Raw genomic sequence first — 288,358 nt, 5'->3', positions numbered from 1 at the left:
CAGAGATCTGGTTAGGAATCAGAAAGGTGGAAGGAAAGAAAAAGCACACCAATGAACGAATAGGCTTAGACATACGGTTACATGGTTTTAACAAATAGATGGAATTACCCCAAACTTGAAGTCTAGTTCTGGAGAGAATCATAAGTGATATCTGAGATTAGATTAGGGAAAAACCACAACCAATGATTCTAAAGTGGTATAAATTTTTCATTTCCTCATTTGTATCTTACTCCCGGAAAAAAAAAAAAACTTGTAAAAGTTAAATAACCGTTAATAGATTGTTCATTAAATACTTTAGATCCATGGTTCAAGATTATTTAACAGAACACATTAAATTTTGTCTAATATACTTCTGTGCAAATTCTTTGAGATACGAATATTTTTAGCAGAGATATCAATTAAAGACCCTTTACAAAATGGTATTAGTGCACCAGAGAATAAACTGCATTTTGTGCCATTGATATAGTCAGATATTTTATAAATATACGACTTTATACCATAACTGTAACATGCTTAAAATTTGCTGTACTACTTGTTCATAGGAAAAGCCTGTAAAGGTATGCATCCATGAACAGCTATCCTCCATTCCAAGCCTGGTACCAATGAATCATGTATGTGGCAACACCACTAACAGATAACAGTGGCTGTACTTGCTATAATTGTCTAATGTGTATAATCTTGGTATATTATATCAGAAAAACCAAAAGCAGAAAAAAAAAAGTTCTGAGAGCAACATATACCAATCTGGCATAAGGCAAATGCATACTTCATTCTTTTTGATTTGTGATGTATTTCCAATACCAAAGCAAACACATACACAGTCATATTACTTACACTGGGAGAGATAACTTGGACCCAACCAACTTTAGCACAAACCAAAGAGATAGGTCTCCACACCAATGAAAGTTCTATGCCTGAATTCAAAAGCCCAGTTAAAACTCCAATCTGACCATGTTCTCAGTGTAACTGCCTCTTTCATTCATGTAGCACACCCACAACTATAGTAAGCAGTGCACCTATGATGCTTTTTACATGGACATAGCGTACACTTTCAGATTCTCCCCCAGAGGAGACAATAAACAAAGTAGAACCTTATATCCTATCCTAAGCACTTCAGGCAGAAGCCCTTCACTGCGGGCCCCATGGTTTGTTCGCTCAAGTCAGACTGAAGATCCCGATAGCAATCACGAGCAAAGAGGTCCTTACCATCATCCTGAATGATTCTCTGCACGTAGTCAGCCACTAGACTTCTAAGGGATCTTCTGTGAGGCAGGCCTAGCCGATGAGGGAACATAACTGTTGTGTCCACAACGCAAGTGTGAATTAGCTGTCAAATCAAAGAAAACAGGCTATCAGGAGCCCGTCCCAAAGGACAAGAATACTGACAGCAGCAGCAAGTAACGATGGAGCCGTCACGATGTGTCAAGTCACTGGACTAAGCATAGGTTATCTTGCTGCACTTTGCAGAGTAATCCAGTGAGGTAGGGATTTTTACTGTCCCTTTTCATATATAGTCACATGGTGGCGTGGCGAAGTTAAGAAATGTGCCTGAGCTAATAGCAGAGTAGAAGAGACAGATCTAGGCAGTCCGACTCAGGAAATCACACTGGTCTGCCCTGGAAGTACCACTAGTGGGCAGCACGAGTGCACAGAGTCTCCCAAAGGACTTGGGTAGGAGAGCCAGGCTCTTCCCAGCTGTGCCAGGTTGAGATGGCCACACCTCCATTCAGTGTGCATCAGGCCACATCTCAGTGGTCTGCTTGTTTGCCCTTGGGGAGAGGGAACAGATCAGTCCTCAGCATCGAGCTCCAAATCCCCTCCGTGCAACACAAGGAAGAAGCTATCAATCATCACTGAATGTTGGGGGGAATGGAGTGGGAAATCTGACAGTGGAGGGCGCAGACAACTTGACGGTCCCCAAAGTGCGTATTCATTTGCATCTCTCATGAGAAGATCTGCAGTGTGCATACTCCTGTGTTGGATACGAAAACTTTTCAGTTCTCCCTTGCTGGGTCAGTCTGTACACCAGGCCCTTGTTCCACCTGCGGGGTTCTCAGGAGGGAGTGCACGAGGAGGGGGAGCAGGATACCCGCTCAGCAGACACCTACCAGGTGACAGCACACAAGCCCCGGCATGGGGGGCATAGTACCCCTGCCAACAGGGATTTTCAGTGTACAGGGGAAAGTGAAACAGGAGTGGGAATTGAGAAAAATCAGCCCAGGGGACAAAGGAGGCTTCTCTGAGAAAGTGACATAAAAAGAAGGTGGCAGAAACAACATCAGGAAGATCCACGAGTTTCCCCGAAGGAAGAAACGGGCCGAGGATGAAGACAGGTGATGGTTAGGGATTTTCTGGTTTGGGAGATGGAGAGAATAGAGAACGAGAGGCGGGGAAGTCACAGTGACACATCCAGTTAGGAAATTTGCACCTGAGGCAACCAAGAGGACATCTTTGAGGAGCTTGCTTATGGAAAACTCATGTCCTTATGTTCCCAAGCCTTTGTTCTTATAGTTTGGTAAGCACATTCCAGTCCTATCTGCCACTCAGACACAGCATCGCTTCTGGAAACGAATATCCTACACTTTGGATACCAGCTTCATAGAGAATATGGTTGGCACTCACCTATGAAAATTAGATGACTTCACCTGTGTTTTTGAAGGAGTGGACATTCTCTACATGAACATTAAGTCCTTGGGGCAGCTGATACACAGTCTCAGTAGATGTCTGTGCAGTGTTGCAGCTGCTAGCCCCAAGAGACTGTTAAAATTAATTTCCTGTCACATCTGACACCTTTCTAGCGGTCAACAGCCACATGCGCCTCGTGTTTACCAGGCTGTACAGCTCAGATACAAAACAAAGTTCTGCTTGATAGCGCTGATCCACAATGGGGTGGAAAGTTTCTTAAAATGCCAGACTAAGCAAATGTTTTCAGCTTGCAGACTGCAGTGTCCATCTCAATAGGTCTCCTCTGTCACAACTACTCAACAAGGCAACTGTGGTGTGCAAGCAACTACAGACAGTATGTAAAGGAACAGATGCGGTGCTGTTCCAATCAAAATACTTACAAAAACAGGTGGCTGGCCCATGGGACATGTTTACCCACTTCTGCTCAAGAACACTGAGCAACGAAATGACAACTTTAACTTGGGAGTATACTTGGGGTGGGGAGAAATTTAAGTCTATCATGCCAAGAAAAGGAATGTAACATTCGATTTTGAGCCTATATATAAGCCTATCTGGCAAGGTAAAAAAATAACCTGAGTATGTGAAGAAAGTAAGCTATTATATAAATTTAGTCTTATTCATACTTGAATATTAAAAGTAGTTTATAGAAATAATGGTTTTGGTTATATCATTCTTGATGACTGACGATTCTCTTTCCTATTGTTTAAAACCTTTAAAATTTGAGAGAGAGAGAGAGAAAGACAGAATGACAGAGATCCAAGTTCCCATCTGTTTCACTTCATAAGTACCCACTGTGGCTAAGTCAGGCTGAAACTGGGAACTCAATCCACGTGGATGGCAGGGACCCAACTACTTGAGCCTGGTCTGCTGCCTTCCAGTGTTAGCATTAGCAGGAAGCTGGAGTCAGGAGCCAGAGCTGGGTATGAAGCCAGGCACTCCAGTGTGGGATGTGTTATCTTAACCATCGCCTTAACAGATAGGCCAAATGCCCACTGCTGTCCAGCTTTTCTGATGTAGATTAACCAAATTATTTGAGCTGTCATATAGTGCTTCTGGTTGTGATAGACTATATCATTAGCATGGACAATGATTCTTGACTTCCTGGATAACTGGGCAACCAAATATCAATTCTAACACAATGATAATGACTACCATCTTAACACACAGTTTGTAAAATTATGTTGTAGTTCTTTACCTTAAGAGCATACAGACTTTGTTCAAAGCTATGTCCAATTAGTATGGTATCCGCACTAAACAAGTTCAGCAGGATGGCTTGCACGTCATGGATGGAGGTTCTAATGTTCTTCAAGTCATCTTCTACCACACCAGAAAACCTACCCCATGTAAAACACATGATGCATCTAAGTACAGAACATAACTCAATGCATTTCAGCAGCCACGGTTAGAACATTTTATTGAGCCAATGTGACAATTGGCTCAAGAATCCAAAAATCTTACTTGCATGACTTTCAACCACCCATTTACTGGGTTAAACATTTATAGTTTGGATCAATAATGTAAGGCTGAGGGGGAAACACATTATTACCAGTTATGAGCTCCTGTTGAACTCTGATCTTTGCATCACCTGAGACTTGTCAAATGCAATTTAGTTATGAGCCTATCTCCCAGTAAAGTCAGTCTGAAGGTGAAGCATGGGTGCCAGGGAAGAGCAGATGAGCCTTAGGCAGACTCTGGTAGACCTGGGTTTTAACTGTGCTGTATCTATGCCATTTGCTTACTATCAACTATTTTCAGCAAGTCATTTAACAATCTGGTCTCAGTCTTATTGGTAAATCAGGATGATTACCAATCTTACTAGTTTATGGGGACTCAATGAAAACACATGCAGTAACTGACTTCTCTAGTGACACTTCCATAAAGCACACACTAAATAAGTCCTCAGAAACATGGCTACTGCTAGAAGAATACTGCAAAAGTATTCCTAATATGATACGATGTCCTATAAGGAATAAAGGATACCTGCTCCGAATCTGGTTTACAGAACGATACACAGCTGATCAAACACTCACATTAAGAGGAAGTCACCATGGGTGGAGTACATGAGTGCATGAGTTAATTTAAAATTACTTTTTCAAGAAGGCAGTGCATTAAACATATTTGAAGGGTTTTTCTTCACATTTACAGGTTATTTCATTTGTAATGCAAGCCTTTTAGTTCTCATTTCGCCATTAGTAATATCAATAATTACCAAAATATTTTACTTGTTTCAAAAACAAGTTAGAGATCAAATTAAATTCTTGGAAAAACAAAAACCAAGAAGAGTTTAACAGATGGGGATAATACGGTATTGGTCAAAACAAGGGGGCAGGAAATAAAATGAGGTTGGGGTCTAGTACACAAAAATGATTTTCTGGCTATAGCCACTTGAGTCGTTAGCAATGAAACAATTTTTCTGAATTGTGAGGAAACTTAGGTTTAAAAAAGTGCTTCCTCACATAATTGTCTACAGTTACTCTACACAGTTAATATCAGAACAATTTTTAGTTTATATAATCTCCTTGCTTTACATTCTCAACATGTATTTTATGGACAGTCACATTTGTTTAGTTATACAAGCAACTGATATGTTAAGTGCCATTGGACAGTTCAATATTTTATGCAAATTAAACAATAAATATATAATGATCACTTCCAATTGTTCACTCTAGAGTAAGGTCACTGCCTTCCATGTTATATTTCAATAAATAAATCTATCAGGTTATATGACGTATATACCTTTATGAAACCCAATTTAAAAATTGATCAATTATATCACTGCTGTTTCACGTGAAGCTTTTCAAACTTAACTTGAGGTAATAAGATCTAGATATGCCCTTAACTTTGAATGAAAGCATAAAACATGTCATGCTTTAATAATGATAATAATCGATAAAACTGAATCTGTAGCAGTTATTTTATATACCATATCAAAGCTATATACTTGGGATCATTTCTATAATATAGAAATTTTTACCTCTGGGAATGACATTTTGACAAGTAACTGATGAATCACTCAACGAATGAATACAATCATCTATTACCGTTTTGCCCATTTCTCTAGCCTCCCACCCACCACATGACACACGACTACCATGAAGACAGAAGACTTGAACACTTATTTAGGTGTAATCCAGCACCCCACAGTGTCTGCCTGGTTTCATTAGGTCCTCAGTGTGAATGCTGGTGAGTGAATGAAAGGAAAAGAGTATAACTCGTGTTCTAAAGGAGACCCAAATAAATGTGCCTAAGCTAAAACTTCACATAAATTATGTGTTGAAAGTTCTACAGTTTCAAAAACAAACCCCCTTTAAAAACACATAACTATTGTTATAGTCAATGATTTCTTCATCAGGTTTCACAAATGTATCACAGACCATCTGGAAGCTGGAGTCAACCACTGTCACTCTAGTAAGTTCCAAGCCTTTGACTGTATAGCACTATTCAAGAGGCAATACTGAATCTATGTTATCAAGTAAACATTTTAAGATCTGGAATATTTCTAACTAGAATATACAAGGTAATCATTATCAGTTTAGTAGTTTAGGCCAGTTAGTAGATCTGAGAATCACATGAAGGATTTCCTAGCTTTAGTTCTTTCCTTTATGTTAGTGTATTTCTGATGATAAAATCATTTTGTTCTCTTGGCTTAGCCTTTGCAATTATTTTTATCAAACTCCAGTGCTACTCAACAGATCCTTCTGAAGCAACCTGATATTCTATTTATATGCAGCCCACTAGCACGGCTGCTAGTTATCTGTGACTACTGAACATTGAAAATATCATTAGTGCAACTGAGGATCTGAATTTTTAACTTCATTTAATTTTAATTTAGTCGCATGTAACTTGCGGCTACTCTGTTAGACAATACAGTGATAGATGTGTTGAAAAAAATATTCACTGTAGCTATGTAAAATGGCAATATGTAAAATGGCTATGGAAAATTACAATATCATGAAAAAAATTATATATTCCATTTTGATTTTTATGGTGTATTTTAACATAATTAGGAAGTATTTAATTCAGAAATATCCATGTTTTCCTTTATATTTTCTGGGTTTCTTCTTGTGTGTAATAATATCCCTCTCTGCCTACTATAATGTTATACAAATGTATACTTCTAAAACTCAGTAAGGACTGACTTCCCAAGCAGAGACAACAAACTGTTTCCAGTAAAGACATAACCTTAAAAAATGGAAGCACTGTTATCCTACTTTTATTATAAACTCCACAAATCTGTCTTCAAGATGTACTACAGGGGACCAAAATTTAATGTTTTGCCGAAGTTGATTATTCCATGATGTTTAACATAGGCAAGCATTTCTCCATGTCTTAGCACATCTGAGAATCAATCACTGTGAAGTAAAGTTGTTAATATTAATCCTGTCTTTCTCAGCTTGGAGCACCTAGGAGACTTGCTGGGGATGGGGGCAGGGGGTGTCCCGGCTTTAAGAACTGGCACTTCCCAGCTCTCACGATTCCAAATTCTGCTTCTGCCACCCTCGCCCCATTTGTATTGATTCTTACATGAAGGAAGAGAAACTCCTATAAAGGTTTTACTGTCTCCACAATGATTTTCCAGTATTTATTAAAGCTTTTATGCTAATCTTGTAAAAAATATGATATTCATAACATTTTCCACCCATGTAATTTCAACAATTTGTTGAACAGAATGCTATTGATTATACATAGAGAAAAATTCGCACAAAGGGGGTCATAAGCAAAGTCCTGACCTCGGCACCGACTATGTACCTGAACTTGGCCAAGTCACCTAACTCTCCCCAGTTTCCTTTGTTTCATAGGACAATATGTGAAGTAACATTGCAGAGCTATGTGTGATTGAGTGCTAAGACTCTGAAAGGTTTATAGCAGGTAGACTGCTGTACAATCTTTCCACCATCATTATTAAAACAAGGTAATGTTAGACCAACGTACCATCTCACAATTTACTGCAAACACGCCATAGTTACCATCAGCAGGTGGGATTTTGACCGAAGTCTTCACAAAACCTTCTAGGTTTTCTTTTTGGTCATGAACATGAAGCTAAAACAAACATTGCCAAATAAATTACTCTGTTTTTCACAAGGGAAGCTGAGTTTATACAAATCTAAACACCTGAAAATTAGCAGCCACCAGGGTCTGTGCTGCAGGTGGCAGCTCAAGTTCTAAAACAAGCAGCATTCTGGCTGACAAGTCACACCTTGGACTCCTGACACCCAGGGGATCCAAGCACTCCTCCACAACAGCTGTATCGAGATTCTAAGCCATCAAGGACTGCAAACCAATAAAAAAAAAGTCAGAGTCCAAACAAGACAGCTTTACAAAGCAGATTGACTAACATCCCAGAGCACAGTCACATCATACCAGAGATCATTAAGGACTCAGCCATGCATGTGTTCTAATGTTACCACCCTTAAAATTATATTTTCAGATAGTGCATGATGAACAGGGAAACTTTACTACTGCAAGCAGAGTTCTTAAGACCTGTGCTTGGAAGGTGAATTGTAATAGCCAATGTCATGGACTCTTCCCTCTCTCTCCCACCACTGTTCCTTGTCTATCTGCTTCATTCTGGCCTCACTTCAGTTTCCTGCCTTGACTCCACAGTCAAACCCTTTCAAGTTTCCTCTCAGCATCAGCTCCTGTTCCCTGCTGGGACCCTCTGGATGACTGACTCCAATAACCACCATCCCCCTTCCTATATCCCAGAAAAGTCACTTAGTTACACACACTGAAAGGCTAGACCTTCCAAATGCTAATGCCTTCTTCTTTCACATCGTTGGTCAGGAACTCTGCACACTCTTCACAGCAGTAACTCCAATCTGCACATCTCTTTTCTTAACCCTCTCCCATCCATTTTTTTTTTTTAAAAATTGTTTGAAAGGCAGCATGACAGAGGCAAACACAGAAAGACAGATTTTCCATCTGTTGATTCACTTTCTAAATGGCTGCAACACCTGGTGTTCAGCCAGGCTGAAGCCAGCAACCAGGAACTCCATCTGGGTCTCCCACATGAATGTCAGGGATTTTAGGACATAAGCCATCCTCTGCTGCTTCCCAGGTGCATTAGCAGAGAGCTGGATCAAAAGTGCAGTAGCCAGGACTTGAATTGGCACTGCAATGAGATGCAGGTGTCCTAAATGGCAGCTTCACCTGCTGTACCACAACAAATGCCTACCATCATGCTTCTTATTTAGACTCTAATCCACTGTGAGCCCAGGGCAGTATGATCCCAAGCACTCCCTAACAAATCCCTCTGCCACCAGTTGTCTCTGCACTAGTTTTTCTATGAAATGTTAAACTGGTATTTCTAAAGTACATTTTCATTATCACTTTCCTCAGTACTATACATCCTCATGTTCACTTAAGGTCACTGATCAAATACAAGTTTCTCAGGCTGTCATCGGAGGCTCTTGTTTAACCAACCCGTTCACCCAATCTTTGCATCCCACAGCCTCATATCATTTTCTTTTGTGATGAGAAAAGAGACAGTATTCAGAGAACATTGATTACACACCAGGGATTTGATGATACATCAGCTCATTGAATGACCAGCCTCTTTTGTGAATGTGGTAAGAAAAGCTTAGAGGAAGCATAGTTAAGCTGGCCAGGAAAAGTAGGTGCCAGAACAGCTCCAAATCTTGGATCTGCTATCTCCAAAGTCCCTGATTTATTTATTGTTCTGCATAGCCCCATTGGCCCAACTGCTCCGTCAGTCATACTTAGTTTTCTTCAGTGTCTTTCTTCTGATGATTCCTTGGAATCCATAGTCCCTGATGTCCCCAAAGTAAACATCTTTGCTTAAAAATAGGTCAAACTTGTCTTGTTTAATGTATATTATTTTTCTCCCACTGTATCTATTTAACTTTCCCATGCTTTGTTTTATTCATAGGATTTATGACAATATCTTCAGTACTTATGGCCAAGTCCTTGTAAGTAATTCCTCCCATTAATCCAAACATTTATTGATTTCAGGCACCACACTAAATACTAGGGAAACAAAAAAATGGACGGTCCCTCCAAAAGTTTACAGTCTTTTACAGATGGCAGACAATCGACTCCTCCATCACCACACAGTGTATTTAGGTGCAAGGGAAGGAAGAAATAGGATGAGGCACTACAGCACAGAGGCCCTGGTACAGGCCCTGTGGTGTAGTGGGTTAAGCCAGTTCCAGTCTCAGGTACTCCATTTTCAATTCATCTTCCTGCTAACATGCCTGGGAAGCAGTGCACGATGGCTCAAGTACTTGTGTTCCTGCCACAAACATGGAAGACATGGACGGGTTCCTGGCTTCTAAATCTGGCCTAGCTCCAGCTGTTGCAGCCATTTGGTTTTGTTGCACAAAACCAGCAGATGGAAGATCTCTCTATCACTCTGCCTGTCAAGTAAGTGAAAGAGAGGGAGATGAAGAGGGAGAGACTATTTTAAATAGTAACTTCAGGAAATGTTGAGGGACCTAAAGGATGAGAGGAACCAGTCAAGGAAAAACAAAAGTAGCAGCTGGAAAGAAGGCTCTAGAGAAGTGGCCAGAAGTTCTGAAGATAGTGGCATAAAGTCCAGGGGCAGAGTGCAAATCAGGCATAGTCACCGAGGAGTTTTAATTGAAGCAGGAGAGAATAATGCCAGTAAAACTGATGTAAAATAAAACAAAAAGCTATTCTGGTGGCTTTTTGGTGAAAAAATATGTCAGAGAGAGGATGCTGGAGAGAACAGGGAAGTGCAGAGCGGCAAGACCTGCAAGGAGGCCTTCGCAGTAGCTTAGCACAGAGGCAAGGGTGCACTCAGGGAGCAGCAGTAGAGGTGGGGAGGAAACAGGTTCAGACAGATTTCGGAGACAGAACAAACAGATTTGGCTAGAAGAAGAGCTGCACAGAAAGCAGGCAATGAACATGGCCCTGGCTTTCTGCGTGGCGAAAATACACCTGCGTGGACAGGAGGGAGGGAATTCACTATGTTGAAAAGACCCAAGGATGGAGAGGGGGACCAAGAAATCGTCTTCACTCAGAATTGCTTGAGGTGCCTGTGGACGGCCCTCAGCAAAGCCTGGGGTCCAGAGAAGTGCTTTAGAGACACATACCTGAGGGCCAACAGAAACGTGTGTGGTTTAAAGCCACGGAAGACAAGGAGTTTGTCCAGGGAGAGGGGATGGAGGAAGAAGCAAGCGTCCCAGAACCCGCCTCTGAGAATCCCTCACATCAGAGGTTGTGTGGAGGCGTGGTTAGCAGATGAGGCTGAAAGCAGGGAGGCACACAGGGCTGCTATCTGAGATAGGAGTGCACGGTAAGCAGACACTGCCGAGAAGGGAGCAAAGCCAAGGAGAAACAGGGACCTTAGCTTTGGAAGCCTGCAGGTCACTGACGTGAGCTTCAGTGGGGCAGTGAGGCCAGCCTGGGTAGGCAGCTCTTGGAAGAAACGATGAAGTGCAACTGCCGGAGGGATGAGAGTGGCTACACAGGAGACTTGGGAGCCATGGAGGGTTTGTTTGTTGAAACCAATGGGAGATACCAGAACGATACACTGAGATCAAGCCACTCTCCCGGGAGGAGCTCCTGAGGAGGCCCTGAGGAGCAGCATGGGGGACAGCACACAGACTTCGTTGGGGAGGACCAAGGGCGACAGGAACAGTGATGCTTCTGCCAATGTAACTCCAGAAGGAAACAGGATTTAGCTGCTGGTGACTCTATGGAGGGAAGAACAGGGTCTTGTTCCTCAAACGCTTGTGTAGTCTCATGGTAAGTGTCCATCAAGATCAACCACAGGAAGACAAGTAAGGTAGGGGAGGCTGTGGAAGTAGGCTGCATGGAATGGTCCAGGTGGCAAGTGAGAACAGAGCAAACTGAGCACAGGCTACCGACTTGAGTTTCACAAAGAAGAAACTAAGGAGAAGAAACCCGGAGAAGCAATGATGCAGCCCATCCAGGGCTTGGGTTTTCCTACGAGTGCAGTAGAGCTGCCCTACTAGGAGGAGAAGGGCAAGGAACTGAAGCCATCAGCGAAGGCATTACTGCAATGCTGGTATGGGAAAAGCAGGTGAGATCAGGAGGCAGCTGACCTGAGATCTTAGGAAAACAGAATTTTCACAGCCTGAGAGATCTTGAGCCTTTAGTGGCAAGGTTACAGACAGGAAGTGGTGGTCAGAAGGAGACACTTGTACTTGAAACTTCAGTTACTAGTTTCTCTTTCTTGGACTGCAGTTAACAAACATTCTGAAAGGAGTATTTTGTTCTACTTCTCTTTGAACAAGCCTGCCTGCTGGCTTGCCAGACAAATCGAACAGAACTCCCAAACACTTACCTTTATGACTTCGTACTTGGCCAAAGTGGTAGTAACATTCTTCAACCCTACTGTGTTTGCCCAAGGGAGTCACGTCATATATTTTCCCACATCGACAACAGATCTTCTTAGAGGCTACAACAAACAGGAAGCACAGTGATTCATGACTCGATGAGGGAGAAAACAAGCCTGAGTGTGCAGGCTCCCTTTGCATTTCTGATCTGATTGGAAGCACAAAGCCTGTAATCAGAGTCACAGGAGGTTTCCAAGTCACAGGAGGACTAAGGAGAATGTGCAAGGTACCTGCTTATGTACCACGGTCGCCTCTGCTTAGACAGGCAGCAACCTGCTCAATCCCAGAGACAAGCCAATGCCAGACAATGGCAGCTGTAGAACCACACTGGGCTATGCATAGGGCAGGCACTGGGCCAAGCACTTTATGGACATTATTTTAATTGATTCACACAATCTGGTGGGTTTATCCTCACCACTCATAGAGGCAGCTGAGGGGAACAGTGGCTAAATTATCCAGCATCCAAACCTGGATTTCCTTGACTTCCTTCAAAGCCCATGTTTTGAATTGCTAAGTATACAGCCTTCCACTTAGGGATTTCAAAGGATGAAGCAAAAAATTCCCAGGCAGAAGTTTCAAAGATGCAAAACCAGAATGAATATCGTCTAATCCCTGAACAATATCTTCGTAATAGCATTTCAGACTCCGGTCATCGCCCTGAGCCTTGACAATTCTGATATAAAGCATTCATTTGCTCTCAGTGAACAATTTAGTTCACAATGCCTGGTGCTTGAACACAACCTAAAGTAAGACATCATAAATGTTTTTAGAGCACTCACGCTGTCAGGGCATGTATTATTCACATGTCACGGCACATGTGTATGAATATGGCTACGAGTAGGCACTCTGGAGTTGGTGCTGCTGGGTCCCAATTCTGACTTTCCCACTTACTTTCTCAGCGACCTATGACAAGTTATCTAACCTTGCTGAGTGTCACTTCGCTCGTTTGTGTAACTAGGGATAACAACAGTACTGACCTGAAGCGATTGCCAAGAGGATGTAAGAAAACAGATAATTTAAATTAAAGGAAGCATATAGATAATGAAGTGAAATGGAAAGGCAAATGTAATGCAATAATGCTTTTATCAGTGGTTAATTATGCTGACTACAAATCTCATTTCTGCTAAGAAATATCAGGACACTGGACTCCTAGGGTCACAGCACAGAGAAAAAGTGAATGTTCAATTCCAAGTACTTACCATTATTTACATAAGTTTTTGTCATGCATGGATTTAAAAGAATACATCCAGGTTTGTCAGGGTTGGGCCGAGGGTAATTATTTTCATGTAACTGTTCTTCAGTTAGAAGGTAGTTTTTAAGATGTCTGTACAAAGTAACTCCTGTGAGCACTAAGGAAAAAAGAAAAGCTGTTCAGTGAAACTCAAAGATTTTTTTTATTCAGTTGCAAGGTTAGAGCCTACCAATACTCTCAAATATGAAAAATGCTAGGATTCTGTGGTGAATGCTGGTAAGGGAGTGGCCTAAAAGAATTCCAGGTCTCCACAGCCATCATCCATCAACCTCATGAAGTCAAGATTGTTCCCAGTTCCACCTGATATCATGTTCAGAGTGGGAGAGGGGAAGTAGGAATTGTATCAGTAATCGCCAGTGCATACAGAGCACAGGCCTTACATTAACTCCAAAGACCAGTGTATTGTTTTATTTTTACAGATGAGGAAAAAGAGGCTCAAAGAAGTAGAGGTGTGAAATCAAGGTTACACAGCACTGTTGACAGCACACCCAGGCCCACTGGTTCCAAGTCATGCTTGGCAAGGCAACTACAAAAGCTTACATGCATGGACCATGAAGGGGACCCTGACAATTCTCACTCGGCAAAAGAGTACAAGTTTAAGGATTCCTTTTCTCGGGTCTATTGACTTAAAATATTCCGATTTCTTCTAAGGGGCCAGTACTGTGGCATGGCAGGTAAATACACAACTGTGATGTTGGCTCCCATGTGGGCAGTGGTTGGAGCCCTGGCTGCTCAGCTTCTGATTCAGCTCCTTGCTGATGTGCCCAAGACAGTAGTGGAAAATGGCCTAAGCGCTTGGCTCCATGCACCCACATGAGAGACCTGGAAGAAACTCCTATCTTTGGATCTGCCCAGCTCTGGCCACTGCAGTCATTTGGGGGAGTCAATCAGCTGATCGAAGCACTCTCTCTCTCTGCCTTTCAAATAAATTTTTTTTTTAAAAAGTCAAATTCTTCTTAAAAATTGTAGCAGGGGGACTGGCGTCATGGCTCACTTGGTTAATCCTCTGCCTGCGGCCCTGGCATCCCATATGGGCACCGGGTTCTAGTCCCGGTTGCTCATCTTCCAGTATAGCTCTCTGCTGTGGCCCGGGAAGGCAGTGGAGGATGGCCCAAGTGCTTGGGCCCTGCACCCCATGGGAGACCAGGAGGAAGCACCTGGCTCCTGGTTTCGGATCAGCGCAGCACGGGCCATAGCAGCCATTTGAGGAGTGAACCAATGGAAGGAAGACCTTTCTCTCTCTCCCTCTCACTGTCTAACTCCACCTGTTGAATAAATAAAATCTTTAAAAAAAAAAAAAAACTGTAGCAGGATTTGCTAGATACTCTTGCAAGTTTTTTTTTTTTTAAGATTTATTTATTTATTTTAAAGGTAGAGTTAGAGAGAAAGGAGAGACAGGGATCTTCCATCACTGGTTCACCCCACAAATGGCTGCAATGGCCAGGACTGTGTCAGATGGATGCCAGGAACTTCTTCCAGGTCTCCCACATAGGTCAGAGGCCCCGGGACTCAGGCCATCTTCCACTGCTCTCCCAGGCACATTACCAGGGAGCTGGATCAGAGCTAGAACAACCAGGACTTGAACCGGCGCCCATATGGGATACTCACACGGCAGGCCACAGCTTAACCTGCTGTGCCACAACATGGGCCCTGCAAGTTCTTTTTTTTTTTTAAGGTAAAATAACTTTAAGAAGCATTAGAAGATTCTGAAAGTGTCTATCTTGGTGGTTTTTTTTTTTTTTTTAAAGATTGTAATTGGCCAGCACATGGCTCAATAGGCTAATCCTCCGCCTGCGGCGCCGGCACACCAGGTTCTAGTCCTGGTCGGGGCGCCGGATTCTGTCCCAGTTGCTCCTCTTCCAGGTGGCCAGCTCTCTGCTGTGGCCTGGGAATGCAGTGGAGGATGGCCCAGGTCCTTGGGTCCTGCACCCACATGGGAGACCAGGAGAAGCACCTGGCTCCTGGCTTCAGATCAGCGTGGTGCGCCGGCTGCAGTGCACTGGCCACAGCGGCCATTGCGGGTGAACCAACGGAAAAGGAAGACCTTTCTCTGTCTCTCACTGTCTACTCTGTTAAAAAAAAAAAAAAAAAAAAAAAAAAAAAAAAAAAAAAAAGATTGTAATTGTCTTTCAAATAGAGAAGCAGAGTAGAGAGGTCAGTGGGTCTTTCCTCTGCTGGTTCACTCCCCAGGTGGCTGCAACGGTTAGAGCTGTGCCAATCTAAAGCCTGAAGCTTCCTCCAGGTCTCCCACACAGTTACAGGGACTAAAGCACTTGGGTCACCTTCTACTGCTTTCCCAGGCCACAGAGACCTGGATTGGAAATAAAGCAGCTGGGAGTCAAACTGGCACCCATATGGGGTGCAAATGCTGCAGACCAGGGCTTTAACCTGCTACGCTACAGTATCAGCCCATGTTCGTTCTTACATAGAAGGCTTTATAGAGGAGAAGCACTGTATTTTGGCTTTATTTTTAATCAAATAAACCAACAAATTATTCCTTTTTTCTGGCTTCTTGCTTGTGGGAGCTTATTTTAAATTGTGGGATTCAGGGCCTTCCTAGACCTAGTGAACCAGAATTTTCATTTTGACAAAATTCTCAGATAATGGAAATGCACATCAAGTTTCAGAGTCTGAGAAGCATTGATATTACTCCACAGAATCTGTTAACTGTTAAAGAAAGAAAAAGAATTCAATGCCTATATTGCTTAATTAAAAGTACTCTATTTCTTTTCCTGTATATTCTAACTTTTAAAATGATACCAAATATGCATCATATACAGCTGACCTTTTGTCGACAGTTTAATAACTGGATTATACCAACTTTACTTCGCCTTTAAGGAAACAATCACAAAAACCTTACTGCTACAGTAAGCTTACCATTTTTCTTCTCACACTTTTGAAACCCAGTTGTCTCACTGTTACCGCTTCCAGACACAACTAGAAAACACAAGATATTTCCTCTAAAAATAATTTTTGTCTATTTCATAAAAACATAGAACATTAAAAGTTCTATAGCATAGTGAAATATTTTTATGTTAAGTAGCCAACATAAAACAAGTAGCCAACATATGAGACCAAACATCTTTAGAAACCAATTTCAAGCAGGGGAAAAAAGTTAAATCTAATGAACTATTAACAGATCTATGATTTTGTATGTGCTCAAAATTATGTTCCATATTTTGGATAAAGTATGTGTAAATTTGCATCAGTGAGTTGTATATCACAATTTCCCACAATTTTAACATAAACACCACTTCTAACTTCACTGGGATATTGAAAATTCATAGTTGGATCTTTATGTTTTATTTCTATATACTATATTTGAAAAGGAGGAAAGCTTAATTACTATGAAAATATTAACCTGACAGACCTTGCATATTTTAATACATTTGTCTAAATAATTATTGTATATAAAATATGCCATGTAGAAATCAACAGGAATGCCTTTTATATTTTTGATGAACAGTCTTCCTGACACAAAACCTAGGTGTGAAAACCAGAGCCTGACTACACCTTGCCAACTTCTATATTTCAAGAACTTCATAAAGGAGACTGTAGCACAAGTGACAGACTGAGGGAGTATTTGCAGCACATTAGAAGAGCAAGATGCAAAAGCTGTCCCAGGTGAACAAGCCATTCAAAAGGGGCGCAGGAAGGAGGCCAGGAGCGAATTTAAAGAGGAAAAAAAAAAAAAGACCCTCAACTTTACCAGTAATTAAAAGAAGTTAACCTATATTCTCTTCGAATAAATTAAAAAGTTTGGCAAGACAGGAGGAGGAAAAGACTCCGTATACTTGCCCCTCCCTGGAGGGGAATCAAAATGCACAAACTGTGGAGGCCGTTGGCAGGTACCACTGTACCACACATGTGGACCCTTCCCAACTTCCCCAGGTGTGGGATTTACACTAGGATGCATATGCTAAGGTAGCATGAAATCACAGTGTTAACACTTCGACAAAAATACTTCAAAATGTTTGTACAAGATGGAATTAAGATAACTGCATTTTCATGCAAAAAATTGCAAATCTGCATAGTTTTCATGATATACATTTTTCATGAAATTTTTAAGACTTCATATGTACATATTTAAATTTTTGTTTCAAAACAGACATATCTTGGCTGGCAGGCTAATGGCTTAACAGGCTAATCCTCCACCTTGCGGCGCTGGCACACCGGGTTCTAGTCCCAGTTGGGGCGCTGGATTCTATCCCAGTTGCCCCTCTTCCAGGCCAGCTCTCTGCTATGGCCCGGGAAGGCAGTGGAGGATGGCCCAAGTGCTTGGGCCCTGCACCCTCATGGGAGACCAGGAGAAGCACCTGGCTCCTGGCTTCGGATCAGCGAGATGCGCCAGCCTTAGTGGCCATTGGAGGGTGAACCAACGGCAAAAAGGAAGACCTTCCTCTCTATCTACTCTGCCTATCAAAAAAAAAAAAAAAAAAAAGACATATCTTTAATCCCATTTTCCACAAATATTTGGGGTATCCTTGTATTTATCACAGAATTTATCATACAAAAAAATTAAGCATTGTAAATACCCAAGTATGTTTGGTTCATTTACATTATAATGTCTATAGAATGGAATATGTACAGAATAGGCTCAGTGCAATAAGGAATTTTGCAATCATCAAAAAGTATGATGTAGAGCCAGATATTAATAAATTCTAGATGGATAAAAACAAAATTATATTTACCAAAAATATTAAAATTACATGCATCTCTCTAGTCACGTACAGAGGTGTCTGTATAAAATACTCAAGTATGTTGACGCCTGACTTGGGCCTGGGCCAGCTACAGTCATTGCAGCCATTCGGGGCATGAACCAGTGAATGTGCGATCTCGTTCTCTGTCTCTCCTTCTGTCATTTTGTCTTTCCAATAAATGCGAGTATGGAAGAAAGTTGTCTTTGTAGGTTTTCATTCTTTATGGTTTTCTGGATTATTTGAATTCACATCATGCATACTTGATGGGGCTGAGATTGTCCCCAAAGAGTAAAACTGCTCGAGGAATGAAAAGTAGCTCAGACACTGAAGATACTTGGCTCTCCAAATCTCAACTTCACTGATAAGACAAAATTTTATGCCTTATTCCTTAATTTCATGGAGGCAGGGGCTGTGTTAGGAAAAAAACAATGTCCAAGATTTCTTAGGGGGATTATAATAAAAACAGCTTTTGAAGTACTATTCCTATGGAGGTAAGTTACTTTTATAACAAAAATACAAATTTAAATAATTCAGTGATAATCCTTGCCAATGAGGTTCTACTTATATGTCCAATTGGAAGTCTAGACTTATTTTCAACTTAAAGTGCCACCTACACATTCTGCTAAAGAGAGTATTTTACAATACATTCCACTAAAGATCCAAAAATTACCCTAAGAATACACATTGTCAGGTCCTAATCATATCATTAGTTAATTGAAAAGAAATTACCTTGCTCTCTTAGCTTCTTCAGAGTATTCACTGCTATGTTCACATACATATTTCTACTGCCACATCTTTCATATATAGCTTTTTCTTCTATTTTAGCCTAAATCAAATGGAATAATTTAGTGAGAATATGAAATCTAGAATCTATAAATATGATTAATATAATGGGTAAATATGACAAAATATTTATCTAACCCAAGGAATAAGAGAAATGGCCTACCAACCAAAAGTAACTTATTCTCCATTTTGCAGTTTGAGGAGAAACGAGTAGAAAGTCCCTTGAATCTGACCCAAGAACCAGATATGCTATTCGTAGACCAAAGACCACTACGTATTTGGATAGAGTGTGTGGCGCAAAGCCTAAGCAAAGCTTATAGCACACATGAACTCATTCAATTCTCAAAGCAAGCACTGAATATACCAGAGGCACATGTTGTAAAACCCATTTAAAAAAAAAATAAGGACAGTGAAGTCCAAAGTGGCTAAATATTTGCTTAAGATCATACACAATCCTTTTCATTGTCTTTTTCTATGGAAGTTACTTCCCAAGAACCATTTAGTAACTACCATTTTTCTATCAGAGCACATAGAAGGATTACTGTCCACTAGAATTTTAAGAGAAAACCCTAAGAAAGAAGAAATTAAACAATAAAGACTAAAGTGGGATAAAAGATTAGAAAAGCAGTAAAGAATCTGAAGTTGGTTCTATGAGAAGGTAAACAAAACTGACAAAATCTGAGGTGTGGATTGACCAAGAAAGAGAGAAGGCTCAATGTACTGAAGTCAAAAATGAGGGGGGAAAGAACATTGCTACAAAACTGACAGAAGAATTAGAGTTTTATAAGCAACTTTACGCCAACAAGTTAAACAACTTAGATAAAATGGGAAGAATCCTAGAAAAACCAAAAGTCCCGTAATTAACTCAAGAACAACCTCAAATAAATGAATAAATTATTTTTTAAAATTCACACAAAGAAAAATCCGGACCTCACTGATAAATTCTCACAAATATTTGAACAACAATCATCCACAAACTCTTCCCAAACTATGAAAAGAGGAGGAGCAGTTTCCAATATATTCTTAACCTAATATAATCCTGAGGCCAAACAAAATAAAAAAGACAACGACATCATTGCAAAGAAAACTACAATCTATCAAAAGATGAATGGATAGTGAAAATGTGGCAATCAGATCCAGTGAAATATTGCTTGGCTGTGAAAAGGAATGACACTGTAACATGGATAAATCTTGAGAGCGTTATTCTAAGTGAGAAATTAGACGAAGAACAAACCTGGTATAATTTCAATTATGAGGTAACCAGAATAGATAGATTCACAGAAACAAAGTATGAATAGAACAGAGGTTACCAGGGGAGGGGAGAGGAATGAAGAATCTTTAATAGATACAAGAGTTTGTTTGGGATGATTTTTAAAAAAAGAAGCTTGGAAATGGATAGAGGTGAAAATAACACAACGTGGTAAATCTGTTTTATACCACTGAATTGTATGCCTACAACAGTTAAAATGATAAATTTTGGTGATGAAAAATTAACAGCAAAACAACAAAACAGGAAGAAAATGAAGGCGAAGAAAGGAAACTACAGACTAGTATCTCCAAAGAACAGCAAAACAAAAATCCTCAATAAAATACTGGGGGGAGGGTGGGCACTGTGATAGAGCTCATTAGGTCACCACTTGGGATGCCCACATCCCACATCAGCATGCCTAGGATCAAGTCCCACCTCTGCCTCTGATCCGGCTTCCTATTCATGCACCTGGGAGGCAGCAGATGATGGCTCAAGTAGTTAGGTCCCCACCACCGAAGTAAAACATCCAGCTGCAGTTCCTGGCTCCAGGCTCCAGGCTTGCCCCAGCCTTGGCTGTTGCAGGTAGTTGGGGACTAAAGCAGCAGATGGACATGTGCATTCTGATGCATGTCTGCTCTCTGCTTTTCACATAAATGAAAACAAACATTTAAAAAATACTAGTATTCAAATAAACATAGGAAAAAGGATTTTACACCATGGCCAAAGTTCTATCCAAGAAAGGAAAGGTTAGATGCAAAGTTGATCTGAAAATCAGTGTGCGTACATATTAAGAGGATAAAGGACACAGCCTATGTGACAGCTCCACAGATGAAGAAAAAGCATTCAGTAGAAGCCAACATGCTAAAACACTCAGCAAACTAGCAATGGGAGGGAATTGTCTCAACCAATAAAGTTCTGATTTAAAAAAAAAAAATCCCACAGTTACAACACACTTAACAGAGAAAAACAACGATTTTCCCCTAAGATCAGGAACAAATCAAAGATGTCATCTCTTACTACTTCAGTATTTTACTGCCATTTTGAGCTAGGAAAATTTGATGAGAAAAAGTAAACAGAAGAGTACCCAGATTTAAAAGGAAGAAATAAAATTATTTCCATTTGCACACAACATCAGCTTAGCAGGTTCCTTAGGATTTTCTATAGTTACGGTTTCTATAGTCAGCAGGTTCCTTAGGATTTTCTATAGTTGACTATGAAAACTAATAAAAAGTTCAACAAGTTTTCAAGATACAATATCAAAGATCAATGAAGTTTACCCTCCAGCAATGAACCATCTCAAAATAAAATAATGAAACTAGTTCTATTAACAATAGTGTAATGATCACAATACCAATGGAAAACTTTAAAAAAAAATTTGAGGTTTGTACTCAGATCAACAAAACATTCTTAAAATCAATTAGAGATCTAAATAAGTGGAAGGCCATCTGTGCTTATGATTCATAAGACTCAGTTGTTAAGACGGCAGTTTTCTAGAAACTGATCTAAAGTTTTAATGTCATCAACCAAAATCCTGTTTATTTTTTGAAGAACATAACAAGCTGATCTTAAAATTTATATGGAAGTACCAGAGATCAAATTTGGAGGATTCACACTTTGCAGTTTCATTACTAGAAAGCTACAGTAATTCAGGCTATAGAGAATGGTTTAAAGTTAGAGATTAAAGGAACAGAACTTAGATTCGAGAATTTAATACCATTTACAGATGTATTTTTAGTCAATTGATTTTTTACAAAGGTAACAAGATAAATGGGATAAAGCAAAGTCCTTTCAACAAATGGACAAGTAGATACCCACATCCAGAAGAATGAAGTTGGACCCCTACCTCCTACCTTATTAAAAAAAGTCAACTTAGAATAGACCAAATATTTAAAGAGATCAAAGTCTAAAACTTTTTAAAATAGCAATAAATCTTAGTGATCCTGGATTCTTAAGATATGTCACCAAGAACACAAACAATAGCTATTTACAATTAGTTGGAATTTATCAAAATGAAAAGTTTTCTGTGCTACAAATGACACAATTCACTGAAAAGAAAAACATTTGCAAATGTTTCATCTAAAACCTACAAAGAATTTAACAACCATGAGACTATTCAGAAAATGGGCAAAGGATCTGAGCAGATATTTCTCCAAAGTCATAACTAATAAGCACATGGAAATATGTTTAATGTCATTAGTTGTTAGAGAAACATATTTAAAATATCAACTAAATACCATTTAACATCCACTAAGATAACAAAAGTCAGAAACAACAAGTGTTGGTGAGGATGTAGAAAAACATTCCAAACATTTCTAGCAACTGCCAGTCCACTACCTCACAAAGCAGCTGTATTACGGACAGAGTATTTGTTACAAGAGTCTTCCTCAAGTGGCATCCACTTACGTTTCTTCTTTGATCCCCAGGGAAAACTGAATTAGCCTCAATCAGAGTGTCTACTGCTCTCTCTATAAATGGGACATACTCTGCCCAGTGAGCCTCAGTCTCCATTGCTTTCTAATTCTTATATAGTCTATGTGGATTTTTGAAGATACAAATAAGCATAGGGGACTACTGTTACTGCCACTGATTTGCAAGGTTCCCATTCAGAAAAAAGCTCTTGAGTAGAGGTTGCAAACACAGGCACACCTAGGCGGCAAAGAACGGCCCATAAATGAGCACAAGTAGGTTTAAGTGATAGTAGAGGGTACCACGGATCACTAGGCAGTACATGCCCAACCTAATGGGAGGCAGGTACTATGCAGACTAGAGCAAAAAAGTCATGGGGGGGGGGGGGGGGAGGGCGGAGAAGGACCAGTACCACTGCCTGCTTTGAAACAAGCAGTTGAAATACAAATGAATAAAACTCTTGCTAATTGTGCCCTGGGTGTTTTTAAATTCAACACAGTAGTTTCCAAGTTGTGTATGCCTTCAACAAAAATTACATTATGCACTACAAACTGACCTTGTTAAGAGCCTCATCCTTCGTCTGACAAACGTCCAGATACCTTTCCACAAAGAGACTGACACAGCGCTGACTTCATCAGGGACTTTAGAGGAGGACTTGGATGTCACTGAAGTCCGCTTCCGACGAGCCACTGTGTATTTTGGCATCTTGTTAAATGAAGAATTGTTGATTAAAGAAGAGCTCATGTTTCAGTTTAACATGTGTACCAAACATTAAAAAAAAAGTATACTAAGTTCTTTAACAAAATGGAGAAATCATTTCAAGTTTTAAGTTCACAAGAAGTAGAACATATACAAGGTATAAAATTATATACACCCACAAAAGGGAGGAGTTAAACGGCCGAGTCCTCGTTCCACTACTCGCATAGACAACACTATAGCCTACTAATCAGCTAACTGCACTCCCTTAAGCTGTGGTTTGGTCTTCTGACCAACATCCAGCTAAATTCATAGTCTTTCTTTCTTCCTTAAAATAAATACTCCCTACTGTCTTTCATGTACATCATTAAAAAAAAATCTGAACTTAAAATTTATGGCAACCTTGTATATACTCAATATTAAAGGGATCCCAGTGATACACAATTTTACTGTTTCTTTTACAGGACTTAGTAAACGCTATGAGCATTCTGGAACGAGTTAATGAACATTCTGAAATGAGTTTTGTTTTTGGAAAAAAAAAGCAACACTACCCAAGTCAGTAGTTGTTTCCTTGTTGTGCAAAGACATTTTAGAAAGGCAGTTGTGGGGCCAGTGCTGTGGCATAGCAGATAAAGCCGCTGCCTGCAGTGCTGGCATCCTTGTAGGCACCGGTTCGAGTCCTGGCTGCTCCACTTCTGATCCAGCTCTCTGCTGTCGCCTGGGAAGCAGTGGAAGATGGCCCAAGTCCTTGGGCCCCTGCACCCACGTGGGAGACCTGAAGGATGCTCCTGGCTTTGTTTCTGCACAGCTCCAGGTGTTGCGACCAACTGGGGAGTGAACTAGTAGATAGAAGACCTCTCTCTCTCTGCCCCTTCTGTGTAACTCTTTCAAGTAAATACATAAATCTTTTAAAAAAAAAAAAAAAAGGCAGTTGTTGGAGTGTACCAGGTTAAGCTGCTGCTTATGATGCCTGCATCCCATATCGGATCTCAAGTGCTGCTCTCTGCTTCCAATCCAGCTTGCTGCTAGTGCATCCTGGGATGCTGCAGATGAAGACTTCAGTACTTGTGTCTCTGCCATTCACAAAGGAGACCAGATGAAGTTCATGGCTCCTGACTTCAGCCTGGCCCAGCACTCGCCATTTTGAGCAACTGGGGAATGAACCAGTGGATGAAAGATCTCTCTCCCTGTTTCTCTGCTTTCCAAATAAATGGGTCAGGCCAAAACAAGGACCCAGGAACTCCATCTAGGTCTCCCACATGGGTGGCAGTGAGTCAAGTACTTGAACCATCATCACCTGTTGCCTTTCCAGGCAGATTTGCAGGAAAGTAGATCAGAAGTGGGGTGGCTGGGACTTGAAGTAGGCACTTCACATGGGAAGCAGGCCTCCCAAGTGACAGCCTAACGGCTGTGCACAATGCTAGCACCACAAAGAACAACAACAAAATTACACAAAACAAAATCATTACAAAATGGGCTGAGGGAGAACACCAGCAGGTAGTTCTCTGCTATAAAATATTTGGGGGAAAAAATCACTGACACAAGTACATGGAAAATGAAGTTACACTGTCCTATCACTGATGGTGTTATTCTCTCTCTCTCTCTGTCTCTGTCTCTGTCTCTCTCACGCACACACACACACACCCACCCCACACTCACTGGACATAGTTCAAAGGTATAGTTCAATGTGAAACATCTTTGAAAAAAGTATCAAAGAAGTTTTTAGGCATAATACATGCCTAATATTTCCATGGATAGCAAAAACAAAATATTATTCAAAAAATAAAAATAACTATAGTATAATGTGATAACCTATAAAATGCTGATATTTCTCTCCAATGGGTCTGACATTTATCCAAGTTAGGGATCTTCAGAAAGAACATAGGCACACTTTCAGGGAATCCATATACATAGGAAATGATGACATGAAGCTTTTGTGGTGAGATTTAGGTCATGATACCTTCACAGGAAAAGCAGCAATGCTTCTCACAGGAATATGTAATTTGCATGTTTTTCCAGATGGATTTTCCTTTGAAAGAGCCACATCCAGCTGAATGCTGTTTGATGTGAAGGAATTTTCTAAGAAGTTTGAGTGAACGAGAAAAAAAAGAAAAGGTAAATTTTAATGATATTTTATGATTAAGGTTTATTCAAATCATTAGTTCAACATTTTCAAAATTCCCTTTAGGTTTAAAATATGCATGCTTTCCTTGAAGAAAACAAAATTCAAAAACATAAGAAAATTCCCCAAACAAGCCCAATATAGCTAAGAAATTTAGCTAAGATTATAAAGCAACTTTACTGCATTTAAGAGCACTTATAAAATATGAGTACTATCTCTTGCATACAATTTATGGATAAACAGTAAATATTTAAAGATCATGTCAACTGTATCATTTTACATAAAACTCTCATTTACTTTACCATAACTGCTAATATAGGTACCTTATAAGAAATACTTTAAAAATTAAAATCCTGTTTCTTAAATGAGCGATCCAAAAAGAAAAAGGATTTCCCATACATTTCCTATGAGTCTGGGAAGCTGGACAGGCAAACGCACTCTTCCTGTGTTCTGAAGTGGCAGCAACAAAGGCCTGTCCACTCTTCCTGGCAGCCTTCACCTGCCCTGCCTGCTGCTGGGCTCGAAGGATTCCAGTGCGGGTAACCGGTGGTGGGACTGGTCCCCGGAACGAGCTAATGATCTCCTTACTGCTTGGAACCTATGCGCATCAGCATGGGACAAAAATGAGGAAACTTAATACTGATAACTTGCCCTTTCTGTCAGAGGTTCTTCAGGGGTTCTGGACTTCACACAAAAGTGAATGGACTGCATGAGATCCAAAGCGTGCATAATGGCAACATTCCTAGAAAGAATGAATTAAATCTTTGAAGCAGGATTTAAGAAAATGTTCTCGAAATAGGAAGAACTTATGTGAAACAACACTTTGTATGCAGGTGAAAGTGATAATACAATAGGACATTCTCTATTACTTGAATTCAATGTTAAAAAAGAATCCTTCGGGAATTAAGGCAAACGTTATCAAGTGACTCATATAAGGAGAAATAGGCTAGCTTCACACTGCACCATAGCAACATTTATTACAAGAGAATGGAACATAATGAGAGAATGTTCAGCTTTGGGAGCAATCCACAAAAATGTAATATAAAAGATGACAAAGTTTTACCTAGATCTGGCTTTTGAAAAACTGGGGGAAAAGGTGAGTGGGAAGGGAACTCTCAAACTCTAGGTAGAACTGTCAATTGCCAGAGCTCTTCTGGGAGGTGATACGGTGAGACGCATCAAATATTGGTGAGATTTTACTTTAAGGAAATAATTATCGATGACAGCATTTGCTCATAATAAACAAAGCACTTTAAAAAGTCTGGAAAATGCAATTAAAAGGTAAATTTATTTTAATGCAACAAAATTTTGAAATCCATGCATATCTTTCTCAAAACGTGCAGTTTCCAAAATTTAGTTTTTTTTAAAAAAAAAAGAAATATTTCAATTCCATTTCCCATGAGCTTTCTGAAGTACCCCCGTATGAGACCTGTGGGGAGCATTAGCTAGCACAATAAAATCAAAACTACCAACACCACAGCATTTGCAATTAAGCGAGAACAGGGTTAGCCTCTGACAAAACTTTTCTCACAAGAGGCGGCAAGGGCAACAAGCTTATTAAGTACCTCTAGATTTAACGCTGCAAAAGCGCTCAACATCTTTCACATGAAAGGAAACTGAAGAACAGAAAAATACTTAAGTAACTTCTCCAAGGACACTGACTATGTTGTGAAGTAGCAGAATTGAGATCTTACCTGTGTCTTGGAGGCATTGAGTTTTTTTCTTTTTTAATGTTTTTTTAATGCTATGCAGAAAGTTTTGCTTTTAGTGTTCACCAAGTATAGATGATGGAGACTAGACCTGAGAAGTAGAATTTGTATTAGATATCACAACAGAGTTAAAGAAATGCTACTGGCTTCACTACTGCAACTTCTCCTTTAACGTGTCATGAAAAACATTGGCATTTATGACATAAATTACCAGAGGTTCAAATTACTTTCCAAAACTAAAACTGACTGGTTATTTGAGGTAGTTGCACTTCATAAAGACTCCATAAGCACTAAATTCACAAAATCTGAACCATGGCTCCTGGGGCAAATGAATTACATAGTTAGGCTCAGGTTAGGCTCAGGTTAGTCTCTAGTCACAGTATTTTTGTCAAACTTATCAACCTTGTTTTATGTGTGCAAGTGTCTAAAGACTAATACTAATGGCCAGCTGTACTATAACTCACAACCAAAGATGATCTAATGAATGTTCTCTGTAAAGCATAATTATAGCCTTCCTGGGCTTAGAAACACTACACTGAAGGCCCTTTGTGTAGCATTAAGTCACAAACAAAAAGCACCCAAGTGCAAAAATATGGCACTAAATAGATGGCAAAAATCTGTTTACAGTACGAGACCTGAAACAAGACATTTGTGTTGCCTTCTTCAACCTTAACTGGGAGTGTGCATATCAGGCAATTAAGTTTTTGTTTGTTTTTGCCAGTCTTTGCATGTCCAAGAATGAACACAAAAGCAGTCTTGGTTTTAAAGTTAAACACATTTCACTGAGCAGGCCAACTTGCAAATTTTGATCCTGCAATTAATGAGGATCAACTTATAGTTTGAAGCCTATGCAATGACATTATACATGCTTTGAATGAAAACTGCTAAGTAAAAAGGAGAAGTCAAGGACTTGGAAGATGCTCCCAAGTATAATCAATATATTGACCGCCCACATGTGCCCCCTGGTGGATAACAAGATAATTACTAGATACTTCAAAAGTGGACAATGGTAAAACATGCCACACTTCAGTTCGGAAAGTTCTGTGGCGGGTGGAAATAAGCAACTAAATGACTCACATCAAATTTGGCAGTGTGTGCAATTCTCTTCTTTGGCCCAGAAGTGCTTCTGTAATTCAACATATCTTGATTTCCTGAAGCCTAAAGAGAAAAAAAAAAAAGATTGATTTTAGTATAATAAAGGCAAATTTAGCAAGTTCCTTGCAAAGCCACATGAACCTAAGCTACAAAAATACTTGGAAAATCATTAATAAATAATTCACAAAAATAATCACTGAATTCAAGCAATTTTATATGCATACATTCCTATAAAAGAATCCTCTAATTTGGGTAAACAACTATGTGTTACTGTATATAATACTATGCCTTTGGAAACTGACAACTTTGCAAGACAATATTGCTGGCCAGTTGTGAAGACTTTCACCTTGTCATTCCAAACTACTAGAATACTGCATATATAGTTATATATTTCCATATATTAGTCCATAGATACTATCTGCATATTCTATAGACTATATACAGTAAGTATATATATTTAAGAGCTCTTTTAGATTTAGGAAAAAGGCAAAGGGAAAAAAGACACCAACCTGCTTCGTCTTTTTGTGAGCTTCATTTTCTGAGGACTGAGAATTCGAGGACACGCCTTCACGGTGTTGCTGGAGTCAGGGGGGGGTGTCAGCTGCAGTAGGTTCCTTACCAGATTCCCACTCAGTTACCTTGCTATCTGCAAATGCAGTAGAATCCTGATGACTGTTTTGTGCTCTGAGCACTCTGTCTTTTGCATGTTCATCTGAACAAGCAATCTGGGACCGGCCTAGTGAGTGTGGACATTCAGTTTCTTTGTTTTGAGTATCATAAAACGATTTGAAATATTTCTGGCTCTTTACATAATGTTCATTATGACTTTCCTTCAGGGTTTTTTTGTGACCTTCTTCTAAGATATAGCTATCTTTTTCATAACCAAAGCTTCCCTTCTTAGACGTATGGGTTTTTTTTTTTTTTCATCCTGAATATTACTTTATAAAGATATATATTTTAAAAGGCTTTCAAAACAATTTTTAACCCAGCATTTGAGAATAAAGCATTAAGAGTTTTGTATACAGCAACACATTCATGTGATAAGTGTATGATTTTACAACATACATAATATATATATGTATATATATATATTTATATAAAAAACAAACTTGGCCAGAAGTTAAGGCTACCTACAAAGTTGTCCAAGTAATTTTACTTGTCAGAACAATTACAAAGTTAAAATCATACATGCATTTTTAAATCCTCTAAACCACCAAAATAAGGTTCAGCATCCAAAGTTTTCAAATTAACTGAAAAAAAGTGCTACAGACATATACATTTTCTTAATATCAAATCAGTGTTCCCAGAACATTACATTTAAATTTTTCACCAGCCTCAAAAGTAATATAACTAAAAACTCAAACTTTTACAATTTGGTACCTACTACTCTTAAAAGAGAATAGGTTGCAAATGGCAGGCAGCAAGCACCATTTACAAATGTGCTCTCTCTCCTGCACCCAAGTACAGACTGTAATACTGTTTGACCTGACACACTGAAATTCTAAGCCTCAAAAGGAACTAAGAGTGAAATTTCATTAATAATTACACATATCAGCAACCACATGATAAAGGTTTCAGGCTTTTCCCACGTAAATCAAAGTAAATAATTTAAACATGGAATAAAATAAAACCTCATTTCAAAATAAGAAAAAGTCATTTCTAATATTTGTCTTAATATTTAAATCCTGTTTGAAAAGTATTGTGAACAAATGTCTCTTTTAAGATTAATTTCATAAAATATATTTATAAATATAACTCAGAACATACAGGCTTCTGACAGTTTGAAATATAACAAAATTTGCTATGATGGAGACAAGTTTTCTAACCAGTTGATATATTAAGAAATAAACTGGGACAACCAAATCTATCTTACTTTTAATTTTGTGAATTTTACATTTCCAACTTGCAAATCTAAAAGCTATTAAAGACGTATGGGTTTTAACAGGATTCAAGACCACATTATTTTTCATATCTAGTGATGTTTCCATGTGTTATGTACCTTTTTATCTTTATTCTGACATTTGGAGCCTCTAAATAGTTTCGATTTCTTAGAAGTAGGCATGACTGGTGGTGTATCTATTACAAGGTCATCATCATCATCATCAGAGTCTTGAAGATTTATTTTAATTCTTATTAGTGAAGAAGGTTTTTGGCTTTTGAGGGACAGGAGGCAATTTTCACCCACATATTTTTTCAAGTGGCAGTTCTGTTGGTCAGTCTCATCCTGCTCTGCTTTTGATGTCCCAAGCAACTCCGCAGAGTAATTGAGCAAAGGATCATATTCAAGATCAGTCGCTGGACATTTGTGGCCCATCACATACGTTCTAAGCTGACTGTCTTTGTTCCTTGATGGCTCATTCCATCTCTCCTCTGGCAACATGTCATTTTCAGGAAAATCTTGGTTCACATTTGTGTTATTCAAGGAGGCCACAGGGCTCGTAGTTAGTTCTTCAAGTGCTAAAGTAAAATTCAAGAGCCTCCTCTGGCTTTCTTCATCTTCCGTCCTGACAGCCTCAATTTCTTTGTTGATTCTTTCTAATTCTTCCGTGGCTGTACCTAGTGCCACCAATGGAAAATTACATTTGCTTTATCTTTAAAGTCACTTAAGATGAAATGCAGATTCCAGAATATCCTAGACAAGAAGCTTCCTATCAGGACCTTAATTCTTCAAAACCCAGTCTTTAACACAGGGGGTAGCTTACTACGTGATCTGTTCTTGGGAGAATGAGAATCCAGTGACCATCACTGCTAAGTCTGTCGAATGTCCAGCTCATTCCCATGACTAATTAAAGTACATTCATGGGGTCGGTGCTGTGGCATAGCAGGTAAAGCCGCCGCCTGCAGTGCCAGCATCCTAGATGGGTGCCGGTTCGAGTCCCGGCTGCTCCACTTCTGATCCAGCTCTCTGCTATGACCTGGGAAAGCAGTGGAGGATAGCCTAAGTCTTTGGGCCCTTGCACCCACATGGGAGACCTAGAGGAAGCTCCTGGCTCCTGGCTTTGGATCGGCGCAGCTCCGGCTGTTGTGGCCAATTGGGGAGTGAACCAGCGGATGGAAGACCTCTGCCCCTCTCCCTCTCCTTCTCTGTGTAACTTGTACTTTCAAATAAATAAATAAATCTTTAAAAAATACATTCATGCCTTTTTAGTACAGTGGCTATACATCAGTGGGACACACCTGGTTTAGGCATAATTATTAAATTACCTCACACGTGACGTGGTTTGGGTACCATCTATTCACCCTATTACCAACTAACAAATAATTTGGAAGGAGTTCAAATAGACAAATGTCACACAGAACTCCATATAGTCGTGTACCCTAATACATCTCCCTTCTCCATTTGAAATAATTATTTGAGGCCTAAGTCTTTCCTTCATTTAGCAGGTCTCAACATTCTCACCGGGATTCCTGAAGTCTGTAGAATGGTTTGAAAACAAAGCGCGAACCCACACAACCGTAAGGATCTACGAATCAGGAAACGAAACTCCAGAGCAGCTAATTCCACACTTCTGGGGAAATCCAGCACTGAGATAGGAACACCTGCTATCCACAACGCACACCTCACTTGATCACTTTCCACAACGGCCTGGTGGCTTCATTCTGCATTTTAACTACAGATTCACCTCTCCCCTTTTTCCAAGGCACACTTTCCTATGTCAAGGTCAAGACAACTTACTTCTCCCATCTGCCAAACAAGAGATGTCAGATGTGAGATAAGGTCCAAACTACGTCTCAAAATTTTTTAGCATTTTAGATAGCCTATGCTTTGATAACATACATTTCCTTTTTATACAGTAAACTTTCTCTGGCTCAACAGTCTTCCAATTTACCAGGCATTTTCTATTAAGAAACCAACTCCATTGAAACCCAAAATGAAAGGAAAAACCAGCACTGCAGGAGGGAGAAGAGGAAAAAGCAGGAGAACAAGCAATGTCCCAAGACCCACTCATAAATGCCCAGATCTGGTTTCTTTTTATATAAACTCGCGATAACCAGCCAGATATGCAAATGGCAGAAACCGGGAAAGGCTGTCAAACATTTGGAGGAGTTTGTGTGTTACTACCCAAAAGGCAGATCCAATTTCCCTCCAGACCAGTTTAAACGTCCTTTCTTCGCCAGAATCTAGGTTGGAGGGTTCATTTGGAAGTGTTGAGGAGCAGCTCCTCTTAACTCTTAACTCGTAATTACTCCATGACCCAAGCTGAATTAAGGGCCCAGCGCCAATTCCCATTCCACCTCTTCAACCCGAGCCCCTCACCTTTCACCAAAGCAGAGGAAGCCCCTTAACAATTAACTCGCGGGTAGCAGAGGCAGAGGCTAAGACCACAAAAGACCACGCACAGAGCAGCTCACAACCAGCAAACCCGCCGCGCTCCTTCCAGAAGCCGGTCTAGCACCCTGCGCTCCCAGGAGCAGGCACTTAACCAGTCCCCGGCACGTGGAGCGCGCGCCCGCCGCACGTTCACACCTGGGGCCTCCTGCCCTGCGCCTCGCGGGCGCCCGCCTGCTCGCTCCGTTGCCGGGCAGCAGCGTCCCCAGCTGCGCTTGGGACCGCCGCCCCCCACCCCACGCCAACCCCGGGAGGCCTGAGCTGCGCAGGTGTCGGGTCACTCTTGCCGTAGGAGGGACAGGAGAGAGGGACAATGCCAGCACTTTAGGCTTCGCCCCGCGGGGTGCCACGCTGGGAAGATTCTCAGGAGCCAGTCTGACCATAAGCACCCCAGGGCCTCAGGACGCAGAACACGCAGGGCATCGGAATTCAGCTGCAGGACAAGAAGAGCGCAATTTAAAGTCCCACCTTGTGTGCTGGAGGAGAGGCAGGCGAGGGAGCACTGGGAGAAGGAAACGAGAGGGCGTTTCAGACCGGGGAGAAACCCACAGGCTCCCCGTGCGCTGGCGGAGAAACAGGTGAGAGGCCAGGAACACCTGCTCAGAAGTGGCGCAGGTGTACCAGGGCGTAGAGCCCCGGACAAACGAGAAAACCGGCAGCGGGGGCTGCGTGACCGTCTCCTGGCTTATGGACCAGGGAAGGGAGAGAGGACTCCTGACGCCTTGTATGCCCCATCCTGCGCCCTCAGATGGCCTTGGCGCCAGCTGTCTGGGGGGTGGGGGTGGGAAGGAGCCAAATTTTAAAAATTTAGTTGACACTTTTCTTCGTGCCTTTAGACATTTGGGCCAGGGTAACTGCACTATAGACTCATTTCCCTTCTCTACAATGCTGTTTTTCAGTCCTGGAGACAAGTTCTAGGATTCAAAGGTGACTCTTAACGCCTGTTTCCAATCAAGAGAGTTCTTGGTGCTTCCCAAGGACGGGCAGAAGGAAAAGGCGGGAACAGTTGGTCCTCAAGCCCTTCCGCCTCCCACATGCCCTTTCTCACCCTTGGACTCTACAGGACTCCTTTGCACCTGGAGCTCCTCCAAGGGGCTGCACCTACTTGCCTCAGTCAGCTCCCACTGCGCCTCCAGGTGTCTGAACTGGCAGTGCAAACGCTGACCCCACCCCTGGGGCTGTCAAAAGGGCACGGGAAGTGGCAAAAGTAACCAGCAGAGGGTAGCATGGGCTGCTGCGCAAGGCGTACCGTCGCCGGCTCAGAAACTGGCGTGCTACTGGCAGAGCCGAGGCCCGCGCAGCACCTGTGCTACTACTTCTCTTCCGCTGAGGGTGCCGTCTTATGTAGGCCATCAGCACTCTAAGGCGGAGCTTCGTAGCTTTCCCATCCAGTAGTGAGCTGGAGACTGGGAAGAAATGGGGGGGGGGGGGGAGCCGGAGAAGGGACTGCAGGGCGAGTGGCAGGTGAGCTCATGCACGTGGGGAAGAAGCATCATTGAGATCTAAGCCTGAAGCAGGGAAAACGATTTCCCAGGAGCTGAAAGAACACCTGGCTGGACGAACTCAATGCCTCTTGGATTCGGCGTTTCTCGTGCTCCGGAAACTCCCACTCTGTAGACTATTCACCTTCAAGGATCAGGTAGAGAACCCAGTCTGGAAGCACGTGAGTGCTTTGCCCCTCGCTAGCAGGTGATTCTAGGCAAGCTATCTGACTTACCTCAGTTTGGAGTTCTTGATCTGTAAAATAAACTCACCTTTTATAGGGTAGTTGGACTTCCTGAATGTACTGAAGTGCTTAGCACAAAGTAGGCACCCAAGCAATGGAAGCTATTGTTGTGGTTAAGAATTGAGGACAAGGAAACCGCCCCAGGAGATCCGACGCGTGTCCCTAGAATCCTTCCACTCAAAAGCAGTTCCTAAGGAAACATGCCTATCCAGTTTACCTCCCTCGTAAATTGAAATACCCTGGTGCGGAGAGTCTCAAACGTCACTACTCGAATTAGTCTGAGATGCTTTGCTGTCGGAGCACTAGGAGCGCCCACTGCCCGGAGAAAGAGAGAAGAGCACTTCAGCTCTCCAAAGACCCGGGGGCCATGAACCCTGCTCTGGGAACTGCGTGCTGGGATCCCCTCCTTCCCTCCTCCTCGTCTGGAATACCGTGTTATCGCAGATGGTTATGGGTACTTTAGAAATGGAAGGAAAAAAATCTTTTTCCCTTAATTTGCCCCAGGAGAGCAATCCTGATGACTTTTAAACAAGACAGTTTCTACCACTAACTTAGGTTCACTTCTTGATGGCCCAACTGTTTTGGCGATTAAACATGAACAGGTGTGTTCTTTTTGATTTGGAGGTGGTGGTGGAGAGCCTACGTGGTGCAGAGTATCCTGAGAGTCCTCAAAATGCCCCACCAGTCAGAAAAATATCTAAATGTCCTCATTTTAAAACAAGTCCTAAGTCCCTCTCTGGGGTGGTTTTTTACTTGATGAGTTTTCTACACCTTGAATTATTTCCTTGTGTATTTTCCATTAAATAAATTTTGAAACTGAGATAGTTTTTATTGAATATGTCCTTCTTTTAAGACACTAGAAAATGTAAATGTCTCAGCAGTTTCAAAATTATGGCATTAGAATGAGACAAAAAGTTTTTTGTTTTGTTTTTTTTTTTTGACAAAAGAGTTAAAGTTATCTATTCTTCCTCATTCAGGTCCTCACTGTTAACTAAGTCTGACTCCTCATTCATGCCCGTTTCATCTGAGCCCGTGGAAGTCTTGTCCATCAAATTTTTAGATTTTGACCTTCTTGTGCCTGATTTTCTCAAATCTGAAGAAGTGGTGCCCCAAAATGTGCTGCTCTCTGCACTCTTAGAAAAAGATGTGTCTGATACACCTTCTGATGGATGAAAGTAAGAAAGAGTGGCCAGCTCTGGGTTGATAGAGTATTGACTCTCACAACTTTTATAACTGAAAAGGAAAAGAACATATATCAAGAATTGTTTTTAATTGTGTACATTTGTATTCAACTTAGAAAAGCATTCACAAAAATTAAATTCCACCCAATGTACTAGTTACTTAACATTATATAAGTGATACTTTCTCCCCTTAATTGTAAGTTTATTATATCAAATACCTGTGTGAATGAAGCATGTTTTAAACCCCAAGTCTAGAGTTTAGAGACCAACTTTCTAAAACAGGAAAAGCTGCTGTGGCCAGGGAGTGCAGTGGAGGATGGCCCAAGTGCTTGGGCCCTGCACCCCATGGGAGACCAGGATAAGCACCTGGCTCCTGGCTTCGGATAGGCGCAGCGCCGGCCGTGGCGGCCATTGGAGGGTGAACCAACGGCAAAAGGAAGACCTTTCTCTCTGTCTCTCTCTCTCTGTCTCTCTCTCTCTCTCTCTCTCTTACTGTCCACTCTGTCAAAAAAACTAAAAAAAAAAAAAAAAAAACAGGAAAATCTGCTTTAATAAAATTTTAATCTGAACATGTACAAAGAAACTGAATTAGGGGGAATAAATAGCTAGGGTTGTCCCCGAGAATACACCATTCCTCCAAAGCACCACCATCAAAAGAATGGAATTCATAATTGTGAACGTTAAGCAATCCTGTTGGGATTTTTTAAAGTACTCTGTTAGTATGACAAATTTTAAATAATCCCCTCAATCAGGCTTGAGCTGAATTTGATATTTTTGTAAAAAAGAACAAATTGATAAGCCGTAATGTGTAAATGTAACACAGAGACATGTTATTTTTTGAAGGCTTGCTTGAATGAAAAATGTTAGACCCTAAGGAGATGTGCTCCTTAGAACAGGACGTGTGGACCTTTGGTTCCCAAGGTAGTATCACGAAAAAGCAGATCTAGAATCTCTACATCGTTTTCAACTGACTAGGGGTATCTATCCCTAGTTAACTAACATACTAGGGCAGGGTGGGTATTTGGCATAAAGGTTTAAGTTCTGGTTGGGTTTCCTGTATCCCAGACTGGAGTGCCTGGTTTCAAGTCCTGGCTCCGTTCCCCATTCCAGCTTTCTGTTAAGGCACACTCCGGTAGGCAGTGGTGAGGGCTCACACGCTGGAGTCCTTGCCATACCTGTGGGAGACCTGGATAGTATTCCCATCTCTAGCTTTGGACTAGGCCCAGCCCTGGCTGTTGCAGGCATCTGAGGAATGAACCAGTGGATGGGAGATCTCTATCAATCAAATTTGCCTTTCAAATAAATAAAATTAAAAAAAAAATAAAGTATTAGGGGCAAAGTTTAGGTAGGATATTCCCTGAGAGGCAGTCCCATGTTCCTTCTGCATAGGGGAAATAAAGTCAAACTGAACACTTAAATATTCAGGAGAATTAATATATTTGGGAGCCACATAGTCCTAACAATCTCCTAGCGAGCAGAGAGTGAACTCGACATGCTGCGTTGGTTATGAGGACTGCAGAACTCTGCAGACTTACCTCAGCTGCTTCAGATTGTACAGTGTGGCACTACAGAAGGCCAAGAGGGTGACAAAAAGGAGGAGGGTCATCAGTGCGATGCCCAACATTAATTTGAGTTTGATTTCCTGCAGCTCTGACAGTTTGTCTTGGTTTGTAGCATTTATATCAGAGCCTGAGAGGAAAGAAAGAAAATGCAATGGAGTAAGGATGGCAGAGCAAAGGCAGAAAAGCCCTCCACCGTGTGGAGTCCTCACTGCTTACTCCTCCTCCCTGCTCCTGGGCAATGCAAAGGCCAAGGCTACTCCCTGTGGCCAAGTTCTCTGTTCTGGTCCCTTTAACCTTCACGGCCATGGTGGAGGAAGTGCCCCTAGCTCCAGTTTACCGATTCACAGGTGCTTATGCATTGGCCCATGGCACACAGCTGCGAGTGAAGGGCAGAATCTGTCTTTACATTCAGGATACCAGATGTCAAAATGTGTCTGTAGCAGACTTTCCTGACTTTACTGCAGACCAGCTGAAGTAATCTAATGTCTCTGAAGAACTCATGAGGAAAAGGGCTTCACTTACAAGGGGCCGTTTCCTCTAGAGAGTGTATGCTCTACTGTTGGGAAGCACATTTTTCATTTAAGCTATAGAGATGGTGTAGTGGAAGACTCATGAGGCTTAAGAGTTAAATTTTCCATTTTATCACTGAGAGTATGAAACCAAATGTATTTGATATTACATAAAGAAATGGAAAGAACTTATTTAACTTTCTAAAACAAGTTAATAAAATTGCCTGAATCTAGAGATATTAAGAGCCTTTTTACTGCATCTGTTAGCAAACATCTATCTTTCCTGGCAAATTTTCCATCTTCCTGAATATATATCTACATTATGGACCATTTATTTAAGGATGGTTTTAGATGACTGTGTGTTGGTTCTTTCCTTTTCCAGCTCCCCATACCCCCACCCAAAAGTTCCAAGGTCTTTACTGTTTCCCAGGTAATGATATTTAAGCAATATGCAATGACTAACTCCCATGTCTACATTCTCTGCTTTTTAAAAATTATAGTTGTCAGGGCTGGCGTTATGGCAGCCGTCTGAAGTGCCAGCATCCTATATGGGCACCTGTTGGAGTCCTGCTGCTCCACTTCCAATCCAGCTCCCTGCTAATGTGCCTGGGAAAGCAGTGGAAGATGACCCAACTGCTTGGGCCCCTGCACCCAAGTGAGAGACCTGCATGAAGCTCCTAGCTCCTGGCTTTGGTCTGGCCCAGCCCCAGCATTGCGCCATTTGGGGAGAGAACTGTCAAATAGAAGACCTCTTTCTGTCCCTCTCTGTAACTCTGCCTTTCAAATAAATACAATAAATCTTTAAAAAAAAAATAGTTGTCAAGTGTGGCTCGGACCATGTAGAGTAACATATGCATAGTTGTCAATGACTGTTTTATCTAGCTTTGAGGTTATCTTGTGAATATTCAAACAAATTATGTTTAAATGCTCCTAAACAGCTTCTCTGTTTCTTCAATGTGTTTTTATAAAGAAGCACGCTTATAGCTGCTTGTGAATTTACATGACAGGGTGGTGATCACACCCAGAGAAGGGTTTAGAATTTCTGATCACTATAAGCTTGGACAGATTTCCTTTTAAAGCTTCAGTTTCCATATCTATAAAATGAAGATAATACCAACTTCAGGATATTGCTGTGAGGACCAATCTAATGATGTAAACCAAAGTACTTAGCATGTAGTCTGTGCTCAATAAAAGAAAAATCAATAAAGCTCAATTTAATCACTTCAGTCAGAGAACTTACAAAGTATGCCTAAAACGACCCAGCATTGATCATTCCTATAAATAACTTCTCTAAACAAAGACGACTTGCTCTTCTTTCTTAAAGCACCACATGACAGATGAGTACACTTGCCAAACACTCCTGTACAGAACTGAGGTGACAGGACTTAGATTAATCACCAGATGCCATTTCTTTTTTAATCATTTGTATGACAGGTTTGGAGGGGAAATTAGCATGTTGCCTTGTCATGAAACTTCATCCAACTCGGGAGTTTTTTTACTCTTCTGAAAATAATCAACTCATTCATGAAAACTGTATCCAGAACTCACTTTCATTGCCAGGGAGACTGCAAAATGGTAGCAACCACTCTGGAAGATAGTTTGATGATTTCTTACAAAGCTGAATGTGATCCAGCAATTGCACTCCTAGTTATTTACTTTCATGAGTTGAAATTTATGTCCCCACAAAAACCTGCACACAAATGTTTATAGCTCTTTTAGTCATAATTATTAAAAGCCATATGCAACCAAAATGTCCTTTAATAGGTGAATAAACTGGGAAAAATCATACAATGGGATATTTTGAAAAAGAGAAATCAGGCTGCCAAAAGATGGGGAATTGTAAATGCATATTTCTGAGTGAAAGAAGCCAATCTGAAAAGGCTACTTACTGTATGATTCCAACAATGTAACATTTGGAAAAGGTAAATATGTAGCAAAAGTAAAAAAATGGGTGCCCAGGGTTCAGGCAGAGAAAGGAATGGAGGGATGAATTGCTAGGGGCATAGGGGACTTGCAGACAATGACACTTCTGTCCTAAACTGTGTTGGTGTTATCCATGACCCTGCATTTGTGAAAACCCACAGAGTCATACAACACAAAGAATAAACCCTCATGTAAAATAGGACTTTGGTTAATGATCATATCAGTATGTGCAAATCAGTGTTTATAAATCATAACAAATGGACCACACAAATGCAAGATGTTAATAATAGGGGAAACTGAGGGAGATGGGACATAGTAACTCCCTGTATAAGTATTTTCTGCTGAAATTATCTTTGTTTAAATTCTTCTTAAGGCCGGCGCCGTGGCTCAATAGGCTAATCCTCCGCCTTGCGGCACCGGCACACCGGGTTCTAGTCCCAGTCGGGGCACCGATCCTGTCCCGGTTGCCCCTCTTCCAGGCCAGCTCTCTGCTGTGGCCAGGGAGTGCAGTGGAGGATGGCCCAAGTTCTTGGGCCCTGCACCCCATGGGAGACCAGGAGAAGCACCTGACTCCTGCCATCGGATCAGCGCGGTGCGCTGGCCGCAGCGTGCTACCACGGCGGCCATTGGAGGGTGAACCAATGGCAAAGGAAGACCTTTCTCTCTCTCTACTGTCCACTCTGCCTGTCAAGAAAAAAAAAAAAATTCTTCTTAAAAATAAAATCTCTTTTTAAAAAAGACCACGTTACTCATGTGTCCAGTCCTCCACAGGGTTTACCTGTTTTAGGAGTAGAATCTTAAAGAGGAAGATGGCAATGGATGTTATCTGCAAAACAGTAACCGGAGAAGAATACGCAGGAACCGTAACTCCTAAAGCAGTAAACAGCCTCACCCTTGTGATGTCAGCTATCACAGTCCCCTCCCTCACACAGTACACCTCGCTTGGGGAAACAGTATTGCCATGCTAAAATGGGTGTGAATATTTATGTATCTATTAAGTGAAGTACTTTGTTCTTACCTGGAATTGGTTTAAATAAATCATTTCCCTCGAACCCGGATGTTGACTGAGTTAAAGCTGTTAAAACAATAAAGTGGTGTTATGGTCAACACTTCTCACAAAAAATATGTGTATAAATGTGTGTGGATGTGTGTGTGATACATATAGTCTGTTCTAATTATTCAAGGTAGTTAATATGTTCTGCATAGCATAAACATCACTATAACTCATGTATTTTCTCTATCACAGCCTTCCTGCACTAAGGAACACTAAACAATTTAACACTACTCTTGAGGGCCAGCTCAAGGGGTAACTGTGCATGCCAATTAAAATTTTTTGAGATTTGTCGATATCCACAAATGGCCATGAAGGTGTTATAAGTACTGATTTTGGAACAATAGAAGTATTAGCAAGTAAGTGATTCAGAAATCAAATACAGAATATGTGAATAATGAGGATTGACTGAATATGGTATGTACTGCACACTGTCTTGTTTTTACATCTGTGACACATTCATTATAGTTATACAGATGTCCATCTATATATGCACATAATATTTATGTGCGAGTAGATTAATGTGTATATTACATTTCTGTGTATGCTTATGATATGTGCATTACTGTGATACATGTATGTATTTGGCTGTATTCTTTACATTTATACATGCGTTTCTATGTGCTGCTATGCACAATGCTAATTGTGCTAATTTTAATCATGAAGAGATCTTATACTGGGCAAGAACCGTATTTAAAAGTTTTAATCATAGATTAAGTTGAATGACTAGATTTTAACATTTGCAGGAAAAATAAAATTCTTGGTAGGGAGAGAATCAGAAAATGTGTGACACTTTATCACCTTGCTGGGTTTGTTTTACATTTGTTTTTACATGTAGCAACAAAATGTTGGCATACTGACTCCATATTAGAAATATTTAGACAGATCTTGGCTTCCTTACATAAAATTTTAGAAAACCAAAACATTTTCCCAGCTACCTGTCTGTATGCATTTACCTTTGGCTAACATTGTCCAAAATTCAGGCAGATTTGGGGTTGTTCCTGTTTTAAAAAAAAGAACAAAAATAGCTAATATCACAAACAAAAATAACAAAATAAGGTATTTTTAGCTTTAGTAACATTCATTCACTAGTCATGTAGGAGTTAGAGTATAACTAGAGCTCCTGCCATGTGCCAGACCCAAAGCGAATGTGCCACAGGCCTAAGCTCAAGGAAACCACCACCCTTCACTGTGGCACAGACCAGAATCACTGTTGGTTACGCTGCAGGTTAATGAAAGCTCTACTAGAAAGGCAGAGGTATGCACAGGGCCCAAGTCAACTTGGGAAGGCCGGGAGCCCTTGAAAAGGCAGATGATGCTTCAGTATAGGCTTAAAGGACTAGAAATTGTTCAGTAGGCAAGCAAAGCAAGGGAGAGTTATTCCAGCTATGAGGAAACAGAATCACAAGCAGGTTGAGGGAGCTCTGGGAGCCTCAGGTAGTCTGGAGTGAATAATATGAAAGGGGAATGTGACCAGAGATGAGACTCTCAACTTCTTGCAAAGCTTGGATTGTCTCAGATGTGAACACTTGGTTAAGAAATTAGAACATGACCTCAAACCTAGTAGTCAGTTACTGAAGATATTTCAGAATGGGGTACCAGGATGATCAGGTTTCCAATTTGAAGTTTATCAAAAAGTAAGATAAGTTTGGTTTGTTAGTGTTAAAGATGCAAACAAATTCAAAGTAATCCTACTAGAAACATACTTAGACTGTATGAACTGGAGAAAATGACAGGTAAGTATCCATTGTCTTCAATTAGACCACTCATTGAGAACCTTAGGAGAGAGCCATCCTAGGTTGTTAAGACTTCACAAATATTTCATAAGGAACAATATTCTTGGTAGAAGGCTACAATGGTGATTTTGATTGTTCAGCCTCCCAAACAAATGAAAACTTAAGAAACACTAACAGTTGACTCCAACCAGAGGTAAGTTTATTCCTCAAGCAGGTAATATTTATATTATCTATCAAAATAAATTATATTTAAAATACATCCAATATGTTTATATCTATAAATATATCGTATATTTATAAATACACATTAAATTATAAATATATATTTGATCTGGATATAAATATGTATTTCATTAAAAGAAAGTTACATTTCTAAAAAGGCTCACTTCCTATTCCTTGTCAGATACATCTGAGAAGTGACTGTTAGATAGTCACCATTTAAAAGATTTCCGAGTGACTTTAAAATAATAAATTCTTTAAGCATGCTATTACTTTATGTAATGCTCAGAGTAGTAAATCTTAAATGTTTAAGTCATATAATGATATGCTCCAGGTATGAATACAGTGTAGTAATTTTAATACTTTGAATATTTTTATGAGAGGGTTCTGAAGGTTTTTCTTCACTGGGTTTTTCAGCACTTGCATTGCCAAGTTTATCTAGGAAAAGGAATAAAGGGTTATCAGCATATGAAAATACTGACTCAACATCTGTAATTAGGCATATTTTTAGTAAAAAATGGAACAAATTAGAAGAAAGCAAAGACATTGATATTTTCCTGAAATAAAGAAAGGGAAAGGCAACCCCATGAGACAATGGCTTGCCTGAGGTGGGATTCATAGGCCTAGAATTTGTGAAAGAGGAAAGGCAGGAAACACAGGGTCAGGGGCAGGAGACATAGATCCTGTTGGATGACACAAGTGGTTTGAGATGGTTACTTGTATGGGTCTTGAAATAATATTCTCCATGTAAAGCAGCTTGGCTGCTGGACAGTGTAGTGACAGGAAACAGGGAGACACTCTACAGGGTTTTGCATGTAAAGATTTTGGACTAGAAATCTAGGATTTGCAGGCCTAACTTAACATCCATATCAGTTTATAATGTGTCCAACTGGAGGGACTTATGTCACTAAGAGAGTGGTTGGGAATAATTGCGGCTGGGGGGGTCATTTTTCCCCCATGTAGCTGGTCATTTCAGTGAACTTTGCTTATACAGGTGTCAATAAAGTTCTGAATAGAATACAGCCAGCCCCAGTATTGGAGAAATTCTAGAGAGGCAGAATGAATTCAGAATTTGGACTGAGTTTACATACCCATTTCAGGAATCTTTTAAAAAAAGTTTTCATTATTTTCTTGAGAGGCAGACAGAAACAGAGAGACAGAAGGAGGAAAAAACTGCAATCTGCTGGTTTACTCCTCAAACGCCCACAACAACTGGACCAAGACCAAAGCAAAAAGCTGGGAAAGCAACCCAGGTCTGCCATGTGGGTGGAGAGAACCCAATTACTCGAGCTATCACCTGCTGCCTCCCAGGATCCGCATTAGCAGAAGTTGGAGTCAGGAGCCAGAGTTGAAAACAGAATCCAGTCACATGGACATCTTAATGGATCTCTTAACAGCCAGGCCAAATACCCACCCCCATTACAGGCATCTTCAAGACAAGAAGGGATGGAAAAGAGAACCCATATTGGAGTTGATATGCATCCAGACAAGACTTGAAAAATTAAGTAATCCTTAAAATCGGATATGCAACTCTTATACTCTACTTTGGAGAAATGCACCTGGTTTGCCTCATCGTACCCTCCTTGCCCTCAGAGTTATAGGGACTTTACTTCTGCAAGTGATCTTGATTCAAAATTACTCTGGAGATTTCCATTTCTGTTAGGTCATCCCTACTGTGCCTGCCTGTCCCCTGTGTCGGAGCACCACTTAAGATGGCAGGGATTTCCTATCCTAATCCAACTTTCTTTAACAAGCCTCCCGAAGCCTGAACTGTGACCAGAATTCAGCATTTTGGAATCTTTTCCTTGGGTCCTGTGGTCCTCAACCCATATCCTAAGGGAATTTGAGGCACTAGATCCACTTAGGAAGAGCTGGCTTTCTCTTCTCATCCCAAATAATTCAAGATGCTGTTTGCTGTGAACACGTAAGACTTTCATGAGCGATTTATCTAATTAATGTGTGTCTTTGAAATGTCACTTTCTAATTTAAATGACAAGGCTTAAAATTACTCAAATATTCCACGCTTGTCAAGTAGCTTTATTAGAAATCAGGCATTACTGAGTCTGGCTTTTGCCAACATTGAAACTGCCACAGCCAGAAACACTCTCTCTGCCTTGTTCAAAGCTGAAGATAAAAAAACAGAAAGGAGTACAAGTGTGGCTTTTAAGAAAGATGTATAATTTTTAGAATCCTAAAGTTATGAATTTATTTTCCATGCAAATCAATGATAAGTTTAGAACTTCTAAGAACCTCTCTGCCTTTTGAAACGATCAGCACCGTGGACATAAAATTTCAACTGTATGGAGAGAGAAGTGGAAAAAGAAAAGAACCCAAGGGATGACTGAAAATTCAATCAGATCCCAGAGTCACAGGATCTACTTTAGAGGGGAAATACTAGTTTTACTTGGGAATGAATACTTCTTTCTACCCAACACACTCTAGTGCTGTTTTGAAAGATTGCTTTAAGGGTTTTAGTATGTGCAAAAGCACCTTTCAGTACTTACAGTTTTTTAGAGCAAATCTCAGATCAGTTGTTGCTCTCACGGATATTTCAGACTCGGAGCCATTTGGATTGTGTGTTGTGAACACATCTAAAAGCATAAAATCAAAAGTCTTCAGCAATTAGCCAATTCAACTCTCAGTCCTTTGCATATTTCCTCATCTGATTTTTTTTCTTAAAACATATGCACTGACTAATTCCAAAAGAAGAATAAGAGAGGAATATTTTGGTCATTTTTCAACTACAAAATAAGAAAATTCGGCAATGGTCAAATCCAAAATTCTTGTGGAAAAACGTCAAACTAGAAACTTTATGCTAAATGACTTTCTGAGAAGTAATTTGGGGAGGAAATTCATGGAAAAAAAACTATAAAGACCTAACAGGTTGCAAAATACCTATGTAGATACTAAATATTATCACTATTTCTATCGACATTAAAAAAAAAGAGAGAGGCACTCACTTGCCCTTGAACTTTTTGTTAGACTATGGAACTGGAACATACACTGCAGATTAGTGTAGTTCAATAAAAATCAGGATCTCCCCATATACATTTCCATACACACACAAGGAATTCTACTCAGAATAATCAGTGAGGTTGGTTATAATTCAATACTAATGTACACAGTGACCCAACAAAGAGATCAAGTAAATTAAATCCAGATGGCAGGCTGAACGTGCATGTACACACGTATCTCTTCTCACCAAAACTTAAGTAACAGAAAATTTTATACACTCATGAAGGTATGATTTTTTTCAATATATACATGTTTTCATGTCCCCCCAGTAGTCACACATTTAAAAAAAGATACCATTATTGTATCATCATTTTTGAGAAATTCGCAGGATAGAATGGTAGGTGGCAGAGTGTGTGTAGAGGAGCCCATGGCAAGTCTGGAGCCAAGTTTAGGTCCACACTCAGGATGTTATAACAACCCTCTCATGAGAACCCCATGTTGAAAGCATACTCCAAAGACCTAAGGACCTCACACTGGGCTCCTCTCCTAAAGGTTCCCTCACCACCCAGTAGTGCATCCTCTTGGGGACCAAACCTTTAACACATGGAGCCTTTGAGGGACGGTCACTGTGCAAACTTTTCCAAACCCTAGAAAAGTCCTGACTTCCAGTAGCACAGAATCTGAACTTTGGAAAGACAGCCATTGAAGATGTAATTAAGGTGAAGTCATACTGGAGTCGGATGGGCTCTTAATCAGTTATAATTGATGTCCTTAGAAGAAGAGGGAAATCTGGATAGAGATGTACAGGAGAAGACCATGTGGAAAGGGAGGTGGAGACTGAAGGGATTCTGCCACAACCAAGGAGTGACTGGGACTATCTGAAGCTGGGGGCAGGAACAGGAAGGATCCTTTCCTATCACTTTAGAGAGCTTTTACTTGATTGGCTAGAAGTTTGATTTTGTATCTTCAGCTTCCCAGACTGAGTGAGAATAAATTTCTGTTGTTTGAAGCCACCTAGTGTGTGGTATTTATCTAAATAAATATATATATCTAAGTAAATTTTATTTATTATCAACAAATCAGGCCCATTGTTACTAGTGTGAATAAATAGCCATAATGCCATGAAGACTGTTGTAAGTATCGACAACAAGAATCCTGCTAAACTTCATAATATCTCATGAAAAACATTGTAGGAAATAAAGATTTCATTTCACACAATGCTAAATCTATAAAATAATTTAGAATTTAAGTGGGAGTGAATATGGTTATGGAGTTTAGAAAGGAGACTTCAGACAAAACTCATCTAACCTAACCAGTTTTTGGTATATTGCTATTAACTTGAAAGACTTACATTGTTTTATATCTCTATAATAATTTCCACTTTTCTCATTAGCAGGTATAGTATCCATATTATATTCATCTTTATGCATCTCAGAAGCAACACCCATATTCTTGTCTTCATATTTATGTAGATCAGGAGAAGTACCCATATTCTTGTCTTCATATTTATGTACGTCAGGAGAAGTACCCATATTCTTGTCTTCATATTTATGTACGTCAGGAGAAGTACCCATATTCTTGTCTTCATATTTATGTAGATCAGGAGAACTACCCATATTGTTGTCCTCATATTTATGTAGATCAGGAGAAGTACCCATATTATTTTCTTCTTCCTTATGTAGATCAGGAGAAGTACCCATATTCTTGTCCTCATATTTATGTAGGTCAGGAGAAGTACCCATATTCTTGTCCTCATATTTATGTAGGTCAGGAGAAGTACCTATATTATTTTCTTCTTCTTTAGGTATACTAGAAACAGTACCCGTATTCTTTTCTTCATCTTTAGGTATAGTAGAAGTACCCATATTCCTTCCTCTTCCTTTTGGTTTATAAGGAATAGTGACACCTTTAAGTACAGCAGGAGTAACATCCATATTTTCCTCTTCTTCGTGCACAGCAGGAATAGCGTCCATATTTAATTCTTCTTCACTGAAAGGTATCATCTCAGGTGACTCTAAAAGGCATGACACAGCATGGATCAGAAATGTGCTGATTTCTTTGACTGCTTCCTGCTTCTAACTGCATTTTTCCACAAATGATTAGAGGCAGAGATTTAAAGCCTAAATCATACCACATTCCCAATAATAAACTTTATATCATACTCTAGAAAATTTTTGCAAACCAACCGTCCATGATTATGGGTCCTCTTTTTTTAATGTTTATTTATTTTAAATGCAAAATATGAGAGAGAGAGAAAGAGAGAGAGAGAGAGAGAGAGAGAGAGAGAGAGAGAGAGAGAGAGAAATCTTTCATCTGCTGGTTCATTCCCTAAATGCTTACAACAGCCAGGGGTGGACCAGAACAAAGCCAGGAGCCTGGAATTCCATCTGGGTCTCCCAAATGGCTGGCCAGGATTCACTTGAGGTATCATCTGCTGCCTCCCAGGATGCATTAGCAGGAAGCTGGATCAGGAGTGGAGTAGCTGGAACTTGAACCAGGCACTCTGTCATAGGACATGGATGTCCCAAGTGGCAGCTTAACCTGCTGTGCCACAACACCCACCCTGGTTATCATTCATATCTACTATTTCTGTGAAAGTTTTAAATGCTCACTTACCATCAATATTGGGCTTCATGTTGCTAATCTCTGAGGAAAAAACCCCAAGTAAAAAAATAAACAGTATAAAATTCATTGGGAAATTGATGTGATCTATCTAGTTATCTACAGTGTCTCCTTGGAGCTTCCTTTCCCTGGCCCAGCAGGTCCTATAACTGGCTAGGACATTGTGACATCACTGCCCAGCGGAGGTCAGAATGCTGGGGAGGATTTCCAAGGGCTTTGTGACTCCATCTGAAGACTATTTATCTTCTGTACTGGGATGGTTTTTAGTTTTCAAAAATAAACCACTGGGGCTGGCGCTGTGGCACCATAGGTTAAATCCTCCACCTGCACACCGGCATCCCATTTGGGCTCCAGTTCTAGTCCTGCCTGCTCCTCTTCCAATCCAGCTCTCTGCTATGACCTGGGAAAGCAGTAGAAGATGGCCCAAGTCCTTGGGCCCTTGCACGTGCATGGGAGACCCAGAAGAAGCTCCTGGCTCCTGGCTTCGGATTGGCGCAGCTCCAGCCATTGCAGCCAACTGGGGAGTGAACCAATAGATGGAAGATCTCTCTCTCCCTTTGCCTCTCCTTCTCTCTCTGTGTGTAAATCTGACTTTCAGATAAATTATAACAATAAATCTTTTTAAAAAATTAAAAAGATCACCTAACTTGCCCTCTTTCGATTTTAATTATTTTATTGTTGTTGATGATAGCCTCTTAACATTAGAGAACATTCCTAATCAAATGACACAAGCACCAGGAAGAAACAGCAGGACTTTAAAAGGACATGAAAGCTGTTTCAGTGTAATAGGGGGTCACAAATTAAGTCCAACCTGTGGTTCTTCACTGAACCTGCCTGGGTGCCGGGAGAGAGGATGTCCCCGGAGTCTTAACTGCATGGGAGGACAGGGAAGCAGAGGTGAGGTTCAGAGGTAACTTACCCAAGGGGAAAAAATGGTGGACCAAGCAAAGCCCTGGATAGAAGCCTTAACCCAACCCAAAGGAGGTGCTCCCATGTGTAGCACTGCTTTTCTCATAGACCAGGGGTGGGAAACAACCAGCCTGAAGGCTGTATTAGGCTCACAACATCACTCAGTCTGGCCCTGCCAAGGCCTAACCAAGGCAGGCGGGACTTGAAATTTAATACATGTACAGCAGACTAATCTTTAGGTTGCTAATTTTATATGGCCCCCGAAAGATGTTGTGAATCTCTAAATGGCTCTTGGCAGAAAAAAGTTTCCCCACCCCTGTCTTAGAGCCTGTAGTGCATTCTCATGTGAAACCTGGGAGTTGGAAAAGAGGTGTGAGTGAAGAGCTGGCAGTGCTTGGGAGCCTCTTTCTGCGGCCTCTGGCTCTAAAGGAGTGCAATACGGCAAAGGAGAGAAACCTGCAGCACATGTGCCCTGCATGGCTGCAACCACCTCACAGTTCCAGATGACGGAGCTCCACCATGGCGAAACGTGGCTGCAGACACAGGTCCGGTTGCAGGTTGCAGGAGCAGTGTCCAGTAGAGTGGCCTGCGCATCTGGTGAGACACGAGAGCCAGGGCCAGCTGGAGAGCAGATCCAGCTGCAGCACGCCCCACACCTGGCACTGGGTGGGCCACATATCAGGCACTTGGGAAAGGAGTGAATGAGACACTTCATTTCTTCAGCAAGGATAGAAACAGCATTTTCTAATGACTCAAAATAAATCTTTCTTTGTTGCCTCATCATAAAACTTTCTGTCTACTGGAGTCTCCTATAGTCCTAGGATAGCTTTATATAAAAATTGTATTTATTTTATTTATTTGAAGGGGAGAGAGAGAGAGAGAGAGATCATTCATTCACAAGTTTACTACCAAAATGGCCACAACACCCAGGTCTGAGCCATGCCAAAGCCAGGAGCCAGGAACTTCACCTGGATCTCCCACAAGGGTGGCAGGGGGCCAGGGACCTGACCATCTTCCCTGCCTTCCCAGGCATACTAGCAGTGAGCTGGATTGGAAGTAGAGCAGTGGAACTTGAGCCGGTGCTCCCAGGCTAGCTTTTATTTTCTGATGTGATGAATGTTCTCCATTGATAACTAGATTGGTAGAATGTAGATACGGTAGATTTGTTACAGGTAAAGTTATGGACCAGTGTTGTGGTGCAGCAGATGAGCCACTGCCTGCAACACCATATCTCATATCTGAGTACTCATTTGAGTCTCTGCTGCCCTGCTTCCAATCCAGTTCCCACGAATGTGCCTGGGAAGGCCGTGGATAATGGTCCATTAGTTAGGACCCTGCCACCCATGTGAGAGAAGTTCCAGGCTCTTGGCTTCGTTCTGGCCCTTTGTGGCCATTTGGGGAGTGAACCAGAGGATAAAAGATCTCTATCTCTCCACTGCCCACCGTCACTCTGCCTTTCAAATCAATAATTTTTATAAATAAATATATTAATGTAATTATTTGTTTGAAAATGATCCTAATTTTCCCTTGTCCTATAATCAGTATCCCTTCTGGAACATATTGCAATATGTTATATGTTATGGGTTGTGTTGTATCTCTCTGCCAAAGAAAATTTTTTTAATTCATTTTATTTATTATTTTTTAAAGACATATTTACTTATTTGAGAGACAGAGTTACAGAAAGAGAGAGAGGTCTTCCATCCCCTGGTTCACTCCCTAGATGGCTGCAACAGCCAGGGCTGGGACAGGCCAAAGCCAGGAGCCAGGAGCCTCTTCTGGGTCTCCCATGTGGGTGCAGGAGCCCAAGCACTTGGGCCATCTTCCACTGCTTTCCCAGGCCATTAGCAGGAAGCTGGATTGGAAGTGGAGTGGGCGGGACTCAAACCAGCACACATCATCGGGATGCTGTTGCCGCAGGCAGAGGTTTACCCTACTGTGCCATAGCATCGGCCCCCAAAGAAATTCTTAAGATGAGGTCTTTCTGGAGGAGAATGGGCTCCTAATCCAATATAACTGGTATTCTTATCTAGGAGATGAGGACACAGCCACACAGAGAGAACATGGCATGTGAAAAGGAAGACCAAGATCAGAGTGATGAAGCAGAAATGAAGGAAGACCAGAGATTGCCAGCAAGTCGCCAGGAGCCCTCAGAGGAAGTCACGTCCCAGGCTCTTGATCCAGGACTTCTAACCTCCAGAGCTGTGACGCAATTCATGTCTGTTGGTTAAGCCATTCAGTTGGTGGCAGTTTGTTACAGCAATCCTTGCACCCTAATGCAATGGACAAACCCTTTTGATTGCTGGAATATATTACAGAGATTAAAATTGAATATCCATTCTGAAGGTAATAATTTGGGGCTGTAGTTAGCCCTTCTACAAATGTAGATGTTCTATTGCACAACATAATTTAAATTTTTTTTTAAAAAGTATAGGAATAATTGCTTGGCTTAGCAGTTAGGATGCCAGTTGAGATACCCGCATCCTATTAGTATTAGGTTTTTAAGTTCTAACTCTGCTCCCAATTCCAGCTTTCAGCTAATGTACAGCATGGGAGGCAACAGGTGATGGCTCAAGTAGTTGGGTCTCTGCCACTTACGTAGGAGACATGTTCTGAGTTCCAAGCTCCTGGATTCAGCCTGGTCCAGCCCTGGCCATTGCAGGCATTTGCAGAGTAAGCTAGCAAATGGAGTTCTCTATCTGCCTCTCAAATAAGAAATTAACTAAAAATAAAAAAGTTCAGTGTACATTTTCTATATACTGAAGCACATTTTAAATATTTAAAGGCCCTAAGAATCCATTGCTCATTCATTCTAAGAATGTCATTAGATGTATGAGGGGTCTTCAAAAAGTTCAAGGAAAATGGAATTAAAAGATAAGCTTATTTTGGTGCAATTTTTTATAATCTATGCATAATTTTGGGCCAGTGTTATGGTGCAGCAGGTGAAACTACCACATGCAACACCAGTATTCCATATCAGAACTATGGTTCAAGTCCCAGCTGCTCTGTTTCCCATGCAACTCCATCTATTGGAGCTGGGAAGGCAGTGGAAGATGGCCCAAGTGCTTGGGCCCCTGCACCCAAGTGAGAGATCAGAATGGAGTTCCAGGCTCCTGGTTTCAGTCTGGCCCAACCCCATGGTTGCAGCCATTGGGGAAGTGAAGCAGATGGAAGATCTCTTTCCTTCTCTGTCTTCCCCTCTCTATCTCTTTATCTCTCTCTATCTCTTTATCTCTCTCTCTCTCTGTCTTTCAAATAAGTAAGTAAATCTTAAAAGAGTAATCTATGTATAATTTTTTCACAAAATAAATTTTCCATGAACTTCCTGAAGACCCCTCATACTTTGTACTGTATCACTTTACTTCCTGTGGTCTTGAATGTTTCTTGACCACATCTGGATTACAAACCCCTCTGCCACTTCTATGTCTTCTCTCACATGGGCCTAGATAGAGTAAGAGGGCAGATACTTGGGTCTTAGCTCCATTCCTTCCTACTTGTGTGATCACAGGGAAGTCTTCTCTGATCCTGAATTTGCTCACCTGTAAATAAGAAAATTAAATTTCACAGTAAGTAAATAATTAAAAGTCACTTATTGGGTTGAATTTATTTGCCTCCTGTATTTCCTGTGTATATATTTTCTTCACATTAGAGGTGGTGAGATTCATATACTCATTTTTTGAAGAGACATAACACACCCGTACTTGACTGGGTTGGTCAATACAAGTAGAAATAGTTAAGAAGTTGAATACAGTTAAGAATATAATTAAGAATACAGTTAAGAAGTTGAAGACAGGCTGGCGCCGCGGCTCACGAGGCTAATCCTCCGCCTTGCGGCGCCAGCACACCGGGTTCTAGTCCCAGTCGGGGCACCGATCCTGTCCCGGTTGCCCCTCTTCCGGGCCAGCTCTCTGCTGTGGCCCGGGAGTGCAGTGGAGGATGGCCCAAGTGCTTGGGCCCTGCACCCCATGGGAGACCAGGATAAGCACCTGGCTCCTGCCATTGGATCAGCGTGGTGCACCGGCTGCAGCGCGCTACCGCGGCGGCCATTGGAGGGTGAACCAACGGCAAAAAGGAAGACCTTTCTCTCTGTCTCTCTCTCACTGTCCACTCTGCCTGTCAAAAATAAAAAAAAAAAAGAAGAAGAAGTTGAAGACATAAAAATGTTCAGAAATGAGACAATGTTATAAAATACACCAAATATATTTTCTTTTTTTTAAATTTATTTGACAGAGTTAGAAAGTGAGAGAGAGAGACAGAGAGAAAGGTCTTCCTTCTGTTGGTTCACCTCCCAAATGGCCACCATGGCCAGAGCCACACCGATCCGAAGCCAGGAGCCAGGTGCTTCTCCTGGTCTCCCATGCGGGTGCAGGGACCCAAGCACTTGGGCCATCCTCCACTGCCTTCCCGGGCCACAGCAGAGAGCTGGATTGGAAGAGGAGCAACCGGGACTAGAACCCGGTGCTCATATGGGATGCCGGCGCTGCAGGCGGAGGATTAACCAAGTGAGACAGGGTGCCTGCCCACCAAATATATCTTCAAAAGATGTTGATTGAGATAACCCAAGCTTCAAGGAAATCTATTAACTGCAGATAAATTCCACAAGGTATAATTAACTGTATAGTCCAGGAACATAAACCCCAAACATTGCTTCACATATTAATGTAAAGGGCCGATGTCTTGACTCAGGGGTTTACGCTGCTAACTGTGATGCTGGCCTCTCTTATGACCTCTGATTAGAATCCCAGCTGCTCCACTTGCAATACAGCTCCATGATAACGTGCCTGGGAAAGCACCAGAAGATGGCCCAAGTGCCTGGGATTCTGCACCCACTTGGGAGATCCGGATGGGGTTCCAGTTTTCTGGCTTTGGCCTGGCCCAGCCCTGGATATAGCAGCCATTTGAGGAGTGAACCTGAGGATGGAAGGTTTCTCCCTCTCTGTGTCTCTCCCTCTTTCTCTGTAATTTTGCCTTTCAAATAAATAAAAATGCAATTTGAATATTTTTCTTAAATCAGAATATAAGTTTACATACTCTATAAAACAAATCGTTAGCTATATCATGGTCATTATGTGAAACCAACAACAATGAGTTCCAGTTCATCAAGATGGACAGGGAACTGAGCTTCTCTTTAACTATCAGCTACTCAAAAGCTACCATAGCACACAGGACTCTTAGTTTTCAAAGAACCTTTAAGTAGGGGTGAGCACTATGGTGCTGCTGCTTGTGATGCTGGCATTCCATATCAGAGCTGATCTAAGTACTGGCTACTGTGTTTCCATTCCAGCTTCCTGCTAATGTATCCTGGGAGGCAAGAGATGATGGTGCAGTGCTTGGGCTCTGCCACCCATGTGAGAGATCCTGATGGAGTTCCAGGCTCCTGGCTTCTGTCCGGCTGTCGTGGGCATTTGGGGGAGTGAACCAGAAGATCGAAGATTCTCTTTCTCTCTCTCTCCCTTCCTCTCTCCCTCCCTCCCTCTATGTCACTCTGCATTTCAAGTAGATATAAAGAATTTTTTTAAATGTCTTAAGTAAAATACAAAGAAGTTCTTTTGAACAGGATGTAGCCTCTTCCATCTATTGACCTGTCAATTTATGGTGCTCTCTGGGTTAAGTGAACTTTATTATCAATGTATACTTTTGTGTATTATTTTGGGCATCTGACCTTTTTGTTTGTTTAACTTCTAGATAAGTTAAAGAACTGAAGTAAGTTTGTTTTATTAACATGAGCATTTATATAATACAAGATAAATACTTGCTGATGTCAAACAGTTTCAAATCAGATCTTTTATTCATAACTTAATAGGAAAGAACAGGGAAAACTAAAAAAAAAAAAGGATTACAGAATCCAGACATACATTAAGTCATATCAATAGGTGCTATTTAAAAACTGCCACCAAACCTAGGTTTCAAGGTTACTAACGCTATCCAAAGATTCGGGGTAACTAGTTGGGTACATTAGGATAAAGGGCCAGAACATTTGAGTTTACTAAGAAAAAAGTGGAAGAAATGATTTTCAGTGAAATCTGGGTGTTTTAACATTTCACAGCTGGGCATTGTGATAAGGAGGTCCAAGGGCATGGCTTAAATTGCTGGATTGGGTTAGAAGGGACAGATGTTGGCACTGGGAATGTCCAGTAAACTGAGACCAACCTGCTGTATAGAACCAACATGCCATGGCATAGATGCCCCTTTTGCCCCTCTCCGGCTCTGACATCCTGTGCCAGGCTTCCCTTCCCTGAGGGTGACCTCTGCTCGCCATTGGCCTCTGCCACCTCATTCTAGTCCTACATAGTTGCCCTCCTCATCAAATTTTTTGTTCTAGTTCTTTTATGGTTTCATTTCTTTTATATTTAAATCCATGGTCATTGATTGATAAACCTTCTGTAAAGGACCAGATTATAAAATTTAGGTGCATTTATGAAACCTTGCACCCGAGGAATCTACTTGGTGCATTAAGGCAAGAAAATTAAATTGAGGACATAAGGATTGGAGAGAAAGAAACAAAGTTGTCATTATTGACAAATGGAATGATAGTCTACTCAGCGAGCTTGAGTCCACCGGGTTTTAGAACTAATAAGAAAATTCATCCTAGGTGTTAAGGGATTGACAGCTTCCAGTCCTGGCTCCTGGAATTCTAGCTCTTGGAACTGTGAGCTTCTATGTAAAAGGTTGCTTGTTGGAGACCTCCACGGAGAACATGGAGAAGCAGAGGCATCCAGCTGAGCCCAGGCTTCTCGCTTTTCCTATCGAAGCAGCAGGAGGGTGAGTGACAGGACCTCGGCATATGGATAAGCCACCAGCTGAACTCCTGAGGTGACCTCAAGAATATGGGGTAGAAGGATTGCTACTCTGAGCCCTGCTTGAATTTATGATCCACAAGATCAAAGGATATGATAGAACAGGTGCTGACACTCAGTTTCGGCATACTTTGCTCTGAAACAGTGAATAGCTGGAACACTTTGGAATTGTAAGTCTAAGAGATCATCTTGTAAGGACAGCCTTCATTCCCAGAATCCCTCTACTTTGCTACTTCCACCATCCTTTTTGTTTGACCCTGTGGCACTTGCACATTTCCTCGCCTCTCCTCTGACTCCCATTCAGCAGCCTCTCTTCTCTTTACTTCTTCTATGGCCAGCTCAGACTTAACACGTGTTATTCCGATTGTAAATCCCTTAGCTAGTCCACTTAGATGGAAATGTGGACTCAGATATTGCTGGTACATGGTCCCTACTGCTGCCTGCCTGCCTTCCTCCTGAGGCCACCCAGTGTGGGAGGCAGGCAAGGGAGGACCCTTAGCCAAAGAGGGGACTTAGTGTTCCAATTTCTCAGTATCCTACACAGGGATGCGTAAAAAAGAGAGAAAGGAGGTGTCAGAAGCCTCAATAATCTTCAGAGCCTCAAGAGAAAAACAATCATTTCTGGTCTCAGAGGAGTGGCCGCGGTTCTCCCAGGATACCTGGAGAGCAGTGGCAATAGCGTAGCGCACGTGTCCTGTTTGGCTCCCTGCCCTCCCTCCGACAAGGCTGGCTGGCTCATTCGTCTACAGTCCAGGCCAGCAGGGGCTGGGAAGTGAGAGCATGTTGTGTGCACAGGTGAAAAGGGCCAGGCTGCTCAAACAGATGATGTACTTCTAGGCATTCAGGACTGCCTAGGGGAACAACAACAACAAACCAACCAACAAACACATCAACTCCCCAGACCTTACATAGCACACACCTGTGTTCCAGCCAAGTCATATCAACCAATGTTCTAAGGTGTAGGGACGCCTAAAGAACAGTCCTTTTGAGTTCTACCCTACTCTTTTGGTGTTGAAGGGTCCTTTCTACAATGGAATAAATGTAATGGTAGATGGTAATATCTGTAAAGCACTACTTGTTCTTTAATTTTCCACTTTCCAGCCCATAAAATCCAAAAATCTGGGGGAAAAGGCCTGTTGGCCATTCTTGATAACCTATAAGAAGTCTGACGTGAGGTCTCATTAGGAAGAGTTAAGGTCATTCAGTGTGTTGGGGTGGAGGGGTGGGGACACCACTGGCCTTGAAGGATTCCGAGGGGGTCAGGGAGAGGTGAGCACATACATTAGGAACAGGATTTAGGATGAGATGTGTGGTTTGATTTTGTGGAAGTGGATGGTGAGAACAAATGTGGCAGATGGAGAGAGTTCCGGAGAGACTGGGAGAGTAATGGGCACCAGGGAAAGGAGAACGTGAATAAATACAGAAGCCACAAAATGGAGAAAAGGGGCCTCTTTGGCCTTGAGGCTGCTTTCCTAAGACTGTGGCTGAATCTACTCCTGAATCCCTGGAGCTTACCAGTTACTTTGTGTTACCGTAATCTCATTTAAAGGACAATCTTTCTAAGAATGTAGAGAGAAGAAAAGAGTGCAATTTATTGTACACGTTTTCTGTATTAAAATTGGCTTTTTCTCATTCTGTCAGTCAGACTCGTCTTTTGGCAGTAATTGCTTCTCTGTTCTATACTCGCTAATGGGCTGTATTTGAAATCTCATTATTTTCATGTCTTCTTTGTGTCCCTAGAGTCCCCTCTTTAACCCTCACACAGATCATGTCTTAGGAATTACCTGACATGACTGGTACAAGAAGGGATGTTGGGGGCTGTGGGAATTAGCTACTCCTTGTGACACCAGCGCTCCATATCGGAGTGCTGGTTTGAGTCCCAGCTGTTCTACTTCCCATCCAACTCCCTGCTAATGTGCCTGGAAAAGCATTGGAAGTTGGCCCAGGTGCTTGGGTCTCTGCCACCCACATGGGAGACTCAGATAGAGTTCCTGGTTCCTGGCTAGAGCAGGGCCCAGACCCAACCATTGCAGTCATCTGGGGAGGGAACCAGCTGATGGAAGATCTCTTTCCCTTTCTGTCTTTCCCTCTAACGAATATAGTGGCTCCCAGAGGTGGTACAGATAAAGTCTAGCATGATGGTTATCAAAGTTAAGGGCACATAAGAATCATTTCAAGTGTTTGATTAAGTGCAAATTTCTGGGTCCCACTCTCAGGGATTCTGATTTAGTAGTTATTGGGCAAGGTTCAGCAACCTCCCTCTTTAGTAGCATCTCTGATTCTGAGACAGGCAGTCAACTCTCTCACTATATCTTGAAAAAAACTCCTGCAATTACAATGGTGAATATGTGGAATTGGACAGTGTGTAAACAGATATTCCTAAAAGCCAAGAGTCATTGTTGGGGCTCTTCTATACAAGGAGATCTAGGAATCTGGGGCCAGCGAAGGGTGAAGCAGATAAAGCCCCTGCCTGCAACACTAGCATTCCATATTAGCACCAGTTCAAGACCCAGCTGCTCCACTTCCAATCTAGCTCCCTATTATTAGCCTGGGAAAAGCAGAAGATGGCCCAAGTTCTTGGGCCCCTGTTACTCACATGGGAGACCCAAAAGAAGCTCCTGGCTCCCGGCTTTGGCCTGGCCCAGCTCCAGCTATTGTAGCCATCTGGGGAGTGAACTAGGAGATAGAATCTCTGTGTGTGTGTGTGTGTGTTTTTTTCTGTCTCTCCCTCTTTCAAATAAACAAATACATTTTAACAAAAAAGAGGGTAAGATTCAACATTCATGATTTTACCAAAATCTCATGAAGATAATATTCCCAAAGTAGGTTCCATCATCAGACTATAGTAACAGAATGAGCTAAAAAAACAAAAAAAACAACAACAACAAAAAAAGCCCCAATAACCAACTGGATTACTTCATGTTTCCCCCCCTTTTAAACAGTCATGGTACAGGTTGGCCTAAAGGCTCTAAGAGTAGCCCACTAAGAAACTTTCCTAATGTTTTGACTCATTACTTCCCAAATATACCTGACTGTGGAAACTATGAAATCTACACAGTGATATGTTCAGGTAGAAAACTAAGAGCTTATTAGCAATGCTCAGAGGAGGACTGCAGATGCTTCATGAATGAGGTTGGATTTCCCTACATGTTTTCCAGCCCTGTGTACAAGAAAGCGTTTACCGGCTCTCCTTGGTGTATGCTAGTGTTCCGTGGCAGACAATGGTGTGGCCAAGAATGAGACTGCCTTGTGGGACAGCTGGGTGACGTGAACCCTCTGACTGTGACCAAACGGTGAGCGCTCTCCTGGCTGCTGACTCGCAGAAGCTGAGCTTCCCTAGTTAACCGGCTTTCTTTTTGCCTTCCGCAGAGGCCTGGCTACAACATCTGCACCAGGAGCAACAAACTCCCAGGTTCCTGTCCTTTGACAATCTTCCCTTCCAGTGATATTTTCCACCAGATTCGCCCTTTCTGGGCTGTGAAGCTGGTATTCATTTCACCTTGCAGCTTCCCCATCACTGCTTCCCAATGTCCCTTTGGGTGGTGGAGTAACTAATTTCATGGTTCCCATGAAGAAAGGACTTTGTCACCAGATGAGCAAATGAACAATATAAAAGGAGCAATGCTCTCTAAAAATACATAAAGTGTACCTATTTGTATGTATGTGTGTGCATGGGGGGAGGTGGGGGATAATAACACAGTGATAAGGACAGGGGCTCTGGAGGCAGACTGGCTGAATTCAAATCCCACTAACCTTGTTTGACCTTGAACAAGACTCTTACTCCTGAACCTCAGTTGTCCCAATGTAAGACAGGAACCATAACAACAGTTGCTGCCTTACAGGGTCATAGGGAGGATTAACTCAGATCATCTAAGGCAAATGATGGCAGGATGCCTGGCTCTTGGTGAGGCTGGGGACTTTACTGGGTGAGCGCAGCACTGCTCCCTGCGGGAAGTCGGCACTCAGTCTTCCCTTCTACAACAGACCTCTGAGCTCACCAATACCTCTCCCTTGATGACAGACTGTAAATCCGGGACAGAAGCCTACACGCCAAGTACCAAGCACAGGGATGGCAAACCCTCCAGTCGATGCACCCCTGGCTTTGTGTTTTCTAACTCACTTTCTCAGTCCCCTGTAAAGCAATCGGCGCAGCCGGCTGCTCTGTGGCTGGTCCTTTCTAACACAGCAAGCCAGGACTCTATAAACAGCAGAGGATGCTTGTTCAAAAACTGCTTCACTTCTCTTCTCTTCCTTTTTTGCAGCAGAGTAAGGGCCTGAGTGCCTCCCTGTCATGTTTTTCTGTCCAAATCACACAGATATCCCTTAGGATACAGAATGCAAATTTTCCAGTTAAATATTATGAGGCCAGGGGCAGCACACACTTTCTTCTGAGTGCAGATGCCACAGCAATAATTGGCTATGGCTCTTAGGAACTTTCTGGATTTGCAACTTTTAACTTTTTATTTCAAACCTAGAAGCTCACAGGAGTTTGCTGAATTCACTGTCTGATAACGCCTGCCAGTACTTAATACTAATGCTACATCTCATATTGTCTGTACAACCTCAGGAAGCTCACCCTCGGTTGGAAATGTGCTACAAATTGTTCATGAAATGGGGCTTGCTTTTTGAATGACCTGTCTTTAACTTTCATGGTTCAATAGTTGCTGAACCTAATGATTTAATGTTAAAAGTTTCATGGGTGTGGGCATTATGGCACCACGGGTTAAGCTACCACTTGGGATGCCTTCATCCCATATTGAAATATTGATTTGAAACTCAGCTTTCGATTTTGAATGTGGTTTCCTGCTAATGCATCCGGAGAGGCAGCAGATGGTGGATCAAGTACTTGGGCCCCTGCTACCCACATGGGAGAACTGGATGGAGTTCAGGTCCACGGCTTCAGCCTGGTCCAGCTCTGGCTATTGCAGGCACTTGGGGAGTGAAAAACTTTTTTTTTTTAAATATACTCTCTACTTCTCAGCCCTTGAGGAATGTTGCCTCCTGCTATGTTCTGTGGTTGAATAATTTTGTGGACAATATCCAAGGAGCCTTAGGAATGGAGAAGTATAGGCCATTCATTTCACCACAGCATATTGATTTCATCCAGCCTTAAAAGAGGCTTGCATTCCAATCTGACTTAGGAAAGCTCTCCCATTTGAACAAGGAGCCACAGAATGTTTATGGTCTGCATAACACTCATGGCCTCAAAGGAAGCTGCACGAGTCAGGTGAATTGAATAGATGTTTTTAACATGTAATATGATTCCTGTTCATTTCTAAATTTAGTTAATGGGAAATGCACACTAATATACTTTAATAGTCAGACATTGCTCTGGCCGCTCAGCAGTGTATTTCTAATTGTTCATATACCCAATATGCATGTTTCATATTATGGCTAAAGAATTAATGCCAGTTCATTTCTTTACTAAGAAGGAAAATGAGCAAAAATTAACTGTAGTAGTCCTGCAGACTACTGATAATCATTTATAATATGATCTGCTCTGGATGTTTCTGTTTATTAATTCTGAAAAGTCTGCTTGTATTCCTGTAAGTAATACATTTCCATTTCACAACAGGGAACAACACATAGAAGTGACTATGTACACTTGTCTTCTGTTTCTTGTCTTTTGCCCACCCTCACTTGACCTCTGCCTTTACTCTATACCAATGAACACACTCACTCACTCACTCCATGGGCAGGTCATTCTGATGTCCTTGGCGTCCCTCAGTGAGATTCTCCTGTCCATCTCATGTCTGACTCAGGTCCCCTTTGTCATCTTGAATGCAAATCTTGTGAAAAGAAAAATACAGCGTGATCTCAACATGAACTCAGTATAGGATCACTAAAGCGACCAAATAACCAGGAAAGAAACTGAAGACAGAATTATCCATGGAGAGAGGGCCAATCCAGACATTTACCCAGAACCAAATAGGCAAAGGCATCAACTCTCACATTTGTGTGGGCTCTGGGACACATATGCGTGGTTTTAAATCCCACTTCTTCCCTTTGTAGCTTGGACAAGTTAACTGGTACCTTTGACTATTAGGTGGAGCTATAAACATGCATAACCAACCTCATAGGGTTGCAGTTAGCATTGAGTGAGATTGTCCACATACAGTGCATGTAGTTTATAGTAAGAACTCAATAACACTTAGTTGATATATAAGCCTTTAGAACTAGTATCAGCAAATTAATATTACCATTTATGCACTGCTTTTAAAGCACATATCTGCAATGTGAATTCATTTGACCATCAAATGTCTGCTGAGCATCTATTGTGTGCCACACACTGTGTTCTGGGTGCCTGATATCTACAAAAAGACAAAATATCTACATAAATTTCCTGATATATTCTAGCAGGGATGGTGGTGAGGTGGTGGTGGAGGAGAAACAGATAGTACACAACAAATCTAATGAAGAAATAAGTTATACAGTGCTATAGGAAAAAAGAAAATTAGAGCTGACATAGGGGGAGCTTCATGAGTTCTGGTGGGCAGGTGTGATCAACAGAGGCCTCACTGAGGCGGTGACAACCCAGAAGACTTAAAGAGGAGTTAGACGTGTGGTTATCTGGGAGGAGAGCATCCATGGGCGAGGAAGGGCCAGTGGGTGTGCCCATCACATCTGAGGTCAGCAAGGAGGTGAAACAGGCTCGAGTGGAGGGAGGAAGGGGAGAGCAGCAGGAGCTAAAGCTGAAACAATTTTATTTGTGAGGCAAACAGCACATGCTGCTGGTCCACTCCCCACGTGGGAGCCAGGCTGTCAATCTGGATCTGCCTGGTGAGTGGAAGGAATCCAACCACTGGAGCCATCACCGCTGCCTGCAAGGGTTTGCTTTAGGAAGAATTTGGAATTGGTTGCAGAACTGGAACTTGAATTCAGGCACTCCCATATGGGATACAGGTATCCCAATAGGTGGCTTAACTGGTCATCCAAACACTGACCTCCTATTGTGGACTTTGTAGTAGAGGAGATGTTCTCATCCATACACAGGGCTGGGTAGCCCATTTTTCCAGCCAATGTTAACTTCTCCCACTAGAAGAGGTTAACACTTCATCCACCTCATCACTGACTAAACATTCTAAGCTTCTTTACCCAGGATTTGCCTTCACATGGAATCATATGGGCCAAATATCCATGGTGTACATTTATGTGATTCTACTTCTCATTCTAACAGCCCTAATTGAGGTAATTAACCTTTAGATTAATAAATCCGAATCTGTGAATTTGCTAATTTTTTCTCCCTCTTGTGAATATCAACCAGCATTCAGTTCTTAGCAATTCAAAGATATACATTGTGGAGGCACACATAAGCATAGTCATGAGAGAAAGCCATCCGTATTTGTTTCTAAGTTAATAAACAGAGCATTTCTTGTGATTGGGGTGGACATTGTGGCAAAGCAGGTCAAACTGCCCCTGGGGACATCTGCATGCCATACTGGAGTGCCTGGGATCAAGTTCAGCCTCCACTTCCAATCCAGCTTTCTGCTAATCTCTCTGAGATGCACTGGATGATGGCCCAGGTACTTGGGGTCCTGCCACCAACATGGAAGACTTGGATAGGCTCTGGCTCCTGGCTTTGGCCTGATTTAGCTGTGGCTGTTGCGAGCACTTGGGGAGTGAAACAGCAAATAGAAGATCAATGTCTGTCTGTCTTTCTCTCTCATTCTACCTTTCAAATAAATAGAGAGAGAAAGAAAGAGAGAGAGAGAGAGATACTTAGACTCTTATCCCATGCTGATTTGCTAACTTATGAAGTCATGTCTCAATCACAGTTCTCTCTGGAGCAGATTTTCAACTTTATCTAGTTATGTAGTAATATAATTATAAATAAAATCAAAGTTCAATGTAATTGACTTTGGCTTCCTCATTTAGTTTTTAATCTATAAGTGACTGGGAATTTTTACTTGGGTTTTGTTTTCATGAAAACTCAATTAGATGATTAGTACTCCATTAAGACAACAAGAAGTTTTAAAGTAGCCTGTTCCCTTAAAATCTATTTAAGAACAAAAGAGAATTAAAACCAGATAAGCTGGTAATTGTAGTAAATGACACTACATTGCTTTACAATGACCCTGATTTATCATTTTAGACATTGTAGCAGATAAATTCACTTGGAAATAGAGCTGCAGACAAAGAAGTTAGGATAATGAAAACACTGCACAGATTTAATGATTGCCTTAGTTTCCATTGAGGAAGTGAGTGTCTTGCAGGAGTACCAAGTTTTGTTGTTGGGTAGGAAGACTGAAGGCATCTGGCTTGAATTAATCGATTCTAAGCTGTTTTTCATCTATCATCATTAATACAAGGCTGGTTACTAGAGAAAATACAAGAATAAAGCAGATATTCTCTATAAGGGATAAATTAGCAAATACAGTGGTCTCCTGAGTGTCCTCTAGATGTGGCACATGAGGGGCTGTGACCAAAATGCAAGAAATGTGAGCAAGCAGCTGGTGCCCGGGGACAAATGGGGCTGACTCCTTCACGTGGACGTAGGCAATGTGACCCCTGGGGCAGCCACTTCCTGCCACCTGAGAACAAGAGTCTGGCATTACCAGATCAGGTTTCACAAGAGAAGCCCAAATTCCTGCCCTTTAAGTGCCAAGTTTTCTAATTTTTAAATAGTAGCTGTATTTAAAAAAAACCTATTTTGGTCAACAATTGCAAGCCCAACAAAACATGCCTACAGGCTACCTTCAGCCCATAGTCTGCCTCACTGTCACATCTTGGTGATCATTTTAGACAGTAGAACTGAAAACAGAGGAATTCCTTTTGTTGTATTCGTGATTGGGTTCCAGAAGTCTCTCCCACTAGAAATCACCCAGTTGTTTAATTGTTAAAAAAATTTTTTTTTGATAGGCAGAGTTAGACAGTGAGAGAGAGAGAGAGAGAGAGAGAGAGACAGAAAGGTCTTCCTTCTGTTGGTTCACGCCCCAAATGGCTGCTACAGCTGGCATGCTGCGCCGATCCGAAACCAGGAGCCAGGTGTTTCCTCCTGGTCTCCCATACAGGTGCAGGGCCCAAGCACTTGGGCCATCCTCCACTGTACTCTCGGGCCACAGCAGAGAGCTGGACTGGAAGAGGAGCAATCGGGACAGAATCCGGTGCCCCAACCGGGACTAGAACCCAGGGTGCCAGCACCGCAGGTGGAGGATTAACCTAGTGAGTCACGATGCCGGCCCAGTTGTTTCATTTTCTGACACCTTTTGTCAGGTACAGTATTCTATTGATTTTAGCAACAGTGGCTGTTATTTGAGTCATCTATCATTGCAAAGTAATTATCAATATGCTACACCAATATACAGAATTTAAATACGTTTTTTTTTCCAATTTTGTTATCTTATTCTCCTAAATAATTACAAGTTAAAGGAACAAATCTATAAGCCCAGTTTGCAGCTCAGAAACCAGAAGCATGGAACAATTAAACTACTCACAGTGAAACATTACAGCTAAGAGCAAATCAGAAATTAAAACTCAGTTTTATTTACTCTGATTTGAGTCTTAGTTATGATATAGTTTATTTTTATGTGAGTTTATCATCCAATTAATATGGAATCTCACCATAAAAAAAAAAATAGGGGCTGATGTGTAGTGCAGTGGGTTAAGATGCTACTTGCATTTGGCATTTCACATCAGTGGGCCAGTTTGAGTCCTGGCTGCTTTGCTTCAAGGCCAGCTTCCTGCTAATACTCCTGGGAAAGCAGCAGAAGATAGCCCAAGTACTTGTACCCCTACCACCCACGTGGGAGAGACCCAGATGGAGTTCTAGGCTCCTGGCTTCAGCCTGGCCCAGCCTTTGTGATTGTACAAGGTCATTTGGGGAGTGAACTGATGTCACTTTGTCTTTCAAATAAATACAAAATGTTTTTAAAGAATATACAAAGAGGGGCCAGAACCGTGGCATAGCGGGTAAAGCTGCCATCTGCAATGCCAACATCCCACATGGGCGCTAGTTCAAGTCCTGGCTGCTCCACTTCCAATTCATCTCTCTGCCGTGGCCTGGGGAAGCAGTAGAAGATGACCCAAGTCCTTGGATGCCTGCACCTGCGTGGGAGACCCAGAAGAAACTCCTGGCTCCTAGCTTCAGATTGGCGCAGCTCTGGCCATTGTGGCCAACTGGGGAGTGAACCAGCAGATGGAAGACCTCTTTTTCTTTCTGCCTCTCCTTCTCTCTGTGTAACTCTGACTCTCAAACAAATAAACCTTTTAAAAAAAAGATACTTAAAGTTTTTTGGAAAATGCAGAAGTTTATTTTGATTTTGATGAAAGGAATTTGAAATTCATGCTTTTTTTCATTATATGAATTTTTCGTGAAATTTCTGAAAACCCCTCATAAAACATTACTCTGTGGAGAAGCTAAATTACATGCTTGATGTCTTTCTAAAAAATTATGTAGGCAAGATAAAGAAACATCTGCTAAAAGGCAAGGGTGGCATACATGTGTTTTCAAGTGGAACTTTAAAAAATGTTTATTTCCATCTACTTCAAAGGCAGAGCAACACAAAGAGAGGTCAAAAGATCTTGTATCTGCTGGTGTACTACCCAAATACCTCCAATAGCCAGGACCTGGCCAGGCTGAAGCCAGGAGGCAAGAACTCCATCCAGGTTTCCCATGTGGGTGGCAAGGACCCAAGTTCTTGAGACATCATCTCTTGTCTCCTAGGATGCATCAGCAAGAAGCTGGATTGGAAGTGGAGGTGCCAGGACCCAAACTGGCACTACCCATGGCACAAAGACATCCCACGTGGCAGCTTAACCTGTTGGGCCACAACACTGACCCTTTCAATGAATTCTGAATTAGTTTTTATAAAATTAAATGTCCCTTTTATTTACTGGTCTCAGGACCACTGAAACATAAAGAATCTATTTGTTAAAGAAATAAATCAAGCATTAAAAAAAGACAAACTAAACGATGGTTATACATTTTTATTTGTGACATTTGAATTCCTAAGTTCCATAGAACTGATTTGATAAACATCTTTTTTTCTTGCTTCTAATTGATTTAATTATGTTAGTCTGCTTTTCCTACAGTCAAATTCTTAATCCAATTACAATTGGAACTAAAAATATAGTAAGTATTTTTTTCCAGATGTTGGTAAAAAAGATACAGGAAAATTTTGTAATCAGAACACTAGAAGCTAGTAAAACAGCTTAATTGTTTGATTAGAAATGGATTCTTCTCTCCATAAGTTATACAAATCCTTATATAATCATCAAAAACTCTTACCCCAAATTAATACCTGCACGGGGGAAACAGCTTGTTATAAAAGTTTTGCATTGGTATACTTTTTAAAACATAAAAGCAAACATTATTTCCAAAACACACATTGTTTGGCTAATTCTAGAAAAGAATTATCAATTTCTTCAAGAACCAAAATGATCAGAGCAGGAATGACAATATTACCCAAATGATCCTCTATCTCACTGTAGCGATTGTGTCTTTGTACATCTTTCTTGAAGACATGGCCAAACTTTTCCTACAATATTTCTTTTACTCACAGTGTTATCCATGGGTTGTGGAAGGGACAGAACATTAGAGATTAGAAAAGATGAGACAAAAAGATGAGAGGAATCCTATCCAAGACCCTTACTGCTTTGCCATTTACAAAAGTGAGTAACCAAAAGAAAAACCAACACATTGCAATCTCATGAGGAATGTTAAAAGGAGAAGGAAACGAAGGCAGCCCAAAGTGGTAGGATAGCATAAAGAATTTTGTGTGGGCAATTAAAATAGAAAATCAAATTTCTAACTGTATAAAAAGCAAGCCAGGACTCAGGAAAGACACAATATAGTTTAGAGAAGGCATAAAGTCACATATCACGCTCACGGTTGGTGACATCCATAATGCTGAGATGGTGAGAAGTGCGAAAAAGTTTTAAGTTGAACTACAAAACTGTTAAACAATGGAGCAACAGACTTCAGAGAGAATAGTGCTGTTGGAGAGAGAACTCTAAAGCAAAGACTGCAGGACAATCAATAAGATTCTCACTTATTTTTACTAGTCCTATATAATATTCAGATCTTTCTCAATGGGGCACAGCACAAAAGATGGGCTGAAACTCAAAATCAGACTTTGGCTTGAATTGCATGGAAGGATTTCAGGTGCTGTAAATAGTTCACTCGGAGACTCCAAAGGATGCCATAGAATTTCTATGTTTAAAGAACTGGGAGGAATGTTACTGACACAGGTGGGGAGGTGGCAGGGATGCAGTAAGGAATCTGTCAAAGTTCCTCTCATCCTGGTTTTCAGAGTGTGCCCTTAGCACGAGAAACTGCCCAACAAAGAGAAAATTAACAACCTATGAAGCGACAATGACTCTAGAGCAATGTTTCTTGGTCTTTTTTTCCCCCATGGACCAGATGGTTTCCTAAGCATCTTCACCATCCCCTGTGTCGTCCCTGGTGAAATTCTAATACCATAATAGATACTTCATACCTTTGTATGTACAGTGGCCCTCTGGAGGGCCTCAGCCAGTGTCAGGTCTATGACTTTTTCCCTCAAACAACAACTGGCAATCGCCCTCCCCAAGAACCCATAAGGCTAAATGTGAGGGCATTGAGGATTCCAGGGGGAAAATTGTATGTATTTCACCTCTGGCTCTATTTCAACCAGGACCATGTGAATGCTCCTAAGCCAGCAGACTGAGGCACTGCCTACAGGCAGCACCTTCCTGCTTCTCTTTCCGGCTCTCACTGCTCTAGGATCTCACTGCAATGGTTATGCTCTTTCAGAGTCCCATGCCGTGAGAACAAGCAATGAGCATCCATAATATGCAAGACTCCCACTCTATAATCAAATGTACATGTACTCAACTGTGAAGCTCCGCCATGCATTATGGGACTTAATAAAGCCTGGATCTGGCAGGTAACACCTGAACTTGCAGATCCATCTTAATATCATAAAGAGACAACTAGACAGTATGTGCAGTCTGCCATGACGCAATAGAAAGGAAACATCTCTTAGATGGTATAATTGAAAAAAAAACAAAGTTTACTTTGAATCTAACATTGAAGAAAGAATCAGAGAAAAAAATTAAGACTTGGGGACAGCGCTGCAGCTCACTAGGCTAATCCTCCACCTGCGGCACTGGCACCCCGGGGTTCTAGTCCCGGTTGGGGCGCCTATTCTGTCCCGGTTGCACCTCTTCCAGTCCAGCTCTCTGCTGTGGCCCAGGAAGGCAGTGGAGGATGGCCCAAGTCCTTGGGCCCTGCACCCACATGGGAGACCAGGAGGGAGCACCTGGCTCCTGGCTTTGGAGTGGTGCAGCGTGCCGGCCGTAGTGACCATTTGGGGGAGTGAACCAATGGAAGGAAGACCTTTCTCTCTGCCTCTCTCTCTCACTGTCTAACTCTGCCTGTCAAAAAAAAAAAAAAAAAATTAAGACTGTGGGACATTCCATAAACCACTAGCCTGTATTCTGTAATGTGTCACAAAAAATACCAAGATACCACACACAGACACACACACAGAACTCAACTCTACTGAAGGAAATTAAAAAAATAGACAACTAAATGCAACATGTGATTTCTGATTGAGCCCTGGATTTTTTTAAAAGAATTCCAAAGAATATTTTGGGGGCAACTGGAAGATTCTGAACATGAACTCTTCAAATATTAGATAATAATAATGCAGTACTGGGGTTCAATTTCTTGGATGTGATAACGATATTACAGATGGAGAGGGCATCATTCTTACAAATACGAGAAACATGGTGAAATATTTTACAAGGTCATGATGGCTGCAGCTTTCTTTGTAATGGTTCAGCAGGAAGAACGCATGTTCATGAAGAGAAAGCAAATGGGGTGAAATGTTAACAACTGGAGCATTCAAGGCAATAAGGGTCCTCATTGAAATCTTTCCACTTTGACTGTTCCCCAAGTAAAAAGAAAAAACAGGAGACAGAGCCAAGTTGGGAGGGAGAAGCAGGGCTGTCCATGTCTGACCCAGCGACTACACAGGCCTCAGGGGCTGTGGGGGCTCAGATTCCCCACCCACATTAAGAGAAACTGGGAAGATGCCAGTAGGCCAAGGAGATGAAAATTACCTGTGAAGATTTTCTTCCTAATCTGCCAAACAGAGAAACACACCATAATTAAAAAATAAGAACAGTTTGCCAGCATTTACCCTAGACAAATTGATTAGTGCAATTAGCAATATAACCAGGCAGAAATCGTTCCAAGAACTTTAAAAAACATTTGGATTTTTATGCTTCTGCATGTGGATTTTTAAATTGAGTGGAAATTTCATACACACAGTTAACAGTAAATAACTCTAAAAGAATTTGTGACAAACATCTTAAGATTCCAGCCTCCCATCTGACAAGGTATTATTGAAATGCAGGAACATATTCAAATTTTTAACACAAAAATCCTGTGGTTTTCCATGGTACAGAGTTACAGAGGTCCTGGAGGGCGCACGCTCCACGCTGTCATTTCTCTGTCCCACCGTTCTGCAGTCCCAGGTGATGCTGTGTACTGCACTGGTCAGGAACTGGGGGCTCTCGGGTCCCTAGGACATTCACAGCCAACAGCTCAGAAACATCTTAGCCGAGCTTGTCTTCTCAGAGTTACTTAGGAAGCGAAAGAAGAAGGAGGATGTCTATTGCTGATCAGAGCACAACAACAACACCGAGAGAGGTAGCAGCATTTGGATTCCATGAGACAACCTTTGTGAGACTCGAGGCGAGGGTCAGCCTGCTTGCTTAAGGCGACATAGAATGCCACTGTGCCCATCCAGGCAGCCCTTTCGTAAGTTTGGACAAATAAGAGTTCATGCTTTCCAGCAATCTTGGTAGCCAAAAAGTGGCTGTTCAACACAAAATCAAACAAAATCAGAGTTGTTCAGTTATTCTTTAATCATTATTACATTGAGTGCATTAATACATTCTTATCTACGTCCCTTCACCAATTGGTACTTTGTTAAAGCAACTGATCACCGGAAGTGTCGTCACCCCCTCGTCACAGGCTGTCAGGACCATTACAGTTTAGGGAATGAATCAGAGAAGGCAACATTTCATCAACTAAACCTCGTTTAGATTTTAAAAGGCAGGCTGCAGTACAGAATGCGTCATCCTGACTGTCTACTGGGAGAGGAACATCAGAAAGGATGGAGGAAGGAAGGTAGCTCCAGTGCCACTGCTCCCTTAGCAACAGTGGCACAATCACAGGGGGCAGACATTAGCTGTGTGCCACAACACAACATGGCAGAGGGGAAGAAAACCCCAGCTGGGTTGAGGAGCTCCAAGGCAAGGCTCCAAGTCCCCAGGCCGAGTGTTTAACCCACATATGTTTTACCCCACATGCAACTGTCCTCTTGCTTTGTCACGGAAATGTTAGGATTCTGTAGAGGCAGCCACAACCCCTTGTCCTTTAATAAGAACAAACACAGCACTAAGCAGGCTTGGGGCTCCTGCTGGTCATTCTTGGTCATTTACAGATTTCTTGGATGAAGGAACACCTTCAATGGAAGAGACAGGGAATGACAGTGGTTATCAAAAATACATTCGGATCAGGCGAACTGGTAACGTGTTAGCTTCATGCTAGTGACCAGTCTCCTCCCTGCAATTAGCAGTGATGACCCTGTCTGGGTGGAGACAAGCCAGTGCACGGCGTGGTCCCTGATAAAACTGCTTGTAATGGGGAAATGGTATAGACGCTGGCAGGTGTGGCTTCAGGTCTCGCATGGCTCCACGGCCCGGCACGATGTTAAACCACAGGTGCGGGACAGCAGTGCTCAGAGACCTGAAAGCAAGGCTTGTTAGGGAAGAACTTGCTGTGCATCCAGAGTTCCAAAACTCACAGGAGCTGACAGAAGCCGCCCCGCCAACAAGACGGGGCGTGGAAAAGTAGGAATGTGCATCTCAGTCTCACAACCCGAATTCCAGAAAGCTCAGGCGGCAGGTCACAGGTGGAACGGGGAGTGCAAAGTCTTCCTCCTGGATGGTCCTCAAGCCAGAGGGTTCAGGGCTGGCCCTTCGTTCCTGGTGTGGAGCCCCCAGGCCACAGGTCTTGGCTAGCAGCACTCAGAGCGTTAAGAGCACACGGAGTAAGCAGGACACGTCGCCGGGAACCACGGCTCCCTAAACCCATGCTCCTGGAAACAGGGGCACCATCACTCAGAAGAGCTGCCTCCTGGGCTCAGGACTCCGGGAGGAAACAGCGCTCCTTTCTTCCAAGGGTGACAGGGAGCGCTAGTGACACATCCTGCTCGTCATCTCTTTCTGGAAGGCAAGGGGAGAAGGGAGGTTAGGAGAAACCAGAAGCAGAGTAATGATCTGACGGGTTGAAAACACTGCTGGGGCCTCGGGAGTCTTTACATGAAAGGTTGCACACACGCCCGTGAATAAGGCTCAGTGAGGAGGTGTCGCACTTGCTCAGTAGGTTCCTTTCCTCTAAGAGCCTGTTTAAAAATGCGGCTATCTTGCCCAAAGTCCAGGCTGGTTTTTCTGAAAAACTGCAAAATCTGAAGCCTCTAGGCAGCTGGAGTCACAGAACAGCCATCTTCTTCAGGTGGAGAACAAGTGCTCCAGTTGCCCCAGTCCCCACCACTCCCAGCTCTCTCTCCAAGGAGACAAGTGTCACTTACCGGTGGATAGGACAACTGGATTTGGGCTACTACTTTTCTTAGGGTAGAGAACAATTTTTCTTGAGCGATGTTTCAAGCAAAGATCCCGAAATGAAAGATGACTTAAGTCAGGACAAGCAGGAGGGAGGGTGTGTCTCAATGGAAATGAAGAATACGCCAAAGTGTTTCCCATGCAGCCATCAACTTCATCCGCCTGGCTCCTGTGGGCATTTGCAGATCCCACATGTGCTAGCATTTCTTTTCCTCCGGCACTGGGCACAGCTGAGTCCACTGCCTATGGCCTGCTCCCACCACATCCTGCTTTCCACCTGTTTCCTGGCTAATCCAATGAAGGCAAGATGACTCCATCTGCCTGGGTGACCTGACACTCTGCCCAGCCCAGTGTGGACAGCACGAGTCTCCTTTTTTAAGATAATTTATTTGAGCGGCAGATGGAAAGAAAAAGCTCCTATCCACTTGTTTCTCTCCAAATACCCGCAATGACTGGGGCTGGGCTGGAGCCAAAGCTGGAAGCTGGGACCTCAATCCAGGTGCCCAGTGAGGGTGGCAGAATCTCAACAACTTGAGCCATTGCAAAAAATGGCCTACATGAAAGATCTTGTGAGTGAGATCCCGGTGTATGTGTGTTTGTGTGTATGTGGGGTGGAGGGAGAGTTAGTTCACAGAATGGACACAATTTTAGCTTTATGATTAATTCTGTATGATTTGCAGGCCGGTGCCGTGGCTCAATAGGCTAATCCTCCACCTGTGGCGCCAGCACTCCGGGTTCTAGTACCGGTTGGGGCGCCGGATTCTGTCCCGGTTGCCCCTCTTCCAGACCAGCTCTTTGTTGTGGGCCGGGAAGGCAGTGGAGGATGGCCCAGGTCCCTGGGCCCTACACCCGCATTGGAGACCAGAAGGAAGCACCTGGCTCCTGGCCTCGGATCAGCGAGATGCGCTGGCCGCAGCGGCCACTGGGGGATGGACCAACGGCAAAGGAAGACCTTTCTCTCTGTCTCTCTCTCTCACTGTCCACTCTGCCTGTCAAAAAAAAAAAAATTCTGTATGATTTGCAATGGGTCAGTTCTGTGGGAAGAAAGGAATGAGTATCTGTGAAGCACTCACTAGGTGTCAGGCGCGCTGGGGCGGCTTGTCATAATCTGAAGGGCAGGGAGGTGGATCCTGCACACAGGAGAATCCTGGCGTCAGGGCACAAGCGACTGCTCAAGGTAAATCAGCAGACAGCAGAGCCTGAACGGCAGTGGCTGCTTCCACGCCAGTCTGCGATTCCTCAGTCCCAGGGTCCGCGGCTGCAGGATGTCACAGCACCTAACCCTGACGGTGACCCCAACTGTAACCCTGTGAGGCGAGGTTTGCTGTCTCCATCGTGCCGATGGGCAGACAGGCTCACGGAAGGACAGCAACTGCCACAGGCACACAGAAAGTGGCAGGCACAGGGTTCATCCTTGTGTCTGACTACAGAGGCCAGCTCTGCCACCACACCACGTCACGAATGCACGTTCATCTGTTAGTGACTTATATATTAATTGACATATATCAATGATAGATAGCCGTGTGCTTTCCTGATTTTTTGAAATGCCAATTTTTTTTCCCTTTACCCAGAATGACACCAAATGTGAACCACAGGTGCAATGGGTAAGTATTACAACAATCATGCCACTGACAGATGGGACACTAGACATAGGGAAGAGTATTTTTTAAAAAGCAGCAGTGTTCTGCCCTAAAATGGGGCAGAGAATCTGGTTCCTAGGATAGATCTTTATCCTACAGGAAAAGAACAGTTGATATAGCAGTTCAGAAACACGAGGAAGGACGTTTCAATTGGTTCCATCGTTCAAAAGTCTACAGGCCCCTCTAAAAAAAAAAAAAAATGAATCAATCCCCAAGTGAACCTTAAGAAAAAAGGCTAAAGGCACCCCTAAAGCTGTATTCTTGCACGTTCCCACTAGGTGGCACCAATGAGCTGTTTAAGAAGCAACTTGCACTGAGCAAAAAAATAAAACTCCTGCAAGGCCTAGGCTGGGACTGCAGTTTCCTGAAGGCAAGCGGCTGAAGAACTTCTACCAAGGACGCGATTTAAGACGAATTTGCCAGCGCTGGGGGTACTGAGTGCCTCTGTGTTGAGGCAGGCCACTAAAGAATTCCAAAAGGAGCTTAGCAATGCCATCTGCTGGGGTGGTGATCATTTTCTGACATGGTCACAGAAACCGTACTTGGGGCATACGTGCAGGTTTTTAAAAAAATGCTTGGATTTTAAAGAATGTTCTTGAGGACGCAACAGAGCAGTGGTTTGGCTGCGGCACTCAGTAGCGCTTGCTTTTTCTCCAGGGAATAATTGACTGTTAATCCCAGGGTTCTCTGCTCTGAAAGGCAGCCTGGGGCACAAAGCCGTCCGGAGTGGGTCCCGCCACCCTCTGCTCACCTCCGGTTCGATCCCCACCCACTCGCCACACCACCAGGCACTCCAGACCTGTCCACATCAGACAGGTGGCTCCCCGGCCTTTCTCAGGGGGCGTCTTCCATCTGGGAAACACATCGGCTCCTCTTCTCGACCTCTTGCCAGGCCCAGCTGCCGGCTCCTCCCCGGTTCCCCCCTACTCTGCACATGGGTGCACTCCAGCATTTGACCAGCTCTGGAGTTGATCATTTCATTGTTGCCTGCGTCTCAGAAGACTTCAAGCTTTGCTGTATATTCCTGCATGATGAGGAACTGTTTCTGCCCAGGCCATATGCCCGTATGTATGGTTTGATCCTGTATTCGGGGTGGGGGTAGGGAATACAAGCCAAATGTAGGCCCAACAGGATGAGTTTTTCTCTGGATAAATGAAAATATCCATGTTTTCTATTTCTGATTTTTTTTCCTCTGCATATTCTCTGAATTTTAAAATAATTTTAATACACATATAATTTGTTCTGATAAGAAAACAAAGTTCCAGTAATTTAGAAAAGTAAAAAGGAAAGTAGATTGAAATGCCAAATCAAAACCATATTTAAGTTTTTGAAATGAAGCTTTAAAATGACTCTGCCCAGTTTTTGTGAGGATGGTGAAGTCAGCCTGTATTTTGCATGAGATAGCTTGTTGAGTTCTAAACACTCTTTAAAAGGAAAATGGTCTCTGTTTCTTGGCCACCAGCGGTTCTCTGATATGCACAGAACAAACTCCCGTGAATTTCTGGGAGTCACGTCTCACCCTTTTCTCCCAGTGCACCCGTTTACAGCTGACAGTGGAGGGGAGGAATAAATGGGTCGGAGAAGTCCTTGTGAAGTGACACCCGCTCGGTCACACAAAGCATTTCTGAGCCCGGCAGGAAGCACCCCTGACCCCATAGCTCCCTCTCCAGCAGCACACGTGCTAGCTCCCAGTAACCCGCCCCTCTCGTGGAGCCGAGAAATTCTACCAGGTGGCAGCGCCACGGCAGCAGCAAAGTCTTACTGAGTGAACGGCAGGAACTGCAACGCAAGCTCCAAGCCACAGTGACGGCCTCTGAGCCCTCTGGGAAAGGTGGGAGGACGCAGGGACCAAGGACTTCCTGCAGGTGGCCCAGCCAACTGTGCCGGAGGGAGGACTGCTGGCCCGTGGGCTCCGCACGTGGCACAAAGGGACACACTGTGGGAAAGGGCTCTGAGCACTCACTCGGCTGCTTCGGGGCACATCCTTGCCTCATCCCAGTGCTCAAACTCCTCGAGGCGGCTCCCACAATTTCTAAGCGAAGTCCCAGCGGCATACACACTGCTCTTCTTCCTCCTGGGTCTTCTCAATGCCCCGCGCCCCATCACTCCCAACATCCTCCTCCCCTGGGGACCCACAGCAGCTCCCACACATACACTTTCCTCTGCTGCTGTCTTCTCTGAACACCCTTGTCCCCACTCAACACCTTCCATGCTCCTGATCGGTTGTCACCTCCTCAGGGGCATCTTCCCCTACTTGCTCACCTTGTCCCCAAAAGTCTTAGGTACTCCCCCACCTTTTGTGGGGGTGGGGAAGGAGGTGTTTATTGCAGAGCATCGAGGTAGGGACAGGGCAGCTCTTGTAACTCCTGGGCTCCCCAAGGGGTTACAGTGAAGGTTCTATGGATCACTGCTGGGGCTGACAGGTGCGTGTTTGGTTTATGTCCAAGTTCCTGGTTGGTCAGCAGTACTCATGGCCTTCTTTGATTGGCTGGCCACACCATGTTCTTTATGATGGAAAGGTGGGCTTCCGTTATTCTGGGGGCTCTATGCCAGTGGTAAGGACTTCTTACCCTGGTCCTGGAGTTCCCCTAAAACATATCCCCTTGAGAAAAGGATGTTAATTATTGGAGAAACAAATGACCTTATGATTCCGGTGGTAGCTGTACTACTCCCTCAATTCAGTGAGTTTAGTTAAAGGCAGATGTGCAACCAAAGCAACAGGGTGAGGCCACCTTAAGCTAAGGGAGAGGCTAGAAGGCCGGGACCTGGTGGTACTCAGCATCTGCATTTGAGACTTTGTATAGGGGCTGGGTTTCAACATCCCCTGCTACTCCTCAATCCTGAGTAGGGGCGACAATCAGGTGCTCCCCTAAGTGTGTAAGAAAATATTAGACTCAAGTCCAGTGAACAAGAACTCTGAGAAGGCCCTTAGACCCAAGCATTCTGAGAGATGGAAGGAAACAGACCTGTACCTACACCTATTTTGTGGGCTCCTTTCCGATACTTCTATGAGGGATGCATCGCTTTGTCTAATTCACAAACGAGGAATCAAGGCCCAGAGAAGTGGCCCAAGACTACACAGCTACTAAAGGGGGAAGAATAAGGATTTGAGCCCAGGTTTGGTTGACTTCAAAGCAAAATGAAGCAAACCTACAAAAAGCGCGCTGCTCCCGCTGCTCCACTCGGGGAGCATGGCTGACAAAACGGGAGTCAGCTTCTGTTTCTGTGCTGTTTCTCAACTAGATTGGGATTAGAAGCACTGCAGCAGCATCTGCAAACTGTTTCTTCTAATTCAGTAATTTTCTGCTGATTCTTAAGGAATAAGAAGAAAAAGGAGGGAAGAAATATTGCAAATAAACAGTCAAGGAAGAAAAGCAGCAGAGATGGAAGGAAGGTGGGTACGGAGGACTCAGCAGTGTGGTAGAAGCTCTGTGCTGGAGACTTTGTGAAAATGACCGTAATGTATTGGGGCTGGCGCTGTGGCACAGCGGGTTAACGCCCTGGCCTGAAGCGCCGGCATCCCATATGGGCACCGGTTCAAGACCCGGCTGCTCCACTTCCGATCCAGCTCTCTGCTATGGCCTGGGAAAGCAGTAGAAGACGGTTCAAGTCCTTGGGCCCCTGCACCCACATGGGAGACCCGGAAGAAGTTCCTGGCTCCTGGCTTCGGATTGGCGCAGTTCCGGCCGTTGCAGCCAATTGGGGAGTGAACCAGCAGATGGAAGACACCTCTCTCTCTCTCTCTCTCTCTCTGCCTCTCTTCTCTCTGTGTAACTCTGACTTTCAAATAAATAAATAAATCTTAAAAAAAAAAAAAAAAGAAAATGACCTTTATGTAAATATTCCATCTCCCATTAAAACCCATTAGCTTAAAATGGAGTGGTGAGAAGCAACAACTTGATGTTCGATTTGGCCCTAAAAGAGAAGTAAATTGCTTCTCAGCTAACAGAGCTTTCTCTCTCATCCCCGCCCCACCCACCCCGCATGCCTGACTCTCTCTCTCTCACACACACACACACACACACACACACTCACACACCAACACCTGAGGACAGGAGAAGAGACACATCTCCTGGAGAACCTTCTGCAATGAAGGAGCTTCGCCAACACATTTAAAAGGAAATACAGATATTCCCTGACATACAATGGCCCAATCTACAATTTTTCAACTTGACCATGGTTCAAAGGCTACACATGCAATAGAAACCATACCTTGACTTTTAACTTCTGAGCTTTTCCTAGGCTAGCAATATAGACAACCATTCTGCTATCACTTTCAGTATAGTGTTCAATCAATTACATGAAATATTTAACACTTTAGTCCAAAACAGGCTTAGGTCAAGATGAGGCTGACCACCTGCAGTACTGCGGGTGTTCTGAGCATGCTGGAGGTGGGCTAAGCTAAGCTATGATGTTCAGTACTTTAAAAAAAAAAGATTTATTTATTTATTTGAGGGGCAGAATTACAGAGAGAGGACTTCCTTCTTCTGGTTCACTCCCCAAACAGCTGCAACACCCAGAGCTGGGCCAATCCCAAGCCAGTTGCCAGGAGCTTCTTCTCAGTCTCCCATATGGGTGCAGGGGCCTAAGCACTTGGGCCATCCTCCACTGCTTTCCCAGGTGCATTAGTAAGGAACAGCTGGGACTTGAACCAGCACCCATGTGGGATGCTGGCATCTCAGGCAGAGGCTCAATCTACTCCGCCACAGCGCCAGCCCTCATCAAGTATATTTTCAACTTAGGATGGGTTGCTCTGAATGTGAGCCCTCTGTAAGTCAAATGATCGCCAGAGAAGACATGAAAGGAAAACGGTAGGTCCGGCAGGAAAGGTCAACAGATGCCACTCTTTTTCAGAGCTTCCTGCCCCCCAGTCAGCAGCACAGCACAGCCTCCCAGTCTGGGCCCCCTTGCTGGAGCTTGGCCCCTCACTCTCATCAGCTCTCAGTGTGCACTCAGATAGAGACAGACTGGGGAAGTCGGGCTTGACCTGGGGCGGAAGCACAGGGCCAACATTTCTGGGGGTCTAGGGGTGAGCAACACCAAAGCCCTCTAATTTGAAAGAAGCTCATTCCTGATAGCAAGATGAGGCCCCCTGCACATGGAGGCCGGGGCACAAAGACAGCTTTCCGAGGTGCCTTTCATGTCCTAGATTCTATTTCTTACAGACGCCCAAATCTTCAGATTGTATCCCTACAATCCATTCTTTCATTATGGGCTGTGTTCTTCCTCCTCCCAAAGTGTGCAGGTTGGAAATTCCATTTCTCTCACGGTCCCCTCCCCCACTCCCTCCTTCCCTCTGAAGAGTGGTGCTGGTGAAGTCTATGCCAAGGTTTCACTACCCACTCCTCCCCAAAGCAGGGTTCAGCTCCTGCCGACACCCATTTCCCTCAGGTCATGTTTCTATACCCAGTGCCACACGGACATGTTGCTGTTTCCTCACCTGTAAATGCAACCCACTAATAGTATGGCAAGTCCTTGGGATCAGGTGATTTTCCTGGAGGAGTGATGAGGAAAAGAAACGTGAGTTGGCACCACCAAGGGATGCTGGGTGGGTATTGGCTAAACCACGTGGGCCAGTCTGACCAAAGGATTCAACGAGGCTTCCCCCACGTCATTGGTGATGCTGGTGTCAACAGAATTCCAGGAATGGGCAGGTGTGGTTCTCCAAAGTCAGAAGAGGCAGTGGTGTTGTGTGAAGGTGTGTGATCACAAAAGTCAGCATCAGTGGCTCTCTCTGAATCCCTTTGAATCTGAGTCACCCAGTTGGAAGGGCCACGCTGCCTTGTGGTCCCAGCGGTCACAGTCACGTGGTTCCAATGTGTGGCCAAGGTCCAGAAGCTCTACTCTGTCTGGTCTCTGCTGCGATCATTCATGGCACTGGCTGCAAATGTGCTACTGAGGTTCTAAACCGGCACCAAACTGCTCTACGTGCCTCTCCTGCTCCTGCCCGAGATAGGATTTGCCTCTACCAACTCAGCAGCCTTGCATCCCCTCGTGTCCCTGCACGCTCATTCCTTCATTCCTTCTGCTCCTTCCTCACGTCAACTCTTCAACCCTGTGCAGTCGTCTACGAAGGGTACAAGCCGCCCAGCTGGGAGACAGAGCGATTTCGAGGAAGGGAACAGGATTCTGAGGTGGGAGGAAAGGGAGCGGGGATGTTAGCCGGGTGCTGGCACTAACTGCTCAGCACTTGGCTGGCGGCTGGCTCTCCTCACCCAGGGCTCAGCCCTGCTTTGAAGGGGAGGGCCCCCCGGGCAAGGGAGATGCAGGCAAACCTCAGGCTGCTCACTGCAGGGAAATCCCCAGAAAAAGAGAATAGAAAAATAAATAAATAAAATAAAGTAAACAAGCAAATCCTAAACATCCCAAACAACTCTCCAGCCAGCTCCCTGTGGGAAAGCTGGGCCAGCTGTAGATGGAAACGCTGGGGCTGCTCCTGGCTGGCCTCAGGGCACTGGAGGATCGGCTGGAAGGGCCGCAGCTGTCCACGCACGGCCAGCCCCTCACTTCCTGCAGCGAGTGTTTCTCTGCTCCCTTGCTAGAATCCAAACAGCTGCATGCATCACGGGAAGTAACACTGGCCTCTTTCCAAATGCCTTGACAATTCCAGGGAAAAGGCCATCCCAACCATCTCCCGTGGGGTAACCTCACATATGGGAGCCTCCAGGGACATGGTGCACGGGGAGGTGGGTGCAGGATCACTCCTGGGCCATTCCCAGCTGCTTCGTGTGACCCTGTGCTGAGAGAGCCAGAGGTCAGGGAACTCCATGGGCCTGCCTGGGTCAATTTTCATGCCACACCCTCCTGCTGGGCTCTGGAGGCAGAGGTGCATCCAGCTACTCCGCCATGGTCAAGCAGGTGGGGCTTCCTGGCTGGAGGGTAACGTGACCACCAGGAAAAGAGCACATTCCTTGGCAAGGATCAGGCGTGAGGCCTCCACCTTGGCTAAAAAGCTAATTTTTTGTTATGTCATTGTGTCTATTTAATGGGAAGTGGGAGAAAGAACCGTCATGAGAGGCTGACACCAGTCAACCTCGATTATTTTGGGAACAAAACTTCACATATTTAAATAGCTTGATGGATGAATTAATTGAATGAATGAATGATGAAGTCCTTGCAGGTCACAAAAGGCAGAAAATGCAAGATGGGCCAGTGTTAACACAGCAGCAGTGTTTTGTCCCTAGCAGAGCATCTGTCATTTCCTGATTTTTTTCTACATGGCTGGCACAATGCTTTCTGCTTTACATTCATTATTTCATTCAGTCCTTAGAACAATCTCATGTGGTAAGTAGTATTATCCTCCCGGGACATGGAAAGAACTGAGGTTAAGAATCTCGGCTATAGTCACGTTACTAGTCGTTAGGATAGTCAGGGTCGAAGCTTTAAAATCGGTCCTCCTCATCAGCCTGCTATATGCAAAGGCGTTTGGCCAATACATTTCCCTTCATGGCTGCACATGCTTTCCGATGAGTTTCTTAGGGCCCACACAATGCCAGCACTGGCCACGGGAATGCGGAGGCATGAGCAGGAACAGGGACGTGGCTGGGGGACCATGCACAGGCCACCCCACCCAGCATGGCTGTGTTTCCTGCTGGCATCCCCAAGTCTGAATTCTTATCAGACAAGCAGGGAGGCCAGACTGTAACATTTTTTAAAAAATTCTTTCAACTCCAAGTGTACACAAGGTCCAGCCAGCACACAGGAAATAAAAATGATCTTTCTGTTTTCTTTTAGGGATGTGAGTGGCAAATAAGCCAAATGAAATAAAAACAGAAACCTGGCAGGCCACACCTCCCTAAACTGGGAAGAGCCGTACTGAGCTGATCAATTCTGTTCCTAAACAGCAGCCCACATGACCGGCACAGGGCGTTTCCACAACGGAGGCCTGTGCCTTCGAATGTGTGCACACAGATGTGAGCTTCTGAGTGCACGGGTACACACGCATGGACAGATAAACACACACCCCCACCACAGAGAATAGTTACTCCTACTGACATGAGAAGCAAATTGCTTTTCTTTTACTAAAACCTACAAACATTAAAAATTAGTCACTTTGTGTCAACATGTTCAGTCTCTTGTTCTTGTAAAGGCAGAGCTGCGTATTTTTCAAGTTCTCATTTAACCACAGCAGCAGGTGGGTGATGGCCACACCCCACAATGCATCGTCAAGGCAGGAGCATGACTCGAAGTCATCCACCGTTTCTGTATTCTCAAGATCCCTACCCCCGATCTCCACAGGCCCTCCCATCCTCAAACTCCAGGTTTGCAGCATCCTGACTTGCTTTGTGAATCCAGATCTTTCCACCTTTCCACCCCTATCCATCTCACTGCTGCGCTGTTACGCCCTGACCGTGCCAGTGCAGTGGAGCCAGCCTGATCTCTACAACGTGATGCTGCCTGTTCCTCCATGTGGTCGGTACAAGCGCTGGCCTCTCTCTCAGCTGCTGCCCTCTTCTCTTTCCCACCTTTGCTTGCCAAGACCTTCACAGCTGGCTCCACAGCTGTCGGGGATGTGGCTCCTGCCCTCCAGCGCCTGGCACTGGTCAGCACAGCTGGACCAGTTGCTGGCAAAGGCTGCTTGTGCCCTTTGAGTGGAGATGAGCGAAGGAGCACTGAATGCACCTGCTCTGCAGGGTGAAACCGATTTCTACCTGGCCCGGGCCCCCGCCGTGGGGTTGCTCAGCTCCCTGAAGGCTGGGCAGAGTAAGGAATCCTCCTGTTTGCCCCTTCCATCTGGGCCTTTCATCAGGAGCAGGGGAAAAGAACTGGCTGGGAAGCATGGAGCTGCACTCTAGGGGACACTGCAGATGCGCGTTTTATTTCTTTGGAGGGAAGCTGGAAGGGCCCAAATTTTAATGACCCCGAAGAAATAGGATTTGCTATTTGGGGGTGTTCTGAACTTTCAGGGCATGGGTCCCTGGAGGAAGAATTTGATCTCCCCTGGGAAAACAAAGACACCATAGAAGCTGCCCAGCCTGGCTGAATGCACCTCGGGACAGAGCTTGCCATCACTTCATAAGGTCTCTATTGTGTGTGTGTGTGTGTGTGTGTGTGAGTGAGTGAGTGAGAGAGAGAGAGAGAGAGAGAGAGAGAGAGATGGGGAATTTCTTCCTCAGTGAGCTCGGTTTTTCCTCAGTGAGCTGTTTGGTTAGCAGTCTCACTGCTTTGGTGGAAACAAAGTGTTTCTTTGATGGAATAAACAGAAATGGAACGAAAAGATACCTTCATTTTAATAAAATAAGACCTGATGCTAGAAATTTCACACCTCCAACTGCAACACGTTCTCAAGCTCCCACAGAGACCATGCCATCCCGTCTGTGCTTGGTTTTGTCACTGACTCTCATCTCTGTAGGGGGGGTCACTCCGCTTCCCCTCCAGAGAAGCTCATTCTGCCAGGTATTAACCACGTAGCCCTGGAAAAGTCGCTGTCATCCTCATGTCTCAGCTTCTCTGTCACCTCGATTTTGTCAACAAGCCTTTGAATCCTGTTATCCCTCCGAATCGGGGACCAGAAAACTACAGCCCAAGGGCCAATCTCTATAGCCAAGGGTCTACACCTGTTCTTATTTGGCTCCAAGTAAGCATAGTTCTTATATTTTTAAATAGTTGAAAAAAAACAAAGAAGAATAATATTTCAAAACACATGAATAGTATACAAAATTCAAATTTTAATGTCCATACCCATTGTTTATCCATTGTCTCTGTCTGCTTCCCCACCTCACACAGTGAACAGTTGTGACGGACTGCACAGCCCACAAGAGACTTGGATGGCTCTGCACCGTTCCAAGTCCATGGCCAATGTGACTCCACAGTTTTCAAATCCATGTGGTTATAAACGGATCACTGAGCTCCCTTCCAAAATTGACCTGGCAATAAACAGTCCAATATTTCTGCTATCTTGGAAGAACACCCATAAGAAAGCACATTTAAAACAAGAAAGAAGTGAGTTCTGTTCCTTAGACCTGAACCTCTATGGCTTTCAGAGTATGGGGAGAGGCAAGCCCTGTTCACTCCTCACTCCCACAGACTCTCGACTCACGAACCGTGAAAACAATATGAAGTTTACAACGAGGGAATGTGTTTTAGAAGGCAAAAACAATTTTTACTTGTCAAGGCTCCCTCCTCATTTCTTCTTTTGATATTTCATTATGAGCCTGGAATTTTAGACTTTTTAGCAATAGAGGGCATTCTCTGCTGCTGTTGTTACAGGTGTTTTGCTCTCAGTATGAGAAGGAAATCATCCAAGGCATCAAAATTTCATAGCAGCACTGCTTCAGCTCAAGTATCAAAGATGATGCCCTCTTCCTTTACATACTTTTGGCCTCTATTGTCAACCCTAGAAAATTTGCTCCTATGTGGAAAATAATAAGAGCAGAAATAAAATCCTTTGAGAGGGTGATGATGGCTGCACAACAGTGGGAATGCACTGAACGCCACTGGACTGAACCCTTACAGACAGTTGAGAAGGTAGATTTTATCTCATGTACATATAAGTGCAAACATTATTTAAAAGAAAAAATAACCCACAGCCATACATTTTTGGAAAAAACACCCACTTTAAAAGTTTCAAGGCAGAAGATTTTTATATATAGTTCCATTAGCAAAATGAAAATAAAAATTCTTAAAGGGGTTTTGTAAGATCTGAAACTTTATCAGGAAAAAAAGGCGTGTTAATATGTGATTATGTGGCTTATGCAGGTCTCTGTCTTCTCAAAAAACATCAGTGGGGCTGGCATTATGGTGCAGCAGGTTAAGCTGCTGCCTGCGACACCATCATCCCATTCCAGCTCTTGCTAATGTGCCTGGGAAAGCAGAGGAAGATGGCTCAAGTACTTAAAACCCTGCCACCCATGTAGGAGACTTGCAGGCTCCTGGCTTTAGCCTGGACCAGCCCCAGCCGTTGTGGCCATTTTGGGAGTAAACCAGCAGCTCTCTCTCTCTCTCTCTCTCTCCATCTCTCCCTCTAACTCTGCCTTCCAAACAAAATAAGTAAATCTTTAAAAAGAAAGGAAGGAAGGAAATATTTATGCCCACCTCCTCAACATGAATTCAATTGCCTCTGTTATTGTTGTCAGTCTTAGAAATGAAAATGCCTGAAAGAATACTTCATTTAGAATACTTTCTCTCTATTAACGCAAAATGCCCTGTACCCCGTACCAGTATCAGAAACCAAAACAGAATGATTGCATCCGAGAACCTCTTTATAAGTTGTTACAACACTGATGCTAGTGACACCAAAGGTAAAAACCACAGCCACTGAGCATCCCCCAAGATGGCTCTGAGGTGTACGTACAAAGGCAGCTGTGTCAGGAAAGCCATGAATTCCAAAGAAACACAGCACCACAACAGACACCCTGAACTAAAAATGGAACTTAGCTATGGGCAGACATGCCAGCCATAAAGGAAAGGCTTCTTCAGTCATTAGCCCCAAATCAAAGCTGGATATGGATGTGACCTAATATCTCATCTGATTCCTAGCTATGTGCCAAAGGTTTTCAAAGGTTAATAAACTATGAACCTTTCAACTGTGCTCTGAGTACTCGGGTACTTCCTACCGTTCCCTGGAGCAGAGGTGGAGCAGGTGAGTCGTGAAGACCCCACTGCTTACTGCCAGGCCTGGCAGTGATGGGGTCAACAGTCTAGGTGCCAACTAGCGATGACACTGTTGGTGCCAAGTGATGCCAATGACAAAGGAACAGTCATGCTCTGTGTCTCTTGGTGCAGTCCAGCAGTGGTGATCCAATACACAACAGCATGGTGTGAAGCTGACATCCACTCAAATAGCCACTGTCTTGTCTGCTTCACCCAAACCCTGCTCCCACCACCCCCGGCCCCCAACACACACACACGCACACACGCACACACGCACACACACGCACATTGGACTTTGTGTGCTGACAAGTTTTGAGCTTTCAGGATAAGAGAGAACTCTAATGATAATAACACTCAAAGTATGGACACTGGATATGCTGCCAGACTGTAATGCGCCAGAACCTCTCTGCCTGAGTGTGAGTGCAAAGAGATGGCCCCTAAGCAAACCGCACCTCTCCAAGCAGTTAGGCCTGTAGGTTTAAAAATGACACAGTACAGCACAGGAAATGCTCTATTTTGTCACCATCATTTCAAATTCTGGAGAGTTCACCTTGCCACTTCTCTTGATTTAGAAATACCAGACCTGTGTCCCACAATGCATCTGTTGAGCGGCAGGGTAGGTGCTCCTGTGGCTTACAATTTCTCACTACCTGGCAACAACTCAGAGGCATTACCTGCCTGGCTCTGCAGGCTTTGGGTTTGAGTTTTCTGATTTATAAACATCAAACTTCTTAAAGATAGGGGTCATGTCTTTGGAGTTGCCCCAGTAGTCAGCACTCACTCTTACATGTGATTCTCTCATTTGAATCACTCAACAACATGCAATGCATGGACTCAGAGAGCTGAAGAGACACCTGACTGTGGCCTCACAGCCGGACACCGCACAGTAAGTGGCAGAAATGAGGCTCTTTGGAGCACCAGTGATGCAAGATGGTAGTTGCCATGGGCTCGCACCATTTACGAAAACCAAATATACAGCCTTCAAAGAGAATGTGGGCCTAAATCCCCTTTATATGACTTGGAACAAAAACATTACTTTGAACAGAGTTAATAGTTCTTTTTTTTTTTTTTTTTTGACAGGCAGAGACAGTGAGAGAGAGAGAGACAGAGAGAAAGGTCTTCCTTCCATTGGTTTACCCCCCAAGTGGCCACTACAGCCGGCGCTGCGCCGATCCGAAGCCAGGAACCAGGTGCTTCCTCCTGGTCTCCCACGTGGGTGCAGGGCCCAAGCACTTGGGCCATCCTCCACTGCACTCCTGGGCCACAGCAGAGAGCTGGGCTGGAAGAGGAGCAACCGGGACAGAATCTGGCGCCCCAACCGGGACTAGAACCTGGGATGCCGGTGCCGCAGGCGGAGGATTAGCCAAGTGAGTCACAGCGCTGGCCCAGAGTTAAATGTTCTAACGGAGTGGTGGCCCCAGAGCCATATCAGTTCCAGTAAAATGGCAGAAGTCACAGAGCATCAGAGTCGTGCTGCAGGAGCTGTGGCACCTGATGATGCCTATGGAGAGCATGAAGCTCCCAGGGAGTCCCCTTGCCATCCTGCCACGTGGGGGGCAGGGCTGGAATCGCCACCTCTGAAGCAGAGGGCAGGCCTCGCAGACTCTCCTAGGCTGGGGCCTTGATCTTGGACGTGACAGCCTCCACAACTGTGAGCAGTAAGTCTTTGTTTTTAATTTGCCCAGGCTGAGGCATTTTGTGCTAGCAGCCCAAACAAGACAGGCCACGTCTGGGCTGTGGCATCAAGCTGTGTGTGTTCAATCCCCAGTTCTGTGGCGCTCTGTGACACAGGATAAATGACTTCACCCTTAGCCTGGCCTGGCTTTCTTCCTCTCTAAGATGCACATAAAACAGAATTAATCTCATAGAATGGGGTGCAGATTAAATGAGGTAACACATTAACACATTCCTTCCAGCACCTGGCTCAGAGCTCTACTCAAACATTTTCCCTGTTATTATATCCTCCGAGGCTAAACACATCCAATGGGAAAATATATAGATATTGCAGGCCATTTAAAGTTCTTCCATGCTAAAATGTTTTAATAAGACATAGACATAAATCTCCACCATAAATCTATTTTAAAACAATTATACTATCAGAAATAAATGAAGTAAAAGGAAAAAGCAAGACAGTCTGTGTCATTCTGGGTTGACAATGTGCCAGAACTGGAAGGAATCTAAACCTGCCTGAATCCAGTGGATTTACAACATTTTGGTTGCAGGAGAACCCATTTCTTCTAACATAACCTACACGGGAGCTTATGAATGAGAGAACTGTGGCAGACCTGGAGAAAGAGAAGCTGAGTCCCAGAACCAGACCCTGGCTTCCCGGGGCACAGCCACAGAACCTATGTGCTGAGGATCTGTGTAATGTCACCACTGAGCTTGGCTACGTCCTCTCATTTTCCAGTGGGAAAATTAAGATCACTCAAATGTCTGCAGAGATAAGAAGGCTCACGCCGAGCCCCAAGCCTGGCCTGTCCAGGTATTCCTAGTAGCTGGCCATGCGCTTGCAGCACAGTGATGTACTGCAGGGGCAACAGCCTGGGGAGGTGTCAGGCTGAGGAGGTGAGGGCTGGGGGATGGGCTTCTAGGACATCATGAAGATCACTGCCAGCAGGGGGTGATAAAACCCCAGGACAGGCTACACAGCATGCTGTGTGTAGGGCTGATTCTGGAGGAAGAAGGGGCGGAGAAAAGAGACTGAGCTTCTGGAAACAAAACACCAAAGTGGAGGGGCCACTGGCAGGGCCAAATATCATGCTGATCCTCCAATCCTGCTCAGAAGTTTGGGGACAACTGGTACTAGTTTCAAAGTGGGATGCATCAGAATTACCTGGAAGCTCATTCAAAATTAGAGACCCATGGACCCCCACCCTAGACTGAGTCAGAATGTCCAGTCGTAGCCTCCGTGCATCTACGTCCTCACACATTCCTCAGTGCTGCACAGGAAAAGGCTTGAGAAGCACCACACTCAATCACGGGGCTCACCTCGCCCAGGGCTGGCTCTTGAAGATTCTGATTTAATAAACCGGGGATGGCGCCTGAGAAGTGGGGCAGTTTCCAAAGCCTCTCCAGGTGATGTACTGCAGCAGAATGGTTCACAATCATTCATAACTGACGCCCGAGGGGAAGGACAGCTCCACCTGCAAACACCTGGTCGCACACCTGACACAGCTGGCTTGGGAGACACACTTGCCACTCGTGGCATCCAGGAGGGCTGGGCAGAGGCTGAGAAACAGCAGCTGCTCAGCCCTCAAAACAGGTTACGTACCCTCTGAAGAATGCCACACAGGTCTTTCCATCCAGCTGCTAGGGAGGGAGCCTGACATTTGTGTCTGCTTAAATTGGTTCTGAAATCAATGTACACATAAGAGACCGACTGTGAATGACAGAGAACACGTCCCGGGCAGTGTGGGCTGCTCACGTCTTTCTCTGTGACATGCATCATGCTCCTTGGTATTGCCAACTAAAAATGCAGATATTCTAATTGGCCCCTGGAGACAAGCTGCTGCTTTTCCTTGCAGTTTGCCTGTTAACCACTGAAGCAGAAAGACAAGAGTTTTCAGCAAAGACCTGTCAAAACATTGTTTGAACACTGACATTGTTTTTAAAATATGTTGGATGCATTTCCTAAGCATACTTTCAAAATAAAATGTAGTGAGGTGTGCTTTTTCTTTAATAACATGTTTCCATTGAAACGGACAGTCTGCTGAGTTTTGACAGATACCTGCTCCCATGTAACCACTACCACAATTAAGATGTGGGACATTCCTATCACTCCTTAAAGTCTTTTGCCCCTTTACAATCAATGCCCTCACTCCATCATTTTATATCAATGGAATCTAATTGTATGTGCTTGTATCTGGTTTCTTTTGCTCAGCTCAATATTTTTTTAATTTAAAAGACAGAGACACAGACACACAGACACACACACACACACACACATACATACACACACAGATCTTCCACCTGCTGGTTCACTTCCCAAATACTTGCAACAGCCAAGATTGGGTCTTGCCAAAGCCAGGATCCCAGAATTCTACAGGTCTCCCATGTGGGTATCAGGGACCCAGATGCTTGAGCCACCACGTGATGCCTCCCAGGTGTGCATTTGTAGGAAACCAGATCAGAAGCAGAGTGGGGACTTGAACCTAGGCACTCTGATATGGGATGTGGGAATTCTAACCAGTATCTTAACAACTGCACCTCACACCAGCCACAGCAAAATATTTATAAGACCTATCCACAGGGCCAGCATTGTGGCATAGTAACTTAAGCTTCTGCCTGTGGCACCGGCATCCCATATGGGCGCTGGTTCGAGTCCTGGCTGCTCCACTTCCAATCCAGCTATCTGCTACAGCCTGGGAAAGCAGTAGAAGATGGTCCAAGTCCTTGGGCCTCTGTACCAGCATGGGAGACCCAGAAGAAGCTCCTTGCTCCTGGCTTCAGATCAGCCAAGCTCCAGTTGTTGTGGCTCTTTGGGGAGTGAACCAGTGGATGGAAGAGCTTTCTGTCTCTCTCTCAAATAAATATTTTAATGACTTATCCATATGCATGAGTTGTTAGCAATTATTCACTGTTTCTTCTCTGTATCAGAAGTAAGCACACTAGGCTGCAGGACACTCCTGTGGAATGAGCAGGCTTCGGGAGCAGAAGGCAGTGAGTGTACCGGGAACCCAGAGGGAAGTGAGAACGCAGAGACAAGGGGCTATACTGACTCTTCCAGGGAAGGGGAGGAGCAGGAAGCCACACTGAGGTGCCAGGAGCCTTCATCAAGGTAGGGGATCTGGAGCGATGAGCACTTTGAGGAGGCGGCAGACCTGAGCTGCAGAATGTAGGGAAGTGGGAGCAGAACGTTGACATGCAGGGGCAAATGGCAAACTTCACCAGTTTAAGATGTGTAGTCTCTGCAGTAGGTTAATACAAATTCTTTGACATTCTTCTCTTCAAGAGACAGAGCCTGGGGCCAGCATTGTGGCACAGTGGGTAAAGCCACACCTGCAATGCCAGCATTCCATATGGGTGCCGGTTCAATTCCTGGCTATTCCACTTCTGATCCAGCTCCCTGCTACTGCCCTGGGAAAGCAGTAGAAGATGGCCCAAGTCCGTGGGCCCCTGCCACCCAAGTGGGAGAACCGGAAGAAGCTCCTGGCTTCAGATCTGCCCAGCCCCACTCCAGCTGTTGCAGCCATTTAGGGAATGAACCAGGCTGACAGAATCTCTCTTTCTGTGACTCTGCCTTTCAAATAATAAACAAATAAATCTTTAAAAAAAAAAAAAAGACAGTGCCTAACTCCTTTTCCCATAAATATGGGCTAGTTTAGCAACCCACTTGTGATGAGCAGAGAATGGGGAAGAGCTGGTTTCTCGCTTCTGACAAGTCGGCACAAGACAGGGAGGCTTCCACGTTGGTTGCCCTAACTGGGATCAGGGCATGCTGGGGGCGGCCAGCAGGGAACTAACATGTACAGAGTGAAAGGCAGTCTAATCTGAGGAAAGGCCAAGGAAACCATGCCCAGAAGAATGAGCGGGACTTAGGAAAACAGGGAAGCTGAGGATCTTGCATGCACAATGGCCTGGAGGTAAGAGGAACGGTCCCATCACAGAACCCTGGGATGTTCCCTTTAGAGGAGGCTGCATATCTCTTTCACCATCCAGAACTACCTGAATGCATTTTATTTATAGGTTACATTGAGATTCACTATGTAACATGAATCTACCAGCATTGACATCATGGAACTAATACTGATTAGAACTGGGCTCCACTTCTGCAGTCCAGCTTAACTGTCTTTGTTGGACTCTTGGATATCCAACCTGTATCTATGCAATTATTTCACGAGAGGAGGTCCCAGGATAACAGGAGTGACCACAGAAGTCCTTAGGGGCCGCTGTAATCCTACCCTCACTCTTTTATTGTGGTTGGGCAGGTAGGAGGTGAAGGAAGATGTAGTTTATGTTTCAATAAGTACAATCTTCTACCATTCCAATCTCAAATTAAAGTGCACTTGATATTTTTTGGAGCCAAAGAACTTATTCTTATCTGGCTGGAAAAATTGAAATAGTCTAGACCACACATAGCAGCCAAAAGTTGGCAGGCTCATATATGGGCATCAAGCCATCCTGACTATTCATATTTTCATAGAAATGCTCATGAAGATGAATTAATTCCTGCTGGGACTGACATCCTGCAGCAATTTCCAACACTGCTGAGCACAGTTTAAAAAAAAAAAAAAAAAACCTGCAATTCTGATTTGGCGCCGCAGAAACCAACAGCACTGCTGAGATACTCCGCAGCAGCCTGAGATGGAGGCTCTGATGGGAGACCTAGCAAGGGGTCCTGAGCAGCTGGCTTGGAGTGTCATCTATTCTTCATCTGCAAAGTGGGAGCAGACTGGCTTTTCATGTGGAAGCAGATCAGACCAGGAGCTTGCAGAACCAAATGGAAATGCCTCTTGGAGGCAGCACGAGGACAACTGTGGATGCTTCTGGCAGCCACTGGTGGTGGCAGAGCATATAAATAGTGCATTGTAGGCAACAGCGCTTGAGGGTAAGCCCTCCGATTCAGTAGTACCTGACAGAATGCTCCCTGATGATGAAAATGCCGTCTGCAACCTCCAACACAACAGCCACCAGACACATGGTTTTTGAGCACTTGAAAGGTGGCTAGGAAGATTAAGAAACTTTTATTTTCATTAATTTTAATTTAAGGAGACACAGATGTCTAGTGCTACTGTATTGGATGGTACAACACTAAGTAATGGGTTCAAGGGTATCATTCTTTAAAAGCATGAAGTGGCTGGCACTGTGGTGCAGGAGGTTAAGCCACCATTTGGGATGCTGGTGTCCCATACTGAAGTGCCTGGCTCAGGTCCTGGGCTACCCTATGCTTCCAATGCAGATTGCAGCTAATGCCATTTGGAGAGACAGCAGGTGATGGCCCAAGTATTTGGGTCCCTGCTACCCGCATGGGAGACCCAGATGGAATTCCAGGTTCCTGGCTTTGGTCTTTCCCAGCTCTGGCTGTTGCCAGCATTCAGGGAGTAAATCAGTGGATGTAAGATCTCTCTCTCTCTCTCTCTCTCTCTCTCTCTCTCTGTTGCTCTTCCTTTCAAATAAATGAAATAACTAAAATAAATAAACATTCTTTAAAAAGTGTGAGCTTCCTAAGAATGGAGATCAGTCTTATTTGACTATTACCCTGGTGCTCAGCACGGTGTCTGACTTATACCAAGTTTTCAGGCAGTTAGCGGCCACAAGAGGACTAACTTATAACACAGAAATGAGACTGTAAAAGACTCTGTAGCCAGTACTTCTCCAAGGATATTTCACAACACCTTAGACTCACACAATGCCCTATAGTAAAAAGACTCACTGGTCAAATAAATGTTTCACATTGTGGGCCATGCCTGAGAAGCCAGAATATGTACTAGTAGACTAAAGAAACTTGAACAGCTTCACCAACTCACTGTTCCTACAGTTATTTGATCAAGGAACTCCATTTTTACCTAATACCTTTTGATATTCCTTAGAACTAGTGGGTTTGGTAGGGGGGAATACTTTGGAGGATGCTCTAGCCAATAATGATAGGGGTAGGAGGAAAGCTTCCAGTTAATTCCTTGAAGGTGGGTTTCCTTGATTTTCAGTACACGGTAAGCAGATAAGAAGTGTTTACTGAGTGGTCTAGAAGTTCTTCTCTTCCAGCCAGAATCAGAGGCAATCTAGAAACCATTTCCACCCAACAAGGGTCCAGGGAGAGGCACTAGTGTGCATATAATTTTAGGCACTCCCAGACTGCCATATTGGGTGCACCTGCAGAACTGAAAGATCACCTTACACTAAGAATTAGATTCAGTAGCAAATCATAACAGCAATAATAACAGTTATGGAAATACATGAATAAATTCTAGGAGTCTATACTATAAAAGTTTAAGCAAATAGCTAAACAAAAGGAACTCACTGTGATGAGAACATCAACTGCAACAAAGGAAGGACCAGTGAGAAATATGGGAGAGTGTGAGCCAGGCTAGAGCATGGGCCCCTGGGGATAGAGAAGAAAAATGATAAAAGGAGAACCTGACTGAGCGCAGAGCAGAGACATCTTCGTTAGCCATTTCTGGTCTTGGGTTTTGCAAATATCTTAATGAGGAGTGGCTGGAATGAGCTCCAGACCCACCCTGCAGTATCAGCTAAATACTGCTTACAGTTATTGGACATTATTGAGCGTTCATTCATGCTCAAGTTTAGCAAATGGTAGAAAGGCCAATCAATGGTATAGGTTAACCTCTCTTCAACAAATTCTTTTAGTTCTCTTTTTAAAACCTGACATTAGAAAATAAAACAATCTCCCTAGATTAAGTAGATTAATTAATCTCCAACCAAAACCTTCAGTCAAGGTCATGGTGCCTGAACTAAATGTGAGAAATGCCAGTCCTTGGGGGCTGCACTTGCTACCTGTGGGTAATCAGCAGACTTTACCTGCTTTAGAGTCTCTGAGATGTGCCCACCTGCAACAGGGGCTTCAGAACGACAGGTGTGTACATCTCACAATGATGCCACCTCAACGCTTACAAATTGGCTTAGCTTCCCATTCGTGGAGGGAACCCCTCACATCCAGGGAAAGCTTCATTTTCTCATCGAAGGTAATTATGCACACCTACCTCCTAGCTACAGGGACAAAGAGGTCTGCAAAGCCACCACTGTGCCTTGGCACATCTGTGTCCTCTGTACAAGGGAGCAGAAGGCCTGGCCAGAGAGAGAGAGGAGGGCAAACTTAGAGTTCTCGGTTCTGGGCACACAGGCCAATGTCCGGTGAAACTTCAGTCTTCGTAGGCAAAATCTTTTAAAAGCATAGGTTTGATTCTTCAGATTACAAAACTGGTATGTTTGTATTAAAAAACAAAAATAAAACCGGCAAGCCCAAGACAGTATACATCAAAAGGGAGCGTTACCCAGAATTCCTTCCAGAGGGAACCACTGTTTTTTGCTATATTTCCTTTCTCACCTACATACATACACACACACACACACACAACTAGGGTCTGGCATTATGGCACAGTAGGTTAAGCTACAACTTATGACACCAGCATCTCAAACTGGAGTACCAGTTTGAGTTCCGGCTGCTCTGCTTCCAATCTAGCTCCCTGCTACTGTGCCTGGGAAAGCAGAAGACGACGGTCCAAGTACTTGGGCCCCTGCCCTCCATGTGGGAGACCCAGATGGAGTTCTGGGCTCCTGGCTTTTGCCTTGCCTGGCCCAGCCTTGACCACTGTAGCCATTTGTGAGTGAACCAGTGGGGAGAAGATTTCAGTCTCTGTGTCAATTTGCCTTTCAAATAAATAAATACATAAATCTTAAAAAAATACACTGGTGATTATTCACTCTCTTGTTAAAAAAAAAAAGCAAAAAAACTAAGCACCTGCCACTCTACAAACTAGAAATTAAAGCTCTGTAGACATCAACAAAAGATGAATAAACAGGATTGGCAAAGACATGGGGCTGATTTGCCACATTCCCAGTTACCAAGCTCAATGCAATTCATTGAAAATAATTACAGATTTCTTCGCTATTTTTCAAATTGACACTTTAGGGTATGTCTGCCAAAGCTCCTAAAATGATCTCTGGCAGGCTTTCCCTCTCATCTCTGAGCACTTGAGTTGCCCAGAGCAACCACCAAGAACTGACACTCACACACACACACACACACACACGCGTCACCTGAATTGACCAAAGGCCCATGAATGCAAACCAGTTACTCCCTGTGCCAGGTACACTCCTCTGCTGGCTTTAATCTACGAAGGCCTTGCTAATGAAGCACAGAAGGTCATCTTGATGAAAAATGACAAGGCTGGAGACACATGTCAAAGCTGGCCATCTCAGGAAATCAAGCGGGGTGGGGCGGGACTCCAGAGGTGATCTTTTACACATACAGAGGAAACGGAGACCCAGATCCAGGGTCAGACGACTAGAGTGGTAACATAATCATGGAAACACCATTGTAAAGGCCAAACCGCCAGACTTGCCAGCTGAAGCTCTTTATTTTACAGCGGCTGTGTCCATGTCCAGGCCATTTGGCTCAAAGTCAAGGACCCCGCCTGACAAGCAGCAGCCTGGAGGCCTTTGTACAGATGATGTTTCAAAAGAAAAGACCCTTTCAAAAGCCCTACAATGGCTCCTCACTGCCAGCTATTTCAGGGCACAGCTCTGGCTCATGTGAGCAGCTCTGCTTCTTTTCATAGTCCTGACCTGACCTGGCCGTGGCAGGCCAACCATGCCCACAGCCCTCATCTGAGCATTCTCTGAGGGAGGTGTGGGCACAGCCTGGCCACCTCTTAGGGAGAACGCAGGTCCAGGCATGTTAGTGCCCAAAATGGACCTGTGGCTGGGCCTTTATGAGACAAGGCTTTTCAGATCTTTGGTCTTCAAATGGTTTTAAAAAGTACCCATTCTTAAAGTGATAGTTTTGGTCCTGAAACCTGGCATGAACTTCAATCATCAGCCAAGAAGCCCTCTGCTGGGATGGGAGTGAGAAGCAAGGTGGGAGGGTGGGGGGTGCTTTGCTGAGACAAAACAGCAGTAATGAGGTAAGCAGTGGAACACGGTTCAGCTGTTGAAAATGTGCCTAGCTCATCTATTTGAAATAGTAACAGGTGTGAGGAGACGGAATCCCCTAGGTGAAGAGCCTAATGGAATATCTGGAACCACTGCTTTTTTCTGAAACTACTTGTGTGCCTTGCACGTGGCAAGACCTCAACATCAGGTGTCACATAACAATGGGGGTGCTGAGGAGTACAGAGGAGCAGATGTGGGATCGCTTCCTGCAAGGCCCTCCCTTGGGTGTTTCACTTCCCACCCAGTCTCCTGTCTTCCTTATACCATGCACCAGCAGTGGGTGTGTGGGTGGGGACTGGACAGAGCCAAGAGGAAAACTGCAAACTCCAGAGACACATTACAAAGATAGGTAGTGTGGCCCAAGGAGTGTCCCGTGGATCATGATCGCTTGAAGACGACAAGGAGTGATAACAAACGAAAAAAATGTCCTTGAGCTAAATGCAGGTACATTGGGTGGGCTGCACAGAGTCAAATTGGTTTCTTTCTCGGAGGACTTCTCAGGGCCTTGAAGCTGCTCTTGGATGTGTTGAGTCCTCAAACATGGAGCTGATGCCTTCTCTTGTAATCTCATTTGGCAAGGGAAGGAAGTCTCTTTTCACTGCGCGTCACCACTCGGGGCAGCATTTTGAGGTGCATTCTTGGCAAACAGTGCTCGTTAGCTTTTTTTTTTTTCCTCCTTTGCTGTCATTTCCCACTCCACTAGTCCCAGTTCTAGAAGAGCTCAGAAGAAGTGCTCCAAATAGCCACTCTCCACCTTGAGGGCAACTGCCACCAGCAAGCCATTGCCTGGCAACCAGCAGGAGTGACACCATCTGGGAGCAAAATGAACACTGGAGTCCGAGCCTCTCAGATGAACAGAATCACAATTCGCATTTTAGCAAGCTCCCCCGGTGACTGGTATGTGCATTAAAGTTTGAGGTGGAGAGTGAAGGAGCTTGGAACGAGGCACTCAGCTCATCACTCTGCTTCAGTACAGCTGGAGTGAGGCACATTTTACAATTCCACCTCCAGGAGATTCTGAAGTGTGTGTGTGTACAACAATTGGTTTCACAGCAACAGCCCTACAAGGTAGGTGATGGTATAATAAGAAAATAAGAGCCCTGGGGAGAGAATGGGAAGGTCCTGAACCAAGGTCACCCAGGGGTCAGCAGGTGCATTACGGTGAATAAGCACCCTCCTGTCCGCCCTGCCTACCTCACCCGTTTCCTCCCCCTGCCCTAATCAGCACTTCATTCATAGCTACTGCATTGCCAACAGCTCTCTCTCTGAATCTGCTTTTGTTTTTAGTGAAAGGACAACAAAATACTGCTGGCTCTTTGTGCTTGCTAATGATAATTCTGATTAGCTCAATTCTGTCAGCTGACTCCCAGACAGCCGAGGGCCAACAGCAGCCTGCGTGTTCAATCGGGGCTTGGCCCATTTTCTAATTACCAGGATCATTTGGGCTCCTTTCCTCCAACTGTAAACTTGCTTGGTTCAAGTCATCTTCAGCTGTTGCATTTACATGAGAAATGGATGAGCTGTCACGTCTGTCTGTAGCTGTCAGGGTGCCAGCCTCCCCCTCCCTACTGGAGACCAAGTGGAATGCTTTAGGTTTCTCCGGGTTCCCAGGCTGTGGGCTGCAGCAGGTCCCAGTGGGAGCCACAAGGCAAGGCCTGGGGGTGGACGGACATATGGCCTTCACAGGGCTGGTCACAGTGACCTCTTCCCAACTTGTGAATTCCTAACTGCCTTCCCACTTAGAGTCCTGATACAATAACCAATCATCCAGTTTGCTCTGGACCCAGGGTTTTCTCAGCTCACAGTATTCTCAGTGCCAAAGTTGGGAGGGCTGGCCACTCTATACCCAGTGCACCAGGGCACAAAGTCTGAGACAATTCCACATTTCCTAAGCAATCCTTTTGAAATCTGGAACAAAGAATAACTCAAGAGTTGAAGCCCCATCTTTAGTAGGCCTAATGCTTATTGTGCATCTTTCACTGCTCTCTTTTAACCTCTACTGCTGATCAGAGAGGCTGAAGCATGATTTATAAGGAAAGAGACAAGTAGGGGTCGGCAGGCATGCTCTGGGATGAAGGTGGGACCAGTGAAGAAATGGCTAGTGCATTATCCCTTTGAATGAGGTTCATCACCCTTAAAACAGTCTTCCTAATTCAAAACCATATTAATCATTTGTTATCCACTAGACACTATGGGCACTGCAGCACATGTGCTTACAATCCCAGCCACTAAGGAGCTGCCAATTCTGTGGGAGCGACTGATATTAATACAAGTAGCTACATCTGCAAAAAGCTCTCTAGGATACCACTAAGATAGCAAAAGGCTATTGGAAGCCAGGGAAGAGAGAATTAGGGTACTTCTGTTTACATATACGACAGTCACTTTGTTCATCATCTCATTTAACAGCTAACATTTCTTGGGCCATTACCATGTGACTAACATTTAATTTTCTCCATTATTACACCCATTCTGTGCATGAGGAAAAAGAGTATCCCTCCTACCCTTAACCACCCATAAACAGGATACTTAGCAGCATCACACAAAAGCAAACACATAGGCCCTGGGAACACAGAAGTGAGGCTGTGCACTATAGGTGCACAGCAGACAGATAAATGAGGTGGGGTCTCTGAGCTCCACACTGCTGAATCGCAAGGCGTGACAGCAGGAATGTCCCACTGGAAGTGTGGGAACTCTGGGAATGCTGATGTTCTAAAGGAAACTGGCTGGACAAACGCTGCCCTCTGGCCCTTGCTGCATTAGATCCTAAAGCATGTGCAGCCAGAATGTGAAGCCAAATGCCTGACCTATGCATCATCCGTCAAGGGCTGGAGATGGGTCACATGCATTATATTTTTTTACTGCATTGTAAAATTTGAGTTTTTTTTTTTTAATGAGTATAAAACAGCTGAACAAGCTGTGGATATATATGGCGCTTGACATATGTAGATCAAAAACGTGTTCCTTTGATATGCTATGCCTAACTTCAATGTGTGCATTATGATAGTAGATTAGAAGTTGAGTATTCAAACTCAAGGACCTATAAAAGCTCTCGTTTCAGCTATAAAAGCCACAAATGCAACACTCTCAGTGAACACTGTATCTACTAAGTACCTAGAGCCTGACATCATAATGTTATTATCCTCAGAAACTTTCTCAATGCCTATTTCTATTATTTTATTGGTTTTGTTTTTTATGGAGAGCAAATACAGAATTTGAGAAAATGAAGCATTAAACAAATACTTAAAAACATTAAAATTAATTTCCCTGGCCCAGCATTGTGGTGTAGTGGGTTAAGCTGCATCCCATTCGAGCACCAGTTCATGTCCTGGCTGCTCCATTTCCAACCCAGTCCCCTGCCAATGCGCCTGGGAAAGCAGCAGAAGATGGCTCAAGTTCTTGGGCCCTGCCACTCATATGGGAGATGCAGAAGAATCTCCTGGCTCCTGACTTTAGCTCAGCCCAGCCCTGGCCATTGTGGCCTTTTGGGGGAGTAAAATAATGGATGGGAGATCTCTCTCAATCTCTCTCTCGCTCTCGCTCTCGCTCTCACTCTCCCTCTCCAAGTCTGCCTTTCAAACAAATCTTTAAAAAAAATAATTTTCCTGTAATTATAATTAGCAAAACATAAACATAGCAAGAATATTATTTCAAACAAGATTTAAAGAAATAGAAGCTTCTAGGTAAAAAACCAACACCTTCCTGCTCACTTGCACTGTTGCTACTTCCTGATTAACCTATTCACATTTTTTCCTTGCAGAAAACCAAAAGGGGCTCTTATCTGGCATATTGGCTTGTTCATGGCTTTTCTGTGACTCTGAGACTTCAAGTCAACTCCTGGCACTGCCAAGTCTGAGCTCTGGAGTCCTTCTTCAGTTATAGAAGATAACAGAACTTTCTGATGGCGAAGAAAGGCTTTCTCAACTTGCTGACACTTGGCTTTATCTGACAATGGCCTTTATGCTTCTGTGCATAAAGGAGAAATTGACTTTCAGTTCTATTCATCTATTTCTGTTCCTTTAGCTTAGCAAAACTCAAAGTCTGCGTGCTCAGGAGAGCATCTTCCTCCAGATGGGCCTCTGGGGAAGACATTTTTCGTCTACCTAAAGTAGCCTATGAAAGAGAACTCAACTGAAAAAAATCCTGAAGCAGAACAAGGACTGGGGGACCACAGTGGTTCTTTCATGCTCGGTGCCCAGTGCCCGGTGCCCGTCCACTCTTTTCCCTGCCCTAGAAAATTTTGGAAATTAGCTTTATCAACTGTTTCCAATCTTTTAATCCCCTCAAGTTGTTTGCACAATCTTTTCTTCTTGCCTTGGCTGTTTACCCACAACAGCCTTTAGAAAAGATCAGCCAGCAAATCTCGACCATCAGCAGTGCCTCAGAGCCTCTATTCACACTGGCAATTCAACTGCATTTGGAGACAACTCAGTGCCTGCCCCCAAGAGCTTTCTAGAAAGCTATTGTGAAAGAAAACGAAGAAAAGCTTTGCTTTAGCCAGGATAGGAGACTTCTCAACTGTACCCAAAAAGCCTTGCTTTGTTCCAGAACTACTGAGAAATGCAAAGAAGATATTTTTTGCTATGTACTCTCATGGTACAATCAATCACAAGTTATGAGTTGAGAAAAATTAAAGGTGATTTACAGAATTCACCAACGCTATTGCCACATGTAGGTATTACACTGTATTATGCATGCCTTTTGCATTTTTGTATTTTGACCTTTTAACATGCAGGGCCCTGTTGACCCTGGAGAGACTGCCCCTCCCAGGACTTCCCAATACCTAGAGTTGGTAAACAATCTGACGTCCAGCTGTTCACACACCGACCAACAGAAACCATCCAGTCCAGAGCCCATACCCTAAGCACCTCCTCCCTCAGGCTCTCACACTAAGCGCCCCAGGCCAGGTACCAAACAGCGAGGACAGCTCTGACACACAGAGCCCACTGCAATTACTCAAATCAGTGGACCTTAAGGCTGAGTAACCTGCTGCACCTGTTCCTTGCAGGTGTTTTCCCCACTCCCTCTGTGTCCTGCCTGACCCCGCTGCTTCCTCAGCACACGGCCTCTTTCTTTCAGCATGTACGAGTATAACAATCTATTTGACAACAGCCACCTTCTGATCTGCTGTCCTCAACGAACCTAAGTAATAACGAAAGCTGTATTTTAAAATCAGACCTTAAAGACAAAGGCACGTGGGGGTGGGGGGGACGGCCTGGCCCCACCCCAGCATTCTGATCATTACTGCAGTGGGTGACGTAGTTGCTCTGTTGGTACATAGCAAAGCTGCCACTTTGACTGCTTCTAGGGAAAAGCATGATTTTAGGATAATGCCATGCATTATACTGGGTAAGAAGGCATTGAACAGAGCCAAGCAGACATAGCTGTGATGACAGCATCCCTATTAAGGTAGCAAACCTTACAAAGGTGAGGATTTTTAGGGCATACTGGCTTTCTACAGCAAGTATAAACATAGCTTACAAAGAAAACAAAAATTCCCACTCACATAAACAATAACGTCACAGGAAGTGACCAACTGAGGCTTGCATCACGAAAGAATTCACCCGAGCTAAGAGTGAGCAGAGCTGGATTTATTCAATGCACTGCAAGGAAGTAGCCGGTGGGCGGATCAGGTAGGAGCTGGTTCCTGCTGCAACAAATACTGCAGACCCGGGCTGTCCATCCCAACACGTTTTGTAGCTGCGGTATTTTCTCAGTTAGGGTGGCTTTTCTATGTTCCAACAGGTTTCCCCAGGTGCTTTGCTGGGGAGTCTATACCTCCTTTATCTTAGGGGACTCCACCAAATGCCCTGGGGCCACCTTCCACAAATAATGTTACTGTTGTATCTCAAATGTTGTGGTGTCTAATTACTCACTACAACTGCATGGCAGGAGATGTGGTGGCAAAGCCAAGTGCCCATGACGCTGTCCTCTCATTTGCTCCATCTCTAGAGTAACAGCTACCCAAAGGCAATTTTACTTGACTGTAAACCTAGCATTCTGCACATGGTTGGTACTAAATATTTATTTACTGACTGCAGAAGTGTTTTTGAGCATCTTTGATTAATAGCATGAGAGAATGAGAGATCAAAGATCCACATTTAAGGGTTTAAATAAGTAGGTGGATGATTTTTGATGCTAAGATTGAAAGCTACTCCCTCTGGTCCAAACCATTAGGTGCCCCTGTGTTATGCTACTGCTCAGAGAGAAACATAGGACGTCCTATTTGGTGGCAGTGGACACTGTGACATCTTCCAGCCTTCGGCTTCTTCTTGAACCCTGTCCAAGTCTGCAGTTCTCCAGTTACCAGCCAGCCATTAACAGAAAGCTTCCATGGACCTGACGGTGTATTGTGACAAGTGGCTGAGCTCCTGGGGGTGACCCAGGTGCGACTGCTGCAGTGACACTTACCAAGGGCTCCAGCTCCTTGCGGTCTATGAGGTTCATCTCTGTGACGAAGTAATAGAAGTGTTTGTAGCAGGTGTTGACGTGGGCCTCTGCACCCATCACAATGACTCGGTCGAAGTGGTGGATGTAGACGTGGACAAAGACTCGGAAAAGGCGGCACAGGATCTTCTTGCAGATCTGAAGGAAGTTCTTTGGGAAGGGAACACCTAGAGGAGAAAGAGGAAACAGGAATGAAACCAAAATGGAAAACTAATTTTCCTCCCACCTCTAATATAAGAAAAAGAGGGGGAGGAGGGTGAAGCTACAGGGAGATTGGCACTCCCTGTCCCAGAAGCAATAGGGAGTGGTGGGGGCAGGAGCAAATTGGAAAGCACTCCAGCGCCTCGCCTCCTGGCCTACGGGAACAGCCTTGGTAGAACTGCAGCCAACACAGGCTGTAGGGGGGACAGAGGCCCAGGACTGCTAGAGCTTCTGACTTTTCAAGAAAATTTATTTAGAAATTGGCAGTTCTGTGTGAACCTGCTATGTTTTCTAAAATGTTAGCAATTAACTTGACCTTTTAAAAAAATACCACAAGGGAAGGCATTCAGCCCAGGTTACACCTGGGTTCAATACCATTTTCCTGCTAATACAGACTCTGGGAGGCAGTGATGACAGCTCCAGTGTTTGAGTTTCTGCCACCTACATGGGAGATTTGGGTTGAGTTCCCAGCTCCAGCCATTGTGGGTATCTGGGGAGTAAACAAGAGCATGGAAGCTCCCTCTGTCTCTGTCTCATAAATGATAATAGGGCACAAAAATCACAGGTCAAACTTTTTTTAGGTTAGACTCTTCCTGTAAGCTACCTGCTTCCAAATTCTGATCCCAAACTTTCCCCAAGGCACACTGTTTCTACGATGGGCAAATTTAACAATCTTCACAGATATTTTGCATCACACCCATACCCTGTTCACCCCTTTGAGGAAGAAGGTGAGAGTTGGAGAGCTGTGTCTTTCACAACTCAGAAAGGGAGAGTGCTTGGAGGGGTCACTCAGATTTTCTGGCTGATGACCACTACTTTCAGCTTGGTTACCGCAACAAACAGCAGAATTGCAAGCCCACTTGCTTTCTACCTCTCAAACTCTGCTTAAACTGTTGTTATTCACAGTTTCCTGAAGTGGCCAATTCCTCTTTCAAACAGACTTCGGGGTGGGCATTTGGTGCAGCCGTTAAGTGGCCTGCATCCCTTATCAGAGCGCCTGGGTTGGAGTCCTGGCTGTGCTCCCAATTCCAGCTTCCTGCTAAAGCAGAACCTGGGAAGCAGCGGTGGTGGCTCAAGTAGTTGGGACCCTGCCACCCACGAGGGAGACCAGGCTGAGTTCCCAGATCTCAGAGATTTGGTCAGTGAACCGGAGGATGAGAGGTCTGTCTCCCTGTCTCCTTCCCACTCTCAAATAAAAATCAGGAAACTTTAGAAGCACAGACTTTGCATTCCTACTCTGCTCCTCTTCCAGCTGTATGATTGTGGGCAAGTGATTCAATCTCTGGTTCTCACAATAAGGCTTTCCTTGCAATCCTGTGAAGGAGCTACCATGAGCAAGAGCCTCCTGTAGTCAGAACTCAGAACTAACAGTAACACCTCTCCTCTGTCTGCAGGTGGGTCCTGGAACATCCAGCTGTCACTGTCTCCTTATTAAGAAAACACAGACGTGAGCACCAGATCCTGGGGCAGAATCGCAGAGCTGTGTGCTCAGGGCAGGTCCCTTTGCTGTCCTTGCTCCCACAGGGGCACAGCGGCAGCTGTTGGGTGAGAGGCCTTCTGAATGGAGGTCACCTGAGATCCCCAGGGGAGGATGAAAGAGACGGAACACGTCTGGCAGTCGGCAGTGATGAGATCTGCCTCCCCAAGGGTCCCAGCATTGACAGTGGCTTTTATTCAACAAAGTAGTAACCTATCCAGCGAGCCCATGGAGCTTGTGGGTGCAGCGTGGCAGCTGTCTGAGCCACAGATGCTGGGATTTGGAGGTGAGGGTGAGCTCAAGCCATGGGGAAAGTAGAGAGTAGCCACATGCAGAATTTATGGGCTGCTTCCTCTGCTGAAGTGGGGCCAGCGGCTAGGCTGTGAGAAGGCCTGGGTCCCAGGAATGTCCCCGGGGGCAGTGCCTTCAGGAACATGTCACCCACTTGTGGACAACTCCAGGAGACCCACATAGGCTGTCTGCACAGCCAGGGTGTAAGGCAGCTTCTATTACTCCCATTCCACAGAAGAATGGCACTGAAGTTCTGAGGCATGGATGAGCTCACCAAAAACAGCAGGGCTGGGATCTGAACTAAGCCTGACCCCAAGAGCCCCAGTAAGGGTATGTCCGCATGTGATTCTCTTTCTCTCACCCAGGTTACAGGCACTGAAGGCTGGGCACAAGGGGGCATCTGAGGGTTACTCAAGTGGCACAGAAATATAAATAAGCAAAAGAAAAGGGGACAGGGAGAGAGGGTAGGGAAAGTCCACAGCAGTGGGGCTACATTCAGGGGCGACAAAAGGTCAATGACTAAACTCTGCTGCTTCAAGGAGAGATGTGTTTCCCCTGCCCAGGCCTTCAGACCTTGGACCTGGGGCCAACAGCGAAAGCTAATATTTACTGAGCACTTACTACGCCCTGGGGACTGCGCCAAGAGCTTCATGCGGATTAGCTGGCTGAGCTCTCAGAACGCTCTTGCATTATGGCTTTCATCTTGCAGATGAAGAAATGGACTTGGGAGAATTAAGTGCTGCTGAGGTCACAAGTCTGTCTGTACAAGACAGACTCCACCCCAAGTAGTCTAAAGGCCATGAGGACTCACAACCCTCAAATCCTGCACGGCTGCTCTGGGGCTGCATATACCGTAACCGCTTTAAGGCCCTTCTTTTCTGGGTGGGTTGAACTCCCTCGTGTGTGCTCACTTTTCACTGCCCCTGGATCCAGGTCCTTACTAGCTCAGCAGCTGCCAGGGGACACTGAGAGTCCATCTGCCTGGCCCTTAAGTCCACACCCTGCTTAGTATCCACAGAAGAGGCAAAGTCTGGGACACACTGAGGATATTTATGGAGATTACTGGGTCCTTCTAGATGGTCCCCAAGCTGCTCCTGCCCCTCACCTTCCCTAGCTCTGAACTCTCGGCTCTGTCCTCCACTCCATACACGGTCTCTGGCCTAGACTATGGCACTGGAAGTGGTTTACCTCTTGCCTCTCCTGTGCTTTAGAGCAGTTGATGGGTTTTGGAGTCAGGACAATGTAGTTGAAAACCCCAGCCCTCCCACTTACTAAGCTGTATGGCAAATGACTTCATTAAACAATAGATAAGCAGTTACTTCGTAGTTTTCTTATAATGGTATCTGTAATGCACCTGGCACTTGGTGGGAACTTTGGGACTCTGTTCTACCTTTATTTCCCCCTAAACTCCTCCAGCAGGTAGGACCCCAGACCATTTGCCCCAGGCTGAACAGCCAAAAGGAGATAGGGTAGAGCCATGGCTCCAAAAACTCAGGCTGTCTTTGGTATCCTGTTTCTAAGGCAGTATGGTGACTGAGAACAGATAATTGCAACCACCATTTTATGACTTTCCCTAGCAATGTTAGTTTTAAATGATTATAACCCAGTAAGATGAAGCATGAAAGGCTAACAGCAGACCACTGACTGGTCACAATGGTAGCCGTGCAGCGCTGGGCCCAGAAGAAGCAGTCTGAGTGGTTCACACAGCCCCCAACCCAGCTTCGGGACTTCCGTAATTGTTTGCTTTTGCCCCTTTGCCCTTCTGGAGCCTGTAAGATACTGTGGACCTTCCACTTCAATACTTCCCTGCAGGTGTCTTAAAAATCACTAATCCTGGAAGATCCTTGGCCTAGAAGAGAGGATTTCCGCAAGAATGCAGTTTTCATATTAGTTTACAATACACCCAAGCACAGTAAAAATCTGACAATACCCGCAACAAAAATCCTATTTAAGTGTGGATTCTCCTTTCCTCACAGTATTTTTTGGTTTAAAACACAGAGTTTATAATCAGATCTCCTAGTTTCATTTCTGGTTTTACCTCCTCTTAGTAATGTGGCCATAAGCAAATGGCTTAGTCATACTAAGTCTGTTTCTTCATCTGAAAGAAACAGGGATATACGTGTGAGCATCACACATGTGGCTCATGAAATCGTGAGGATTAAATACATATGCACATAAACGGCTTTACTTAATGCCTTAAAGATAGTAAGTACTGTATGGTGAACTGCTAGTTTCAGTATCCCATTGACCAGATGTTCTTTTTTACATAAATTGGGATTAAATTCCTCCTGCATGTTTATTTTCAGGACATTAATCTTGGTATTAATATCTTTGGACGTGCTTAAGAGTAGCTAATATTAATATGTCAATTCTGAACCTGCAAAGAACACAGAGCAATAAGTACTCAATTAAGCACTAGGTTATATCCTGCCTAATGTTATTTTCCACAATTTCTCATACTTATACCTTGTATTGCTGTTAAGTTCTCTGACAAGGGGGTGGCTTTATACTTTGAAAGGACCTGACCCAGGAGAGGCAGGCAATATGTCATCAATGAAAATCAAATCAGAAGAGAGCAGTGATCTTATTTAGCCAAGACATGAATCCATCATCTCCCATTTGGGGGGAAGAAAACAGGCCCTGTAGCAGAAATGATAGCTTTCTGCCCAAGTCTTGATGGCATTTGTGTGCAAGGTGGCACGCCACTTTGAGGGAGAAGGGAGAAGTCTAGGATGAAGAATATTTTGATCTGGCCTAGAGGGTAGGAAGAAAGAATCTGAAATTTCTCTCATTTTATCATTAAAACTTCCCTTTGTCTCCTTTCAACTTAGTTTTTCAGGAAGTGATAGTTAATTTTCAGTCACTGTACTCCATTAGAAAGTTAATGCCAGACGGTATTAACCAGCAGTGTTACTTGGAATAGATGGTATGTCTTAAGGGTCTGGAGTTAAACTTTGACTAGTCTTATAACAAGCCAGGCACAAGACTGACAATAATCCCAGAACAGTTGGATACATATTGAAGACACAGAGACAGCCTTTGATCCAAAGGTCAGGGCATACCCTTCCTCTGTCCCACCCTAAGCCACATTCTGTGACTCTGAGGTTTAAGCTGTGCAATTTCAGACTCCAAGAAGTTGGCCTAACATGAGAAAGTCCATCTGATGAGGTGATGGACACGCATCCAGGTGTACGAAGATGACCTGGGACCTGGCGGCCTTGGGTCATGGGGTGTGTGGCTTGGTCTCTGCAAATGGATCAATACTGAAACAGAGCCAGGCTGAGCTCAGCTTCCAGAGTGAGCTGAGCCAACATGCCTGGGCAGAGGTCAGACTCCACACCTGTCACTCTCATGCTGAGCAGGAACGTGCTCCACAATTAGACTCAAAACAAGGCTAGAGTATGCTGGGCAGTGAGGCCAGGAGGAGGCAGGCCAAGGAGCTCGGGAGACGCTGGAGGGTGAGGTGAGCCTGCAGGCCGGCGCTTCTCCAGGAGGCCTAAGGAGACAGCGCTACACAGAACTGCTGCTCAGGAGGACTTGGTACTCAGTCAGGAACCAGCATCTGACAGAGCCTGCTGAGTCCACCAATGTGGCTAACCACGGCTTTCTGATCTCCAAGCCACATCCAGTGTGAGAGCTAAATGGAGCATGGAATATAATAATTTCTCTGGGCCCTATGTGGTTTGCCTTTCATCTCTGACTTAGCAAATGTCCTTTCTCCCAAATGCAATTTAATAAAAAAATTCCAGTAATTTCTGAGCTTCAATCCATTTTTCTTCCTCCTTCCACTAAGCCCTCAAATGCCCATGCGATCCCTCCTTTATGGGTGCCTGCAAAAGAAAAGATGTCATCCACACGGCTTGGGGTATTCCTTCTACCCTGTTAGGAGGCTGGAAAGGGAAGAGTCCCTCTGAGAAAGCAGAAATGCCTTGGATGGCAAAGGCCTCAAAGGCAGCCGAGACTCAGGGAGGAGTTCCTGGGGTAGGGGCTGCTGGCTTCCTGTTTTCATCATTTTCTTTTTTTCCCTCCTGAACATAAACGCTGGTGGTTGGCAGTGAGTCTCTGGTCTGTGAGTGGTGCTGGGCACACCCTGGGATGTGGAGGCATGGGCAGTAAGGACTCCTCTCCAGGGACCCCAGGCAACTGCCCCCAACATCCCAGGTTTGGCAAACAGCTGTCAGAAATTCCACTGGGGAGTTTACCTAATTAATGCCTTTTCCTCCTCTACAGCTCTGTTCACAGCCTTCCTGAGCCCCGGCCCCAGGTTCCCTGGCATCATCTGCTGTCCTGCCCCTGAAATCTCCCCCAGCACAGATCAGACTGCCTCTCCTGCCCCAGGCGGGTAGCCACCCACCCTCTCACCTCACCCCGGACTGTGCACACCGTGAGGGCAGGGGCTGTGCTCATCGTCCTGCCAGATGTTTCCAGGTGTCCATCATGGAGCCTGGAGCCAGTGGGTGTGAAATTCATAGTTGTTTCTGTTAGAATGAGAGTCGAGCACCTCTGTCGTCTGCTTACCCTGAAACACAAGCTCAGGAAGGTAAAGGGACTGATTCAGGATTTGCAGAACTGCCGGTCTGTGAGGACGAGACATCTGAATTCAAGTCTGTCTGATTCCAGAGCCCACGCTCTCCCATGCTGCAAGAAAGCTTTGTGGAATTCTTTGGGGTCTTTTCATCACACTCCAACCCAACTGGCATAATTGGGGAAACAAAACCAGTTAAAAGATGAAGGCTGAAAGGGCAGTTTGCCTCCTACTTCCCCAAACAAATGTGCATAAGCCAGAAGGGTTTCAGACACTGGTTAGGCCTCCATCAACCCTGGGTTCAGGTCCCAGCTGTGGAACTTAGTGTAGCCCCTGACCAAGCATGCTGACCTCCAAAAGGCTGCATTTCCTCATCCGAGCAGTGGTAACACCACCACCAGGATACTCATGATACTGCAAGCAGCAAAGGAGAAGCAGAGGGGCAGCAGGTGCACAGAAGGCATCCAGTAAACGGCAGCTCAGGTCACTGTCATCATAAACATGGGTCCTTCTCCTGGAAGCCAGGGTGAGGCTGGGAGAGGGCAAATGAACAGGACAGGAGAAGCTGCCTTTTCTCCATGGCATGAGCTCTTTCCTGGAAAGATCTGGTAGCAAGGAGATCTGTGGGAACATCCAGCAAGCTGTCCAAGGGCTCCTTCTGCATGCCACAAGATGAAACCTAAGACTCTTGCCAATCCTTGGAAGACCCCCGATGGCACCGCCGGAACTGCAACCGTAAATGCCGGCGTTTCCCTTTAACACTGTTCTCACGTCTGGGAACATCTGTGTTGCCCAGGACTAGGAGGGAACATGTGAAAACCCCTCTACAAGTCATAAAAACCACTCGTTCTCAATAGCTCATGAATACAAACAACATCCCACACACGTGGGAAAAGAAAACAGACCTCCCCTGGCTGCAGGGCTGAGAACACACCACTTTCAAAATACTCGCAACACAGAATGCAAGTGGATCAGGAGGGCAGAAAAGAATACAGATGGATCTTAAAAAGAGCACACATCCCCCTCCTCCTGGGCTACCCCCTAGTCCCTTCAGACCCAGCCACATCCCCCCGCTTGCTGCCATCTATGTGTTTATCTAAAGGGGCCTCACGCTCTTGCTGAAGATTCTGCAGCCGAGGGCTGAGTCCTCTTAACAGATGTTTTGTGTTATCTCAATGCGTTCCTCAAGAAAATGTCTGTTCACCGTGCCAAGGAAAACAATCCCATGGAGCAGGACTTTGTTCCTCTGCCTTACGGGAGAAAAAGAAAAAAAAGTCCCCAAACAAGCTGACAGCTGCAAATGGTTAGAAATAAACCGGCTACTACTCCCTTCTCTGACTCTCTTCCCCTGCCTTCCCCCAGCCTCCCTTATGTCATCCTCCAGTCTGTTATCACGGTGGCTGAACCAAAAGAAAGGGAAATAGACTAACTATGTTCTAGACCGGTGATGAGTTTTTTCAGATGGGCCATTTGCCCTGTGGAGGAAGCCCTGCTTCAGCCACGGAGCAGCTGTGAATACGGTGCCTGCTGCTCAGCTCCCCAGCGACACTCCCCAGCCACCTGGGGCTCCTCCTTATCTACACCCCCATCGCCAGGGTGGCTGCCTTCACCCTCTGCTGCCACAACCAGGAGGAGGAACGGATAAGGAAAAGCCCCAGGAAAACTCCAAGAGGTATCTGCAATAGACTGACCACAAAAGCCACTGAAAAGCACTCTAGCTAGTTCCAACCTTTGCTGAAAATCAAAAGGGCCAGATGAGACAAAGCGAGCTGAGGACAGGAAGTTAATGAGCTTCATTAGGACTGGCAAGTACAGCAGTTTGACCATGAGGCCATTAGTATCTGAAAATGGCCCAGAGTCTGTGTCGTGAGTATGATTATTGTGAATATCCTCACAAGTAAAACCATGCCTTATTCAGCAGCACAATCCTTCTTCCATTATGTGGAGAGCCCCTAATACCACGGCTTGCCTGGATAATTTCTAATCTGTCAACGTCTCCCCAACCCCCAGGCCTCTTCCCTCGCTGAGCGCACCATCATCTCCTGGTCCACAGGGCTCCTTTAACTGAGCCCTCTTCCTCCACTCCTGCACTTCTCCACTCTCCACGTGGCAGGTAGCAGATTTTCCTAAATGCAAATCTAGCCAGGAAGCATGTCTTTCTGCATAGAACGCTAAGGAAGTTTCCTACTGCCTTCCAGGTGAACTCGAAGCCCTTGAACACGGCAGCCAAGTCCCTTCACGACGTCACACGCGTGCATCTCCCCACCACTTCTGGACCCTCCTGACTTCGTGCAGTATTCCAGTACTCCAGCCAGGCACAGCTAAGGTCCTCTGGCTGACTCTCTTCTGGATGTCGCTCACAGCGGAGGGCTGACAGCTGGAAACCCCTTTCTGGGCTTCTCCCAGGTCTGGCTAATTCCCATTTGTTATTTAAACCTCCCAGGTTATCACTTCCTCTGGATAGCCTCATCCCAGTCTAGTAGACCCACAACATCCTGTACTTCTCCCATGATCATACTTAGAACCATCTTGTCTTGTGACTGTCACTTTTTTCTTTTGTAAAGGTCTTCTAGAGTATTGAAAAAAAATCATACAATGTCAGGAAATATATCTTACACAGAATGCTTCTTTCTGTTCACAATTAAATCCCACACATGAAACACACACCAGGACAATGTGGTTTTCAGTAAGCGTTGAGTGAGCGAAGAACTGCATGTTTATACTCCCCTCCAATGTGTGTGCTGAAATCCTAACCCCTAATCTTACCACACTAGTAGGTGCAACCTTTGGGAAGTGATACGTCACGAGGGCAGAAATCTCATGAATGGGATTCATTTTTTTTTTTATAAAGCAGGCCCCGTTTCCTTCCTCCACGTGAGGTTACAGCAGAAAGATGGTCTGTGAAGGAGGAAGTGGGTCCTCACCAGACTCTGGATCTGCCGGAGCCTTGTTCAGGGACTTCTCAAGCCTCCAGAACCATGCAAAATAAACACTCGTTGTTGATAAGCTGCTCGGTTTGTGGTATTGTTGTTCTAGCAGAAGCAGTAGACTAAGACAGTGAATAAATGAACAAGTGATCATTAAAAAGGGGGCGTGATGGGCTTCATCTACCTGGATTTCTGTTGCTTTCCCCAACTCCAAGTAGCTTGAGTAACAGTCGGAAACCACTGCCCTGTGACAAGATCCCCATGTTTCACCTTGTCACGTCGGAGGCAGTAAGGCCACAGTGAAAATTCACACACATTTATCTCTTCACACCTGGCAGATGGGAGCGAGAGACAAACCTTCCTATCAGATTGCTACTGTTCCTGGGGAAGAAGCACCTGCCTCTCTGACCACACTGTACATCTGTATGGAAGCGCCTCTGTCCCCTAGTCACCTAGAGAAAGGTGTCAAACGGTTACTAAAGCTTGAAGTAATCCAGAATTGATCAACAAATAATCCTGAGACACACAAAGTAGGGGGTGGGGAGGGACAAGAGAGAAGACAGAGACACTTTATCTTCTTTAGAAAGGGTGGGGGGAGCCGGAGAGAACAATGACTGGAACCCAACTGGAGGGGGGCTTTGCAGAGCCACACGGGAACAATGACCAAGAAGAAATTCATCTGAGGTCAGAGTGTAACTGCTGCAGTATCTTCTCTGGACAGAAAGGGCACAGAAAGGGACAGGAGCCCAGGAAGCTCAGGACAGACCCACTGTGCATGGTGGCGCTGACTGTGTGCAGTTACCCTGAGGCTGCAGGAATTAAGGCAGGGCTGAGCAAGAAACGGTGAGCCAGGCATTTGCATGTAAGATGCAATCAAGGCAAGCTCACAGAATCTGGATGAAACCAGAAACGTAGCTCTGCGATCGGTCACTGGGTCAGTGTTGAGCTTAACTCATGCACTTAGCAATGCAATTCAAGTAAATTATTTACTTCAGTATGTTTTGAATCAGGAACCACATTTTCAATGCCTCTAGGGGTTACAAAAGAACACACAGAGTGAAGTAGGCTGGGTGAATGCCATGGGGAGTGCTGTGGACTGTGACCACCTGGAGAGCGTATCGCACAGCAGAAGAAAGGAGCCTCCCAGCCCTGCCAGCTGCTGTCTGGGGTCACTCAGGTCCAGGATTGCCAGACCTGCTGGTCTTTCTTTCAAGAGAAGCCAGACATTTAGATTCTTCTGTGAAATCACCTAATTAAATGTTGGCTAATTTTAAAATATTATTTTAAAACATTTATTAACTTTTTTTTATAGTTAGCTTAGCCTGGAACTTGATACTAGGTAAGCAGACAGTGCAATTAAAAAGTTTCAAATTAAAAACAATTTAGATTAAAAAAGAAAAACATTGCAGTAGCAATGCGCGCATGCAATGTCTCTTAAATTCTAACCACATTCTTCAACAAATGGAATCAGGGCTCCTTGGAAAAATGGCTGACTCTAGGACTGGGGTAGGAAACCTTAAAGGTAACCTAGAACATCTCGACGTGCCAGAAAGAAAGGAAGTCAAAGTGCTCAATAAAAACACAGTAATGAGGGCATGTCAAAGAGACAAGCCGCCAACCAGAAAAAACTCCTGAATTGTCAAAGCTGGAAGGGTCGCAGCAACAAAATAAACAGTTATACTGGATTATAATGCAAAGTATAACATCAATATCCAGTGTTCATATAATAGTTGAGTAATAAATGGGGCACAGACAAATCTGTTGTGGAGCAGGATTCCAAATGATTGATGTAGATAACCCCTCAAGGAAGTGGAGTCCTTGAGTGTGGGCTGTGCTTGGCGACTTGCTTCCAGAGAATGCACTATGGAAAGCTCATGCGTGTGTGTGTGTATGTAACTTTACATTGAGAAATCTGGCAGATGTGACCTTGGCTAAGGGATCAATATTAACACCAATAGTGATAAATCACATTCATAGCATATACTCTGACATGATGTAATGAGTATACACTTCTGCAGCCTTCCTCTCCCAAATCCATAAACCCAATCTAGCCATGAAGTAAAACATCAGACAAATCCCAACTTTCATCAGACAAACCCAGACACTCTAAGAAATATCTGACTAGCTGTCCCAAATTCTCAAGTTCATCCAACATAAAGCACGTCTGAGAGAACAGCACAGCCTAGAGGAGCCTAAGGACATACGACAGTTAAATGTAATATCCTCAATTCCAGAAACAGAAAGAGGGCATGAGGGAAAGACCAGCAAAATTTGAATACCGTGTGGAATTTAGTAATAGTAATGTCCCAATGTTTGTTTCTCAGTCATGATAAATGTATTGTAAATATAATGTAAGATGGTTTCAGTATAGGAAACGGGTAAGGAATATACTGGAACTCTGTATACTATCTTTGCATCTTTTTTATGTATATAAAACTATTCTAAATAAAAGCTTACTTACATTAAAAAATACTCTGTGGATCAAAAATATTTCATTGGCTCTCGGGGCTCTGAGTATGTACACTGTGATTTATGCACTGCCACTCCCATTGACTGACAAAAATCTCTAATCAGGACTGAGCACTGGGCATGTACTTTACAGAGCTTCCTTTGGGGAAATGATTAAGAGTTTCAAGATGGCAGCAGTGGAATGTGAACCCAAGCACAGGGCTCTTCTGAGTGCAGGTCCCGTGTGACTGTACAGGTTGCCACACTCTGTCTCTGAATGTAGAGTGGTCTGAAGAGAGCTGTCCAACCAGAAATCATCCTTGCCAAATACAACTCTCACCATACCCTCTGTATTTGCTCATTAACCAAATATTTGACAAGTATTTCTTTGTTTGGGGATGTGCTAGGTAGTAGGTATTTTGCAATAAGCAAAAGATGATGAATGGACAATAAATCTTAAGGTCATCTTATACCTAAGTGAACTGCAGCACTGGAAGTTGACCCTCGGCCCTCTCCCAATTGCAGACACCCACGAGATGAGTCATGCTCTCACCTTCTCTATTTTCCAATCTCAGCTGCAACACTACCTACCACCTACAATGGAACTTCTGAAGCTGAATTTTTTTTAAATTCTAAAAATTAATATGTAAAGGCTTTATGATTATTTAATAGGATTTGCAACGATAAGTTTCAATTACATGACTCCTATGAGAAATTTTTATTTCTTGAGCATCCAACGACATCATGTAGTAATCTATGTAAATATCCTTATTGTGAACAACCCACATATTCACCAGTTGTTTTCCCTGTTTTGCAGAAGCTAAGAGAAGAAAGGCTGCATCACTTACACAAATGATAGAGGTGGTTAAGCCAGAATTTCAACCAGGGCCCAGCACTCTCCAAAGCATCGATATCTTCTACTAAACACATCCTCTAACCCCTCAAAAGTCAGGTTAAATCCTTTAAAATTATTTTGAAAATTAATCTCATCATCAAGAAAGTACTTTTTTTTTTTACTTATTTCTTTTAACTTTTATTTAATGAATATAAATTTCCAGTGTACAGCTTATGGATTACAATGGATTCCCCCTCCCATAACTTCCCTCCCACCCGCAACCCTCCCCTCTCCCGCTCCCTCTCCCCTTCCATTTGCATCAAGATTCATTTTCAATTCTCTTTATATACAGAAGATCAATTTAGTATAAGGATTCCAACAGTTTGCACCCACATAGAAACACAAAGTGAAACATACTGTTTGAGTACTAGTTATAGCATTAAATCAAAATGTACAGCACATTAAGGACAGAGATCCCACATGAGGAGCAAGTGCACAGTGGCTCCTGTTGTTGACCCAATAAATTGACACTCTAGTTTATGGCGCCAGTAACCACCCTAGGCTGTCGTCATGAGTTACCAAGGCTATGGAAGCCTTCCAAGTTTGCCGACTCTGATCATATTTAGAAAAGGTCATAAAAGACAGAGTGAGGATAGTAACCAATGATCCTAAGAGTTATATGTGTGTACATATTGTATGTCCACATGGGGAAATTTTATTAAGAGTTTTATTTTAAATGGCTTATAAATAAGATTGTCCATAAAATTAAGCTGCTAAAATCAATCAAAGATACATTTTAATTTGTGTGACCTGACTCTGTGTATCATATGTTTTGAACTTGTTGGTAGAAAAAAACTAAAAACATTTTATATGGTTGTGCTTAAGTTTACTGGTTAAACAAACTACACCATGTTAGATATTTAAGAGGTGTTTCCAAATACATGATTCTTAAAATTTATAGAAGGCATTGGACCTTCTGGTAAATGTTTTCTTAAGTTGTTATCTAATGGTTGAAACGGTTTGCTAAGTATTCATGTGATATTGCTATTGTCAGCAAGCGATCTAGGACTTGCTCCCTCATTTCTCTATTCTAAGCCCAACTTGTTCTTTCATTTCTCTATTCTCTTCAAGGTAGGAAACTAATTCTATTATGAAGGAATCTGTAGGACGCACAATTTAATCTTTAGACCTTATAAAAGAGATGGCTAACATTTTTCTGTAATAGCATAGAACTTAAATAATAATCTCATAGCTAATCATAAGAACTTAAATAATAATCTCATAGCTAGATTCACTTCGCCATCAGCAAAGTATACAGTAAGTAGAAAAAAACCTCCCTTTCAGACCAAAGGGAAAGAAAGTTTTTAAGTGAGAATATAATTTTCCTCATGGGCATTGTCTACCTTAGAAAAACTACTACAGAACATGCCTGTGACTATAGACTTGTAGTTCAGGCCACCGAAGATTAGAGATGGGACTTGGGCACTCCCTTGACTTGCATCCTCTGGTCTGCTTTAACACAAACCAGGAGGAAAAGAAAGCTAGGCATCAGAAGCAATGGGTGGCAGGCCTATTAATGGCTGATCTGTACAGTGATCTGCTCTCAAGGAGACCCAACAGGCCAGTCCACTGCAGTGGCTTTCAAAGTGGTAAGCCTGGGCTTCAGCAGAAATCAGCTTGTGAAGAGCCCTGGCAGCTCTGCCAAGAGTTGGATCACTGGAAATGGACCTGCCCTGGAGTTGAAGGATGCCCAGGTCAGAGCCACAGATCTTATTGGCTCTAAGCTGAAAAGCCCTTCACTCAGCCCAACTTCCAAAGTGACCACTGCAGCTGAGGGGATGGTCAAGTAGGGTCAGCAACATTGCAGGCAGAACTGTAAATTTCTTGTTAGAGATGCCCCCTGCCTTTACCTGGCCAGCTCTCCTCCCAGGCCAGCCAAGTCATGAAAGTCAACAGAGTGCCTTCCCCTAGGAGGTTCACACCTCCCTTAGGATATACCCCATGTGAAGAGATAGGTAGGTCTGGGCCTCTTAACTTACAAGGCCTAAAGCCCAACAGATTATTATCAAGCCCCTTCTATCAGGTTCTATTTGTCTCTCAATCAGAAAACTTAATTGTAGCTTAGACAGCACCTTTCTTAGCTCCTCTAATAATGACTCTGTCCTTTGTTCTAGACCCTGTCTAGCGTACTTGGGCCTCATTCCTTTGTAATCATAACCTCTACTCTACCACCAATGGCTCTACTCCCAACCTGTGTGTACTGATGGTCCTCTTCCCCACTTAATGCTGTATAACTGTTCAAACCTGGTAAATGCCACTCTTAAGAAAGTACTTTTCAATGGTTAATCACAGAGTTTTAAAAAAATCTTCAATTGAAATAAATTACTAGGTCATTATTCAAGTTTAAGTCCTCATGAAGTATTTTTCTTTTGGAATTTGGTGGTAGTGGAGCAGGGGTGGCAAGAGGAATGAGGGTGCAGGTGACTAAAGCAATCGCCTCTCCAGGATTTGAGATTCAAAAGCAGAGGTGAACAAGGGATGGCTGCAGGCCACCATGCACCAGCAGGAATGTTTGCTTTGGACTCCATAATATTTTTGAAATGCTGCCAACATTTAGGAATTGGAACTATATTACAAAGATCAAGGATTTTGGCCTCTCTTGAAAAAACTCACAAAACGCAGCACAAATGGAGTGAAATTCTCAAGTGGCAACTACTTAGCAATGCCTGTCCCCTACACATGGACAGTGCTGACACACCTGGGCAGTTCCATTGATTTTGCCAGCCCAGATCCTTTCAAGAGAATATTGTCTGTGACTATGAATTTGATTGCAGCAAATGATTGGGCACTACTGGCTTGGTGCCTCTCCTTGAGACTGCTGTTCTGGCCTCTGGGGAGGAGAGGTTCTTTCTCCCATGGGCCCATCCTCATATGGTACCCAATGGCCTGTCACCTGCTCCTTTAGGTTGGGCTGTCAGTCTCAGCTGTTGTGGAAGTTCCAATCAAAACTCATTTTTGTTTTCTTGTGCAAGGCCAGGTGAGGCTTGTTTGCATAGCAAATATCTACTGGCATACTGGTAAATCACAAACCTGGGAGCAGTGTCCCCGAGTATCTGATCTTCCCAGAGTCCTTCTTCTCTTGGGCCTTGCTGAGCACTACAGTGGGATGTTGCCTCTTTCCACTGCTCCACTTGCCACAAATGTGCAGAAGGTACCATCTGCTTGTTTTCTGAAGGCCACCTCAGCGAGCCTGGATAGACACGCTTTTGGGGGTGATGAAGGCAAACAGACTCTGCATTTGCATCACGAGTCCCCCTTCTCCATATCTTTTTCTTATTCATATTTACAGGTCATCTGCAAGTGATACATGCTTGATTTTCTTACTGTCTGCATATCTGCATAGTATACATGACCCTGCTAACTGCCTCTTGAATGGCATATTTGACCCATGACCCATTAACTACAGAGATGGTTTGGTGACACCACACAGAAGCACCAAAGGTGAGAACAAAATCCACACAGTCACATGCTTCCTGAGAGACCCTGAGGGAGCCCCTGCTGGCTGCCCCGACCAGGGAACCACCTTGTCCATCAAACGTCCCCTTGCCCAGTGCTACCTCCTCAAGTTTCTGTGAAGGTTTGCATACTTCCTGGGTCCAAAGGCATTGGCTGTCTTTGGGCAGTAATTAGAAATTTGAAAAATGTTTTCCAGTTCTTCAAAAAAACTTCTAAAGGTTTATATTTTAGACAGATATTGTGGAACAGTAATAAAAAAGGAGGTACTACCTATATTCTTTTGGTTTAATTATAAAACTAATATTGTTAGTTACTAAATGCTGTCAAGTATTTCATTATCACCCGTAATATCACCAATGAAAATACGATGTTAATATTTGGATGTACTACCTTCCAGCCTTCTTTCTGTGTGCATGTGTAATTTTTGAAAGACAAGGGAATCATACCGTTTATTTAGTCTGTGTCCTCCCCTTTTTGCACTTCACATTCTTTAAACAATGAATTACTATATACCCATCATAGAGATTCAACAGTTATCAAGACAAAGTAATGCTTGGATGACATTCTTCATGCATATCGTTGGCATTTAGTTCCTGACAATTTTCCTTGGCTAGAGTTTTAAGAGTGGGCTAAATCCCAAAGTTTATACAAAGATACTCAAGGTGCTCATAGAAAAATGGAATTAAAAGAAGGTTTATTTTGAGGCAAAAATTTTTAAATCTATGCAGTTTCTTCATAATATGCATTTTCCATAAATATTTTGAAGACATCTGTATATACACTTCAAGTTTCCTGCCCTAATCAAAATAAACAGCTTTCAAAAATTATTATTATTATTTAAGAGAAAGAGAGGCTCAGACATTGTGAGCTCCTTCCCATCTGCTAGTTCACACCCAAAATGCTTACAGTGGCTAAGGCTGGGCTGGCCAAAGCCAGGAGCCTAGAACTCAATCCAGGTCTCCCATGTGAGTGTTAATGATTCAAGTGTGTGAGCATCATTTGCTCTCTCCCCAAGTGCACAAGAGCAAGAGGTTGGAATAAGAAGTGGAGCTGGGTTAGAACCCCGGGTACTACACATGGAACATGGGCATCTTAACTACCTGGCCCTAAACTCATTTTCTAATTCCATTTTCCCATGAACTGACTGAAGTCCTTGTAGAGTAATACTTCATGTATGTTCTATACTCTATTCCATAATAGATCTGTTTTACAGACAATGTTAAAATTTCTCTAAATCTTGAAATAAGATTTATGTGCAGTATTTATCTTACAGTGTTGGTATTCCCTGGTGCCCCACTGGCACTTAGCAGGGTTACACCTCAGCTGGAGAAACACCAAGGCAAGACTCAGGAATCAATGCTTCAGCAACAACTAGTAGTCTTCCTTTGAGTAAAGCCGTGGTTCTCAACCCTGGCTGGGCCTGAGAATGATCTGGGAAGCATTTTTTTTTTTTTTAAATGGCAATGTCCCATGCTATAGCAACAGAATCTAAAATTCCCTAGATGATTCTAAACTGTAGCTCTCGTTGAGAAACACTGGCCTAGAGCAGTGATTCTTAAAGTGGGGTCCCTGGACCAGCAGCACCAGAAACATCTGGGAAGTTTGAAGCACAAATTCCCAGACCACAATCTCATGGCATTGACTCAAACACGGGGACTAGGGACGAGAATCTCTGCTTTAAGATGCCCTTCCATAACAATGATCCATGCTAAAGCTTAAAAGTCACAGGCCTAGAACGTTCCTTCATATGTATTACTGGCTACAGGATATGGCTTGCTTTATCAAGCTGAAGATTCAGAGAGTCATGTGTGTTAGACTGTTTTTACTTCCAAATATTTATTTATTTGAAGGAAAGAGAGAGAGAAAGAGAGAGAGAGAGAGAGAGAGAGAGAGAGAGAGAGAGAGAGAGAATCTTCCATTACTAGTTCACTCCCCAAATGGCTGCAACAGCTAAGGCTGGTCCAGGCCAAAGCCAGGAGCCTGGATCTCCATATGGGTCTCCCACACATGGGTGTCAGGGACCCAAACAATTCAGCCATCCTCCACTGCCTACTCAGGAGTATCAGCAGGCAGCCAGATCGGAAGTGAAGCAGCCAGGACCTGAACCAGCGCTCTGATATGGGATGCTGGTGTCAGAGGTGGCAGCTTAACCCACTGTGCCACAACACCAGTCCCCTTAGACAAATGTGAGTTCAAGGCTCTCGGCTGCCACTTACTAACAACTTGATCTTGGGCAAATGACTTAACCTCTCTGAGGCTCAGTTTCACCTGCAGGACATGAGGATAGCATCTATGTTTCTGAATGTCATGAAGAATAAATGGAAAATAAAATAACAAAGGAGATTCACTGACACAGGTGGAGCTGGTTAAATATTTGCTATTATCATTACTGACCAGAGAACCATTATCAGTGGTCAGGAGATCGGGAAGAAAACTCAGAAGTGGAGGAGGCCAACTGAGCTGGTAGTCTGAACACCCAACACAGATGCTTGCTCCTGACCTTTCTGTAGGCCTAAGCTTGGATTTGATTACACCTGCTGTCAGCACGAATGGATGAGTCTCCCAGAATGAGATGATAAGGCATTCTCTCAGGAGCTGTCTTCAACCCGTGGAAGTGCAGAAAATGCATGACTAGGGAGTTGGGCTTGGTCATCTGGCCTTGAAAACTGCCAGGGGTGGGAGGAAGAAGGTGGAGAGAGAGGGACACCATGCTAACATCTGGGCCAGAGCCCCACAAATAGGGAGCCCCACATAGCTCTCCCAGCAAACCTGGGCTTGTGACAGCACAGACTGGTGGGCTGCATCTCCAGATGGAGCACGCCTCGGGTGAGGTTGGAGCACACCTCGGGTGAGGTCTGCAAATGTGCATGTCTAACACGCTCCCAGGCGATCACACTTTCTGCGCTGAAGTGAAAACACTGGCAGAGTTCAAGAAACCAAAACGCAACCGGGCTGCGACCTATAAAAGCTCAAGGAGTGCAGAAATGTTCTCTGAGAAAATCACATTTCCTCTGTAAAATTCAAATTCCCTGTGATGTGCCATTTAGATTTGCCCCAGAGTAAGACTCGGCAACTTTTACAGACTCACGGGGGGAACATTTTTATATGAACTGCAGGTCCCATGCAGGGGATTGGAAGAGAAGAGAAGGGTGGGTGGGCTTGCTGCTCTGCTCTCACAGATAGTGGGTAAGGAATCAGTTGCATCCAATCCAGCCCCACAAGAGGCTGACATATTTCATTCCCTTAGTAGGTACGACATGTCTGCACTCACCACACCACCTAAGCCTTCATGTACCCCTACAAGACAGGTGTTACTGATATCCCAATTTTACAGATGAAGGAACTGCAGCTCAGAGAGGTTCAACCAATTTGCTGAGGACATGTGGCTAGTAATAAAGATCTTCATCTTGCATTTCTCTCTCTGATCTACACAACGGGTAGAAGAGCTCTTGCTTCTAGATTGAAAAGACTGAGTAAGGTGGATAGTGAGGCAGGCCTTTTTGGTATCAGGACATCCTGAATCCACATCAGGGCGGAACAAGGTTATGAGGATCAACTCTGCCTCTGGGCATGGATGAGAAGGGCACAGATCATATTCCTGCCCACCTACCCTCTAGCAAGCTCCAGTCTCAACATCCATCCCCAGTCCTAGCTCCAAAGGGCACAGCCAGAGTTTGGTCCCTGAAACATCAGAGCAGAGATCAGCTTAGTTGAATGATCATGGAGGTAAAGGATGGGAATCTGGTGTGCCAGGGTCTGCGCCCCCTGATCCCTCTGTCTCCTTCTTTGGCTTTCTGATCCTTTCTTCCAGCCCTTACCAACGCTGACGCATTCCCTGATCCAGGACCACAATAGGAGCAGAGGCTGGCTATATCACTAAGTGATCAGGGAAACTGAGGTCTTATCATGTAGAGAGGCTAGGAAAAGTCTGGAAGGACAGGGTTAATATATCTGAAAGCTGATCATTTGGAAGTTGAAAGGGAGGCAAAAATAGCAAGCCATTTGCCCAGGGCCACAAGTGACAGGCACTAGAGTGGAACACAAGGCCCTTTCTTTCCGACTTCAAAGCTTGTTCTCTTTCCACGACTCTATTTTGCCTCTTTAAGGCCAGGGGGCAGCCCTTTCCTCCTTCAGGCCAATATGAAGACAGACTTTCATACTGCAAGAGGTGTCCAAAACTGCATGCATTGCCTCAGATGACAGTGATCTCCCCATGCCAGGAAGTGTTCAAAGAAACCTGGAGATCACTTGCTGGGGTGCTAGAGAGGAGACCTGGGTAAACACAGAGGGTTTCCATCACCTTCACTTATCAACAGAATAGACTCCTGGTCTACTCTTTGGTTCACTGAGTCTTGGATGCAGCTCGGGAATAGGTTGGTTGGTTGATTGGTCGATTTTTGAGAAACAGAGATCCATGGAGGCAGGTGGGGAAGGGAGAGGAACACAGTGAGTGTGCCCCTATTCACTGGTTCACTCCCCAAATGTCAGCCAACAGCCAGGTGACTGAAGCTGGAAGCTGAGAATCCAATCCAGGTCTCCCACATGGGTGGCAGGAACCCAACCATGCAAGCCATCACTACTGCCTCTCAGAGTCTCCAATAACAGGAAGCTGGAATGAGGAACTCAAGCTGAGAATTGAGCCTAGGTGCTTTGGTGTGGAGAGTAGGTGTCTTAACTGCTAGGCCAAACACCTGCCCTGGAAACAGGTAATTTTTAAAAATACCTTCTGTGATTCTAAGGCACTTCTAGGCATTATTGGAGTCTCCTTTAATCTTGAAATCCTATGACTCTAGCATCCCTGACGTAAGAGATGGCTGGCTGTGTGGTATCTGCACTGGTGAAAACAGTAACAACACTAATTACTAATGTTTACTCTGGACCAAGACCAGAGCATTACCTCACTAAGTCCTCATAATAAGTCCACGAGGCAGGCACTTCTATTGCCCCCATACCATGGATGAGGAAGATTAAATTTCCTGCCCACAGTCACACCACGACAGGTCATAGGAGCTGTGCTGTAAGTGCAAGCAGGCTGGCTATAGATCTATCTTCTAACCACAGGAGGAGGCACCAAGCATGGCCAGATCCAAAGCCACTCAGTCTGAGGCAGGCTCTAAACAAAAATCCCCAGAAGTTAATCTCCCAAATACCCAAACTACAAAGTACACGACATACCAGGAGAGTGAAACAGAATCTTAGACCTTAAAGGACTGTAAGAACAGAGAGTTGCAAAGCTCTCAAGCACGAAGTCTAGACATTTCCTTGGTCTAAATATATTACATTTGCTCCTGTAAATTTTAAACTTTTCAGTGCGGTACAAAGGATACCCAGGTAATTCCTAGGCCATTCCTTCCTTTACAAACAAAACAAATCTTGCTCATTAAAAATGGCTTTATTCTGTCATGGAATGTTCAAACAAAATGCCATCAAGTGTATTGACACAATGGTTAAAACATTAACTCCAGTGAAACTCCTCCATGTGAATTCAACAGAATTCCACCCACACCTTTCTGGGAAAAGCTGGGTCAATTCTCATACCTTACAAGTTGTGTCCAGATCCTCACCTTCAACTTGGTCTATAGGCCACAGCAAGAGTGCAACTTTAGCACATAGTCTTCCTAACCAAATACATTCTGATTTCCTGTCTCAGGCCAATCCCAAAATTTTAGGATGGGTAAGTGCAGAAAAAGAGATACAATTTCCATACTGTAAGGGCAGAAGCCACTGGGGACATTTCAGGTTAAATGCCCTATTAAACTAGCCTTCTCATTGATGTTGATTCTGAGCAAAATACTGAGAGGAGTGGCGGTGGCCCATCTTCCAAACCCACCCCTCACCTCCAGCACTTCAAATCACCCTTCTTGCTCCCAACCTGGGCTATCTAGCTATTAAAGGACACCTGATTGCCACTACCACCATCACCATCGTTCCTAACATTTTATGAAATCGGTTGAAACTCATGGAAAGGAGTTGGGACAGCCTGCATGGGCTCAAAAAAATCATCTGAGGAGCACCAGTTCCCTACCTCTCACCAGAACAATGACTGGGTGAGCTTTGGAGGAACTCGATTAGCTTCTGGGGGTTGCAGGTTCCTCACAGGACCATCAAGAGTTGTGGCTGAGGCCAGTATGTCTCAAACTCTTTACTGTGGGCCCTGAGCCACTGCCATGGAGTGGGAGGAGCATGGGGGCCCTTTCACTCCACTCTATCCATGGTCATGTTTGAGTTCTTGGTAGGATTTCATTGGATAAAATTAATGTTTGAAAACCCTAGCCAGGGCTGGCGCCATGGCTTAACAGGCTAATCCTCCACCTTGCGGCACCGGCACACCGGGTTCTAGTCCTGGTTGGGGCGCCGGATTCTATCCCGGTTGCCCCTCTTCCAGGCCAGCTCTCTGCTATGGCCCGGGAAGGCAGTGGAGAATGGCCCAAGTCCTTGGGCCCTGCACCCGCATGGGAGACCAGGAGAAGCACCTGGCTCCTGGCTTCGGATCAGCGAGATGCGCCGGCCGCAGCGGCCATTGGAGGGTGAACCAACGGCAAAAAGGAAGACCTTTCTCTCTGTCTCTCTCTCTCTCACTATCCACTCTGCCTGTCAAAAAAAGAAAAAAAAAAAAAGAAAAGAAAAGAAAAAAGAAAACCCTAGCCTATTGGATTTCTGAGGTGTCTTCTAGATCCAACACTCTATGGTTTTCCACAAAACTAGAGGGCCCCAGCCTCCCCTATCCTTGCCAATCTAAGGACCGCTAAAGACTTTAGTCTTCCCGGGGGCTGGGGTTCTTGCAGCCTCAAGTCTATCTCTACCAAAAGACTGAGAAGCTGCCACTGTTTTCTGCACTTCTTGGATTTGGACAAGAATCCTCAGTGGCCCTGCAATTTTGTCACATGATGTAGCAAACCAAGCCCAGCAAGGACAGCAGAGGTCTGGGCAGAATGGAGATATCAAGCATCTGTGGCACTGGATACCCCAGGTTGGGCCCATCGTGGCGCTACTTGATTTGTAATAGAATTAAAGATGCTCTCCTCTCAGGTGCTGCCCCAGCATTTGTGTGAAAAACTAAGTCAGTTGGTGAGGTGTGGCCACTATGCTGGTATATGCATGGGTGTTCTCCAGCCCAGATCTGGGAGTCAGAAAGTTCTGGATTCATAATACTAACCTGACCCCCAACACACACACACACACACACACCATTCTAATTATGTGGCCCTGAGCACATTATTTCATCTGTCTAGGCCTCAACTTTCTACGAGTTCAAATAGGTAAAGTGACATTGCATGTACTGACAACATGGCACAGAGTCTGGCACTATAAATATTATTATTTATTATTATTGCTGTTATTTGGTACTAGGCCAACTCCTAGATTGCGTTAAAGTGTGTATGAGTCAGGAGAGGAGCAACAACATGTTCAAGAGCTCAGTCCAAACCACCAGCTGTGTGGGACACCCACTGATCACATCAAGTCTCTTTCACACAGGCTTCTCTGCCTAAAGCCCCAGGCTCCCAAAACATACTCGCTCGGATCAAATGTTCCTAGTTATTCCCAGTGCCCTGACGTATTCATGGGCCAATCCTACTCCACCCACACCCACTTAACCTCGATGGCTTACCAGGGAGAAAAAGCACCTAACAGATCAAGGCGCATTAGGAGTTCCTTCATGGTGACTCAGAACAGCTCCTTGGCTCCTACCTGGGCCGAAAAAAGATAAGACCAAGAATTCCCTGGACTCTGCCCTCTGAAGACATAATAAAAACCCCCTACGTGGGAATGTGTAGTCACATCCAGCTGTCCAGTGTGCCATGGTGATGGCAGGATACACTCCCGCCCACTGATGTGTCTCACCGTGCAGCAGACCTGGCAGATACAGGCTGCTTCCTGCCGTTCCCAGAGGGGGGTGAAACTACTGGAGCGCCCCTCCTCTCAGTCCTCTTCAACACTCTACCATCAAACTGTAAACTCCCAGGACTTGGGGCTATGTGTGGTCTTTACATGTTACACATGCACCAACGAAACAAGTTAGACTTTATAAAGCAAAGAGTCCTGGGAGGAGGACACTACGCTGTATAGTAAGAGGTAACAGGCAGGGGCAAGGGATGCAGAGGAAGAAGGAAACAAATGCGCATCAGCAACCCCACTGTGTCGTGTCGTCCCCCCCCCCCCCCCCCCCCCCGCCTTGCACGATTGATTCAGGCTCCTCTTCAATGAAAGGTGAAGTAGACAAGAGCACGGAGCTGGGGCCCCAGACTGCCTGTGCTCCCATGCTGGCACATGGGCTCTTGGACAAGTTATATCATTTCTCTGTGCCTTGAGAGTAACAACATAAACCTCATCCACGGGGCAGTCATGAAGATGTGATGAATTCTTACGTGCTGGAGCCCTTACAACACAGGCCAGGGCATAGAAGTGTTACAGAAAAACTGGCTCTCTTTCATAAGGTTTCTCACAAAATCGCTCCATCTTGTTTTGCTCTCTATGGGGTGGGTACGGCTCAAAGTTGTCTACTTTTATTTTTTTAATTTTTAAGATCTTTTATTTATTTGAAAGGCAGAATTACAAAGAGAGAGGAAGAAAGAGAGAGAGAGAGAGCAAGCTCTTCCATCCATCTGGTGGTTCACTACCCTAATGGCTACAATGGCTAGGGTTGGGCCAGGCTGAAGCCAGGAGCTTCATACAGTGGTCTTCCCCATGGGTGCAGGGACCCAAGCATTTGGGCCATCTTCTGCTACTTTCCTAGGTGCATTAGCAGGGAGTTAGATTAAAGTAGAGCAGCCAGGACTCAAACCAGTACCCATAAGGAATACTGGCACTGTAGGCAGTGGTTTACCCACTATGCCACAATGCCAGCCCCATGGCTCAAGTTTTATAGTTGAAGAAAGTGAGGCACAAATCATTTATCAAGGGTCCCAAAGGTAGCAAGTGGAGATTTGAGAATTCAAATGCAGGCACAGTTGATTCTAGTTCACTAAGACCAATAATACAGGTTCATGCAAGCTCTGAGATAGTGCCAGATAACCTGTTTAAGGAGTTCACAGAATGGGCTGGGATGAATCCTGAGTACAGTCTAGAAGGGCAAGCAGGTTGGGTATATGTGAATGTGGGTGTAGAGGCACACCTTCCCTAGAAGCACAGAATTTTCCCTTTAAATCAGGACAGCAGTACTCTGAACCGTCTAGGGTAGACACTTGGCCTAGCGGTAAAGATGCCACTTGAGACGCCTGCATCCCATACTGGAGTGCCTGGGGTCTGGTCCCAGCTCCTCTCCTGATTCCAGCTTCCTGCTAATGTTCTTGGGTCCCTCCCCATGTGGAAGAACAGGATGGGGTTCCAGGCTCCTGGCTCAGGGTCTGTCCCATCCCCAGTTCTTGCAGACATTTGGGGGGAGGGGTGAACCAGAGAATGTAGCTCTCTGCTTCTTGCCTTTCAAATAAATAACTGGAAAAAAAAGAGTATTTGGAAAATAGGAAATACCCAAGGGATCTTCAAAATATGTACTATGAAAAAAGCATTCATGGAATTCAAAAATTTTTGCACCAAAACAAACTTATCTTTTAATTCCATTTTCTATGAGCTTTCTGCAGTCCCCTCAAATACGTAGATATATTTTTTGCTCATGTGCTAATAAAATGCATTCTTCATTTATTATTGATACTATATCAAAAAACATAGTGGAGTTAATACCTGCTTGTGATTACTTTTACTATTGTTATATCCTGACATGAGGTTAAATATACACATATTATCTGAATTCCCCCAAAGTTTGCTTGAAACAGCAAGATGTTCCTTAAAAGTAAAGAGTACCAGTGCTAAATACGATGCCATTTATCGCAGCCCCTTCCAGGAAATTGCTTGGTATATTTTAGCATTATAAAGGCTCTAAGAAAGTCCACACTATAGAAACTGGCAGTGTTTTCCAAACCAACTTAGGCACAGAACCCTTTTCTATATTGGAAAAAGTTTGGGCATTTTTGAAATAACTGGGTAACTCTGCCAGCCCTACAAAGAGAGAGACTATTCCCACTTTCTAGGTGAGCAAATTGAAGCCCATCCAGCAGTGGCAGAGCTGCAATTAGACGCTGAAGTCTCCACCTCTGGAGCAAGAAGTAGGCCTGAGTTAAGTCATTTTTTAAAAATTTATAAACAGAAAGACAAGCTAGCATCATTTGTCACGAGCCGTGTGAGTGCACACCTGCCTGAAGCTAAGAAACGCACAGCAGCTGACCCCGGACAACACTTGGGATCGGTTGCAGCGATGGGGCTGGGGGGTTCCTGTTCTTGCCAAGAGCAAGCTCAGTCCATTCATCTCGGCAGTCAGTTGGCCTCACTGGGCTGATGAAAACTTCAGGTCGTCTGGCAGATAAAATCACGCTTGTTAGAACAGTGGTTCTGCAGTGACTCACTCTTCCATAGAAAACAACAGTGAAGGCCACGCATGTGGGATTGCAAGGCATGCTCAGCAAGGCTCTCTCTGCCAACATCTCCCTCCAGTCTCCCTGTTACTCCTGAACGTCAGATGGAAGTGCGCCCCTGTCCCTCAGACCTGCCAAATGCCTCCTAGCACTGCTCCCCAGTGTCCCACCAGGAAGCAGAATCAGAAACTACGACAAGTGCCTCTGGACACATGGTACCATCTATGCCAGGGAGATGAGAAGCTTGAGTGACCGTGAGAAGCTGAGCTTGGTTCCTGGCCTGCAGCCCCCAGACTCCAGGCCCTCTTTTAAGAGCTCAGATCCTGTCTCCCTCAGAGGGTTTTCCAGCTGAGTTTCCTCCATGGGGTTTAATATACTTCCCTGAGTCCTGACACATAAGTTTTTAAAAAGCAAAGCAAGTCAGGGGCAGAGCTGTGACATAAGTGGGTAAAGCTGCTGCTTGTGGCACCAGCATCCCACTTGGGTACCAGTTCAAATCCCAGATGCCCTACTTCCAATCCAGCTCCTTGCTAATGCACCTGGGAAAGCAGCGGAAAATGGACCAAGTGCCTGGGCCATTGTACCACATGAAGGACACACGGAAGCAGCTCCAGGCTCTGGACCAGCCCAGCCCTAGCTATTGTGGCCATTTCAGGAGTGAGGCAGCGCATGGGGGACCTCTCTCTCTCTCCCTTTTTGTCTCTCTGTAACTCTGCCTTTCAAGTAAATAAATAAAACTTAAAAAAAAAAAAAAGAGCAAAGTAGGTCATACAAAAGAATAGGGATTATTCTTTCCCAAGTCATGTCAAGCCAATCAAAAATGTAATGAGCACTCCTAAAGGGTCAGACCATGTGTTAGGTTCCATGAGACAGAATGACAAATAAAGAGGAAGATAGGACAGGACTGACCAGTGGTCATGAAATTATATGATGGATTTTCAAAAAATTCAAGGAAAATGTGTGTCAGGGAAAAAATACATGGAAATACCCTTTTAATTCCATTTTCCCACCAATTTTCTGAAGCACCCTCATATTCTACAGGTCTTACAAATGTGCCTAAGAGGCCTCACTGGGGTGTGGGTTGTTCTTCCTGCTCACCTATCATCTTTATTGTACTCCCTCTCATCACCAATTTAAGCAGCTACATTGTTTTGTTTTTTTTTTTTTAATCTGTTTTTTATGTTTTCTTGGAGGAGTGGCTGCTGAGAGACAATTCGATACTTTAAAGTCCCTGGGAAGCTGTGAAGGCACTTTCAGCAGGACTGGCCCAGAAACAGGTCTCTTACTAAGCAAGCACAGACAGATGCCAATATTGATTATCCTAATGGGTTCTGGCAGAGGAAACACTCTCAGGGTTTACTGTTTGCTCAGAACTTTTGAGCAACCACAAGTGCTGGCCAGCCCTGCCACTTCCTCCAGCATCTACTTGCTGCTTTTTGGAGTTGGCTACGGCAGCTGCTGGGATACTCCTGGAGCACCCTGAAGTTTGGATGCTTCTCATGCAAACACTGTGGAGAAGGGTGCCCCTGGCTCAGTGCACAGGGACTGGAGAGAGCACTCAGATGCTTTCCCCTCACACACCTCAAGAGATTTGCCATCTGGTGAGCTCTGGATGCCTGGATTGCCATACAGGCACATGAAAAAAGCACATGAATACTCCATGCCATGGCTGCTTGACCTGGGGCTTGCGGCGCCAATGGGCAGGAGGCTACTTAGAGGCCACTGAGTGCCCAAGAAGGAGTCCAAGGTTCAAGGCCTGGACACACTACTGACTCACTTATGACCCTGGGCAAGTGAATTCTCTCTGCAAGCCTGTATTTTGTCATCTGCAAATCAGGGTGCAATGACTGCTCCAGTTTCATGGAGATGAGGTTTTAAGTTACCTATGTAAATGATAAGCCATGGTAAGTGCCATTTTTAGTATTGTCATCATTATTGACACTTCTAAGAGGAGCAGTTTCACAAAGCCAAAGGAAATGTCCAAGATAGAAATAAACCATCTGATGGTCTTGAAGTAACGGCTGTCAAAACGAAAGCTAAAATAGATTGAAGCAAAGGCTTTGTTGATGGCAATTTTCTATCTTCTCCAGAACAGCATAAGGAATGTTTTTTTCAGATGCTAGAATGCATAAATCCAAGAAACATCTCCCCTTAGAGAAATTCACCAGATGGAAGCTCTTTGCAAAGGAATTTCAAAATCTATACATGTAGCACAAACAGGGTCATGTGTAACCCTGTACCAGTTGTCATCACATTCCTGATGGCCGTTAAGGCTCAACCAGCCTGATGTTTTATTAGCTACAGGAATTGCATTTCAGAACACGTTTTGAAGGAAAATATCATGAGCTTATCTTTCCAGGGGCCAAGGCAGCAACCAAAGCATCAGCTCATGGCTCTTGTGTTATATCCCCTATCCAAGCACATTCCTTTTGACAATATACTTGCTCCTGGAGGAGCTTCATCCCTAGTCAACCACGTAAACGCTGCACCTGTAATTTCACAGCTGCCTGCAGTTGCCACAATAATGCAAATGTTTGTGTTGGCTACTACACACACTCTGGAAATAGCAGCAAAGTGGGGCAGAGTTGCCTCTGAACTCCAAAAATAAAATTAAAGCCTGTGAAAATGAATCACTCTGACTTAATGCAATCTGTGGCCAAAATGTGCTCTTGCTAAGAAAACTGAACTTGAGGTCTTCTTTGAAAAGGGAGAGATGAATGAATCAATGGCTGATTCTTCATTATCATCAATGGGACTCCGGACTTCCACAAAACTGTATGGGAATTTTCCACTCAAGAGACTTTGGAAATTCAGGCAATGATTAAGGATCAAAGGTGAGGAATCTTTCAGACTATTTATCCCCATTCTCTAAATTTCCTCCTTTGGAGGAGGGGAATCCAGACTGGCCCTGTTACTTACCTATCTGTAAGACACTGGGCAAGTTCCTGACCTGTTTCTCATCTACAAGAGGGGGAAGATAATGCTAGTACTAACGACCTAGAGTTGTTGAAGGACTGAGTTACTATTTTTTGAAATATTTGGACTAGTGTCTAGCACATTCCTGGTGTCACCATAGCCATCATCAGATTCGCCTGGTACTTTCTCCCTCCTCTGGGATGCTTCAAGTTTTCTGCTGCAGCAACATGAATGGGAACACTTTACAGCCAGACATGTCCACTCCTGAAGGTCACATTTCCTTAACCAATGGCCTGGAAGAACATTTCAAATGAACTGAAAGACAGGGAGTAAAGGGCCCCAGAGACTGGGGTATAGAACAAGTATACTACATGGGGAAGAAGTTTGTCTTAGGGCAAGAGGAACCACAAGAGAGTTAACATGTCGAAGAATCCTCTTAGACCCCTGCTTCTGAACTGGGGGTGATTTTGTCCCCCAGCGCTACCCCTGGGGACATTTTTTGCTGGCACAATGTGGGGGAGGGTGCCACTGGCACTGGCAGGTAAGGACGGGGATGCTGCTCAGCATTTGACAATGCACGAGACAGCTCCCATAGCCAAGGATTATCCGGCACAAATGTCAATAGCACCAAAGTTTGGAAGCCCTGTGTTAGGGTACACATTGGGTAGAAACAGCAATCTGGTCCCATGGAGGCTTCTACTCTAGGTCAGATATGATGTGAACTTGCAGCTATCCCAGAACTAATGCAGTTTCCAAGGGTGCCCAGCCTATTTATAAAACCATCTACGTGCGATGGTACGCCCATCACACAGCAGTGGTTATTACAGAGCATTCCCAGTTCTCAGACACAGAAGACGGAAGATCTGGTTTGTACCCCAAGCACCCATACAGTTTTCATTTAAGCACTGGCCAGGAGGCTATGTCCTCAAAATTCTTAGTTCACTTATTGAAGCATCCATACATGCAAGCTCTGAACCTGTCTAAAATGTGTGCAATTTATTCTTTTCATCTTCTGTCCCAATTTTTCTCCGTCTTCTCCTCCTTCTCATTTCTCAAGCCAGGCACCCAGGCCACACCCTTCCCTTTCTCCTTCCCTCACCCAGCACACCCCATTGCTGCCACCTCCTAAATTCATGTTTCCTCTTCTGTGTGTGGCCACTGCCCTCGCCTTAAGCAAAATAGGTGAATGACTTCCTAAATCACCACCTCAGCTTTATTATTAGCAATTTTCAATCAATTCTCTACACAATGGTCTGAGTAAGCATTTAAAAACAACAATTAAAGGCTATTACTCTTAACATCCTCAGATGGCTTCCCACCAGAACTTCAAACAGAATGAATACCCCTTCCAAAGCCTTAAGCCCTATAATTATGGGTTAGGGGGCTCCAGAACAGCAGCAGTGCCTGGAACTTGCTAAAAATGCAAATTTTCCAGCCTGGGCCAGAAACTCTGGGGAGTGGGCAGCAGTGTGTATTTTCATATGCTCTCGGGGCAGGGGGCGGGGACCATCTAATTGGTGTCCCCTGTGTGGGCGCCAGGAACCCAGTCACTTGAGCCGTAACTGCTGTCTCCCAGGATTTACACTGACAGGAAGAGGGTCGGGAGCTAGAGGCAGATACTGATCCCGGGCAGTCCAGTGTGGGTTGTGAGCATCTTAATGGCTAGGGCAAATGTCCACCCTATGCGGACTGTACTTTTCAAGTTATATCAAGGCTTTTTGAGAGATACAGGCCATAACTATTTACCAGGCCACAGGTTATAAAGAGGACCCCAGAATACAAACAGGGCCTTTACAATGTCTGCATGTGTTTGAAGAGAAGGGACATGGTGTAATACAGTAGAACTAGACCTACAAGTTTCAAAATCCCATAACATTTAAAAAACTGGGCAAGGGAATCAATATTAATGTGTCTACTTTTATTCTATCAACAAGGGCCTCACCAACTCTCACCATCATTTCCTACAACAAAGGGCATTCTTAGCACGCGCGCGCGCACACACACACACACACAGAACAGTTAAGATATAATCTTAAAGACAGGCCTTTGCATGGGATAAACGTAGGAACAGCAATGAGGCATTTGAAGTGGCGTCCTGAGCACTACAACACTGATGGCTGGGAATTCTCAGATGGCAGAGAGATCGGTCTTGTAAAGAAAAGTCAATTCTATGTTCCGCCTCCTGCTAGCTGAGTGGGCATCACTTAGGTGCTTTGTCTTGCTTTGTGTATCTATAAAATATGGGTAACTGTCATTGTGACTATGAATGGATTACAAGGAATGATCAACTGGCTTATTAGAAGAGACTAAAGAAATGTCCTTTTTCCCTGTCTATGGATTTACAATGTACTAAGAATCTCTTTGGACTTCAGACAGCAAGAAAAAATTAATTTGATGAAAGGAGGAACAGGGGCTGTAGAACTGGTTGTCCTCAGCATTTTATTTTTAGCTTCTCTCTCTTGCTTTAGATTCTGTTGAGTTTCTTATTAGACAGAGCCTTGGTGAATGACTGCTACTGACTGTCGGAAATGAAGTCCCCTGCCTAGTTTGCCACAAAATGAATGGGGTTCAAGTACATCCTTGCTACAAGTTTAAAACTCCCTAGGCCCCTCCTGCTTTTTGTGTTGGGCCCACTGATGTTATGTTTCCTAAAGTTAACATAAGACAGGTGACTGGCTATTCATATAGATGCTGGCGCGTGTGTGTGTGTGTATCTATGTCTCTCAAGATGGGGAGATGCACGTGCGCACACACACACAGAGTGTGGGGGTGGGGAGAGTTGTGAAGGGAGAGCGGAGGGTGGCTCTGTTACTCAGCACCAGGGTTACCATTCATACTGTGTTGTGTGTGAATTATTGTCCCATTGTTCATTGTGCCTCAAAGAGTTGGAGAATGTGGTAGTACTGGTGGAGAGAGGCACATAGAAAAATATTATTCCATGAACAAAGCCTGCATGTGGTCCTCCAAAAAAATTTATTCATAGCTAATATTGTGTATCAAGCATTGTACTAAACTCTGTACCTAAATCAACACATTTTATTATTGATAATTATTGATAATCACAACAACCGTGTGATTATCATCCCAAGTTTCTATGTCAGAAAACCAAATCTTAAGTGGTCACTTAATGAAGATTACTCAGCTGGTCAATGGGAGATGCAGAATTTGAATCTTGGTCTGTGGAAACCCAAAGTTCAAACTCAATACCACTTTGAACTTTCAAGGAAGGTTGTTTTCACTTCTTTCCTCCCTTTAAAAGGTAATTCATCGAGTTCAAGTCCTGGTTCAGATCCCAATTCCAGTGCTAATGTGCACCCTGGGAGGTAGTAGGTGATGGCTTAAGTAGAAGGGTCCTGTCACCCACACAGGAGACCTAGATCAGATTCCTGGCTCCCAGCTTTGGCTTGGCCCAGTGGTGGCTACTGTAGGCTTTTGGAATGTGAACCAGCAGGTGGGAGTGCGCTTGCTTGCTCTCTCTGGTTTTCAAATAAATTAAAAAAATTTACAGGTAGTTGAAGAGCCCCGGTGTACATTTTAGCTCTGTGAAGGTAGGAAAGAAAAGCTCTGTAAAAGAACTTACTCATCACCCCCTCCAGTAATAATGTCTCTGTTTCACTAAGGCAATATTTGAAGTTCTCTCAGGTAAGTAAGCCATTATTTCTCCTAAAGATCTGGCCTCGCCTCTTCAAGAGGTAATCAGTATGCCCTGCTGAACTCAACATAAAGTGGTCACCAAATAACCTGTCATCAAGCCTCCTTCAAGATAACTTTGGGGAGTGGTTATTTTGGAAGTGGCTCTAATCTGTCATGTTACGCAGCTTGGCTAAGACTCACTTTATTAGCTACCATCAAGAGCTAATAAAACATGTCAGGAAGTCTCTGTAAGCTGTGAAAACATTTCCAAAGGTCACTGCCAACACTCCGGACTTCAATGACTTTTCAAAGGAAAAGAAAACAAAAGCAGAGGCTGACAGTTCCAAAACACAGAATAACCAAAAGCAGCCATTTGGGATGGCTGCAGCGGCTGACGGTTCCACTACACCAGTCATCAAATAGATTGTGTCCAGAAGGTGCTTTGAAGAAAGGATCCCAAAAGCCACAAAACCATGGTGGGGATGGTGGCAAAGAAGAAAATGCAGGACACTGTAGGCTTGATCTCACAGTCATCCCTCAGCATCCGGGGTCCCAGAAATCCATGGATGCTTAAGTCCCTTACATGAGATGCTGTGGTATTTGCAAATAACTATGTTGTCTCCAGATCAGTTATCATACCTAAACCATTATAAATACCATGTAAATAATTGTTACTTGTGTTTAGGGGGAAATGACAAAGAAAAAAAGTCTGTACATGGTCAGAACAAATGCAACTATCACAGGCCTAACTACATTTTTTGATCCAAGTGTGGCTGAATGCTTGGACAGAGAAGCCAACTTTATTAATTCTGATTTGGTGTATGGGGCATTGAACAGTCCCAGCTACTTATACTTTCAGCGCCTATAGCAGATTCCTTTATAAACAATGGTGTAGGTAGCAGAGGAGTGATTAATTTTAGATTAACCATAGCATATCATGAATTCTTAATAAATGATGTTTCTATTATAAAAGGACACATATGTTTAAGAAAAAGTAGCAAAACATAAAAAGGAGAAAGAATCATGTTACTGAAAAGGCAGGGGGTATATTTTGATGCCCACTATATATTTCATGAGTCAAAAGTCATGTTTTGACACTGATGTCTCAGGATAAGTGTGGGACAGAAGTTCTGCCAGGATTACCCTGGGTGCAGATTTTAATAGTCATTGAGATTTCAATTCTCTGCTGCTCAGAGGTCCAGGCACATAAGAGACAAAAGCATCTCTGTCCTGGAATAGGATAAAGAGTTTAGAGTTAGTGATTAAGGCACTGCTTGCGGAGCTTATATCTCACATTGGAGTGCCTGGGGTCAAGTGCCAGCTCTCCTTCCAGTTCCAGCTTCCTGCTTATGCAGACCCAAATTGAGCTGTCAATTCCTGACTCTGTCCAGCACCAGCTGTTTCAAGCATTTGGGGAGTCAGCTAGCTGTTGGGGGATCTCTGTCTGCCTGTATATCTGTCTCTCTGCCTTTCAAATTAACTTTAAAAAAATTAACTGAAATCTATAGTTTGTTTGGGCTGGGGGAAAGGCCCTCTATGGAGTCATTAAGTCAGGATAACATGTTGTAGATGCATCAAAAAAAAAAAAAAAAAACAAAAAACTGAATGAGATGTTGGTCAAAGGGTACAAAATTTCAGTTAGAAAAGAGAAATAAATTCTGGAAATCTGTTGTACAGCATGGTTATAGTTAATAATAATTTATTGTATACTTGAAAATTTACTAAGAAAGCAGATTCTAAATGCTCTGACCGCAAAAAAAAAAGGTAAGTAGGAGAGGTGATGGATATGCTAACAGCTTGATCAATCACTCCACCATGTGTACATCTATGGGAATACAATGTATAGCTTACCTATATGTGACTTTTACTTGTTAACTAACAAAACACAAGTACCGTTGATAAGTTGGTATGCCCCATACAGAAAGGCAGGCTCTGTCCTGCCCTGGAGCTACTGGTGCTCTGCTCTGGGGCACGGATTGTATGTGGTCTTTGACAGTTTTCTGCAGGCTTCAACAGGGAGTGAAGGTGACTCAATCCCTAAACATGACAATGCTCAGGTTCAGGATCTAGTCAATAACCGGAGATACCAGAGTGCTGAGGTGCCCCTTCCAGTCTGCGTTTCTCTCTTTTGTTTCTCCTCCTCTGTTTGCCAGGAAAGGCCACACAGAGGGCTAACAAGAGCCTCGGCCTCGGAGACACGATGACGAGGACTGAGTCTGCGCAGCCCCGTCTTCTGCCTTCTCTTGCTGCAGCCTCACAATGAAGGTTTGAGCATCTGTGTCAAGGAGCCCCTGGCGGATGCAGTGAGACATGCTTGGCACCCAGTGGCTTTCCAGACACAGGAATTCACAAGTAGTGTGTTGCTGGCCTGGGAGCTCGGAGGACAAGGGTCATATTTCCTTTTTTGGATATTGACCATGAGCTGAGAGGGAGAGGAGGCCCTAAAAATACTTAAGAACAAACTAATTGCTTGAACTTACTTCACTTTTTCCTGGTAAGTTCTTCCTGAATTTGTTTCCATTTGCAAAATAGTAAATCACATTTTCCTATTGCTTCAAACAAATGCATCATTGACAGTAGGCTGAGGCTACCCAGTTCTCATCTTATCCATTTTCCCTAGAAACATTTAAATTTCTTGTATTGTTTCTGACGTCCAGCACTCCTTCCCCCTCTTCCTTTTTCTGTAGCCCCTGCCATGAGAGGAAACCGCTCTTCCCTCAGTCATTGGGGTTCCAGCAAGTTTTCCCAGTCCTCCACAGCCACCCCAATCCGCATACACTTGGAACTATCATTTGACTCTGAAGTTACCTGCTGTGTAATAAATCCTTTCTACTACTCAATTAGTCAGTCAATTTCTGTTGCTTGCAACCAGAGGGCCCTAACTGTCACATATCTAGTCTTGTCTTCCTTTCTAGTCAAGTGTCCTTTCTATTTCATGGATGCTTTCCCACATTTCTTCTCAACCATCTACCATGAAATTTAGTCTCCTTGAGTGTGGTAGAATGTATTCCATGCTGTGAGTAAAGATGATAGCACCTCTCTTCTAATAGGCTCAATCCTCCAGTCAACTAGCAGAGTGGCTCCTGAAGTTCAGGTATCTTCAAAGCAGCCTGACTTTTGCTGCACTCTCACTGCCCTAAAACTTAGCTATCACAATTTTAAAATGCGCCATGAAGCAAAGTGGCCACCGTCTGCTTTACCTTTCTTCATTTTCCAGTGAGGAAGTAGGAGGAGACTTTTAATGACCTGTGCAAGGTCAAACCACCAGATAAAGAACAGATTAGGATAAATTCCCTGATACTGGATAAGGTGCTCTCCTCAAGTTATTGAGCAACTTACAAGGACATAATATATTGGACCCAATCCTAGGAAATTTTCTTTGTGAAGTAGGAAAGGCCTTTGTTATAAGACAGTAACATCTATAAAGTAGGCTCATTACAAAGACATCTAAGAATTGTTCAGAACTGTGGCTGGTATTGTGGCATAGCAGGTTAAGCAACCAATAGGACATCAGCAACCCATATAAGCAGCGGTTCAAGTCCTGGCAGCTCTCTCCATTTCTGATCCAGCTCCCTGCTAATGCACCTGAGAAAGCAGCAGAAGATGGCCTGAGTACTTGAGTCCCCACCACCCACATGGAGTACCAGGCTCCTGGCTTCAGCCTGGCCCATTCCCACCCAGGGTATTTGACAACTGAACCAGTGGATGGAAGATACCTCCCTCCCCTCCATGTTTCTCCCTCTCTCTTTGTAACTTTCCCTTTCAAATAAATATTTTTTTAAAAAATCTTCAGGATAAAAGAGAAGAATGGAATGCAGGAAGAAAGAAAGGAAGGTATTCAGGAAAAATGTTTGATACTATTTTTTCCAAGTCATATGGCATGTCCACAAAGAGGTGCACCATGACTGTAAGTTTTAGAGAAGTAGTTTTAGAGAAGTGGCAAAAAAATAAAACAGACAAAAAACAACAAAAGAGTCAAGACTGATATATTAACAAGCTCTTTTCATTCAAGGCTTTCCTTGCATTGAACCACAGCACAGTTTAACACATGCTTCAGAAAGCAATATTCAAATAAATGCAGATCAATAGGGTCTTCACTGATTATTATGAAAAGCAATATATTATGAGAATAAGTTGATCATACCTCAATGTTGTGAAGTTTTTACCAAAATGCAATGATTACCTCCCTCCTTTGCTCTGATGAAAACAAATCTGTTCACCTCTTTCCTTAGTAAAATATACTATTTTTAGTTCATAGAACCCTTGAAAGAGTCTACGAATAACAACACAAGTTCCCTCTTGAGAATTGCTTTCAGGGCTAGATATTTTATAATTCAAAATTTATAGCGCAAATAAACACTTTCAAAATACTTGATAGCTCATGAGATCAACTTTTTCTTTTAGACTGCTTGGCCTCTTAGTCTCAGCAAGTGGACTTTTAACCAGGATTTCTTAACCTCGCCCAATTCACACTTTGGGATAGATAATTGTTGCAAGAGGCTGCTCAATGTCCTACAGGGTGTTTAGTAATATCTGCCCTCTAGATGCCAGGAGCAACTCCCCAGATAGACCACCAAGAGAAATATCTCCAGATACTGCGAAATGTCCCTGAGGGGCAGAATCACTCCCAGTTGTAAACCTGTGCTTTAGGTCATTCTTCCATTGCTTGCTAACCTTTCCCCTTTCAATAGGTGATCCAAAGATAAAGTTTATGGCATTCTTCCTCCTCCCCATTCAAAAGACTGTCCTTCTAGGTTATGGGGGTAGAAATTAAAGGGTTTTACACATTTATTGTTGAGAAACAGAATCAATGTCACACAGTGAGACAGATACCCTGGTCTCCTGAAATATACACCCTCCCCTAATCTGGGCAGAATGATCATCACTTCACCCACTGTCTCCTTCCCTTGGGGATATAAAGTTTGCTGTGGAGAATTTCAGAGCTCAGAGCAAGAAATAACCAATAGCAATGATTTCCAAAGAAATTATTAGACAACTTGCACTAATTTCTTGGTCTATCATATGGAAATAACAAGGTCAACTTTTCAGGGTTCTTGTGAATGTCAATCGTGACACCTGTGCAGCACGTATCCCTATGACTGGCATTAAGAGAATACAGCAAATATTCCTATGACTGGCATAAGGAGAATAGTCCATGGACAGGAAATAGGTTGAACCATATGAAGTTGACATTTTGGTGGTTCAAACTAATATTACATGCTTCCCCATCAGAGGCCTTATCAGTTTTATTCTTATTGTGTATTTATGCTTGCACCACTGAACTGTAAGTTCCATGAGAACATGCAGTCAGTCTACCATGCTTCCCACACAAGGTCTGGCATAGCAGCTGGCGAGACAGTGGGATTCTCGCGATGCCTATCTGCCTCCACTCAGCTGCTTTCTTGGCTTCTACTCCCATCTATCTGGCTCTGGTCCCCAAACTTGAGTTGTATGCTCTTTACCTGTATTATTATTAGTTTTTAGATGATGATGGTAAGATTGATAGTTTTTTTGTTTTTGTTTTTGTTTTTGTTTTTTTTGACAGGTAGAGTTATAGACAGTGAGAGAGAGAGACAGAGAGAAAGGTCTTCCTTCCATTGGTTCACTCCCCAAATGGCCTCTACGGCCGGTGCTGCACCGATCCAAAGCCAGGAGCCAGGTGCTTCCTCCTGGTCTCCCATGCGGGTACAGGGCCCAAGCACTTGGGTCATCCTCCACTGCACTCCTGGGCTACAACAGACAGCTGGTCTGGAAGAGGAGCAACTGGGACTAGAACCCAACACCCATATGGGATGCCGGCGCCGCAGGCAGAGGATTAACCAAGTGAGCCACGGCGCCGGCCAGGTTGATAGTTCTTATGAACTGTCAATATCTGGGAACTGTTATAGGCAATGTGGCTCTTGATCCCAATGCCTGGTATACAGAAGAGATAAATGTTACTAACAAGTGAGTAAGCAAGTGAATGAATGAGTAAATTTCAAGTTCATATACAGAGCTCAAAGAAGCCATTAAGTCAGTAACAACTGCCACGCACTTTGTTTTTGGTCACAGCTATCACAAAACATGTGGCGGCCTGTCCTTATTTTCAATTTCCAGCAGGCTCTTTAGTGTTACGTGGATTCTAACAAGCATTCGGTTGGCCCCACGGGCCTACCAGGAAAATGAAAGAGGTAAAGTGCTAAACTGTAGCCTAACAAGCCAGGAGAATGTTGGGTTGTTATGGGTAGCTTCCAGAAACCTGCTGGCTTTAGTCCGTCCAGAGTCAGCCAACAGCTTGCAGTTGTGTGACAAGGCCTTGGATGAGGAGACCCTCCCCCAAGCTACTGTGTGTGCCTCATAGGACTTGACACCGTTTTTTCTCCTAGGAGTCTACTTTGTTGATTCCCTCCACTTCTCTCTACCTCCCTTCTAATCTTCCAATCTCAAGAAGGGAGAATACACTGAGGGGGGAAAGGATCTAGGAACCAGCCCTTGGGACCACCAGGAAGAGAGACATGGGCCTGGATGGGTTAAGAAGACCAAGAGAGAGCCAACATGAAAAAGGAAAGCTTAACTCAGCTGCACAGATGTCTTTAAGATTTCAAGTAATGGCCAGTTTGTGTCTTTGGATTTTAGAATGCAGTCACGTTTAGAGGGGTGGAATGTTCTCTCTGGTTTTGACAACAAATGAAGGAGGAACAAAGAATGAAGAACACAGTTATCTAGAAGAAAAATTCATCACGTTAAACTATTTAAGCTTCAGGAACCACAAAGAGGCATGTATCAGGTGAAGGGGAAAAGGAAACAAGTGCTGAGGTCTACAAGACAAATGCACTGAAGTTGTCTCCCACGCTTCTTACTTCTTGGCCCCCTCTGTGTTATCTAAAAGGTCTGCAAAAGACCGAAACGCCCTGCATTTTACCCTCTGAGCTCAGGAAAAAGGCTTCCAGCAGAACCATTCCCAGACGGAGCAGAGGCTGCTGCCACTTCTCATGATCCTGGAGCTGGTCTTTCCGACTCAAGCTACTGTTTACAGAAGCATCGCCACCACAGGATTATAATTATGGGCTTAGTTTAGTTACAGAGAGGGTCTGAGTCTCCCATCAAAGGAAGAGGAAACAACACACTCAGGTGCGGAGTGAATCTTTCACACTCACTGCTCCATGCAATGGCAGGGGTCTGCATGAACTGAGGCCGAAGCATGAGGCCCAGAGGCGAGCAGAGTCACTGCTTATGGTGGCACGACGTCCAGGCTTCTGTCTTCCCTTCCCCTCTCCTTGCAGAAGCTGTGGGAGTGGGAGTGCCAAGGAAGTCCTGGGCTCCCACCACGCCAACTCTCCTATCCATGTGCAGACTTCCTCTGCTCCAGAACACAAAGCCAGAAGCTCCCAGAAGCACGGAGGGGAGAAGTCTTGGCACTGGCATGGTAGGGAGAGGCTTCAGGGGCAAGACAGTGGGATTCTCAGGATGCCTATTTGCCTCCTCTCAGCTTCTTTCTTGGCTTTTACTCCCATATCTAGCCCTGGTCCCCAGACTGGAGTTACATGTTCTTTGATCACCCATCACACCTCTGGCTCTGCGTACCCAGCCCCTCGACCTGCCCATTCTGGCTGGTGTCCTCACCATGTCCTTGCAGGCCTTGCCATCTCTCCAAGGCTGTTTCTGGCCACTGACCCTGGGCCTGCAACAGCAACAGCTCACTGATGCCCCGGGGTCTCCTTCTCATCTCTGGCCAGGATTTAGACAACGGGCTCACAACAAATACTCTATCTCCAAAAGAATGTGATAAGCAAGGAGTGGAATCCGTGGGCCTCCCACCCCATGAAAGCTGCCAAGATGAACACGATATAGGTGGGTGACTCAGCACCTGCAATAATGCATGCACTTCTGAGACAACCTGGCAGGTTCTGTCAAGTTGATGAGACAGAACTGTGGGCGAAAGTAAAAATCACCCTCCTCCCAGAGAAATCTGCTTGACACTATCCTGTATCCATTCCCTCAATATGTTAAAGGACCACAAGACCTATCGAGTCTTCAGTCTGAGTTCCTAAGAGGCCATATCTCTGTATCTGGACAGGAGATGCTTTTTCTAAAATCAATGGTCACATGTTGAAGAAATCCACCGCTTGGCCTTCCTTCGGTCTGCTACCTCCTGGGCCTGGTATGTTAGCATTCCATTAACACTTGTTTCATAAAGCTAATTTTCCCAAGGTGTTATCATACTTTTTAAAGGAATGTGGTAGCTCTGTCAACCACTGCTCATTATTCCTCATTACTGGCCCTCATGGTGCCTGTTCTACTGTAAGGTCCTATTGGCTTGGCCAGTTGAGAGCAGCCCTCCTGGTTCCCCTCCCTCCACCGATGGCCCATAGCATCATCACCAGGGAGTGCACTCACTCTGGGGAGCTCTGGGCTTAATGGATTTTGCAGTATTTCCTCCTTCCTTCCTGCCGCAAAGCTCTGGCTTAGTATGAAAGCCTCTCCGATTCCTGAACCCATGGCACCCTGCCTGCCTTGTGGAGCTCACCATCAAGCTGTAGATCCAAGCTCTCAATCAGCTTATGGAAGCCCGTGCTTAGTCATAACAAGGATAAGGACTGCTACTTACAAAGTGCTTACTATGTACCAGGCCTTGTGCAAGCACCCTGTGGGCAGGGCCCCATACAGTCCTCACACAGCAGAGGGTACTACTTTTCTCCCCATATTACAGTTGAGAAAATTGAGACTTAGGTTATTAACTTAATAACCTAATAGCTAATAATAACAATAACCCATAGCAGCTAGTAAGAAACAGACCGGAATTCACTCATTTGACAGATACTATGAACTCCTTATTACACACCATTCATTGTTCTAGGTTTTAGAGATATGTTGGTGAACAAATAGCCAGAATTCCTTCAGTCCTGGAGCTGTCTTCCTAATGGGGCTGAAACCCTATGCTGCTTGACTCCAGAGCTGGAGCTGTTAACCATACCGTGGCACTATTAAGTTCAGATCACAAGCACCCAGAAAGACTTACTTTCAAATGTTTGATCTTAACCACAAGGAGATATCACTTCATACTTGTTAGGATGGATACCACAAAAAAAAAAAAAAAAAGCATTTCTTGGCAATTCCTCAAAAAGTTAAATGCAAGAATTCTCACATGTGCCAGCCAATCCACTTATAGTTTATATTACCAAAGATCTGAAGTAAGATTCCAATAGACACTTGTACACCAACATTCATAGCAGCGTCATTTACAATAGCAAAAAGGTGGGAACCATCCAAATGTCTGTCAACAGATCAATGGAGAAACAAAACATGGTATATATGTGGAATATTATTCAGTCTTCAAAAGGAAGGAAATTCTGACTCTTGCAACAAAATAGATGAATCTTGAAAACATATGCCTGGTTAAATAAGCCAGTCTTAAAGGACATATATTGTATGATTCTACTTACATAAGGGATCTAGAACAGTTAAGTTTGGAGAAACAAAAAAGTACAATCAGCCCTCTGTATCCATGAGTACAAGCAGCTACAGACTGAAAGCACACCGGGGGCCAGTGTTGCAGCCCAGCATGTTAAGCTGCTACCTGTGAGGCTGGCATCCCATATGAGTATCAGTTCAAGTCCCGGTTGTTCCACTTACAATTCAATTTCTTGCTAATGTGGTTGGGGAAGCAGCGGATGATGGTCCACATACTTGGAACCCTGCCACCTATGTGAGAGACCTTGAATGAAGCTCCTGGCTTCAGCCCTGCCCAGCTCTGACCTTTGCAGCCATTTGGATAGTAAAACAGGCAACGGAAGATATCTCTCTCTCTCTTCCCCTCTCTCCCTCCCTCCCTCTAACTCTTCCTTTCAAATAATATATCTTAAAAAAAAAAAAAAAAAAGAAAAGAAAAAAAGGTGTCGGGGGGAGCTGGCACTGTGTGGGGCAGGTAAAGCCGCTGCCTATAATGCTAGCATCCCATGTGGGTGCCAGTCAATGTCCTGGCTGCTCTACCTCCAATCCAGTTCCATGTTAATGACCTGGATAATGCAGCAGAAGATGGCCCAAGTGTTTGGGCCCCTGAACCCATATGGCAGATCTAGATGAAGCTCCTGGCTTTGGCCTGGCCCAGCCCTGACCATTGCAGCCATCTAGGTAGTAAACTAGTAGATGGACGATCTTTCTCCCTCTCTGTCTCTCCCTCTTTATAACTTTGAACTTTCAAAATAAACAAATCTGAAAGAGAAAGAAAGAAAGAAAGAAAGAAAGAAAGAAAGAAAGAAAGAAAGAAAGAAAGAGAGAGAAAGAAGAGAAAGAAAGAGAGAAAGAGAGAAAGAAAGAAAGACAGACACACTAAGGAAAAAAATGCATCTGTAGTGAACATGTACACTTTTTCTCTAGTCATTATTCCTTAAATAATACAGAATAATAACTATTTGTACATTTATATTGTATTAGGTATTATAAGCAACCTACAGATGTTTTAAAGTATATTGGAGGATGTTTGTAGGTTACACACAAATACTATAGCATTTTACGTAAGGACTTGAGTATCCACAGATTTGGGATTTGGTCCAGGAACCAGTTCCCCATATAGATGAGGGAGGAGAGAACAGAGTTGACCAGGGCCTGGGAGGAGGGGGATATTGGGAGTTATTGTTCAATGGCTACAGAATTTGTTTGGGATGAAGAAAAAGTTCTGAAAATGGACAGTGGTAATGGTTGAACAACACTGTGTATCACTTACTGCTATTGAATTGTGCATTTAAAAATGATGAAAATGGTAAGTTTAGTCGTGAATATTTTATAATCACAAATAAGAAGTCAGTAGTGAATTACTGAGAACATATGTATATATGAAACATACTACATTGCAAACACTATTCTATATTTTAAATATTCAGGGAAAACATGATTTTTGAGAGAGAGAGAGACAGAGACAGAGAGAGAAATATGTCCCATTTGCTGGTTCATTACCCAAATACCCACAGTGAAGCTGGGGCTGGACCAGACCAAAGTTAGGGACATAATCCAGGTCTCCCTCATGGGTGGCAGGAATTCAGTTGCCTGAGCCATCACAGGTCCCCCTTAGGGTTTGCATGGGCAGAAAGCTGAGAATAGGACCCAGGTATTCAGATATGGGATATGGGCATCTTAACCAGAGCTGGATCATACACCTTCTAAAACATGATTTTTTAAAATATCTTCCTAAAATTATACCATATGGACATATGATTCAATACTATAAATGAGAATATAAATGGTAGAAACTTGGTTTTGTTTTGAGTCTGAGAAAATTACCATCTTGTTCCTATGTATAAATGGGACTCTTACTACAGAGGTATCCTGTTTATACCAGGGTTTGATATGACTATGTATTTAGGATAGGGCCATGAATACAGCAGGGAAGATTTCTCCTGGTGCCTTCTTTCCTGGCGGCTGTATCTCTTCTAGGAGAAAGGCATGTTGTTCCGTGGGTCTGAAATATGCAGTTGGTAAAGAAGGTATGAGGCTGTATTCCTAAGTTAAATTCTGATGACCTACTCACAGTCCCATGGCATATATAGCCCATGGCAGCCCTACCTGGGACACTACTCCTCCAAGGCTACCATGGTCCGAGCTGACAAAGCTGGACCATCCATTCAGATGGTTTCTCTCATGAAAGGTTCCCTCTAAAGCTGTAGCTTTTGCCATTTTCAGGGCCAGAGAGCACAGAGCCACCCGAGCAAGAAATGATATTCTTGCCTTCTATCTCCTGCTCCCTCTCCATGCTTGTCCCAGGCAAGGCCTAAAACACAAAGCAGTTGTGAGCTCCTGTTCCTTCCCTATTGCTTGACACAGACAATGTCCAAAACACCAGGCAGCAGTAGAAGTAGGGTCCTTCACTGCTCCATTCCTCTGGGGAAAACACCCCATTAGCAAATCTTAGCTCAGAGAGAAGCAAAGGGTAAACAGAAGGGGTAGGAATCTCATCTTTGCAATTTTATTGTTATCTCTGATTACATTCATTCTCATGGCTGAATTGGTATTGCATTCCCTTTTGTGTGTGTGTGTATGCGACTTAAAGTGACTTAAGACTGTTACCTGAAAACAATCAGAAAAGCCATGGCCTGCAAACATTTTATCTAAGCACAGGGCAAGACCACTGCATGCAATAAATTTTTAAAGGGGATAGTAGGAGACGGAGAATAAAGTTGCACTTTGGTTGCTGCACAAGCTATGGCCACAAATGAACCAGTTATGTATCTGGCTAGATGTGTTTAGAAGCTTACTCTCAGCTATGTGGACGAGAATGAATTGCAGAAGGGCATGTGTGAAGTTGAGAATCTTAAAATTGCAGGGTGCTGCCATATTCCAGCTCAGAGATAATAACAGGAATGCAACAAGAAATAGAAGGTCCAGGCAGGAGGATTTGAGGATGGATTGAAAGTGAGAGCTGGGGGAAGGAGGCGTCAAGGAATTTCTCTAGATTTCTGACCTCAGCAACTGGATAGATGATCTCAGCAGAATCGTGAACCAAAGAATCCTGAAGGAGAAAAAAAGTTTGGCATGGAAGAGAGGGCTCTACTAATAAATCCAAGCCTAAGCAAGCTCCTGAGGCTATTTTAAAACTGTCTTCCAAACGGCTTTGGTTTCTTCAAGGCATCTCAGTGAACAGAAGGCCAATGCTGGAATCTGAGATGTATTTTAAAAACTGACATATGTGTTGGCTGGAGTAAAGCTTTCATTCAGCTTGGGACCAACAAAGTATCCTGTAACATCTACACATCATGCCTAGCTCTATAAAACTCCAGTGGTTCTGATGCAGAAATATTTGTAATCTCTGGCTCCTGCCTCCCAAGGGAAAGCCTCCGCTGTCAAAGGAGAAAATGTTTGCCTATTCTTTGTCAATGGATGCCAACCTCTACAGGCACCTTGAAGTGGCTTTAGAGCACTGCAGAGGATGACTGTGACTGGGGATAGCTGTCATCCCAGGCAATGGGCAGGGATTTTGCACATCCATCTCCCAGTGTTCAGAGCAGAAACATCTGTCCAAAGCCACAGGGCCTTGGTGGATACAAGCAGCTGTGAACCGCTGGGGCTCATTATCTGAACACCAGATTGTTATAGTTGTTTGCAGCTGCTAAGAGCCCATCCTGGAACTCATGGCCTCCATTCATCTAGGGTTGGTCAATGGGATGACCCAGAGGGTTCCCCACATGAGGCAAGACCCACTTTGTGCCTCAGCAAAGTTAACATGAGGATCAGGGTTAAAATTTCAGAGTCTTGAACGAAAGGCAGTTTTTCTTGGCTCTTGCTACTGAGGTTATACTCCCTTATGGCCTCGGATTTGGTGATAAAGAACCGGTTACACGTGGTTTAATTTTCAAAGTATTGCCTCACTACTTAAATCAGCAACATAAACATGAGGTGACACGGTCACAAGATTTTTTTTTTCCTCCCCCAAGAAGTCAAATGCATGCAGGCCTTCCAAGCAGCTGTTTGTAGGATTTGCTGTTCAGACCTTCAAAATTCTTATCCAAAAGGAGGAAGAAATCCTGTGAGAGCTTGTCTGAACTGTTTCTTAATTATGGTTTTAAAGTCCTTCATAATAAAAACAGTTTTAGAAGATGGCTTTATGTGTATGCATAATTTGTGAAGAAAAAATGTCAGTTCTGTCTTCAGAGGTAAGGTAGAAGTAAACTTTCACTGCTTTCAGAAAAATTATTAAAAATAATAATGTAATCCTTGTCAATTTCCTGGGTTTGAAAATGGCTCTATGGTTATATAATATGTTGACATTAGGAGAAACTGAGGAATGGTATATGGAAACTCTGGGTATTATTTTTGCAACTTATCTGTAAGTCCAAAGTTATTTCAAATCAGAAATACAATTTTAAATATTAGGAAGAGGTCCTGTAGTATCTGAATTTTTCCATCTATTATTCTCCTTTCCGAAAGTGTTCTTTCCCATGGATAAAAAATTTAATCTGGTCAATTCTGAGTGGGATCATTGAAAAATAAATGTGTGTGTGTGTGGGGGGGCTTACATCTTCTATTGGTCTAAATGTTACGGTAATTGTTTCCGTACACTAGCAGAGCACTGTCAGCTAACTGTGAAAAAGATCCTCATTTTTCACTTCGAAATGGAAAAGATTCTGGCTGATTCCAGCGGATTTGGCTTCAGATCTAAAACCTGCATCCTCTGGGGATGACCAAACAGATGTGCAGTGTCTCCTTCACTGAAGTGCTGTCCTGCTGGGGGAAGCAATTTCATCACATCTGGCTCTCAACCGCAAGATGAGTGGATTCTGTCACTCACAGATTCTAATAAGGGGTCCTATGTCCTTATTTATTAGGCCAACTCATGCAGATACAGGATTAGATTTGCTATTTGTATGCTGTTACCCTTGGTAGCTACAAATAATCCTAAAGGCAGAAACCTTTAAACTTTGTTGATATCTGCACTTGTATTATGCTTGTGTCCTCTTATTACATGACCAAAACATGCACTCAGACTTAACACAATATGCTGATTGATAAGGCTGTGTGTAGCATATACAAGTATTGATGAGTGCTGAGGAACTAGAAGTTAACAAACTACACTGGTGGAAAACAACTATTTCAATTAAGCACTGGGATTTTTTTCATGACTTTGAAGGACGTTAAGGCTAGGTAAGCTGGGCGGGGAGGGGGGGGGGGTTGGTTAACAAGAGAAATCTAGTAAGTAGCACATCAGGAAAAGAAATTTTTCTTGAATTCAAACACGAGCAAATTTGATGAAATGGCTACAGTTGAGGGATCTCAGAGAACACCTGCTCTAATCCCCATGCTTTCTTATTTAGTTTAAAAGATAGGTCTTAATTCGGGGTTGAGGTTGGGTGCAAGAGTTCTTTGATAATCTGATAAACTATAGATACGCTACCAATGAAATGCACTGTTAGATACTTTAGATATAATTTGTAGGGTTTTGTGGCAGGCTCAAGTGTTTTACTATTATTATTATTATTAAACGAGACAACCACTATCACGCTTCTGTAAATGTATTTATGGCTGTTGGCATAAGAAAGGGAAATATGCAGAGACAGATACACAACAAGTTGCTACTACTAGTTATACCTGCAGTTTAGAACTGGGGTGAAGCTAGAGCAGGGACATTGAATTTGATAGAGATAATAGAGATGATAGAGATGGGGGAGATGGGGGAGGGAGAGATCCTTTCAATGAAACAAAGAAGTTCCAGTTGAGTGAGCTGCTCGCAATTGCTCTGCCCCAGCCCCTGCCCCGGCCCCTGGCTCTAAACTCTTTCCTCTTATTTTACAAAATACCCTTTACGGCTCCTGCTCAGAGTCTCTGGCGGGGAGAAAGACACCAGTGTTACGGGCTTCAAAAGCAAAGACAGCACTTTACAGGTATGAGCACCGAGGCTCCTTATACCAACACTCTGGGTGGAAAACGTAGGAAAGACAACAACATATCACTGACCTGGAGCTTGACCAGCAATAATCATCGTACCTGTACTGTGAGGCCTTAGCATACACGAGGGGCGATCTTGCACCAGCACTGACAGGCCCCCCGGGGCGATGCACTTTCACCTCCTTCTGCAGGTGCAGCACAGAGGCGCACAGTCTGACTGGTAAGCCAGGGCAGTGCAAAGCAGTGCAGATCTTCGCGTTCACATCCAGGGGTCCTCTTACAAGCCTGCCACTCTCTACACGGCAGCGGAAGTCGTTCTTTTCAAAATCGAGGGTGATTATTTCTGCTCAATACCTTCCACTGGCTTCCCAGCAACCTCAGAAAAAAAAAAATCTGAAAGCCTTAACTGTGGCCTTACGTGATTTGATTTCCTCCGACTTTCCCGGTTTCTTGAAGGCAGCCACAGTGGCTTCCTTGCTGTTCAAATGAGACAAATGTGGCCGCACCTCAGGGCCACGGCACTTGCTCTTTCTTCTGCCTGGAACCAGTTTTCCCGTTGGTGGCCATGGGCTCTCTCCTTTAGAGTCTTCCATTTCCCAGCGTGGTTTTCCACTCTTGTGCTAGCACCTGCCACCCTCTGGTTACTTTTCTACATCCCACTTACCACCACCTGACATCCATATTGGATTATGGTCTGCCTCCCCCTACTACCTACTCAGGTATCAGTTCAATGAGTGAGGACTTTGTTTTTATTGTTCTGTGCTATGTCCTAAGTGTCAAAACAGAGCCTGGAATCTGGTAGGGGCTCCATCAATAACTATGTAAATAAATGAATAAAAGCATGAATCAGTGAATGAATGCTTCCTCTCCCCCAAGCAATAAGTTACAAATGGAAAATGTGAGAGTCAAATACTCAAACCAGGCTGCAGATCTAGGGGACTGATCCAACTTTCCAAATAGGCAGTTGGCTAAGCAATTTACACTTCAGTTCTCATTCCCTAGAATTTCCTGAATTCATTCACTTAAACTTCCCGCCATTAAAACAAATAAGCACCTACAATTTCATGCATAAATCCAATTCAACTATATGTCTTACATTCAGAGGTTTTAACAACAGAAGCATTTATTTGGTCAATGTGAAACATGCCAAATAGCTACCTTGGTGTCATTTCTCTAATTCTGCTCAGGTAGTCTGACCCAGGTTAAAACTGGGTACCTGTAGAAGAGAAGGTTATTGATGGACTGTAACCAAAGCATCATATTGAATCCAGACAACTAAAGACAGATTTTATCTTTCTGTTTTCAAGCACTCACAATATGTAGTTTTATGTCTTGCCAACAATTTCTGGGGAGTGCTGTACTTCTGAAGCTTTTTGTATGACAATCCTTGTGAGATCAGTCTCTGATGAATATAAATGGCTTTGAAAAGATTGTATCTGCGAGAGATAATCTTAGAACTGGTTGAAACACGTACACTACCAATTCTACTTTGCCTATAAATTCCATTCACAGAAACTATTTTTCAGGAAACACTATTTTTTAAAAGGCATTAAATATTCATATAAATTTATTTTTATTTTCATATAAAATTTTAAAAATACATGTCTTCAAAATTAGTTTGCTATGTCCTGAATCTATAGGTGGGACTCTATATCTGATATTTCTTGAAAGGGTCAGGAAAAAACTATTATTGCTCAATTGCTAACTGGAGAGAAGCTGATTGTTAGACAATCCTAATAGTAATGAGCATGAGATATGAAAATACTACAGAGCTGAGGTTTGGTTGTATTCCACGTGAAAAAACAGAAAGAATACTACATGGGGAGTAGGATACCCAGACACTGTTCGATTCAACTAATATTTCTGGGGCTGATTATGTGTCAGGCACTGACCCTGCCCATGACTTCATTTTACCACTTAGGAGGTTTGAGTTTCCTCATCTGTAAGTTGAGATAAAATCCTGCCTTGCTAACAGCACATCACAATTCTGACAATCAAGAGTGAAAAGTGAACTACTAAGCATTGTTAGGAAACTGGATCAGTTTTATCGATGGCGCGATCTGCACCTTGATCTACATCCTAGGCCCTGGCTCTGGCCGCCATTGCTGGAAGCCAGGTGGCCACATGGCCCAGCCGCTGTGGTCAAGCTCCACCCCCATCCTAATGGGATTCGCTGCTCCTGCTTCCCTGCCCGCCCTCCAGCAAAGTTTTAAAAGGGCCTGTTCCTGAACACGTGGCTCTCTTGGCTCTTCTCTCCTGCTCTCTTGGCTCCTCTCCTCTGCTCTCCTCTCCTCCTCTCGTCTCTCTGCTCTATCTTCTCTCCTCACTAGCTCCTCTTCTCTGTCTCTCTCTTATACTCTCTTTCTCTCTCTTATCCTTCTTCGTCCCTCCCCTCCAGTGTGCTGGGTTTTCCCCAATAAACCCTTTCCCTTACTCCAGTGTTTGGTGTGCTTTGTGATGGCTAACAAGCATTACAAGTCTTCTGGTTATTAACAGTATTAATGCAAGAAAATATAAAAACAATTTCACCTTTCCTGTAAGTACATTTGCCCCTCCATGTAAGAGTATAAGGGCAACAATTCTTTTTATTTTTTTACCCAAGATTTTAAGTCACTTCTTATCTCAAGCAAACAACTGTTGATATGACTGACATTCTGAGAAACTCTCACCTTTATTTACAGCCTTATTCCTGGAAAACAAACGGAATATTTAAAGAAAAAAACAAAAACAAAAACAGGGGCCGGCACTGTGGCGTAAAAGCCGCCGCCTTCAGTGTCAGCATCCCATATAAGTGGGATGTCACAGCTGCTCTACTTCCAATCCAGCTCTCTGCTATGCCCTGGAAAAGCAGTAGAGGATGGCTCAAGTCCTTGGGCCCCTGCACCCACGTGGGAGACTCAGAAGAAGCTCCTAGCTCCTGGCTTCGGCTCGGTGCAGCTCTGGCCGTTGCAGCCAACTGGGGAGTGAACCAGCAGGTGGAAGACTCTGCCTCTCTTTCTATCTCTGTGTAACTCTTTCAAATAAATAAATAAAATTTTTTTTAAAAAGAAAAAAATAATAAGGTTGGATTCATGATGATCTGATTTCTGCTAATCTCTAGAAAAAGTAAAGCTTGGGTCATAACGCTCATTACGTGTGTAAAAACTTGTTTCATATCTGCATTTATCACAAGACTAGAAGACACATGAAGGGTTCACCCTTTCCAACATAATGCCTTCAGTTGATAGACACAAGATGCAAAAAGAAATATTTGCAAAAAGAAATATTTGTCTAGTGAGTGAATAAGACTCTGATTCAGACCCTATGCTTATCTGCAGGAAATATCAAACATTTAGTTAGAACTTACTGTATGCCAGGGGTTAAGTGCTTTCATTGGCAATACCAGTATACCCACCTTACAGTGAAGAAATGAGGGCAAAGAGAGGTTAAATTAGTTTCTTAAGGTTTAAAGCTAGTACATGATGGAATGGGGATGTGAACCTAGACAGGCTGGCTCCAGCAACTGCCCATAATTATTATGCTAATCAGTGTGAATGCCTATTGGGATGTCAACCTCTACATTATGTGCCTCAAAGCTCCAGCTTCCTGATAGGTCATCACTGCCCATACTGAGTTAGCCTCTTGGCATCCACTATACTTCTGTATGAGCTGTTGGATAAGAAAAAAACCGGGAAAAGGACATTTAGAGATGTTTCCATGGCTTCCTAAAGACACTAATGCTAAAGATAATGTGTTCAGAAGAAAAGTGACTATGCTAATTCCAAACATCCCAACAGCCATGACCCAATGAAGTCAGGTTCTAAAACCATCTGGGCGAGAACACAGAAGTAATGTGAGTGGAGCTCAAACTGGAGGCCTAGAGAAATTCTGAGAAATAGGGCCAGTAGTAAATGGCTGCCTCATTTCAAATCAATTGCCTTTGCTGTATATGTTCTTCTGTGAATCAAACTCCAGAACTGTGGGGAATAAGAATTCTTGAGTGATTCCTGCTATTGCCAAATCCAATACAGGGGCTGGCACCATGGCTCACTAGGCTAATCCTCCACCTTGCGGCGCTGACACCCAGGGTTCTAGTCCTGGTTGGGGCGCCGGATTCTGTCCCGGTTGCTCCTCTTCCAGGCCAGCTCTCTGCTGTGGCCCAGGAAGGCAGTGGAGGATGGCCCAAGTCCTTGGGCCCTGCACCCGCATGGGAGACCAGGAGAAGCACCTGGCTCCTGGCTTTGGATTGGCGCAGTGCACCAGCTGTAGTGGCCATTTGGGGGGTGAACCAACGGAAGGAAGACCTTTCTCTCTGTCTCTCTCTTTCACTAACTCTGCCTGTCAAAAAAAAAAAAAAAAAATCCAATGCAGGAACCACGGTGGTGCCAGTCACAAACCACAGGGGGTCCCACCCATGATTGCTGTTCAGCCTAGTGGGAGCCCAGCAGAGCCTTGGGAGACTCTTGTAGAGAGACTCTACAAAAGGCAAATTCTGATGGTGGGCTTGATAGGAAGATGTAGTTTATAAGGCCACAAACAAAAAAATATATCGGACTGGAAAGCCAATCCACCAAACACCTACATATTAAGTTCCTAACACTAGCCGTAAGTTAGGTCACAAGGGTTATAACTGGTGCGTCAAAGCCAGCCTTGAACATTCCATCGTGAGCTATAAGAACCAGAACACTACACAGGAAGTCCTGGACCTCACAAGTCCATTCCCAGCCCCTTCCAAATATAACTGCACTTCTGCTCTGGGGTTCTGTAAAATATGCTAGCAATATTGAAGTAAGTTTCCCTCCACCACTCTCAGTACATTGTTTGCTCAAACCACCTCAGCTAGTTTTGTTATAGAAATCCTTAAAATCACTGGAGACAGAATTTTTTCACTTAGAATTCAAGATTGTTCAGAATTTAGAATGGTATTATGGTACACACAATGCCTGCTACATAACACCCCCAGCAGAGCCTAGGGCAGCACTACAGAATCAAGCACACTCAGCTTTGCTAGAATACAAGAATGTTCACACTTAAGAATACCAATCATCTCACGCAAGATGAAAACTCTTTTGGACTTCAGAATGGCTGATAATGGACTGTAGACCTGAATTTATAACCTGAAGTCCAAAACACTGGACCTTACACAAATCCAGACAGAGTCGGGCTGGAGTGGAGGACAGGGTTTGGTGTGTTCACCAGAAAGCCTTCAGCTCTTTCATAAGCCCTCTCCTCGCTTCATTTCTCTTTGCCTAACACCCCTCTCCCTAAGGTCTTTCTAAACGTCATGTCTTTCAAGCACACATTTCACCATCTGTTCATCAATCAAATCATAGAGAGACCCAAATGTGGGACTGGGAAAGTCATAGGGAAGGAATGAGGGGAGGGAGGGAAAGAGACTAGAAACTGACTTATCCATTAGACATTAGACAGCATCACCCTGATTCTCCCAGCAGGAGGAGGATGGTGAGTGGCTTCTCTATGGAAAAGCAAGGGGAAGACTTCATTATTAATTCAGTGCCTACCATGGCAAAACTCTGTGATAAGCCATCAAATACCAGGAATTGTTTCATCCTTTAGAAATCTCAGGAGGTAGGTGCTATTTTTTTTCAATTTTACCTAGGAGGACCTGAAGCCTCTGTAAGGAACAGTAACTTGCTGGTAAGTGGCAGGACTGGGATCCAACCTTAGCTACTGATACCAGACCCCACACTCATCATCATTCAGCCTGTCATAAACACAGTCATCTACACAGAGTGGGACTCAAGCTCAGTTTTCTCAGTGACAAGCACCACTTGGGAAGGAAAGAAGGCCATGTGTTACGTTGCTGCTTGTTGTGTTGGCTTGCCATGAGCAGGACAGGAAGGTGTCCTGGGGGGCTGCAGTAGGATCTTGGGGAAGAACAGTTGCCAAGCCTGAGATACATCAGCAGGGCTTGTGCACACAGAGGTCTAGGCAGGTGAACATGCTGCTGTGAAGTGAACGCTATGTTTGAGCACACCATTCCACTCCTATGGGGATTTCTGAAGCTGATTTGAGAACATCAAAGCCATTGCCTGTTAAAGGGCTCTCTCTACTTCACGTGTAGGAAACAGCTTCTGTTTCATCAAATGCAGCTGATCTCTAAATTCAGAATAACATATGGCACTCTCCCCCTCGAGAGTCAGAATCCGAGGGAAAAATGAGCCCTTCCACGTTCCCTGGGACTCACTCACCTGCTCTGCACCATTTCCTTTTCTGCAGCCTTGGAGGACTGGCTGCAGTCAGAAAAACTGCCCTCCCCGACGTGTGCTTTGGAAGTAAGCTCGCAGAGTTCCCACAAGCACAGAGAGGTGCAGGGAATGGAATGGCCTGCACACTTGATGCTCCTTGTGGAATCTCTTACTTGTATGGACAAGATGGAATTTGCAAGTGCAGGCTGGATTATCCTCGGTGCCAATTTTAGCAGAGGATGTGCGGGTTTGCTGTGAGCAAGGGCAGGGCAAAGCCTCCTTGCTCTCCTAAAACAAAACTCAGCATTCCAGGGCAGGGAATGCACTCCCTGAGGTTTGGCTTCTCACCCATCACAGCAGAGTTCAAGGTCCTTGGTGCAGTCCTAAGACAGTGCTAACTCCACCTCCCCCTCCCATCACAACTCTAGTGCTAAGTCTCCTAGGTACAAGCCACAGCATTTATGTTAAACAAAAGGAGACATTTCTGTAATTCACAAGTGGCACCCACATGCAAGCATCACAAGGAGCATCTTTTCATCGCTGAGGGAAAAGGAAACGCCAGCAGGCCTGAACCACTGCACCAGGCAGACAATGCCCAGGTGGCCAAAGGCAAGCATTCTTGCAGGGTGGTGTCGGAAAGACGAGCAGAAGCTTTTCAGAGCCAGCCACCTCTCTGTGCCAGCTACTCTAACAGTGCCTTTAATGTCAGTCCAGGCGGTTGTATCTTTTGGGTAAGTAGGTATATAAAATCTCAGATTTCCTAATTAAAAAGATGGGTATAATCCAGTTTTTGGCTGATCTCCCCTACCCTCCAAATTTAAACGAATCAAAGAATGTGCAGAACAATATTCTGTTCACAATGTTTGCCCTGTCCTTGATCTAGCTGAAATCTTCATTTCAATACTGTATTTTTTATGCCTCTGGGATTTTTACCTCTCTAAGTTTATTTCCCATGATGCCCTTCAGGAATCCTCACACAGGTTGATCAGCAGGCTCTTAAACCAAGCCCCATTATGTCTATAAGCTAGTTATTATACCTGTAGGCATAGCTACCTAGACTGAGCACACACAGCATTTCTGGCTGCACTTCCATCCACGTTGCACACAGTTTATTACCTCCTGCAGGTCAGCTTAGGCACTGTCCCTTCTCTAACAGCAGCCATTGCATACTGCAGTTTGGTTAACATCACTAAAACAGTCTGTCCGGCCGGCGCTGCGGCTCACTAGGCTAATCCTCCGCCTTGCGGCGCCGGCACACCGGGTTCTAGTCCCGGTCGGGGCACCGATCCAGTCCCGGTTGTCCCTCTTCCAGTCCAGCTCTCTGCTGTGGCCCGGGAGTGCAGTGGAGGATGGCCCAAGTGCTTGGGCCCTGCACCCCATGGGAGACCAGGAGAAGCACCTGGCTCCTGCCATCGGATCAGCGCGGTGCGCCGGCCGCAGCGCGGCTACCGCGGTACCTCAGACTTGGTCAGGAATATTGTAGCTGAGATCCAGAGGATAAGTAGGAGTTTGTCAGTAATGCATGGGTTTCGTCTGCAAAAGGAAATCGGGGGCCGCCAGAGAGGCAGCAGGTAAAACAAAGTAAAACGCTGAATCTCCGTTCACTTCAGTTCCCAAGCTAGAAGAGAAGGAAGTGACATGGTTTACAGCCTGGGAAGAAGGGCCACCCATCAGACGTGACGGCAGGCAGGGCACATCGAAAAGGGCTGGATGGCAGGCGCCAGGGTTTCCAGCTCTGCCAAGCAGTGCTGTGCCCCAGATTAGCACAAATGCAGTGCACTAAAGCTGAGTACCTGGGTCAGGGAGGTGACAAACAGTGTCAATACAGGACTGGGTGGGCTTCCTCACACTGTGACACTGACTCAAGTCCTGGAAGCTTTGCCAAATTCTGAGGAAGGGCAGAAGGCCTAAGTAATGCACCAGCCTGGGTTTCCCACCACCTGGTGGAATGAAGACTACACAGAGAAACAAGTTAAATTATGGGAAAAATCTGACATTCTGTTCATACTCAACTTTTATTTCTTGATTCATACACACTTCTGGAATACAACGTGGTTCTGTGTGTATGTGAGAGAGAGAGACAGAGAGAGAGAGACAGAGAGAGAGAGAGAGAGAGAGAGAGAGAGAGAGAGAGAGAAAGATCTGAAGTTTTTAGAAGACACTTTGGCTCTGGGGCCACGCGTTGGGTTTCATGGCACAAAGGGTCAGGCTCTGAGTAAAATATCCAGTGCTTCTCACCAGCCCTAGAAGCATCCTGGGTACACTAACTCCAATTGACAGGTCTTGGTGGGATTTACAACTTCAGAATAACACTTGATGAACTTCTCATACTTGGAAAGTCCAATTAGATATAGCAGTCAAGAAACCAGCCAACTGCATAGCCCCACACCACAAAGGGTGGGCTTTGGAAATACCTCCATGGAAGGACACAGAGAATGAGCAATGGATCTCACAGCAGACCACAGCTGCGATCTGATCTCTGAAGTCACAGGGAGAGAAAAGAAGGGGGATACAACTGTCCTTAAAGTATGCTGATCAGGGCTGGCCTGGTGGCATAGCAGGTTAAGCCACTGCCTGTGATGCTGGCATCCCATATGGCTGCTGGTTTAAGTCCTGGCTGATCCACTTCTGCTCTAGCTCCTTGATAATGCACCTGGGAAAGCAGTGGAAGGTGGACCAAGTGCTTGGGCCCCTGCCACCCACATGGGAGACCCAGATGGAGATCCACTCTCCTAGCTTCAGTTTGGCTGAGCCCAGGCCATTGCAGGCATTTGGGGGAATGAATCAGAGGGTGGAAAATCAATCAATCAATCAATCTCTCTCTCCCCCTCTTCTACCTTTCCTCTTCCTCTCTATCTGTCACTCTGCCTTTCAAATAAATAAATCTTGGCCGGCACCGTGGCTTAACAGGCTACTCCTCCGCCTCGCGGTGCCGGCACACCGGGTTCTAGTCCCGGTCGGGGCACCGATCCTGTCCCGGTTGCCCCTCTTCCAGGCCAGCTCTCTGCTGTGACCGGGGAGTGCAGTGGAGGATGGCCCAAGTGCTTGGGCCCTGCACCCCATGGGAGACCAGGAGAAGCGCCTGGCTCCTGCCATCGGAACAGCGCGGTGCGCCGGCCGCAGCGCGCCTACCACGGCAGCCATTGGAGGGTGAACCAACGGCAAAAAGGAAGACCTTTCTCTCTGTCTCTCTCTCTCACTATCCACTCTGCCTGTCAAAAAATAAAAATAAATAAATAAATAAATCTTAAAAAATTTTTTGATCACCCTCAAAGCAATACAGAATGAGAACAGCTATGAGAAAAAAAGATCATAAAACTATTAAAACAGCAAGGGTAGTTTTGGGAAATAGAACATGAATTGTTTTCTTAGTTTGCTGTGGCAGTTTGTTAGTGGCAAGAAGAGGAAGACTGGAGACTTAGGAATCTGGGAAAAGGAGTACTCAGATGGATGTTGTGGCCACTGCGTGTGAATGGGAAGCTTGAGTCGGGCCAACAAGGGTGCAGTAGAAAGTTACCCAGTGTCAAGGTTATCATTCAAGGTCACAAACTTGAAGTTTCATAATACTAAATCAAGGATACTACTCAAGGAATAAACACTACTGCTAGATAAAAGTGCAGGTGACATCACTAATGGTTACTGTGAACCCAGGTATCAGGGAGGAGGAGGATGTAAAAGATCTAAGATAGTGACAGAGGCAGCAAGATCAGTGCTGGCACCAAAATCCTCTGGAGCCCCTTTGCTCCAAGACAGTTTCCTGATGGAACCTGAGGGAGTCAACTGCCCTAGCAGAGCTTTCCAGAGCTGATGCCCAAACCATATTGCCTGGTCGACCTTTCTGGACTGCAGGAGGCAACACTACTCCCTAAGCAGGTGCTTTCATTAGCCACATCTGCTGGGCAAGCCTTCTCAGGACAGACTGGAAAGCTTGGAGGAAGCACTCAGAGAGCCAGGGGCTGGCACCCGAGCCTGCAGCCTCTCCCTTCCTGTGCTGCAGCGATGGTGGCCTGGGGCAGCCATTCAAGGTCTGTGACTCCTCCCTGACTCCCAACAAGAAGGAAAGTAAGCCTAACGGAAACTAGAAGTGGTAGATGCTCATGGAGCCATAGTTTACAAAATGTGTTCCCCGGTGCTGAGGGTTCTGCCTCCTGAGCAAGGGAAAGCCCTTCATCTTGGAGGAGGGAGTAGATGTGGGACTCCGAGCCTGCCACCAGACCCTGCAGCCAAAGCAGATCCAGTTTCACTTGAGCTTCTCTGCCCCTTTGAATTTTGTTTGAAAAATACAAGGTTTGAAATGACAAAAATAGCAATGTCTGCATCAATAATATCACAGCATTTTTTTTATAGTTAAAACAGCCAAGGTAAAAGCTGAATATGTCCAGGTGGAATTCAAAGGAGATGGAAAAATCCATGAAACAGAAAAACTCACGGGGCCACTGACACTGTGGTTGTTTTCAAGTATTTTCTGTGACAGCAGGAAGAACAATGCCTGGTGCTTACCACCGTGATGCGAACCTTCTGAACTGCCCCTCCAGACCACTAACCACATGGGATTCTGTCCCACAGTTAAACTGAGTGTCCATCCTACCCACTGTGGAAAAACAACTTCCCAGTCAAGGATCAGATTCCTCCTGAGACTCTTAAACCCCAAGAATTTGGCCATTACTCAACTAGCCATTCTTCAAACAGGTTCCTCCACTTGTAAATGACTGGGATTTTGTGCACAGCTAGAAAAACTAGCTTCTGTGATTGGGAAAAATTCTACTATTTTTAGGAGAGAAAGTTCCCTTTTGTAAAATGATTCTCCACCCTTGAGAGGTCACTTTCTTTATAGGAAGAGATACTAACTAGCTTATCCCACAATTAAAAAATAAGCCCCATGAATCACATCCAACGAATCACAAGGTAAACAAACATGATTTTCCTCACTTAACTAGGGATGTAACATGTGGTTTTATTTTAGTTCTTAAATCTCCTAATCTCCTTCCAATCATGCCTAGTGACTTAATTACCACATCTGAAAGGAGAGAGGAGACAGACAACAGGAGACAGGAAGGAGACAGATGGATCTTCCCCGATACTCCTTCCCTGGTCTTCACCCATATCAGAGGGAGTCCAATTCCATGAAGAGGAGGGCCTGCAGCATTTTCTAGAAAGACAAGGCCACCCTGGGAAGGAGAATTCGACCTCATGTGGCAATAGAAGCAAACTACTATAGCAAAAACACAAGGACCATTAGTGAATCTCCCTTGAAATCCTAAGTACAGCACTATGTCTGACAGCCATAGACTCCTGCATCTCCAATCTGATTCTTTACCTTCCAAGTGCCCTTCTGGTCTGTTTTTAAAGTTGTGGGGTCAGATGATTGACTGAGGAGGTGTGAAGCTGGGAATGTAGGGATTCTGAAATGCAAAACTCTGAAGGCAGCCCCAGAGGAACAAGAGAAAGAACATTCTTTTCTAGATGACACCATGCAGACTTACATAAATTTGTTAAGGAAAGGTCAGTGAGGTCCTGCTTTTCCCATTAAAAACTATACACAGCTGATCAACATGAGTAATAAACCCAACTCCGTGTATGAAGACAGCCAAAGCACGCTAAAAATTACCCCAGCCTCTTTGGCTTATCAGGCTGATGTATACTACACAGAAAAGCTGAGCTGGGTCAGTGGGCCCCACAGTACAGGGCAGATTGAAGCCAAGCTAAATACACTTTTTGGAGCTGGAATAAATGAGAATCAATCTAGAAAAAAAGGTAACATACGAAACAGTACAATATCCATCAGGTAGGTTGCAACACAGAAACCAATGACGTCAGACAATCAACTACCATTTTCAGAAAATAAAGCAGAGATTTGCACAGTAGAGACAGAAACTAATTAAATAAAGGAAGGCAACAGTCAAAGAGTAGTAAATCCAAGGTTTCACTTCCAGTCATTCCCATAAAACCTTTTTGGACCAGAGAAAATTTATCTCCTGCAGTTCTACAAGGCTTTTTATAAAAGATTTATTTATTTATAAGACAGAGTGACACAGAAGTTGGGGGAAGGGGAGAGAAGGAGAGAAGGAGAGGAGAAGGAGAGGAGAGGGAGAGGGAGAGAGAGGTCTTCCATCCACTGGATCACTTCCCAAATGACCACCACAACCGGGGCTGGGCTAGGCCAAAGTCAAGAGCCACGGATTCCATTCAGGTCTCCCACATGGGTGGCAGGGACTCAAGAACTTGAGTCAGCATCCAAGGCTTCCCGAGTGCATTAGCAGAAAGAAAGACTGGAAGCAGAGCAGCAGGGACTCAACCAGCACTATGATACGGGATGAGGGTGTCCCAAGTCGGGGCTTAACCCAGCACCACAATGCCTGCTTTTTTTTTTTTTCTCCCCCTATATACTGAATTTCTTTGTGTAGCAGAGGCAGTAAAAACACCATTACAGGATTACTGCCATTCAATGTACTGGAATAATCTATAAATTTAAGAGTTCTATTTACTATTGTCATATTAGTAGAACTTTCATTTTTACTAGTTTCTTTTTTACTTTCAGATGGTAAGCTCAAGGAAAAGGAGCACTTCTCTTTCCTTTTAGAAAATCAACATTTTTCCTTTTATAAAGAACTTCTTTCCCTAAATCAGATTTGCTGATTTTTCAATCAGGTATCCAAAGTTTTCAATTCAAAATCGCCCCAGTCCTTCTCACCCCTTCCTACTATTTCCAGACACATTTTCCACCTATGTCTATCCCATGCGATGGCTACTACCTTCACCCATCTTAAACAGCAAGATGGGTTTACACTGAGAGGCAGCCATGTATTAAGTCACACAGAGATGAAGTCTCTGTTTGATGTTCAGTGGATATGGGGTTGCAAACCTCATTTACTGTCACAGAAGTCAGAGATGCAGTCACTAAAATAAACCAACCACCGGCTATGTACTTTAAAAACAGAATTATTCATCTCCTTTCTTCATACAGCCAAGGATGCTAAATGGGCCCACAAAGCCCCATCTCCCCTCTTCCAGTTAATCAAGTCTGAAAAAGATTCCTGGAAGCCCTGCATCTAAGGAAGGTTGCATTGTGAATTGTCAATGCCTTTAGAATTCTTGGGATTTACAGGCAAGAATGAAGCCTTTTTGTGCGTGGTGAAGGTGCTTGGGATTCTTAACATATGGTTTAGAAGTTGCAGGCTACAGCAGTAAACATGCTAAGCTACCACATCACTGCCAAGGCTGACCTTTTGGAGTCTGCAGAGGTCAAGCAGTCTTTTCTCTGGGAATCAAAGAGTTCTTGGCAATCCAAGGCTCTTTTGGGTGAAGAAAAGAGAAAAGCGCTTGAGCCAACAGAAGCTAATCCAGGCAATTTGTTGGAAGGCAAGGAAAGCAGGAAATGCAGCTCAACATCTTGAGGGGACAGAACTGGAAAGTCAAGACCCAGAGTATTTGTTCACCCTCTCTGAAGATGTGTGCTTCCTTCTTGTCTTCTGGCTCTTTCTGCTTCTGCAGAATGACATTCTCTGCTTTGGAGCTGGGACCAGAGATGCTGGCGGGACCCTGTTAGACCCTGATGTACACCAGAACATCTAGAAGAGGGCAAATGCTGCTTTATAAGTGTTTCTGCCCCTCCTGGGCCGTTCCTGTCCTTGCCTTTTCTTATTTGACCTGTCTACACTCTATATTCTCTGCAAAATCCCCTCCTGCTGTTCATGGAACACCAGTCTCTCCTGCTTTACTTCCTAACTCGTTGATTCCTCCTCAAAGTCCCCTACCAATGGTTTCTCCTCTGCCCCACTAGTAAATATGATGTCCCTCAGAGCTCCATCCTAGGACTTTACCCTTCATACATTAAGCTCTCCCCTGGAGTGATCTTAGCCACATCATTGGCTTCAGTTGCCATTTATATGTTTCACCCAAGGCCTCTTTCCTCAGCCCCACGCCTATTTATCCATCTGCCTGGTCCATATTCCTACCTAAATACTCAGACACACTCAGACTCAACCCACTCAAACTTCCCACCTCCAATATTCCCAGCAAACGCACCACAATGTAGCTCAAGCTGGAGCCCTGGGGAGTTCACCCTTATACTTCCTGTTCCCTGCTCTACCTCTCAAATGTTCCATCTTTGCCTCTCTCTTCTCCTAAGTTGTTCCAAGCCACCCAACTCTCTCCACACTTGAGGTTAGCCTCTCATCATCTCTTATCTGGACCACCGCAATGGACTCCCTGCAAGTTTGGGCCTCAGGACAAACCACTCCCAGAGATGCCCCTTTGGTACAATAGCTATTTCAAGGGGATTATTTTGAGAAATTGCAGACACAGGAACAGCTCTTTAAAGTCCTACTTTTGTAAGATGGATCTATATTTAATCAAGGAAAACTCCATTTCTAAGGGGGTCTCCCACTTTGCCCCAGGAGAAGAGGATGAGAAAAGAGGAGAAGGCATGGATTGAAATCTGCATAACAACTCCTATGCTGACTTCCTGCTTTTCCTGACCAGCTCCCTACAATCAGGGATTCCTCATATCCTGTACTGATTGTTTTAGTAAATGATAGTATTTAAACCTGAAGCTTAAACTCTTTGAGATCTACTCTAGGGATTTATTCATTTCTCTGCGATTTTTCACACATATACATGGTGTCACATGTTAATAAACTTGGGTTTGATTTTCTCATCTGTCTTTGCTACTGCATGGGAAACAGAAGGTGGCTCAAGTGCTGGGGTCCCTGATAACCACATGGAAGATCCTGGTTCCTGGCTTTGACCTGATCCAGCCCTGGCTGTTACAGGCATTTGGGGAATGAATCAGTGGATGGACAATTTCTCTCTGTGTGTGTCTTCTCTCTCTCTTTCTACCTTTTAAATAAACAAACTATAAAGGGGAGAAAACTATTTTTTTTCCTCTCCTACATTGGTCTCTACACCCATCCTTGCCTCTCCTCTGTGACCAGAGCAATATTTTGGCATCGGAGTTCATGTCACTCACCTGCCCTCAGAGGCTTCCTATGTCCATAGAATAAAGTCCAGAGTCCTTTCCAAAACCTCCACACTTTCTTGCAAGGTTTTCAAGGCCCTGCAACCTCTTTGAACTCCTTATGTGTCTCTCTTGCTTTGCTCACTATCCAGTGCTCACATTTGTCTTCTTATAGACTTTCAGTCATGCCACATCTTTCTCACCTCAGGGCCTTTGCACATGTCGCTCTGTCCCTCTGCTCAGCTCTCCCTCACTTTGCTGAGTTCCATTCACCTTTCCAGTCTTTGCTCCTGAGGTGCCCCTGCTAGAGTTTATGTACATGGTAGCGAGTATTTGTGAGAGTGTGTTTGTACTTGTGTACTTGACACACTGCATAGTCCTCTGTTAACTTTTCATACTTGGAGTTACTTATTTCATTTGTTCAGTGATCAGCAGATACAAAGTACTTGCCTGTGCCAGGCAGCAATCTAGGCTGTGAGGCTGCAACACCATTGACTGGGTGAGATTCCTTTATTTATAGAGCTCCTGTTCTTTGTAATATCTCACTGTACTTTGATTTTTAAGTCCCATGAAAACGCCATGCTTGTTTTGTTTATCACTGTATTCCAGTGTTTAGCACATGAGCTCGCTGTCGGGCATGTGTGAAATATTTAATAAATATCTGCTGGCTGTCCGGACCTCCTGAAGTTATCATTGTACTGGGCACACAGTAACTAAAGACATGTTGAACTAGACTACTGTTTCCAGACAATAATGTCCATTGGAAATGGCAATAGTTCAGATTTATCATTAAATCTAAATGTGGTTTCTATTTTTATTTGAAAGGCAGAGAAACAGAAGGAGAGACACAGACAGAGATCTTCCATTTGCTGGGTTACTCCCCGAAAGCCCACAACAGCTGGGGTTAGGTCAGACTGAAGCCACAAGCCCAGAACTCATCCGGGTCTCTCATGTAGGCAGCAGGGACCCAGGCACTTGAGCCATCGCCCGCTGCCTCCTACAGGGTGTGCTAGCAGGCAGCTGAATCAGAAGCAGGGGCAAAGGCCAAACTGAAGCAGTCTGATACGGGACGTGGGCTTCCCAACCACCACACCAAGTGCCCTCCCCTGGTCTTCATTTCCTTATTTAATTTTTAGTAAGAAATTATTGCTTTTCTTATCTTTGGTGCAATTAATGTAAACAAATACATGCACAAGACAATTTGAGAGTGAAAGCAGCATTAAGAAAATTAGGTTACCGAACAGACGTAAACTGAGGAGCTCTGTGTCACTTCATACTTGATGGCTGCAGAAGTCCTCCTCCAGGAAGGACATGTGAATTGAAATGAGTAACAACAAAGAGTCAGCCTTACAAATATCCAGAGTCAGACATTTCATCATCAAGAACAGCACGTGCAAAGGCTCAAGGGTGGGGAATGGGAGGAAGAACTAGAGGAGAGCAGGTGTTTGAGAAGCATCAAATGGGCCAGGATGGTAGGACCCAGCAGGCAGGGGAAATCGTGCAAGAGGAAGCCAGAGAACCAGCAAGGGCTACTTGAAAAGGGTTTAATTTCTAATGTAAGGATTTAGGATTTTAGTCTCGTTGCAATGAGAAGGTATTGGGGTTGTGTTAAGCAGAGAACTAACATGGGCTGATTTCTGTTTTCTGAGAAAACAATTATTTGCTATGTGGGGAGAGTTGCAAGCCCTCCTAGCATCTGGATTTCTCAGGATTTCAAAGATGAGTACAGGAAAAAGTGATACAGGTCTGATACACTACAAGCTGCCTCTGGTGGTTGTTTATGGCCCTTGTCTGTGCTCCTGTTGAACTATGGTCCTTTTGCTTCTTGTTTGGTGAACCCTTTATTTAGTGGGCATTAAAGCTTTGACTATAACGTAAATTGAAAATATGTTAACTCAAAAATTTTTTAAAAATTAAAAGTTAAAAACTAAAGAGCAAAAAATCCCAAAAGCTGACATTCATTGACTTTAATCCTTTTTGGTAACTTTCAAGTCATCATTGGTAGTAACAAGACACTTTCCCATCTTCACTGGGACATTAGCTAATGAAGGGGCCACAGCTCTGTTATCAAGCTTCTTTACTTATTTACATATGATCTACTTATTTGCTGATCATTGATGACTATGATCCACTTGATGGACATTTTTTTTAAAGTCCCGCAGAGTAATTTCTGATAAAATCTCCCTTCAACTGCCACAAAGGGCATAACATTGTCACCAGAGCCCAGTCTTTGGAAACTCACTGAAGCATCTTACATGCATCCAAGTCATTATTTATGAGCAGCGAGCTGGGCGATGGAAGTGAAAACCATCCCTAGGGACACTTCTGTCTTAGCTCTGAAGCAGCCTATCTCCAAGGAAAGAGGAGGGCTTCAACTGTGCATTTAAACACGTATGAAATGTTTTTAGTCCAGAATCTTCTTCTTAAAGCATGAGATAATGACTTTGCTAATTCCTATTGAAAATAAAAAACCTATCCAGAGGCTACAGAAACACGAAGCCACATTGCTATTTTTCAAATTACGGGGAAGGATGCAGGAGTGGATGAATGGGTGCGTCTTGATAAGGCCCCCTGTGCAGTATGACAAGATACATTCTTCCTTCTCTTCAATTGTAATGCTATTAACAGAACGTGATGCAAACCAGGTTACCTTTTAGAAGCCAGATCACAGAGAACAGCAACAGAAACTGTAAAAATAGCCAAGAGCACGGAGAATTCTTCGAAAAAAGGGGCAGCTCCATGTTCTCAGTCACTCCATCTTCTATTCTTCTTCAGCTTAGGCAAAGAAGCACTGCACTAACCTCAGAAAAAGCTTGTGCAGTTCAGTCAGGGACCCAGCAGCTGGAGGGGAACTGGACTCCAGTTCTGTCCCTCCCAGGTCTAGGTGCCCTCACCCTTCCCAGCTGAAAGCTCTGTGGCTTCAGAACTGTGGCTGCCGGGTTGGTGGTGGGAGGTCCCCTTCAGTGGAAGGAGATTCAGACCCCTGATAGATCCAAGAAGATGAGGCAGGTGCGTGGGGGCAATCTCAGTAGATGACTGAGGCAGCCTGGCAAAGGGGCAGGGTGGTGGGGCAAGAGGACAGGAGAGCTTGGGTTGGCCGTGGGTTAGCATGGAGAGGGACCCTGTCATGAGACTGGCCAGTAGTGTTACGACTCCAATATGGCAAACCTGGGCAGACCTGAATATACCTTACAGGGCTGTCAACCAAGGAAGTGTAAAAGTTCATTTTGATGTTGTCTCCCTGTCAAATTGTTCAGGAAAGGCTCCAATCCTTTACCTGAAAAATCAAAGCCCATTTTGGCTATACTTCTCCTAAGCCAAGAGAGTGCCACAGGGACCTTCCTCCAAGACCAGCTGCTGGGCAGTACTGTGGGGGAGGTCCCGGGGCCACCAGAGGTCCAATGGACACCTGTGCCACCTGAAAAACATCAGGTTCAATTAGCCCCAGGACTCATGCTGGACTGCTGAGGGCAGCCACAGCCCATGGCTATTTAAAGAGTCAACATATTTTAGGACTAAAAAAAAATCCTTCATGGGCCCTGAAGTGTCACTTATCTGAGAGGTAACTGAGAAACCATGGCCAAAAAGTCCACTGTAGCAGGAAGTCCAGAAACCACTACTGACCCTGCCTGTTGAGAGGAACCCAGGGTCTCCGGGGTCTCTATTTCTGGGAGCCTCAGTGGTTTATTGGCATGTGCAGCTGCTAACAAGGGACAAAAACCCAGCAAATACTTCTTGGAAACAGCTTGATGGCATTATTAGCTCTAATATTAGCTGGTATTTACTGAACATGTTCCACATGCAAAGCCCCACGTACTGTCTCACTAACACGTTGCAGTAACCTTAAGAGCGAGGTCTCCTCGTGTGACAGGGAAGGAAATAGGGTTGGCATACCAAGGAGTAAAACAGGAAAGCAGACAGTCAGAATCTATACACTGGACTGGGCTCCAGCAGTACTGTGTAGCTTCAGCCCCAGCCCCAATCACCACAATGGACCTTCCCTCTCTACTCCCAGCTACTGCTGGGCAGCCCTGGCTCCCAGGCTCTGATGACACCCTCTCTTCCTTGGTGTGTGCAACCCTATGTGCTCATGGCTCCCTGCTCTTCTGATCACCTGGTTGCTTCACCACCCAAGTTTGAATCATTGGCACACTCAACACCTTTGAGCCAGTTTTCTATTGTGTTGCCTTTTATTATACCACTTGGCAAGAGTTCTGTTTTCCGGCCTAAAGTGTAAGCTACAGGATGTCAGGGAGTTTGTCTCATCCACCACCACATCCACAATGACTTTTTTCTTTTAAACCAACAGTACTGTAGGATAAATATTAGCATCATCATTTTACATGCCTGAAAAATAAGTATCACCTAGAATTAATTCATCCCAGCCAAGTGGGTCTCAAATTCTAGCCTGCATCACAATTATATGAAGAGCTCTCTCTCTCTGTCTTTAAAGAAAGAAAGGGGAGGGAAAGGTATCTTCCATCTGCTAGTTCACTCCCCAAATGGCTGCAATGGCCGCAGCTGGTCCAGGCTGAAACCAGGAGTCTAGAACACCATCTGAGTCTCTTGTGGGTGGCAGGAGCCCAGTACTTAGGCCATTCTCTGCTGCCTTCCCAGGTGCATCAGCAGGGAGCTAGATCAGAAGTGGAGCAGCCAGAACCTGAACTGGTGCTCCAATATGGGATGCTTAATCATGTGGTAGCTTAGCTCACTGTGAAACAACACAGCTCCTACCTGGAGAGCTTGAAAACACAGATTTCAGGGCTACTTCCAGAATTTCTGATTCAGAAAATTAAGGGTGGGTCCTACAAACTGCATTTCTAATAAGTTCCCAGGGGAGACCAATGCTGCTGGTCAAGAAGGCCCTATGAGAACCGCTATCCTATAACCCACAAGGAAGCAGCAGGGGCAGTCCCTGTGTTTTCTCTTTCCACTGAATCTTGGAGCAGGGGCATTTGATACCACACTCAACAGTGAGGGATGTGCCACCGAATATATCATCTCTCAATAGTTCACTCTGGGACTGAGAGCCAGACATCACCCATCCCATCACTCATTCAGTTCTCTCTTCTTTTCAGTCTATATGGCACTGGAAGTAACAAGTCCCTACATTTCCAATGTACATAAACTATTTCTTCCTTTCTTTTACTGGCCTAACACTGAACCTTCTCAAGTTTCAAAAACCATGTAGGAATTCTGACACAGCAAAATTTGGTGGAGGAAAAATCCAACTGTATTTGTCATCTGCCTCTTACAGTTTTTATAAATTTTTACCTTTTTTTTTTTTTTTTTTTCCTCTGACAGGTTTAATTAGTTCAACCAGGAACTCTCACTCTTGAATTTTTTAGTCATTTTCTGGACTATTTCCTGGGCCATCTTCTACTCTGACAAAGCCCTCCTAGTAGCCACAAGGGACAGGCAACCAGATTTCAATGACCGTGACATTTCGGCTTGGTTTTAGTACACTTCCTAATTATACCTAGAATTTTTTTTTTAGCTTTGTTAAACCTAGCAGTATGTTGGACTTCAGACAACCATGTACACATGCTTGGCCTTTCTGAGTTGTCAGCAATCATTATCTTTTAAGCAGCTAAGATCAGGAATGGCTTCCGTATGATGCATATTCCTTTTGCTTCTATGCAGACATTACTAATCAATCACAGCATTTCCTTCCTGAGGTCCAATATTCTAAGAGAAGGAGGCCAATGTACGTGTTCCATACTTCCTGTGACATTGACTCCAATTTCTAATAAATGGAAACATCTGACTTTCTCTACCCCCTCTTCCAAGGGGAAAAAAAGAAGAAAAGAGAAATACTCCACATCAAACTGCTTTCTTCTACATCTTAAGATGTTATTTGTAGGCCGGCGCCGCGGCTCACTAGGCTAATCCTCCGCCTTGCGGTGCCGGCACACCGGGTTCTACTCCCGGTTGGGGCACCGATCCTGTCCCGGTTGCCTGACTTCCAGGCCAGCTCTCTGCTGTGGCCAGGGAGTACAGTGGAGGATGGCCCAAGTGCTTGGGCCCTGCACCCCACGGGAGACCAGGAGAAGCAACTGGCTCCTGCCATCAGATCAGCACGGTGCGCTGGCCGCAGTGCGCTACCGCGGCGGCCATTGGAGGGTGAACCAACAGCAAAAAGGAAGACCTTTCTCTCTGTCTCTCTCTCACTGTCCACTCTGTCTGTCCAAAAAAAAAAAAAAAAAAAGATGTTATTTGTAAGTAGTGCTTGAGTATTGGGAGGGAAAGCTGTGAATTTTTTCAAGATAATCATAAAAGTATATTTGCATTTTAAGTAGGTACATATATGAAAAAGCAGGTCTCAAATTATCAGCTTGAGAAGAAATACTTTATCCCAACATAATCGTTACCATTTCCAGAAAGCAAGGACACTGCCTTCATCTTATTTATTTGTAAGTTATCATGTTTTGGAAAGACAGTGTTATTGAATGTAGCTTAACAGAAAGCTTCACAGTGCTGTAGTTAGACAAGTCTAAATTCTAAGCATGGTCACCCCTTACCATGAGGAAGAAACTTATCTCAGCTTCCTCAATTCAAAACAGGGACAAAGAGGTATTTGGCCCAGCAGTTAAGACACTGTTTGGCACACTCACATCCCATGTTGGTTCAAGTTCCAGCTTCTTGTGAATGAACACTTTGGGAGGCAGGAGGTGATGGTTCCCTACTACTACTCATGTGGGAGATCCAGATTGAGTTCCTGGCTCCTGACTTTGGCCTGGCCCAGCCCTATCTGTTGTAAGCATTTGGAGAGCAAACGAGAGAATGATCTCCTAATTATACCTAGAATTATACCTAGAGATCTCTCGATCTCTCTCTTTCAAAGCAATAAATACATATTTAAATAATTTTAAAATTAAAGAAAACAGGAGTAACAATAATAATGGCTAAGCAAGGTTGCTGTGATGATTAGAAAAAATATAATAAAGAACCTAACATACTACTTGGGTCAGAATAGGTAATAAATATTAGTTAATAGAATTAATCTATTTTATGATTTGGAATTACTACCTTACATTATAAAATGGAATCTATCCCTTTCAGTGGGTGTTAAAGGTTGTATCATTTTTTAAAGGTAGAGTTAGAGAGAGAGAGAAACGGAGATCTTACATCTGCTGGTTTACTCCCCAAATGGCCACAAGCCATGGCTGGGCCATGCTGAAGCCAGGAGTCTGGAGCTTCTTCTGGGTCTCCCATGTGCTTGCAGGGGCACAAGAACCTGGGCTATCTTCTGCTACTTTCCAAGATTGGAGGATGAGCAGCTGGAACGCAATCCAGCGCCCATATGGGATGCCGACATCGCAGGTGGTGGCTTAACCCTTTATGCCACAACGCCGGCCCCTTAAGTTTTGATTAACTGATGTTTTAATGGTTCTAAATAATTACTTTTTTCTGAGATTACTGTACCTATGACATGATCAATAGCTTTTCTCAATTTTTACTTCAGTTGGAAAATAAATGTGCAGAGAATATTGCAGATAAAGTTCCCCTATGTAATTGAGCAGTACAAATTGCAGTAAACCAGAAGTCTTCCCTTTTTATATCATTGTGTAAAGGAAATAATTTGGCACCTAATGCTCTACCAGGAGCATGCTACATGCTTTATGTGTATTATGTCACTTGCTTCTCTCAACCTTACAAAGTGGGTGTCATTATTATTGTCCCATTTCCCACAGCGGACAGACTCAGCCAGGGTCAGGGCTTGCCAAGGTCACATAGTACAAAGGAGAGGAGAAGGGACCAGCATTGTGGCCTAGTGGGCTAAGCTGCTGCATGTGACACTGGCGTCCCATCCTGGAGAGCTAGGTGGGCCGGCTGCTTTGCTTCTGATTCAGCTCCCAGCCAATGCACCTGAAAGGGCAGAAGATGGAAGCACTTGGGTCTCTGCCACCCATGTGGGAGACCGGATGGGGCTTCAGGGCTCCTGGCTTTAGCCTAACCGAGCCCAGGCCATCGAGGCCATTTGAGGAGTGAACCAGGGGATGGGCAATCTCTCTCTCTCTCCTATCATTCTGCTTTTGAAATAAATAAATCTTAAAAGGAAAAAAGAAAAAAAGGAGAGAGAATTACAGAACTGAAGATGAGCTCTTAGCCATAACACTATTTCTGGGAAATATAAATAAAGCCAGCAGTGATCCTGTGTGCTTTGACAGCTGCTGCCCCGGGGAGTTTCCTAGGCACCTGGGACTAATCATTATCATATTTGCTCACATATCTCTTCCAGGACATGGAGACAGAAGCCTCAGTGAAAAGCTTTTACTTCCCCATTTTGGGATGGTCAAGTATGAACAACTTCTCTGAGTACCACCACATGTAAACTCCTAACATTCCACAATTTTTTCCCCTCTGCTCCTGGTGGCTATGGTGGGATTCCCTGGCTGGTCCAGGCAATCTAAGTGACGTTGAAGAAAAGCATCCACTAGTAGTTCTCAGTGGTGGTCAGATGCTGAGGCACCACGGTGCTGTCCCACCAGGCATCAGAGAGGGCCCCATCACTGCAGGCAGACCAGAAGCCAGGGATATGACATGGAGGATGGGCAACAAAGCAGCACCTGACTGCCAGCTGGAGCCCCTTAAGCCAGCACTGCTCTCCAGCGCTGCTGACCTCAGCTAGATGAGGGAGAGACACCTAGAGCCTACTGCGTCTTTTGAAGAATGATTGTTTTTATTTCCTGAGAAAGAGCTAAGAACCCCAGTTGTCTTTATGTGAAGATAAACATCTTAACGTCCAAAGGTATGAACAAAGGATCAATCGGCTACATCGCTTAGGAGGTTTTCACATAAGAAAAAGATTCCTTGCCAAACTTTCTTTAAATATTGAACTCTTTTTCTCCCTGACAAATAAAATATTAGTCAAGGGCCAAATTCAAATGCTGCACAATTTTCAGGAATACATCTGTTCTGTAATATGAACTACGTGGCATCAGTCCATCAACTTACACTTGTGTAACAGTAATTAGCGCACCAGGTGTCTACTGTGTGGAGACTGTGATGGTGGGCGCAGCACCCCACAGCAGGAACAGTAAGGTACAACTCCTTTCTGCAGGCCACCTATGCTATGCACGGGAGACATCTTCTAAAGTTCTATCAGGAACCTTGCTGCTTCTAGGCACAATAGCTACACAGTATCCTGAAGAATGCTTACCTTTGCTTCTATTGGTTCCACAAGAGCAACAGAAGAGGCACAGAACGCAGTAAATGCTTGGCATAATTCCGGCTAGTCACCCTGGGCTATTTCCTTTCTCATTTCGATTCAGCTGATGAGTCTATTTTATCACACTGAGATGTATGGCATCGAAGGAAGTAACATTTAAAGCATAACTGCTCTAAGATCCAACAGTGTGCTAGGTGCTGTATATGCAGCGTGTTATTTAATACTCTCAGTGGTCCCATAAAGTAGGTACTTTCACACAACATTTACAGATGAGGTAACAGCCTCAGAGAGATGGAGAATTTGCTTGGAAAAGTTGATAACCAGTATTTAAGTTCAGGTCTTACAGAGTCTAACACTTCTGTTTCTTTTAACCACCCTATGTCCCTTCCCAAACTCATCTTTCTTGAGTATCCATTTCCCCAGAAGACTTAAGGGAAAACCATAATTATGTGAAGGAAAACATGGAGAGACTTATCAACTAGAACATGAAATAAGCACACTTTTTTTTAAGATACAACACCAAAAAGACTCTATCTGCAGAGGCCTTTCCAGAAAGTCCACGTCCCTAGGCCTACAAAGCTATCTTGACAGAAAAGCTTGTAAACCATTCTCTATTTGACATGGAGGTCAAAGGCAGGCTAATAATTTGGCCTCTTGTCAAAATGACATCATTTAAGTATGCACGCACTTGCCATCCAGAGGGGAGGTGGAGCACTGATGGGGACACAGAGAAGGCCTCTGGGGTCAGCAACCTCCTGGTGCTGAGCTGCCAACCCCTCCAAGCACCGCTGACCACCACAAGGCAGGCTTCATCGACTAAGGAATGATCCTGCGGCCACAGCAACCAATGACTAACAGAATACAACCACCATCGTCTACACCCCATGAGAGCCTTTGTTTTCAGTTTTTAATCTCTGGCTTCCACTGAGTATCATATATCCTGTTTCTCTTCCCAGCTGGTGCTGAGATGTAACAACTTGTCACATGAGACACAGCTCATTAAAATTACATAGCACAGGTAATGGAGATCCCGGTGCAGGTCAGGACAGCAGGTAATTAGCGGTCTCTAGGCCTCTGGGCCTGTCTCCACTCCTGTTCCTCTCTGATTCTTAGCACACTGGAGGTCCTTTGCAGAGGTATCTCTTGGGATTTGTTGAGCAGGAATGGTTGTTTAACACTGTCCTCATTAACTCAGTCAATGAGTCACTGTAGTATTGGGTTCACAGGTTCAAGGTGGGAGAGGGGAGTTGAAGCAGGAGCCAGGAACTTCATCTGGGTCACCCACTTTGGGTGACAGGAGGCCAAGTATTTGGGCCATCTTCTGTTGCCTTCGTAGGTGCAATAGCAGGGAGCTGGATGAGAAGCAGAGCAGCCAGGGCCTGAATTGGCTCTGATACGGGACATGGGCATCACAAGCAGTGGCTTCTCACTGTTCCAAAACACCAGTCCCTCTTTATATTTCCATGAATAGACAACTGAACAAACTCAAGTAGCATTAGAATCCATAGGAGGCAAGTTCTTAAAATGAATGGAATCAGAATTCCCATCTGCTAGGACCCAATAAATTTGCAAGATAGGCATGGCACTGGCTGTTTCAAGGTACCACCCTCCCTCCTTAAAGAGGGAGGATACAACTGAGGGTGATGTTGATTCTGGAGTAAGAAAATAACAGACATGGGACCAGCGCTATAGCGTAGTGGGTAAAGCCGCTTTCTGCAGTGCCAACATCCCATATGGCCACCTGTTCAAGTCACAGCTGCTCCACTTCCTATCCAGCTCTCTGCTATGGCCTGGGAAAGCAGTAGAGGATGGCCAAGTCCTTGGGCCCCTGCACCTGTGCGGGAGACCCAGAAGAAGCTCCTGGCTAAGGCTCAGGCTCAGTTTCATCCATTGCAGCCATCTGGGGAGTGAACCAGCGGATGGAAGACCTGTCTCTGTCTCTCTGCCTTTCATATAAATAAATAAATATTTTTTAAAAAATAAAACAACAGACACGAGATGTGAGGGCACTTGAGAGTGTTGGCTTTGGAACTGTGTCACCTTGGGTCTGAATCCAGTTCAGACTGTGTGATCTTGGGCATATCACTTAATCTTTGAGTCTCAGCTTCTCATCTGTGAAATGGAAATCATACCACCTGCCTTACAGATTGCTTCACAGACTAAATGTCACAACGCGGGTGATGTTATTTATGACTACCTTAGGCCACGTTTAAGGTAGTATGTGTTCAGAAAATGGCAGCTTTATTATTATGCCTTCTCAACTAGTGATTTCTTAGAGTCAAAATTTACCAGCTCTCCAAGGCATTTCCTGATTCCAGAGCCTCAGAAACATTTGCCAGTCCACAAGGCTATCTGGGGGCAGCAGTGGGGAGGGAGGCTGGGGAGGGGCTCCATCCTTGGTAGTTGAATATCCTGAGAACACCTTTTCCATCCTCTCAGGGGTCAAGTCCAGGTGGCTGTGCCCGACACTGATTTGGAGTGGCTTCTTCCAAGTGTGACGAGTGGGCTGAGGGTAGATGGTATGACACTGCACATGGGCAGCCTTGGGACCCAGTCTTCTGAAAAACCCAGTGAGAAGACCCTGCCTACTGGCTCTTCTGCAGAGCTGGGAGCCCAGCCCTGAAACCAGGTGTTGATCCAGCTCCTACATAAACTCTCGGATTTCCCACAGCCTTTGAGAGATATCAATCTGAGGTATTTATGACACCATCACAGAGCAATTCAGCAATGAAGACTCTGATAATTGTTAAAAATCTTGTTGAGTCCTTTAAATGCATTTATTTTTCGAAGGTTCTGTTCCAAATTGTCTAGTGGGTTCCCTGCATTTTGGCTGGTAGTCGTATAAAAACGTATGTGTGAGAGAGAAACAACCAGCACACATTTGTTTCTCAGCACCTCGTATATCTCGGGCTCTGGGATAGGTGTTTATACTCACGCTGCCTCATTAATCCTTACGACAGCCCTTTGAGGTCAGAGTTGTAATCCTGAGTTTACAGGAAAATGGAAACACAGAGGGAACATCACACAGCAGCGAATAAACACAGCGAGGTGATCAAACCCAAGACTCTGTCTACAACTCCAGTGCTAACTCTCCCACCCTGTAAATATATCTTGTTGATAAGCACTCTCTTGCCAGTGTTATACAGATTAATATGAAAAGAAAAATGAGGGAGATGCTAACGGAAAACAAAACGTTAAAATGTAAAGGCTAATTATGACTTCAGTTTGCTGACCTCCGTGTCTGAGAAGCTCATCCTTACAGACATTTTTACATTCTCAAAACAAAGTCCTTGAGAGAGGATGAAACTGAGCTGCAGTCTCGTGAGAAAGGTTGCCAAAGGAATGCCACTCTTTCTGCAATGCACTTGACCACTGAACAAACTACTCATTCTAGAAAAGATGTGCAATGTACAACAAACAGACATCTGGACATTACGAAAACTGCTTAAGGATAAGGATGCAGGTCTGTCTTACAGGGCCTGGTCTTGAGCAGGCGCCCAGCAAACACTGAAGGAATGACCACACGGGGGAAACAGGGAACTGTAGACCAGCAAAGGGTTTTCATGAAGCTAAGCCATAGTCTGTTCAATCTTACGTTGGAATGTGGACCAGTCACACTGCCCAGACACATTTGCTGGGCATTTCAGTGGTGATTAAAAAAAAAAAAAGAAAGAAACAAGGTGGCACAGTGGTTAATTTTTAGCTTGGGACACTTGCACGGCATGTCAGACAGAGTACCTACTCCTGATCCAGCTTCATGCTAACGTGCACCCTGGGAGGCAGCAGATAATGGCTCAAGTACTTGGGTCCCTGCCACCCACACACGCAGAAGACTGGGATTGGCTCCTGGTTACAGCCTGGCCCAGCAGTGGCTGCCACAGGTATTTGGGAAGTGAACTAGCAGACTGTAAATCTCTGCTGTGATTCTCTGCCTTTTAAATAAAATGAAAAATACATAAAAAAACTTTTAAAAAGAGGAGCAAAAATGAAAAAAAGAGAGCAGCATTTATCTGGTCACGGGGTCAGCTTACGCTGTTGTGCCACAACGCAGGCCCCATGGCCAGATACCCTTTAGCTCCAACTCCTAGATTACAGCAGTAGGCCCTTCAATTGTTGACAGTGAGCCTCTTCACTGATAAAATACAATGCACTTTTACTTCATTAGGCTGTAAGAATTAGGGAAGATTAACAACGGGTGCAGTGGCAGACAAGTATTGAGTATGCTCAAGAGACTGCATTTCCTTCTCTTGTTTCCCTCCCTTCTTTCCCCTGATTGCTCCTGCCCTGACACTCATTTACTCTAAACCTCCAAGGTAGGTGAGATCACGTAATTGTTTTTTATATGCTCTTATTCCTCCTTTTCAAAAACTTCCTAAAAACACATGAGTTGGAGACGCTCTAAGTTTTCTCATCTTTTCCCTTATGATCAGACCTAAAACATTAAGCCCTGTTATAGAACACAAAAACAGGGAACCTGGGGGCTACAATGCAAAAATTATTGCAATTAGCAATTGACCTTTTTTATTTTTGTTTTTCTTTCCTTTTTTTTTTTTTTTTCAATAAAGATAGAGTTAACAGAGAGAGGCAGAGACAGAGAGAAAGGTCTTCCATCCACTGGTTCACTCCCTAGATGGCTGCAATGGCCAGAGCTATGCCGATCAGAAGCCAGGAGACTCCTCTGGGTCTCCCACGCAGGTGCAGGGGCCCAAGGACTTGGGCATCCTCCACTGATATCCCAGGCCACAGCAGAGAACTGGATTGGAAGAGGAGTAGCCGGGACTAGATCCGGTGCCCACATGGGGTGCCTGCGCCTCAGGCCAGGGCTTTAGCCTGCTGCGCCACAGCACCAGCCCCTGCAATTGACCTTTTTTATAAAATTATGACTTTTAATTTTTCTGTCTCGAATGTTATAGCTAAAGGTGGGTAGATAAAATAGAAGAGGAGAGGAGGCCCTTGCACTGATGTTACTGCTGTTTTAAAGGCTTTAACAGGGACATCTGTTGGGTGTTTAACAAAGGAAGCCAGAGTGTTTCGAGGGAGAGTGGAGGAGACTGTGGCTTACAAGGGAGCCACAACTGTTTGATCTTCGGGTCCCATCTGAGAAAGCTACACTTCTGAATAGCATGGTCTCCCAGTTGAACTGGAATCCGGTAATAGATGAAAGCTGTTCTTCCCTTAGTGTTTCAGGGGTAGGGATCAACAGCTGTTTGTATCCTTTCATATCCCACTAAGGGGGAAGAATCCACATCTGTCAGTACTTTCCGGTCCTATTTCCTTGGATCACAGTGGGGAGGAGTGAAGCCTGGACCCCTCCCCATTCCCAGGCAGGAACTCAGCAATATGCCTTCCATTCAAAGTTGTAATTCTAAGCTGAACTCGGTATTTCTCATCCACCCAGGGTCTGCTCTGTGCCTAGAATTCTTCTCTTACTTTATCCTGACAGGCATCTTGATAATTTCCATGATAATGACTCATGACAGCACAAAGATCAAAAAGAAGAAAAGTGGGCTGGAATCAGGGGGAGGAAGAAGAGGAGGAAATGGAGTGTAACGGAGAAAGTGTCTCCTAAAAATAGGTTTTTCCAAAAGACAGCAACAATAACATCAAATGGAGAATCGGGGAGGTGCCGCCAGAGCAGGTGCTCAAGAAAACCGTCACAGTGCTGGTGTGTGGCTGGCTTTTATTGTTTGTTTTTGTTGTTGTTATTTGTTTTTTACAGCACCCTAACATTTCACCTTGGAAAAGTTAAATGGAGAAAATGGAACCCTGTGGAAATAAGGTGCAGGAGTTATCTGGGAATGGTGACGGGGATCCTGAGGCAGCTGTTAAACTTTGTTTTGGCCGGCGCCGTGGCTCAATAGGCTAATCCTCCGCCTGCGGCGCCGGCACCCTGGTTTCTAGTCCCAGTCGCTCCTCTTCCAGTCCAGCTCTCTGCTGTGGCCCGGGAGTGCAGTGGAGGATGGCCCAAGTCCTTGGGCCCTGCACCCCATGGGAGACCAGGAGAAGCACCTGGCTCCTGGCTTTGGATCAGCGCAGTGTGCCGGCCGCAGTGCGCCAGCTGCAGCAGCCATTGGAGGGTGAACCAACAGAAAAGGAAGACCTTTCTCTCTCTCTCTCTCTCTCTGTCCACTCTGCCTGTCAAAAACAAAACAAAACAAAACAAAACAAAAACAAAAACAACTTTGTTTTGATCACCAGTACCAAGCACATATTGGAACTTTATAAGATTATTTTCTACCTATCCACCCATCCACTTATCAACAACTTGTAAAGCACCAGGATTAGACTTAGTGTTGGAATAGTCAAATGGACAAGGCTTCCGTAACTTTAAGGAGCTTATACTCTAAGGAGTGAAAACCCTCACAGAGATCAGGTTTGTGAGTTGGATTTGAAATGCTGCATGAGAATTCACTAGACAGAGAAATGGGTGTTCACAAAAGGAAAAGAACAACATGGACAAAACCAGAGGTAAAAAACTGACAGTTTCTGGGGAATGGAAGAAGCCTTCTGGATATTTATAAGAGAGGAGTAGCAAGTCCTTATGAAAAGTGCAAGCCCATAAGAAACTCAATTCAATAATAGGAAAACAAATACACAAATTAAAAAGTGGACTAATGATCCTCAAAAGAAGACATAAAAATAGCCTGCAGGTGTATGAATAAAGAAAATGTATGTACACACTTTGGTAAATATACCATATGGATAAAGGAAAGGTGGTATATACTTGTATACACAACAGATCAACAGTCAGCCTTAAAAGAGAATGAAATCCTGTCATCTGTGGAACATGGATGAACCTAGAAGACATGTCAAGTGAAATAAGGCAGTCACAGAAAGATAAATACCTAATTATTCCATTTATATGTATGTGGACTCTAAGAAGTTGAACTCAAAACTATAGAGTAGAATGGGGTTACCAGGAACTGGGGTGGTGGTAAGGGGTTGGGGAGATATTGGTCAAAAGACATAAAATTTCAGATAGAAGGAATAAATTCTAGCTATCAGTTATTCAACACAATGATGCTTTTAAACAGTGCTGGTTCTTTAGATCTCACCTAAGAGATTCTGATGTGGTTGCTAAGGGGGAGGATCAAGAAATTTGTATTTTGAACAGAAAGTCCAAGTAATTCCAATATAAACAAAAGTTTGACAACTTCAGTGTATGTAACTTAACATTTCCCAAAAGAGGCTAGTTATATTCCACTGGAAAAAATTGTATTAGGGTCAAATCAGGAAATACCACATATTAAATTATTCTATTCTTGGAATAGATTGGCATATTAAATGTTCTGCAGTAAAGAAATCAATTTCACCCAGCGTTTCCTAAAGTCATTTTTCCATTGGGGGGAGCAGAGATCACAGCTGAAACAGAAGGTGCTGACCAGGTGAGCTTGCTCCCAGGCATGCTGAATGTCTAAGGAAATGTCTAGAAAAAGAAAGCGAAGTCAATGATTCCGAGGGGCATGAGGGCGCCCACTGATTTCATCCAAGCAGCACTGAAAACCACCTAGGATGTCCTGTTTCAAGTAGAATGCCAGAAGCTTCCTCCCTCTCAAGTTACACACGTGGCTCTGTGCCGCGACTTCTGGTCAGCAACTCTGGGCCATAACCACAGCTGCTAGAGAGACCAGGAATGCTTGAGTTCAAAGCGTTTGGGAACAGACACGGGGAGGGATGAAGAGGAGATACCCTTGCCTACATCGATTTATCTTTATTGATATCATGTGTTCTGCACAGAGCTTTCTCCTTTGTAAGAATTCTGGAAAAGAAAAATTCCTCCCAGCTCCAAAAGCAGCCTGTGAGAGTCCATGCAAATGTAAAAAGGCAGGAACCTAAGGAATCGCCATCCTTGCAGACGCTTGATATAGGCTCAGGGGCGTTTTCTGAAACCTCCCTTCCCGCTCCTACCTACTGCCACACAAGCCACATCCCTCCCGTTTAACAAGGGCCAGGAAAGAGCATGAGGGCACTCCACTGTCGACGCAACACCAGGATTCTGACAAGTAGTTCTTGTGCTGAATACTGCAAGATGTACCATACAGCACCAATCAGTTCAGACACTTTTGCCCCTGGTATGAACTTAATGACTTCCGTTCACTCCTTCTCAACGTTCCATGTGCCACTGGGACACCAATCTCCCGTCTAGAGATGATTTCAACTGCGTACCCCAACCATTCAGAGCTTTTAAATAACACTTTCCAAAGCACAAGTGTTTTCTTTAGCCATTCCCCAAATACTTCCTGGGGGCCTACAGAGGTTTCAAGGCACTGGAGACACAAGAGTGGAGTAGGAGATTGCTCATTCCCGTTGAGCCTCGGTCATAAGACACGAAATTCCAAATTCCGTCTTCAGTGCATGGAAAATGCAATGATAAGAAGCATAAGGAAATATAAGAAGTAGAAAAGGTTTGGTTCTTTCACTTGAGTTTTATGGCCTGTGGCATAAAACAAACAGAAGTATTTGCACTTCAAGTGTCTCAGTGAGCCCAGCAGCTATGCAAGGGTCAGAGTTCACAGCACAGTCTGGAATTAAAAATCCATGAGTAGGAGAGGAAGGAGAAAGCCAGATCTTTATTTCTCCAGGATGCAAACCCAGTTTGTTTGATCCCCAAACAAATCCACAGACCTCACACAGGGATTTCTTTTTCCTTCTTCTAAAAAAAAATGTTTTGTTTTGTTTTTTTAAATTCTAGAGACAGAGCCCCTATGTACCAATTCACTTCCCAAATGCCTGCAATGGCAGGCGGGGCCAGTCTGAAGGTAGGAACCAGGAATTCAGTCCAGGTTTCCCACATGGGCGGTCGGGACCCAACTACTTGAGCCAAAACCTGCTGCTTCCCAGGGTCTGCACCTGTGGGAAGCGGGAATCTGCAGCCAAAGCCGGGGAATCGAAACCAGACACTCAACAGTGGCATGCAGGCATCTCAACCGCTGGACCAAACGCCTGCCCATTTGGAACTTCCTGGTTCTGAAAGACGAACTGTACCTGAATCAATAATAATGATAACCTGTCAATTAGCCAGAAAATAAATCTCTTACTAGGGTAACTGGGTGGATATGCAGTGTAGTTCCAAGGAAGCCAAGATCAAATCTAACTTAGGAAAACAATGACATGGGTTCTAATCAGCATTCAAAGGGGTTCTGGTGGAATTCCCTGAAAACTTCAAGTTAGAGGGGCAGGTATGCCAAAATAATTGAAAAAGTGGTCAGGGACTTACCCACACAGGTTGGAAATATGTCCTCGTTGTTGATCTGGACCTCGATCCAATCCATAAGAAGGTTCATGTACTGGGGAGCTGGCAGTGCCGTCGGCTTCTTATACTTGTGGTCATCCTGCCACCGATACTCATATTTGGGGCCCCCTGACATCACAGGGCAGGTCCGCTCAGTGCAGAACTCACAGATGGTGCCGTAGATGAGGTTGATTCGATTGAAGAAGTCCACCACGTGCACCGCCACCCAGTCATTCTGGTCCTCCCCACTGGGCAGCTGCACAGCTGCCTTTAGGTCCACACCTGAGTTGAGGGACGCCTGGGCCCGCTTGTGCAGCTCAAACCGCTGGGTGCCAGGTTCAAACTTCCTCTTGGGTCGGAAGGTTTTGTCTTTGTTGAACACCTGTTTCAGAGCGATAGACATAGTTTTCTCCGTCTCTTCCTGTTGTGTGCAGGAAGCAAAAAGGCACCTGGAACTTTTCAGTGAGAGATCACAACCCAGCAGGGTTTTCCACTGCCAGCCCTCAGGCCCCAGTCTTGCAGGCTGTGTCTTTTAATCTCTGTTAAAGTGCCCCTTCCATCTTCATCTTGAATGACTTCCAAGGGAACCTCATGTTCCTTCCTAAAGGCAGAGGAGAAAGGGAACTTGTGAGTGCCCAGCTGGCATTTAAGAAATGGCAAAAACTGGGGCTGGCATGGTGGCACAGCAGGTTAAGCCCCCATCTGTGACACCAGCATCCCCTGTGGTCATAAGTTCAAGGCCTGGCTGCTCCACTTCTTATCCAGCTCCCCGATAATGCACCTGGGAAAGCAGAAGATGGCCCAAGTGATTGGTTCCCTACACCCCTGTGAGAGACGTGAATGAAGCCCCTGACTTCGGCATGGCCCAACCCTGGCCACTGTGGCTATTTGGAGAGTGACTGGGCAGTTGGAAGATCTCTATTCCCCTCCCCACCCCACGCCCACTGTGTAATTCTGCCTTTCATGAATAAATAAATCTTAAAAAAAAAAAAAAAAAGGAAATGGCAAAAGCTTAGACCCATTTTCTGCGTTGTGTTCCTGGCTGTACCTGCTTCCATCCACGTATATGGACATGGGGGTTAAACCACTGTCCTGTGAACCTGCATAGGTGATGTGAACTATGGAAGCAACCACAGGCATCACACTCCTCTGTTTTCCATGTGATCACAGGCTCAATGGATCTTTCCAAAGAGGCAATGGTGAGTGTGTTGATCAATGACTGGATCCTACCCCATATGTGGTCCTTTTCAGAGTCACTCCCTCTACTGCCCCTACTGAGTAGGCATGAGGTCACTACCGCCACCCTCCCAGGTACAGTTGATAGGGGCGGGGTTTGCTATCACAAGCAGCTGGCTGATAAGAATATATCTTCTGGGAATTGGAAATCAGGACCCAGCCTTTGCCTGGCATTATCCTTAAGGACTGACAAAAACTGGGCCAGATAGGATAAAGGATTGTAAATTAGGTCTTGGGTTTGTCCCCACCTTATTGACTGACAGTTTCTTCCCTAAAATTGTCCTTAAAAACCCCCTACCACCAGCCCCTTCGGGCTTTTTCCTCCCTTGGAGGCCCCTCTCCACGATGCTCTGGCTGGAGGTCTTTGACTCTAATAAATCTTGCTTTTTTAAACCTAAAAACAAATAAACAAACAAACTGGGCCTGGGTGAGTCCAGTTTGGATCCTGTGTAGTACAGTCAAGAAAGCTAGCCTGCAAAGCCAAGAACGAATGTAGGAGTGAGGAGGAGGAAGAGAAGGACTTGTAGGAGGACGTGGAGGGATGACAATGATGACTACAGAGAAACAAAGACAAGAGCTCAAATGGCTGTAGGGAGAGTAAGACAAGTAAGGGGCAGCATTGTGGCTTAGCTGGGACACCAGCATCCCATATAGATGCCAGTTTGAGTCCAAAATGCTCCACTTCTGATCCAGCTCCCTGCTAATGCACCTGGGAAAGCAGTCGAGGACTGCCTGAGTACCTGAGCCCCTTTGCCCACTTGGGAGACCCGGAAGAAGCTCCTTGCTCCTGGCTTTGGATCAGCCCAGCTCCAGCCACTGCAGCCATTTGAGAAGTGAACCAGTGGATGGAAGATCTCTGTTTCTCCCCCTCTCTGTAACTGTGCCTTTCAAATAAATAAAATAAATCTTTAAAAGAAAAAAAGGAGAAAAAGAGTGATTGAATTCTTTAGTTCCTTATAACCTCCTAGGGACCAATTCCAATTTCTCTGGAAGCCCAATTCTGTTTCCTGCCTTTAGGATTCATTATTTTTTTCTGAATTAGTCATTAAGTTCCTTCTTTGACTTCAACTAACCTGAGTGGGTTCTGTTTCCTTTCAAGGATCCTTACCGCTGTGGTGTAACTGCTAAAGCCGCCACCACCTGCAGTGCAGGCATCCCTACTGGTGCCGGGTCCAATCCTGGCTATTCCACTTCCGATCCAGCTCTCTGCTATGGCCTGGGGAAGCAGTAGAAGATGGCCCAAGCCCTTGGGCCCCTGCATCCATTGGGAGACTCAGAGGAAGCTCCTAGCTCCTGGCTTCAGTTTGGCGCAGCTCCGGCCATTGCGGCCAATTGGGGAGTGAACTAGTGGATGGAAGACCCCTCTCTCTCTTTCTCTGCTTCTCCTTCTCCCTCTGTGTAACTCTGAATTTCAAATAAATAAATAAATCTTAAAAAAAAAAAAAGGATCCTTCACTATGCAGCATTTGTCAGCCCTATCATGTAGCATCCTTTGTATCCATAATATCATACTGTTATTATATCCATAATATCACACTCTAGATAGTACTTTGACACACAGCTGTCCAATACAACTTTCTTGCATAATGCAAGAAATGTTCTGTATCTTTGTTGTCGAACTACACACATCCAATATGGTGGCCACTGGTCACATTTTGGTATTGAATCTTGAAATGTGACTAATGTGACTTAAGAGCAGAATTTTACATTCTATTAAATTTTAATGAATTGAAATTTAAATAGTAACATGCCTAGTGGCTCCCATATTGGGCAGAGTAGCTTTAAAGTGATGATTGATGCTTTGCTCTCCACTATCTCATTTGACTCTCACAAAAATCTGGTGAGATTTACTGATTTATAATAGCTACAGTTTATTTACAGTAGGTATTAGTCTCCCCAGATCTCCAATAAATAAAATTACTTGCCCAAGAAGCTTCCATAACTAACAAGAGTCACAGTCAGGATTGAAATCCAATTTGTTGACTCCTAGAAAAAGTTTTTCCTTTTTTTTTTTTTTTTTTTTTGACAGGCAGAGTGGATAGTGAGAGAGAGAGACAGGGAGAAAGGTCTTCCTTTTTGCCGTTGTTTCACCCTCCAATGGCCGCTGCGGCCGGCGCACCATGCCAATCCGAAGCCAGGAGCCAGGTGCTTCTCCTGGTCTCCCATGTGGGTACAGGGCCCAAGCACTTGGGCCATCCTCTACTGCCTTCCCTGGCCATAGCAGAGAGCTGGCCTGGAAGAGGGGCAACCGGGATAGAATCCGGCGCCCCGACCGGGACTAGAACCCGGTGTGCCGGCGCCGCAAGGCAGAGGATTAGCCTGTTAAGCCACGGCGCCGGTCCAAGTTTTTCCATTCTAAAAAGTGATACCCTACAATCTGTCTTTCCTGCTGGCTCATGCAGTTCCCTTAACCCAGAAATGTATCCCTTTTATCCTTTATCCACATATTCCTCAAAGGGTGCTGGAACAGACTGGCTAGAGGAAAAGACGTGGTCTTAAAAAAGATAGTAAGTAACCCATCCACTCCTAGGTCAAGCCTTAAGGAGATGAGCCAACAGCTGAAGCCAGATTCAGAAGAGCCCATCGCAGAGTTTGTTAAAATGAACTTGGAACACAATCACACCAAACTGCTTTCTCCCTGCTTGGAAGGGGTTCTGGAATTCCACACTCAAACATGCTACCTTGAGTTATTACAGCAAAAAGCTACACCTGTGATCTCCCGAGTCATTTTTTCCAGCCACTGCCCTTTGCTCAGAACTGATAATCATCTAGCCGAGTGCCTCTCCCCTCACTTGCTGCAGCCTCTGCCTGCTCACCTCCTCCCCCTAACCTCATCCTCTTAACAGGTTTTCCCTGCAATACCATACCATACCCATTAGATGGGTTTTCTTCTCCTCACATAGAATTGAGCATTCACATACTCCAGAAAGAGATCCATATGGAAAAGCAAGCCACATGACACTCTGCCTGAAACTATGAAATCACACTCCAGGGTACTTCAGAATATTACCTACAAGTGTATGGACACACAAACTGCAAACTCCATAGGACATCTTTTTCAAAAGATCACCTACCTAAAGGCCTAGCCTGTCTGAAAGAGGCTTAACAAAGCTGAAGGCCTTGGAAGGGCATTTCCAAAAGCATGAGTTACAGGTTGGGAGGATAAAGGATGGTGAGGACTTTTTTAAAGTAGACAATAGTCCCTCTATGCTCAAATGCTTAATTGCTGACAGTAAAGCACCAACAACCCAAAGGCTGCCTCCTCACGTCTTGAACAAGCAAGACTTGCTGTTTCTGTTATTCTGATAATGAGGGTACCGCAAGTTCCCACGGTCCTCAAAGCAATCTTCTTTCCTCACCTTATATGACCTTTGCTTCCACCAATTCTGCTGCATTCCCCAAGGCCTGGAATGTCTGCTTGCAAGGACATGGATGGGGAAAGTGTCCTCCATACCTGTGCCAGGCTCTTGTGGATGCCAACAACAAGTCCATCTGCTGTACTCTTAGAATTAAGTCCATAGGACTGCAGAGCTATACAGCTCTTCTAAGGGTACAGCTTAAAAACTTATCATGGGACTCCAATCCCATTAAAATTGTTGGTAAAAATGTCATCTTAATTGTTAAAGTGATCATATTAAGTGTTAAAGTCAACATATACATAGGATTAAGTGTAAAAGAGATTATATACATAACATCAAGTGCCTGGTAATAATAGAATTAAAAAGGAAGGAATGTCCAATATGGGAAGCAGTCCACACAGCAGACTCCTAGAATGACAGTCACTATAAATAACACTCTGACCTCAGAATCAACCCTTAAGGCTTCCTGGTCTGGCTAAAAGGCCTGTGAGAGCATGTCAGGCATGGAAAGCCAAGACTCTATGGCAAAAAAATCCTACAGGAAGGATCTCTGTGAATGAGACCCCAGTGGAAAGAAGGAGCCATCAAAGAAAGATGTACTTTTCTCTGAAGAGAGGAGATAACTTCCACTTTGTTTATGGCCATGTCCAAATACTCATGGAGTCTGTGGTCACTAAAGGCTTCCATAGCCTTGGCAGCTAATGGCAAGAGCCTTGGGTGATCACTGACATCATAAATAGGAGTGTTAACTGTTAAATGAACAACAGAAGTCACTGTGCACTTACTCCCCATGTAGGACCTCTGTCCTTAATGAGTTATACCATGAGAATTAACTGCAAAACTTGTTCTCAAACTGTACTTTGTATGTTGTGTGTGTATGTGGGTGCAAACTGTTGAAATCTGTACTTGGCATAGAGTTGGTCCTCTGTATATAAAGTTAAACTAAAAATGAACCACAGTGAAGAAGGGGATGGAAGAGGGAGTAGAAGTGGGAAGGGAATCAGGGAGGGAGGTGGGGTGTGGGGGAAAGAACCACTATATTCCTAAAGTTGTACCTATGAAAAATACATTCATTAAATGAAAGCTTTAACCGGCGCCGTGGCTCAACAGGCTAATCCTCCGCCTTGCGGCGCCGGCACACCGGGTTCTAGTCCCGGTCGGGGCACCGATCCTGTCCCGGTTGCCCCTCTTCCAGGCCAGCTCTCTGCTGTGGCCAGGGAGTGCAGTGGAGGATGGCCCAAGTGTTTGGGCTCTGCACCCCATGGGAGACCAGGAGAAGCCCCTGGCTCCTGCCATCGGAACAGCGTGGTGCGCCGGCCGCAGCGCACCTACCGCGGCGGCCATTGGAGGGTGAACCAACGGCAAAAGGAAGACCTTTCTCTCTGTCTCTCTCTCACTGTCCACTCTGCCTGTCAAAAAATAAAAAAATAAAAAAATAAAAACTTAAAAAAAAAAAAAAAGACATTAAATGAGGAAAAAAAGCCCATCTGGTACCTCTGATGGGAGCATGTGAAGGGGCCCGAATAATCACAGCACATCCTCCTCCTCAGAAAACCTTGCAGTAGCTGTGACTCACAAACGGTTAAATGAAACTTTGACGCTGGGAGATTTTTCTTCTAGAGATACTTCAATAGCAAGCTTCAAGATCAGTCTCTGGAACTGGATGGGGTTCTTTTTAAAACTTTACTCTCCCTTTTTGTCCCCAACTTAACAGGCTTACCTAAGAAGGTGCTTTTGGAGGATTATTTCTCAACCAAGTCTATTAATGTGCTGATTTGGGTTATCATGTATTAAACTCTACTAACACTAAGTGTTTTTCATATATTAGCATTTCTAATCCTTACCATACCTTGGATGGCAGAAGGTTTTATGACGACTTCATATGAAAAATAATTGAAGTTCATTCAACTAGATGAAGTAATTTGACTGAAATCACAAAGTTGGTAGATGGTAAGGCAAAATTTTGAATTCATTATCTCTCTGGCACTGAAACATAGATTATTTTTTCCCAATTAAAAGTGTTTTAAAACTTATGAACATTTTTATCTTTTCAAAGCCTCTCACAACAAAGCTATAAAGTAACCAAAACAGGTGATATAGAAGAGGGACAGAAACTCTGTCTAGTGTTTGATCATTTGGACACTGTCAGATGTGAGAATGTCTCAGCTGGTGAAACTTTTTTGTCTAAAATGCAATTCTCTTGAGAAAGGGATAGTTAGGCCAAGTGAGTCTCTAGGTTTAAAGAAAAGAGCAATCCAGGATGGAGAACAATGGATTTGTTATGCCACTAAATGAACAAAGAGGCACTATCTGTGTCTTCTGCCATTTGTCAGATGCTTTATTGGTGCAGGTACCCAAGAGTTCTGAAATAAGAAAAAAAAGAATAGTAATTCCACCTGGGCTTACTGTCCACTGGGGCTGCTGCCCATAATTTATACTGTCAGCTAATTAAATGATCATAGCACTACTTATAAAATATTAACTCGGGGGTCTTGTGAAAACACAGGTTCTGATTCAACTAGTCTAGGTGATGCCTAGGAGTCTGCATTTCTAACAAGTTCCCAGGGGATTCTTGGATGAGACTTGAAATTTCAGGGCCTGATCTAACTAAGAGAATTAGCAATGCAGGTTCTCAGGCTTCACCCCAGACCCAGTAGATCTAACTGCACTGTAACAAAATCTCAGGAGTGTATGTTGGGCTGGAGGGCTGCCTAGCTGGCAGAGTAAAAGCATGAATAAATAAACTTCCATTTGTTGTTTTGTCAACAGTTTGCTTTATAGGCAGTCGTCTGTTGTGTGGACATGCACTTGAGAAACAGCATTGAGAGAGACTGTTTTGAGTACAATCGCCTTGACAGATCGTGACAATGACAAGGCCTTCTGCATTGATTTGGATAGCACAAAGCTAAGCACCTAAGGTCCCCTGTGAATACCTTTTCATACACGCCAGATGGAGAGCAGCCACTGCTACTGCAGCCTCCTGGCAGGAAGATTTCTCTTGTTTTTTCGAACTAGCGACAACACAGCGGTTATTAAATCTCCAGAAAGTGAAGAACAAGTCAGAATTTTGCCCCCTGCATAGAAACTATAAGTAAATTCTATGTTGTGAATAGTGCCCATTCCAGTACTGATTCCAAATAAATATCAGAAGCCTACTGTTCAATCAGTAAACATTTACCAGCAGGCTTTCATGTGCCAGACACAGGGATGGGCACTAAACAAATTACTGGAGACCACTGATGTGAACTGGGCACCCGCACTTGCCCCAGCGACCAAACCAATGTAGAGTTCAATCAAGTAACTGAGTGCTGGTTGCTTGCAGGAAGCCTGCCGGCCAATTAACTGAACTGTAAACAACTAACTAGCTGAACTATAACCAATTGACTGGTTGACTGACTAGGCTATAGCCAATTAACTGTTTTCTCTGCATCAGTTCTGTTTGTTATGCCTCTTTCTGTTTTCCCATAAAACCAATAATGTTGGTTGGAGTTCTCAGAACTTGCTCTGGATCTGGGAACTGACTGCTTTGCCCAGCTGTTATTGTTTTGCTTTGGTTTGGTTTGCTCAAAAAAACTCATTAGATAAAATTGGTCTAGGTAATTTTCAACAACACAGAGTTAATTAAAGTTTGGTTCTTGTATAGGAAGAGGTCACAATTTGGTTTGCAGTTTTGAAATTATTGACTTTTGCTTTTTTGTTTGTTTTTATTTATTTATTTGAAAGGCAGAAAGAGAAACAGAGACATCTTCCCTATACTAGTTCATTCCCCAAATGCCCTAACAGCCAGGGCTGAGCCAAGCCAAAGAACTCCATCCAAGTCTCCCACATGGGTGGCAGGGACCCAGGTACTTGAGCTGCCATCACCTGTTGCCTCCCAGGCTGCACATTAGCAGGAAGCTGGAATTGGAAGCAGGACTTGAACCCAGGCATCTGATATGAGATGCAGGCCTCCCAAACAGCATATTAACTGCTGCGGCAAACACTCCCCCGACTTTTTGCTTTTTTGCTACAGAATCCAATTCACCAATAAGGATACTGACATGCCTCCTTCAGAGTATTACTCAGGTTAGGAATGAGATCTTTGGAAAAACAGAAATCCAAATAAACAGCATAAAACTGACAGCAGCTCCATGTGTTCTCCATATTTTCTGCTTAATAGATCAATTATAGCAATAAAACGTGTGCTATAAAAATATGCAGACAGAATTCAGCTGGGCTACAATGGAATGTTGAGGTAACTAGGCAACGCTGGCAAGCAAAGTTCTTATTTTTCTGTTCCCATTGATGTTTTCTGCTTCCCTAGTTGAAAAGCCAGAGCTTTTGCCATGGATAAGAAGTGAAACAACTCCTCACTCATTCCTGAGAGATCCTTCTGTTCTAGCCACGACATCCTGCTAAGAGACCTCAGTGAGACAGGAGGGTTGAGGAGGACAGAAAGGAGAGACCAGGCCGGCGCCGTGGCTCACTTGGCTAATCCTCCGCCTGCGGGGCCGGCACCCCGGGTTCTAGTCCTGGCTGGGGCGCTGGGTACTAGTCCCGGTTGCTCCTCTTCCAGTCCAGCTCTCTGCTGTGGCCCGGGAGTACAGTGGAGGATGGCCCAAGTGCTTGGACCCCTGCACCCGCATGGGAGACCGGGAGGAAGCACCTGGCTCCTGGCTTCAGATTGGCGCAGCGCCGATCGTGGCGGCCATTTGGGGAATGAACCAACGGAAGGAAGACCTTTCTCTCACTGTCTATAACTCTCTCTCTTTCTGTCTCTCTCTTTCACTGTCTACTCTGCCTGTCAAAAAATAAAAAAGAATTTAAAAAATTTAAAAAAAAGGAAAGACCAAAACTGACACCCAAAGTTCAACATTCCATCCATGGGCAGGAGAATCCTCATGGGCAGGACTACTTGCCTGGGTGGCTCACCATAGGCAGGACACACAGAAATGCCCCCAGAAACACCACACAAGGAGACACAGTACCATCTGCTTTGCTGGGGCCCAGGAGGCGGAACAGCGTCCAACTCACAGCTGACTGCACTGAATGTTTGCTGAATGAATGAATGGCAGTGAATAAAGCGCAGTTGGTATCAAAGCGAAACCACAAAACTGAAGCCAAACTGGACTTCTGTCTTTGATTATCGGGGATTCTACTTCAACCTGTAGGCTCACTGCCAACTCACTGAAGCTGGATGCTACCAGCCGCTGGGATGCTCTGAAGTTCCAGGACAAGACAAGACATCTGGCCCATGTCTCTTTCAAATGGCTTCTCCTTTCCTCCCTGCTGTCTAAAATTCCAGCTCTTCAGGACTGAAGAATGATTTGTCTGATTCCTCAACTTCTCACTATATTGTTTCTTTTATGGCTGGAACACCGCCCATGGAGCCCCGCTTCCAAGCATCAGTCATGAAAAAAGTAGATTAGAATTTGATTTTAGAGGGGTGTATGTGTGTGTGTGCATCTGAATAAAATGAATATCACCTGGTCTTCCCAGGCTTCAGTAAAGAATGTGCCTGAAGACAGGATTCCGTCAGCCTCATGCATTGTTTTACTCCCGCCTCTTCATTAGGCGCTATCATTGCTGATAAAATAACCCAAGAAATGGAGAGATTCCTGCCTGAGAAGCAGCTCTCCTAACTCTTTGCTCCAAGTAACCAACCTCCTCAACATTGAGCCACCATATCATTGCATTCTGTTAGATGAGCTGGGGCGGAGCGCACCGTTGCTTCATTTTAATCTTCAGTGACACCAATGAAGTCAGCCCAGATAGGAGTGGCCTTACAGAAGCCCATCACATGAATTTTACTTCTAGTTCTTCAATATTCATTCAAATTATGTTTTGCTTCATTTGGTTATTTATTCAGTCATCAGTGCGGACCTGACTACATATTCCAAAAATGAAAAGTATCACATACAACCTCAAAATACTGCAGCAGCAGCAGCAGCAATAACTACAATGGATCGACACACAGGTGTTTGTAGCAAAGATCCAAAATAATTCACCATTTCCCAGACTGAAATGTCACCATTCAGAGAGGAAAGCTGGTGGTGAGAGAGTGGACAGGGTGAAAGAAAAGGAAAGAGTGGGCCTAAGTTGTGTGGTTTAATACATCACATACTGAGTCCACGGCAGAAGATACAGACTTCAAAATATTTTCTTGAGGAGAATAGTATTCCCCTAAACAAAGCCCTCCTGGATACCGGTCCAGACTACCTTGCATCCTCACAATGAGGAAGATGGAAAATATTTGGTCCAAACTTGGATAGGGTCAACCCAATCTTACTACCATTCTAAAAGTAAATAGTAGGTAAAATTATTATAAGATAAAAGGTCAGTTGACCCATTTATTTCTTACGAAAGATACCTTAATGATTTTATTGATTTTTTAAAGGAAAAAAAGAAAAATGCCTTTAAGATGGTAAGCACTTCCTATATTATTTACAGATCTTCCCATTAGATAGAGAATATTCATTTTTGTATTTAAAAAAGTACATAAGATTTGAGAACACAATATGTAAGTCAGGTGAAGGCAAGAGAATAGGGGGTAGGAGAGCGAACAGATGAAGCTAATAAAATAGCTGAAATCAAAAATTAAGGCAAGGTAAAAAAACTGAAGTATTGTTACTTGTTAAAACACAGGTGTATGCCAGCTGGTATGATGTCACTCAGAACCTTCAACGGATGCTCAGATAAGGTCAGGTACTTTTCTTTGTGAAAGGGTATACCATTCCTTTCTCGGAAAAGTGTTACGTTAAAGCAAAAATGTTCAAATTCAAGGAAGTTAGTTCCTGTAACTGTCAACAGACTTATTTACCCTTAGCCACTGTAAATGAGTTTGAGTCTCAGAGTCTGGAAAATTTGTATACCCTGGCACTAAGGGAGCTTACATATACCAAACATCTGGAACCACTGCAACAGATCTTTGAAGGAGGGAAATAGCACAAAATGGGCTAGAAGACTGGAAATTGGAAAATACAACTCTAATTTTCAAGAGTACAATTTTAAGTTTGTGGGGAGGAAGGTGGGTAAAACTGACAAGGGTAGGCAAGACTTGGAGGCCACAGAGCTAAGAGTGTAGCTTCTGCAAGGCTGCAGTGAGAGTTCAAAATGGTACATACATGAAAAACGTTTAGAACATTGTAGTTACTGAATAAAGTGTGAGCTGCTGTCTTCATCATTTGTTTTTTTTTTTAAAAAAAAGATTTATTTATGTGAAAGTCAGAGTTACACACAGATAGAAGGGGGGGGGAGAGAAAGAGAGAAAGAGAGAGAGAGAGAGAGAGATCTTCTATCCACTGGTTCACTCTCCAATTGGCCGCAATGGCCGGAGCTGTGCCAATCTGAAGCCAGGAGCTTCTTCCAGGTCTCCCATGTGGGTGCAGGGGCCCAAGGAGTTGGGCCATCTTCCACTGCTTTCCCAGACCATAACTGAGAGCTGGATCAGAAGTGGAGCAGCTGGGACTTGAACCAGGGCCCATACAGGATGCCGGCACCGCAGGCAGTGGCTTTACCCACTTTGCCACAGTGCTGGCCCCTGTCTTCATCATTTGAATCATACTACGATGCAAATTTTAATAGAAAGTCAGAATCTTGAGAAACCAGTCATTCAGAATCTATCTTAGGATGCTTAAAATTCTAGTCAACCCTATTATATGAGTAACAATAATAACCAGCACTTATGGTACAATTTATTCATAATTTTACTATTTCTGATTTATACTGAAACTATTATTTACTATATTTTATTTATTTATTTATTTATTTTGGGGGGACAGGCAGAGTGGACAGTGAGAGAGAGAGACAGAGAGAAAGGTCTTCCTTTGCCGTTGGTTCACCCTCCAATGGCCGCCGTGGCTGGCGCGCTGCGGCTGGCGCACCGCGCTGATCCGAAGCCAGGAGCCAGGTGCTTCTCCTGGTCTCCCATGGGGTGCAGGGCCCAAGGACTTGGGCCATCCTCCACTGCACTCCCGTGCCACAACAGAGAGCTGTCCTGGAAGTCAGGCAACCGGGACAGAATCCAGCGCCCTGACCGGGACTAGAACCCGGTGTGCCGGCACCGCAGGCGGAGGATTAGCCTAGTGAGCCGCGGCGCCCGCCTACTATAATTCTTATAATTATTACTGTTTATCATTTTGAGTTTTTACTATCTGTTTTAATGCTCACAACCCTAGGTATAGTATTATTAATATCCCTATTTTACACTTAAGGAAACTGAGCCACAGGAAGATTCAAACTCTGTCCCTGGTCACAGAGCCAGTAAGTTTCCCAGGTGACTTCAAACCTCTCAACACCTACTAACATTCCCTCTTTAGGCAGTTGGATGGTTAAAAAAATAAGACCAGAGGAATTTCTAGAGTACATTAAAGTACAGGGAAGGAGATGGGAGAAACACAGACCTAGTCCTATGCACATAGTCACGTGTCACCCAGCAGTCTTCAAAAAGTTCATGGGAGGGCAGGCGTTTGGCCCAGCAATTAGGATGCTGCTTAGGACACCCACATCCATCCTGGAGGGCCTGAGTTCACTCCACTCCAGCTTCATGCTATCGCGCACCCTGGGAGGCAGGAGGTGACGGTTCCTGCCACCCATGTGTGAAAACTGCATGGAGTTCCCAGCTCCCGACTTTGGCCTGATCAAGTCTTTGCCATTGCAGGCACGTGGGGGAGCGAAGCAGTAGATGAGAACACACACTGCCTCTCAAAAAAAAAAAAAAAAATTTTTTTTAAACTAAAATAAATATCATTTAATTCCATTTTCCCAGAAACTTTTTTAAATTGCCTCATACTTCTGAAACTTCTGTGGTCTGCAGTCAGAAGACCTGGATTCAAATTCCGACAATGACTTTAAGTGACTACGTCTTTGTACAAGCCATCCTTTATGAACTTCTGTCTTGTTTTTGTTAAAGGTGCTCACTTCTCAAGGTAACTGTGAAATTTAGGGAGCAGGGGTTGCAGGGAGTGTGGCACAGTGGGTTAAGCTGCAACTTGTGATGTTTGCATTCCATATAGGAGTGCCAATTCAAATCCTAGCTGCTCTGCTTCTGATTCAGCTTCCTGCTAATGTGCCTGGTAGGCAGCAGCAGATGGTTCAAGTGCTTGGGTCCCTGCCACTCTCATGGGAGACCCTGATGGAGTTCTGAGCTCCTGGCTTCAGTGTGACCCAGCGCTGGCTACTGCAGGCATTTGGGAATGAACCACAAGATGGAGACCTCCCCCTCTCTATTTCTTTCTCTATCTCTGTTGCTCTTCCCTTCAAACAGATGAAAATAAAAAATAAACATAAAAAAGGAGATCCTGACTGTGAAAGCACTTCATAAATGGAAAACAGCTACATTATTGACACAGTAACTGGTAATAGACAACAGCAACTTTTGATTTAACACCAACAAATGATCTGAACAATAGAAAATGATTCAGTTCAATGTGTAGTATTTCTATGAGTAAGAGCTAGGGCGGGCGGTGGCAGAGGTGAGGGCACAGGGTGGCAATGGGATCCCTGCATGGGAACAAAAAGCACTCGAGCATTTCCTTCTTGCTCAACTTGGATGGACTTCTCCTTCTTAAACAAAAGGAAGTAATATTAATCTTTGTGGCTTTGATAGTGAATCAATCAATATTCCCCAGCATTTATAACACATGCAACCTAATATCGTGAGGGAGTGCCAGTGTTCTCAATATATAATAAAATTGGGTGTTTATGGCTTATTCCATGAATTTTAATATACCAGAGCAAATTACTTCCCTCATGCTCTCTCATCTTTCACCCACTTTTTAGGATGGAGTATCAGCTTTCGTCATGCTCAATTTTAAAACTGTAAACACTGAACACAACACATTCTGTTAAAGACCTGCTACCATCTCCATATTCCAATAACAGGAATAACTTCCTCAGAGAGCCAGCAGGAGGATTAAGGCTCCATCTTTAGAAACTGGAGAGAAAACAGGGGACTGTCGGCCTGGCAATTTTTCAGTGTTGTCTAGATGAAACCAGGTGCAGCCAATAATCCCAAGATACAATTGAGGCCGGCGCCGCGGCTCACTAGGCTAATCCTCCGCCTTGCGGCGCCGGCACACCGGGTTCTAGTCCCGGTCGGGGCACCGATCCTGTCCCGGTTGCCCCTCTTCCAGGCCAGCTCTCTGCTGTGGCCAGGGAGTGCAGTGGAGGATGGCCCAAGTGCTTGGGCCCTGCACCCCATGGGAGACCAGGAGAAGCCCCTGGCTCCTGCCATCAGATCAGCGCAGTGCGCCGGCCGCAGTGCGCTACCGTGGCGGCCATTGGAGGGTGAACCAACGGCAAAGGAAGACCTTTCTCTCTGTCTCTCTCACTCACTGTCCACTCTGCCTGTCCAAAAAAAAAAAAAAAAAGATACAATTGAGACAAATAATTAATGATGCTATTTGCTTAGCCCACCTAAACATGTCCATACTAAGTGAAAAAATGAAAGAAAGAGAGAAGGAAGGAAGGAAGAAAGGACGGAAGGAAGGAAGGAAGAAGGGAGGGAGAGAGGGAGAGAGGGAGGGAGGGAGGGAGGAAGGGATAACACTGGGTCAAACTGCAAACCCTGGACCCCCTTCACAGACTGGAGCCTGAAAGACTGAGTTTGAGTTCAGACTTTGCCCCTTGACAAGTTATCCTGCTGAGTTAACTGCTATCTCTTCGCACTTCAATCTCTTTGGTTAAATGAGGGTGCTGATACCAGTGTGTTCTGGGGGATACATGAGATAACATAAATAAAGACAAGGCAAATGTCCAAGTGTTAATTTTATTAGTACATTATCATGTTTCTGGTGGCTTCAAGATGATCAGTAGAGGTCAGAAGCCACAATCTTGTCTATCATTTCTCTGACTCCCTCCCCTCAACAAGAGCTAAGCAGCTGACCCTCAAAGTATACACTACACTGGACTATGTTAGAAGGAAGCACCATTTGCTGACTCCTGGATTTTACCAGGAAGAATGAACATTCCCTAAGCACACTACTGGCTTTTCTCTTTCCTTTTACTAACACTGCCCTTGGGGAAGTAAAGGGACTAATTCATTAACTGGTAAATTTGAGAAGAATAATGTGGGCCTCCTCAGCTGGCTCAGCCTTGTCTCTCTTCCTCAGGAGGTGTGCTATTTGCTGCCATCCCAATTTCCTGCCCATATGCATGGAGGAGGCCTGCTTTCTCTAGCACGGCATGGAAAAAGTTGGGTAAATGTGGAGCTTGGAGTTAGAAGACCCATTGGAGTTAACAGACCTAGTCTGGCTGCTGTAAGAAATAAAGCTGGCACCGGTGCTGTGGCATACGGGGTAAAGTCACTGCCTGCAGTACTGGCCTCCCATATGGGTGCTGGTTCTAATCCCGGCTGCTCCACTTTCAATCCCGCTCTCTACTATGGCCTGGGAAAGCAGTGGAAGATAGCTCAAGTCCTTGGGCCCCTGCATCCATGTGGGAGACCCAGAAGAAGCTCCTAGCTCCTGGCTTTGGATCAGCACAGCTATGGCCATTGTAGCCAGTTGGAGAGTGAACCAGCAGATGGAAGACCTCTCTCTCTCTCTCTTTCTCTGCCTCCCTTTCTCTCTCTGTGTAATTCTTTCAAATAAATTTAAAAAATCTTAAAAAAAAAAAGTTGATAACTATTTGTTTTGCTTCACTGTTTAAATTAACGCATTTGAAGCCATGCAGAGAAGGGTGGCATTATTTATTTGTTAGGGACCACCTTGAAGACTCAAGATTGAGTTGTATGGACTAGCTGGTCCATGCAAAGTCAGCTAGTTTTTAGAAGAAATTCACTGGGACGTGAATTCAAAGAAAAAACTGTTTAAGATATAACTTATGTATTTTATTTGAAAGGCAGAGAGACGAGAGAGAGACTGAGAGGGAAAGGTGTGGAGAGGAGAGGAGGGGAGGGGCGGGGAGGGGAGGGGAGGAAAGGGGAAGAGAGAAGAGGACAGAAAGAGGTCACTCATCACTGGTTCAGTCCTCAAATGCCAGCAACAGCCAGGTCTGCACCAGGTAGAAGTCAGGAGCCAGAAACTCCATCCAGGTCTCTTGTGTGGATGGTAAGGACCGAAGTACTTGATTCATCACCTGTTGCTTCCAAGTTTGTTCATTAGCAGGAAGTTGGATCAAAAGCAGAGCCAGGACTCCAACCCAGGTGCTCCAATGTGGGATTGTGGTTGTTTCAAATGGTGTCTTAACCCTGGAGACAAACACCTGCCCCAACATGACTTATTTACCTGCAAACAGTCTGTGAGTACACACCAGGAACACATAGTCTTCTCAGAAGCTCTCAGACAAAGGAGACAATCCACTCCAAGGGCACACTGACCCCAGCCACTACTCTGCCTCGGCCCAAAGTGAGAATGCCAAGGGTGATGCACCTCCTCATCTCTCAGGGCTTCCCAACACCCCCAGCCAACAGCACACTTTGGGCCTGACAATCACATGCACTTGTACGTGGCTACTCTCCATGAACGAGATCTCAGGAGTGTTCTGCACAGGGAACTGAAAGGCTTTCCATCCACACAGAAAAGGCCTCTCTGCTATCCAGCTTCCATTTCTTCCAGCTGCTCTCTGGATTAACCACAAGCACTGGCAAAGTAGGAGGAGAAAAGCAGAGAAAATAGGAGGAAGAAGGGAGGGGTGGCTGATGATCCCTGATCTGTGCATGGTGCATGGAACACAGGTGTCTCTCATAAACAGCCACAATCTCACACTACCTGGTGTTTCTGTGCACGCCCTGCTGGCCCCACCGTCAGTGTGCAGCTGGGACTTCACTGCAGCACTGGTACTTAGCACAGCACCTGGCACAGCTAAGAACTCAGTGAGTTCTGAGGGTTAAACTGGTTTTCTAAGTGGTCGCTGATCAAATACGACACAGGTAAACAGCTATTTCTCCTGCTAAAAGGAACAAGCTCCCATAATCATGGTGTGACACACGAGACAATGAAACCTTTTCAGAAAACAGAGATCCTCCATGCAAACACCAGCAGGGGCTCCTGGACATACTGTTTCCCAGGCTAACCTACACAGTCCACATATTTGCATTTTCCGGGGCTGAGTGTCACTCTTTTGGAAACCGACAGCTCTTTTGGAAACCGTTCCCAGCTTTAAAAACTCAGGGTAGAGCTTTGTGAAGATCTTGGTGTGGTGCTATAAAGACCCCTCCTAGTGTCTTTGCTTAAAAAACAAGTGTGAATATACACCTCAAAGGAAAAAAAAATAACAGGGAAGAAAGAAAGCTAATCAGTTTGGGGGATGTGTTTCCATTCTTTCTTTTTTTAGTATTTATTTATTTACTTGAAAGGCAGTTACAGAGAGAGAGGAGTGTCAGAGAGACAGATCTTTCATCTGTTAGATCAGGCCAGGAGCTTTATCCGGATCTCCCACATGGTTGGCAGGGCCCCAAGGACTTGGACCATTTTCTACTGCTTTCTCAGGTGTGTTAGCAGGGAGCTGGATTGGAAGTGGAGCAGCCGGGACTGGAACTGGCACCTAGATGGGATACTGGCACTGCAGGCAGCAGCTTTACCCACTGCATCACAGAGTTGGCCCCTGGGGATTGTTTTCTAATATAAAACAGAAAAATATACTATCACCTCCTTTAGTGCAGCCAATATTTTGAAGACTTTATTGCCCACCCCCAAGCCTCCATCTCTGCAGTATCCACTCTCATTCCCCTTGTACCTGTCAGCAGTAGCATCCTGGCCCCTAAACTGTCTCCTCCACACATCCTACAAAATACCATGACACAGATTTCCTTCAAGCTATGATCCTGCCACCCCATCCCTATGTGTCTGCTGGGGAGGCCCAAGAGAAAGATTATTGCTGATAGAATTTAAAAGCAGAAAACTCAAGAACTATTGAAAAATCCCAGAATTCAACCCAACCTCTTAACTTGTTAAAAAACAAACACATCTAATGCCCAAAAAAGTGAGGTGCGCTTTTAAAGTCCTACAGTTAGGACAGCCCCAGAGCTAAAAGCCAGCATCTACCTTGGGGCCATTGTTCTTCTGGTTAAGCCAGGGCTTTCTTAGCAACTTGAGCAAGGCTGACATGAGGTGTCCTTCAAAGCCGCCCCTAACTATCTCTTCAGATAGATAGACAAGAAACACTTGTCCTTCTGTATCCATAGGAGACTGGTCCTGGGCTCTCCTGTGGATACCAAAATCTGTGATGCTTGAGTCTCTTACAGAATAAAATGGTACAACATTTCCATACAACCTATTCAATCCTCTAGTATACTTTAAATCATCTCTAGGTTACTTAGAATACCAAATACAATGTAATAGTAGTGATGCTGTATTGTTAGGGAATAGTGACAAGAAAAGATATCTGAACATGTTCAGTACAGATGCTTTTTTACAGAGGATTTTCAATCTGTGGTTGGCTGAATCTGTAGATGCAGAACCCACAGGAATGGAGAGTTGACAGTTTTTTTTTTTAAATTCCAGGTGATTTTTTAACCTTTTTAAGCAACATAGGCCCTTTGTTTCTCTCCATTCCAAGTTGAAGTCCAATGCAGAACTCCAATTATATAAAAACAGACACAAACCTCTGCTCCATGGTGGAAGCTGGGAGAGGGTAACCTCTCTCAACAGCCACTAAAACACCTCTGACAACTCCGGGACCCTTACTGCTGCCTGCACTTGTCCACTACTGAATCTCTGCTCCTGCCTTTTCCTCTGCTTGTCGCCTGCTGCCTGCCATGAAACTGGCCTTCAAGGACTAGCCAGTTGTCGCCTCCTCCACGTGACCCCTTCTGATCCACTGTTAGGAAGCAGCTCTTCTCTCTCCGGTTGCTCCAAAGCCCAGAATCTGTAACCTTTCCTTTGTATCAAAGCAGTGCTAATCATTGGTCATTATCACATGCCTCCCCCTGTACTTCTGCCCATCTATAATCAGGGCCCACCCACCCATCTGTCAGCACCAGTGGGGCCATCAAAGCAGGCCTCCAACACAAGCTGCCACTTGCAGGGTGCAGCCCACCCCTCCCCTCCCCTCCCGATTTTCCCTGACTTTGGCTTTGGGTCTCACTGTGCTCCTTTGGAACTTGTTTCTTAGCAACTACTTACAGCTTTGACTTATTCTTTTCTGTTTTTTAAGATTTATTTATTTTACTTCAAAGAGTTACACTGAGAGAGAAGGAGAGGCAGAGGCAGAGAGAGAGAGAGAGAGAGAGAGAAAAGAGAGAGGTCTTCGATCTGTTGGTTCACTCCCCAACTGGCCACAATGGCCGGAGCTGAGCCTATCCAAAGCCAGGAGCCAGGAGCTTCTTCCGGGTCTCTCACTCAGGTGCAGGGGCCCAAGGACTTGGGCCATCTTCTACTGCTTTCCCAGGCCATAGCAGAGAGCTGGATCGGAAGTGGAGCAGCCAGGTCATGAACCTGAGCCCATATGGGATGCTGGCACTGCAGGTGGCAGCTTTACCCCGCTATGCCACAGTGCCGGCCCCTGACTTATTCTTGAGTTCTACACTCTTCCCCAACACTATTATCTGTTCTTTTTCTCCTTGACTTTTCTCCTGTTGTGCTCTGGGGTTACTGAAGGGAAAAAAAGAAATACAACCTCCCCTCACCCTGGCCTCTCTGTCCACTGACTGCCTATCCAGATTCCTGCTGGTCTCCTGGGCACCCAGGGAGATACAGACCAGGATCACCCAGCATGTTCCTTAAAATGTAAACTCCAGGTTCTCCTCCTGCCCTCTTCAAATGCATTGACTCAGGAGCACTCTGTTTAAGAACTCCCCAAGCCAGGGATATCCAGGGTCCCAGTATCAAAAGTCATTCGCCTAGGAAAACGGGCAAGAGAGAAATATGATCATCCAAAGAGGCAAATTTCCAGCAGTAGAAATGACAGAAAAAGTCCCAGGGAATGAGGACAAACCTGAGTCATATTGGAAATAAAGGGCATGGCCCTGCCCCTGGTTGGTCTACCAGCTACATCACCATGGCAAGACTGACCAACTGACCATACATACTCTGTGGTCTGTGCCTGTTGGTCCCCATGTTACACAGATGGGTGGTCAAGTATTAAGGTGTCTGAGACTCCCAAGTTTACCATTTTGACTGAGTTTGATTCCAGGTTTGCCATAATCAGAGCTGCTGGGCTCCTGAGCTCATTATTTAATATAAACTTCATTTTCTCCTATAAAAGAGAGATAATAAAATCATCTCTCAGCTGGCGCCGTGGCTTAACAGGCTAATCCTCTGCCTTGCGGCGCCGGCACACCAGGTTCTAGTCCCGGTTTGGGCGCTGGATTCTATCCCGGTTGCCCCTCTTCCAGGTCAGCTCTCTGCTATGGCCCGGGAAGGCAGTGGAGGATGGCCCAAGTCCTTGGGCCCTGCACCCGCATGGGAGACCAGGAGAAGCACCTGGCTCCTGGCTTCGGATCAGCGAGAAGCGCCGGCCGCAGCGGCCATTGGAGGGTGAACCAGCGGCAAAAAGGAAGACCTTTGTCTGTCTCTCTCTCTCTCTCTCACTATCCATTCTGCCTGTCAAAAAAAAACAAAAAACAAAAACCATCTCTCATAGTGTTCTTATAACTGCTAAATGATATTATCTAAATAAAGCATTTGACTCAGGTGCAAGGTGTATACTAACACTCGGTCTAATTCTTATTAACATATACACACATGTACAAGGATACTTTGGAAAAATGGAGCTAAAAGGTAACTTAATGGGGCCAGCATTGTAGTGTAGCGGGTAAAGTTGCTACCTGCAATGCCAGCATCCTATATGAGTGCTTGTTTAGGTCTTGGCTGCTCCACTTCCAAGCCATCTCCCTGCTATTGTACCTGGCAAAGCAGCAAAGGACTACTCAAGTGCTTGGGCCCCTCATCATCTACATGGGAGACCTAGATGGAGTTCCAGGCTCCTGGCTTTTGCCTGACCCAGTCCCAGACACTGTAGTCATTTGGGAAATGGACTAGCAGATGGAAGATCTTTTTCTCTCCCTCGCTCTCTGTAACTCTTTCAAAAAAAAAAAAAACTTAAAAAAAAAAGTAAACATATTTTGGTGCAAAACTGTTTTGAAATCCTCACCTAGATTTTTCACAAGATGCAGTTCCATGGATGTGCCAGCAACCACTTGAGCCATCACCTGGTGCCTCTCAGGGCGCACATCAGCTGGAAGCTGGCTCAGAAACAGAGGCAGGTCTCAAACCCAGGCACTCTAATATGCAAGGCAGTCATCCCAAGCAGAAGCTTAACTGGCTGCACTACAACACCAATCCCTGATTTTCTTATGTAACCACAATGTGTAGACTTGCCAAAAATTTTTTAAAAATAGAAGAAACCAAAAAATCAAAGCAAAAATATCATAGTTTCAAAACCAACTTGCATGGAAACAGTTACCTCAACAAAAGTGTGACGGGTGTGAACTTCCCATTCATTTTGGAAATTGTTTTTGTTCTTTAAGTAGTTTTATTTGTTTTTCCCATATTATTTTTTAATGACATTTAAGGGTGACTCCACTCTTTTTTAAAACAATAAAAGCTAAGGGGGGGGGGGCTCAAAAGTCTCCAGAGGCTTCTGGAACTTCTGCCCGGAGAAGCTTACAGCTCAAGTGGAGCCTTGGAAAACAACGGAAGCTGCAGGGTGCAGGGCTCAGCCAAATCCCTGCGGTGAGGATTCGCTTTATTTTCGGTCCAAGGACAGAGTCCAGGAAGCCACATCCACTGACTTCTTTTTCATTGAAGATTCTGCATTCATCAATCTATCCTGTTGAGTAGGCTTCCACTAGACATTTTCTCTATTTGTTCTAAGAAAGAGCAGGGGAAAACAGAAACAAATACTATTCCTAGGAAAATAGCAACCTGCCCAGGGAGAGACCCAAACAGGTGGTCGGTAATAGCTGCTACTCTATTCTCTGTAAGCTGCACTGTAGTCTTTAAAAAATAGTGAGGAGGTTAGAGGGATGAGGGAAAGCAACTTCTTGAGTTTACATAGTGTTTGATTTTATGTAAGCACCAGATGACTCAAATTCCTTTTGGAAAAAGGTGCTGTAGAATCACAAAAACTCCAACAATCATAACCTTTTCTTCTATATACTTCAGTTAAAAAAATTAAAAACTTCATACAGGTGAAAACTGAAAAATACATTCTACAGGCAAGACTGCCATCTAAAAGCCACTGCTAACCCATCTCCCATGCAGTTCTTTCTATAACTGATGAACAGACAAACCAAATGCAAACATTTCTATTTGGAGTCCGACAGCTATTCCCAGGCTCTAGAGATTTTCAGTCATTGTACAATGAGCTGGTCCGTATTTGATCTCCCCTAATTTGCCTTAACTCTGCATGGCTTCCAGAAAAAGACAAAAATGGACAGACCAGGGCAATATAGCCAAGGAACCTGATTTATTCCAGCTTTGAAAGGCCACCACCCTTGGATTTTCATTTCTGCAGGGAATGCAATCCATACAACTGAGCTTGCTGTCCTGAATAAAATGCACGTTTTTCTCATCTGGTGGAGTCATCTTGTGAAATGTGAGTACAACCTGCCCAGGCGTATAAGAGAGGCAAAATGGGGAGCGTAGGGTCATGCTGGGACATGAAGGATTCACTCCTGGTATGGGGAGCCTTGCTCCCAGGGCAACAGGTTTACAGGAGGGCACAGCCATGGAGGTTGCTAGGTCTTGGGCATCCAGATGCCCAGTAAAGAACTCTGGAAGCTGGGATCACAAGCACAGATGGGACTGCTGCCTTGAGAACTGGGTCCCTAAACCAATTCACCTCGCAGAGAGGTGGAAATTCAAGGACTCCCAACCCTTTCTCCATCCAAGGGGCTGGCCACAAATGGAGAAGGGTGAGGATGGACCCCATCAAGGGGTTCCCTCCATCTCCTCAGAGGCCATGCAGCCTTCCCAGCTCCATTCCCCACTGCACCTTGCCCACAAGAGGAAAGGGGAGAAACTGCCAAGATAGTCTAAGTGTGCAACTGAGGCACCTAAGCTGATAGCAGCCATTCTACAATGGAATGAATGTCTGACATCTCCCCAGATTCACAGATTCAAATCCTAACCCCCAATGGAAAGGTAACAGGAAGTAGAGCCTTTGCGAGGTAATGAAGCCATAAGGGCCCTGCCAGAACCTGACTGTGCTGGCACCATGATCTTGGATTTCCAGCATCCACAACTGCGAGAAATACATTTCTGTTCTTTGTGCTCCACCCCCTCTGTAGTACTTTGTTATAGCAGCCTGAACTAAGACACAAAGACACTTGCAACAGCAACTGTTTCATTACCATAGTAGTCTAGGTTTATAATGTGTTTAATTTTATAAAGCCAGCTGGAATTGTATGGGAAGGATACAAAGTAATTCTGATAGTTTACATTTTCTCCACCCATATTTGGTAAACATAAGAAATTCTTTTTAAAAACAAGTTATTAATTTATTTTCACATTATTTAAAATGCAAAGAGATAGAGAAAATTTCCCATCCACCGGTTCATTTCCCAAATGACTAACAGCTGAGCCCGGTGCCAAGATGAAGCTAGGAGCTGGGAGTTCAACCTGGGTCTCCCATGTGGGTGGCAGAAACTCAAGTATTTGAGTCTTCCTCTGCTGCCTCCTCGGGTGCACATTAGCAGGAAGCTGGAATCAGAAACAGAGCCAGGAATTGAACCAGGCATTCCAATGTGGAACGCAGGTATCTCTTGTAATGTCTTAACCGCTGCACCAAACACCCCAAAAGGATCCTTTTAACCAAAGGTACTTTGTGACTCACGGCCCACCTGAAGCTCCTGGCCCTTTGAATCATTTAGAAGAAATAATTCAATTGGAGTTTCCCTAGATATCATGTGCCCAACCTGACTCCCCACACATACTACCCATTACCATTTCTTCCCTCTCACCAAGGCTGGCTGAGTAAACCTTACCCAAGCCAGCAAACAAGTGAAGGCAATGACTCTTTTTAATGGCACAAAGCAGGTCACCATACCCTCGCTCAGCTGCTATAATAGGGATGGCATGTGCCTACTGGTTAGACCCTCACATCGTTTCTGTTCCAAGACACACAGCTATTTCCTGTTCTGGGAAGTTTTAGAGTGGTGACATAAAGGAAGGCAGAAAGAGAATACCCACTCATGACAACGGCTGGCAAAGGCTCTTTGAGGATCTACGACCTCTCCTTCTTAGGCAATAGAAAAAAAACTTTGTAACCAGAGTTAGGATTTCAGAAACAAATCTGGGGTTATATATCAAATTTAAAATATGCCTACTTTTTCCCTTAGCAAAGCCACCTTTAACAATCTATCACAAGACAGAAAGAACTGGGTTCTGTGGTTGGCAGACTCCGAAGGTGCCCTTGTAGTGATCTCTGCTGCTGGTATCCACACTCTGCGTGACTCCTTTCTAATGAACAGAATACAGCAAAGGGGATGAGGGACACTCCTGAGGTGAGGTTTTAAAAGACTGTGACTCTGTCTTGCTCATATACTCGTTCACTGTCTCTCTGAATCGAGCCACCATGTTGTGAGCTCTCCTACCAAGAGGTCCGTATGGCAAGGAACTGAAGGTAGCTTCCAGTTAACAGCCAAAGAGGAGCAAAGGCTCTCGGGTCAACAGTCCCTGGAGCCAAACCCTGCCAACAACCCTCGGGTAAGCTCAGAAGCAATCCTGCCCAGCCAGCGTCTGAAATGACTAATGCTCCAGCCTTGTGACAGACCCCCACCCAGACAGCCCAGCTGAGCTGTCCTCTGACTCCTGAACCACAGAGACAGTGAAGCACTGCTGTTTCTCAGGCACTAAGTTGGGAGGTATTTTGTTAGGCAGCAATATAAATACATAATACAGCTACTTAAACATCAATGTTTATAATTGCATAAAAAAGGGAAAATAACACCAAAGTCATTCAGAGGGGACTAATTAAAGGTAAAGTGGTTCATCCAAGCAAAAAATATGTGAGCAGCGCTCAAAATACAATGAGGTCCACACACCTATTGAAATGGAAAAAGAAAAAGCAAGTTGCAAAACAACTTGGGTCTTCAAACATGGCAGAAATGGGCACTTCCATCCTTGTAAACTCCAGACAAGCTCCTCACCCAATGTGCCCAACTCAGAAGACAATTCTTGCTAACTGCTCTATCCAAATGTATATATCCTAAACTCATTCCCTCATGTTGCACACCTAATCCATCTATAAACCGTACAGTTTTCCTTCAGACTGCCACCACATCCCCACACTGCTCTGCACCACCACAGCAACCACTCTCTTCCAAGTTGCAGTCCTTTCTTTACAGCTGCCCTGCCTCCACTTCTGCTCCTCTATGATCTATCTGCAGACAGCAGAGTTGTTCTTCCAAAAGTAAGCGAAATCAGGCCACTCCCCTTTCCAACTCTTGCAAAGGCTTCTCATTATACTCAGAATAGAAACCAAAGTTGCTATGCTGGTTCACAAAGCCATGATCTACAGGCCTGGCCCCTGGCTACCTCTCCTTCCTCTGCAATTCTCTCTTCACTTTCCTGCTCTGTTAACATTGGCCTCCTTGATGTTTCTTTAAAAAAAAAAAAAAGGTTCATTTATTTATTTGAGAGTCAGAGTTACAGACAGAGAGAGGGAGAGACAGAGAGAGAAGCCTTCCATATGCTGGTTCACCTCCCAAATGGCTGCAACGACCAAAGCTGGGCCAATCCGAAGCCAGGAGCTTCTTCCGGGTCTCCCATGTGGGTGCATGGCCCAAGACTTGGGCCGTCTTCTACTGCTTTCCCAGGCCATTAGCAGAGAGCTGGATCAGAAGAGGAGCATCTGAGACAGGAACTGGTGCCGATATGGGATGCTGGTGCCACAGGCAGAGGCTTAACCTATTACACCACAGCGTCAGCCCCCTGCTTGATGTTTCTACACTACACCAAGTCTACTCTTACTTCAGGGCTCTATGAGTTTGCTAGGATTGCCATAGCAAAGAACTACAAACTGGGTGGGCCAACTAGTAGAAATGTATTATCTCAGTTTGGGAGCATAGAAATCTAAAACCAAGGTATTGACAGGAGGATCATATTCCCCGAGAGTACCAGGAAACACTAGAGAAGGATCTGTCCCAGGTCGCTCTCTTTGCTTCTGGTGGTTTTCTGGCAATCCTCAGTTTCCTTTGGCTTGTAGACTCATTGCCTCAACCTCTACCTTCACCTTCACAAAGTGCTCTCTCTGTATCCATGTCTGTCTCTAAATGTCTCATTTTGCATTAGGAGTCCACCCTAATCCAATATTATTTCATCTTAACCAATTACATCTGTACTGACCCTCTTTGGGATAAGGCCTATCACTTAAGAACTTGAGGTGGGGAAAATAAGTCAAGGGGCTGGCGCTGTGGCATGGTGGGTAAAGCTGCCACCTTCAGTGCCAGCATTCTATATGGGCGCTGGTGTTTGAGTCCCGGCTGCTCAACTTCCAATCCAGCTCTCTGCTATGGCCTGGAAAAGCAGAAGATGGCCCAAGTCCTTGGGCCCCTGCACCTGCATGGGAGACCCGGAAGAAGCTCTTGGCTCCTGGCTTTGGATTGGTGCAGCTCTGGCCATTGCAACCATCTGGGGAGTGAACCAGCGAATGGAAGACCTCTCTCTCTCTCTCTCTCTCTCTGCCTCTGCTTCTCTGTAATTCTTCCTTTCAAGTAAATAAATGAATCTATTAAAAAAAAAAAAGAGAAAGAAAGAAAATAATTCAAACCATAACAAGAGTCTTTGCAATCATTGTTCCCCTTTCCAGTGTGGCTGCCAAGAGAATGTGGCCAGGAGCTACAGCTGCTGTGCTCCTAAATCCATCTCTGTATTTGTGTATAAACCACACTTCCCATGGGCTACTCCCACTTAGTCACTGGGCATGGCAAGCAGTTCCTGGGAGCTGAAAACTCATCTGACAGATGGCTTTGGCTGAAAGACTCCCAACAGTCTTGCCAAATTCTTACAGAATGGCATAGCTCTCTAGGATGTTTCCCTGCTTCTTCCTTCCTTCTCCCTCTCCTTCACCTGTGGTCAGACTTGCATGAGTGTCACAGCCCCCTCCCCCCGCCATGCTCCCTCCCCATTTTTCTCCAAAGAGCATTCAAAAGGGTTTTGCACTTGGTCAAACGTTCTGCCACAGCCACCTTGAAATTCTTCAGTTATTTTTGGCTAAGTGGCTTTATAATTTCACGTTGCACTGGACACTGGTCTTGCTCACAGGAGTTGCTCTAATAAATCTGTGGCATTGCTAATGGTGGCTTAGTGTCTGCTGCATGGAGTACCGAGTCAGACACCTCAGAAATCAGCAGGATTGCTCCTCACTTCATGTAAGCCCCTGATCAAAGGTCCTTTCTCATCTTATTGAAACACACCCACCTAACCCAATCCCTCTCTCCCATTTGCATGCTGCTAATTGTGTTCACAACTCCATATGACTTTACCACATATTTAACGTTGATTTTGTCCCACCTCCACTTCCAGTCTAGCTTCCTGCTAATGCACACCCTGGGAGGCAGCAGATGATGTCTCAAGTACTTCGATCCAGGCCATCTATGTGGGAAACCTGGATTGAGCTCCTGACTCCTGCCTTCAGTCTGGCCCAGCCCCAGCTGTTGTGGGCATCTGGGGAGTGAACCAGCAGATGGAAGATCTCTCTCTTTCACTCCTTCCTTCCCTACCCTCTCTGTCCCATCCTCCCTGCCTCCTTCTGTTTTTTCTTTTGTTTCTCTCTCTCTCTCTCTCTTTCAAGTGAATAAATAACTCAATTTTTGAAAAATCAAGTTTCTAAAATAAAGGAAATATTTTTATAACATAGGGCTCATAAGATTATCTCTCAGAATGAATTTCTGCTGAGCAAACAAAACAACAAAAGCAGTCTCTAATACAAGTGTAAGAATTAGCATCCAAGAACTGATGCTAAGGGAATAATCTGATAGAGTTTACAAACTTCTTATGTTTAAAAGTGATTTTTACAAGAGAAGAATAAAAACTATAGGGGTCAGCACTGTGGCATAGAGATTAAGCCACCAGCTGCAGTGCTGGCATCCTATATAGGTGCAGGTTCCGAGTCTCAGCTGCTCCACTTCGGATCCAGCTCCCTGCTAATGTGCCTGGGAAAGCAGTGGAAGATGGCCCCAGTGCTCGGGCCCCTGCACCCACTTGGGAGACCTGGAAGAAACTCCTGGCTCCTGGTTTTGGTTTGGCCCAGCCCTGGCAGATGCAGCTGGAGTAAACCAGTGGATGGATGATCTCTCTCTCTCTCTCCCCCTCACTCCCTCCCTCCCTCTCTGTAACTCTGGTTTTTAAATGAATAATTAAATTTTAAAAAAACTGTAAGTAAATATCCATACTGCAGGAAAAAAGGAAAGGGCAGATTTAACAATAATTAAAAGAACTAAAAGGAATTCTTAAAAATGAAAAATATACTGCCAAATTACGTTTTAGATACAGGAAAAAGAAAGTAAGTATCATGAAAGATGTGAAGAAAATATAATTCAGTGGAAGAAGGGAGATAAAACAAATAAGGAACAAAAGCATGGCAAACAAATACAGAAACAGCAATGTGAAACTGACACACGTAAGAACCCTTGCAACATGGGTGGAAGTGATGGCTTATACGAAAACACCACTGTGATCCCCACCCTGCAATTCCCACCCTGCTGAACCTTATCATTTGGCTGAAGAGACCTAACATTAAAGGATGGGGAAAACACCGAATAATCCAAACATGAAATACATGGAGCCCAGTGGTCACTCGAAACTCAAAATAATGTCTGCATGTTTGTCCCATTCGTTCTGCTTACGCCAAGTCTCCTCCGGGGCTTCCTGGATATCTGGGCTTTTCTAGCTGTTACGAAAAACAGTGATGTTGAAAGGAAGCCTCCCTGCCTGAAAAGAAGGAGAGGAGCAAAGAGAGAGAGGAAAAGAAGATCAAGGGCATTTATCTGAAGTGACTCTGTTTGAAGTCTGCTGTTTGAGCCAGCTCCAGGGATGTCAGTTCTTCTTCACAGCCTCAGAGGTAAGGTCTGAAATGTTTGGCCTGGCTTCCCAGGCCTCTCGGATCTGTCCCGGCCACAACTCCATCCCTGTCTCCGTGCCACTAAACACGCAGCGCCCCTGCCGGGATGCCTCTTCTCCCACTCTGCACTTCAACTCAAAGCCACCCCCAAGTGAAGCATCCTCCAAAGGTTGCCTGACGGAATCTCTGTGAACAATGTACCGCATGGCTATTTTACACTTAGCTGTGGGGGCTGGCGCTGTGATACAGTAGGTTAAGCCTCTGCCTGTGGCGTAGGCACCCCATATGGGAGCAGGTTCATGTCCTGGCTGCTCTTCTTCCAATCTAGCTCTCTGCTAATGGCCCCGGAGGGCAGTGGAAGATGGTAAAAGTGCTTGGGCCCCTGAACCCACGTGGGAGATCTGGAGAAGGCTTGATGCTCCTGGCTTCGAATCGGCCCAGCTCTGGCTGTTGTGGCCATTTGGGGAGTGAACCAGCAGATGGAAGATCTCCCCCTATGTCTCTCCCTCTCTCTGTCTGTAACTTTGCATCTCAAATAAATAAATATTTAAACTTAGTTGTGTTTTGGAAAAATGTACATAATGAGACAAAGAAAATTCTGTTTATTACAAGTCTACAGGGCACGAGGAATTAATGGGTTGGTGTGATAGGGCTGTTGCTGGCAGGGCAAGCAGCCAGGGTAGGAACTGGATCTTTTCCTACAGGGTCTTACCTGTGGGCAGGCTCCTACAGATCTGCCTCAGCCATGAAAAGCACAGTCATGGTGTCCACAGTTTAATTTTGTATCAGGGTGTATGTAAAGATTGAAGGGCTTAAGGTCTTATTTTCCTCCAGAATACAAAGAGAAAAACAGAACATTTACAAAAGTTTAAGTAAAGGTCTACATATATGATACTTACTTCTTTATTAATTCTAATATATTAAAAATTTTATATAGGAAAACTGTTGGTAGGTTAAACTTTTTAACCTAAAAGCTCTTTTTTTTTAAGATCTTATTTTTATTTATTTGAAAGTGACAGAGAAAAGGAGAGGGAGAGGGAGAGACAGATCTCCCATCTGGTGGTTCACTCTCCAAATTGCTTCAAGGGCCCCAGACTGGTCTAGACTGAAGCCAGGAGCCAGGAACTCTAATCAGGTCTCCCAGTGCGGGTGGCAGAGGCCAAGCACTTACACCATCTTCTGTTTCCTTCCCAAGTTCGTTAGCAGGGAGCCAGATTAGAAGCAGAGCACCTGGAACTCTAACTAGCACTCTGATGTGGGAATGCTGGTGTCAAAAGCAGTGGCTTTAACCTGCTATGCCACAATGCCAGCCCTACTTAAGAACTCTTGATTACACAACTCTCGAAATATCAGAGCCAATCATAAATTAAATGAGTTATTTGCTGTCAAATGATTTCCAAAGCCAAATTACAAATGTGATTTTCATTACTTGCAGTAATGATAACATTCAACATGGGATTTAAGTGCACACTGGTATGTTCAGTGTTGAGTATGGAAGGGAACCAAGGGCCCCTATACCCATGTGGGAGACCCAAAAGAAACGTATGGCTCTTGGCTTTGGCTTTGACCAGCCCTCACCATTGCAGCCATCAGGGGAGTGAACTAGTGGATGGAACAGTCTTCTCTGTCTATCCCTCTCTCACTATAACTTTCAAAATAAATAATGTTTTTTAAAAATAACATTAACTCATTTAATCCACAAAACAACCTATGAGATAGGCAGGTACTGTTATTATCACATTGCAAATAAGAAAATTGAAAGGTTAATTAACTTACCCTTGGATGGCTAGTAAGTGGCAGAGCTGGGGTTCAAATCCAAGCCACCTGGCTCATGGTACAGTCTTAGCTTCTGCACCACACTCAATAAATCAAGCATATCTCTACCACAAAATCAATTATGCTCATTATCCTAACACCAAGGGTTTCTGGTTTGGAATGGTAACTAGTGTCTGAGCTGCTTGATTTAATTTTCTCTACACCTCACAACAACTTGGCATGGTAGGGATTGTCAAGCTCGTTTTACAGAAGATGGAAATGGGCCCCTCCAGGTAAGGTGACAGGCTTGCAGAATGAGAACTGAGTTCCCCAGGCCTCTCCAACACTGCCATTTCTGCTAAGAGCTACATCTCTATCTCCAAATCCACCAAGTCCCATTGAGTCTGCCTTGGGGATGTCTCCAATATTAGCCTCTTTCTCTGTAACCCCAGGGCTCCTGCCTTACTTCACACTTTATATAAACTTGTGTGGACCTTCTCAAACTGACCCTACTACATTCTCTTCCCTCTCTACTTTGCTCTCATGGCCAATTACTCTTCTTTGAAAGAAGGGTCAATAGAAGAATTATCTATTTATAATGTTTTTCCTCCTTTACGCTCTTCTGTTTTTATTCAGTTGGAGGCATTGAGAATATACTGATTTTGTAATAAGGAGAAAATGGCACAAAGAAGACACTCTAAGATTCTGTAACTTTGTATAAAGCTCAATGACAGTATTGCTAACCATGTGAGTGCTAATTTGCTGAGCTGATACTCAAGCTTCCTTACAATAAGTAAAAAAAAAAAAAAACTAAATTCAATTTGTCTGATCAATATTTCTTGAGCACCTGCTGTAGACATAACTTCTATCTTACAGGAGCTTACAGTCTGGAGGGAGAGAAAGCATTAAACATGGGCATGCACCATGCATGCATGCCCATCACACACCCCATACAAATACACCATACAATTACAAACTGTGCTGTGCCCTAAGAATGAAAGCAAGTACTCCAAGAGAGATGAGGGTGGGAACTGCCTCTTTGAAGACAGCAGGGACTCAGGTAGCACAGCTGAAAACAAGTTACAAAGCAGGAAGAATTTCTAGTGCAATTGGCTTGCCAAGTGAAAAAAAAAACTGAAATGGGCACACTGAATACTTCTGTATTCGCCATCCTGCAGGAGTCCACAGTTAGTAGATGTTTCCTGCATTGTCACTCTAGTTCTTTCAGATCCTTTTTACAACATCATCTTTCTATACACACACACACACACACACACAAGAGTACCTTAAAAAGTTTATAGAAAATGGACTTAAAAAATAAATGTATTCTGGTGCAAAAAATTTTGAGGTCCATGCACACAAAGGTTTTTTAAAAGGTAATGAAAACATAAATTATGAAGAAACTATGTGTAAACTTGAAAATTTTTTGCAGAAAAATAAATCTATCTTTAATTCTATTTTCCATGACCTTTTCCATGTTTACACACACACAGTTTGAACAGATTCCAATTTGCTTCTTCTCCTCTGTATGTAAACCTGCAAGCTAAGTTCTATCCTTTATAAGCATCAATAATTCTTTTAGTAATATCTATCAGCACTTTATGAAGAAATGGGGCTGGCTTTGAGAAGCAGAAGGTTAAGTGGCTACCTGAAACACTGGCCTGCATATTGAAGTGCTGGTTCAAGTCCTGGCTGCTCCACTTCCAATCCAGCTCCCTGCCAGTGTGCCTGGGAAGGCAGCAGAAGATGGCTGAAGTACTTGGGCCCTGGCCACCCTCATGGGAGACCAGAATGGAGTTCCTGGCTCCTGGCTCCAGTTTGGCCCAGCCATGGCCACTGCTGCCATTTGGTAGAGAACAAGAAGGTGGAACATTTCTATCTTGTGCCTCTATCTCTGTAGCTCTGCCTTTCAAATAAATCAATATTTTTTAAAAAGATTTTTTAAATATTTATTATTTTACTTGAAAGAGTTACATGGAGAAATGAGAGGCAGAGAGAGAGATAGAGAGGTCTTCCATCCTATGGTTCACTCCCCAATTGGCCACAACGGCCGAAACTGCGCCAGAGCTGGGAGCTTCTTCTGGGTCTCCCACACAGGTGCAGGGGTCCAAAACCTTGGGCCATCTTCTACTGCTTTCCCGGGCCATAGCAGAGAACTGGATCAGAAGTGGAGCAGCTGGGTCTTGAACAAGCGCCCATATGGGATACCGGTGCTTCAGGCAAGGGCATTAACCCACTGAGCCACAGCACCAGCCCCATAAATCAATATTAAAAAAAAAAAAAGTTTTTAAAGGGAGGCCAGCATTTTGGCACAGTAGGTTAAGTCACCTGCAACAACACTGGCATCCCATATCAGCACTGGTTCAAGTCTTGGTTATGCCACTTCCAATCCAGCTCCCTGCTAGTGCACCTGGAAAAGTAGTAGAAGATGGCCCAAGTATTTGGCCCTGTCACCCATGTGGGAAATCCAGATGGAGTTCCAAGTTCCTGGTTTCGGCCTGGCCCAGCCCTGGCTGTTGTGGCCATTTGGGGAGTGAACTGGCAGATGGAAGATCTCTCTCTCCTGCTCTCTCTGTAACTGTGCTTCTGAATTTAAAAAGATTTTAAAAACAAGATCTGGAACAAGGAATCCAAACAATAGTAATGACATAAAAGAAAACTGATCACTTCTGACGCTGGTTCAAATTCTATGCTTCGAAGTACATGGAGGCAAGCGACAGAAATAATTTCCTGGGTAGTCACAGCTCACATAAACAGAAGCATAGGCCAGCGCCGCGGCTCACTAGGCTAATCCTCCGCCTTGCGGCGCCGGCACACCGGGTTCTAGTCCTGGTCGGGGCACCGATCCTGTCCCGGTTGCCCCTCTTCCAGGCCAGCTCTCTGTTGTGGCCAGGGAGTGCAGTGGAGGATGGCCCAAGTGCTTGGGCCCTGCACCCCATGGGAGACCAGGAGAAGCACCTGGCTCCTGCCATCGGATCAGCGCGGTGCGCCGGCCACAGCGCACCTACCACGGCGGCCATTGGAGGGTGAACCAACGGCAAAAGGAAGACCTTTCTCTCTGTCTCTCTCTCTCTCACTGTCCAATCTGCCTGTCAAAAATAAAAAAAATAAAAAAATAAAAAAAAAATAAACAGAAGCATAAATGGATCAAGTGTAACTGAGGCTAGTCCTGTGGCAGCCAGGTGTCACGGTCTCATGTCTGAGTACAACATTCACCTGGCACTCAAAGCCTCCCATTCTGACTACTACACATTTCCCAATTTTGTTTTTGTTCCAATCTTCTACAGGTGAGGAGCAGAAACCCAGCCAGGCCAGTGTAGAGGGAAAGTGGTGCTTTGAATAATGTAATGACAATAAATGTATGTTTCACATGAATCTAAACAGAAGAGAAAACAGGACTTGGCCTTGTACGCACGGAATGAAAACAAAGATAACTCAAGAGTTCTATTGGGGCAGGTGTTGTGCTTCTATGGGTAAGCCCCGAAACAGGAAGTCCACATCCCATATCAAAGTGCCAGTCCCCGTCCCAGCTGCCCTGCTGCTGATCCAGCTGCCTGCTAATGGAACTGTGAAGCAGGTGATAGTTCAAGGATGATGGCTCAGGTACTTGGGTTCCTACCTTCTGTATGGAAGATGTGGACCAAGTTCCTGGTTCCTGGCTTCAGACTGGCCCACCCCCAGCTATTGCAGCCATCTAGGGAGTGAACCAGTGGATGGAAGATAGCTTTTTTCTGTCAATTGCCTTTCGAACATTTTAAAAAGGGTTCTTGGCATTAGGAGACAATTTTCTCTGATGTTCCTACAAGTCTTATGCCCAATTATCTTTCTGGATATTTGTACAGCAGAATAGCACAGGAAGTTTTCACAATCCTGTCTGATAATCTTTCCTTCCAAAATCAAATGTACCACAAAAATAACCAACCAAGCCAACTAGTCTGGTTGGACAGACTTTCAAGCCAGGTGGGTCCCCAGATCTGCCAATGATGCAGACTGGCTCCCCTGGTCCAGATGACCATCTCTGGTGACTGCTGATCAGCTATCGCAGCCCCACGCCTGCCCTATTAGACTCTGCTCTGGATTGCCCTTGCGGCTACAAGTCTATAAACCAGTTTTTCTTAGGTCCTTTTACTTACTAGGTTCCAATGATGTCATCATGGTAATGAAGAGAGTGCATCAGGCCAAATAAAGAGAATTTCCCTATGTTTAGCTCTAACAGCATGGTGACTACCACAGAAACAGCAAGAAGGGAGAGTCATTGCAACAGTCAGCTTAGTGGGTAACATGCTATGCACAAACTTAAATTTTTTACAGACTTACAAGTACCACATCTCTAAAGGGTTTATGACATACCCATTCAGTAATAATCACATTGTGGTATCAGGGTCAGCGCACAAAGGAGGAAATGTGACTGACACACTCTACACCTTTCTTCCTTTTTAAAAAGATTTACTGTTGAGGCCAGTGTTGTAGTACAGTAGATAAAGCTATGTGATGCCTGTGATGCCGACATCATATATGGGCGCTGGTTCAAGTCCTGGCTGCTCCACTTCCGATCCAGCTCCTCCAGCTCTCTGCTAGTAGCCTGGGAAAGCAGCAGAAGATGGCTCAGGTGCTTAGACTCCTGCCACCAACATGGATGACCCAGAGGAAGCTCCTGCCTCCTGGCTTTGGTGGGGCCCAGCACTGGCCTTCGTAGCCATCTGGGGAGTGAACCAGCAGATGGGCGATCTCTCTTTCTCTCCCTGTGTGTGTGTGTGTGTGTGTTTCCCTCTCTTTCTGTAATTCTGACTTTCAAATCAATACAAAAATCTTAAAAAAGAAATTACTTTCATTTGAAAGAGAGTAAAAATGAGAGTGATAGATCTTCTATCTGTTGGTTCACTCTCCAAATGCCCACAACAGCCAGAGCAGGTCTAGGCTGAATCTCCATCTAGTTCTCTCTTGTATGTAACAGGGTCCCATGTGCTTGGGCCATCATCAGTTGCCTTCCCAGACTCATGAGCAAGAAGCTGGACCTGAAGCAGAGCAGCCAAGATTCAAAGTGGCACTCCATATGGGATGCAGGCATCACAAGAGACAGAGTAGCTCACTGTGCCCCACTGTACACACTTCAAGGCTACCTGTGCTCACCTACTTCAATGGCACAACTGAGAGGAGGACTGGTGTAGTGTTACAAGCATTCTACAGGAGGGGCTCACATAGTTCCTACTTTTTCTGGAAGGCTCTCTGGTCCTGTGCAGCCTGAAAGGATGAGCTGTGATGTTTCAAATGCTGAGGTCTGGTGGGAATTTTAGGTCACTGAGTTCCCACTCTGGTTCTGGAAGATCTGGATACTGCTGCCAGGTTTCTCTGCAGTCAGTTTGGGCCTTTTCCCCCCAGCTTTCCTCTGCGGTTTCACACCCACTCTATCTTTTTGCCCCAGCACAGCTTTTTGTCAAGAGCGTTCCCTTTGGCTTTTCCTAGTTCATCCTTCTCTTTCACTTCGGTTTTCTTCCTTGTCATTTAAGCATCCTCAGCTAGGCACAGAAACCCAACAGAAGCCTTTTGTGAGGGGGCTCGCTCACTCCCAGGCAGTTCTGAAAGCAGCTGGTGCCTCTGCAAAAGCTTCTGCTAGTTCTTAGTCCTATACCCAGCAGCTGCTAATCCTGGGAACTCGCCTTTAAATGCAGTAAAATGGACTTAAATCAGAAACAAGTAAGGTGGGGGTTAACTCCGTCATCTTGAACGTAAGCCACACTTGCCTTGAACTTTTTCCAAAACCCACTAAGCTCATTTCTCTCACAATGGGAAAAAAGACTATGCTGCTAACAGGGAACGCAGCTTATGATGGAGGTGATGAAGCATGGACTTCCCTAACTGGGAGATAAAAGCCAACGGCGTGTGGGGGCAGGGCTGGCTTGCTGGGTGCTGCAGCCACACGGATTTCACTAGCTCGGAATAGGTCCATGGAAAGGGAAACAGCACACTAGGTAAGGAAAGAGTCTATTTCCTGTTGTCCAGCAAGATAGCAAGGCTCAAATCACACAATGAGAAACATCCACCTACACAAGAGTACACAAATTAGATTCTCTCCACGATCAATACAGATCTGTGAGGGTACTTCAAAAGTTCATGGATGATGGAAATGAAAGGCCAGTTCATTTTGGCACAAAATATTTTTCTAAATCTTATGTAGTTTTTTCATAATAAGCATTCTCCCTGAACTGTCTGCAGATCTCTTATAGCTCTAAAGCAGTTGCATAAGCTAAAAATGAAAACAACCAAAAAACTTGACTTTATGGTATTTATAGATCCATTCACACATATAGTGAAAGTGAAAAACTAAGGAATCAATACTTAGCTACGGCAGGGCAGTTATTACCTCCAGAGAGGAAGAGTAGAAAGCAATGGGAGTATAGCTTTATGTGTGCTACTAATGTTTTATTTCTTTATTAAGAAAGCAGAGAGCTAAAATGTTGTGGCAAATCATTCACTCTTAAATCTGGGTGGTGCATGCATTAAGTGTATACCACATTCTTTTCTCTATGTTTGTTTAAAATACTTCATGATATAAACAATTACAACATGAGAAACAGGGATTGTATAATGTGATTCTCCAAGACATATTCCTCTCTTTAAATCCTGGCAGACAAGAGTGAAAGAGATATTTATGAAATCAGATTCAGAGAACTGTTGTAAGGGGGAAAAAAGAGAGAGACAGATTGGTTTCAAAAATTATTTATGAATGATCCCAACCATCCTCCACACACAGCCAGGGTAAGGCTTTTAAAGCACAGGTATCATCAAAGTCCCAGGCTCAGAGCCGTCTAGGGCTCTCTGCTGCCTTCATAACACAGTCAAGGCACCTCCTTGCCGCCTAAAACCCCTCCCGAGCTGGACCCTGCTCATCCCTCCTTTGAACTCGATGCACCTGCCAGAACATAATTCCTGGGCCCTCCACTCTCTGCATCCCAGGCCATCAGGCACATTGTGCACTTGTGCACTGCTCTTCTTTGACCCTTCCTGACCCCTGCCTGTGGCTCCCTCCTACTCATCCTTCAGAACTAAGATTAGACCAACTTCTGGGAAGCAGCTCTTGCCTCCTGGAATCTGGGGTAGGTAACCTCCCCCTGTACTTCCCACGACATAACTTATCGCAACAGAAGCCAACTGCCCAGCTGTCCCTTTCCCACCAGATAGTGAGCTCCATGTTAGCAGGGGCTGCATTTTGTTGTCTTCTGTACCTCTGGCACATGGCACCCAGAGACCTTCAGCAAATACCTGTTCCTGAGTGGGAAAGTGGACAAGTTATGTGCATTAGTGAATGGTTCTAAATAGGGGACTAAGCAGTTCTCCTGGTCACTTCTAGTCCAATGTCAAGAGGCATGACAGTACATTTTCTGACAAACATAAAAAAAAAGTGAAAATCTTTAAATCTGTTAAGATGGCCACTTTTCAGTTAATTAAACAGGTCAGCCTAAAACAATCACAGGGAAGCAAAGAAAGGTCAAAATGAGTAAGAGACTGGGGAAAAGAACAATATGATAATAAACTCCCAGTGGCTGCTCTATTTACTCTTTAATGTGGGTATAAGAAGACATTAGGGCTGGCGCCGCGGCTCACTAGGCTAATCCTCCGCCTTGCGGCGCCGGCACACTGGGTTCTTGTCCCGGTCGGGGCACTGATCCTGTCCCGGTTGCCCCTCTTCCAGGCCAGCTCTCTGCTGTGGCCAGGGAGTGCAGTGGAGGATGGCCCAAGTCCTTGGGCCCTGCACCCCATGGGAGACCAGGAGAAGCACCTGGCTCCTGCCATCGGATCAGCGCGGTGCGCTGGCCGCAGCGCACTACCGCGGCGGCCATTGGAGGGTGAACCAATGGCAAAAGGAAGACCTTTCTCTCTGTCTCTCTCTCACTGTCCACTCTGCCTGTCAAAAAAAAAAAAAGAAGAAGAAGAAGAAGAAGAAGACATTAGGGCCAACAGCGCAGTGAGGTAAAGCTCAAATGAGGCAACATTGCCCTCTCGCCCTCCAGAGCAAAATGGCCAAGCAGCAAACTCCTTCCACCGGCACACTTGCCGTCTGCACTGCAGGTGTCAACCCCAACTGACCAGGATTCTGCATAGCTGAGCCCTGTCGTTCAAGGTCCCTGCCCAAACATGGATTGCTGTGCCGTTGCCTTAACACCATTTGGTCCAGTCCCCTCCCTGCACATGAGAGCCTGAGGCCCCTGCTTTCACTGAGCAAACAGGAAGAGGGAGCACCCTACAAAGTATCTGGGGAGACAAAGGAGACACAGTCCTTACCTGAACGGCCCTCAAACCCTCTTTAGTGATGGAGGTTGAGACACACACACATTCACAATAAATATTAAAGTATACTCTGAGTGTGCAGAACTATAGGGCGGCTCGAAGAGGAAGAAGCAGCCAACAGTATTTGAAGGAGGGACTCAAGAAAAGTTTCCTATGGAGAATGAGATTTGAACTCGGTCCTTTAAAGATGAAGAGGAGTTTGGTGGGAGACATGAAAGAGCATTCGAGATGGAAGGAAGAGCAGCGACAAAAGCATGCAGTGTGAAGGTGCTTGTTCTACTGCAAGAGAAGTTCGTGTGGCTCAGGAGTTGAGGCAAGGAGCAGAGAGGAGGTACGGACAGATTCCTGGCCCTGCCTGTGGGTTCCACAGGGAAACAGCTCCAACACCCAACCAGGCTTCTCGACTGTCACCCCAGGACTCTTTGCACTGGACCTTAATGCCTTTATCACCAAGAAAATGTGGCCATGTGAAACTAGAATCCTTTGTAATAAACGACACCAAATGCTGTGGGCACAATGGGAAGCTGAAGGGGCAGGCAGGCAGGCAGATGCCCAGAAAAGCCAATCAGAAGGAGGGCAATGACAACAATGACAACCACCAGAACAAAAGGCATCCTAAAGTCCCAGACAGCACTCCTGTGGGCTTTTTGTTAAGACAGAAAGTATACCAAGGCAGAGGATGTGACAAATAAAAGTGACCATAATTGCATCCAAGGTTCTTAGTACTTTATACTTTTTAGATCCATATATATAATTTCCTTACAATACAAAGATAATTATGCAGTGTAGATGAAATTAATACGCAGTCCATAACTAAAAAGAACAGATATATTATTTATAACTGTTCATTTGAGGCCATCGCTGCCATCAAACTACAAAACAGATGCCTTCATGATGAGGGAGTTGGCACCAGTTCCACATAAACCTGCAGGTTAGAACAATAGACAACTGACGTGTATGCATGTGGTTTATTTCAGAGCACAGCGACAGGCATGGGGAAATGCAAGCAGCGTACTTGAAGAGCATTTGGGGGCCCACAATAAGTTTGCCCGAATAGGCCATATTTTCTCTTCCCCAAAGGGTCAATCTGCTTCATTGTGGAGAACGGAAGAAAATGCAGATCTCAGCATTTATCATTCCTTTTCCAGATCCTAGATTAGAAAGACAATCCCATAAAGATCAATAAAGGCATTTTCATGTGTTCCAAGAACCTTTTATTTGATGCCACCACCTTTATGGGCACTTCTGAAACTCCAGTCTAAGATATCTAAACTGAAAATAGGTTTCTCACTTCCCCTGCTCAAATTGAGAGTCCTTGTATGGCAGAAAAGAGAATTTTGCAAATGAAATGCCAGAGTAGGCGGAAGGATGCTCATGCAACTTAAGAGCAAGCTGCAGAGTAGTTGTAAAATTGAAAACCCTGTCTGTGCACTTACCTGTGCATGTTTGCATAAGGAAAGAGAAAGGTATGGAATAACAGAAGCCAGTTGGTGGGCAACTAGTGATCACCACGGAGTAGGAATGCAGGGGGACTACAGGAGAGATGAACTTTTTGTTCCTCTATTATTACTATTCCTATAATAATATTCCCACTTGTTTCAATGAACATAAAATACCATACTTTTCCTTTAATTAAATAGAAAAAAAAACAGAAAATAAAACTAAATCCTATGAATAAAAATTTTTTTAAAACTTTGAAAATTTGATTCAACAAGCATTCACAGAATAAAACACATTCGATAGCAAAGAAATAGTTACCTATCAGATGGTCTGCCCAAATGACTGCAAGATAGAGCACACTGAAGATTTCAGAAAAGTAATTGATCTAGTTATCTAGTAACATAATCAACAGAGCACTAAGATTCAACCTTTTACCAAAATTGGATCTGGGAACTGGCAGCCGCCTGGCATCATGCAGGCAAGTTTAGAGTAATTATTAGTTGTATCAGAACAGAGGATAATTACTTCCAGCTTTAGAGCTGTTTGGGTTTAATGTAGTACATCTCTATCATGAAGCTGACACATAATAGAAATTAAGCGAACACAAAGCTTTCAGGAATATCTCCAATATTTGGGAGATTGAATGGCTACTGCAGGGGAAGGAACAAAGTTTTGGAACCAGGCAGTTTGAGTTTAAATTTTGATTTGGTCATTACTTTCTGCATGGCCTAGACACACCTCATACCATCTGTGAGCTTCTGTCTTCTCATATACCAAATGGAGATGTGCATTCCTAGCTTGTAGCTTGTAGACGGAAGTAAGATCATATATTTAAGCCACTTAGCAGCCACACGTGACTTTAGACACACAACAGAAGAAGCTAGTATTACGAAGTCATTCTAGTACTCACTGATAAAGGGCGAGCTCTCTGCTCACTCTTTCAAGAACACACACGTGTTCGGGTGTGTGGTGCCCTTCCCCAACATGTATGAGGAGTTTTGATCATGGAACAAAATTTGGATCCTGGGATCTTATTAAAACACAAAGTATAATTCCACAGGTCTGGATGGGGTGTGCGATGCTGCTTTTCTGACACACTGCAGGCAAGCTGATGCTTGCTGTTCTGTGGACCACAAAGGGGTCAGGTTCTAGGTACTAAGACCAAATGAATGAAGCTGTAAGAGTCGGGAATGACCGTGAGGTAGAGAGAGCTACTCCTTCCCTGTGCCTGCACTGCCTGGGCACACTTCCATCACAACACTTCTGGTGTTTGGTGGGATTCCTGTCTGCTCCACTGGGCTGTGAGCTCCAAGGGAGCATGGAGCCCTCTCCTTTGGCCGCATGTAGCTGCTGCACTCAGTTCAGGATATGAGTCAGTAGGAGAACAGAGGAACGGAGCCATGAACGTGGTGATACATGAAATTCTGGTAACTCGCTGTCGGTGAGTTTATAAACGTCTAAATGGGCTGCGGCTGCAAACTTCTTAATTACTGAATTACCAGCTCCTAGTACTACTATTGCGGGCATTAAGAACCTTATTGAGCTGGATACACAGGAAAAATTAATTCTGGATGTTCACTTTAGAAATAGAAAACTGCAGGAGCTCCCTTTGCCACAGTGTAGGAAAGAAAGCTGCAGAACTCCCCTCTCTCCAGGGGAGTCTCCTATCCCCAGGGAAAGGTAACCACAGTTACCAGCACATCTTTCCAAATTTCGCTGGCAACATATCATTATAATTAGGATAAATTCTCTTCTTAGGCATGTAACAGCTCTATTCCTCTGTGCTATCACAGTTTATAGGTTTTCTGAGTAATTAAGGATCACTAAAAACAAACAAGCAAAAAACCCTCATGCCTCTATGACAAAATACAGCAAGTTCTCCAACTGAGTTCTCACATTAACATCAGCTTAGACAATTAAGTCATGTTGTTTTTACATGGATAATCCTACCGTAGTAACAAGTGGAGATTAAATTTGCCAAGTAAACTACTGTAGCAAAAATCGAGTTTTATCGCTGGAAGCTAGAAACCTGCTAAACTCAGAAGGGCCACTGGAAATGTACGTTTCATTAGCCCATGGTAGGAAGCATTTGTCCAGGTTTGACCTATTTACAGGGCATGATTCTTCTGATGAGTTCAAGGCCCGTGCTTCTCTGGCTCTTGTTGCAAATGAAGACACCGTGCACTCAGACCATGCAATATCAACTTCTAACCCTCTCCGTGTATGTTTACAAATTTAGTTCTACAGCCTAAATGTTCAAACATAATGATTGTGGTTAACTGTGGTTCATCTTCTCTGTCTACAGAACAATAGGACTCCAATAAGCAGGGTGCATTCCATTTGTAATAAGGGATCTGTAATTAGGTGCTTTAAAATTTGTCTCTTTTTTAATCAAGTCACCCCAGGCAGTCAGACACATTCATCTTTGTCAGTAAAGGAATCCACTCATTCTGAACTCTTCCCTAGGCTTCTGGAGGACTTGGGAATCATTCATTAACTAATGCTTTCAGCACCCCTGTAGCCTCATTATGCTGCTGTTATTCAGCATTTTCCTTACTTGGTCCCAAGGGTTCTCAAAGCAATACATGGTCCCCCGGCAGACATTTATGTTTTCTTAAGGAAGAGGCTGCTTTCCATTCATGATCTAAAACAAATGTTAGTTAAAGCGAGGGTTCACATAGCCTGCGCTGCCTACAAACATGTTCATAATTGGCAGCACCTGCCTGCTCCTATACTCCAAGAAACTCCAGCAAGTGATCAGTCGTCTTGCAAAAGCAGCCCAGAAATATTCAAAACAGAATGCAAAGGCATTCTTAGAAAACTCCTTTTCGGGGCTGTCCTACATTACCAGGGGAGGTTCAAGTCCTACAACCTTGGTGGAAGTTTGAAGCCCAACTACCCTCGACTCATAAATCGCTTCTGGGAATTTTTCCCAAAGAAAATGGATGCACGAAGTGGGTGTGAAAGCTTATGTTTTTATCACAACATTCTTTATCACTCAGATTTGGGAAAATCCTAACTTTCTAAGTATCATGGGGTATCCAAATATTGAAATTTCATACTAACATAAAAAAGCTTTTATGAAATACTTAAAACTGTCAAAACACTTAAGATTTAGTGTTATACAAAAACAAGCAGATAATGAAATAGTATGCCTAGGATTATCCCTTTTTCCTAAAAAATTTACGCATGTATTTGACTCAATGTCAAAAAGACAACAATAATTACCTCTAGACAGGGTGACTTTAAATTTCTTGTTTACACATTCCTGTATTTTTGTGGTTTCACATTTTTTACACAAAATATGCATTACTTTGTAATTAGAATATAAAATGGCTTATTTTCTTGACTTAAGATCTTCATACAAGTAGATGAATGACCATTACATTCGTGGGAAATTAAGAGTTTAGTAATGACAGGTGAGCTTAAAGCTAGCTTACCATACAGATGGCTTCAGCGTCTCATATTTAAACACATTCCCCCAGTGGATTCTCTATCAACAAACTGCAATTTCTACTAACTAATCTTTTTCCTGAAGCAGTTCAATGGTTCCTAGTAAATCAAAATGGAACTCTAAGACAGAGAAGAAAATGAAACATTCAAAAAGGCTCGCCTAGTAGAGGGTGGAATCCATGAATATGAATGGACTCAGCATTTGGAGCAAGATAATGGAAGAGGGAAATGCTATTGGGAGGCCAGCTGCCAACTGCCTCTCCCTGGACCCTCACTCTCCTGCTTCCCACCCCCTTCTCAGCGCCTAGATTCCCAGCATCCAGGGACACTGTGCTGCATGTGGCCTCCCCGGTGTTCTCACAGAGGATAAAAGGCCACTGTTGAAAGCTTGTGCCTCACAAAGTAACAACAGTGCTCCAAGTGCTTAAAAATACATTGCCACTTTTCATATCAATCACAGCATTTGCCAAGCCACTCCCCACTCTACTGGGAGGTACAAGGGTGAGCGCTATTTAATTGGCTTTGAGAATCTTATGAGCTGTGCTAGACCTTTAATTAGAGGAGTTGCTGGAATGAGTATGTGATGTGTGTATTAGGGAGGGGCGGACTGGCTCAATGGAGGTACTGGGTCTTGGTAATTCGCTTGCAAAAGCACCTTTGGACAAACTTAAAAGAAAGTTATAAGAACTCACTTCTTAATAAAATACAGTTCAAGATAGAAGTACCCTAAGTTTTTGTTTGTGCATCTAATCTCTCTGAATACAACATCACTTAATAATGTTTAAATTGTTTGTTCTCAATGTCAAATGTTCTTATCTAGGCCAACAGAGAAAATACTGATTTGCAGAATTAGGGTCTCATACTCAAACGATGTTAGCTGTCAGGTAGGTAAAGGGACAACTGGTGCAGGCACTCTTGAACCACTTAAAAAGGGCCACTACACATCCCTAGCAGAGTTGCTGTGTGGGGACAAAGACTCAGAACTGCAAGACCTTCTACTGTTTCAGGAGTAACTGATAATCCATATTTTAACATGAAATCTGTGTATTCTTTCTTGTTTGTTTACGATTTGTTTGAAAATCAGAGTTACAGAAAGAGAGGGAGAGACAGAAAGACACTCCCCAAATGGTCATAACATCCAGTGGTGGGCCAGGCCAAATCCAGCAGCCAAAGCCAGGAGCTTCCTCTGAGTCTCTCACATGGGTGCAGGGTCCCAAGCTTTTCCAGGCCAATAGAAGGGAGCTGAATTGGAAGTGGAGCAGCCAGGACTCGAACCGGAGCCCATATGGGATGCCGGCACTGCAGATGGTGGCTTTGCCCACTGCAGCATGGCACTGGCCCCGAATCTATACATTCTTACAAGTTGACCGTTAAAAAGAAAATCAGTGCTTTCTATGAACAAATATAACAACTCTGAGGGCTAAAATAAGTCTGCGGACTGCAGGTTTACAACCAGGAATTCACAAAGAATAAAAAGCTTATGACTTTTTTTTAAAGATTTATTTATTTATTTGAAAGGCAGAGTTAGAGAGAGGGAGAGGCAGAGGCAGAGGCAGAGAGAGGAGTCTTCCATCCACTGGTTCACTCCCCAGATGGCCACCATACTGGTGCTCATAAGGAAGCCAGCACCGTAGTTGGTAGCTTTACCCGCTATGCCACGGCTCCAGCCCCCAAAATTTATGATTTTTGAAAGAGCATTTTAGGTGCAGTCTTATCTATGGCACGATCTACAACCTGGACACCATCCTAGGCTCTAGCCACCCGCCGCCTTGGCTGGAAGCTGGGTGACCCTGTGGTGTCAGCTCCACCCCCACCCTAATGGGATTCACTGCTCCTACTTCCCTGCCCCCCACCAAAGGAGTAAGAAGACCTGTTCCTGAACATGTGGCTCTCTGGATCTCTCTCTCTCCCTCATTCTCTCTCTGTCTCCCTTACGCTGTCCTCTCTTTTTCTTCACCCCTTCCCTCCAGTCTGTCGGGTTTCCCCACCAATAAACTCTTTCCCTGAAAAGAAAAAGAGCATTTTAAAGTGTACTAAATTTATATGCATGTGCATATATGACCACACAGTAAATAGGCTAGAACAGAAACACAAATTTAAATTCCAATCTACCCTAATTAAGTCCCTAAAATCATTTTGGGTCTCTTTCCTTCTATTAAAATAAGAATAATGATGTTACCAGGGTTTTGCAATTTAAATATTTTAGCTGAAGACATAAAAGGGCAAATGTGGCTCACTAGGCTAATCCTCCGCCTGTGGCGCCGGCACTCCGGGTTCTAGTTATGGTTGGGGCGTCAGATTCTGTCCCAGTTGTTCCTCTTCCAGGCCAGCTCTCTGCTGTGGCCCAGGAGTGCAGTGGAGGATGGCCCAAGTGCTTGGGCCCTGCACCTGCATGGGAGACCAGGATAAGCACCTGGCTCCTGGCTTCGGATCGGGGCAGCGTGCAGGCCGTAGCGGACATTTGGGGGCTGAAACAACAGAAGGAAGACCTTTCTCCCTGTCTCTCTCTCACTGTCTAACTCTGCCTGTCAAAAATAAAAAGGCAAATATATTGATTTTTTGCATCTCATAACTACTGCTGATTTCTTTCTTTGATGTATGAGAAGACAGAGGAACAAAGAGAAGTCATGTTCAGGTATAAGCCAGTGCATGGGCCAGGAACCCCAGTCCTGTCTCTTTATGATTCAACAATCAAATGAAAACCTCTAAAGGATGACCAGGAAAGCAAGCCTATTAATCCTTTAGGCTCATGAAGCAAGTTACATGCCCACAAATTACTCTTACAATAGTTCCAGTAAGCTGAATCCAGGTTCTCATTTAAAATTCATGGAAAGAAAAAGTGCCAGGCTAAGACAACTTTACCGGTCTTTAACACCCGGAATATTAATCACATCTAATGCACATTTTAAGATGAATAACTCAAACACTCACAGGGCTGTCCAATTTAATGAACATTCCTAGGGCTGGTGTTTTAATATTTACTAGTTTGTTCTCAATGCTTGCCATTTCTTGTTAGGAGGGCAATTTCTGGTTTGTAAAGGAAGTGAGTCATTCTGTGCCACTATCCTACCTTCTGAAGGACAAGTTAAAGCAAGAAATGAATGCTAGGTTTTGTTTCTGCCTCAGTTCAGAAAAACAGAGCATTCTTGGGGTGGGCACTTGGCACAGAGGTGGAGACACTGCTTAGGATGCCCACATTCCCTATCTGAGTGCCTGGGTTTGAGTTCCACTTGCTTCCCATTTCAGCTTTTTTTTTTTTTAATTTATTTTACGTGAAAGTCATAGTTACACAGAGAGAGAAGGAGAGGCAGAGGGGGAGAGAGAGAGTGTGTGTCTTCCATCCGCTGGTTCACTCTCCAGATGGCCACAATGGCCCCAAGCTGCGCCGATCCAAAATCAGGAGCAGGGAGTTTCTTCCAGGTCTCCCACGTGGTGCAAGGGCCCAAGGACTTGGCCCATCTTCTACTGTTTTCGCAGGCCATAGCAGAGAGCTGGATCAGAAGAGGAATAGCCAGGACATGAATCAGCACCTATATGGGATGCTGGCACTGCAGGCATAGAGTTTACCCTCTATGCCACAGCACCAGCCCCTCATTTCAGCTTTTGTAATGCATACTCTAGGAGGTAGCAGGTGATGGCCTAAGTACTTGAGTATCTGATATCCATATGGGAGATCTGAGTTTAATTTCTGAATTCCAGGCTCCTGGCTTCAGCCTGTCCTGGTCTCAGATCTTGAGCACATTTGGGGAATGAACCAGTGGATGGAACATCTTTCTCTGTCTTTGTACCTCTTTGTCTTTGTGTCTTCCAAATACAACAAAAATAAATTGCTAAATAAAATTTTTTAAAAGATGAAAAACTATTCTAATAGTAAAGAATTTCAACTTTGATGTACTTTTTTTTTAGCTACAGTTTGAAACTTTCAGAATCTTCTCACCTAAGAGTACTTCAAAAAGTGTATGTTTTGGTGCAAAAAAATTTTTGAGGAGGCCAGAGCTGTGGTGTAGTGGGTAAAGCCACTGCCTGTGGGGCTGGTATTCTATATGGATGCTGGTTCAAATCCTGGCTGCTCTACTTCTTACCCAGCTCCCTGCTAATGTGCCTAGGAAAACAATGGAGGATGGCCCAAGAACTTGGGCCTCTGCACCCACGTGAGAGACCTGGAAAAAGCTCCCGGCTTTGGACCAGCCCAGCTCGGGTCATTATGGCCATTTGAAGAGTAAATCCAGCAGATGCAAGATCTCTCTTTATCTGTCTCTCCCTCTCTCTGTAACTCTGCCTTTCAAATAAATAAAATCTTTAAAAATTTTTTTCTTTAAATACACATTTTTTAAAAATTCAAGAAAAAGTTCACGTGTACTGTGAAAATAAGTGCATGATTTCCAAGCTCTTTGACCAAAATAATTATATTTTAATTTTTTCAGATAACTTTTGAAGTACTCTCATGTATTAGTATAAAATTAGATACCATTTTAAGTTTGCCATTAAGCATTACGTTAAAATGAACTAAAACACACAGATATCACTAAATGTTCATGAATTTTTCACATAGCATCAATCTTTCAATTAGACTTATACAAAGGCAGTCTCAAGTTAGGTTTCCAGTTTCCACATCTATTTAACTGCATCTTATTGTTAGATGCTGTGGCATTTCTGACCAGACCTCAGAGCTAATGAGAAATTCCAAATAATGACTAAAAATCACCATTAACAAGAGCATAGCAGAAACCAGAAATCTAGAACTGAGGCTGCCAAATTTACGTTATTTGAGTCTAGTTCATCTTCCTTAGTTTCTTTCTTTCTATGTCTCGAATTCCCTGTTTAAAAAAGACAACAACAACAAAGGGGCAGGCTCTGGCAAAGAGGTTAAACAGTACCTGGGGTCAAGTCTCACCTGGACTGCCTTTCTGATTCCAGATGAGAACTCACACTCAACCCAGGATGTAGCAGGTGATGGTTCATTTCCCCCACCACTCCCAGGGGGAAACCTAGATTTTTGGCCTGGCCCAGCCCCTGTTGTGGTAGGCAGTTGGGGAGTGACCAGCGGATGCTCTCAGTCTGTGCCTATTTCTCTGCGCCTTTGAAATAAATAAATAAAGACCTTGCTTTAAAAAGAACAGAGGAACATGAATGCTTAAAGAGATCTATGACTTACAGATATATACAAAGGATCTCGTGAACCGTGTGAAATCTTCTGCCAGAGCTGGCGCTGTGGCACAGTGGGTTAATGCCCTGGCCTGAAGCGCCCACATCCTATATGGGCGCCGGTTCGCGACCCGGCTGCTCCACTTCCAGTCCAGCTCTCTGCTATGGCCTGGGAAAGCAGTAAAAGATGGCTGCTATGGCCTGGGAAAGCCCAAGCCCTTGGACCCCTGAACCTGCGTGGGAGACCCAGAAGAGGCTCTGGCTCCTGGCTTCAGATCGGCGCAGCTCCAGCCATTGCAGTGTAACTCTTTCAAATAAATAAATAAATCTTTTTAAAAAAAAATCTGTCAAGCTACCTAAGTCAGAAAAGCTCAAATCGCTATCCTTAGTTAACAGCTGCAATAAGTCATCATTTAAAATGCCAGCTACAACAGTGGTCTCCCTACTTACTACTTGTCGAGTTCTTTATTTTGTAGAGGATTAAGCGTGTGATTATAAAGTATATTGAAAGTATGTTATGTCATCACAGAAATTAGAAAAATAAGAGGAGGAGGAGGGAGCATAGGAGTATCATTATGTTCTTAAAACTATATATATGAAACACATGAGCTCTGTTCCCTTTATATAAATGTATTAAAAATCTAAAAACAAAAAACAAAACAAACCTCCAACTATAGCAAGACGACCTTTGGGGGAAAAAAATCAAGACTTGTGAGAAAGGATTCCTTACTGAGCAATAGGTTCTTCTAGCAACGGAAACTGTCAGGTTTGTTTGCTTGACCCAGAAATGACTAGGCAGAAGGAAATGTAACAACTACAATTCAAGTTTTACCCATGGTCCTCTTTTTAAAAAGATTTACTTACATTTATGTATGTATGTATTTGAAAAGCAGAGCAACACAGAGATAAAGAGCACAGAGAGAGGGAGAGGGGGAGAGAGGGGGAGAGAGAGAGAGAGCGAGAGAGAGAGCGAGCGAGCTTCCAACTGCTGGTTCACTCCACAAATGGCTACAACAGCCAGGGCTGGGCCAGGCTGAAACCTGGAGCCAGGAACTCCATCCTGGCCTTCCACGTGCATCATTCTCCACTGCCTTCCCTGGCGCATTAGTAGGAAGCTGGACTGAAGGTGGAACACATGGGACTCGAACTGCACTCTGATAGGGGACACCGGCATTGTAAGCAGCAGCCTAACAAACTGCGCCGCTACACCAATCCTGTCCAGCGTCCTTGATGCTTTTTCGGTAAAAATACACCATCAATGAAATCTAGAATCTGCCCGTTTGTCCCTCACTCTTCTGTCCCCAATTCAGCTCTCTTAATTCTTCCAAATACACACTATCCCTCTCCCGACTTACTGATTGGGTAGATCTCCAGTTCCAATGGGATTTGCTAAGCATAATGCTTCAAGTTCTACTTTCATACTTCACTGCCTGTTACCAGGTCAAATGAGAGAATTTTCTATCTGAAACCATAACAACCCTTCCATCAGCAGATCCAGCCACACAGCACCTAGAACCACCCTGATGAAGGCATTGATCTGTATCTCCTACATGTTGTTAAAACCAAAAAATCACAATATACTCCAATTCCCATTATCTCTTCCCTGTTCAGATACTTACTTTAGGATTTAATTCATCCTTCACCCGTCCCCAGAGCTCAGGGACTGGATGACTACCTCTGTAACTTGTCATCCTATATTCAGTATTTTACCTTTGAGTAACCCAAAAAAGTATATTGCACACTGGACTAGAGGTATATATTAGATGCAGGTTTTAAAAAATATTTATTTGAGAGAGAGAGAGAGAGAATGAATGAATGAGAATACAAATCCTGCAGGCACTGGTTTACTCCCCAAATTCCCACAACAGCCAAGGCTGGGCCCGGCTGATGCCAAATGACAGGAGCCAGGAACTCAAAGAAGGTCACCCACTTGGGTGGCAGGGATTCAAATACTTGAGCCTTCATCCACTGCCGCCCAGGTACATTAGCAGGGATCTGAATCAGAAGCAGAGTAGCTGGGACTTGAACAGGTGCTCAGATATGAGATGTAGGAGTCTCAAGAAGTTAGTTTAACCTGCTGTGCCACAACGCCAGCCCCTAAAACACAATTTTGGTTTTTTTTTTAATATTTATTTATTTATTTGAAAGTCTGAGTTACACAGAGAGAGAAGGAGAGGCAGAGAAACAGAAAGAGAGAAACAGAGAGAAAGAGGTCTTCCAACCGCTGGTTTACTCCCCAGATGGCCACAACGGCCAGCGCTGCACTTATCAGGAGCCAGGAGCCAGGAGCTTCCTCTGGCTTTCCCACGTGGGTGCAGGGGCCCAAGGACTTAGGCCATCTTCTACTGCTTTCCCAGGCCACAGCAGAGAGCTGGATCAGAAGTGGAGCAGCCTGGATTGAAACTGGCACCCATATGGGATGTCGGCACTGCAGGCAGCAGCTTTATCTGCTACACCACAGCTCCGGCCCTAAAACACAGTTTTAAAAAACAAAACCAAGTTGCTGCCTGTGATGCTGGCATCTCATATCGGTGCTGGTTCAAATCTCAGCTGCTCCGCTCCTGGCTCCTGGCTTCAGGCTGGCGCAGCTCCAGCCATCCTGGCCATTTGAGGAGTGAACCAGTGATGGAAGGCTTATATCGCTGTGTCTTTCCCTCTCTCTCTCTCTCCCCCCAACTCTTTCAAATAAATTAAAAACAAAACAAACAAACAAACAAAACCACCCTTTAGCCAACTGAGAACTGCCTTGCAGACTCTAATCCAAACACAGCCAAGTAAGTGTCAGGCATCCCACTCCTCCCCAGGTGCACAGCCAGGACAGCCATCTGCCAATCAATCAGGCTTTTTCTGGCTTCAGATTCTTTCTTAACACAGCCTGTCCAGGCAGCCACTACCCAAGGGTCAGACTTGGTTCCCCAAATAAAAACCCTTTGTCATGCAGCTTCTAAACCCTCAATCCACCAGGAGTCCAAAATTAAACTGTGACAGACAGGAGCGCCTCCAGTTTTTCTAAAGAGAACAAGAGAAGGAAGTAGTGGGGAATGTCTTTTCATCTAGTATTGTAGCCTAAGTGTTAAGATCAGTGATTTTAAAGCATGCTGCCAGCCCCCCAGAATGAAGTCTTCTATTATCCTGTTCATCTCTCCCTGCTGATCTCTTGGCAAACCTCCCCAGAGACCTGCTGACCCTATTTTGGAATCAGGGGAGGATGGGGGGTAGGTTCACAAAGCCCTAAGCGTGAGCGCACCAGTCCTTTCAGAGAACGAGGCATGTGGCCCCACTGTCTCCCAATTCAATCAAGTGGAAGTCAGACTCCAGGCAACTGACTCTTTATGAATGAATCCTTGGGGGTGACCAAACCCACGAGACAGCATGATGTGGGGAGCTGGACAAGTCATCTAAGAATGAGATAATAATAATAACAACAACAATAATAATAAAAGAGGCCATGGAAGAGCAAGGAGCTGAGAAAAAGCCATCTTGCCTTTACATCCTACCTCTATTGTGTCAGAGGAAAAGCTGATCACATCTGTCATACCTAGCAATTCTTTGTTTCAAGTTCTTGTCCTTTCCTCCATTTGCTCCAATTCAGAACCCAAGTGCCCTAAAAGAGAAAACTAAGACCAGGTAACAAGACCTTCAACTCCTCTTAAACGAAGGAGCTCCGAGTTGCCAGAAGCGAGGATCCAAGTGGAGGTCCATCCAGCCGCCTAGGCCACTGGTCTTTACCGCAGCAGGGGAAGCTGCCACTCTGCCCTGTCGACGGCCCTGCCTTCTCCCTCTGCAGTCCTGACCTGCCTTGTTGGCCCTGCAGCTCTCCTATGATTCTCTGTTCCTCCTGCTCACCTTGTCCTGGTTCCAACCCGAGCCTTGATTAGTCCTCCGTAGAGTGTGGCCGTCTGGTGGAGCCAGAACCATGGTCTCTCCAGCATAACTGCAGTGTGTCTCCCAGATTCCTCTAGAACCAGTCCATTTACCTGCCCAGTGCTGGGAGTATCAGAGGCTGGCAGCTCTCAATTGAATGCTCTCAAGGAATTATGCTTGATTAGCAAAAGCCTCCTTGATGGAGGGAGTTTGCTCACTGCTCCATGGTCCTTAACTCAATTTTGAAGTCATACATCAGCTACTAACATCCCTAAGCCTTGCATCAGCCAAATTCAGACTTCAGTATTCAGCAGGTGAATAAGGGCAAAGCCAGGCTGCTTATTCATCTAGTCGTAGACTCTCCTGCAGGATTTGGGTCATACTTTTAACATATCAGTCCTTGTTTCGCCTGATTCAATAGGCATGCATTTCAGTGATGATGTACAAATGCAGTAGCCAGCTCTTTAGCCCACAGCTCTTTATGTAAATAACAGGGACTTTCATGGCCAGAGGCCAACCACACCACTTCTTTCAAAGTCTGTTGGTGACTGGTCCAGTCACTGCATGCCTGAGCTGTAAAAGCCAGAGCTGAAGTGACGTTTGGCTCCTGGCATTTGGGAAGGACAGCAAGAGAGCAGGACCCCTTGGCCAAACGTGAGTTAGGGCAGATCTCCTGCTACCGGTAGCAGGGCCTTAGAAGGGCCCTGGGGAGTAGATTAATCCATCTACCCTCAAGCTCAGGAAAAGTGGGACCCAAATCAAGCCCTGTGTATTAGTTTCCCATTGCTTCAGGAGCAAATTATCAAAAACTTACTGGCTTCTAACTTCAAGAATGTGGGATCTGACAGATTGGTGGTCAGGACTCTGAAACAGGTGGCAGGGCTATGCTCCTTCTAGAAGCTCTAGGAGAAAATCCACTTCCTAGCCTTTTTGAGCATTTGCCTGCACTTCTTTGCTCACGGTCCCACATTACTCCAACTTTGGCTTCTGTCACCTTACAAGGACCCTGTGATTACTCTGGGCCCACCCTGTTAATCCAGCCTAAGCACTCTGTCAATAGCTTTAAGATAATCACATATGCAAAGTCCCTTCTGACGTACAGTAATGTCGTCACAGGCTTAATGGACTAGAATGTGGACATTTTGGGGGGCCATGATTTCACCTACTGCACCTCGTAGGGCTCTTCCAAACAACTAGGGCTCTACCATACAGTGTCCCACATTTGGTTCCTACAAAGACAAAGCAGCCTGCAAAGGTCTGTGTCTGGACCCTCAGGGAAAGTGCAAGAACAAAGGAATGATTTAGCCCAGAGTTCCTGAGTCAGCTTTTCCCAAAGGGAAAAAAGGTTGCTCAAGACTAGCCACAGTCTACATCTAAAGCACCACTTTCCAAGAGTTAGGGAAGCGTTGCATTCACAGCCTCGCTGCTATTAGGGTATCTAAGACCTAGACACCCTGCAGTAAACAAGTCCTTCAACTTGCTCAACCCTGAGTTCCCTACATTTATTTTCACATAATATCTCAACGCTTTGCTGCACTTTGCTATACTAGGTTATACTCTAGGCTTTGGGCCATGCCATGAAACACGTGATGCAGAAAGCCTGCAGAACTCTAAGCTCCTCTTCAAATTAAAAAAAAAAAAAAAGTTGATTTTTATTTATGTGAAAGGGAGAGAAAGCGAGAGGAGAGAGATCTTCCAACTGCTGGTTCACTCCCCAAACAGCTGCAACAGCGTGGGCAAGGCCAGTCCAGAGCCAGGAGTCTGAGTCCCTCATATGGGTGGCAGGGACCCAAGCCATGTTCCACTACCTTCCCAGGTGCAGCAGCCGGGACTCAAGCCGATGCTCATATGGGATGCTGGCATTGCCAAGTAGCAGCTTAACCTGCTGTGCCACAACCCCAGCCCCGGCAGCTCCTCTTAAGAGCCTGATGCGTGAAGTCACCCTGCCAGGGCCACAGGTAGGGACCTCTGAAAATTCATAGAAAAAGAAATCAAAAGACAAGTTTATTTCGATGCAATAAAATCTGTTTCTGAAATTCATGCCTAGCTTTTTCATAACATGTATTTTCCATAAACACTCGGAGGACCCTTCAAGGTAACTCTTTAGAGGGAGTGGTTTTTTCTCAGGTGGACAGCCCCCGGGTGCTGGCAAACCTGAATCCTACCTATTGACTCACACATGACTATGTGATATGACACGTTCTTCACGTGTCTCTGTTCTGCCCAGAAATTTGCTTCCTGGAGAGTGGTTTTCCCTTTCTTCTTCCTGACTCTGGCCCTCAAAACTAAAGACAAAGAAAAAGTGTATCAGGAACTAACATGTCACCAACTACTCTGATGGGCTTGTATCTCTTTCTCTTACCTGTCAAATCAAATACTTGGGCAGAACGCACATGAAAACTAAAATACTTCCTTTCTTCAACAAACAGGTTGTGATTGTCAAAAAAAGAGAAGCGCTCACTCCCTGATTTGTGCTGACATGTTCTGGTCAGCAGCCTTGGCTTTTTACTACAGTAGGATGATGCCTGGCTCTCCACTGGCTTTCTCAGCAATCACGGGAAGCCTTGGAGGAAACAGAGGGTCTCAGGGTCCATCAACTGATGACTGAATAAAGAAATTGCAGGGTGTATATATACATAATGGAATACTACTCAGAAGTAAAAAAGAGTGAAATCATGTCTTTTGCAACAAAATGCATGTGACTAGAAACCATTATACTTAGTGAAATAAGCCAGTTTCAAAAAGACAAATACCATATATTTTTCCCTGATCTGTGGTAACTAATAGAGTACCAAAAATGCAATGTGCAGGAGTGAAATTCACATATTGAGATTCAATCACTGTTACAGCCCTTGTCTCTACTACTGAGGAACACTTATTTTTTTCTATTTGTTGAACTCTACTTAGTATATGGTTAATCTTATGAGTATAAAGTAAACTGAAAGTAGATTATTATAAAATTTAAGAGCAAGAACAAGAGGAGGAGATGGAAGGGAGGCAGTGTGGGTAGGAGGGAGGGTAGGATGCGAAATATCACTATGTTCCTAAATCTGTATATATGAATTATATAAACTGTGTTTAAATTTTAAAAACTTTTTTGACTATTATAAATGTTTTTAGTTTTTTAAATGCTTATTATTCAATTAAGGGGTAAAATATATAAATACACAGATACACATTTAGAGACACTATACTATGAGTCTTGTAATTCTAATGCCAAGCTTTTAGTATCAATACATATTTGCTACAGGAGGGAAGGAAGTAGCAGTAAGGCAGGGAGGAAAGAAGGGATGGAGAGAAGGGAGTTCCTGAAATACTTCAAGCTCCCCGAATTTAAAGAAACATCAAATGAAGTTATCAGCCCAGCACATTAATGTCCTAACTTTTAGTGGCAATATGTACTTTATCCACAACTTTATTTACCCTTCAGTTGAATTTTAACACATCTTCTGAAAAGAATAAACACTACAATTTTAAGTGACTCATGTAGTGAGAGCAAGAAGTTTTTGTGGTAATAGAAAAAGAAAGAGGAGAAGGAAAAAATAAGAGTAAAAGCATTTTACAATATAAAATACAGCATTTTTTCATAATTCTCTTTTATTTAAAACCACAAAAAAAGACACCAAGGTTATTATGTGATATTTGTCACTGCTTATATTGTCAAAGCAAAAGAGTAATTTTGGAATCATCCATAGGATACACTCCACCAGAATATGGATATTGGATTTCTAACATTATCATCTTTGCACACACCATTTACAACATGTTTCACAAAGCCACTTCCCAAAAAAGGCTAATTCCACAGGATATTAATAAGGATCTCTTTTTAAAGTGGCCTAAAGTAAGTTTTCTTTATTTTATGGGTTAAATAAGTTGAACTGCAAGTTTCCTTTTTAAAATGTTAATGCACAGTAAATATTAAACATATAAGATTCTCTAAATTTCTTTAAAATTAAGATTGTCTAAAATCCTTTTGTAGAGCTTCTGACAAAATTGGTGTTTCACAGAACCAATTTGGAAAAATTGGGTTTGAACACCTTTGCATCTCAATACGCTGTGCATAGGGGCAAAGTTGATGTAGTGGATTAAGCCATAACCTGCAATGTCAGCATGCCATATAAATGTTGGTTCAAGTCCCAGAAGCTCCACTTCCAATCCAGCTTCCTGTTAATGTGCCTGGGAAAGCAGTGAAAGATGGCCCAAGTACTTGAGCCCCTGCACCCACGTGGGAGACCTGGAGGAAGCTCTTGGCTCCTGGCTTTAGATCGGTGCAGCTCCAGCCAATGAGGCCATCTGTGGCCAGTGGATGGAAGACCTCTCTCTCTGTCTCTCCTTCTCTTTGTCTGTAACGCTACCCTTCAAATAAATAAAATCTTAAACACACACACACACACAAATTCTGTCATTTACAACATGGATGAGCCAGGAGGACATTGTGTTAACGCAAAGTAAGTCAGGCACAGAAAGATCAATCAGTAAGTGATCTGACTCAAGTGGGAGATGAAAAAGTTGATCTCATAGAAGAAAAGAGGAGAGGAGTGGCGACCAGAGGCTGGGAAGGGAAGCAGTGGGAGGGGGAATAGGGAGAGGATGGCTAATAAGAACAAAATTAAACAGGAGGATTAAGTTCTAATTTCTATAGCACTGTGGGGTGATTATGGTAAACAATTACTTACTATATATTTCAAAATAGCTAGAAGAATTTTGAGTGTTTCTAACCCAAAATGATATTTAATGTGATGATTATGCTAATTATCCTGACTCAATTATCAAACACTGTACATGTGAAATATCACACTATATCCCACAAATATGTAGTTATCATGTATCAATTTTAAAAATTGTTCTTAAAATAAAAACATTACTGCATCCCATTCTCCAAACCACATGATGCTTCCGGCCCTACCCACAGTCAGGCTCTGTGTTAGGATCCCCCAGGGCCCACATGCTGCAGTCGCTGGGGTGCTCCTAAGTCTACTGCTACGCAGTCTGCTGAGACCCGGCCTGGCCCAGCTCTTGCTTCTTCTCACAGGGGCAGCGGCGCCTTTCCCTCCTTTTGCCACAGAAGCCAGAATTCCAGCCACACCCTGGTCCACTATGTCAGGGCAAGCCACAGTGACTTGTAAACAGCTCTCAGGATCCAAACTGGTCATGTGCACAGGGCAAGGAGCTCGCCCTCCACAGGCAGAAAAAAGGACCCCAGTGTGTTTAACTCATTTTGTCAGAAGCTAGAAGTCTTTTAAAAGTCTTTCTTGAAAAAGCTATTTTTTGTGAGGTTAGGGTTGTAATGTTTTTAGGTGATAATTTTTCTTTTTTATTAAAAAAATAGACATATACACAAGAGACCTGTTTTTTACTTAATAGTTTAAGAGCAAACCAGAGCTTAGCTTTGTATGACTTTTGCAAAATTAGGTAACTTTTTGCAGCCTTGGTTCTTCAGCTATAAAATGGGGATTAAAAGCAGCCACCTGACAATTATTTTGGTGATCACATGAAATAATATATGCAAATGAGTGCCAGTTTGCTGCATGGTTAATACCCAGGGTAGTATTAGCTGAGGATGGCACTAAAGGGTCTTTAAAAAGCCCCCTGGGGTCAGGGTTTGGTTTTATTTTACTTTGTTTTTTCAGCTTGCTCTTTTATTTTTGTTGTTTTATAATTTGTTTTCATTTTTGAGAGATAAAATAGTATGCATTTTTCGTGTACAACATGACATTTTGTAGCATGGATTTATATATATGGTGAGTGACTAAACCCAGCTAACTAACATATGGACAAGTGTTGTTTTTTAAAGAAAACATTATTAACAGTAACTTTCTACCAACATTTTAAGATGGAAAATTAATCATTTATTTTCTCATTTATACAGTCTTGAAAAATTGTCTTTTATTTCAATAGTACTTCTTGTTCTTTTTCAAAAGAGAAAACAATCCACTACAAAGCTGCCTGTGGTTGACAATTCCAATTCTCCAAATGGATTTTCCATGGAAGAAGATTCATATTCATTCTCTCTCTCTCTCTCTCTCTCTCTCTCTCTCCCCCTTCCTCCCTCCCTCCCTTTCCCCCTCTGTCTCTCTCTCCCCCTAATTCTATCTTTGAAATAAATAATCTTTTGTTAAAAAATCTGTTTTGGATCTCTACAATGTGCCCCATCATGACAGTCCAACCCCCCGGGCCAACTCACACCAATGCCAATATATTTTGGTTGCTGGACTGTTTTCCCAAATGGATCAGGAGCATGGCAGAGATGGTCTAAATATTAACCAAACAGTTCCCGCTCCTCCTTTCTGGGCACAGAGCTTGATTTCCCAGCATACCTTGAATTGGCTATGGCTAAGTTCCAGCCAATGGGATGTCAATGGAAGTAAAGTGTGCTCCTGCAAGCCCAGCCCATATAGCCTTCCCATGCATGCTCCTCCACACTTTTGTCCCTGGGCCCCAGCTTGGTGGAGAGCAACTCTGCAACCTTAGAAGCCACATGAAAGTGGCAGAGCCAGACAGAAAGTCTCTGTGTCCCTTATCACTGCCACTGCCTGGAAGACAGCCAGCTTGAGCTCACGTATCCTGCTGCAGATGTGAAATGAGAAACTTCTACCATGTCTGTGTCATTTGACATTTGTGGGTGTGTTTTTAACAAGAACTGGTATGCGGCACATCTGGTTATCCTGAGGTTTTTGCAGAACATTATGAAATGCCAATAGTTTATTTGTAGAAATAATGAACTTAATCATCATGTACCAAATCAGATGCTGGCTCATAAAACAACTAAATAATCTGAAACTTAGATATCACCTTAGATCAGGTTCTACCCTAGATAACCATCAGAGGCACCACAAGCTTAAAAAAGATATTGCTGAAAATCTTGAAGTATAGATAACTCATTTTTATGTATGTAATTTTTCTGTGACACAAAAAGCTGTCGTTGCATGATTTCAGTGATGGGAACATCTTGATCTACCCTATTAAACACCAGCATTTCTTGGGAATATGACTTGTGTCAAAGGGTAGGTATTTCTGAAAATTAGACATATCTGAGATTTTTCAAAAAAATTAAATTGGACATTGACAACTGAAATTGTAAGCTAAGGCTTTATATCTATCTAGTAACAACATATTGGAATCACTTTCTTAACTTTATAACTATGCGAACATTTTCCATTACAATACAAATTATTCTACTTAAATGTTAAAATGTACAGGGATATGCATTTGTTCTGGGTATACATATGAAACACATGAGGGGATACTCAGGAATTTGAGCCTCAGCCAAAGCTAGGAAATTCATGCTTCAGGCCCAAACTAAGACAAAGTAAATTATTTATATCAACATCTAAAGTTCAGGGTGCCTAACCTGGTTTAAGGCCATCCAGTTAAAGATTTCATGATAGGGGCCGGCCCCATGGTGCACTGGCATCCCATATGGGCACCGGTTCTAGTCCCAGCTGCTCCTCTTCCAATCCAGCTCTCTGCTATGGCCTGGGAAAGCAGTGGAGGATGGCCCAAGTGCTTGGGCCCCTGCACCACATGGGAGACCTGGAAGAAGCTCCTGGCACCTGGCTTTGGATCAGCGCAGCTCCAGCCGTTGGGGCCATCTGGGGAGTGAACCAATGGAAGGAAGATCTTTCTCTCTGTCTCTCCCTCTCACTGTTTATAACTCTACCTCTCAAATAAATAAATAAAATCTTAAAAAAAGAGAAATATTTCATGATAAATGAGATTACTTGCTTATTATAAAAAAAAAAAAGTTAACAGTGAAGACCTTATATGCAAATGGATCACCAAGGGTATGCCTGAAAAATTACCTTTGGTGATCACAGATATTAGCCTGGAGCAAATACATCCCATGTAACTTAACAAAAATAAGCTTGGATGAGTCTTGTTCTTTCTGTCTCCACTGTGCCCAGTTTATCTCAGTCACCACAACTGTCATCTGGCCTACCAAAATGAGTCTCCTCTCAACTTCAACCTGGCCTCTTGTACCCACTCTAGCTGTCTCCAACGTGTGACTGGCATCCCAAAGTGATCTCTTTGAAGCACATGTCATTTCATACCATTTCATTTATTTATTTATTTGAAAGGCAGAGTTACAGAGAGAAAGAAGGAGGGAGGGAGGGAGGGAGGCAGAAGGGAAGAGGAAAGAGAGAGAGAAAGAGAGAAAGAGAAAGAGAAAGAAAGAGAGAAAGAGAAAAAGAGAGAAAATCTTTCATCTGCTGGCTCACTCTCCAAATGGCTGCAATGGCCAAGCCTGGCCAGACCAAGCCAGGAGCCAGGAGCTTCATCCAGGTCTCCCACATGGGTGCAGGGACCTGAGGATTTGCACCATGTTCTGCTGCTTTCCCAGGTGCTTTCCCAGGAGCAGTGAGCTCAATCGGAAATGGAGCAGCCTGGACTTGAACGGGCACCCATATGGGATGCTGGTGCTGCAGGCAGGGCTTAACTCACTCCACCATAGCACCAGCCCCATCATGCCACTTTTTTTCTTTTTTTTTAAAGATTTATTTTATTTATTTGAAAGACAGAGTTACAGAGAAAGGTAGAGACAGAGAGAGAGGTCTTCCATCCGCTGGCTTACTCTCCAGATGACTGCAATAACCGGAGCTGCACCGATCTGAAGCCAGGAGCTTCCTCAGGGTCTCTCATGTGGGTGCAGGGGCCCAAGGACTTGGGCCATCTTCTACTGCTATCCCAGGCCAAAGCAGAGAGCTGGATCGGTAGAGAAGCAACTGGAACTAGACCAGTGCCATATGGGTTGCTGCACTTCAGGCCAGGGCTCTAACCCGCTGCGCCACAGTGCCAGCCCCACTATCTTGCTTAAAACTCTTTCACGGTTTACTGATCTAAAATACAAATGGAACTCTATTATGATCTGCCACCCCTAACCCAATCCCAAGCTATCTTAGTACCAGCTTCATTATTCCTTTCACTCCAACTCAAATAAGTCTTTTTTGTGTTTCTTAAACATCTCAAGTTCTTTCCCATCAGGTCTTTGAGAACTGCAGTTTTCTCTACCTGAAAGGCTCTCCTTCCAGCTCTTTCCACGGCTGACTTGTCTTTAACCTTCAGGTCTCAGCTCACCCTTCACCTCCCCCAAGTACCTGCTTGCTCTTTATATTTCCTTTACAGAACTTATAAAACCATGTAATTTTATTTTTATTGCTGGAGAAACCTAGACAGCCTATGAGGACATGAATAATCCTCTCCCTTTTCATTGCCTTGTATCAGGCATCATATAGCCAGAAATGGATGGATGGATGGATGGGTGGATGGAAGGGAGGGAATAAGGGAGGGAGGTTGGCTGGCTGGCTGGCTTATGTAGTAGATACTTTTGGCCTTCTCTGACCCAGCAACTCAGTAATGAAACAAGAAATGAGACCCATGTTTGACAATGAGTGTCCCAGCAGGGATGTGTATAGGGCAATCTCAATTTCTGTCCTCTTAACTCCATCTCTCCTGAGAATATAAATAAACTTTAGCTCTGGGACCATTCAGATAGCCCTTTTTAAACACAGTAAGTTTTATTCTTAGAGGAAAAATAGTTGAATATGCAGAACTAATAATCCCCAAAATATGTGGCGGTATTTATTTTTTAAGATTTATTTATTTGAAAAACAGAGTTACAGAAAAAGACACACACACATACAGAGAGAAAGAGAGAGAGAGAGAGATCCTCCATCTGCTGGTTCACTCTCTAAATTCACTCTCTAGGGCCAGATCAAGCCAAAGCCCATGTGGGTGGCAGGGGCCCAACCACTTAAGCCATCTGCCACTGCTTTCCCAGGTCCTTTAGTAGGGAGCTGGATCATAAGTGGAGCAACCAAGACTCATATGCTCATATAGGATGCTGCCATCACAGGTGGCAGCTTAACCCACAATACCACAAGGCTATCCCCCAGCATTTAATTACCTATGATATTTGGGGACACAAGGCTATCTTAGATTTGAATTTTAAGCCATTTGACTTAAGAAGAAGCTCTTTCACGGGGAAAAAAAAAAAAGTCACTTCGGTGCAGAATAAAATAAGACTGTCTCCTGAGAGTTCTGAAGCTAGGCCTGTTCTCCGTCGAGCAGTACACGGCGTGTACACACAACCACACTGAAGTCCAGCATGCACTTCACTTTTGTTTATGGCACCGGGTCAGACTGACAGAACAGCTCGTTTTCTCACTTGTGACTAAATGGAAGAGAGTGGTGCCTACAAATTGTTTTCCCAAATGTTCCTCCATACTTGTAATAGGAAACGCAGGACTGGATCTGGGCACGGGCTCTGGAAATGTCCGGGCAGTGTCTGCACACTGACTGCCCCTGAGAAGGCCAACACGTATGACCACACTTTTCCCCACATCGGGCCATGAAGAAAAGCTCTCCCAATCCAGCTGAATCGCTGAAATCCTTTCTGTAGCTCAACATGAGAGAACCCAGTAAGGCCCTGCAGGATGCCATCCAGGGAGCTACACATTGCGAAGGGAGGTTACAAGCATCAGTCTGTGATGCATGTGCAAGTGGCTCCTCCAGGTAGGAAGTTCCTGGGTCTTGGTCCTTGGCAGCCCACAGTGTACTCTTTTAGAAGCCCCACAGCAGAAATTCCTCCCAGAACTCAGTACCAACAAAAGCTTTGCATCTACTGAGCACTTAGCTTTGCTCTTGCTTTATCTTGGACACTGTGAAAATTTTAACAGATCCTATTTTCTCTGCTTATACGAAGCCCAGCGACAGACCTTCAACTCTCTGCATCGTGACACTGGGCATTATGGCACACATTCTTATCTTCTAACAGCATCCTGGACGTCACCTAAGTTTCTTGTTCTTTTTTACCACTTGTACTGCACCACGAGCACTTCCAAAAAGCTGAAGTCCCCTGTACATACCCAGCGATAAGATGTGCTTCACAGAAGGCCTGTGTCAGAATATCCAACCCAGAGTTTGACTTGGGCTTTAAAGAATTCATTCCGCTTTCTGAACTTCAAGTATCTCATGAGTAAGATGGTGTTAGGTCTAGATCAACAATGGCAAATCGAACCTTACTGGAACTGACTGCACTGGTGTTGCACTGGATTCTACAGAATTATCTGGGCAAAGATGCAGAGACAGACAAAACCATCAAAGTATTCCATCCTCATGCTCCTTATGCCTTGGTGACCATCCTTGTGAGCTTCCTCTTCTGTTGTCCATTATCTAATGAGATTCTTGGGATTTTGACATTGACTCACTTCTTTCCACATCTGAGATACGCTTCCTAGACTGACCCACTGATTCTTTTAATTACCAGCCACAGCTTTTGTTGATACGCTCAAATTTCTCCGTCCCTCCCGTATGAATCTCCTTCCCTTGTCCAGACCATATATCCAACAATTAGACAGACACTACCATTTGGCTATCCCACAGACAATTCAAGGTGACTCGTCTATGATAGAATTCACCAGTGTTCCCTTAAGCCCTTTGCTCCTTCTACATGTAATTTCTCAGTTGATGGCACAACCATACCCCTAGCTAGAGAGCTAGGTCAATCTCTAGTCTACTTCTTTCTCACACCTCTCCCCTTTTCCAAATCAATCCTATGATTTGCCAACCTGACTACCTAAGTAAATTTCCTTTTTCTCTATACTATTAACACTGCCCTGAATCAAACTCCTGTCAGCAGTTATCTTTTAATTTTTGTTTATTTTATTTATTTGAAAGGCAAAGTGACAGAGAGACAGAGAGAGAGAGAGGGAGGGAGGGAGGGAGGGAAGGAGGGAGAGAGAGAACAGAGATCAACAGAGATACATCTTTCTTCCACTGCTTTACTCCCCAAATGCCTGCATCAGCAAGGGCTGGACCAAGTCAAAACCTGGGGCAAGGAACTGCATCTGTGTCTCCCTCTTGAGTGGCAGGGGCCCAAGTACTTGGGCCATCATCTGCTTTCCTGGGTGCATTAGCAGGAAGCTGTATCAAAAGCAGAGCAGTGGGGACTTGAACCGGGGTTCTGATAGGGGATGCTGGTGTCGCAAGTGGTAGCTTAACCTCCTTTCACACAACACCAGCCACCAAAGTCACTTTCCTAAGGCAACAAGTACAGTCTCAACTGACCTAGGAGTCTAGATAGAGAGGGAATGAGCTAGCTCCCATCTGCTGGTTCGTTTCCCAAACGCCTACAAAGGCCGAGGCTGGGCCAGGCTAAAGCAAGATGTGAAGAGTCAGGAATTCAACATAGGTCTCCCACGTGAGTGGCAGAGACTTGGTTACTTGAGCCATCACCTGCTGTCTCCCAAGATCTGTATTAGCAAGTACCTGGAGTCAGGAGCCAGGCAGGTATCAACCCCAGGGAGTCCAGTGAGGAAGAACTGAGTCTTAATCAGCATCTTAACAGGCAGGTGTAATTCTAAGCTACTCTGTAGAAATACTAGGGCTGTCAGACTCAACTCCAGGTCTCCTACTCTGCTGAAGCCCCCTCTCAGAGCTGGGAGGCTCTTGTTATGTACCAGAAAGAGCTTCAATGATGGCTTGTCTGTCTGGCCTTGAAGCAGGCACAGCCACAAGCCTCCACAATCCCCTTTCTTTTTTTAAAAAAAGATTTTATTTATTTATTTATTTATTTGAAAGGCAGAGTTACAGACAGAGAGAGGGAGAGACAGAGATAGAGGTCCTCCATTCATTGGTTCACTCCCCAAATGGCCACAATGGTCAGAGCTGGGCCAATCCAGAGCTAGGAGTCAGGAGTCAGGAGCCAGGTGCCCCTTCCAGGTCTCCCACATGGGTGCATGTGCCTAAGCACCACAGCCATTTTCCACTGCTTTCCCAGGCCATCAGTAGGTAGCTGGATTTGAAGTGGAGCAGTGGGGACTCGAACCGGTGCCATATGGGATGCTGCGTCTGCAGGCAGAGGCCCAACCCATTATGCCACAGCACCAGACCCCACAATCCTCTTTCTTCTGGCAGCAGGAAGGCTGCTCCTCTGGGTGGAGGCAGAAGGAAGGGGGTTTTCCATTTGCATCAGAAGATAAATGTTGATGGTGTCAATAAGAGGAGGCCTAAGGTTCAGCTGGACTTCACTCCCAAGTGGCACTTTGTGGCTGTTGGCAGACCACGTAACCCTGCTAACCTCAAGGTCTAAGTGTAAACATCCTCTGAACACTAAATTCTATCATTTCCAGCATTTGCATGTCATAGGCTACCTGGGGGCAGCAGAACTACAGGAAGAAAATGGGCCCCTCCCCATTCCTCCTGCCTCTAGATTATTCAAGACACTACCTCCAGCCTCTGATAGTTCTCACACACTACAGCCATTCTCAGATGTGTAGCTTTTGAGTCTTTGGCCAGTCCACAAAAAGCTCATTTGAGTTTTCCTATAATAATGCATCTATTAGCTCTTCTTGTCAAGAAACCTGATGACCACACGCAGACTGATCATAATGAAGAGAAGACACTACCCTTATCTCTGTAACACCTGCTTCCTTTTAAATACTAAATTCTTTTTCTTATACAAAACATGAGGACTTTTCTGTTAATCGCCCACACTCTTGTCATTTCTTCCCAACTACAAGCACTTTTAAATGCAGTCTGGGAAAACTGCATCTACTTAGTGGGTAAAGGGAAGGATTTTTCTGGTGGGTGACATCTTTTATGCTGCTATCTGAAAGTCTTGTGCCCAAGAAGGAAAGGCCCCATCAGGGCTCAAAAGGACCAGGTAAACTAACAGTGCAATGAGGGTATGGATGGAGACTACTCTGGTATTCCCGCAACAGAGAGTAGGTAGGTTCCAGTGACGGTGTAATATTTATTTATTCATTTCTTCTTCCACCATGCTCAATTTCTTTCTGACGATGAATCACTTTCTAAGAACTGAAATGATTCCTCTGTAGGAAGTTACTCTGTGCATAATCTCTAGCTTGGCTGTAAAAGTGAATGGGCTGTTGGTTTGTTCAAAAGAATCTCCCTAGGGTGATATAAGATGGAAGCTACTGGGAACATCCAGTACCAAGTGGCAATTTCAGTGGTAGAGGGAGAGTTTGGGAGGGGTAGAGAGGGGAAATGGTCTTTTTTTTTTTTTTTTTTTTTTGACAGGCAGAGTGGACAGTGAGAGAGAGAGAGACAGAAAGAAAGGTCTTCCTTTTTCCATTGGTTCACCCCCCAATGGCCGCTGCGGCCAGCGCACCGCGCTGATCCAAAGCCAGGAGCCAGGTGCTTCTCCTGGTCTCCCATGGGGTGCAGGGCCCAAGCACTTGGGCCATCCTCCACTGCACTCCCGGGCCACAGCAGAGAGCTGGCCTGGAAGAGGAGCAGCCGGGACAGAATCCGGCGCCCCTACCGGGACCAAAACCTGGGGTGCCGGCACCGCAGGCAGAGGATTAGCCTAGCGAGCCGCAGCGCCGGCCGGGAAATGGTCTTAGATACTCTCAGTAGGTCTTCCTACACAGCTTACTACCCAGTCAGTCTTGAGAATTACAAGCAATCAGTTGGCAGTGTTTGAATGCACGAACATTTAGTATCTTTATTTAAGAGCTGCCATTGGTACACAATCAAGTTGGACACATTTCTACTCTGGAGGCAAAGATATATGAATCACCCAAAAAAATACAAAACTGTGTGACATCACTACAGGCAGAGTTAGACAGTGAAAGAGAGACAGGGAGAAAGGTCTTCCTTTTTTCCACTGGTTCACCCCCAAAATGGCTGCTATGGCTGGCACACTGCACGGATCCGAAACCAGGAGCCAGGTGCTTCCTCCTGGTCTCCCATGCGGGTGCAGGGCCCAAGCACTTGGACCATCCTCTGTTGCCTTCCCAGGCCACAGCAGAGAGCTGGAATGGAAGAGGAGCAACCGGGACAGAATCCAGCGCCCCAACCGGGACTAGAACCCGAGGTGCCAGCGCTGCAGGCGGAGGATTAGCCTAGTGAGTCGCAGCGCCATCCATCTACCATTTTATAAACTCCTCAATGGTTCCTAACTCCTGATTTTGTTCTCCCCATATCCCTAGACAAAAAGAACTAAAGCACAAATGACTTCTCTGTCATTGAGACATGGCTTTATTAATTTCATCCAGTCATCTCACAAATGATTATCAAGTACCTGCTATGTAGCCAGTGTTGCCATAGGCACCTGGATCTATCATAGTTCAGGTCTAGGGAGCCATTTATTGCTAGTCTCATATGCACTAAGGGCTTATAAGATAGACTTTTTACTATTATCCCCAAATGAGGTACATACACACATACACGTACATATACACACAGTCATAGAGACACAGTCATAGGATTAAATGTCAAAACATATCACAATTTAATAATCCTGCTGTATAAGTCATCATTTTCTCACTATAATAACTAACTTTCTAAACAGAGAAGATTTATGTAGCTTACAGTTTGGGAGGTTAAAGTGCAACTCTGGGCATCTACATTGGCTTGGCCTCCATGAGGGCAGTGGTGGAACAAGTATAGAAGAAGGAACACATTGCAAGCCCAGAAGCAGAGAGTGTGTGTGGGCCCAAGCTGGGGCTTTTATAACAACTCTCTCACAGAACTCAGCAGGTCACGTGAGAACTGCCTTCAAAAGGACACACCCGGTGACCTAAGGACCCCCCCCCACACTGGGTTCTACTTCCTAAAGGTTCCACCACCTCCTAGTTAGCATCACTTTGGGGACCAAGCATTTAACAAACCAGTCTTTGAGGGTCACCCAAAATAATATTAAATGACAGTACCTGTTTCAGTAATTTAAAAAATATATAGGTACAGCTGGCACCGTGGCTCACTTGGCTAATCCTCTGCCTACGGTGCTGGCACCCTGGGTTCTAGTCCCGGTTGCTCCTCTTCCAGTCCAGCTCTCTGCTGTGGCCCGGGAAGGCAAAAGAGGATGGCCCAAGTGCTTGGTCCCTGTACCCGCATGGGAGACCAGGAAGAAGCACCTGGCTCCTGGCTTCAGATAGGTGCAGCACGCCGGCCATAGCGGCCACTTGGGGGGTGAACCAACGAAAAAGGAAGACCTTTCTTTCTATCTCTCTAACTCTGCCTGTCAAAAAAAAAAAAAATATATATATATGTATATATACACACACACACACACACGAGTCCTACTACCCCTACCCATGGAAGTAATCCAGGTCTCTGTCAACCTCTCTGGGTCCTGCTGAGAGTTTAGGAGATGGCAGCAAATAAGTCAGTTGTTGCACTTACCTTCATGGAAGTTAGACTTTAATGGGGAGAAAGATATCAAGCAAGGCCACACACCAAACTGATAACTGTAGTTACTGCAGGAGAGGATGGCAGCATGACATGAGGTTGAGCTGTCAATCAAAACTTGTATTTTTCGTGAAGTTTCTGAACTTTCACAATTCAGATATATCTATGTGTTATTCATATAGCTATTAGGAATTTCTACAGGATATTAAGAAAACATTAAGAGAAGCACAGCCAAGAAAGGGACCAGAGGACCATGTGAGAGGCAGGCCTCAATGTGGAGGCAGCAATAGTCAGCAGAACACTAACACTAACACAGCTTTCAAGGTTGCTCTAGGCTAAAACAGCTGCATACAACTCAGCAGTAATTGCTGCCCACACACCACGTGGAGAGGACTGCCAGGCCTGGATGCAGAGCTGCCCGTCCCTGGGCTCCCTACCTGGTTCAATCAACTTCTGACCCCACAAGTAGAATTACTCAGGTTCATGTACTGAGTAACACAGATGAACAACAAGTTACTCTCACTCTTCTTCAAACTTGCCTTTTCATGGAGAGCAATAAATCTTAAGAGCAGATGCCAGATGCCCCTGAGCTGAATCACAGCTATCTTGTCTAGACTGAAATGTCTCATTTATTTTGTCAAAAAAAAAAAAAACTGTGTCTTGTCCACTACTGTTAACCTTATAGTACACATACACTTCACACAGTTCTATGGACAAGGCAGGCCCCGCTAGTCAACTATCCCTGGAAGGAAAGCCTGACCACTCATAATGACCCCAGGGCATGGTAGAAAAGAAAGAGTAGATGCCACAGAAACCATGTTAGCATGCACTGCATATTCTACTAATGACAGCCTAGGCAGCTCTGATTGGTGCATTTAAGGATAAAAGTGTTCCTTGCACTCTCATTCTTACTGTATTTTGAGATACATTCAGATGGAATGGCTTTATAGAAGCATGTGTAATACACTTCTAATCCAAGCAGTTATGTGTGAGCACACACATGGTTGTGAGTGTGTGTACTCTTTTGTTTTAGTATAGCACATCCCCTCTTTGGAGTGTGCACTGTTGTTTGGGATATGTACACAAGTGAATCCTGCAAAGAGAAGTGTAGTGAAATGCAATTTTGAAGAAGAGGGAGAGAGTAGCAGAGGAAAGGCTTCCTGCAAAGAGGGTCATGTCTTAAATCTGTTGGGAGGTTAATGGGAGCTTGCCTGGTGGATGGTGTTGCCAGATAAAATAAAGACACCCAGTTAAATCTGAATTTTGGTTTAACAACAAAGGATTGTTTTGGAACAGTTATGTCTCAAAATATTGCATGGGTGTTCAGTATTTTTATTTGGTAAATCAGGAAATCCTAGTGGTGGTGGAGGGGCAGACATACAAGCCAACCATCTTTCCTTCTTTGTGATGAATATTGTTAATATCAGCATCAATTAGCATTTCTAACACATGGGCATTGAGCTCCATGCTGTAACAAACTCTAGGAATTACTCCTCCTACCTAAAACACTTAGAACATGCTTGCTTCTTTGACCATGGGCTTTTTAAAATCATGTGATTGCCATGTGATAAATTCTTACAATAGACTTTTGATATGGAATGACAGTGAAAGGAGAAACCTGGGGGGAGAGGGCTAAAATGACAAAACCATGCATGGTAGAAAACACAGGGAACTTCAAAATAGCTGACAAGAGCCAGATCGGTAGCTACTCCCATCACCTATGAGCAGAACTTCTTGTCATCTGAAGGTAAACTGAACAATCTCTTATCTTGTTTTTAGGGAGCTTCAGTCTTATCTGGCTTAATTTCCCTTCTTGGTATTCTTGTTAAATATAGACAAATAAATAAGCTAGGCCCTTGGAATGATATCTCATTTTACTTTCTTGGAGAAAGAAAACCAATTGCCTAGAGACCATCACAAGAAAGTGAATAGGTCAAACAACGTAAAGGCCACAGATGGTGGATAGCCATCATTACCACAGTATTACTGAGCTAGGTATGAATTAGCTTAACTAAAATAGGTGACTTCATACTCATATACCTTTTCAGTGAAAAAAAAACAAAACAAAACAAAACACAAGAACAAACAAAAGGATTTACAGAGTTTAGAACCCCCAAGCCAGATGGTAAAATAACCATGCAGAAGTTACATGATACTGTCTAAACTATTATTTTTAAAATAAAAAAAAGTATGATAGTACAACAGAGAAGTTAATGAAGCAGAAACATACTCTGAAATATACAACCCACTGGAGAACTTCTAAGAAAGATATCAAAGGCATGCAGCAATGCTAGTCAGGGATGGATTTACCTAAAGGAAAGGGTAGCTGGATAATGTCAACAGTTTCTAAAAGGGACAGAAAACCAAGTCAGCTTAGACTTGTCTTCGATAAGTGTCATGCAAAAAGGACCAACTCTGTTTTTCATCTTTTGCAAGACCCATAGAAATCAAATAAAAAGAGAAAATATCCAAATACAAAAAACTAATGTAACAGCATTAAACTATGTTATGCTCTCATGACCTAGTAATCAAATTTCACAAGCATTTGGTCAATGCCTACGATGAACTCAATGAGAGAGGCTGTTTGGCTACAGAAAAGCATGCAAAACACATTTCATGAAGGAGTGCTCCTTCTTATGTGACAGAGCTGGATGAGTAAGTGAGAACACAGAATCACAGTTTTCAGAAATACTCAGTATGGGTGTTGTTGTGATGATCCTGCAGTGCCGGGATGGGTCATAAAGGCATCTAAGATAACACAACAGTATGCTTTGCTCACTTTAAAAAAAAAAGATAGCACTTCCAAAATCAGTGCTGTCACCTAAGTCAAACAAGCCTAAAAGACAAGGAAAGAGGCTGCAACCCTGAGAACTATAAAAATGATGAATGCGGAAACTCCTCCTGCTGAACAGTCACATATATAAAGGCACACGGAGGAGTACCTACATATCACCGTCAACCTTGGGTAGACATTTTAGCTTGGGAAGAACGAGTGCCTAGCCTGACATGATTCAAAAGTGTTGGTGGCTTGCATTCCTTATGGGTCTGTTCATTATCGGTTTCCAAGCTCTGGACTGTGACTTCTTGAATGTTAACCTCAATAGGGTCATCTGGAAAAATATGAAACTTCTGAGAAATGTGAGCCATTCATTTCCTATAGGGTGTCTAAGAGAAATCAAAGATTTTGAGTTACCCCAAGAGATCCTATCACACACCCAGATGGAGAAAAGGGACATCAAGGAAGCTTGGTATGAAATATCCACACAGGCCTTCTATATCTTCATGGAACATGCCTTCCAGCCCACTTGGGAAGAGAAACATCTGACACAAATTCTAAACGGACTTTATGAGCAAGTGGCATATCTGGAACAATGCCTAAAGGAAGACATACATGAAACCAACGAAGAGGAGATGAAGCACTCAGGCACTGGGGGCTTCCTGCTCAACAACCTAGAACTGAGGAAGTATTTCTACAGGATGAACAATTTCCTGGAAGATAAGAAATACAGTCACTGTGCCTGGGAGATCGTCCGAGTGGAAATCACAAGATGTTTCTCCTTCTTTTACAGATTCACAGCATTTCTCAGAAGGAGATAAGGTATATTTTTATAATTAAAAATTCCACTTCCTGGGGCTGGCACTGAAGCGCAGGTTAATCTTCCACCTGCAGTGCTGGCAGCCCATATGGGCACCAGTTCTAGTCCAGCTGCTCCTCCTCTGATCCAGCTCTCTGCTATGTCTTGAGAAAGCAGTGGAAGATGGCCCAAGCACTTGGGCCCCTGCACCCCTGTGGGAGACCCAGAAGAAGCTCCTGGCTCATAGCATCAGATCGGTCCAGCACCAGCCATTATGGCCATCTGGGGAGTGACCCACCAGATGGAAGACTTCTCTGTCTCTCTCTCTCACTGTCAGTAACTCTACCTCTCAAATAAATTTTTTTTTTAATTTAAAAATTCCATTCCCTTCTAAAATCTCCTTCTTTTCCTCCTCCTTCATCTTCATTTAAAGAATGATTTGGCCATCCTGTAAGCCTACCCTCAAATTGGATTATTGGTAGTTTATGTAATGTTTGCTGTCTCTAAAGTTTGACCTTGATCCCTTCCCTAAACAGAGGGAATGTCAACCATGCCTGGGTGTACCAGAGTCTTGTTAGAAAGTCCTGAATACAGGTTTAATGGAATAAGATCTCCTCTCTACCTTTTTGTATTCTCTCTTCCTTTCCCCTTTGGCCACTTGACACTGGCTTTGCTCTCCCACCTTTGGGCTTCACGAAAATAACGGACAGAGGCCATGGAGCGGAGAACATTGCAAAAGGTCACATTTCAATGACTAAAGCCTCTGGTGCTGAAAATGACTGTGATATGGAAGTTCAGCACACTAAAAGTTGAGGCAAGCTCCTTAGCACCAAAGCCTTTCCTTGCTCCCCTCATGTCGGGGCGGGGAGGGCGGTGGGGGGACTGACATTCCTGGTCCATTTGCTTCTCAGCTTGGTTTGTTTGAAAGGATGCCATTTGGAGAATGGTAATTCATTGCTTAAACAAAGTTAAGATCCATAGTGAAACAGAATGGGCGGTTGAATCAGATGACCACTGGGTTCTTAGTCAAACTTGTGAGCCTATGATTCCGGTTCAGAGCACATTGTTTGATTCCTATATCTAAAGATCTGGAAAAAGCTTCGGAAATGTGTAGTGCCTTTCATTGTCTAAGTCAGAAATGCAATGCCTAGAGTCACACAAAGGCAGAATTTTACATAGGGTTCTCCCAGTTAAAAGACTACTTTCTGTCCATCATATAAATTAGCCATTCTACTAATACATGACACCTTCAGTATCTTTTATCTTTTTCAAAGCTACTTCGTTCCCAGAATAACTTGGATTATTTAATTCACCATCTAGCTAAACAAATTTTATCTCCCTCTCTCTCCTTTATCCCGTTTCAGAATCATTTACCTTCAAGCAAAAATTAACAGAAAGATTGTGGCACAGAAGAGGATCAAACGTACCTGAGTTGGCCCTTGGGAGACAAGTCCTGTGAAGGTATTAACAGTCTGCTGTGAAACACTTCAGATTCAAGAATGTTCCAAGTGCAGGGGTCCAACAATATAGCCAAAGAAAGTCTTATGATGAAAGTGGGGCAAACTTCAGTCAGAAAGTTACAAGAAATATTTACAAGGACAAGTTGTAGACGATGACACATGGTTTATCAGCAGGATTAGATGATAAAAATGAGTTAGTATAATCCATTTCTTAAAACAATTCAACAACAGAATTGTTCCAAATGTAAAATGTGCTTTGAGCAGCAAGGGAACTGGGACATGCAAGCCACTAAGCTTGGTATTTTCCACAAGTTTCTCAAATAATGCCCTTGCCTGGTCCTCCTAGTAACTCTACTGGGATGATGCCAGTTACTTTAGTAATTTATGGATGCAGTCTTGCCAAGTGTTTGCTATGGAGGGGGGTTGGTGGGTATAGAAAGAACCATGCAAGGCCAGCGCCTCGGCTCACTAGGCTAATCCTCCGCCTGGCAGTGCCGGCACACCGGATTCTAGTCCCGGTCGGGGCGCCGGACTCTGTCCCGGCTGCTCCTCTTCCAGTCCAGCTCTCTGCTGTGGCCCGGGAGTGCAGTGGAGGATGGCCCAGGTCCTTGGGCCCTGCACCTGCATGGGAGACCAGGAAGAAGCACCTGGCTCCTGGCTTCGGATCAGTGCAGCGCGCAGACCGCAATGTGCTGGCCGTAGCGGCCACTTGGGGGGTGAACCAACGGAAAAAGGAAGACCTTTCTCTCTGTCTCTTTCTCACTGTCTAATTCTGCCTGTCAAAAAAAAAGAACCACGTAAGAAGGCTGAGCACTTGCAGTCAATACAGACTGACTGAGCCGGAAGGAGCAGAAATCAGAACAGTTTGATGTTATAAAGAACACATCATCCAGTCAAAAGAAAAAAAAAAAAAAAAAGAATACCCCCACTGAAAAACTGGTAAGGACACAAAGTGACATCATCACAAAGGAAGGAATACTCACAGAATGTGAAAAATGTTCAATTACACTGTGATGAAAGATATGTGAAATAAGAAACCAATCAGATATTCCCCTCCCATCACTATGGCAGAGAGGAAAAAGAATGGCAATATAGAGTGTCAATGGAGTATGGGGTACAGGAAACAAACCTCCTTGTGGATTATTGGGGGAGGGGTAGGTAAGCCAGTACTCATCTCTTGTATGGAAATATGGCAATCTTAAATACTCAACGAAGTATACTGAACCCTATCACTCTCCAGAAATCCATCCCAAGGAAATAACTGGATAAGATTTGTTCACTGAAGTCCTGTCTATAATGTGCCTTCTGCTTTTAAGAAAATGTTTGCCTCTCTGTAGTAGTTTCCTACAATGATTTTTAGGTGAATTTGTTTTTATTCTTAAATGAAAGAAACTGCGCAAGCTTATCATTGGTTAAGATTATCTGGTTTTCCATACTGCGGTGGACTGGGACAAGCACAGCACCGTACTCTTCCCATTAATGATGCCTTGGTGCTTCTTGAGCAAGCTTTACCCAAGGTAGGGTTCCTCTAGCAGGTTGTTTTTGTTTCTTTGCTGCTGCCACTGTTACTGAAAAATTTCAAAAGAATCCTGCCTTGGGGGTCATTTTTATAATAAAATGCTTTTAAAGTGCCTCTGTTATGGCAAAGATTTTGCTTTTTTTCTTTCATTGGTTGCAGAAATCACTGGACAAAGTGCTCTGTGTGTGTCCACATTCCTGACTCCATGGTTTTTGAAGCCCTGGGGCAGGTTACTCTGCTGCCTGGGATGCCTGCATTCACTATGACCACATCCCATACTGGTGCCTCTGTTACGCCCGCCAGCCGCACTTGTCCACCAGCCTCCTGCTACTGTGCCTGGGAGGCAGAGGAGAGTGGCCCCAGTGCTTGGCCCAGGCCTGCCACCCACCCACGTGGAAGACCCAGACGGAGCTGCTGGCTGTGGCTTGGCATAGCCATGGCGGTTGCAGTCATTTGGGGAGTGAACCACAAGCAGAAAATACTTTCTCTTTCCCTTTCTCTTTCTGTGTCACTCTGTTTTTCAAATAAACAAATAAATACAAGCCCCAAAGTTAAGTCTATAAAGGAAAAATTCTTAGAACTGTGTACAGCCAAACACAATTTCCACTAAAAATGTTTGAGTGAGTTCCCAGGTCACAGTAGTGTGGTGATTCACTCCAGAAGGAACGTGAGGTTCGGACTTCACACAGGACTCCAAGTTTAAATCCCAAGTTCCCTGAAACCTCCTCCCTCCCCTGAGGAGGTGAGGGATCAAAAGTTGGAGGACATGGGGCTAGGGTGGCAAAGCGGGTTAAGCCCCTGCCCAAAACAGCAGAAGTCCTCAGAGCTACTCCAGTTCTGATCCAGCTGCCTGCTAATGTGCCTGGAAAAGCAGCAGAAGATGGCCCCTGTCCTTTGGCCCTGCCACCCACAGGGGAGATCAGGATGTTGTCCCAGGCTCCTGGCTTCTGCCCCGCCCAGCCCCAGCCTTCACAGATATTTAGGGAGTGAACCAAGAAGTGGAAGATTTCTCTCACTTTTTCTATGACTGCCTTTCATGTAAGTATTTTTTTTTTAAGCTGAAGGACAAAATGAGTGTAACTGAACCTCCTTGGAAGAGGGGCTCCTTTTGTAGTCACCCTACAAAACCCAGTCCACTGCCAGGCTATGCAAAAGTATAGGTTCCAACAGGTGTGCAGACTTGGCCTCCCGCTCACAGGCTAAATGACTCTGAGCACCATCTGGGGCCCCTGCCTTCTCCCAGAGGTAGCTTTGCTCTCCACGAAGCTCCTTGATAGGTAATCCACTTTGCCTGAGACGGAACAGCAGGTGTAAGCATCTAACTTGAACAGGGAACCAGAGCCACCTGCGACCTGCACAGGGATGCTGGAGCCCAGCCCAGGTCACCGGGTCTTTCTTGCTGGGCCCGAATCCTCAGGATCCGCTTTTCCTACACTACAGGGGGCATTTCAAGCCCTAGTGAAACCAGAACTCTAGGCTCAGGCGGAAGCGAACCACCGCACCACAGATTTCCAGGCTTGAAGCTAAAAGTCTATATGCATCTCCCTCCCTGCCCTCCAGTCCTTGGAAACTTGCAAACCCCAGAACCGCGGCTTTCTGCCTAACCAGAGGGGCCCTGACACCCTCCTCCTGCCCTGGCAGCACCCAGCCACACCGCTTTCGCAGGGAGACTGAAATGGAACCAACCACTGGACACCCTGGGCTGGGGCGGAACCTCCTTTCCACTCTCGAAAGCAGCACCCTTTTCAAACTTGCGCCCTTTGCGGCGCGCCTGGGATAAGATCTGAAAAATGCGCCCTGGGCCACAGGCAGCCGAGGAGGCGGAGAAGGGACCACTTTCCCTCCGCCCTCCTAACCACAGGGCCTCGGCTGGGGCGGCCTCTCTAGGGTCGGGCTCCTCTCCTCCTCGGCCGGGATCCCCAACCCGGGCAGGCCAAGCGGCTGGCGCGGGAGGCGCTGGGGACCGGGGTGAGGGGCGACAGAGGGGCTTCTTTCGCTTCCCAAGCCCCGCCAGATGTTGGAAAGGCAAACAATGGGAGAAACGCGGAGAAACAAAAGGCCATTCGCCGCGACCACAGCCGGCTCAGTAGCGCGGTCCCCGCGGGGAGGGCTGCAGGAGGGGCCCGGGAAGGAGGGTGAGGCGGATCCCGAGGGATTTAAGGTCTCTAGTACCTGCCTGGCGCCAGGGTTCGGCCCTTGACCCTCGCGAGAGGGGTCCGAAAGCGGGGAGGAGCAAGCGAAGAAAAGTTGTAAGATTTTCCCCCTTCTTCCCCTGTGCAGGCAAAGGGAGGGGCTGGCACTGCCGAAGCTTGACAGCTGTTGGCCCAAGAGTTCAGCGAGATGTGTAGGTTCTTAACTCACTACCGCCCTCCACGAAGCACCCGCAAGCCCCGGGGCGACCCGGCTGACGGCGCGGAGTTCCCCGACGCGGCCCCAAGCCCAGCCGGACGCTCAAACGTGGTCCCCCTGCCCAAGCGCACTTGCCTAAAGTTGTTCTTCTCGCCACCCCCAGCCCAGCTCGGCACCCCGCACCCGTGTGCGGTTCCGGACCGTGGGAGGCGTTTTCGCTCAGATCTTGGAAAGTCAAGGCCACGGGTCCCGCGGTGGGAACTCGACCCTCGCTCCTGCCCGGGTACAGCGCCCCAGGAGCCGGCCGGCAGCCACGGCTGCGGCTCGGTTTTAAAGCGGGCTCTGGCCCCGGAAGCCCCGGGTTCTGAGGGCAGGAGAGCAGGGTCCGACACCACCCCACTCCCCTGTCGCAGCCGCCCCAGGTGCACCCCATACCTCTGCCCGCCTGGGCGCGAACGCGAGCGAGGAGCTGCCGGGCTGCGCCGCCTTCCGCCGCCCCGAGCGGTCCTCTCTCACCGCGGGGATTTACCTCCGAGCCAGGGCCCTGTCGGCTCCCTCCACCGGGCCAGCTGCAGGCGGCGCGAGAGAAAAGCAGTGAGCGCGGGCAGGAGCGGAGACGCCTGCGGAGCCACACGAGGGGCTCTGGGGCCAGCGCCCGGGCTCTCGCGGCAGCCGCTGCGACTCCAAAGCAGCCCCCACATGCGCCCAGCGCGCCGCGCAGCCCGCCGGGGCTTGACGAGCAGCGTGCGGGACGCCGAGCGGGGACCCCTGGCGGCCGCCTGCGGGACGGCAGCTCTGTGGGTGAGCCTTTAGGATCGTGCTGCCTCGGCTAAGTTACAGGATGTGGGCCTTGTGTGGGGGCTCCCAACCTTGCAGAAAAGACACTGACCCGCGGGCCAGGGCAGCGAGGAAAATGTCACTTAAGAAAGGAGGCGTTGGGTCCACCGCGGCCACTTCCAGACCACCTAGAGAGGAAAGGGTTCCCAGTTCGTAGTAGGAGGCACCAAATGCCAGCTCCCTGGTGTCCTGAGAGAAAGAACTGGGTCTTCCAGATCCTTCTGTAGCGTGTCATGCATATTGCCTGAGGAGCAACAAACGACTAAGAATTGCACTTTAGGGGTGTGTGTTGGAGCTACTTGGAACCTGCATCCTGTATCTGAGTGCCTGTGTTCGGGTCCTGGTTCCATTCCAGCCTCCTGGTAATGTGCACCCGCGGCAGCAGCAGGGGATGGCTCCCGGGCACTCAGGTGAGAGACCCTGATCAATTAATTCCTGGCTCATGTGGCCCAGCCCTGACTTACAGGCATTGGGGATGGGGTGGGGGGGGTGAACCAACACATGAAAACTCCCTCTCTGCCTTTGAAATAAATAATTAATAAATACTTTTTTAAATTGCCTTTTACAATTTTTAGGCACACTTTCAAGAGACATGGAAATACATTAAGTAGAATTTAGGATATATGGAAAAAACATGGCTCCCAAAAGAAGCTTCCACAACTACTAAATGAGACTCTAAAATCCCACATATCTTTTGTGATAGCTGGTCACCTCTGATATTGCAAGAAGCATTTTATTAAATACCATTCGCCATTGGTTTCCACCAGGATCATATGATTCTATTTAATTCTGCATTTGGGCAAGGCAAAGATATTCATGACTATGAATTTAAAGCTCTGCCAGATACAAAGACACAGCCACCATGCAAAATTCCTGTGCGTCCCTGAGAAGTGCAACCTCATTTCCAGACAGCCCTAATCTTCAGATGCTCAAACCCCAGTCACTGTACTCAAAGCTGCTTTTGTCCTTTGGTGCTCGTGACGATCGGAGAGCCCTTCATTATCTAGCACAATTAGGATGGAAGTGGCCCTTAATTATTCCAGTTTACCTTTATTAGTCCTGCTCTCTCCCTCACTGGCCGCTAATTGGGAGGAGGCAGTTGCCTGCCCTGGGATTCTCATTACATGATCTTTCTTTCCTGTTGAGAAGAGAGGAAGAAGAAGGTTTCTTGTCTCAGACACAAAAGCGAAACACTGAGACCCAACTTTTGCTCTCAGATTCAGGCTCACCTGTCAGGTGCAAATGCAAAGGTCATTGGCAGGGCTAAGTGGGCACTGATTTCTAATCAATGGTTAATGAAAATATCCCTGCATCTCCCCTTAGATTTCAGCCTTATGCTCAGAGAAAAGGGAACTTTGATCCCACTCTCCCCACCCCCAGCCCACCAACTCCTTCCATGGGGAGGAGGGCCAAATCTGGTGATTGAGAGGGAGTCTGGTGTTCCCTGGATAGCTCAGCAGTGAGTAGGGTCACCCACTCCCTGATCCAGCTTCTCTGCCTGTTATTGGGCGGCTAGAGGAAATGTGTCGGCCTTCGGAATCTGCTCTGAAGATCCACCAATCTAGATCTGAGCCCCCATTCTCCAATCTGCCTTTTACCAGAGCCCTGCATAGGGGTTACATAGCAAATCCAGCTATGTTCCAGGTGAGTGGAGCAAGACACTCTGTCCCACTGGTCACTATTGTGTGTATGCATCCTTATGTCTTTGGAAGAGCAACCTGAAGAGAAATAACGGAGGGAGAAGAGGATTTGAGTAACAAGAATTCATCCAAACTGAACCAACCTTCCCCAACTTAAGTGAATGGCCACTCCACCCTGTCCTTTGCTCAGGCCCCAAACTGTGCAATCCTCTTTGACTTCTCTGTTTTACCCATGATACCGCCACAGATTATTACCTCCAAAAGATACGCAAAAGTAGATTTCTTTCTACCCGCCTCACAGGTACCACCCTGGTCTGAGCCACCCATACCTTTAGAATGGATTAATGCAGTAACCTCCTAACTGATCCCTCTGCTTCCACCGTGTCACTCTCTCTGGCCTCTCTTCACAGAGCAGCCATTGTCATTCTGTTGAAATGCAAGTCACTGTCACTTTGCTACACAAAATCCTCCTTTTGCTTCCTGTCTCACTCAGAGTAAAACCAGCACAAACTGGCATCCCTTTGTTTCTGACCTCATCTCCTTCAACCTTTCACATCACAGTTGCTTCTCCATCTATGATACCTTCCCTGGCCCCCAGAAATGCCAGGTAAGCTGCTACCCCAGGGCCTTGATGCTTGCTATCCCCTTTGCCAGGAACAGAGTTCTTGAATGCTCAGGTACTACCTCATTTCCTTCAGTTCTTTGCTCAAAAGTCACAGGAGGTCTCCTCTTCCAACTCTATTTAAGTGTTTATTTATTTTCATCTACATGAAAGGCAAAGTGACAGAGACAGAAACAGAGAGAATGAAAAGGAGAGTCTTCCATCTTCTGGTTCACTCTCCATGTGCCCACCACAGCCAGGGCTGGGCCATGCTGAAACCAGGAACCCAGAACTCTAGCTGGGTCTCGACCCCAGGCACTTAAGCCATCACCTGCTCCCTCCAGGACGCAATGGCAGGAAGCTGGAATAGAAGTGAGTAGCTAGGTCTGATACCGGTGCATCCCATGTGAGATGTGACCCTCCCAAACTGAGGCATAACCACTGTGCCAGAATGCCTTCCCCTCAACTCTAAAAGTGCAGTCATGCCCTCCTGACACTCCCTATCCGGATACACATCTTGCTCCAGTTTTCTTCGTAGAGTGTATTGCCATCTGGTATATAATATTTGGAAGTTTTGGTTTTAAAGCTAGTTGAGGGGTTCCTTCATGACTACTACTAGTTATGACGCAGGCAGGAAGTAGAGCCAGGCAGAAACCACTTACCCTATAAGCTGCTTCCATTCCTTCACCACAGACCTTTAGAATTTCATTTAGCCTATCCAGATAATGCAGGATTCTCTCTCTCTCTGTGTGTTGAGGTCAGCTGATCAGCAAATTTAATTCCAACTGCAATGCAACCTAATTCCCTTTTGCCATGTATTGTAACATATTCACAGGTTGTGGAGATTTGGCATATAATCTTTGAGAGTCATTATTCTGCCTTTCCACACTGCCTTCGTCTCCTATGAGAATGAGATTAAACTGTTTGGTTCATTGCTGTATCCCTTGATTGACTCAACAAGTGATAACCTTGATATGCACTGAATAGTGTCTGCGCAAACCCTAACCCCCGGTGGATGGTATTGGAGGCTGCACTTTTGGAAGGTAGTTAGGGATAGATGAGGTCATGATGGTGAAGCTCTCAATTTGGGATCATTGGGTTTGGTTTTTTTTTTTTTTAATATTTATTTATTTATTTGTTTGACAGGAAGAGTCACAGACAGTGAGAGGCAGAGACAGAGAGAAAGGTCTTCCTTCCGTTGGTTCGTTCCCCAAATGGCTGCAACGGCTGGAGCTGTGCCGATCCGAAGCCAGGAGCCAGGTGCTGTCTCTGTCTCCCATGCGGGTGCAGGGGCCCAAGAACTTGGGCCATCTTCTACTGCTATCCCAGGCCATAGCAGAGAGCTGGACCGGAAGAAGAGCAACCAGGACTAGAACCGGTGCCCATATGGGATGACAGCACCGCAGGCAGAGGATTAACCTACTGTGCCACAGCACCGGCCCCTGGGATCATTGGTTTTATCATCTCTGTCTACCATGTAAGTACAGAACAAGAAGGAAGCCATTTGCAAGCCAGGAAGAGGGCCCTCACCAAGAACCAAACATGCTCAGGATGACTAGCCATCACCACAATGAGGTTTCACCTCACCCCAATTAAAACTGCTCTCATACAGAAATGAACAAACAGTAAATGCTGGGGAAGATGTGGAGGAAAAGATACTGTTGTAATCCACTGTTGTTGAGAATGTAAATTGGTCCAGCCGGTCTTGAAGACAGTGTGGAGATACCTCAGAAATTTGAATTTAGACCTACCATATGATCCAGCCGTCCCACTCCTGGGAATTTACCCAAACCAAATGAAATCAGCATATGAAAGAGCTATCTGCATCTCCATGTTTACTGAAGCTCATTTCACAATAGCTAAGATATGGATTCAGCCCAGATGTCCAGCAACTGATGACTGGATAAAGAAATTATGATATATGTATAGCAAGGAATACTACTCAGCCATAAAAAGAATGAAATCCTGTCTTTTGCAACAAAATGGATGCAACTGGAAACCATTATACTTAGTGAAATAAGCCAGTACCAAAAAACAAATACTGTATGTTTTCCCTGGTCTGTGGTAACTAATAGAGTACCAAAAATGTAATGTATACTAATGAAATTGACATTTTGAGATCTGTTGATTATTTATAGCTCTTGTCTCTACTGTTGAGGAACAATGATTTTTCCTTCTTACTATCTGTTGAACTCTTTACTTAGTGTAAGGTTAATCTAATGAGTATAAAGTAAACTGAAAATAGATCATTGTAAAAATTGAAAGGGAATAAGATAGGAAGAAGGAGGATTTGTGGGAGTGAAATTTATTTACCTTAAATAAAATCTAAAATTTTTTAAAATAAGGACCAAACTGCCTGACACTCTGCTAATAGACTTCCCAGCCTCTGGAACTATAAGCCACCCCATCTATGATATTTTGTCTGGCAGCCCAAGCTAATATGAAACTTGATAAATATTTATTGAAATAATCAATCAAGATCTCACTGTATGCATTATAACTATTAACATCTACTAAGCACCCTCACCATAGCAGATACTTGCTAAGCACTTTAAATAGAAATATCTCAGTTAATTCTCACAAGATCCCCATGTGGTAGGTATAGGTGAGGAAACTATAAGCTAGAAAGTTGATGTACCCAAGGTCATATACCTAATTCATCATGTAGCCAGGTTATAAACTTGGCAGTATAACTTAAGCATAAGGCAGTTACCCTCACACTTCCCTGCTATGATCAGGCCACAGCAGGAAGCCCTCAGATGCTTACCACCTAATAAGAATGACAGGATAACTACAAATAGTAATAATACAAAGAAGACTATAGGGTAGGATAGAAAAGGCAGAAAATATGTCTGTGGGACACAGAGACAAGAGGGATTAAGTCTGGATGGAAATGATTATGAAGAGCTTCAGGAAGGGTAGGGCATCTGAGCTGAACTTGAAAATGATGGATATTATTGGAATCAGGTACAAAGGTCATCTCAGACAGAACCACAGGAATGCAGATAGAAAGGTAGGTAAAAATTCAAGATTGTGTTATGGAAACCAAGAGTAATCTAGTTGGTATGAAGACTAGGCATGTAGTTAGATGATAATAGCAGGGATTTCAAATACTAGGCTAAAGATCAAAGGAAATTTAATGATTTTTTTGTTCACAGTTATTAATGGGGAAAAATTAACTGATGCAACTGCCAAAGTAATGTCTGAAGCTGTAATTCATAAGGCAACAAGTAAAAGAGAAAAATAAACTTGCTGGACAAAATGTTTTCAGGGACCATTAACTTTGTTTGCCTTATTATTAAAGGTAAATGAAAAACCCATAATTCCCCACATATCTTAGCTTCATAAGATTATAAAAAGAAGGAAAATGGACAAAGAGAGCAACTGGCCCATTCTTGACTATCAGATAAGGATGGTTTTCACTACTTCCATCTCCTAGATGAAGTATCATCTAGGAAAAGGCTTATGTGACTTGCCCAAGTTCATACACCTAGTAAGACTAGGACAATCATTCTGACTTTATGGACTTTAGAGCTCTGTGTGTTTTGATACATAACTGGAAAAGCTCATTGGAGAGGAAGTTTTCAACTTTTAGGCTTCTCAGAGCATCCACTCCAGGACCTTATGGAATAAATTTGAGAATTTGAGAAATTTGGATGGAAGACTTATAAATCACACTTACAGACTCTTTTTTTAAAAAAAAGATTTATTTATTTATTTGAAATTCAGAGTTACAGAGAGGCAGAGGTGGAGGTGGAGGTAGAGGTAGAGGTAGAGGTAGCGGTAGAGAGAGAGAGAGAGAGGTCTTCCATCTGCTGATTCACTCTCCAAATGGCCGCAGTGGCTGGAGCTGGGCCAATTGGAAGGCAGGAGTCAGGAGCTTCTTCCAGGTCTCCCATGCAGGTACAGGGACACAAGGACTTGGGGCATCCACTGCTTTTCCAGGCCATAGTAGAGAGCTGGATTGGATATGGAGCAGCTGGGACTCAAACCGGCACCCACATGAGATGCTGGCACTGTAGGTGGTGGTTTTTCCCACTATGCCACAGTGCTGGCCCCACCTGAAGACTCTTACAATGAAAAGAGAGAGGCCAGGATCATCTGAAAGATACAGACGGACAAGATGGCATGGTGATTAGGAGTCACACAGGTGGGCCGGTGTTGTGGCACAGCGGTTAAAGCTACTGCCTGCAATGCGAGCATTCTATATGAGATCGGGTTTGAGTCCCAACTGTTCTACTTCTGATCCAACTCCCTGCAAATATTCCTGGGAAAGCAGTGGAAGGCAGCCCAAATATTTGGGCTCCTGTCACCCATGGCTTTATGCTGGCCTAGCCTCTGCTGTTTCAGCCATTTAGGGAGTGAACCAGTGAAGGATCTCTCTGTCTGCCTCTTCTTCTTTGTATTTCTGACTCTCTCCGTAACTGACTTTCAAAATAAATAAATAAATCTTTGAAAAAGAGTCATTGTGGCTCAGTCTAACTTCTCTGAACCTGTGCTACTTCATCTTGTAAAATGTATAAAATAACATAGGTAGTTGAGTTTTGAGAGGTTTTCACTTTTCATTTTTTATTTATTTATTTTTATTTATTTTTTGACAGGCAGAGTGGACAGTGAGAGAGAGAGACAGAGAGAAAGGTCTTCTTTTTCTGTTGGTTCACCCCCCAATGGCCACTAGGGCAGGCGCGCTGCACCGATCCGAAGCCAGGAGCCAGGTGCTTCTCCTGGTCTCCCATGCGGGTGCAGGGCCCAAGCACTTCGGCCATCCTCCACTGCACTCCCGGGCCACAGCAGAGAGCTGGACTGGTAGAGGAGCAACCGGGACAGAATCCAGCACCCCAACCAGGACTAGAACCCGGGGTGCCAGCTCCACAGGCGGAGGATTAGCCTAGTGAGCCACAGCGCCAGCTGAGAGGTTTTCAAAATGGGGGAATAGGGAGGGAGCTCACCACTGCTCTAGTCTAGAAAAAGACTGTTAAAAAATAAAGTGGAGGCCGGTGCCTCCAGGCTAATCCTCCACCTAGCGGTGCCGGCACACCAGGTTCTAGTCCCGGTCGGGGCACCGATCCTGTCCCGGTTGCCCCTCTTCCAGGCCAGCTCTCTGCTGTGGCCAGGGAGTGCAGTGGAGGATGGCCCAAGTCCTTGGGCCCTGCACCCAATGGGAGACCAGGAGAAGCACCTGGCTCCTGCCATCGGATCAGCACGGTGCGCCGGCTGCAGCGCGCCAGCCGCGGCAGCCATTGGAGGGTGAACCAACGGCAAAGGAAGACCTTTCTCTCTGTCTCTCTCACTCACTGTCCACTCTGCCTGTCAAAAAATAAAAATAAAAAAAAATAAAGTGGACAGAGTGCAATTTCAGGAACAGATTAGAAATGCCAGAAATCAAACCCATGTATCTACAACCAACTTATCTTTAACGAAGGAGCTAAAATGAACCCCTAGAGCAAGGACAATCTCTTCTACAAATGGTGCTGGGAAAACTGGATTTCCACATGCAGAAGTGTGAAACAAGAGCCCTACCTTACACCTTTCATAAAAATCCACTCCAAATAGATTAAAGATACATAAATCTATGACTGAATACCATCAAATTACTAAAGAACATTGGGGAAACCCTGCACGACATTGGGAAAAGGCCCCAGAGGCACAATCAAAGCCAAAAATTACAAATAGGATTACATCAAATTGAGAATCTTCTGCACTGCAAAAGAAACATTCATCAAAGTGAAAAGGCAACTAACAGAATTGGAGAAATTATTTGCAAACTATGCAACTGAAAAAGGATTAATAACCATAATATGTAAAGACATCAAGAAACTCAACCACAATTATACAAACAACCCATTCAAGATATAAATGGGCTAAGGACTTAAACAGGCATTTTTCAAAAGAGGAAATCCAAATGGCCAATAGACACATGAAAAAATGCTCAGGATCTCTAGCTGTCAGGGAAATGTAAATCTAAATCACAATGAGGTTTTACCTCACCCCTGTTAGAATGGCTTTAATACAGAAATCAACAAACAACAAATGCTGGTGAGGATGTGGAGGAAAAGGTACCCTAATCCTTGTTGGTGGGAATTTAAACTGCTCCAGCCACTGTGGAAGACACTATGGAGATACCTCAGAAATCTGAATATAGACCTACCATATGACCTAACCATTCCACTCCTGGGAATTTACCCAAGGGACATGAAATCAGCATATAGAAGGTTTATCTGTACCCTCATGTTTATTGCAGCTCAATTCACAATAGCTAAAATATGGAATCAACCCAAATGCCTGTCAACTGAAGAGCAGATAAAGAAATTATGGGGGGCTGGCGCTGTGGCATAGTGGGTTAAGCCTCCACTTGCACGGCTGCAATCCCATATGGAAGCCAGTTCAAATACCAGATGCTCCTTTTCCAATCCAGCTCTCTGTTATGGTTTGAGAAAGCAATAGAAGATGGCCACAGTGCTTGGGCCCCTGCACCCATGTGGGAGACCTGGAAGAAGTTCCTGTCTCCTGGCTTCATATCAGCCCAGCTCTGGCCATTGCAGCCATCTGGGGGTGAACAAGAGAATGGAAGACCTTTCTATCTGTCTATCTGTCTGTCTGTCTCTCTCTCTCTCTCTCTAACTCTGCCTCTGAAATAAATAAATTAAATCTTTTTAAAAAAAGAAATTATGGGATATTTACCCCATGGAATTCTACACAGTGGTTAAAAAAAAGGAAATCCTTTCATCTGCAACAAAATGGATGACTGGAAAACATCATACTTAATGAAATAAGCCAGTACCAAAGGGAAAAATACCATATGTTCTCTCCGATCTGTGATAACTAATAGAGAACCTAAAAGGCAATCTATAGAAGTGAAACTGACATTTTGAAATACAATGACTATGAACAGCCCTTATCTGGACTGTTGAGGAACAATTTTTTTCATACTATTTGTTGAACTCCATAGTTAGTATGGAGTTAATCATGTATGTTATAAAGTTAATTGAAAATAGATCTTAATAAAAAAATAAGAATGGGAATAGGAGTTGGGGGAGGAAGAGGGGTGGGAAGGCGAGTATGGTGGGAAGAATCACTATGTTCCTAAGGTTGTATTTATGAAATGTATGAAGTTTGTATTCCTTATCTAAGAGATTTCTGAGAAAAAAAACACATAGGTAGTTGTACAGATTTAATGAAGAGATGTGTACAATGTACTAAGTGCAGTGTCTGTCACAAGGGAAATGCTCAAAGAACACCACCTATTGTTCTTCAAAGCATATTGTTCTTATACCACATAGTTCTCATAGCATATGCTAATTTCACATTGAATCCAGAAACTTCACTGTCCTGTGGTCTATCATCTCTGGAAATTGGGAAGAAAGAGAGAATATTTCCAGATAGCTTAGAATAGCATGAATGACATTCGCATTTCTTGCCCAAATCAGTACAAATAAATTTCCATCATTTCCAATGCACACTTTAAATGTGTCTTATAGGAAGAAAGCCACACTTTGCTTCAATGGAGTATGAGAAAAATTCCAAAAAGACTCTGTTGCCCACTTACTCTATTACAACTTCCCCTAAAGAGGCACCAAAACAAACAAACAAAACCAAAGGGACAGGTATCAAAAGAGTGAAAGTGGAGAAAGCATTGGTATAGTCATTGATAAGCATAGACCCACAGTCATCCTCTCTGGACAGCGCTGCTCAGAGTTCACGGACTACTGCAAGTGAATTTGATGAGCAGCTGTTCCAACTCATTTGTCCAAGTGCCACTGCGCTCATGTGTGTGCTAATTTCAGTTGTTACAGACAGTTCACCAACAAACAACAGGCATTCTGAGTCCTTTCGTTCATCTCAAGCAAGGAGAGTTCACAAATCTAAGTACATACCTAATGATCTTCAGCAGTAAGACACACTTTCTCCTCAGATTTTGTTTTCTCCTTGGATTCTGTTTTCTTTCTTTTTATTTATTTATTTATTTATTTATTTATTTTGACAGGCAGAGTGGACAGTGAGAGAGAGACAGAGAGAAAGGTCTTCCTTTGCCGTTGGTTCACCCTCCAATGGCCGCCGCGGTAACGCGCTGCGGCCGGCGCACCGCGCTGTTCCGATGGCAGGAGCCAGGTGCTTCTCCTGGTCTCCCATGGGGTGCAGAGCCCAAGGACTTGGGCCATCCTCCACTGCACTCCCTGGCCACAGCAGAGAGCTGGCCTGGAAGAGGGGCAACCGGGACAGGATCGGTGCCCCGACCGGGACTAGAACCCGGTGTGCCGGCGCCACAAGGCGGAGGATTAGCCTAGTGAGCCACGGCGCCGGCGGATTCTGTTTTCAAGAGCCGGACAAGTCACAGGGTTCAAGAGGTTGTCTCAGTGTTTGATGGGAGCATCTCTGATAACAGAATAGGAAACAGATGCACAGCTGACACCCCCTAACCACAGAAATAGAGGCAATTCAAACAAAAGCATAAGCAGACATATAGACAGATAATTCTTATATATGTATGTGTGTTTAAGCTATTTTTAAAATCATGACAAGGATGCATATACCATCTTAAGGCATGTTTCCTGTTAGCATATAAATTTTATAGTGGCAGCAGACATCTATAGTAATTTTCTTTGAAAGCCACAGTATATTAATCTTATTTTGTAGAAGCAGAACTTCAGCATTGGAAATCCAGAATTTGAGAGCAGGGAAGAACCTACAACACTGCTCAAAACTGCAACCATCAGCTGGTGCCGCGGCTCAATAGGCTAATCCTCCGCCTTGCGGCGCCGGCACACTGGGTTCTTGTCCCGGTCGGGGCGCCGGATTCTGTCCCAGTTGCCCCTCTTCCAGGCCAGCTCTCTGCTGTAGCCCGGGAGTGCAGTGGAGGATGGCCCAAGTCCTTGGGCCCTGCACCCCATGGGAGACCAGGAGAAGTACCTGGCTCCTGGCTTCGGATCAGCGCGGTGCGCTGGCCACAGCGCGCCGGCCATGGCGGCCATTGGAGGGTGAACCAACGGCAAAGGGAGACCTTTCTCTCTGTCTTTCGCTCTCTCACTGTCCACTCTGCCTGTCAAAAAATAAAAAAAAATTTAAAAAAAACTGCATCCATGACAACTGAACTGGATGGTACAGTTTGAGATCATAGTGGACAATTATCTACCTTCCATTCTATAGGAATAGTGTGATTGTTCTTTCCCATGATATTTTTAGATTAATTTTATTGAAAAGAGACTATGCTCTTTGAGTCTCCTCTTAGAGTCTGATATTAATATTCAATATTCATAGTAATGTAATTCTTCTTCAGGTCTCCATACAAAATTAATGTTTTTGTATCTTTTTCTTTTTTAAAAAAGTTTGAATCTTTAGGGGCTGGCACTCTAGTGTTGCAGGTAAAGCCACTGCCTGCAACACTGGCATTCCATATGGGCACTGGTTCAAGTCCTGGCTGCTCCATTTCCCATACAGCTCCCTGCTAATGCACCTGGGAAAGCAGTAGAAGATGGCCCAAGTGCTTGGGTCCCTGCACACATGTAGGATACCTGGAAGAAGCTCTTGACTCCAGGCTTTGGTCTGGCTCAGCCCTTGCCTTTGCAGCCATTTGGGGAGTGAACCAGTTGGTCAAAGATCTCTCTCTCTCTCTCTCTCTGTGTGTGTGTGTGTGTGTATGTGTATCTCCCTCTACCCCTCACTTCTCTGTAACAGTGCCTTTCAAATAATAAAATAAATATTAACAAAAAAGTTTAAATGTTTAATAATTGCCTCTTCTTTCATGCTTTTGCCAAGTGCAGTACACTGGTGGTCTTTGATGAATGGAGTACTCTGAGTAATAATAGAGGCAAAGTCTCTAAGACAGAGGTCAAATTAGTTATGATTCAAGGAGCTTAGTTGCCAGGAAAACCAAGAGGCTATGGTTATCACACTCAAAGGCACCAAAGCTGGGACTCCCAAAATCAGTTCTGGGATAAGGCTTGAGCATCCCTCACAAATGGGAAAACCAGACTACTATGTGTACCACAGTGGTACAATGGTTTAGGGAGTTGTGCTCTCAAAGCGACTAATAGAGTAAGGCTGAGGAAGATACAGAAGAGGCTGGTAATGCCCCCAGTGCCCCTTTCTGTTTAAAGGTCTGGAATAGACTTCCTCTGTTTGATAAACACAGATTCACAGCTTTTGTGAACAATGCCCCCTACCGCTACCAACAAATTGGTCATTAACCCCCGAGAGCCTCCTATGGCAAACAGAAAAAGGTCTTTGTATCTCCTCAGCTCTCCTTGCATGTCTGTGGCAAAGAAATGAAGGAAGTCACTGTCATCAGACTGAAGGTAGCTTTTGATGAACTGGGAACCTCTCCAAACCATCCCCTGCCCTCCTGGCATAAAAAATAAACAAGATCTTCTCTTGCACGTCATAATTAAGGGAAGAGACAAAAGTGAGGCTATCATTCAGCCTGACCTTTTTAGCTTCCAGCTGATCCACCTTTTCAGGACCCCATTTTCTCAAGACTCCACTGAGCTTTTACATACACTGTTCAATATTAATTTCCTCCCAAGAAGCTGCTTCACCATTTGGAAATCCTCCCGGGGCGAACAATGATTGAATTTCTAAATGGCTGCTGGCCAACCTCAATTCTGATAGTGTTTCACATCCTGTAATATGAAAGAGACTTGCCTGGGTATTTAACAGCAATGATGATGCTTTTCTGAGGCAAAAATCTCACTGAAAATTTTTGGAAATTTTTAAGTTTTTCCCCATGTCTTATTGCCTAATGCCCAACAAACTCTCTGTAGAGATGAGTAACTTCCTTTCTTCCTTTCCTTCTGTCCTTTCTTTCTCTTCCTTTTTTTGTTAGCTTATTCCAAAGAGGATTGACAATGGCTGGATAACCGACCGAGATTTCTACCTCATACCCCAGGAGCACAGTCCCCCTTTTTCTATAAAATTGAATTACACTTTCATTCTCTTTCCTAGTCTCTTGGTTTGCCTGTGTTCTTTTTCCTGTGTTCTTTCAGCAGATGTAGCACCAGGTTTTTCTTTGAAGCTGCTCCTCACTGTTGCTCAAAATGTCAGCACCAGAAGCTGAAAGGAAAATACACATGCTGTTGAGAATCCTGGGGTTAGAGAGAATCTCTGTGATTCCAAGCTCCCAAGAAGGGGGTGGAGGCCTGGACATGCCACCTCCCAGTGTGAGTCTGGCAGCCTGCCAGGGGCAGAGTCACTCTTAGAACCCAGATCTCCTGGCTTCCAACTCCCGTGTTTTTCTTGGTTTAGGAGTGGTTTTTCATTGTTGCTCTTGGCCAGTGATCACGGCACTCTTGTGCTTTCCCCTCCCCTATGCTTCCCACTCCTATTCTTCTATCATCACCATCCCCCCTTAACCCCTAAGGTCATTTTTCACTGAATCTTTCTGGTGCATGACATGGGGGTCTGGTGTAATCTTTCCTTAAAGAGGTTTTTTGCCAACCACTCCTCTTTCATCCTACCAGCAATTTCCCCATTCCTTGATTCATTCTTAGAATACATACACCCAAACCTCCCTTTCTTATACCTTTCTCAATTTACCTCACAAGCAGTCCAGCAGCAATTTGATGAACCTGACCCCTTTCAGCAGAACTGCTCACCTGCCCCATAGACTCTTGAGCAATAACAAAGGGTTGTAGGGGTGACAATCTGGGTAAGATGCTGGTTGAGATGCCCACAGCTCATATCAGACTACCTGTATTTGAGTTTGGCTCTGCCTCTGATTCCAGCTTCCTGCTAATGTGCATCTTGGGAGGCAGCAAGTGATAGCTCAAGTGTTTGGGTCTCTGCCATCTACACGGGAAGCCTGGATTGAGTTCCTGATTCCTGATTCCTGGCTTTAGCCTGGCCTAGCCCTAGCTGTTGTCGGCACTGTGGTACAGTAGGTTAAGCCTCTGCCTGTGGCACTGGCATCCCACACAGGCACAGATTTGTGTCCCAGTACTCCTTTTCCAATCAAGCTCTCTGCTCCTGGATCCTGGCTTCGGATGGGTCCAGCTCTGGTCATTGCCGTTTGGGGAGTGAACCAGCGGATGGAAGCGTACTCTCTTTCTCTGTTACTCTGCTTCTCAAATAAATAAATCTAAAAAAAAAAAAAAAAAAAAAAAAGTAAATCAGCAATGGGATATTTTCTCTCTCCTTTCAAATAGAATAAATAAAAAATTTTTTAAAAAGTTTTGCTTATTTATTTGAAAGGCAGAGTTAACAAAGAGGCAGAGGCAGAGAGAGAGGGGTCTTCCATCTGCTGGTTCACTCCCCAGATGGCACATTGGCCAGAGCTGCACCGATCCAAAGCCAGGAGCCAGGAGCCTTCTCTAGGTCTCCAGGTCTCCCATGCGGGTTCAGGGGCCCAAGGACTTGGGCCATCTTCCATTGCTTTCTCAGGCCATAGCAGAGAGCTGGATCAGAAATGGAGCAGCCGGGACTTGAACCGATGCTCATATGGGATGCCAGCACTGCAGGTGCGACTTTATACACTATACCACAGAGCCAACTCCATAAAAAAAAAAAATTTAAAGACAAAGAGTTACAGAAATTTAATTGACGGTAAATAAATAAATGGTAGTGGTTTTAAGTCATGAAATTTTGGAGTGATTTGTTACACAGTATTTTTGTGGCAATAAACACCTGATACAGATAATATGGTGTCTTTAGTTAGTAAAAGAGTGCCTGGCTCACAAGCAAATACTCAAGAAGTGTTTGCCATGCTAGAATGAACTGGAAATTTGATTACATTAATAATCATCAATAAAAGTTTGGTTAAGGATATTGTAGTATAATCTAACAATGGAACACTATGAAGCTATTGAAAATAGTAAGTAAATATTCAGTAAGCTGCTTGATAGTATGTGTATTTTTCTTTGTGACATTATATATCAGAAAACAAAGCATTATACAAAGTAGTGTGTATATGATCCCATTCTTAATATTTAAGAAAAGTATATTGTGTTTATTCATAGAAAAGGATCTGAAAGGCTCTCTGGAGGACATCTTAACAAGTAATTTTAATTTTCTGTACTTATTTATCTAAACGCTTTTTCCATATTATTTTTGTAATAAAAAAGAAATAAGGCAATAAGTAAGATTCTTCTTGCATCCGTGATACCCTGACAGGACATTCTCTCTTTCCCTACAGCACTGGCTCTTTCACTGCACAAGGGATAGGGTGACACAGTCAGGCTTTGTTTGACACCAAATGAATGTGCTGAGCCATTCTATTGTTCCAAAATAGCTCTGTTTTGAAGATTAGCATGGGGCCAAATTCAGCCCCTGAGTGGAAATATGCGATTCTGCTGACACTGGTACAAGCTGCAAATTGATCCTCCCCACCCCCTACTCCAATGTGGTGTGGCTCTGGGTGCCTACCAAGGTGAATCTCCCATCTAAGGGAGGTAGCAAGCAATGCATGCCTACCACGACCTCTTCTGTCCATTGTCTGTATTGCTGTCTCACTCATACCCTTCCTCTTGCCTTGCTTTAGTGAAGAATGCTTGGCCAGCAGCCCTTTCCCACACCATTCTTCTGAGGAGGGGCCCCCCGATCCAGCCCAGATGGTTCCAATGGGCTCCAAGTCATTTCAAGGGTCTCACTTTCCAAGCACAATGTATGTGCATGATCATAATACAATCAGCACCAACCAATCAAAAGAATACTTCCCTGAGAATTTATGTACTGATGGTGAAGCTGAAGTGAGGATGATGCAAGCCAGAGCTCTCAGGGGCCACATTCAAACTATTGCTCTTAGAGTGGGCATTGTGCTGCAGCTGGTCAAGCCACTACTTTTGATGCTGCACCCCATATTAGAGTGCTGGTTTGAGTCTGGGCACCTCTTCTTCTGATCCAGCTTCCTGCTAATTCATCCTGGAGGTAGCAAATGATGGCTCAAGTGCTTGCACCTCTGCCACCCATGTGGGAGAGCTGGATGCAGTTCCAGACTCCTGGGTTCAGCCTGGCCCAGTCCTTGCTGTTGCCTGCATTCAGAAAGTAAACTAGTAGGTAGAAGATCTCTCTCTCTCTCTTTCAAGTAGATTAAAAATAAAAATAAACATTTGAATCATCACCCATCACCTCTCCCAAATACAGAGGAACTTACCTGTAAGATGAGAAGGGGATACAGCAAGAGATGCACAGCTGAGGGAGACGCAAACACATTGATGACATTGTTTAAATTCCTCTTGCACAGTTTTTTTTTTTTCAATACAATTTGTTGAACTCTTTACTTTCTACTAAGTATAAAAATGGGAATAGGAAAGGGAGGAAGAAGAGGGGTGGGAGTGTTGGTGGGAGGGCAGGTACAGTGAGAAGAATCACTATATTCCTAAAGTTGTATTTATGAAAAGCATGAAGTTTGTATTCCTTAAATAAAAGGTTTCTGGGGAAAAAAAATAAATTCCTGTTGTCAATAGTGCTAGAAGCCAGGAATTTTCAGTTACAAGAGTCAATAGATTTCCTTCTTTTTCTCTTCTTTTCATAAAAATTTATTTATTTGAAAGGCAGTATGAGAGAGAAACAGAGTGAGAGCAAGAGAGTGAGAGGGAGAGAGAGAGCAAGAGAGAGAGAGAAAGATTGATTTTCCATGTTCTAGTTCACTCCCCAAATGGCTGCAAGGGCCAAGACAAGCTGACGCCAGGAGCCAGTTGCTGCTTCTGGGTCTTCCACACAAGTGGCAGGGGCCCAAGCACTTGGGCCATCTTCCAATGCTTTCTCAGGCACATTAGCAAGGGAGCTGGAACAGAAGGAGAGCTGGCAGGACCCAAACCAGTGCCCATATGGGATGCCCACATTGCAAGTGGCAGCTTAACTCACTGCAGCACAGCACCAGCCCCTCTTTTCTTCAAGAGTTGAGCTCTTATCACTTGCCACAGCTAGAGTTCAAGTACAGTTAAGAGGAAATTCCGGGTCACTAAGTGAAGAGTCAGAAGGCTCTTCAAGTTCATTAATTTGTCTCAGTACCTGGTACAGCTCCAGAGTACTTGCATGAGATAAAGGGCAAGGAACCAACATTTACTGAGCACCTGATGTGTGCAGGGACCTCTGCAGGGTATTTTCACGTGTATTAGTTCCTCTAACATTCCCAATGTCCTTGGACAGTGGTTATTATTACACCCATTTTAGAGACTAGGAAACTGCCCCAAGATTCTTCAGTGCTTTCAGTCATGACTTCGTATCTGAGTTCTCTAGGTGACCTCAGTCCGCTAAGAACAGATATTAGTAAGGAGGAGGGTTTGGTGCAGCAGACAGCCTTGGTGCCCTGAGACACAGTTCTCAACACAGCTCAAATGTTAGTGGCTGGTCTCCCAGATCTCAACTACACAAGAGGCGTCATTTGATTGTCTGTCTCAAAAAGGACTGTTTCCACAGTGGCAGGAGCTGTTCAGCCCAGGAGCAAGCACAGCAACTGTGCTGCTGCCAGGAAGGGACAGCTAAAGCGCCCATGGACAAAGAATGGGGAATGAGAGCCACAGAATAAACCCTTGAAGTAGGCAATTTCCACGTTTCTTAGTGACCCAAGCAAAATTTAACCATAGTTGCCTGAAGCGGCCAGTGGCTAAATTCTTCCATACATTGCCTTTTCCTCTTCATATTCCCATCTTCTTGATCTCTCACTTTTGTGGCTTGGAGTCACTTCTCAAATATAGGTAACTGCACTCCAGTCCTTGTCTTGGGTTGATGTTGGGGGAATCCAAACCATGATATATGGGCTCCTGGTTGGCTGGAAATAAGACCACCTTTTGTACTGACTGGTAGAGGAAAAAGTTACTGTTGTGAGGCCTCTGAGAAAAGTCAGCTCAGATTAAAAGAGAGATGCCTTGACCAGGGAGCACAATTCTAAACCAGGATCTGTACTAAGAAATAGTCCCTGGAGGTGGGCATTTGCTACAGTGATTAAGATGCTGCTTCAGATACCTGCATCTCATATCAGAACACCTGGGTTGGAGTCCCAGCTCTGCTTCTGACTCCAGTTCCCTGCTAATGTGTATGCTGGGAGGCAGCAGGTGGTGGCCAAGTTCTTGCACCCTTGCCACCCAAGCAGGAAACTTGAATTAAGTTCTGGGCTCTTTGGTTTCAGCCTGACACAGCTCTGGCTGTTGTGGGTATATGAGGAGTAAGCCAGAGGATAGATTTCTGTCTACTGATATGTCTTTTTCTCTCTCTCTCTCAAATAAAATAATAAATAAGAAATACTCCCTTGAGTAGAACTTCCTATGAAAAAAATATACTTTAAAGTGTGTATTAAACACACTTGCAAGGAAATCCATCAAAACATGAACTCTTTTCCCCCTTCTGAGTAAATCTTACCCATCAGTTTTACTCTGCCCCCTGTGGATTCTCAGTTCTTAACACTTCAGATTATGACTTTTCCCCCTGCTTCTCAAGTTTAGGTAGAAGACACTTAGCCATCATTAGAAGGCAGCACAGCATGTTAGTTCAGAGATTGGCATAGGCAATGGAAGAAAGTCAAGTTCTGGTCAGCAGGTGATGCCTGTCAGTCAAGTATTCTGCAGAGACAAACAACACCCTGGGATGGTTAATTTTCTAGTCAGCTTGACTAAGCTCAGAGATACCCAGAGAGCTGGTATAACGTTGTTTCTGGGTGTGCTTGTGCGGGTGTTTCCAGGAGACTGACATTTCAATCAGTAGACTGAGTAAAGAACAGCCACTCTCACCAAAGCAGGGTGCATGGTTCAATCTATCAAGGATCAGAGAGAACAAAAGGCAGGAAAGGAGTGAGTTTGCTCTCTTCTGGTGCTTGGACATCCTTTTTTTCTCCTGCTCTTACAGGCCTGAGCTCATGGTTGTAGGACCTTGAGACTCTGACACTTACATTACACCAGCAACACTGCCACTCCAACTTCACAATCCACACACCTGTTCTCAGGCTGAATTACTTCTTAATCAGCTTCCTGCTTCTCCAGTTTGCAGAATATAGATTGTGAGACTTAACCTATATAATGATGTTAGTCAGTTCCCATAGTAAATCTTTGTCTTCCTTCAAAGAGCCATGGCTAATATCCCCTGCACACTCAGTGGCTTAAAACTGCAAAGGTAAAGCTATTGCACAGGCAACATGAACATCTTGATGGGGTGGGAAAGAGCTCTCTGCTACAGCAGCTAGTACCGCATAACCCAGGCTGCAGAGCAGCCACCACATGGAATGTTAAGGGTCACTGTGGCAGAGTGAAAAGGTAAAGCAGGAAGGCAGTATTGTGGCACGATGGGGTAAGCCACTGCTTGTGATGCCGACATCTTTTATAGAGTGCTCATTTCAGTTCTGGCTGCTCTGGTTCTGATCCAGCTCCTAGCCAATGTGCTTGGGAAAGCAGCAGAAGATGGACTAGTATTTGGGCCCCTGCCACCCACATGTAAGTCCTGGATGGAGTTAGTTTCCTGGCTTCGGCCTGTTCCAGTCTCAGCTGTTGTGGCCATTCGGGGAGTGAACCAGTGGATGGAAGACCTTTCTCTCCGACTCTCTGATACTCTGCCTGTTAAATAGAGGATTTTTTTTTAAATAAAAATCAAAGAATGATTTTTTTAAAGTAAAGGAAGTAAAGCTCATACTGGCTCTTTAAACATCCAGATGCTATCAGTTCACCTTTCATTTGTCCAAAGAGAGTCAACATAGTCATGTCTGAGTTCCACTGGAAGGGAAATGGCAATTCCAGCTGAGAAAGGAGGGAAAAACAGCATTTGCAGAAAATGTCTATCACATTGGGACAGTCATTTAACCTATGCGTCAGTACATGTTCTCATCAGCTACTGTGGATATATTCATTTTATGAGGTTATTGTGAAGGTTTAACTGCCTTCACGTACCTGGTACACAACCAGTACTCAATAAATGTTGCTAATTTGACCATGGTCCTTTGTATAACTCAAACAGAATATTATAATTTATCCCAATCTTTTCCATTTCTCTGGAATAGTAACAGCAGGTTCTCCAACTCTTTTCCAAAGATTGCATTTTCCAGTATTTTTTTTTTAAAAAAACCTCTTTCTCTGAGTTTCTCTAAGTTTTGTGCATTCTAAGATGCATATTCTAGCATAGTGCTCCCAACACAGAGGACCTGACTACCAAATATAATGGTAACTGCATTTAGTATTTATAGGAAGTATTATTCTAGAGCTTAAACTCAGCATAAGTGTATTAGAAGAGAATGGGCCTCATTAGAAATATCATTATGATAGAAAAACTAGGAGTGGGTACAAAGTTATTATAATAGTGGGGACTCCATTGGCCAAGTATGTTATTATAGCTTCAATGGGACCATTATCTTGTCAATAGAACACATGGTGAAACCTGCAGGGACTCCTCTGGCTTTATCAGAATGAGTAAATCTGCCTTTCCCTAGAGAAGGCAGGTGCCTGGGAGGATCTAAGACCCAAGAGGCGCAGGCTATGGCAGGCCACCCCTATCCTTACCATTCTAGCTTTTGGTTCAGAAAACCAGCATTTTGAGTATCTAGTCATTAGACTTTTACAGTGTCTTTGGGTTGGATTGACACCCCCCCTTCCACCCCTCCTTCTTTTCACATGAAGGTCATTGACCCTTAGTTTTATAAGGTGTTCATTATTCCTGCAGAATTTGGGCCAGGGGCTCTTTCTGTTCAGCGAGTGATTCAACTCATGTGGGCCCTGGGGTTGTTTACGTTTTCAGGGACTGCTATTGCAAAACTCACAAGAAGTTTATTTTATGTAGTGAACTTGCTTTTGCCAGATGAATTCATTTGCTAAGTTATTTTTAAAATGTGTTTGTTCTTAGCTCCTTAGAGAAGCTCTAGCCTCCTCTTGTTTGTGTGGGTCTAGGCCAGGAAAAAAAAAAAGTCAAGTCTATCGATGGAAGCCAAAGAAAATGTCTAGCCAAAGAGGATCAAAGAAGGTTCTCAGTTTTGAACAACAAAAACTTCTTTTCCCTGAATGTTGGGCTAACACACCAAACAATGTTGGTTTCCAGGGACTGAACACTTGATGCTTCTAGAACCAGGAAGTCATGAAAATGAGGCTCAAACTGCTTGTACGGGAGTTTGTGCGTGTGTGTGTGGGGCGGGCTGCAAGTGTATATTCCCTCAGAATTAATACCCACTACTGCCAACCGGACCCAACAATGTAGCAGCACGGACACTGCTGGAGGCAGTCAGGTTGGAAAGGTACAACCCTCCTACTTCACCCAGCTCAAATGGCCTCATCGATCTACCTTGCACACATTTTACTTAAATGATTTTTAAAAAAAAAATGAAAAACATAAAACAAAAACAAAAAAACCCCTGAAGGACATAGATCCTTATCCTCTGGGGGATCAGAGATCCCTTTGCGAATCTGATGAAGGCTATGGAAATATTCACCACTCAGAAAAATGTACCTACGTACATTTCACTAGGATAATACCCAAGAGCTACTAGGAGATGGGAGGTGGGTTTCCTACAAATCCCCTTGCTTTACAATTTAGGAAAACTTAAACCCAAGATCAGTGGTATATTCATATTAATCATTCATGCAGAACTCACTGAGTTCCTATTTCATGGCAGGCTCTTTGCTGGAAGCTGGGGATACAATGATGTATAAAACAAGGACCCAGCCTAATGGAGCTGACAGTGTATTGGAAGACACAAACACACACTTAAGGGTGCATATGAGGTAGGTACTATGTTACAACTATACACACAAAAACTAGTGAGATCCTTAAGCGGACAGTAACTAATTCACATATATTTAGTTAATATATTATTTGACAGTCAATTAGAGATAAGCTCATGTACAGACAAGGTCTAGGGCTCATGGAGCTTCAGTCTGGAATGCTCTAAATCCAAGGGCCTAGAAGAAAAGGACCAACACCTGAGGTGAAGCCTGATTTACAAGTTCATGCAGATTTAAGGGCTGAGAGTACCAAGAGCAGCATCTGTACAGGCCCAAAGATGAGTAATTTAAAATAAGGAGAACTACAGAGGTTATCAAAAACTCCACATGAGGGCATGAAAGGTTCAAGACAAAGGCGGAGATGCGTGCTAGTGTGATAGACTCCAAGGGTCCTTGTGTTTTACCATGGACTATGAGCTTCATCTTGTTTTGAAGTTGTCAAATGTTAAAAAGCAAGTGAGTGATGGCCAGTGCTGCGGCTCACTTGGCTAGTTCTCCGCCTATAATACCAGCACCCCGAGTTCTAGTCCCAGTTGCCCTCTTCCAGTCCAGCTCTCTGCTGTGGCCAGGGAAGGCAGTGGAGGATGGCCCAGGTCCTTGGGCCCTGCCCCCGCATGGGAGCCCAGAAGGAAGCGCCTGTCTCCTGGCTTCTGATCGGCGCGGTGAACCAGCCGTAGCGGCTATTTGGGGGGGGGTGTACCAACGGAAAGGAAGAGCTTTCTCTCTGTCTCTCACTGTCTAACTCTGCCTGTCAAAAAAAAAAAAAAAAAAAAAAAAGCAAATGAGTGAAAAGATCAAAGTTTAATATTAGAAATATCACTGTACCTTTTGTTGAAAAAAGGGCTGGGGGGTGGTGGTGAAGGAAGCTGCTGAGTTAATCTGGATGTGAAATGATGAGGCTCTAACAGAGACAGGAGAGTAAGGTGGACAGATTAGAAAAACAGGATGAAGCTCTCACCTTCCCTAGAATTGCCTGAGGCCATGCTCTCTGCCAGGAGGTGTTGATGGGTTCAAGGTGATGAAATAATCTTGCTACTCAGTTGGTATCACTTAGAATCAGGACTGGGGTAGAAATGCTGGGGTTTAATAATCAGATAGAGGAATTCTACATATAATTGCTTAGTGCTGGTGACAATGATAAAAAGCTATAACTCAATCATTCTTTTTCATTTTTTTTTTTTTTTTTTGACAGGCAGAGTGGATAGTGAGAGAGAGAGAAAGGTCTTCCTTTGCCGTTGGTTCACCCTCCAATGGCCGCTGCGGCCGGCACATCTCGCTGATCCGAAGCCAGGAGCCAGGTTCTTTTCCTGGTCTCCCATGTGGGTGCAGGGCCCAAGGACTTGGGCCATCCTCCACTGCATTCCCGGGCCACAGCAGAGAGCTGGCCTGGAAGAGGGGCAACCGGGATAGAATCCGGCACCCCAACCGGGACTAGAACCCAGTGTGCCTGTTAAGCTACAGCGCCGGCCAACTATAACTCAATTTTATTGTGTTATCTACTTTGTGACAGATACCTTTCCACATATGCTGCGTGTATTAACCCACTTAATTCAAAACAGCCCTATGACAGCACAGAGAGATTAAACACACTGTCTATGGTCACACAGCTGGGAAATGGTAAAACAGGAATTTGAGAGGTCTGGCTCTACGACCCATGCTCCCAACAATTTCGGTATCTGAATACCATGACAAATATGGTCCTTCGTAGACTTCTGAATGAGTATGAAACCAACTCTTCATTTGTTTTGAACATTCTCAACAAGTACAATAAAAAGGTTTCCATGCTACTCACATCTCCAGAAATATCACAGGAGAGGTACACGAGGCAAAATGCTGGGTGTGAGTGTTTCTGCAGATTCAGGCTCCAGAGAACAGAAAAGCAGAAAAAACAAACAATGGTGTTTTTAAACAATGAACGTTGTTTTCCTTTAGCCATAAGGGAATTTTAAAACTTGACAAAGCCATTCAGCTTTCAAAGCATTCCACATTCCCCACCCACAACCAATGCCAGAAGGTGCCAGCTGGAGCCAACTCTGAGCTCAGGAATGATTTTCTAAATACCAGATCAGATTTCTTGAATGTCCACACTCCACACACAGTTGCATACTTACCGTTGTGCTAATTGGTCTGATGAAAAGTCCTTAGCAATTTAACAAGCAATGAATTAAAAAGCATATCTCAGCAAGAGATGAGATAGTGAGATGTAAATGCAGACACAGAAAATGATACGGTACTGTAAGACTTCAAAAAGACTGGAATTTCAGCACTGCCTAAGGCCTTCAAAATTTTAGAGCAAGATTATGCACATGCTCAGGTTTAGTGAAGGGCTTTCTGGGAAAAAAAAGTATGATTGCATGAAGAAAGTAACTTCCTCAATATGTAAGATGTTACTCTTTCTGGGGAGGACAAAGAAAATAATGTTCAATGTATTCATTATACTCATTAAATTAATATTTATTGCAAACATTCTCTGTGCCCAGCACCATCCTAGGCTTTGAAATTACAAAACAAAATAGACATGGATCTGGTTCTCCAGCCTAGCTAGAGAGACAGGGAAACAAAGTAACTAACAAGTTTAACAAGTATGTACTAGGCAGAGCTG

At 44.3% G+C, this 288,358-nt stretch overlaps 2 protein-coding genes across 5 annotated transcripts; one reads left to right on the top strand and one right to left on the bottom strand.

The window, feature by feature from the left end:
- Positions 1 to 66,469: 66,469 nt before the first annotated feature.
- MOB3B (MOB kinase activator 3B) lies at positions 66,470 to 274,055 on the bottom strand. Of its 4 annotated transcripts, none has more exons than XM_062208118.1 (4): positions 274,012 to 274,055; positions 184,522 to 185,137; positions 102,427 to 102,629; positions 66,470 to 71,779 (listed from the first exon to the last, which is right to left on the bottom strand). In XM_062208118.1, exons 2-4 carry the CDS (start codon positions 184,937 to 184,939, stop codon positions 71,750 to 71,752), a joined length of 651 nt encoding a protein of 216 aa, XP_062064102.1. In that variant the 5' UTR covers positions 184,940 to 185,137; positions 274,012 to 274,055; the 3' UTR covers positions 66,470 to 71,749. The 4 variants fall into 4 exon arrangements, with proteins under 4 accessions (XP_062064102.1, XP_062064101.1, XP_062064099.1 ...); XM_062208117.1 differs by lacking the exon at positions 274,012 to 274,055 and adding an exon at positions 263,589 to 263,699; XM_062208115.1 differs by lacking the exon at positions 274,012 to 274,055 and adding an exon at positions 263,495 to 263,582.
- On the top strand, positions 249,005 to 257,753 carry IFNK (interferon kappa). Its single transcript, XM_062206760.1, has 2 exons — positions 249,005 to 249,145; positions 257,157 to 257,753. Exons 1-2 carry the CDS (start codon positions 249,005 to 249,007, stop codon positions 257,751 to 257,753), a joined length of 738 nt encoding a protein of 245 aa, XP_062062744.1.
- Positions 274,056 to 288,358: the final 14,303 nt, after the last annotated feature.

This window comes from Lepus europaeus, chromosome 12, assembly GCF_033115175.1.
Source record: "Lepus europaeus isolate LE1 chromosome 12, mLepTim1.pri, whole genome shotgun sequence".
Lineage (NCBI taxonomy): Eukaryota > Metazoa > Chordata > Mammalia > Lagomorpha > Leporidae > Lepus > Lepus europaeus.
The sequence above is the reverse complement of the archived record's forward strand: the minus strand, read 5'-3'. Positions and strand labels throughout refer to the sequence as shown.

Bases quoted from the DNA above. Each gene is read 5' to 3' on its own strand.
- MOB3B (XM_062208118.1), bottom strand. From the start codon at position 184,939: ATGTCTATCGCTCTGAAACAGGTGTTCAACAAAGACAAAACCTTCCGA. The intron at 102,630-184,521 runs GTAAGTCCCTGA...TTTCTCCTCTAG, and splicing joins CATATTTCCAACCTGTGTGG to GTGTTCCCTTCCCAAAGAAC. The intron at 71,780-102,426 runs GTAAGTGTCACT...CTTGCCTTCCAG, and splicing joins GCAAGGAGCTGGAGCCCTTG to AAAGAGATGACGAGCAGGAT.
- IFNK (XM_062206760.1), top strand. From the start codon at position 249,005: ATGGCAAATCGAACCTTACTGGAACTGACTGCACTGGTGTTGCACTGG. The intron at 249,146-257,156 runs GTGAGCTTCCTC...ACGAGTGCCTAG, and splicing joins ATGCCTTGGTGACCATCCTT to CCTGACATGATTCAAAAGTG.